Here is a 241,691-nt window from a genome sequence, read left to right as displayed (position 1 = left end):
GTTGTTCGCCTATAATGTGCAATTTTGTTTAAAGGTTTTATTAAAAATTCATTTTTCTTTATATAAACGTTAATTTATTATAGGATAATTACACTGTCGAACATAATTGAACAAAAAATTGTTAATTTTAATTGAAAACTTAATTTAATCATTTCTATCTGTTCGTTAAAACTATAATAACTTCCCGTCTATATTTTTGTATGACCTTGATTGATTAGTTCCTGCTGATGAAATATCTTCTTCTTGAGGTACCTATCCGTGACGAATAATGGTGATGATGAAATATTATTTTTGATATTTTTAATTTATTAGCAATACTGTTTTCGATATACACTTTAACCATTCCCTTATTCCACCAAGTTCAAGTGTTGAAATATTAGCTCTATTTTCTGCGGAAAAGATATCAGGCATCATCCTTAAGCAATGTCCAGTGCAACTGGATGCTTCTGGAAGTCTAAAGTACGTATTATACAATTTTGGAATTTATGTATGATACAATTACAATTTTCTCATTATTGATTTTTAAAATAATTTCATTTGTACATATTCTGCAATATTTATACTTGGTAGTGATTACTATTGCACGGGTTCTACCAACATTTAATTTGAATCTATTAGCAAGGGTAGACTTCAGTATTGTTACGAACATGCTTTCGGCATGGCCCATGTAATGGTTGCATCTCGAAAAGACATCGAGAACCTTCGCGATTTATCGTGCGAGAGAGAACAACCCGTCACGTAGGCGAATTAGAGGTGGGCTACTCAGAATCTTCGAAAACATAGTAACTTTGGTATATATATGTAACGATGTTATGAGAGAAGTTTAGTTGTTAATATATTACCGAACTGTAAACTTATAAATAAATATATTTATATAAATTAGAACCGCTCGTTTTATTTAAAAACGCTACAGTTGGTGTCACAGTGTGAGGACAATTAATTATTTATTTAAAAAATAATTTCAGCAGTGACTTTTAACAAAGACTTTTGGACTTTTGAAAAGTATTGTTCGTCGGGAACATCCGCGTAGTTCGGTAGTGATCTTTGTACGAAAGAACATTTAAAAAAGTACGTGTGTACCTGACCAAAGATGCTGCACAAGAATGGAGAAGATCCAGAGACATTCCAGTTCCAGTCAGCAGAAGAAGGAGTTTTAACAAAAATAAAAAATGTGTCGCAAATGATTGAAGAAACCTCTAACAAAATTGAAGAATCTTCTCGAAAGAATGATGAAAGATTCGATGAAACGTCTCAGATCATTAAAGAAATAGCTAGACAAAATGACGAGAAATTTGAAAATGTATCTAGAAGATTCGACGAGACTTCTCAAATAATTAAAGAAGTTTGTATTCAGAACAATGAGAAATTTGAAGAAGTCTCTAAAACATTCGATAAAGTAGAAGAGAAGATCAAACAGTTAGAGAGCATGATAACCAATACAAAAAGTGCTACTACCAGTTAATACAGTAGCCTTAGATCCGGTAGTGAAAGAAGAATCATCTAGAGACGAAACGACATATCATATGCGATTTAAGGCCCATTTGATGAAAAGTCTTCTTGTTCCATATACCTTAGACAATTTGAGGTTATTGCGACAGCCAATCATTGGACAGAACAAGAAAAAGCTGTTTCCTTAACTGCTGCTTTACGAGGTGATGCTGCGGATATCCTAAGATCGATTCCTAAGGGCCAAGAAAAATGTTACCAGACCTTCTTTACTCGACTAGATAAACGTTACGGAGATGCCCATCTACAACAAGTCTACAAAGTACAAATAAGAAGTAAAATTCAACGAGCAAGTGAAAGTTTGCAAGAATTTGAAGCAGATGTTGCTCGTATAGCGCTGTTAGCTTATCCAGAGGCACCAGACAACATATTGGAAGAAATTGCTGTAGATACCTTCGTCAATGAGTTGAGAAACAGTGAACTACAGAAAGCTTTACGACTAGCAAGACCGAAAGTTTTAGATGAAGCGCTCGCCTTTGCCTTGAGGCACGAAACATTTAGTCAAGCTTCACGGAGTACTCTAGTACGAACCTCTGAAGAGAACAACGAACGAAACGATAAACGTCTAGAGGAAATCGTATGGAAAGTTGTTCGTAGCAAGATGCCAAAGAGACGCGAAAATGGATGTTGGAATGGTGGCGACGTAGGTCACATTCGTCGTAAATTGCAAGAAAATAATACAACAGTTAGAAAGCTAGAACAGATCGAACACTGGGCTGGAAAAAGTCATTCAAATGAAGAGGCTCGGTCAAGACGGCGATGCAGTGCAAGTTGTAATCACTGTCTTAGATTAGAAGAACGACTTTGCCCCGTGAGACGAACCACCGTCATTAATGATCAATGGCAGCCTCAACAGCTACAAGACGCTCAAGCAGATGATCCATATATAAAAAGAGTATCGGATTGGGTGCGTCGAAATGAAAGGAAAGACCCTCTTGGCAAGACATTAGTGCATATAGTCCCGAAGTCAAGTGTTACTGGAGCCAATGGAATTGCCTAGTGCTGAAAGATGATCTTCTTTATAGAACCTTTGAGAACGATGATAATACAGAAACTAAGCTTCAGTTGATTGTACCTAAAAGTAAAGTGTCACAAGTATTGCGTCAGTTGCATGACGGTGCATCAGGTGGACACTTTGGTATTACGAAGACTCTGCAAAAGGTTCGAGAACGGTTCTATTGGGTGAACTGTAAAGCTGATGTAAGAAGATGGTGACGGAAATGTGAACTGTGAGCAACCAGTAATGGTCCAATTGGTAAAAAGAGGGCACCCATGAAACAGTACAATGTTGGTAGTCCTATGGAAAGAGTAGCAATCGACAGTGCAGGTCCACTTCCAAAGACAAATGATGGAAATAAATATATCCTGGTAGCCATGGATTATTTTACGAAATGAACTGAGGCCTATGCGATACCAAATCAAGAAGCTGCTACCGTTGTAGAGGTACTGGTTAAAGAATTCTTTAGCCGATTTGGTGTTCCCTTGGAGATCCACTCCGACCAAGGGCGAAACTTCGAGTCAAACCTTTTCCAAAACGTTTGTAAATTGATTGGTGTCAATAAGACCAGAACGACACCCCTGCATCCTCAATCAGATGGAATGGTCGAAAGGATGAACCGAACGATGGGTAAACACCTGTTCAAAGTTGTATCAAAACATCAAAGAGATTGGGACCAGCACATTCATTTATTCTTAATGGCATACCGCTCGGCCGTAAATGAAACTACAGGCCAGACTCCAACCTGCCTGATGTTAAGTCGTGAAGTTCGTTTGCCCTGCTACCTAGAGTTTGGCTGCACACCTTCCGAAGAACATGTTGCAAGCGAAGATTATGTCGACCGCCTGAAGTTAAGAATGAACAACATTCATGAACTTGCCCGACAACACATCCAGTTAGCTAGTGACCGAATGAAAGATCAATACGATTCTCGATGCAAGAATGAAAGCTATGAAGTAGGTGATCTTGTTTGGCTTTATAATCCACAACGTCGTCGTGGCTTGTCTCCTAAACTGCAAAGACAATGGGAGGGTCCGTATGAAATTAAAAAGAGAATAAATTACGTAATATACCGAATTAAGAAGTTGCCGAAAGGTAAACCAAAAGTAGTTCACATAAATCGTCTTGCACCTTATGCTGGCTCAAATGAAACAGAAGAAGCCCGAATCCTTCAACATGAGATTAAAGATGACCGGTCACCAAGCTTTAATGAGTTTATGTCAAATTACGCAGAGAGAAAGAGTGCTAGATTCGGCGTGACGACAGAAGTTCAGCAGGATCTGTTTAGTGTCCCGCATAACGTCTCTCTAGCCCACTGTTTTGCCCAAGATCTTGAGATGACTAAAGCAATCTCATCTGTATTTTATAAGAAGTTCGGTCGTTTAGACAAGTTAAAAAATCAGCAGCCTAAAGTTGGAAGAGTACTGAGATTAGAAGATGGCCCTCGACCTTTGCTGTATATGGTGACCAGGAAGTCGTATACAGACAGGGCAAGCTACGAGGATATATGGCGTGCTCTAACTAATTTGAAGAAAATCGTATGCAATTATGACATCAAGAATTTGGCCTTACCCAAGATAAGCCATGCACTAGATAATCTGGATTGGAAGATTGTCAGAAGCATGCTTGAAGTGATCTTCCGAGAAACCGGCGTAAGAATTACTGTGTGTTGCATTAATCCGAAGAGATCGTATCCTTCAAAGACAGTAGACTGTTATTTCTTTCTGAGGGGTTCATGCAGAGTTGGGGAGGCATGTAGATTCCGCCATCCTGGGCTTACATATAGAGTTGCTGACCGGGACGCTCAGATCTAAGAGGGGAGCAGTGTTACGAACATGTTTTCGGCATGGCCCATGTAACGGTTGCATCTCGAAAAGGCATAGAGAACCTTCGCGATGTATCGAGTGCGAGAGAGAACAACCCGTCACGTAGGCGAATTAGAGGTGGGCTACTCAGAATCTTCTAGAACATAGTAATTTTGGTATATATATATATATATATGTAACGATGTTATGAGAGGAGTTTAGTTGTTAAGATATTACCGAACTGTAAACTTATAAATAAATATATTTATATAAATTCGAACCGTTCGTTTTATTTAAAAACGCTACAGTATATTAACGGTAGTCAACAAATTATTTTCAAAACGTGTAGCCCAGTGTATTACGCTTTTTAACTCCAGATGCAACGAATTTCTTGAAAATTTTAACAGTAAGTAGGGAATAACTTAAAAAGCAAAATCTACCCTATGTCAAAGTATTCTTTTACTCTGGAGGTGGAACCTACCCGAAATGGAGGTGGCGAACCTTTATATAGAAAATTACCTCAAGAATGACATAGAGTTTTTTTTTCGAAGAATTAGTACTTTTAGACTGATTCGAGATTTAAATTTGAAAAAACTGAGAAAAGATAAAATGTAACTTTTTAAAAATTTAATTCGACAAGATAATAGGAAAACGGTCAATTTTACGAGACAATTTCACAATAGCATTTTTAAAGAATTGAAAAAAAAAGCAATAAAATGAGACTTTGTAGCCCTCTTTAGCATATGAACTAAGTTTTGATGAAAATAATGTCGCCTTGCATTTTTTTTGTAAAAAAAAACAAAATTACTAGCCTTGCTATTTCTATCCTAATTGCAATTAAACGTTATTTATTTATAATTCACTTTATCGTGGTATCTATAATGGGTTTAAAAATTGAACAATTTAAAATGAATCGTTTTAAAAAAAAAGAGCGTGGCACTTGGGGACTGCCCACCGAAGTGAATAATTTTTATAGCGCGTTAGTATTATATGCAGGTTAATGAAATTTTATGTCTGCTTATTACTGAATTGTTAAGATTTTTTATATTATAGCTACACATTTAAGTTCTGAAAAATTTACAAAATCTTAATTTTTTCTTTAAAAATTTTAGTAATTGTAATTCAAAATTTGTTAAATTTAATACCTATAGAATTTATTTATCCTATACATTTTCATTATTATCTTGTATTTATGCTTAATTATTTCATTTTCATTATCATTATATTCTAAAAAAATTATGAATAATGGGAGGGTATATTAATTAATTTTCATTAAAAAATTTCCGTTTGTAAATACTTATCTATAAACGACTATACAATCTCTAAAATAAACTTTTATTTTATTTATTTTTTTTTATAAATTTCTATAATTTTTTATATTTTTTTATAATTTTTTATAATTTTTTATAATTTTTTATAATTTTTTATAATTTTTTATAATTTTTTATAATTTTTTATAATTTTTTATAATTTTTTATAATTTTTTTATAATTTTTTATTATTTTTTATAATTTTTTATAATTTTTTATAATTTTTTATAATTTTTTATAATTTTTTATAATTTTTTATAATTTTTTATAATTTTTTATAATTTTTTATAATTTTTTATAATTTTTTATAATTTTTTATAATTTTTTATAATTTTTTATAATTTTTTATAATTTTTTATAATTATTTATAACTTTTTATAATAATATTATTTAATTAACATATGACACAGCTTCTTCTGGCCGAACTTTGCATTTCCTCTATAATAGTGATCTTCACAAGAATGCGGCATCTGTTGTTTTGAATTAGTTAGTCTAGAGAAATTTACAAGTTTACAAACCAGTTCTTCCTTGAAATATGTGATGAACACAAGGATCTACAGACCGAGCGTGTCTTATAAAATCCACGGCTTCGCGCAATCGTACTTGAGACACTGTGTCCGATGTTTGGTTGTTGATTCTGTTTGAATATTTGCGTATAACTAGTATTCTGTGGTGTGAATACTTTTAAGTGTGGTTTTTGACCGTTGTGAAATATTATAAATTTAGTTTTGAATTTATAATTTAAACTCTTGTGTTTTTTTTGAGTAAGTAGAAAATGAATCGTTGTACTAAGTGTAACATAAACTTTTCGAAATCTTCAAACTTAACGGCACATGTAAAAAGGAAACATCCAGGTAATATCTATATCATTTTATTCTCTAATTTATCCTCTAATTTAATGCATTATCCTTATAAAACAATTTTTTTTAGATATGCTACATATACTAGTGCCAAAGGACATTAAACAAAGTAAATCTACTGTGCCTTGCGTAGAATGTAATAAAAACTTTGCAAATCTGAGCAATCTTAGACTTCATGTGAAAAGGCAGCATTCAGGTAGGTATAACGTCTAACCAATAGCAATACACTAAGTCAATCATAGCCAAACATAATAATTATATACATGTTTTTTCTTTTTCAGATAAATTAGACGAAATAGCACCTGTTCATCCGGTTCTGAAATATCAGGTTCAGTTTTCAATGAAACAAAAATCTTTAAGAGAATTGTGACTATGTAAAATACCTGCCTAATATGTTAATTAGTAATAAGAAAGTCAAATCGACAAAACCAGCTTATTCAAATTATAGCTATAGCCTTTTGTTAAAGGATTTCAATTTATTATCCCTAACATTTGTGAAAGTTCCCAAGATATTTATATTTTCAGATTAGAAATTGTTAGTGGGGCATCAGGTAACAATTAAAAGGTCTTTAGAAAATAAAATTTTTATTTAAACTAATATACTGAATGCAATCTATCTGTTGGTTGAATGGTATTTGCGAAAAAAATATCCTATGCATAGTCCAGGTTTTTTTTGTCACAATCAGCACACTCGTAAATTGTGTTTTTTCTATTTTTATTGATAGAACATATTCTACATCGTTTCCTGTCACGTACTGGTTATATTTCAATATTGTTAATGGTCTGACAACATTCCATCCTCTCTTGGTTGTATGTTCAGTCAAAGAATTGGCAAATTCAGAAGATCCTTTTTACCTCCTCGTAGATTCGCCACTGACTACCCAACGCTTAGCTACTCATCATCATCATACAATTTGTATTATCTTATCAAAAAACCAAGCATTTGCAAGAAAATTGCACTTTCATATAAAAAAAACGAGTTATTTATCTCGTACTTTTTTTAAGCAAGGTGCAATATTTAATTACTTAATATTATTATTAATATAAAAAAACAATATTAAAAGCTTTAATAAAATTAGCAATATTAAAAAATTTAATATATTATACATTACTTATAATATTAATATGAATGAGTGGAAATGACTACATTTAAATTTGGCAAATTGTAACACCAGTCTACTATCACAGTTCACGAACTCACAAGTACGATTGCGCGAAGCCGTGGATTTTATAAGACACGCTCGGTCTGTAGATCCTTGTGTGATGAACATGATACTGTTGGTTACTTTTAGGTAAATTATGTAGACGTTGGCAATAGCTGACCGTAGAAGGAGCTCAATTGCTTTTACGATACCATTTCACTGATTTTTGTAATTCTGTAGAGTAAGACTTTATTTAGTTGGATATATCTATAAACCCTTTGCTCATATTGTAGTTCACAACACAAACTGGCTTTTCAACTATTCCTTTCCTTTGATGTACGTTTATCATTTTAGCAGTATGCTTTCTACTCAGCATAAACACTTCGCGTTTATCCTTCCACTTAGTAACTACTCAACCTGCGTTACTTTTCATTCCAATAATCTCCCCTTTCTTTAATTTTCCAACGGTTTACTTCTTTCGGTTATTCACCAGTATAATTATTATTTGATGCGGATACCTGGTCACTAAAGATAAAGATAATAAATCACATTGCAGAATTCGGGATATGAATCCGCTATATAGGTTACTAAAGAAGAGACTGTTGTTTAACTACAAAGCTCACACTTTAAGGTAAAGTGGATAAAGAGAGGGCCTGGTAAAAAAACAATATTCGTGGCTCCATAATATCCGAGAACTGATATGACTTACGACGTATTGTGGCTGGGAGAAAGAGCAAAGTTGGGAGGAAAAGATTGATGTACGAAATACTAATGTATTAAACCTACAAGGGAGTATAATAAGAATATGCCTATTGTATATCCTCAAGCCTCATTGTGGTTTCTGTGATTTTTGTTGCAATGTTATGGCATTTACGTTTTACGTCTTATGGTTTTTTTCTTGTAACCCTTTCTATAATTATTTTTTTTATTAATTAATACCTGTATAGTAAATTCTTACGATTTAAATTTTTATGGGTATGTAAACCGCAGATATTTGAAAATAAAAGTAAATAAAACAAGTAACTGCTTCAATTGCATCAAGTTTATTACACATTTACATAATTATTAATTTGCCCACATTTATTATACTATAAATTACATATATACGATAATAACTGGAATAACTTTCACCTTACAAATTTATTGAAATGTTTTCTTCATGCTGAAATCATTGCATTGGACTGACCTTAATAATATAGTATTTGATGGCTGTTAAATAATAGAAATATGAATTTACTATATATAAAAAAGAGAAGAACTTAATTAGGTACATCATATTAATTATAAAATATAATACAAGTATCACCACAGAAAAATATTACGTAAGATAAATACAGGGCGGCCTAACGAAAACGAAACAAAAAGGTTATCAGGAACTGCGTCAATATTTTAGAAAAGACGTCGATTTGGGTTTAGAAGAGACTCCGCCAATTTCATTCCCAAGCAAAGGTAAACATCCCAAAAATGTTTATACGTCATTGAGAATCGAGTAAGATTGCTTTTTTAAGGCCACGGCAACTTTATTTACAATTGTCTTTTCTTAATACTTTCTATAAAAATATATTTTAAAATATAAAATGAGTGGAGCTGCTTACTTATTACCTAGTTGAATAAATGTTGAAATCGATGAAAGAAATGTTTTGATTTCTTGGTTCACATAGTTTTTCTTATTATTTATCACACGTTAAAAAACACAAAAGAGTATAATACGAACAAACCAAGAACATGGACTTATTATTTATAGTAGATTCAATTTTAAAATCATTTCGAAGCATTCGTTGATAGTTTGTCCAATTATTGCGTTTTTTTGAAAATTAAATATCATGGATTATGCCATTGCTGAAATAGTAGAAATAATTCGCTTTACTTTTCCATTCATATTTAAGAATTTACAATATTTTATTAACGTTTAAATTTGTAATAGTCTAGACTTCTTAACTGTACGTGAAAACAGGGAGATTTGTTGGGTATTGAGAATATGTGAATCGCTAACTGCAGAAAGGCTTCATGTTCAATATGTACGAATTTTGTGTATTTTATTAAAATTGTTTCCAGTAGCAAAACGCAACGTTTACTACAAAAAGGAAACACGTCCGCATATATTAGTATTGGCATGGCAACGCTTTCAATATTCTATTTACTACAGAAAGGAAACTAGTCCAGGACAAGTTCTCTTTCTGCGGTAAACAGTTGCGGCGCTAGAACTGCGTGGCAAATATTTGAACTATCCTCACAGCTGAGTTTAGTCAGATAATATTGTGCTTTGTTTATTGATGATTTTTGTCGTCTTTACTGTGGTTAATAATTAGATTAGAATGAGTGGTTCGGATGAGGAATGGCGTGTAAACAAGAAAAGAAAAGGTTTTACGAATGATGACAAATATAAAAGGAACATAATAAAGAAGTCTAAAGTGGCTGGACAAGAACACGTTAACTGGGTTGGCAAAACTGTACCTGCTAAAAAACCAGGCTCAAATTTTTGCAGGTAAATATTGTTTTATTCATTGTTGTTAATTTTTACATTTTGGTTTAAATACCATTTTACTGATAATTTAATCTTGTATATTTTTAAAAGTAATATTAGGCTACTAAAACCTAACCTCAAAGTCATTTACTTATCTCCAATATCTTCTTCACTGAATTACTCTTACAATAAAGTATTTTGTTGTTTCAGTTGCAAATCCAATTGCTTTGGAGTTTTCACTGAAAAAGATATGATTGAAATATCCGCCAAACTACATAACATGACAACCAAAACGGAACAGGACATTTACATCCAATCTGTTATGGAAATTAGTCAGATTGCAAGGGAAAGACCCAGGTCTAGTTCGTCGACCGTGAAACCCAAGGCTTTCAGTGTGATTTATTATGTAGTACACAATGGAAAACGTACAAAAGTATGTAAAAATGGATTTATGAAAACCTATGGATACACTACAAAGCAGTGTTACCGTTTGTCCTATCTATTGCAACTAAATGAAACACCAACTGACAACAGAGGAAAAAACGTTTCAGGAAATGCAATACCTGGGTCCGTACTGTCTAAATTAAGGGTCCATGTAGAATCATTCTCCACCAAAGTACATCACTATACAGGAAAAGAAAGAAAGTATTTTTCAGCTAATATGAATTTAAAAATCATGTACGACATTTTCATTAAAAAAGAACCTTTTAGAACCTCTAAGAAAAGTTCCTTATTTCAACATTAGGAACTGAGAAAAGGCTCTCCTACAAGTTTTTTTGGACATATTTCAAGGAAAACTACCCTTCTATTGGCTTTGCCTAACCAGTTTAAGACACATGTTTTGCATGTGAGGAACTAAATTTAAAAATAAAAGTCCTGTTTTGAATGAGAATGCAAAGCGAACAGCTGTCCCTGAGCTAACAGTACACAAGCGTAAATCTAAAAGGTTTTATGCATCACTGAAAGAAGTGACCACGCAGTGTGTCAGTAAGCCTGAAGAAAATGTTGACATCTGCATAGATTTTATGGCCAACATATTTCTACCTTGTATTCCTGTCCAAGATACCTATTACCTTAGACAGCTCACTGTAAACGTCTTTGGTGTGCATAATCTCACGACACGGGAATGTACAATTTTTATCTATCATAAAGGTGAAGGGAGTAAAGGCCTAAACGAAGTTTGTACTATGTTAGATTGGTACATAAAAAACGAAATTGGCAGTGGTGTAAAAACCCTTTATCTGTTTGGGGACAACTGCGCAGGGCAAAATAAAAATAATACTGTGATTGGCATGATAATGTACTTGTGTGAGATAAAAAAGTTTAATGAAGTCAAACAAACCTTTCCTGTTAGGGGCCACTCTTTTATGCCAAATGACAGAAATTTTGGCATCATCAGAAGAAAATTAAAGCAAGAAGAACGATATTATACTATTAATGAGGTTGAAGAGTTTATAATGAAATCATCAAAAATTGACGGCAAATTTTCTGTTATTAAAATGACTGCTGATGATTTCATTGACTTCAGTTCATGGTGGCCCCAGTTTTATAAAAAAAACCTGCCTAAGTGATGATTCTTATAGCAAAAATGTCCCAAGAAACCAAAAAAGGGCTTTTGCCATATCACAATACAGAGAAATGACTTTTTCATCAAAGAATCCTAACACGGTTTAATGTAAGATGAACATCGGCGGCTTCACAATGGATGAAATCAAACTACGGAATGCAGTACAGCCAATTCAGGCTCCTTATAGAAGAGCATATTCACCTGTACTTCCAATTAACAACAAGAAAATGGAAGACATAAAGAAAACATTATTATACATCCCGGAAGAAAAAATTAAATGAATTTTTGGAATCCGATTTTGTCATGGCCAATTACACCGGCATTTACAGAAGAAAATTAAAAACTTGAACTGAAATTTTGAACAGTTTTAATTTATGATTTAATTGCTTTATTTCATGTATAGGACATTGTTTTATTTCATTAAAATTAATTCTAATAAAATATTCTGTTTGTATATTGATTGTTTTCCCAAGAACTTCTTAAAGTTTCTTGTTTACGGCAGAAAGGGAACATGTCCTTAACACAAAAAAATTCTCTACCCTCTCCTCTTAAAATATTTAAATATTTTATAAGTATGCAGTAGTCCAGAATGCTCAATCACATACCTTAAATGCAAAAAAATTAATACCAGTAGTGTCTTTGAGTTCACCAAGTTTTTTGTCTCTCCTGAAAAATTGGCAAAACTGGACTTGTTGCTTTTCTGCAGTTAGCGATTCATGTAATGTTTTTCAATATAATGCTTAATTTACAGATCTATATGTAACACTCATTCTAAATGAGATTCAACCTTAGATTATTTTTAAATATGTTTTTCCATCAGCTACGATAATTTTGCTTATTCAGCATATCACATTTATGTAAAGCATATACAAACTGCGATATTTACATATTGTCTAATTTCTGTATTTCGAATTTTTGTTTTCATCAGACACAACTTGCAGAGACGAGATAAGAAATTTTTCAGTTTCTGTAGTTTCCTTGTAATATAGTTTTTTTTAAACATTCTCCGACAATTGATTGAGCAGTTTAATATGTTTTATTATGCAATCGCATTAGGCTATTTTGATGCAAATATATATTGATCACTATGATCACAGTGATCAATACAATTAAGTATTTTCTCGAAGTCAACTTGTGGTTGAGATCACAGCGTATGATAGTCATTACCTTTTTATTAATACATTTATTATTAATATTTGATCAGCAGCGCTAAATTCTATTCTGAACCCAGTTTTTTTTTTTAATTATTAGATACTCACCATGTTTTGCCACTGATTTTGACTCAAATTCACTAAAATATATATAAGGAAAAATTCAATAGAAGAAGAATAATAGATCTGTCTATATTTCGTATTTTTAAGTGTACCCGCTCTTCCGGTAGGGATCTATGGAAGAGTAACACCGAGTCGCAAGCCCTCATCTCTTGCCGTACTGTCCATCTATAGGTGGATTCGATACACCAGCGTATTACAGTCTAAGTAGCAGATTTGTTTAGAATTTTAAACCACTACGTTAGCCTTTTCGTTTTCTGGCCAGGGTTCGTTTTTTGTTTCTCGTTAATGCGATTTGGCCGCCTGTCCCGCTTGGCTATCTGGCCGACAGAATAATACATCAAAAAAATATATTGAAATACCACAAAAATGTACACGCCTCTGCAGGTGAGACAAGAAAATTCAAATATTATCAAAAATAAAAAAGATGGAGGATATCAGTAACTTAAGTTTTTAAGCTAGTAATACTAAGTGGTCTGATGAATAACGTCCTTCGCCGATTAGGGCGGTGCGATAAAAAAACATTAGTTCTAGAAAGTATAACTTTTTTTAGGAATGCATGTCAAATTTAAGCGCTATACAGCAGTGTTTTGAAAAAATACGTATATGAAGAAAACCGATTTTCGATTTGTTATTAAATATTATTATTTGAGAGATAAAATGGTGATGAAAACAAAAGAAAACCTGGATAAATACTATGGGACTAATGATCCTTTAGACTAGACTGCCCAATTTTGGTTTTGTGAATTTCGTAGCAGTTTTATGTTTAGGGGCGTTCGCTCCTATCCAGACGACAATACCTGTAAAAAAGTTTATGGAAATAAAGAAACACTTATCGTTTCAAGATGAAAGGCAGCGCATTCGAAAAGGTTAGCACAGATGATCCACTGTTTCGCATCCGGAAATTGGCTGATAAGGTCAACAATCGTTTCGATTCGATTCCAAAGACGGCTAGATTGTGTGTTAATGAGCAGATGTATTCGACCAAACCCGAGCATCGTCTTCGTCAATTCAGGCCAAATAAGCCGCACAAATAGGACATCAAACTGTTTGTGCTTTGTGATTCTTAAGGTTACACATATCGTTTTGAAATTTACAATGGTGCAGGCGACAATATAATTCTTCCTGGCGCACCCGATCTTGGAAGCACATCAAATGTGTCCCTCTTCTTTAAGTGTTCCCTCATTATGTGTCCCAGATATCTTATTTTTATTGCGTTTATTATTTCGCATTCTTTGCCCATTTCTCGCAATACTTCCGTGTTAATTTTCTTCTGTGTCCATGCTATTCTAAGCATCCTCCTGTAATACCACATTTCAAAGGACTGTAACTTATTTATGTGTTCTTGCTTTAGTGTGCAGCTTTCAAGTCCATATTGCAGTATCGAAAACACGTAGCATTTCAGTGCTTTTACTCTTAGTTCTAATCTAAGGTCTTTGTTGCAGAGAATTGTTTTCATTTCTTATCGACTTACGTTGGCATTAAGCCGTTTTTGAGAGCAAACCCAAATCAACATATTGCAAAAGTACCACGATATAATCAGAAGAAAAAGAAATCAATATCGAAGTTAACTGTTCGCAGATCCTTCGCGAACACAACAGACATATGGGAGGAGTTAATCTGATGGATTGATGGATCGCTACCATATTAGAGCGAAGACACGTAGTGCAATGGTTCGAATTTTCTACCACTTGATCGATATGGCTGCAACAAAAGCTTATATTTTGTACCGTCGCATGCATGCTGAAAAATGTAATGATTCGGTGAAAAACGTATACTTGGCCTACTTTCAACATCAAAATCATAATCGAGCTCACCGCAACCAACTATGATGACATTCGCTTCGACGGTATTGATCACTTTCCACTTTGGCTCAACAAAGAGAGTGGTAAAAAAATTAAAATTTTGCAAAGTGTCAAAAACTCAATGTGTGTGTAGCAAATGTAATCTTCATTTATGTTATTCTAATGCCAGAAATTGTTTTTATAATTATCATCATAAAAAATAGTATACACACATTCTTTTCCGTTTGTATTTAAGTTTATTTTAATAAAATCCATTCAAATGAATAAAACGCTATTTTTAACTTAAACCGGGAAGGGTCCTCTGAGGACCCCTTTACCTGTTTTTACCTGGAAGCCAAACAGCTTCTAGGTTTCTTTTTCTAGCTAGGTTTCTAGCTAGCCCTAGCTTTTCTAGGTTTCTTAATATATTATTAAACTTGAAAAAAAATCCCAACTAAATAGAATAATTTTTAGAATCTTTCCAGTTAGAGGGTTAAGACAGCTTTTTTGATGGACAAAATACTAAACTTGATGAACAAAAGAAGAGTATATAAGGACAAAAATAAATCATTATACCAACAAATACAAAACGACATACGGCGACAAACTCGAATAGCAAAAGAAAATTGGTTAAAAGAAAAATGTGATGAAATAGAAATGCTACAAAATAAACATGATAGCTTTAATTTACACAGGAAAATAAAAGAATTAATTAGAAGACCAGAATACAAAACAAAATATACTAGTTGATGAAAAGGGAGACACAGTAATAGATACACAAAACAAATTGATGGTATGATCAAACTATATAGAACAGCTGTTTAACGATAAACGAGACAAAATAGATAACGAATATTTCGTTGAAGAGACTGGACCAGAAATAACAGAAAGTAAAGTTAAACACACAATTAAAGAAATGAAAACTGGGAAAGCAGTAGGACCAGACGAAATACCGACAGAAATATTGCAACTTTCGCACGACTGCAATATGCATGTTAATGTAGAATTATTTAATATAATATACAGAACAGGTATATTACCTAAAGAATGGCTTCTATCAACATTCGTGACTATACCGAAAAAGAAAAACGGCAGACAATGTTGCGATCACCGTACCATCAGTCTAATGTGCCATATAGTAAAAGTATTCCTAAAGATTATTTATCGTAGAATATATAAAAAGTTAGAACAAGATATTGGACAAACTCAGTTCGGATTTGTCTGCTTTAAATAGAGAATAGCAGGGAGATACTGGATTCTATTAAAATAAGAAAACTACAATATCTGGGTCATATAACACGTGGTGACAGATATGAATTCCTAAAACTAATAATGCAGGGAGAGATTCAAGAATTCAGATGAGATGCAAGATTCATTCTGAGAAACCTCAGAGAATGGTTTGGATGCAGCTCTACTGAACTCTTTCGGGCTGTAGTGTCAAAAGTTAGAATAGCAGTGATGATTGCCAACCTCAGTCGCGGAGATGGCACGTAAAGAACGAACAGCTTTTTTGTTCACCAATTTGTTTGTTTTTTACTACCACAGTCTGTTGTGTGTCATCATCATCATCTTTGGCTCGACAATCCTCTGTGGATCTTGGCCTGCTCTAAGATTCGTCGCCATTCTGTTCGGTTTCTGGCAACATGTTGCCATCTTCTGATTTTTAATATCCGTAAGTCGGTTTCAACTCCATCTAACCACCTAATTCGCGGTCGGCCTTTGCTTCTTTTTCCTACAGGTGTTCCTGTGGTTAGCTTTTTAGCAATCGTATTTTCTGGCATTCGTATTATGTGTCCAGCCCATCTAAGTCGCTGTGTTTTAATGAACGTTATGACATCTGGCTCATCAAAGAGCTGATACAATTCAAAATTATATCTTCTGCGCCACTGCCCTTGGTCGTTTATAGCTCCGAATATTTTGCGGAGTATTTTACGCTCAAATATTCCCAAAAGTCTTTCATCTTTCTGCGTTAGAGTCCATGTTTCTGCTCCATATGTGAAAACCGGCCTCAGCGATGTTTTGTATATAATAATTTTAGTTCTTCTTTGAATGTTTCTTGAGTGGAAATGCTTTTGGAGTCCATAGTATGCCCTATTTGTAAGATTTATTCGTCTTTTGATTTTTTCGCTTGTTTTATTGGTAGCAGTCAATAGCGACCCAAGGTATGTGAAGTTGTCAACACGTCCAAAGGTATAACTTCCAAAGACTGTTTCTCCTTTCTCATTTGCTATCGGATCCTTTGTAACCAACATGTACTTGGTTTTGTCTTCGTTGATGACTAGACCGACCTGTTTCGCAGCTGTTTCCAATTCTAGGAGATATTGCTCAACATCTCGCTTGCTACGCCCTATTATGTCAATGTCATCAGCATATGCTAAGACTTGTATAGATCTATTGTAAATAGTACCGCCGTCCCTAATTCGTGTATCTCGGACTGCCTTTTCTAAGGCAATATTAAATAGCCAGAGCATCCCCTTGTCTATCCTTTATCTCAAAGGATCTAGAATTCTCTCCCTGTATTCTAACAGTGGCTTCTAAGTTAGACAATGTCATTCTCGTTAGTCGGATAAGTTTCTCTGGTATACCAAACTTATGCATTGATTGGTATAGCACTGTTCTCTTGACACTGTCGTATGCGGCCTTAAAGTCGACGAATAGGTGATGAGTTTCAATATTGAATTCTAATGTTTTCTCGAGAATCTGTCTTATTGAGTGAATCTGGTCAATTGTTGATTTTTCTGGAGTAAATCCAGCTTGATATTTACCAACTATGCCCACTGTGTAAACTTGCAGCCTTTCGTAGAGAATATTTGCTAGTATTTTGTAAGCAGTTGATAACAGGGTTATACCTCTATAATAGTTGTCACACTGGAGCTGGTCACCTTTTTTATGTAACGGGCATATCACGCTTAAGGCCATTCACAAGGCATGGTCTCATTATGCCAAACAACAATTCTTGTAGAGCTCACTGCAAATTTGATCAATTTCTGGTGATTTATTATTTTTAAGCTTTTTAATGGCTTGGGTAACGTTTTCGATGGTAGGTGGTCTTTCGTTTGGGTTGAAAGGATTCCAATAATTTCGATTTGCAAGGGTGTTATCTGCTTCTTCGATATGATGGCCATTAAATTTTGCATCGAAAAATTCAACCCATCTGTTTAGGATTGAGGTCGTATCATTTAGGATGTTTCCTTCTACATCCTTACAGCTCCATATTCTTGGCTTAAACTCTTTGCGCATTTTGTTTAGATTTCTGTAGAACTTTCGAGTTTCATTTTGATTTCTTAGCCATTCTGTGCTTTCCAACTGCTTTTGCTAAAATTGTCTTTTTTTTTCTTCTATGTAATCGTATGTTGTGTGTCACTCTTTTATTATATTGTCTATTAAATTAAATACCAATGGATATTGGAAATCTCAATTTCCGATACTTCTTTGCAAAGGATAGGTATGATTAGTTTATTCTTAATGCGGACCTGTACTTAAATCTAAATATATATATTTTCGATTATATGAATCGTGTTTATGGGTTTATTTCTGCTGTATCGCAGATATAACATATTTTCAATTTTAATTCGTAACAAATGCTTTTGTTAAATCTATGGAATGTATTATATCTATTGTCTATGTCTATCATATTCCATTGTTTTAAAATAACTTCATATTTTTATTAACATGATTTTTTAGTTCTGATAATAGTGTTAAGTATACTTTTAAACAATCTGCCCCATCTTATAAGAGATTTCCGCCGTAATCAAAAGTATAGAATGAAATACTTGTTCACTGAAATGTTTCTAAATTTTAATATTAAATTTTTTTAAGCTATATCATCTATCTCTAGCACATTAAATTTTATGTAACTACCTTACTCATTTTCCCCAAATGTCGAGATAATATTTAATACACGCGCAATTACCAAAGGCGCAAATTACGCACTTTTCTGTGGTGATTTTTGTAGTAATTTCAGTTCTTTATCTGGCAAATTGATGCCTCTATGTTTCCATAAAAAATGGTCTTATTTATTATGACGTACTTAATAAATTTCACCAGCATTTCACTATAAAATTATAAACAGTCATTTAATATTTAATGCCAATTTTATTTATACTTCCACTTTAAGTATTCATAAAATCTAAATAGTTACATGCCAATATCTGTAAATGGTTTGTGCACAATTATCTACTGTTTATTTATTAATATTTCACTTTATGTTACAATAAAAATATTCTCACAGTTAACTTTCATACTTATAATTACACTTAACACCTTTCATTTTGACTAGACGTTAACACTAAAATATACAAGTCAAATCAATATTTCTTATTTAAACGGAAATAAAAATAGGAAAAAGACAATTTTGAAATAATGAAAGTTTATTTTGCGTTGAATGTATAATTTAATACTATGAATTTTACATTTATGGAAATAATATCACGCAAATAAGGAAAATAAATATTTTTACATTTTAAAATAGTTTTTTTTACAAATACTGACAGAATCAAAGACTAAAGTTCATCTTTAAGTACTAGGTGAAAACAATGTCGAAACTAAAAATATTCTAATCAACCGCGGGCTGTTCAAACGAGACTTATTGGCTCCACTGTGGTTCTGTCCCTATACCACCTACTCAACTATACTGATACCGATTTCAGCAAATACCGATACTGTAGTGGCGAAACCTAATCATTTGTTGTATATGGATACCTAGATCAAATCCTAAAAACTGTAGAAACCTTATAGAAGAACTTAATTTAGCCGGGGAGGTAAAATATGCAAAATGGCCAAAATATCGAGGTCATGGACGAAAAATATATAAATGTCTTAGAGTAAACAAGCGCTAAAAATTGAGCACAACCAAATAATAGTCACATTAACTTCTGAGTTCATACGATTTTTATATAAAACAGTTCATTCATATACCCGTACAGTAAAAATTTGTTTACGGCATCATGGAAAAAATCATGTCCAGGTTGAGAGAATTGAGCGTTAGTGAGTACCTGGTCAACGTAATTGACAGATACTTTACTGACAGGTCCATAACAGAAAAAGATACCAGCATCAGTTTGTCACAGGGTGTTCCGCAGGATTCAGTACTAGGTCCCATCCTGTGGAATGTCCTGTACGACGGGGAGTTGAGACTACAGATGCCAAGGGGATGCACTCTTGTAGCTTATGCTGATGATCTCGCACTGGTTGCAAAGGCGAGTCAGAAAAAGGACATGGCTAATCCAGATAACACAGCCCTGCGTCGTATTAGTAGGTGGATCAGAGGGAACGATCTACAGCTAGCGCTTTAGAAAACTGAGGTGTTAGTTCTCACAGGGACCCGGTAAAAATCCTCTCTTCGCTTTATAGTGGAAGGTGTGGAGATTGCACCGGTAAAATCAATTAAGTATCTGGGAGTCTAGTTGTCGGAAGGTCTAAAGTTCGGAGTACACATCCAAAAGACAGTAGAGAAGGCGAAACGAAATCTGGAGGCGTTGATACGATTGATGCCAAACATTGGAGGTCCAGGAAACACCAAAAGAAAGGTACTAAATGGAGTTTTCCAGTCGGTGGTAACCTACGCTGCCCCTGTATGGTGCAGTGTACTAAACACTGCGAAATACGCTAAGCTGATGGAGAGTTCGCAAAGGCGAATGCTCGTCAGGGTATCTAGCGCATATAGGACAGTTTCAAATGAGGACAGTCTATATGTCATTGGAGCGGTGATACCGATCGTTTTGTTGCGTAAAGAGCGAGAGAGGATGTATGAGAGGAGGATGGATGTAAATATAGATGAGAATGAGAGAGAAAGAACGATAGTAGAGTGGCAGAGAGAATGGGCGAATGATAGTGGAAAGGCAAGGTGGACGAAGGAGCTTATTCCCGATCTGAGACCGTGGTGGGAATGTAAGTTCAGGAATCTAGACTACTTCCTGACGCAGTTTCTGACCGGACATGGTAGTTTTGGCACCTTCACAAATAGAATAGGCAAATCTACCTCGGCAGACTGTACTGTTTGTGGGGTACCGGACGCTCCATATTTTTAACTGCCTGAGATGGGCAAATGAGATGGAAGATTTCGAGAGACGAATGGGTTTAGGGCTGGATGAAAGACAAATTGTAAACATAATGTTGACAGGAACGAAAGAATGGAGAGAAGTACACTGTCTGATTTCTGTGGTGATGAAAAAAAAATGAGCAGGAGGACAGAGGAGGAAATTGAGCCACGGATCTGAAATTTATAGTTAATATTATTTATTAGTTTATGCCCTAACGTCTAAACATTTTCTGATTTACGGCAATGGGTATGGTTATTTATAAATTTTAAGTTTCTTTATTTTAGTTTTTTATTAAGTGGCAAGACCACCTCTCTGGAACGGTGGTTATATAAAGACTAGGAGAGCCAGCACCGATTCTTGCAGAAGGCTATTGTCCAGTTTTATTTGGGTACTAGTCTTATGTCCCATGATGTCTTGAAAACATCGGTTACATAGCATAGCATTGATGACATTAGTGATCTTTTTACGTGCAATCCCTCGCATTAATTTATATATTACTCCTTGTCTTCACAAGGTATTGTACGCGGTGGAGAAGTAAAGTATAAACATGGAAAATAGTCAGCTAAAAGTAAAAGCACTTTTAGCAAAGACACAGGGATATTCTCATATTACAATGAAAAAAACAAAGTTGATGCTGCATCTAAGAGGAAGAGGACTTATGGATATAGTTGAACACCTCCTTTTCAAAAGCTCGTTAAGATATCTTTTGTCTATCGCAGAAATATGGAGATCTCTACAAATAAGTAGAAAATAGAGAATAGTAGGCCTCTAAACGATAACTATAATTCTGACAACTACTGGTGCCATTCGAAAAAATCTCCTAGAGAATATTATATAGCATGCTTTTTATGAATACAAAAAACGGTACGGTCCGTGACGTCCAAATGTTTGTCGTCTTGTGACTTTTGACCCTCTTAAATACCCTTCAAGAAACTTACTCACAAGCTTCATGACCTCTCCTGCTTGAAATCGTATTAAAAAAACTTGAGGTAAGGAAATTTTGTGTGCATTTCCCAAACGCTTAAAAACTTAGTGAAAAAGAATTATGATGGTTAATAAGTGTTGTGTTCTTATTTTCCAGACGTTCTTCGGATACTAATATCTAACACTCTGTCATACCCAAACATGCAAGATCAAGATGACGTAAAACTTCCTTAACTCAACTGTAGAACGAAACATAGGAACAAAAACCCTAGAAGCCGATGACACTATCTCGAAAGATTGATTCTGAAAGGTAAGCATGACCAAGTGGAAGCAAAGAACAGCTCAACTTCGGGTATCAGGTGACAGTCAGGTTCCATCAGAGTTCTTCTGGTATGCAGGTGTTTGTCGGAAGCAATGATTCCGTAGCTTCTCATTAGACAAGAATGAACAAGGAACAAACTAGGCAGCTTCAGTCATCCGGAAATTATGAAATTGAATCCGGTTGCAGAACATATTTTCAAAGATGAAGAAGTACTACTGAAAAAGGCCCAGCGAGAACATGAGTGATGCGGCAAGAAAAATATTTAAGCACCTCGTGAAGTTAAACAAGGTTTTGACCCAAAACGGACTCAATATCAGGCGCTAATAAAAAATAAAAAATCCACAAACAAAGATATGTGGAAAGGTCTTTATCTACAATGTAAATTCATCATCCTCAATTTTCCCAACACGTAGGAAGCTGTCCCTTTTCTGTTTGCATTATTGGTTCTTGCTCAATTTTCTCTGTCCAATTATATATATATATATATATATATATATATATATATATAAATATATATATATATATATATATATATATATATATATATATATATATATATTGATTTATAGTATCAGCAATCGGTCAGGAAATAAAACTCTATTTGTTCAGTCTCAATATTTCGTCACGATTTTGTGACTTCTTCAGGAGAAAACTGTAAATTTATTAGAATAATTAATGATTATATGTAAACAAAATGAATATTTTAATACTTACAACTATAAGAATGAAAATTTAAATTTTTTTGGCATATCTAAATAAATGACATATTTGTTTGATTTTATTTAGGAGTTGTTCTGAAGCTATTTTCTTGTGGCATTTTAAATTAATTTATATTTAAATGGGAATAAGCCACAATTAAAGGTTAAAATACGTTTATTGACGTTTCAATTTCCACTTCGGAAATCGTTCTCAAAATACAAACATTAGTGTTTGTATTTTGAGAAATATATATTTGGAAATTGAAACGTCAATAAACGTATTTTAACCTTTAATTGTGGCTTATTCCCATTTAAATATAAATTTATTTAGGAGTTATGGTAACCGCAATATTTTATAGAGTGAATTCCCGTTGTACAATTTTCAGCGAGTAGGTTAAAATAAACAATTACTATGACAGTATTATTCATTTTATAAAGTGGAAAGATGGAATTAATAGAATTGAGAAAGAATCAGGAACACGATAAATTGATCTATAAAATGTAATTGATGGTATGTAGTCAGTTACTGCAATACTGATATTTAGGAATGTATCGTTTGTACTGTCTGAATATGGTTAAATGGTACACTGCATATTATATCATCAACAAATTTATAAATAAATGCTAGTGAAAACGGCAATTTTGAGATTCCAAGGTCTAATAAATGGTCTAGGATAATTGTTGCTAAAATAGGACTAATAGGACTGCCCATTGGTGTTCCAAATATTTGTTTATAGAATTTATCACAAAAACAAAAATATGTGCTGTCAAATAAAATAAATTATAACTATTATAACGGTTACCATAACTCCTAAATAAAATCAAACAAATATGTCATTTATTTAGATATGCCAAAAAAAATTTAAATTTTCATTCTTATAGTTGTAAGTATTAAAATATTCATTTTGTTTACATATAATCATTAATTATTCTAATAAATTTACAGTTTTCTCCTGAAGAAGTCACAAAATCGTGACGAAATATTGAGACTGAACAAATAGAGTTTTATTTCCTGAACGATTGCTGATACTATAAATCAATATTTAAAACAGTACGGTCGAAAAAATAATTTGAAATATATATATATATATATATATATATATATATATATATATATATATATATATATATATATATATATATATATATACATATACATTATATACTACTACATTTTGGCGCATTTATTTTGAGATCGTCTTAGTTCATACGTTACTATGAATATTTTTTATTTTTAATGTATAATAAAAGGATATAACGATCTTTTCCAAAGATCTTAGCAAGAAATATTTACATTTAAAGAAAACTTGATTTGACTTGTATTAGGTAACCATTTTCTCAACTGGTTTACTTTTTATCACATGTATTGTTGTCACCTTGTTTTTGGAAGATTTTTTATGTACTGCAATGCTTTTGCTTTAAGATGTTCTGGAGGTCCTATAGAATATGGTGGTTTCGGGTTTGTTTTGACGTAGTAGCTTCCTCTTGCGCTGAAATAAATAGAATAATTTTATTATGTTAAGTTTACATTTTGTAGAGAACAATCGAGAAAATCCATGATAAATATATAAGATCGTGAAAATTACATTTTTTCGGTTGGAACGTATACAGATTACTGTTGAATTAATTTCCATAGAATAACATTTTATTAAAGGGGAACAAATTTAAAACAAAAGTTATACAAATTAACCTTTAATTAAAAATGAACTTTTGTGTTGGTTTTAATAATAAAATTAGATTAACGCCCGAGTACTCGCATAGAGATGTATCAGAAGCATTATCAAACTGCGCTTACGTTGCTTCTGCGCATGGCTACATGTTAATACTTCAATTATTCCTCTAGCAGTTCGATATAAATAGTGAAAAAGGTTATTTTTTCTGGAGAACTAAATATCTTTTACAACGTTTTACAACATGTAAACTCAAATTCATTAACATATATAACAAGGATATTAACTAACAGCGGTTTTATGTAATTGTTATATATCAATATTATTTAGTATTACTTTAAACAAACTCGTCCTTATTTTGAAAACTCAATCTCTATGAATCATAGAAATTTTGTAAAAAGAATTGTTTAAATTAATAAATAAACTTTGTAAATCGTTGATTGTAAACAAAAATCGTAAAATGAAAAAAAAAAAAATAAATATTAAAATTACTTTATTTAATTTTAAAAATATTGTTTAAAATTTAAAACTAAAGTTTTACTGTAGTTGGACGTACAGTACCGCCTACTGTACCACTTTTTGTGAATTCTAGTAGAATACTTGCATTCACTGGTGACCATAGAACTGCGCGACGGCGGCGTTAAAATTCACGTAAAGATACTAGAAGTGGAATTATACTAACCAAACCACAGATTAACAGAACACATTTGTTAATCTGGTCTGTTAATCTAGGACCAAACTAGAACGTATAGACGAGGAAATTACGATCGTCGAAATGTGATGGACTGAGACCCATGTGATAAATAATAAATTGCATCGATGGAAATAACTTAAAAAGTAAATATTTTATTGAAAAAATATTAAAAAATTTTTGTAAGTGTTTACAAAAAGCTTTATTTTTGTTTGTGTAAAAAAGCTTCTAGTGTCAAAACAAAGCGAGTTACGCTCAAAATGAAGTTGGTCGCTTTTTTTTGGTAAAAACATCGTGAAAATCGCCCCCTAATTAGCACCCCAAATAAATTAATCGTTACCGCTTTAAAAGTTACTTTATTTATATATTGTTTATATGATCAGTAAGGTTGACCAGTTCAAAGTGCTTATTTTTGAAGAATATTGGTTTTAAAGTAAAAAAATCTTTTAAATTATAAAAAAAATGATTTTTTTCAAAATACTAACTTAAAAAGGATTAGTGACGAAAAATTTGGAAGAGTAAAAAAAATATAGGTTTTGCTATTCTGAACATTTTGTTTTTTTTTTCTTTCTGTAAGACAAAAATTGGTTAAGATATTATGACTGTTCAATGTGTGCCTACACTTATAATTAGTGACTCATTCAAACCCTTTCAACTACAACCCTTTTGAAAATAAGGGTTGAAAAAAATTAATTTAAATGATCTTACTGCTCTTTAAAAAACCTACAAACTGGTTTCTTAAGTACTTTATAGCTTAAGAACTAACCGAGTTATGAGTAAAAAACCAATCACATATTTTAGAAGATATCAGAACGCGTATACTGGAGCATTGTAAGATACATATAATATGCTATTAAGGTACAGGCATACTTCCCTCACTTCATTAAAATACAGCGACTTAGATGGGCCGGACCATCGAGCAAAAAGACAAAAGAGGGAATGTAAAGGTAGTGGGGGCAAAAATATTGTTAGACAGGAAATGCCATCTTGAGAGGCCACATTAAACAAGGAAAGAGATACTCTTTCCTTGTTTAAGAAATCAAATTTAGTTGGGTTATGTATGTTATTGCTGATGTTATTGTTTGTCCCAACTGTCACATGAAAGATTATTTGTATTTTCTATTGAAGTTTTTTAACAATAATTGTTTTTTAAAAATTAATTAAAACTTTATTATGTTCTAGAGTTAAAAAAAGTGTATTATGTATTAATATTATGTAATATTAATATTATGTAATATAACAAATAAATAGATAAATTAGAACCCCTACACCACTGTATGATTATTGTAAAGTGTCATGAAATTTAAATTTGGCGCATTCGCATTTCCGGATATGTCCGCCATCAGAGGCCACTTTTTTGGTCTCCTTTTCATAACGATTAGATTCCCTCTTTTGTCTTTTTGCTCGATGGGCTGGACACATAATACGAATGCCAGAAAATACGATTGCTAAAAAGCTAACCACAGGAACACCTGTAGGAAGAAGGAGCAAAGGCCGACCGCGAATTAGGTGGTTAGATGAAGTTGAAACCGACTTACGGATATTAAAAATCAGAAGATGGCACCAGAAACCAAACAGAATGGCGACGAATCTTAGAGCAGGCCAAGATCCACAGAGGATTGTCGAGCCAAAGATGATGATACTTCCCTCATCCTTACAAACTAATAAGTTATTTTTTAAATTGAAATAAAATAAATTCGTATTATTTTGATTAAGAAATTGTTGTATTTATAGTCACAATGAAAAAAAAAATACTACATTCATTCGAATTTCTTTGCAAGCAGTGGTTTTTATAAGGGTAGAAATTATGTGGTAAAAATTAATAAAGAAATATAAATTTAATCTCACTGTATGATTCAATAATTCTAAATTTCTTGAATTTGCAAATATACTGATTTTTTCTACTAACTGCATCAACTGCACAAGTCCAAAAGTAAAGTGGAGGGTAAGTAGAAACTAAATCCAAATTTTCATGTAACTCGGTGGTAACGCGGAGAATTACACGGTATCGCCGTGTTTCATGTTCATTTACTAACCTATATATGGGATTCTTAGAGGTGCACACCAAAAAGAGTTTATGTGTGCTTTCGGTTTTATTGAAAGGTAAAAATATTAAGGATAAGTTTTATTACATCATCACATCACCAATGGTCACATGTATTGAACAAAAACTCATAAGGCCACAATTGTGCGCATAGTAGATAAAATGTAAAAATATGTGTTATAAAATTACTCTGATGTAATACGCCGTTGTAACTTAATATAGGTCATGTTTATTAGCGCATTTATCGCATTAGCAATTTTTAGATCGTTTTTCAAACAAACATTATAATAATAGTGCTAGTTTATTATATGCGAAGATAACCGCACAATATTGTGATTTGTTACACTAATATGGCAGCATGTGTTTATACACTTTTTGTTTATTCTCCTATTAATATCTGTTTAATATACATCTTTTAACTAATAGTACTCGCTGCTAGTAAATTGTAAGCTAAATATACTATTTGCTTCTTCATTTTATCTGTTATTTATTTTGAGTGACCATTTTTATTAAGTAATAAATAATAGACTCCAATGTCTTGCCTCAATCTATTTACTCTTAGACTTTAATTAAAATTAATGTCATACCAGTTTAATTACCTGCGCTTTCACTGTTCTTTTTAACTTCGTTTATATAGAGACAGACAATATATAACAAGGAAGTTACTAGAGGAATACCAAAAGAAAGTACTAACAATAAATATGAATAATACAAAACATCTCAGTATAAGGGAAGACACAAAAGACCTAATTTTAGGCAAAAAAAACCAAAACGACAGAATAAGGGGATAAAAAAACTATCTTGGAGCAAAAATTAGTAAAGAAAGAATCGATAAGTAGGAAACTTAAGAAATAATAACTCAAGGAAGAAGAGTTCTAAGCAAATTAAATAATACAAGGTGGCACAAGGATATCAGCAAAAGAAGGAAAGTAAATATCTACAATACGATCGTCAAAAGTATCGCACTCTATAATGCAGAAACATGAAGATTGACAGAATATGACAACAACTATAGAAATTGATGTATGACCAAGATCATGTAAAATATCACGACGAGACACAGTTCATTTCATTTCTTTTCCGATATTTTTATTTCCCCGTATTGTTTCATTCAGTGGCATTCATTTAACAATGATATTTGACGTGGAAATTTAAAGGTTAATGATAGAGAAAAACTAAACCCTTTTTGTCTTCTTTCTTCTCATTTACTCTTTAGCTAGCTACAAAGTAATAAGGACAATTAAAATAATTTTGACAAATACTTTTTTAAACTTTAAGGATATATTCAACTCTGTGTCTTCTATTTCATAGTGCTTTGTGTTACATATCCCAGATATTTAAGATGTTTGGTAAATAAGTAACATATGATTACCATATTTTAAAACTTACTTGTGAGAAATATGCTCTCCCATTAATACATACTCCGAATCTTGTGGACTGCACCATCCGATCATGAAACTAATAAGAGAAGGACAAGGATATGCCCAAAAACCCTTCTTGGTGACGATAGATTCTATAAAATATGGCGTTACTTTCGTGTGATCACACGCTAGTGTATCTAAAAAAGATTAAAAATGTTTTAAGTCATGAAATTAAGCATTATTAAATATACAAATTTATTATTCCTTAAATTTGATAAGAATCAATCATTTGAAATAATTTTGTAAATAAACATTACCCCTCTATTGCATAACGTTGCTTTCAGGAAACACCAAAATTAAATTCAGTTAGAAAACTAATATTTTGACTTTTAGTGATTTTAAAGTGATGTGTAGTCAAAAACAAATTCTATCAAAGTGATAGCGCAACTCCCCATGTCAGTACATCAAACCAAGTTTTCCCGACAAAAGTTTTCAGATGTCGTCAGTCATTTGTTACGCGTGTGCGGTACAAGTCCTTGTAAGTTTAAGTCATTTTATACTATTTCTAAATACAAAGTACTCTTAATTTTTTTAATTTTAATACGTGAGCTAATTAATTCATATACAATTGGTAAGTATAAAATTAAAATTAGAATAACAAAGCAAGTTTTACACGGACGTTGCTTTAAGGCAACTTTATACCAATAAACCATGGCACTACCTCGAGTTAGTGTAAGTAGATTTTACTTAAATGGGAGTAGTAGAAGTGAAAACATTATTATAAGATTAGCGCCAGATTATTCTGACGACAGTGAGTTAGATGAAGATGACGCTATTGATGATCCTTCTTATATATAGTCTGATAATAAAGATGGTAGCGGTAGCACTCCTCTTCAATACCGGTAGAGGACAGGCTGCTACAGGGAGTGGCGTCCCTGCCGTACCTGCCGTACGTTAGCTACTGACTTTCTCCTATGTCCAAGCCTTTAGGAGAGGCAGGTCCCCAACCTATCTTCCTACCCATTTTCCAATCCTTACCACATCCCGATATATCCCGCTACCAACACGCACTGGCCAGCGTGGTAGTGAAATGGCTAATTTTCCCCGTAAATGACATGACACAAACTAGAAAAAGGCCCTTATCCCCGGCGGCCCAACGGTCCCTGGTGACGGTAGCCACCAGATTGGACCAAGCGCAGAAGGTGCAAAGAATCACCGGGATAGAGACGGCTACCATGGACAACGAACATTGCATATTGTCACTTATAACGTAAGAACGCTTACGTTATAAGAACGAATTACAGGAAGAACTTAACTGCATAAAATGGGATGTATTGGGACTTTTCGAAATACGAAGAAAAGGAGAAAACCAATTAGTTTTAAGAGAGTGTAAGCTCAAGAGTTGTGTGCCTCATATTAAAACTGAACGAGAGACGCTCTATTAAAATTATCCAAGTATATGCACCCATGACGAGCCATAGCGATGAAGAAATCGAAAACTTTTATAAAGATATAAATAGAGCTATAGAAAAAGATAAAACCTACCACCTAATCTTAATGGGCGATTTTAACGCTAAACTTGGATTTAAAGAAGATAACGCTATATATAAGAAGATATATATATATATATATATATATATATATATATATATATATATATATACATGTATATATATATACATGTATATATATATATGTGCATTTGTATCCTTTTTGCCTCCGTATATACAACAGACGTCCCTCGCTCCACCAAAACTAGATGTAGTGTGTGCACATATAATGCATCATTAACCTTATTTTGATGTATATTATAAAGGCAAAGAAAGAGGGGTAATTATTTATTAACCTAATTTTATACAATTATTTTATTTGTGTAGTTCTTGTTTGCCTCCATACAGTGAACGTACTCTATGGACTCATTTGCATATTTTATATGATGTTGCAAGTGCGGGTCCACCTCCGTAGATGTTGCCAAATTGATCGTGTTATTATAGTGATCGCGAAATATGATTCATACTTCTTATACTTAACTCTTTCGTATTTCTAGATTGAAATTTATTTGCCCTTTTTCATTTAGTCTTTTTATTATGTACTGTACAGTTATTAGGTTTCTGTTCTGTTTTTGTTGTATTTTACCTTCTCTGATATTTTTTAATAGTATTGGTATTGATAAAGATTATTAATGCGTAATCGCTTTCCTCCGGTGGTTTCCCGAGTTCTATGACTTTTTTTCGGCGATTAACAAGCTGGTCGAACTCTGTCTCATTTCTCAGTATAGTACGATTATACACATTATACAGTTTACCTATTTTAGAAATTCGTTTTGCTTTGTGTATAAATACATGTGGTTGTGGTATACATGATCTATTCTGACTTTTATAAATATGTCAGAACTGCCAGGATTCAAAAGGTAAGTTTAAATTATCTAATTTTAATTTAGACTATAATTTCAATTATTATTACATTATTGTCTTCAGTAAATCAAACAATGATGTTATGGCCAAGGTACCTCGAACAAGAGGGAGGATTTTATTGGAACTTGCTAACGAGTTACAGGAAAATAAAGAAGGTGAGTTATTTTTTTCCAAAAAATTAATAAACGCGGCCAATAATCCCAATCATTTTAACATTAACAGTGTAAACATTTTTCCAAAAATATAATTAGTTTTCTACTTCTTTTATGTTTAGTTAATTAGTATGCCTTTGTAGTACAATAGTATTTTAATCAACGGTACAATTTATATAGTGGCTCACAGTAAATATGATCATTCGTTTAAAATATGTTTATTGCGAAAAATATCTACATTTAAAATTAATAAATTCAATGTTGCAACACAACTTTTAACATAAATAATATGAAAATAAATTAAACAAAAGTCTTCCAACTAAAGAAATTTTAAAAAATTAGTGTGGGTATTTGTTAATTCTAACGCTCACAATAAAAATCGCCAATCTCCACTTCATTACCATAATTTAACAGTAGGTAAAATTTTTATAAACGTCTTGTTAGTACTTGGGAGATAATACCTCCTTTGAGCTCGGTTGGAATTGATTTCACTAATTTTTTACAATAATTAGGACTAATTTTACTCCATTTTTCTAGAAGAGAAGTTTTAAGATCTTCTTTATTGTGAATATCATGTTTACGGATCTGAACTCAATAAGGAAAACTAAATTACAGAAACAAATTACTAATTGCATTTAAGTCAGCTGATTATTTCGGTGTTTGAATTACCTTCTGTCAATTACATAATAGCCATTATTTAACAATTTGTGCGGAAGCTTTGAATCGTTATCATTGTAGAAGACAAAAGTATCTACAATACCTAACTTCTCAACGCTTTTATTTAAATTTGTTTTCAATCTAGTATGATAAAATTTGCTTTCGTCAAGAAAGAGCACATGTTTGAAGAAGGAAAATCTTTTGCAAGATGGTTCTTGGTAAATTCTGTTAATTTTTGCGTTATTTTGACTGTCGTAAGATTAGGTACTTACTAGCTATTCTATTATGAAAGTTATTCTTTCGTAATATCCGTTGTATGTTTTATCTTGTTACAGCACTTTTGTACTTCAATAGTACGCAGTTCTTGAACCATTTTTTATTTTTATAAAAATACATCGTTCTTCTCTTATACTTAACGTTTTCGTATTTCTAGCTTACAATTTATTTGCGGCGCTGGTTTCTTGTTTCCATTTTTTTATTATGTTGCACAGTTGTTCGGCTTCTATCCTCTTCTAAACATTCATATTTAATGATGACGTCTACACTATTTGCAGTTATAAAACGTTATATATATGACGATGTTTGTTAGTATGTATTAGAATTAACAAATATTTTATTTTTTAAATTTAGTGTAGTCGAGATGACTTTTTGTTCCTTTTCATATTATTTACGTTAAAAGCTGTGTTCCAACATCGAGTTTATTAATTTTTTAATGTTCTTATTGTACGTACTATATTTTTTACAATAAATATATACTGAACGAATGACGACATTTATTTATCTTAACGATATCTATATTATTGACGAAGTTACCCTCGCAAACACAATAATAATTATTAGTTTTGAATATTTCAAGACTGTAGTAAATGACTGAGTTAAAATACGTTAATATTTTTGGATGTAGATACGAATACCATTATTATAAGTCAACATCAAGAGCCCGAGCCGGAATATTCTGCTGATAGAAAAAATAATGTGCTGGTAAGATTGTTAAAATTCCTTATTTTGCAATAATGTTATACAGTATTGTACAAATATAAGGAATAAATTCGTTATTTCTTAAGCCGGCGAATTATGATAGTAGGAGTCGTATAATAGCTCATTTGCAAGGTAATTAAGTTCTCTATTCTGTGATATAAACATCAACATAATGATTTATACAGGATGTCCAATTTTTTTTTAATTAAATTAATTTGGACACCCTGTACAAATAATTATGATAATGTTTATACTACTCGATAAAGAATTGAATAACCATTGCAACTGAGTTAGCACATGACCCCTATTTTCATTTAAAAAATCATCGATTACGTCATCACGCCCAGGTGGGTGACGTCATTAGTATGGTATGTATATGTCAAAAAATCATAATTTAAAAAAAAACATCGACCTGTTTCAGGATTTTTCGTTACAGTCGCCGGCTTACGAAATAACGAATTTATTCCTTTCATTTGCACCATACTGTATAATCAAAAACAGTCTTGTTACACTTATTGTTGACGAGATAATTACGCTTAATTTGTAGGAGTGGGTGAAGTCAAATAAATTTAACGTCTACGAAAATTATGATCCCCAAAACAGTTATTCTGATTCCGATAACAGCACTGACGAATATAATCAATCTCACATATCCAGGTCTTATGTTTCCGATTCCGTTGATTTAGATTCTGATGTTAGCTCAAATATTTTGATAATTCAGGAACCAATAGTCGTTAATAGGAGAAATACTGCTGCACTAGATGAATATGTAAGTGAGCATTAAAAAAATAGTAAACATTTTATTCAAGTTGCGTTTAAGAAAGTTATCTGGGATTTACCTATCGTCCCTTTAATTTTAGATAGAAAAAATTTCGAATAAAAGGAACAAGAAAAGGACTGTTTGCAAATTTTGTAAGAATAATGTAACTAATTTTGAACGACATCTAGTTAGACATCATTCTGACAAAAAAGAGGTGAAAGATCTCTCAAATTATTCAACAAGGTCGAAGGAAGACAAAAATATACGAAGAAAAATTTTATCTCTATTGCGATATGAAACTCAATTTGAGGCATTTATACAGAGTGACAAAATAGATTCTAATCGATTACCCTGCGTTTATTGTAAACGTATAGTTGCTGTAAATTACCTACGTCGCCATTACAAAACGTGTGCTACCAAACCCATAAATGAAACTGGCCATAAAATTCAGCATCGTGCTCAATCTCAAACTCTAGTTGCTTGTGCTGATCTTTCTATAAATACAGCAGCTACTTTAAGGCTTAAAAATGAAGTATTTGCAAAAATGAAAGCAGACCAAATATCATTAGTTGCAAAAAGAGACCCATTAATTCGACATTTTGGGGAAAACTACTTAAAAAAACATAAGCGCGCTCAAATTTCGGTCGCTTGCTCTAATAAAATGAGGGAATGCTCTAGATTACTAATTGAAATGCGCCGACATACCGAGAAGAAAAATTTACCTTTTTTTGACATATTAAACCCTATGCTCTTTGATACCGTTGTAGCAAGTGCAAGACTAATCAGCGGTTACAACGAGGAAACTAAAATCTATAAAGCTCCAAGTTTGGCCATGCATTTGGGAACTACACTAAAGCAAATATGTGATTTGTGTAGTCATTTGTTAATGAAAGATCACCCCGATATTTTGTGTAACGATAAAGACGCAAAACTAAAAGAATTGAAGAGATTTAAGTTGTTAGTGAATAGTCAGTGGAGTTTTGAAATATCGTCATTAGCTGTGAAAGATCTTGCGGAAAAAAAGTGGAATAAACCAGTTTTATTACCTCTGACAAAAGATATAATAAAATTTAGAAATCACGTTGTAAACTGCGCAGAAACTAATTTTGAACTCTTACAGCAAGATTGGACAAATCAACAAGCTTTTAAGAAAGTAGTTGATTCTGCATTATCACTAACTATTCTGTTTAATAGAAGGAGGATAGGAGATGTTCAGTATGTAACTATAGATTCATATTTAAAAAATTTCGCATGTGTTGACCAAACAGAGTACTTAGAGCAACTAACTGAATCTGAGAAGCTTTTATCAAATACATACAAGAGAGTTGTAGCTGGCGGAAAAGGTAGTAGACCCATTATTATACTCTTTCCAAAAAATGTACAAGCATATATCGACTTAACACTGCAAATTAGAAACGAAACCAACATGCTATCTAAGGAAAATCAGTATCTGTTTTCTTATCCTAGCTCTAAATCTCAGTGGGTTAGAGCAGATGTCGTCATAAAAAAATTTGCGAATGCAAGTGGCGCAGAAAATCCTGTAGCACTGACGTCTAATCGCTTACGTAAACAAATAGCAACAGTAATACAACTAATTAATTTATCGAAAGAAGAATACGCTCATTTTGCACAATTTATGGGACACACCGAAAAGACGCACAGGGAATATTACGAGTAAGTTATCTTATTGATATATATCATTGAAAATGCTCAACAACTAATTAAAAAAAAAATTAATTTGTTAAATTTTTTGCTACTACTAATTAATACTTAAAAATTTTTTTATTTAAATAAATCATTTGTAAATAATAGCGGATTTTCAATAGAATTTTCATTCAAAGTAAGACATGAAGCAAAATACCGAGGTGCAAAAAAGTTAACAGCAGAATTTTACAATAGTGACAACGACAATAATTTGAGTGACAGTTCGTGTCGTATGTGTTTTGTCAGATAACATAGAAATAGCAGTAATAAAAGTAGTTTTAGACTACGTAGTACTCTGAATAGAGATTCTAACATCCGATATAAGGTAAACATTATTTTTAATAATTTTTTCCTCTAGTCTAAATTACGCCATTGAAAAACTTGTAATGATTTTTTTTCTTGTTACTTGCTTGCAGAATACCGCAGGACGCTTACCAAATGGCAAAGATGTCAAAAATACTTGTGTTATTTGATAAGGGTCAGGGCCTTCAATATAAGGGAAAGTCTTTAGAAGATATTGATATTGATCCTACCAAGGATTTGGTCGAACCATGTGATAATTTCGATGATGACAGTCTATCTGAGCCACCAAACGATCGACCAGATAATTATGTTTGTGAAGACAGTGAAGTATTGGACAGGGACAATAGCGATAACGAGACAACAACTAAGCAGAAAAAGCATAAGAAGAAAGATTGCAGTACTTCAGGTATGATTAAAAAGAAGGCGAAGAATAACAAAATACGTTGGACAGAAGAACAGAAAAAATGTGTTAAGTCATATTTTAAAGGTCATATTCAAAATAAAATTGCACCAAAAAAAGAGGAATGTCAAACATTAATTGATGAACAACCCATCCTATTAAAAAATTTAGATTGGGTTAAAGTAAAAACTTTTGTTTATAATAGCTATAGAAATACAGTGTTTTAGGCGTTTGCGGTAGCTTAGGTACTTATTCTACATTACTGAATGTTCTATTTTTTTACTTCTATAGTAGTTTTTATATTAGGCACTAGATTACTTTTTATATGTTATAGTTTTATATTTTGTAAGCTCTATTACAATTAATTTCATTAATGTTTAAATAAAGTTGTTAAATTTACATTATGGTTTTTAATCTTAGCACCGATAGAAAATAGACCATATATGTCAACCTAGCAAGGAATCTTCGAAGTAGTAAATAGTTTCATATGGCTGGGGTCTCTAATAACAAACGATAAGGATGTAACAAAGAGATACGTAGAAGGTTGACTATTGCAATGCAAGAACAGCTATGATGAAACTGGTAACAATTTGGAAAAATTCAACCATAAAAATACACAAAAAACTACGGCTGATAAGGGCACTCATTTTTCACATAGCTACATATACATCTGAAACGTGGACCTTGAACTAAGCGGATAAAAAAATAGATGCTTATGAAATGTGGGATACCGCGGTATGTTAAGAATATCTTGGGATGATCATCGAACTAATCTATCGATGCTAAAATAACTCAAACAGTAAGAGATATATTGCTTAAACAAATACAACAGAGATATTTGCAGTATTTTGGACAATTTGCTAGAAGAACAGGCACGATGGAAAAACTTATAATCGGGGGCAGAGTTAAAGGGAAAAAATCTGGGAGAAGATCTCCAAACCGTTGGGTGGATCAAACAGAAACACTGATTAACCAAGGATTACATGACGCCGAAGAACTAGCCCAGGACCGGAAAGGATGGAAAGAAATCGTAAAAAAACTATAAAATCCTGATGATGTCACCAAATCCCAAAAGGGATTGGGAAGGATGAGCAAGGGAGCTCGCATATTTATTCACAACGTAAAATTTTGTCAGGTCAGAGAGGTACATGTAGCAAACACTTTTGCTACAAGTTGTGCGTGCCGATGCTTTTAGATAAACCCAAAAACGTACCGAAGTTTAAAAAAACTGTACGCATAATATGAGCAACATTAACATCAAAATAAAGAAATAAGAACAAGAACAATGTTAATAAAACATAACATTGTAAGGTACGTTTATTACAATAAAAGTATGCTTCAAAATAATGTAGGTGCTATTACTATTGAAAGCAATGTACGCGGAAAAAAAGTTAAATCTTGTCCTTTTAGACTTTCTAATTTAAATCACGGGCATGAAAACTTACACGATTTTATAAATAGATAAAATAGATACCTACTTAGGATCTGATAAATTTAAGATTACCCCGTAACAATACCTATTTAGTCAAATGCATACTTGCATGACATTTTCTATCGCGGTTCTCAAAAGTGAAACAATAAATATTAGCATTTCAGTTTCTTATGACTATTCATAATAATTATTGTATATCAGGTCCCGACTACATTATGCGATTAAATTATTGCGATGTTGCCACCGCTAAGAGGCGAAGTGAACCGCTGAACATAGCGTGTATATCGGAGGCGCCGTCTACCTTTGGCTAACGACAGAGTATACACGTGTAACAAGCTGCGCCTCTGACGCCAGATACGGTGAACTAAAATGTATATCGAGAGATGATTTTGACTCGATTTTGCCTCTAGTTAAAAAATTGTCAAACGCCTTATACAGACGAGTTAGCAACTAAATGCACAAGAAACATGACTGTACGTGTTCGCCTCCAATTTCGGAGGCGAACCCGTAAAATCGGAGGCAAACTCGAACGAAGGATGTAGCAATCGGAGGTATATGGGTAGCAAATGCATATATATATATATATATATATATATACATGTATATATATATATATATATATATATATATATATATATATACATGTTCGGATAAGTTTCCGCGGTCAGATAAATGAAAATTACTGAGTTCTCGGGAAGAAACGCGTTGAGAATTTAAAACTCGACGTTTCGGTACCCATTTTGGAGCCATTATCAAGAGGGATACGGTTCGGTTCGAGTTCGGGGTCTCAATCTGCCTACTCCCCTCACTCGAGACGTACCAGTATCGTGTTCTATATTGCAAGAACTGTCTCTCGGCACTGAGGTCTCAATCTGCCTACTCCCCAGTGTCGAGTGACAACCGGTCTTACTCTGTGTGGCTGCTTTTATACTCGCTGTATGCGCGGGAACGGTATGCGCTGACGTGGTCTGAACTGACGTGGCCTGAGCGGTGTGGGCGGGAGGTCGCTGAAGGAGGGGTCGCCATGTTGCCGGCAATCGTTTCGCGTCATCGCGCGTGTTCAAGCTGTGAGGCCGTTTTTCGATTTCGATAGCTTCAAGAATGATTCTCGCTTTTAATGAGCGGGTGGGAGCGATGGTTTTTGCTTTTTCGAAATCTATTTTGTGGCCTGTCTGAATATGATGTTGGGCTAGGGCTGAAGTGGTATCGGAATGTTTGACTGATAGAGAATGTTTGTATATACGGTTATGGATTCGTCGGTTTGTCTGTCCTACGTATGTACGTAGGCAACTGGAACAAGGTATCTCGTAGACACCATAGTCTTCATTGGGGATTTGGTCTTTTACGGATCTAACGAGATTGGACAATTTGGAGTGAGTGGTGAAGATGGTTTTGATATTAAGAGGGATAAGAGTTCTACTGATCTTGTCAGTGACACCTTTAATAAAAGGTAGAAAGATTTTGGGTTGATCCGGCGGCAAGGTTTCTTTTTTGGATGGAATGGGGTTTAGAAGTTTTTGAATGCTTCTATTGATTTGGGTTTTGTGGTAGCCGTTTTGTAGGAGTGTTTGTCTTATTGAATTGATTTCGGATGACCTGTGATTGTTGTCGCTAAGTCTTATGGAACGGGAAATAAGAGTGTTGATGACTGAATTAAGTTGGGCGGGGTGATGATGTGACTGGGCATTGAGATAGCGGTTTGTATGAGTGGGTTTCCGGTACACGGAATAGGAAAAACTGTGAGGTGGATTTTTCTGAATAAGAACATCAAGGAATGGCAAAGACGCTTCAGACTCAACTTCCATCGTGAATTGAATGCTAGGATGTATTCCATTCAGGTGGGAGAGGAAGAGATCTAATGTGTCTTTACCATGGGGCCAAATGACAAAGGTGTCATCAACGTACCGTAACCAGCAGGTGGGTTTGAGATTTGACGAGGACAAGGCTACTGTTTCGAAATGTTCCATGTATATATCTGCTATTACGGGAGAGAGGGGCGATCCCATTGGGGCACCTTTGATTTGACGATAGAAACGATTTTGGAACGTGAAATATGTATTAGACATGCAGTGTTTTATAAGAGATAATGTGTCTTGGGGAATTTGATGTTTAGAGTCCAAGATGGAAATGGTTTCATCGATGGGAATGTTGGTGAATAAAGAAACAATGTCAAAACTGACTAGTATGTCTGAGGGCGAAATAGAAAAGGTTTTCAGAAGATCAATGAAATGAAAAGAGTTTTTGACAAAGGACGAGGCGTTTTCGGCTAATGGTTGTAAGGATGAAGCGAGATGTTTTGCCAATTTCTGAGTGGGACAGTTGTATGCACTGACGCTGGGTCTTAGGGGAACATTGGGCTTATGGATTTTTGGAAGGCCGTATATCTTTGGAATTCGGGATGATTTTTCTCTGGGTATAAGAGATTTTTTGAGGTCTGGAGATAGAGTAGACTTATTTATAATGGATTTGGTCGTTTTTTCTAGATATGTGGTTGGATCATTTGGGACATGTTTGTATTCTGTGGAAATCAGAAGTTCGGACATTTTGTCGAAATAGTTAGAAGAGTTGAGAATGACGGTGGCATTACCTTTGTCGGCCGGAAGGATGACGATGTCAGGGTTGTTGTAAAGTTCTTTGAGGGCACGTCTTTCTGAAAGACTGATATTTGAAGGTGGGGGTTTGGAAGTACGGAGAATTCTGGCGACATCTTGTCTGGCAACTTCGGCTTGGTCGGAAGGAAGATGGGAAATAGCTTCTTCAGTTTGACAAATAATTTTTTCAGTTGGAATGGAAAGAGGAGTGACAGAGAAATTGAAGCCTTTTGACAGAGCTTTGGTAGCTGAATCGGATATGTGAATATCTGAGAAATTATGGACAACAGTAGAAGGCTGTTGATTTGAAACGGGCGGTGGATTTTGCTGAGAGATAAGTTGGTCCAGTTTGCGTTTCTGGGTTTGGGTTTTGTTGTCAGAAATGTGTTGGGCTTTTTGGTGAAAAAGACGATCGAAAGTGTCCCATAATAATGGATGGATATTGAAAGAGTGGATGTCATTGTAGGTTTTAAGAAGTTGGGAATTTGTTGTATCTAAGTTGCGTCGGGTGGAATGAATTGAATTTCTAAGGAGCGAAAAACCAGTGGCTCTAAGAATTTTGGAAATTGATGAAGATTTGGTGTGATGTTTAACTTGTAAAGATTTTGGAATGACTTGATGGTCACGACATGATTTAAGAAAAGCAAGATCACAGAGAAGACGGTATTTGCGGGTTAGAAGATTAGAAAAAGATTTGGTAAGAATGAAAAATTCCTCCCCGTAGAGGCGAATAAAATGTTCGGATAAGTTTCCGCGTATGTATATATATATACATGTATATATATATATATATGTATATATATATATATATGTATATATATGTATATATATATATATATATATATATATATATATATATATATATATATATATATATATTATATACATTGTGGCGCACCGAAAACGAAACAGATGCATTTACTGGCAGATGATTCCTTTTAAAAAAAAACGCTTGCACCCGTCGATTTTGTTATCGAGGGGTAAACGAAATTGGCATAAAATCACATTAAAATTTGCAGCCCCCTAAGCGGGAGTGGCACCATCCCTAAAATCTTAAATGGAAAGGGGGGTCGAATGATCCATCATTTAAAAGGTCTTTCAACTCCCTTTACAATGATGTAAAATTCATGTACTTCAATTCAGTAGTTTTGGAGATTTATTGATTTAAAGTTTAAATACATCATCGTAAGAGGAGATCAATACATAGCAGCAAAGTTGTTAAAAAATAAAGAATGAACTGACCTGTCAGCCGAGTAAATGTTGAAAATGACCACCATTACTTTCCATGCAATAATAAAGATTGTGCTGAAAACGTTACCGGACATTTTGCAATATTTGAGGAGTAGTTTTGATGGCACTCATTCACAATTCTTTGTCGTAAATCTTCTAAGGATGTTGGCTGAGTAGCATAGATTTTGCTTTTTAAGTAACCCCACAAAAAGAAATCCAAAGGTGATAAATCTGGCGATCTTGGGGGCCATTCAACGGCACCTCTTCTACCAATCCATTGACCTGGAAAGGTCTGATCTAAATAATGCCGAACTCTTAATGCGTAATGTGGTGGGGCACCATCCTGTTGGAACATCAACATATTCTCAACGTGTCGACCATCATTCTGATTTTCAATTATATCTGTTAGCGCAGGATCTATGGCATTTTGCAGTAATTCCAAATACATTTCACCAGTCAAATTTCCAGGTAAGAAAAAAGGACCAACCAAATGATCGCCAAAAATGCCAGCCCAAACATTTAATTTTTGTGGCTGCTGTGTGTGTACCTCATGGTAAATTCTGGGATTAGAGTCCGACTAATATCGACAATTATGACGATTTACTTCGCCATTTAAAAAAAAGGAACATTCGTCGGAAAAACAAATGTTAAATAAAAATTGTTCATCGTTTGTAATTCGTTCACTCATAACTTCACAAAATTCTAATCGCTTATCAAAATCGTCTTCATTAAGTTCTTGTACAAGGTGAATTTTATACGGATGAAAATTATGGGCCTTTAGAATCCGTTGGATAGTACGTCGACTAACACCACACTAAGTTTGCAATTTGCGGGTACTTAATGTAGAATCTACAATAACTTGCCCTAAAACCCCCACTTCTGTTGCTTCGTTCCTTATAGGATTTTCAATATTACGTTTTTTATTGGCGACTGATCCAGTTTCCCGAAATTTAGCTACAAGTTCTAGAACATATTTTCGATGCACATTATTGTTCTCATGTCGCTCATTAAAAATTTGTGCTGTTCTATTAGCGCACTGATTATTTCCGAAAAAAATTTCAATAATTTCAACCCTTTCTGCCGTGGAATATACCATGGTTAATTTATGTATAAAGCAATAAATGATATTTTAACAACAAAGATTGGTCAAATCAATCGCAAACTAATGTACTATTTCCTATTTAAAATAAGTACGTGGCATTCTCTACTTATCTTTCTTCAAGAAACAACTTTTTTTGTCACAAAGGACACTTCAATTGCTATTTTTATTATTAATAAACCATGGGCGTAGTAAATAAAAGCATTTACTTATCAAGAAAATGCTTTTACTCAAATTTCTTCTGAAAGAAGTACAAACTAATTTGATGTACCTATTAAAGTCTACTTTAAACTTTAAATCAATAAATCTTCAAAACTGCTGAATTGAATACATGAATTTTACATCATTATAAAGGGAGTTGAAAGACCTTTCAAATAATGGATCATTCGACCCCCCTTTTCATTTAAGATTTTAGGGATGATGCCACCCCCGCTTAAGGGGCTGCAAATGTTAAAGTGATTTTATGCCAATTTTGTGTCCCTCTCGAAAACAAAATCGACGGGTCCGAGCGTTTTTTCAAAAAAGGAATTATCTGCCAGTAAATGCCTCTGTTTCGTTTTCGGTGCGCCACACTGTATATATATATATATTAGAAAGACAATAAATGTTCTGGAATACAAACACGAGGATAACCCAAGTAGCTTATGTAATGAGTCTACACGGATTTGAGAGTATACAAAAATTTACATATGAACGACATCTCAAACAACCATCTAAGGAGTCTCCGGATTATCATAAATTATACAAGGTAATACCATTGATAACTAAAGTGAATAAAGTATGTTCTACAATTTCTATTGAAGAGTTTTTATTAATCTATAATCAAATTGTTTTTTTAAAAGGACGAAGCAGTCTTTTACTGCTAACTTTTTCTTTTGGGACAATACCTTTTTGTCTCCGATACCTTTTCGTCTTTAATGTTATAGTCTTCAAACCATTTTTAAGTTGTTTAGTTATATGGCATGCAGCACCGTCCTGCTGGAATATAAAATTCAAGTTCGGGTAAAGATCGTCAGCACTTCATACAAGACTATTTTTCAAAATTGTTTGATACTTTAAATGCAGCCTTAATTCTGCCTTCCACCATCTCATATCTTCCTAGACCAGCTGACGACTAGCACCCCCAAATCATGATTCTTTTAGGGAACTTCACAGTTCTTTTGTGTTAATCTTTATGGAAAGCTTAATTTTACTTCTAATAACCCGTTTTCCAAAGTCTCCCACGAAAACATCAAATTTTGATTCGTATCTGAATATGATTCTGGAACAGTCATCAACGGACCATGAAATCTTCGACCTTGCCCAATTGAAGCGGTTGTTAAGGTTTTCCTGGACCGTTAATGACTGGTTCAGAGTGACATTCAGTGACGAATGGAAAATAACAGACGTGTAGTCCCAGATTTAGTGTATTGTTATAACTTTTTCTACAAAGAATTTAGAAAAGAGTATAACAAAGTTATAGAAGGATGTGAGCATGACGAACCTGTGAATGAGAAAAGCACTAGTGATAAAATATTTAAAAGTGAAGACATGTCTAACTTCATGGCACCTGTACATTGCAAAAATAGTTACAACATTGAAGTTGCAGTAGATGACTCTGAGAATGAAGAAGTTTTAGAAATAACTATTTCTCAAGACAATTCTTCTGATGGTTCTACAAAGAATTTAGAAAAGAGTATAACAAAGTTATAGAAGGATGTGAGCATGACGAACCTGTGAATGAGAAAAGCACTAGTGATAAAATATTTAAAAGTGAAGACATGTCTAACTTCATGGCACCTGTACATTGCAAAAATAGTTACAACATTGAAGTTGCAGTAGATGACTCTGAGAATGAAGAAGTTTTAGAAATAACTATTTCTCAAGACAATTCTTCTGATGGTTCCGAGAAAGTTGACGTTTAAAAGAAATGTATCTTTTTAGCCTCTCTCACATTTGTTCTAACATATCTTTATCATGTATCTCTCATAATATTCATATAGTCTTAGAGAAACATGTTCTTGTTCAGTGCCTAACAGAAATTGTTAAGCCAATCATACCGTATCAGAAAAGAAACCAATGAAAAAATATTATTTGTAATAATAAGTTATTATATACTTTATTTTTTTATTATATACATTAGACTTACTAAAAATAGTATCGCTTCGGCAGCCAGGTTGACTAGATCCTCCGTTGATATAAAAATCTGCATGCCCTGTAGGTCCCCATTGGCCTAGAACTCCAGCTCCCGTATGAAGAACGTCTACAAAGTGTGCATCAGATGGATCCAGATCCCTCGATGAGTTAGTTCCCATGTAGAAAAATATTGTGGGATCCAAACCTATAAGAGCAATACGATGAAGTTTAAACAATTAGTGGCATAACAAGAGTATACAGGGTGCTATAAACAAAGATTGTTTATTTCTTATTATCACTTGTGTTCAGATTAATTAAGACAATAGTGGACTTATTGGATTCAGGTTGGAAGCCTAGACCGTTTGATATTTATCAAAAATACTTTCTTTGCCGATGATTGAACTTAAACCTTCCAATAAATGACCAAACTGTCTTTCTCTCCCCCCCTCTCTCACTATGTATATATATATATATATATATATATATATTATATATATATTACTATTAATGACTGCAACCCCAAAATAAAACTTTATTTTACATAACGTGTCAGTCAATAATACCTAACTACTTTATATATATATATATGTATATATATATATATATATATATATATATATATATATATATATATATATATATATATATATATATATACGTTCGGAAAAATTTCCGCGGTCAGATGAATGAAAATTACTTAGTTCTCTACTTAAATTTATTACTCGACGTTTCGGCACCCATTTTGGAGCCATTATCAAGAGTGATACGGTTCGGTTCGAGTTCGGGGTCTCAATCTGCCTACTCCCCTCATTCGAGACGTACCAGTATCGTGTTCTATATTGCAAGAACTGTCTCTCGGCACTGAGGTCTCAATCTGCCTACTCCTCAGTGTCGAGTGTCTCAACGCGGTTCTTCCCGAGAACTAAGTAATTTTCATATATATATATATATATATATATATATATATATATATATATATATATATATATATATAGTTGTGGTAATCTGAAAACTACATATAACACGCATAATTAGTGTGAAAAGAACAGTATGAGGTTGTTCTGCTAACAGAAAGAGACCGAATATAGTATGAAATTAGTACCCATATACGAGAGCTCACCCATTAGATAACACCCATTAGATTGAATTCTAGTTTTCTCAAATTGACATTCAGTTTTGATGACGGAAGCGTAAAATATACTTTTATTTTTTCATTAGTACTAACTCTGGTTTTATTCGCAAAAAAACAGAATAAAAAAATTGATATTTCAAGTTTGGAAAATGGTAACCTTCAAAAGTAAACATATTATATCGTCGGAAGTAGTTCCGACGATATAATCTGTAGCTTTTCGTTTTCATTCGAAGGCCCAGTACCAACAAAATCTACAATTCATAACATTATTTTTATATTTGAAAAAACTGGTAGTGTCAAAAACTGTAAAAAATGCACGGATAGTGATGAAGATGAAAATCAGCCTGTACGTGCAATTAATGAAGAACGGGAACAGCGTGAAACTGCCGTATGTAGTCTAGCTGAATTCAATTTTTCTTGTAACAGCACCTTAAGTTCAAGAGAAATTAGTATTAGTGCTAGAACTATAGAAATATTTAAAAAAAACAAGTATCATTGCTACAAATTCGAAAAAACTCCAACAGCAGGGAAATTTTTCCTGCTGAATATGAACGACGAATGGTGTTTCGTGAGGACATGATGGAACGCACTAATCGTGAAGATCTCGAAAAAAATCTTGTTTACAGATGAGTCTTTTTTTCTTTAACTGGCCATCACAATTCATCTATTACCGTAGGGTACTCTACAGAAAATAGGCACATCAAAAATAAGTGTTCCTTACGAAAGATAATACCATCAAAAAGTCAACGTGTAGACTGGTATTTTAGGTGACAACATAATTGGCCCTTTTTTCATTGGGCCCTTTGTGTCGTCGTAAATACCTAGATCTCCTGAGAAATCGCATAATTCCAGCATTTAAAGCATTATTAATATGGATAAAATTTGGTTGCAGCCAGACAGCTGTCCAGCTCACAATGCACGAGAGGTGTTAGATTTTTTAAACATTACGTTTCCAGATAGAGTTATTAGTACAAAAGGTACCATAAAAATTCCACCTCGCAACGTGCACGAAATTTAGAGGAATTACGTTAAAAAATCATTCAGACCTTTCAAAGCATCTTTTTCTAATGTTCAAAAATGTGTTTTTGAAAAATTGCTCTTCTGATTTACGAAGGTCATTTATTGCACATTTCACCCGAAGTAATTGCGTTGGCTATGGCAAAATATGTGACTATTCTTAAATTACCGTCACATACTTCTGCAATATTGCAGCCTTAGGGTATGTCGGTCTTTAAGGGACTCAAGTCTTCATAGGATGCTTTGTTAACAGATTGGCAGCGCAAAAATTTAAGAAAACAACTAACAAAATGCGAATTTTCCAACAATTTGTGAAAAACTTGACGCAGTATTCGAGAACTTGTTGTGGTGAATGGCTTTAGTGAAATAGATATTTTCCTCTAAATCTAGATTCCATTTGCAAAGAAAAGTGTTATTCCGAAAAGTTAAAATGATATTATGAATAGAACAACATTGCTGACACTATCACTGACTAAGAAAGTTCTACGGGTAAATAGACTCCGATCCCATTTACAACCTCTTGCAGCTCTACTACAGAAAGCCAGAATTGAATTGCATTAACTTCTGTTGCATCCTGGGAGAATATTCTACTAGCAACAGTGCAACCTTCTCCGAGGCTAAAACAAATGAAGGGCAAAGAATAGATGTTGCTGAGGTAATCACAACTAAAACCATTTATAATACCTATAGTTATCAAAAACTAAGACAAAACCGTCGAAGAATACATTCAAGAAACAATCAAAGTTAAGTAGTGGCGATTAAAATTCCGAAGAAAGTGAAGATGCATGGGAAATACCTTCAAATTTCGTGAGAAAAGCGATCATTTTTTGTTCGCTTATGATAAGATAATAGGAATAATGGAAGACTCAAAATCATGAGATGAAAACATCGATATGTTTTGTGAGGATTTAAGGAGATTAAAAAAATTTGCCTAGGTGTTTGCCGTTTCATGATTTTTAATAAAAATTTTCGTTTATTTATATTATAATTCATAATATTTAAAAAAATTTTTATTTTAAACCACAGTTACACCTTTCATTTTAATAACTACAAAGTAAAGTTTACCAAGCAGATCACAGTCAGAGTCCACATTTACCCTAAATTAACGGGTAACTGTGGACCGTTGCATGAGAAAAAAGAATATTAATAATCTTCTCTCTCTCAATTCATTCTTCAATTTTGAATAAAGAGAACATATTAACAGATTACTATCTGTTAGTAATAGATATTATATTCTACATAATATCTACAAACAAAAACAAAAGTGGTTTGAAACCCAACTAACTTCATAAGTAACTGCAAAATAAAACTTTTTATATTCCATTCACAAATACCCAACTTCATCCTATATATATATATATATATATATATATATATATATATATATATATATATATATATATACATATATATAATTACTAATTTTTTTTCTACCCAAAGTGAATGAACGTTTTAACAACATTTTTTGTCAACACAATTTACGATATCGTTAAATTATACAGTCATAACTTTTATGCAACTCTATCTACTACTAATTCTAATGCATACTTAACAAATTAGTTTTACATGTTCTAACTTTCACCTATTTACTCTACTAATGATCGAACCAACGATAACTGTTCATCTAGGTTGCAGTAACAATATAAAATTAACAAGATAATACCAAGTGACGCGATACCCAAAGAAAATCAGTGAAAATAGATTTGTCTAATTACTAGATTCACTTCCGAAAATATATACCCCACTATAGATATACAGAGTGTTGATATATTTGACCAATCACGCTTTACCTAAGAGAGCTCCAGTTAATTGTTGAATTTAAATGTAGGAACATGAACACTTGAAAATTGATTTAGTTAATTAGATAAAGGGGGTTAAAATTTTTAAATCAGAACTAAAAATTGAACATAGATGATAATGTTTTTAAATGGTCATTCCAAATTTTGATTAGCAATATGTTCTTTAAGAAATTAATATTTTAAATTTTGAAATTTTTAAATTTAAATTTAAAAATTAACCAGTGATGTATTTTCAGAGTAACTTTGCACTATAGCAAATATTTTATTTAATGTAATTTACTATTTTTATTGGGAATAAGCCAGAATTATTCTTTAAAATAAGTTTGTTTGATATTTTGATTTTCACTTCGGAAATCGACTAAAGTGAGTTAGGACTAAAGATTAAAAATTTTGTTTTGTTTGAGTTTATTTTAATGCCTATTTCCCTCCATCTCATTTAGGAGGTTTAATTTTATAAAAGCCAGATATAAAGTGAAAACAATCTACGCAACCCTGGAGAATTACTGAAAATTCATAAAAGCAGTTAAGAATATATCCAGTAAACTATCTAGGGACTATCGAATTCGACACAACAATGCTTCAGGTACTGTAGGAAAGTGAAACAGGAAAGAAATATAAGAAGATATATTACAGAGGATAGCCATAATATAGCAGAAAAATAGCGTAAAATATAATGAAGAATATAAGCGGAGATAGTACAAAACGAAAGAGTATAAGTTTTGTAAGCAACATCAATAAATTAAACAAAAATGTACAATGCACGAAAAACAGAAAGTCTAACTTACAGAGCAAATTAAACATTTTGGCCCTAAAACTGAAGAGTGCTACTAAGGCAATTTAATGACTGTGCTTCCTCATATAATATTAAGAAACTAAGCCGTAAAAATAATTATATATATTTATTTATATATATATATATATATATATATATATATATATATATATATATATATATATATATATATATTGACTTGACCTTGGCCTTGACTTTTATTTTCTTCGTTAATTTTTTTCACTTCTTCCGGTTATTGGCTCTCTCTCTCCAATTCTGCACTCCTATACCATTTAAATCACCTTTAACTGCTTCTAACCACTTTTTCCGTGGTCTTCCTCTTTTCATTTTACCCCCGTCTCCTCCAAAAAGCACCTTTTTTACATAAGTTTTTCTGTCATTCGAGTGATGTGACCTAACCACCTGACTCTCTGTACTTTGACTTTTTATACAATTAGGGGTTTTCCATACATCTCCATTACCTCTTTATTTGTTCTTCTTCGCCAGTTTCCCTCCGCCGTCCTAATACCACCAAAAATCTTCCGCAACACCTTCCTTTTCCAGATCTCGATTTTCATTTCATCTTTCTTATTGTCTCCATGTCTCACAGGCATTCACTGCCACTGGCAGAATGACTGTTTCATATATTCGAATTTTTGCTCCCCTACTAGAATATTGTTTAATGAGCCCATTGCTCTACTTCCTTTTAATAGTCTTTTTTCTATTTCTTTTTCTTCTTCCCCTTTATTCGTTATTGTTACGTTATCTCACCACGCATTTCCATGTACTTTGTTTTCGCTTCATTTATATACAACCCAAATTTTCTTGCTTCATCTTCAAAGTTCTTAAACATGTGTTCCAGTTCTTTTTTTGTTGTTGTTAAGAGGACTACATCATCTGCGTACGCTATACATTGCTGTTTATAGTGGAAAATGTTACCCGTAGTTTGGATCTTACTTTCTCTCATTATTGCCTACAAGACAAAGTTAAACAGATTAGTAGAAAGTGGATCCCCTTGTCTTAATCCTCTTGTAATAGAAAACAGATTTGACATAGTTCCTTCTATGACCACTCTATTGTTTGTACTTGTTAGCGACATTTTGAATACTTTTATCAACTTTTTGATATTCCTAAATTTTAATGAGCTTCATACAACATCTCCCGATCGATAGAGTCATATGCCTGTTTAAAATCAATGAAGAACATGTGGAGTCCTAGGTTTTGTTCGTAACTGTTATTTTGTATTTTTTAAGGTAAATACTTGATCCACTGTGGATCTTCCAGCTCCTCCTTGGTATTCACCTACCGTGCCATTCTCGTATTTTTTCAATCTATGATCTTTGCTAATATTAAAGGGTAAAAATAATAGCTCTACTTAAACCAGAAGTAGATCCCGGGATTTAAAAAAACCGACAAATCTGCCTACCGAAAGAAGTCAGTTAATTCTTAGAAACTTTAACTCATTGCTTTTCTAACTCATTGCCAAACAGTCGGAATTTAGGCCTAGGAGACCATGCACCGGACAAGTATTAAACCTCACAGTTTATAAAGAAGGACTTCGAAAACAAGCAGATAACCTTAGTCCCACTAGTAAATCTAACAGCTGCCTACGATACCGTAAATCCCAAAAAATTGCTATGTAAAACATTTAACATTCTAAATATAGTCTCTGCTACAGAACAGGAGATTTTATATTGTACCACAAGGGAAGAAAAACAGATGAAGAAATCAAGTATAAGCCAATAACAAAGGCTTAATAATATAATCAAAGGACTTTCATAAGATCGAAAAATAGTTTGAAGCTGCCCTAGAAAATATGTCAACATATTGCAAGGAAAACTACCAAGTAATTTCATTAAAATACAGATGATGCTAGAAGAAATTGCCAAGTCACATGGTACATAGAAAAATCTAAATTCGTCGGAGTAACTTTGGACAGGTCTTTAACATATAAGCACCATTACTATCAATTGTCATTCTCATAAACTAGAAGGAACTGGTACGCATGCCATGACTCTTTAAGAATAACTGCACAGCCAATATGTTTTTTAACAGAATATTGAGTTTACACAAAAACAAGTTAACATTGCCTTAAATGAAACATGCAGTTTTATGCATAAAACCTAGTTCATTCATAACGAAATTAGAAAGCTGCTTAAGACATAGAAACGTTTACGCAAACCTCTAAAGAACTCCATATGTGAGATTAAAACTACTCTCCATCCCAAGAGGAGAGTCCTTAAGGTAGTAGCTAAACTGGAAGACCTAGAGGCCTTTAAAACGTATATGAACCGGAGTAACCTTATACACACGAATACAATGGAGAATTGAAACCCACAAAGGACTAATGGTGACCTGTGCGTGGAAAATAACAAAATGTGGAACACTGTCTGTCATCCTCCAGGTGCTCCTAACGATCAGCAAGGCTGCAATAAACGTTGCTCGTTACTGGGCCAAGAACCTCAATTAAAATTAGTCTTCAAGTTTCCAGACTCGAAAAAGTAAATTCTGAATTACTGCCGTTGTTGGTACACCTGATCTTAGATCTTAGTCCGTTTACGTTGCAATTATCCATACCAACGAGAAATTTATAACTGATTCTTTATTACCAAAAACAGAAACCAACTCGGTAGAGCATTCTTGTTAAGATAAATAATTGTCTTCTAAATTTATGAGAAAATATTTGGCGAGAATGTTTATGATTTAACTCCCTTTTTTCATTGACTTTTCAACTTCAATAGTTCAATGTTATAGATATAGCAGACATTTACTGCTATATCTATAACATTGAACTATTGAAGTTGAATACATCTTCATCATCATTTCGGCTTTACAACCATATGTGGTTGTAAAGCCGGAATGAAGCGTAGCCGAACATGTATTCCCATATTTCTCTTGTCTTCGTCGACTTTATCAAGTAACCTTTTTCTGGGTCTTCCTTTTCTTCTTTGACCAACAGGTATATCAAGGAGCGGTTTTATAGCTGAGCCAAGGAGAATTTTACTGTCATCGTTGCATGTGATTTGTCTTTAAAAATACACACACATTGACAATAACACATTGCATGTGTTTGTATTTTTAAAAACAAATCACATGCTATTATTTTTCTGACGGGTATTCTTAAGTTAAAGTTGATATCATGCAATCGAATAAACTATCTTACAAGTAAAGTCGTCCCACTAACGCAACTTAAAAGTACTGACAATATCATTTTAAAGTCATCTGCCTTAAAATATATAATATGTGTCTGAATTGTTTATAAGAACGAATCAGATAAAATTAAATCATTAGAAGATTTTTTTAACAAGTAACAAAATCATTTTTTTTTTAATTTATTAATGTTTTGTATTGTGAGAACGATTTCCGAAATGGAAATCGAAACGTCAAAAACTACTTATTTTAAAGTTAACTTGATTTGGGGCTTATTCCCAGTAAATATAAAGGAAACAGTTAACTTAGAGGTATTAAGAGTAATAAAAAGAGTCTTAAGAAGCGCAATGTGCCAGGTGGATAACATATACTGGAAAATACAGAAAATTAAAAAAAAATATATTATAAGAAATTTCTAATTTTTGTTAACACATAGTAGCTTAATAATTTCTTTGTTCTTCGCAGAACCGTAACACTACTATTTTTGTGCAATACCCGTGTCATGTTGTGATGAATAATATATAGATGTTATTACAGTTCCTTGTTTCTTAACGGAGATATTATCAATAGATTATATGAATCACATTCTGGAAATACCAAGTAAAAGTAAGAAGAATTATATCATACCTGCTTCCTATTCAAGGCGGATTTTATTATCACGCCGACACACTTTTTATGAAACGACACAAAAGGTAAGACATTGAAAATGTTTTTAGTGACTACAGCATAAAAATAATTATTATTAGACTCCGAGTCCAATCGATATAATGTAAATAACAATATCCACATAAATATCTGTGTGTTTATACAAATATAAACATATCAACATAGATTGAAAAGTTTTGCAACTCGTTCTAATTTTTTTTACTGAGAGTTTTTTTCCGAAACATGATAGACGAGAAAAATTTGAAAATAAAAAGCATTTTTCGTGACACTCTTTGATACAGGTATCTAACAACAGCTTTTAATAAATTTGGTAATAGCAATGTAATAAACAAAATATGCAAAAGATTAAAAGTTATTTTTTACTGATAAAACAATATATAAACAATGTAAAATCGCTATTTGATTTTAAACACTAAAGGTGTAGACTAGTAAAGTAAATTATATGAAAAAGTGACACAATTATACTGAAAAAGCATAGCCAATCTTTTAAAATTAGGGTTTGTAAATATACACTGTGTCCGTAAGGTATGGAACAAATTCTTTTTTAGCTAAACAGACCATTTTAAGAAGTAATCCTGACTAACGTCGATTTTTGATTTTAATTTACCGTATTTTAAAATAATATTCTAATATACAGGGTGAAATACTTTCGAGTAATAACGGCACCGTCATTTTTTTTTAATGGAACGCCCCCCTTTTGTCTCAATTTTCGGATTACTCTAGCTGAGCTGATTCCAAAAATGTATCACATGTTGATTAAAATTGGTACAGGGTGGACAAAAATACAATAGTTTTATGTGTGTTCATAAAGTAACGCGTTAGTTAAATTAACAATATTATCAAAAATACTTATTGTCTAGCAGACAGAATTTGATGAAATACATGACTTTATAAATGTTTGAACTGCAGCCCTTGCTGTATTTGACAGTAACCCAAACGTTGTACAAATTCTTGTTGAACCTTGTTTATTGTGTCTTGAGAAATATTGTTTATTGCTGTCCGAGTTCTCTGTTGTAATTCTTGAATATTTGCTGGTTTCGTTTGATACACAACATTCTTCAGATGGATCCACATAAAATAATCCAAAGGATTGAAATCTGGTGACCTCGCTGGCCATTCAATAGGTCCACGTCTACCAATCCACCTGTTTGGAAAAATTTCATCTAGGAACCTTCTAACATCTACAGCATAATGTGGAGGTGCACCATCCTGTTGAAACCATAAACTTTCATCAAAACCTCCAGGATTACGTCTGCTGGGAAACAAATTACGTAAAGTAGGTACGAGATACCCCTTAAAAACTCAAGGTACGTTACCCAGTTTAAATTACCTTCGATAAAGTAAGGTCCGATGATTCGATTTCTTACAATTGCAGCCCATACATTTACCTTTTGCGAGTATTGTGTATGATGCTCACGCATCCAGTGGGGGTTTACTTTTGCCCAGTATCTACAACTCTGACGGTTAACCTCGCCATTTAACGTGAAAGTGGCCGCATCAGAAAAAATAATGTTTGTACCAAGAGAGGATCTCGGTGGCAGTTGTCCATCATTGCTTCGCAAAATTGCATTCTTCTATCGGGATCATCTTCGTTTAATTTTTGCACAAGTTTGATTTTATAAGGATGCCATTTTTCAAGCTTTAATAGTTTGTGTAGCGTTGTTTTGCTAACACCGATATTGCGACTATCTTTACGCACACAAGCCTGCGCATCTTCTTCAAAGCTAAGTAAAACATCTAATGCTGTATCAGCATTTGCAGAGGGACGACCTGATTTCCGTGCATTTTCAACTGTACCAGTTTCTCGAAATTTCTTTTCAATCTTACTGACTGTTGAACGCGTTATATGTCTTTCTGGATATTTATCATTAAACAAATTGCACACTTCCATCTGAGTTCGCGATCTGTCTCCATACCCACTCATCATAAGTATTTCAATTCTTTGCTTTACACTTAACTCCATTTCTACTTCAAAGTAAATCTAAGCAATAATTAAAACATTCACAAATACCAAAAATATTGTAGTACTAAACTGTCACTGAATATCAATAAATTACTAAACAAATAATGACATTTAACAAAAACATAGCCTACTATGTTTCTTTTAAATTGATAAGAAATAATTTCTTTCATATTCTGTCCGCTCGACAATAAGTATTTTTGATATTGTTAATTTAACTAACGCGCTACTTTATGAGCACACACAAAACTATTGTATTTTTGTCCACCCTGTACCAATTTGAATCAACATGTGATACATTTTTGGAATCAGCTCAGCTAGAGTAATTCGAAAATCCATTAAAAAAAAATGACGGTGACGTCATTACTCGAAAGTAATTCACCCTGCATATTAGAATATTATTTTAAAATACGGTAAATTAAAATAAAAAATCGACGTGTTTTAGGATTATTTCTTAAAATGGTCTGTTTAGCTAAAAAAGAATTTGTGCCATACTTTACGGACACAGTGTATATTTGTTAATTTGTTGCTCAATTATTGCAAAAATAGCTTCATAAGCCATCATTTTTTTTTTTAATTATGAATAACTTTTTTCAGACAATGTAACAATTATTCAGGTGTAATAGTTTTAAGAAGTTTCATCTAATAGTTATTGCAAAATTGGAATTGTTTATCCCAGAAAGCTTTTATCTACAACGTTATTATGCGTAAACTAGTAGGCCAACATAAATTCTGAAAGCATTAAATTGAAGAGAAAGACTTATTTTATCAAATTAAATCATTCAACGATTAAAAAGTTTAAGTCAAATATTGTAAAATTGGTTTGCAAATGTAATGTGATTTTAAGCTTATAAACATTTAAAATAACTCAGACGCATCAAGATGTAGGAATAAAATGTTGTCATTTTTACACGAATTTAAAAAATACGAAGTTATAACTTTAAGGTCCAAGGATTAAAGGTCCAACGAAGTTATAACTTTAAATTTATAAAAGTCGCAATATCACCAGTAAGCAAGCAAGCAATTTAAGTAAACCCAGCCTGTGATACATGTTCACTCCTAAGAATTACGTTTGGGTGTAACAATTCATTGAAACGAGGTGTATTAACTCGAGTTAAAAACAGGAGTCACTCCACCTCACTGCAATGCTCCAGGCCATCCTTTTCTCCCTATAGCACTCTGATGTGTGATAGGGGCACATCAGCAATATCAGCCAAATGCGTTTCGTGTGGAACTCCTGGGTACAAGAACTTCAACACGATATCCTAACCCGATCAATGCAAGCTAGCGTGACGCGACCTTTTCCTGCTTTCTCTAGTGACGTATCATCGAACTAAAATTGCTTGCTCGGGCCTCGAATCTCCGCTTATGTGCCCCCATGCGAGAGATGCATATGTGATTATTGGAAGTATGATGCAGTTTATCAGTCTCATTTTCGTCTTTATGAGCAGTTTGCCTTTTCTACCTATGAGTCCTCTTATTGCTGCTCTGGCTGTTGCTGGTTTTTGGATGGTTTTGTCCACGTGTTTCGTGAAGTTAAGCCTTGGTCCATAGTGACTCCTAGGTATTTCGTTTCTCTTTTCCATTCGATGGGATTATCTTGCACTAACAGCTGTTCCTCTGAGATTTCTCTTTTCTTTTTAAATATGATTGCTTGTGTCTTTTCTGAATTGATTGCTATTTTTCATTGGATACACCATCCTTCAATGTTTTTCAATGCTGTCTATAGATTGTTGATTACTACTTCTATTACTACTACTACTATTACTTCTTCTTTCTGTGTTTGGCCGCAATCGCTGTGTGGTCTGCATAAAGACTGAGTAGTGTCCTGGTGTTCTTGGAACATCTGCGGTGTATATTGTGTACAGTAGGGGTGACAGGACTGCTCCCTGTGGCACTCCAGCCTCCGGAGCTCCATGCTCTGATAGTACTTGTCCTATTCGAACTCATTTTGTATATTAGGCCTTTATGACAGATTCTGTCGAAGGCTTTGCTTACATCCAGGAACGCTACTCCTGTCTATTGTTTTTCATTAAATCCAGCTATTATGTATTCTGTCAGTCTAAGTACTTGTAATTTGCTGGAGTGTTCTGCTCTAAATCCGAACTGAGCTTTTGGGATTACTCCTATTTCGTATGTTTCAGCTTGTAGTCTTCTTAGTATTGATCTTTCTACGATCATGCTGACTGCTGGCAGTAAGCTTTTCGGCCTCTAGTTTTGCGGAAACATGGTATTCTTTCCTGGCTTCGGAATCATGATCACGTGGGCTTCCTTTCATCAATTTGGGAAGAGCCTATATCTAAGGATCCCGTTCGTTATGTTGGTTAAAAGTACTATTGCTTTTGCTGGTAGATACTTCAGAGCTCTATTTGAAATTTCGTGTAGACCAGGTGCTTTTCTCGGTGAGCTATTTTTAATTAGTTCGTTTATTTCTTGAGGAGATATGGGTGTGATTATCTCCTCTGGTTTTTCGGGCATTTCTTGTTGTTCCTCGACTTCTTCGATGAAGTCTACATCTTTGTCTTGGTGATAATTTAATGTACACTCTCTCTCGAGAGTCCTCCTCATCACCTCGGCTTTTTCATCTATGGTGTAGACAATTCCATTTTCACCGTGTAGTGGAGGTATGGGTTTTCTATCATTTCTTAGTATTTTTTGTACTTTCCATATGTTTTGCATGTTTGGACCTTTTTCCTCCATTTCTTGAATGTGGTTATCCCATTGTCGGCTTCTCTGTTCTGCTAGTGCTGTTTTCACTTCTCTGTATTGCCGATTTGCCCTGTTTTTGTTCTCTTGGTTTCTTTTCTTTCTAGCTCTCTTTTTGGCTCTGTTCTTTTCCCTTATCATGTCTTTTATTTCCTGGTTTATATCTCTATATCTATTTTTTCTTCAGTAGTGCTATTTCTGAGTGCTTCTTGTAAGGTGTTTTCGAACTCTAGGACTCTTTCTTCTATTTCTTGTTGATTGTTTATCACTGGGACGTTGTTGATTCCAATACTCACAAGTCTTTTGTTTTCTTTTTTTTTTTCTTGTTGTGTTGTTTTTTTTTGCCGTGTTCCTATTTCTAGTAGTATGGGGTTGAGGTCTTGTGATCCTTCGTTTAATGTTCTGATTTCGGTCTGTAGTCCTAGATTTTTAACTACTACTATGTCTAGATGGGTGGGTTGAGCATTTCCTGGGAAATGTGTCGGTTCGATGGGCCCTATTACCATTCCGTCTTCATTGTTTGCTAGATAGTTGTTCAGTAATCTTTCGTTTCTATTCGTAGTTCTATCGTTCCAGTTTGAAGATCTCGCATTTATGTCTCCTATTATTATGGAAGGCTCTTTTATATTCAGGAACGCGTTCAGGTCGTCCTGTGTTATAGGATCTCCTGGCCTTACATATGCAGAGGTGATTCTGATATCTTCTTGCCTCATTTGTACTTTAATTGAAGGTGCTTCCATAGTGTTAATTTGTGGTGTTAGTAGTGCCTTTTGAATTTGCTCTATGATCGTTCCTGTAGATGTCGTAGCCAGTGTTCGTCAATTTGGATTCCTGTATTACTACGACGTCCATTTAGTGTCTGTTGATTCATTCGTTTAAAACATTTACATTTGTTCTTATATCGCCTGGATTCCAGGAGCTTATCTTCAAGTAACCCCTTTTTTCGTGCCTTAGTTCAGTGCTATCTTTATCCCCCATATCTTTGACAAATAGGAGGGTATTTTCTGATTCTGGTGTTTTCGTTGCTTGAGCATATGACTTCCATTGGTTCTTGTTGAATATTGCACCCTGTTGTTGGTTGGTGCTTCTTGTATTCTGGGTCTACCTCAGGTATTCTTGGGCATCCTCTAAAACTAGCTGGATGTTAGCCAAGGCTGGCCTAGATATTAACCTCGCGAAAACAGAGTACCTATCTACAAGTGAAGAAGACATAGAAGATCTACAGATTGATGACAACGTAACAATCAAAGGAAAGGATAAATTCAAATACCTGGGGTTTATAATCACGAAAAAGGCAACAACAGAGGAAGAAATTACACAAAGAATAGGACAAACAAGAACAGCAATCCGACAACTTAACTCAGTATGGTGGGATAGACACCTAAATATGAAGACAAAAACGCAGATTTATAAAACATTAGTGCGAAGTATTATGACATATGGGCTGAAAATTGGATCATAAACAAGAAAAACAGCAGTAAGATAGTAGCAACAGAGATAGAATGCCTGCGAAGATGCTGCAGAGTAACAAGAATGGATAGGAGAAGTAATGACGAAATAAAGCAAAGAACATCAATAGAAACAGACATACTAACATATATAGAACAAAAAAGATTAAAGTGGTATGGACATGTAAGAAGAACTAGCGACAGCAGATGGATAAAGAGAATAACCGAATGGAGTCCCATAGAAAGGAGGAAAAGAGGACGACCCCGAAAATCCTGGAGGAACGAAGTAGACGACGCCATGAGTAAGAGAGGCCTAAACGATGGAGAATGGAACAACAGAGAGAGATGGAAACGGTTGAGCGAGGGAAGGCAGTGAATACTGTAGAATCCCTAAATATATATATGTTGCCCTTGACAGTTGGCAAATTTTGCTTTTTGTTCTTGTGGGATTGTGCACTTTGTATTCTTATGTACATGAGGTTCGTTATTTTTTTGGCTTTTGGTTTTGGTACGTCTTCTTTTTCTACCGTTAGCACAAACATAGCCAAAGATTTTTATCCGCTTTCCTGGATCTCATGTTGAAAATATTTAGTGTTTTAATGTCATATTCTCTTTTTAAGTTTTCTTTAATGTCTTTGGCCACTGTATTTGAGCGGAGTCCTATTAGAACCAGTTTTGGTTTGATTTCTACCTCTAACGGGAATGCAATCTGGAGATTTTATATACTGTATACTTTATATATGTTTTTGTTGGTTTTCTGTATACTTTATACAGAAAACCAATTAGCCTCTCGAAATCTCCCCTCTCATTTTCCAATCTCTGGCAGTTAAAAATGTGAGCGGGAGAATCGGGTACCCCACAAACAGTAAAGTCTTCCGAGGCAGATTCTCCTATTCTATTTGTGAAAGTGCCAAAACTACCATGTCCGGTCAGAAACTGCGTCAGGAAGTAGTATAGTTTCCTGAATTTAGATTTCCAACAAAGCCTAAGATTGGGAATAAGCTTATTTGTCCACTTTGCCTTTCCGCTATCACTCGCCCATTCTCTCTGCCACTCTACTATCGTTCTTTCTCGCATATACCCTCGCTCGCTCTTTGCACAACAAAACGATCGGTATCACCGCTCCAATGACCTATAGATGCTCATTTGAAACCGCCCTATATGCGCTAGATACCCTGAGGAGCATTCGTCTTCTTGAAGGCGTTTCCTGTTACGTGCGATTATTTGTAATGTAAAAGTTTAAATTCAAGCGCCGTTTCTAAGAGAACGATTCATTCTAAATACAAAAGTGGTAATGAAAATATTTATTTAAAATTATCTCAGCTACATTTTTTATTTGAAACATTTTTTTCTATGGAGTATTTAATAATAATAACTAACCTGTAATCCTTCCGATTTTTCCATGCTTTGCAGGATCCAAATAATTGGCCACAAGTCCACCAATGTGTGCACCAACACTGTAACCAATCAGGTGAAGATCATCGGCTTTGACCCCTCTGGGATGTCGAGATAAATAATCTACGAGCTGGGCTATGCATTTTGCACAGAAGCGAGGAGCCCAAGCCATTTGCTAAAAGGAAATATTTCTTTGTTAATGAATTATATGTGAAATCTTCATCTATATATAATTTATATTTAATAGGTAGCATATTGGCTTATATTGATATAAAGGACTGTAGGTATCTTGCTATTATTACTTTTGCAAATTCCTTTAATCGGCAGTTCCATGTTCCTCCCGGTGAAAAGAAATTCGTCACATTTTATACCACGTTAAATGTAAATATTTTTGTATAAAATAGGTACTTGTGAACAGCACTTCTTAGGTGATAATTACTTAGATGTTTAGTTTTGTCTTTACTGTCATTGGTGCAACATAGTTGATGTGATTTTAGAGACAAAGCTAAACTTTGGTTAGTTTTCAACAATACAAAGTTTTCTAAAGTAAGGATTTAATAAATAATAAATTTATGCTTCCAGGCGATAATACATCAGTCAAGATACAACTTAAATATATACTAATCATATACTCTAAAGTACTGAACAAAGTAGTAACAAAATTTTTAACTGACTATACCTTATATACAGGTAACAATATATAATTGACTGCACGAATCCAAAATGCATAAATTGGGAAGGATATCGAACCGATTTGGAAGCAAGGATAGGAAATACAATTATGAATATAAAAAAATGTTTGGATATTGAAGAGGCAAATGATCGAATCAGGGAAGCAATTCTCATATCGTACCAGGGTAAGTTTTCAATCAAAACTAAGTCGAAAAACAGACAAACGCCTTGGTGGAGCAGAAAACTGGACAACAACTAAGAAAAGAAGTAAGGAGGCTATCGAATAAAGCGAAAAAATTGGGGAACTGGAAACTTACAGAAAAACTATTGCAGAATATAACACAGGAAATCTTGGAGGAGGTTCTGTCAAAGTATTTCAAATATACCTGCACTAGAATCTAGAAGATTCTTTTCAAAGATCCGGCACAGGAACCAGACTTATTTAAAAGACCTGATGACACCTTTGTGTTTATCTGTCCGGTTCCGAGGCAAAGTTGCAGTTTTCATAACTAGTTTTTTTTCCGAGGGTGGGTAGTTAACTCTCCTCTCAACCCTCCTCTTTTATCCGATCTTGGGACCGGCTGCAGTAGGGTGATTTCCGAGCTACTCAATCCACCCGTTCCTCACCCTACCCCAGAAACGTGGACCATGACCAAAGCAAACGAAGAAAAGCTCAGACGCTTTGAATGAAAAATACTTAGAAAATTTTTCGGACCTCACCATGATATCACCACAAACCAGTATAAGATCAGAACCAATATCGAATTAAAAGCACTCTACAATGACGCCGATATTGTCCAAGAAATTAAATCACAGCGACTAAGATGGGCAAGCCACGTGCACGGACTGCATAACGAGAGACTTTCGAAAACTGGTATGGGCGGAGATTCCCACAGGCAAAAGACCACTCGGATGTCCCAAAATTCAAAGATAACATCCAAGCAGATCTCCGGAAAATGAACATTCCATTTGACCCTAGGTTGATGGAAGACCGAACAAATTGGCAAAAAGTTGTACAGTCAGCCAAGACCCACCCAGGGTTGTAGCGCTACATGATGATGATGATGGTGACACCTTTGCCGAATTAAAAAGGAAACGTTAGAGCTGTTATTATAGAACATCCCAAGATCAACAATTACTGATAAGCAGAATCAGGCTGGAAACTTATGATAACCTAGAAACATCCTAAAAAAGTAGAGTAGGAATTATCTGTAAAAATATTAAACTCGAGAGTGGGCCATAAACCACTTTGCTCCATTTAAATCTCCAGAAGGAAGTAAAATATTTTCTTTTTTACTACAAAAAGGATTGGACATTTTATTGCCCATCCTAATAAAGATTTTTGGAGCTAGCATAGCATTAAATTATATATCGAAGACATGAACAACTATAAGGGTGATGTACATATAAAAATAGGATGACAACACAACGTCCTATCTAAAACCTACATGCCGATCAGTCTTACATTATTTCTGTTGAATGCAAGGTTAAAAATTCTTGGTAGACATATTAGGAGGAGCAATCAAGAAATCATCTTCTCAATGTGAACCAGCATATCTTTCAAGAAGGAAAATCAACAGACACAACACTGGACGAAGTAGTTAAGAAAATCAGTCACTCCATTCATAATGGAGAGATTGGATTAACCGTCTTTTTAGATGTAGAAGGAATATTTAATAATGCACTACCAAATTCCTTTTATGATACAATAGCATTAAAAGAGATATCCGATACCGTATGCAACTGGATCAAAACAATGCTGGAAAATAGGCTGATTCTAACAGACCTGTAAGGAGAGAAGGTTCTTCTCTATCTCTATCCTCTGATGTTATTTTTTGTACCTTATTTTACGTAGAAGAAGCTTGGATGCTTTTTGAAGCTTCTTGAAAAAAGCTTAAAGTGTTCGAGATATGATGTTAAACATGCATCTTAAGGATTTTATGGGTGGTCTGGTTGACTAATATTTAAAATATAGGGAAGGAATGCGAGATCATGCATATAATCAAAGAGCACAATCTATAATATCTGGGCCATGTTATGAAAAATGAGCAGATATGTGACTTTTGCTACTCCTTCTTTAAGGTAACACATATAAAAAAAGTGAAATAGGTAAAAAATAATTTCCTGGATCTAATACCTGAGCAAATAGTTCAACTCGTCTACAACCTGACTGTTTTAAATAGCTACCAGCAAAGCAAATATACCTATGTTGATCGCCAACATGTATACGTATCATATATATTAATGACCACTATCCTTCTCTTGAGATTGTAACGAAAAAAAAATTAAATAATTATAAAAAATTAAAATATTTTCATATTTTTTATTCAACCAATAATAATTATTTTAACTGCTTTTCATTGTTAACCAATTACATTATAAAAAAAATGTGTCTTTGTTTTTTTTTCTCTTTGATGCATAAAATATCAGAGTAAAACTAGTAAAAGGAGCGTGAATACATGTTTTGGTTCCGTGCTTACAGTGAATGAAATAATTTAATCATTAAAAACTTTATTAAAGCTATTTATAATATCATATATTTATAGATGATATAAAAATTGTGCTTTATAGAACGTACACGAATCTAAAAAGTCTTATTAGACCATAAATATTTTAATTTTCAGTGTAAACAGTGAGCAATATCTTCATCAATGAATCCAAGTTCTCAAAAAATAATCATAACAATAAGACAGAAATCTTTGTAGTGGCTTTAAAGTGATGACGGAAAAATCAGTACTGAATGTTATTTCAGTAATGTTATTTTATGGTGATAAAGCATTTACAGCAGCAACTATAAAGAAGTTAGCGGCTCTAGAAATGTGGCTGTATCAACGCATACTGAGAATACCTTGGACAGACAGAATGACCAACACAGAGGTATTAAGACGAATCGGTAAAGAGGTGGAATTGTTAACAACTGTTAAAAGGAGGAAAGCGTCATACCTGGGCCATGTGTTCCGTAATGATAAGTACAGTCTGCTACAGCTTATCGTGGAAGACAAGATTGAAGGTAGAACAGGTTTGGGCAAAAAGAAGAAATCCTGGCTGAGAAACTTGAGAGAATGGTTTCAAATACCAGAAGCTGCAAACATAATACATGCGGCACAAAACAGAGAAACCTATCGTTCCTTCGGTAGAAGACGGCACATAAAGAAGAAAGCATTTAGATACAGAATACTTAATACATATATATATATATATATATATATATATATATATATATATATATATATATATATATATATATATATATATATATATATATATATATATTATATATATATATATATATAGTATATATATATATATATATATATATATATATATATATATATATATATATATATATATATAGTTTGGTATGTTTAGGAAACTACACCTGAGTGACGTGGAGATTATTAAACAAAAAATTTATAACATGTATGAAGAATGGTCCCCACATTAAAAACTATCATGCCAAAGTTGCAGAAAGATGACACAGGAATCAAGTGCTGCAGTGAGACAGGCAATGTCTTCTAAAAAAACGGCTTTAAAATAAAAACGATCGATAAACGCCAAGTGATTATGGAATCTGCTCGTCTACAAATATGGAGGTCGGAATTTTTAATTCAAATTCATAAATACAAAGAAAGTGGAAGAGGAATTGTTTATCTGGATGAAACGTGGTTTGACACCCATGACGTTCCATTGGGCAGGTTGGGCAGATTCTTCTGGCTCAACAACTCTGGTACAACAAAAGCTCCATCAAATGAAGGAAAACGTATTACAATAATCCATGCAGGAACAAAAAAATGGTTTTATACCTAATGCTTTAGCCTTTTCATGCAAAAAACATTAAGGACTCCCGTGTCGACTATCATAACGACACCACGTCAGAATTATTTGAGAACTGGTTTTTAACGAAGTTATTGCCAAATATAGCACCAAACAGTGTAATTGTGATGGACAATGCCAGCTACCACAGTCGTAGGCCGAATAAAGTTCAATATTCTAATGACACTAAACTTAGAATCTAGGAAATATATGCTGGAAAATCATATATATTTTGAAGATAATTATTCTGAAACACAATTACTTGAAACTTTAAAATTATTTTCCATCAGAAAACAATATTATTGCGACAGTTTGGAGAAAGAAATGGGTCATAAAGTATTAAGACTTCCTTCAAACTATTGCATGTTCAATCCTATTGAACACATATGGCATGAGCTAAAAGCTTCGGTAAGGAGAAGTAATGTTTCGCTTACCTAAATTCATCTGTGGTTCATTTAATTAAATTAGAAATGGAGAAAATAACCAATGACATCTAGAAAAATACAGGTTGCTCAAAGAAAAGATTATTATAGATCCAGATAACGACAGTGATAGTGAAACCGAGTTGTCTTTTTGAATTGTATTTATAAACGGTAAACTTTCTATGTATAAGTAATTTATGTAAATATTTTTAAATTCAGTTGATAAAGGTATAAAACCAGCTTAGACACACATCAATTTTGAAAATAATTTTCTAACATATTTTTGCCTCTGTTCTTTTTGTACTCTATTTAGAAATGATAAAGTTTTGTAAATATGTGAATGTAGTGTATGTAAATATTTTTGCAACTCTTATAACTTTACTAGACAATGATAAAGACCGGCTTTTAAACACACCTAACAATCGAATAAGTAATGCAAATCGAAAATAAAAGTACGATCCTGTTTAGAGGCGATCCCCCGCTGCCTTGCGGCAGACACTTATCGATAATACATATAATAAACGATAGTAAATATTAACAACTCTCCTCGATCTCTGGTAGGACTTTAAGATAAAGGATTTTGAGCGTATTTTTCCGTTATGCCAGACAACCAAATATTCTTACATAGTAGAAAATAACAGTGATATTCGAATAAATCCATTCGGACATGTAAAACTATTTATAAATATTTTTAATTTAGTATTTAACTCCACTTTTGACAAAAATGCACCCACTCTATAAATGTCATAAATGAAAAACGATTGTCAAACAATTTGTCAACAGTTTTTTAGTAATATAGTTTTCTTATGCACTTAAAACTCTTCAAAAAAAAAAGACTCCCCGAAAAATCAGGCACCCCGCCTACCCTCAGAGCGAATTTAGACGTGGACGAAGAAACATCTCTGTTTGGCAGAAGTCCTAAAAATCCGTCAAGGATTTAATCACCAAAAAGTATACAGTGCTCTCCAAATCTGTCAACGATTTGTCCCGCTGTTGGTATAACAGCAATCGATTATAATCACAGATATATACATATTAATTATAATACAGTAGTGCCCGTTTTTGTATACGCTAGAAGTGTTAGAAGTTTTTTCGCATGGTTCTCTGGGTGGCCTTTGACACATGGTTACCACATCTCCGCATCTTTTGATCCAGGATCTTCGTGATAACGACTTGGATAGACAATAGTGCACATACACTTTCGAAAGATTTATTAACTAGTAAGTAGATGAACGACGGGTAATAGCGAACAGCGGGTGATTGCGAACATCACAGTGTCATCGAATGCGATAGTCTGTGGACTAGTACGCATTTCGATGCGCATCGCCCCGCCTCGAATTTTCCCATTGGCTCTTGACCTGGAAATCCCTATTTATCGCTCGAACAGCGCATATAAATATTGGCGATTTTCAGGTCAGTCCCTCACGGGCTCTCCGAGAGCTTAGTGCTCTCGGGGCTCTGCTCCTGTTCTATTTTCCATACTCTGTGGCTGAGAGTTATTTTCAACTTTAACTTGGTGTTTTTATTTCGATAATCCTTTGTCATGTAAGAAAATATCTTGTCTTTCTCAAGACAAGCCATCGGAAGACCACAACCTAATGTACCATTTTCGACGAGGAATTTGTTGTGTAAGAAATATCTTGCCTTTTTCAAGGCAAGACACCGAAGATATAAATATTTTCCAAGTCCATAACCCGAAAATGGACTTAAGTAGAGGAGCTCTCGACAGTATATTCGAAGCCCTCTACAGAGCACCCGGAGACAACAGAAGGTGGTTAGACCCTTATTTGTTCCCCCGAGGTGACAACAGAATGCATGCGTACGTCATCTGTATCATTCCGTTGTAAACTTCATTTCGTGCTTCCTACTAGTCTGCACGTGGTGGCATAGATACACAGTTGCCCCGTATTTGTGGAATTTTTTACAGCGATTTATTTGTTTTTGGTGCTTGCACTACAATTTTAGCAATTCAGAAAATAAGGTATGTACCTAAACACTTGATGGTTTCATTTAAATTGTTAGAGTTAGTTAAATCACTATTATTTAACCTATAAAATTGTCCTATTACGGAGAAGTTAAATGCATCTATATTATGATTGTTTCGTTTCTTCATATTCATTTCCAAATCGGGTAATCACGAACAGATGTTCGCGATTACCCGTCAAGTGTTCGCGTTTACTCTTTTAATAATTTGGCTTAGATTCTTTACATTTTTGCTTTTCTTTTGCTTATTTAACAATTTGTATCTTTTTCAGATGCCTTTTAAACTGAAACGAAGTACCAACAAATTTTCATGGACTGATGATCAAATGAAAGCTGCTCTAAAGGCAATTGAAGAAAGACGTTATGGCCTAAGGGTAGCTGCACGCCAATTTAATATACCTGTTACAACATTACAAAACAGAGTCTCTAGAGGCTTTTACAAAGGCAGGCTGGGTGCAAACACTCTCTTTTCAAATGAACAGGAAGAAGAAATGAGTCGTCATTTACTAACTTTATCTAAAATATTTTATGGATTAACCCCAATTCAGTTGCGAAAAGAGGCCTTCGCCTATACAGAGAAACTAAACTTAAAACATAGTTTCAACAGAGAAAAACAAGAAGCAGGTAAAGACTGGTTATATGGATTCATGTCAAGGCATCCTGAGTTAAGTTTCCGTAAACCTGAAGCAACAAGTCTTAATAGCATTCAAGGTTTCAATAAGGATCAAGTCTCAAGGTTTTATGACAATTTGGGTAAGCTGTACGATAAATACAAGTAAATAGGCCTAATCGGATCATTGGACCTAGAGGCCAAAAACAAGTTGGAGCCGTTACAAGTGGAGAAAGAGGCAAGAACGTGACGGTATGCTGTTGTATAAGTACCAGCGGATCTTTTACACCTCCACTATTCATTTATCCAAGACTGAGAAGAAATCCTGCTTTAGAAAAGGATGGGCCTCCAGGTTCTTTGTACTCCTGTTCAAAAAGCGGTTGGATGAACGAAGAAGTGTTCCTGTTTTGGATTCAACATTTTGCGAAAACCAATAAACCTACAAGAGATGATCCCACTTTACTGGTGCTGGACGATCACTCCAGTCATTGCTCTATTGCAATTTATAATTTTTGCAAAGAAGATGGTATCATTATGCTGTCAATACCTCCACATACCTCGCATCGTCTGCAACCACTAGACGTTAGCTTTTTCTCATCATTGAAGCGAGCATATGACGTTGAATGTGATTCGTTTTTAAAATCTCAACCCTATGAGAAAATTGAAATGTGCCATATAAGCACTTTATTCTCAAAGGCGAATACTAGAGTTGCAAGCATAGACAAAGCTGCAAACGGTTTTGAGAAGACCGGAATTTTTCCATTCAACCGAAATACATTTAATGAAGAAGTCTTTTACAGTTCAAACGATAATCAAACTCAACAAAATAATAGCCAAGAAGGTCTTTCATAAACTATTCAAGAAGATTTACTGGAGCCCCAACCAGGCCCTTCCAAAGAAAACCAGATATGTGAAAATACCGAAAATGTTTCATTCAGCGATATCTTGCCTTTACCGAAAGAAAAACAAAAGATATCTGTTCCGAAGAAGGGTGGAAGAAAAAATTAAAGATCCGAAATATTAACCTAAACGCCTTTGAAATTAAAACTCAAACAAAAGGAGCTTAGAAGGAAACAAAAAATGGAAAAAGAAATTGAAGAACAAAAATTTTTAAAAAAGAAAAATAAAACTGCAAAGAGAAAAGTACTACAATCTTCAAGCGAAGAGGAAGATTCGACATCATATAAAGATGATGACAATGACGATATTAATACCGACGATTGTAATGAAGGAGAATCTTGTTTAATTTGTGGTGAGTTCGGGAAAAGCGAACTTTGGTTCCGTTGCATTATATGTGGTGGATGGGTGCATAAATTATGCAGCGGCTCGGACACACCGGACAACTATAAATGTGATTTTTGTTAATAGGTAATACTGTTCGCCATTACCCTTCTCATGTTTATTATTACCCGACATTTCGGGTAACAGCGAACATTTCGTGAAAATTTTTAATTGAGTTTTTTATTATTAAAATTTTTATTTTTGATTATCCAATAACAAAAATTAATAGCTGTATTACTGTTAGCCACTCTGTAGTGGTTTCCGAGTTTTCAACATTTTTATATTTCAAATAAACAATTATTTTCCTTAAGTGTTCGTAATTACCCGTCGTTCCCCTAGTATTTAGTAGTAGGAATTTTGTTTAGTTCTTTATGTATTTGTACTGATTTTATTTATGCTATTTGTTTTTCTCTCGTTTTCTCTTTAATAAATCGTTTTGTACCTTTAGATAGCTTTTTGAACCGTTAGTGTTTAAGACATTCTTATATTACAGGTAAGAGCTCTCATATTGTCTAACCAGCAATCTATGTTATACTCTCTATCTCATTTTAGGACATTCTTCATGTTTGTCCTATTGTGTAGATACTAATTTTATCTACAAGGCATATGTATTTTTTGCTTAATTATAAACCATCGTTAAAAAAAGTTAAATTTTACCAGAAGCCTCTTGTAATGTGACAACTTAGTGCACTTATATAATATAAAATTACTTTAATTGTAATAAATTACCGTTCTATTTTTACATACAAATATTTAACTAATAATGAAACAACGTTAAACATTATAGAGACCTTATTAACAAGAGTAAGACAATGTTGCAAGAAATAAACAGCAATCTAGCTTATAATTCCTAGGAATCATGAAACATTAGCAATTTACTATTGCAAATCATTTCTTCAGTATAAATTATAAGTAGCAAGTCAATTTAATTATCATACAAAAAAAAATAATTGCTAACATAATGCTTAAAGCAAACTTTATATTAGAAACAACTCAACAAGTGAATAAGTCTGACATATAATGAGAAATTAATGTATACACCGGATGTTTCATTTTATACTAATAAGTTATGAATAGAATTACATTTTTCTTAATTAGGATAAATAAAAGGATATAAAAAATGAGGTACAAAAATTAATCTCGCATAAATGGGGCGACTGTTTTGAAAATCCGTTGCATACAAAATTAATATTATTATTTAACTATTCATATATACCATTTTTCACAGTAAAACGTTGTACGTCACGATTTATACAAATTTATACAAATTAAATACAAGTGACGTCAGTTGTTTTTAAAATTTCCATAACATCAACTTTACAGTTCAATTCTCCCTACCCTAAGCTAATAATACGACACCCATACGGAACTGCTCGATCTTTCATTGGCGTTAACATGGTATAATAATGAGAAAAATGCATCCGTGTTTATATTGAGAATTTTAGAACTATATTGATTAAATAACCAAAAACATTTTTTATTTTTAATAATATAAATTTTATGAAATAACTGTTTAAGTTTAATACTCCACAAAATAATAATTTTAATTAAATAGATTTTACAATCGTACACCACTGATACGGGAATACTTCAAATTTCAATGACAGTTTAGCATTTTAGCCTTCTTAGAGTAATAATTTTGTTTATGTTTTGATTTTTTACACAGTTTGATTCACAATATAAATTGTATTTATAAATACATGTTAAATTTAGCTTAATCACTTTAAAAACTAATTATTGTTGTGTATTGTGATTGTGCTATGTAAGAACAACTGATTAGTATGTAGAGAGCTGAACCTGTTAAACTGTACAAAATATATTCAAGAATAATTCAACAACAGTCTTTTCAACGATCTAAAAGCATTATTAGACGAAAACTGTAACATAAATAATTTCCTTAAAGAAACTCAACATTTTCATCTATTGTAAATTAATTAAGTAGGGTAGCAGCACCATTTTTGGCCACTTCACCGTTAGTGGCCACCTAAACCAATAATCTAATATAATAAGGTCCGAGTTTACCGCCTTTACGGAAATCGGAAGAATTTCGACTATATTCGTTCTAACACGATGGCTCTACAATTTGCGACTTATTCAGATTTACAGGTTAGTTTCTACTTATTCTTGAAGTAGGTGACACTGTGTATTATACCTTCTGTTAACGATATACGTAAGAAAACAGGTAAGTTTATTTAAGCTGTATTTAAGCCAAATATTAAAATTTTGTGATCAACGTATGATTTTAAGTTTTGGGTATGATTTCTTTACGATTTCATCTGTTTTTAAACTCCTTATTTTATCTCGATACATTATTAAATTGGGTGGCCACAAATGGAACACTTATTTTTGTATTCACACCATTAATGGCCATTTGCTGGCTACTATTAGAACACTTCTGACCTATTTGTGGCCACAGCAACTGTTTAATAGTGGCTACTAATGGAACAGTTAAATCCAATTTTGGTCATATGACATAATTTACTGACTACTTTAAAAACACGCGTGTTCCCATAGTAGCCAGTTATACTCTACAGGGTGTTTTACTCGCAACGGACCGTTCGTTAACAAAATGATTTAAGAATATTTTGTAATAATCAATGTATCCCAAAATGGGGTTGTAAAACAAAAATATAATTTTTTTATGGAGAACCCTGGAGTATGCATTTACTATACATTGACATTTATTTAAAACAAATAAGAAACCATACCGTTACCGGTAAAACATCATGTACATAAAAATATAACTATGATTTATTTATAAATGTTTGTTATTATTACAGATAATGGCACGGAGTAAAAAGAAAATTGAAATCAAGAAAAAAAATACTAATGTACGACAATGACCAAAACGAACATTTTTTCAATACGAACCTCAGCAAGTAAAGAATGCATTGGAAGCTATTCGAGGTGGAATAAAAGTAAGTACAGCATGTAATTTGTATGAAGTACCCCGTTCCACAATACGCAATAAGTTAAGTGGAAGAGCTCCAGAAACATCAGGCAAAGTCGGAAGAAGTCCAGTTTTAGGGAAGATCATAGAAGATCGGCTGGTACACTGGATCAAAACTACAGCTAAAATGGGTTTTCCTATTTGTCGAGAAGGCCTTAATTTTTCAATAAAAAAATTGGTAGAAGACAGTCAACTAAAAACCCCTTTTAAAGCAAATACTCCTGGGAGGAAGTGGTTTCATCTATTTATGCGTAGATTTCCAGAACTCTCATTAAAGCAGTCTGAATACATAAATAGAGCCAGATCATTAATTACTGAAGAAAAAATCCGAAACTGGTTCAAAGAAACTTTGGATTTACTTGGAGATGATAAGCATGTTTTGGATGATCCGGCAAGAATCTGGAATATGGATGAGACGTCTTTCTATTTATGTCCAAAAGGCGGTTTAATTTTAGCGGAGAAAGGTCTTCCAGTTTACAATACTTCATCCTCCTCGGACAAAGAAAATATAACCACTTTAATAACAGCAAATGCTTTAGGGAAAATGGCACCACCCCTTACACTTTTTAAATATGATCGGCTTCCTGAGAAGATCTGCAAAAATATTCCAAGAGACTGGGGAGTTGGAAAATCACCCAAAGGATCGATGACATCAAAGTGTTTTTACGAATACTTTTCAAATGTGTTTATTCCTTTTATTCACGAAAGTAATATTGCGTTGCCGATTATAGTTTTTTTGGACGGACATTCCTCGCATTTAAGTTTGCCTTTAAGTCGATTGTGCATGTTTACATCCAAATACGACACACATCCTTCAGCCGTTGGATGTCAGTTTCTTTTTTCCGTTAAAAAGTAAGTGGAAAACTGAAGTAAAAATGTACAGATTTCACAACGGCAGAGATGTCAAAAAAGATGACATTCCACAACTCCTTCAAAAAATTATGGATGAAATTGATTTTACTAAATCTCTACAAAATGGGTTTAAAACATGTGGACTTTTTCCGTTTTCTGCTAATAACGTAGATTATTGTAAAATCACATTAAAGAAAGAACCCATAGTAGTCTCTAGCAAAACGAAAACTTGTCTGACACATTTAAAATATTTGGAGTCTAAAATTCATCCCGACGTTTTAAAACAATTCAAACAGTCCAAATACGATGCTTTTGATGAATCATTGTACAATATATGGGTACAGTTTAAAAACGAAGAAGATTTATTACATGACCCTATTGAGAGTGTCAGCAAATTGTCGGCTGAGGAAATTCCTAACCATTATATGGTAGACAATTCCATTGTAATTGAAGTGGAAGATAATAATGTACTAACATCAACTCCAACAGTCTCTAATATTGTAGAATTTGACTTTCCAGAGTATAATAATCCTTCCTTTAAAGAAAGCAGTTTCATAGACAATGCTACAGAAATGTTAATAGATAAAGAGTTAGCAAAAAATTCTGATGTGGTTATGGACAATGAATCGACGGATCTATTGGAAAATAGCAGTGTTATTAATAAATTGACGGACTCGCCTATACCTTCAAATGTTGACTTAATGACTTCATCTGTTGGTACTACCATTGTCTATACTCCGAAAAGAAGGCCTGTAGACCTATTAAGTAACATTCTAATTTATCCCAGCGACGAAAACATTTCCAAGAAAACCAGAAAGCGTGAAATCTTACCTTCTGTGCTAACATGTAATACATGGTTGGAACTTGCGGTGGCTAAAGAAAAAGAAAAAGAACTTGAAATGGAAAAAAAAAAAAGAAAAAAAGAAGCAAGACAAAGAGGCGAAAAGAGCCTGTAAAGAAGAGAATCTAAAAAAAACTTCTAGGAAAAATGGAATTAAGATAAAATCTAAAGAGACTAAAAAAAACCGAACTAATAAACAAAACAGTTTCCGTGAGTAATGTAAAGGCCCCCGAAGATGTAAAACAAGTAATTGGAAACGGGTTAGAAAAGACCAATCTCACACAAGAATCAGGGGAGGAACCTGTCTGTGAGGAGGCCAAAAATATACAGAATGTAGTTGAAGAGAACCCTCTTGACATATGTACTGCGGACAAAGTATCTACATAAGTAATTGTACAGTACGAAAATAAGTTTTTCCCAGGAATAATTACTGACGAAAAAAATGGCAAGGTTTTAATCAGCACAATGGAAAACTATGGGAATGATTGGAAGTGGCCACAAAAAAAGGATGAAATTTGGTATGAAAAGGATGAGGTAATGGAAGAAATTCAACCACCTTTAAAAAAAAATTCATGGGGTTACTTTTTTGTTGAAGAGATCAATAAATATTATAAATTTTAGTAATTCGTGTTGATTAAAACTGTTGTAATAACAATTTTTTTTATTAAAACTACTATCCTTTTCATGTAATTTTATTAACATTTCTAGTAATTAAATATAATTTTTCTACCTTTAGTAAAAAAATGTGTTAGGTAAAATACTAGAAACTATCATCCTTATCTATGTAGAATTAAACAAATGGCCACAAATGGTTTCTGAATAAACCACATTAGGAGCAAAGTGGTCACAAATGGTACAAAGTTAGTTTTTATATGCTTTCTGAATTAAAAATACCTAACAAAATGTCCTTATAATTTAACTTCAAACGTAAGTGGCTATTAAATCAAACAAAGTTAACGTCATACGTTTGCTCAATTACAAGTCCGCAGCTCTAATTTTTGATTTTTAATGATTTATTAAGGCCAAGAAATTCCTTAAGATGGCCAAAAATGGTGCTGCTACCCTATTGTACCTTAATGTAACATGTCGCTAATAACCTTTCGTAGTCGATGCGACTGATATTAAATAAAAAAAATGTTCTGAATTGCATTTTTAGTTCTTAAAAATCTGTTTTTTTTTTGGTATAAATGAAGGATATACAAAAAAATAGTATGATCATTCTCACCCCGCAAGATCCAACTCACCTCTTTGTGAACATTTGAAAAACTGTTTGACTCAATTAGTCAGGCTTGAGATTGATTATAAGCGCTACCGTTGCATGCTATAAAATCATCAATGATCAATCTCACAACATTCATGGGTATCAGATTGATCACCCTTTTTTTTAAGATACGTGGATTTTCTTAACAATTATAACAAAACTGGTGTTAAAGCATTACTGTTAAGATATTAATATAATACGTGAAGTGTTTAAAGATAGAACAAATATAAAAATGTTTAAAAATATAAAAAAATAAAGTTAAAATTGAACAATTTAAATTAATTTGGTGCTCCAAAAACAAAAGATAAGGCAAAATCGTTAATTGTTTATAACTTTTATAGAAATCAACTTACACTGTTGTGATTGCTCTCAAAGAAAGTATTTACAGTGCTTAACAAATCCCCAAAATTTCAGCTCGATCCATCGATTAGTTTGAAAGTTATTTAGATTATTTTTCCCAGAGGTCATAAATTTATAATAATATATGACATCAAAGAATGAAGATATGATAATTCTACTCATACTGTATGAAACCTAAAGACTTTTACTTTCAATGTGCACCAAAAAAAAAGGTAAAAAAAATCATTTTTACAACCAAAAATTGTTTTGCAAAATTACTGTTATTTTTAACTCATAAACAATTAAAATAACTTTTAAACTGTTACCGGTGGACGAAATATATTTTCCTGAGGTAATATAACTACATATCATGTTTGAAGCAATTTTCTTTTATTTGTCTCACTACAAATATTTGGTCTCTAGTGGTCCCCTCTCCCTAAATCATCCTGGATATTCACCCTTCTTTACATTATGCTATTTATTCTTTCTTCTAATATCTTGATATTTTGTAACTTACACTTAAAAGCGATATATCTCTGCCACCTTCCATTTTTCTTGCATTACCTCTATATCCTAATATTTGTGTTACTTTTCTTTTCATAATTACTGTTTTAATGGGAATAAGGCACAATTAAAGCTTAAAATAAGTTTATTGACGTTTCAATTTCCACTTCGGAAATCATTCTCAAAATACATACAATAATAAATTAAACAAATTTTGTTTTTTGTTACTTGGTGAAAAATTCTTCTAATAATTTAATTTTATCTGACACATTTATATTGACAAATAAGACATATATTATACATTTTAAAGTAGACGACTTTAAAATGATATTGCCAATATTGCTGAGTTGCGTTCCTGGGACGACTTTATTGTAAGATAGTTCAGTCGATTACATGAAATCAACTTTTTATATATCATAGCCTATCTATATCCTTCAGAAAAAATCATAGCATGTGGTTCGTCTTTATAAAGACAACCACACTCCATGATGACAGTAAAATTCTCCTGTTAGTGATTCCATAGTAAATCATTCATTTCCTTATGCGTGTTTACATATTTGAGATCTATCAAATTCTCTATTTTTAATATAAGATTGATGTTCACTTATTCTAACTTAATGGCCTTAATGTTTCACCCAAATAAACCGATCGCATTCACAAGGTATTTTATAAATACAATTCTTTGTCCTTTCTTGTTCATTGTTAGGTTTAGTTTTAGATCAAATAGATCTCAATGTGTTTCTTGTTTTGAATGTTTTTGAAATGTTGAATTTATTTCCTATCTTTTTCAGTTTTTCTGATAATTCTTTTATGTATGGTATTCTCATTTTTCTTGCATTATTCCTTGTGTAGGCTGTAGCATCTCCTTCTAAGTTGTTCTGTTGTATTCGATCAATTGTTGAAAATTTCTTATTTATAAACGATAAAGGATAATCATTTTTTAATTAAACATATGTTAACAAAAGTTTTTCTTCTAAGAACGAATTTTCATTAGAACAAGTAATTTTGACTTCATAATTCCCTTTTTAATATTGTAATTTGATTTGTAATTTAGATATCTGTTGGTGTGTGTTGGCTTTCTATACACCTCAGTCTCATATCCAGTATCGTTCTTAGAGATTAAAACATCCAGGAAAGGTAGAGCGTTATTATAATCCTTTTTAGTGGTAAATGTTATTGTCTCTTCTTTATCACTTGTATCATTCAGGAGTGTGTCCAACAACTCTGATCTATGAGGCCATATTAAGAATACATCATCTACATATCTCCATAATACTGTGGGTTTTAAATTTTGTTTAGAAAGAATATTTGTTTCAAAATCTTCCATAAATATATCGGCTAATAATGGAGATAAACTAGAGCCCATTGCTTGATCAAAATTTTGGTTATAGAAGTCATTATTTAGATGAAAATAGGTATTATCAGTACATAATGTCAATAATTCCATTATAGCTGATATATTTAGTCTTGTTCTAGTTGCCAATATATCATGACTCTCTAATTTTGTCTTGATTATATTCAAAGTCTTATCTAATGATACATTTGTAAATAATATTTATGTTAAAACCTACTAAAATATTATTTGAATTAAATTGAATATTCGATAATTTATTTAAAAAATGTTAAGTATTTTTTATAAATGTGTCATATTTATTTGCAAATGGTTGTATAATATTTAATAAAAATTTTCTTTTCCCTTTTTTTTCCCTTGGTTTGAGTTCTTTACCGGTCTTGTCTATCGTATTAATTCAGTAGTTGATTAAAATGTTGTGTCCATAAGTTAAGCTCTGCTTTTTGGTCCCTTCTTAACTTCGTTATCTTTTTTAATTTCCTTACTTTCATTTCCTTTTACTCGCGATATATTCACGTGTTTCGTTGATTTTTTTCAGGTGCTTTATTCTTGGTTTGTCTTTTATTCCAATAATTTTTTCAGTATTTGTTATACTGTCCTTTTTTCCTGTTCTCTGCATTTTCGCCTAATACTTCTGCAGTTCGTATGATATACTTCTTTGTACCTTTCTCCAAAGAAAAAAAATAACTTGAACAATTTAAAACAAATCTGCTTTAAGTGTACCTATAAATATGAAGTCAACAATAAAATATCATTTTAGATGAGTTAACAATGTTTGGTGACTTTAATGTAATTTTTTATTAAAAAATGTTGTCAAAAGTTCGTGATTGTACATTTTTAATAATTATATATAGAATTTATTCGAATTACGTAAGAATAAGCGGTCATTTACCTTCTTATCAACAAACTGTATAATTTATAAACATTGAATCTCATAAAGAATTTCTGTGTTAAATGTTTAATTAAACATGATAATTTCTAGTGAATTAGAAACAAACTCATTAGTAATTATATAAATAACAGTTAAATGTACAATTCACATAGAAAATTCACAAACAAATTCTTAAATATACAATGAACGGCAAAAAAAGTGGGCACCCTATAAATTTTCGAAAAGAAAAATTCGTTGGAAGTTTTATCCACTGTTTCACATTGCGTCTTAATTTATGTAGCTTGTTTTTGACAGTTTTGACATTTATGTTGTTATTTTCTGTAGTCCTTGTTTATCTTCTAATTTAACAACATTTAAATTAACAGTAATTTTATCTTTTCAAACGTGGATTTCGACTAAGTGAATAAATAATATATGGTGTTATCTACGGTACATGTTGCTCGAATTATTGCATTGCTACAAGACGGAAGAAGTCAAGTTTATGTAAAGAAGAAGTTTATGTCCGCTCAGAACTATCGTAAATTCCAACATTTGTGCTTGACTTCTGGGTGGCACTTTCCCTCCGTGGACGTGGACTATAATTTTAGTGATTTTTTAGATAAGCTTGTCTTGATCTCAATAAGGCATTTCCTTTAATAACCATTAAGTCAAGTCAAAACATTACAAATCCTAGACTACCAAAGGTATCCGCATATCAGCCAAGAATATGCGTTTACTACTGTACATCAAAAAAGTTACTACCAACGTCTTTGTCACTGAATATATCTCCAAGTACAGAGGAACCTATCTAATACTTATCAAAACAGCTAAAAAAAATATACTATGAGAATCGTCTGGAAAGCTCTAAAAATGTTGCAAGGGAAACTTGGTCCATAATAAACGATCTTCGAAATAAAACTAACACAGCTCAAACATTTTCTCTTCTAAACCCTGAAAATCTAAATAAATACTTCGTTAATGTGAGTAAAAATATAACATCAGCTATTTTACCACAACAAGATCCTATTTCCTATCTCCCTAATTCAAGAAAGGTCTCGAATTCATTCTTTATAAGACCACTTGATAAATCTGAACTGAACCAAACAATCAGTAGTATTAAAAGCAAATCTTTCTGTAGTACTGATTGTCTATCCATAAAAATTTTCTTAAATCTCCCAAATAATATGTTGGAAGTCGTGGTCTCTCTAATTAACGATTCCTTTGAAAAAGGTATATTTCCAGAGTGCCTAAAGACAGCCATTATTATGCCTCTTCATATAGGTTGTTAAAAGTGTAATGTCTGCAACTATAAACCTATTGCCTTACTACCGGTCTTATCCAAAATTATTGAGAGACTTATAAAAGCCCGACTTATGTACTTTCTCGTTGAAAACAACACATAAAGTCAGTTCGGCTTTTTATCTAATAAATGTACCAGCGATGCTATGTTTTCTGTACCATATGAGGTCTATCAAGCACGAAACAATAATCTTTATACTGCCACTGTTTTTGTGACTATGCCAAAGCTTTTGATTGTGTAAATCACATTTTGATAAAAAGACTAGATTTCTACGGAATTCTAGGTATTTCTTTGAATTGGTTCCAATCTAATTGGGGAATAGGAAACAACTAGTTAGAGCAAATGATACTGACTCTAGTCACAAAAGCATTATATGTGGAGTACCACAAGGGTCAGTACTGGTTCCTCTACTTTTATTTATCTTTATAAATGACATCACTAACTTAAAAACTCTAATATTGCAACTCTTCATGCAATTATAGCTTCTGATCTACTTAAAATAAAAACCTGCTCCGACTCTAAGTTACTCTCTTTTAACGTGGATAAGACAGTAGCATTATCCCATAAAGGAGATCTTCAACCCTTGCTTCTTAATAACAGCCAGATCAGTATCGTTGATTCTCTAAAATTTTTTGGTATTTTTATAGACAGCAACCTTAAATGGTCCCTTCATATCGATTTGTTAAGTAAGAAACTAGCCTCAGCCTGCTATGCAATAAGATATGTTTCGAAGGAAATCAAGTTAGCATCTTCCAAAATAACATACTTCTCTTTGTTCGACTCTCATCTTCGATATGGCCTTCCTTTTTGGGATTCTAGTACAGCTGCCCAATCTGATGTTATTTTTAAATTACAAAAAAGAGCAGTACGGTATCTTTTTGGCCTCAGTAGAATAACACATTGCAGAAGCTTCTTCAAAAATCACGGGATTTTAACTCTTCCCTCTTTATATATGTTAGAAACTGTTTGCTTAATTCGTAAACACCTACATGCTTTTCCAACAAGACCTAATCCTGACTACTCCATCAGAAATTCAAGCTTTGATGTGTATTTGCCGATCCCGTCCACTGAGTTAGTAAAGAAATCTATATTATATTAGGCAAAAAAATTATACAATCATCTCCCTTTGCAACTTGAATCTACAACTTCTTTCCTTAAGTTCCGTAAATTGACAAAAGCTTATCTATCTGAAAGACCATATTATTCAGTGGCAGAGTTTCTTACAGTACGTTTAGGTACAAGCAACAAAGTATTTATATATATATATATATATATATATATATATATATATATATATATATATATATATATATATATTTATTTGGGTATCACATGCAGCAGCTCAAACTTATTCGTAAACTAGTTCGTAAGGTTTTAATATGCAATTTGCAATTTAGTGAAATTTTGCAATAGATTGCATATTTTATTGTTTTATTTTGTGATATTAACCATTTATGTAATTTTAGTAAATTTTAATTGTTATTGTTATTTTTTTGACTTTCTTTAAGATTTGTCCACAAAATTGTATAATTTTCAAGTACAATAAAGCATATTTCTATTCTATTCTATTCTATTCTATTCTATTCTATTCTATTTTATTCTATTCTATTCTATTCTATTCTATTCTATTCTATTCTATTCTATTCTATGTATATAAAACTTTAGGTATTTCGAGAACTATTATACGGAGAGCTTTCCTTCGCTTTATAGAGACTGGTACATACTCACGTTGACTTGGTTCCGGTCGTAGAAGAGTAACCTCGCAAAGTTTTATTGTGATGGAACTTTTGAAAAATCGCCATTCCACTGCAAACCGTGCAGGAGGTTCGAAATGTGAATCTAAGTGAGAGAACGGTTAGAAGACGCCTCAATAAAAGAGGATACATGGCATGAAGGCCGGGTATTGTTCTTGAATTACAACCCAGACACTGTAGGAATCGATTAATTTTTGCTCGACATCAACACTTGGATATACAGGATTGGAGCCGAATTCTTTTTACTGATGAATCGAGGTTCTGTTTGAAGTCTGGCGATGGCCGAGAGAGAGTTTGGAGATGGAGAAATGAAAGATATGCCCAAGGTTGTATGTCCCAGAGAAGAAAGTTTGGCGGTGGTCGTCTCATGGTTTAGGCTGGAATCTCATTTGAAGCTCGAACTGAACTTATTTTTATCAATGGCCCTCTGAATGCTCATCGATATATAGAGGATGTTTTGGCAGAAGCAGTAGTTCGATTTAGTCCCTTTGTTGGGGGCAATTTTATCTTTATGCATGATAATGCACGGTCGCATACTGCAAGAATCGTGATAAATTACTTGGGGGAAGTAAGAATTAATACTCTAGAATGGCCAGCCTACAGCCCTGATCTGAATACCATACAACATCTTTGGGATGAACTTCATAGTGGGTTATAATTCAACCAGGCCAGCCAGAAAGTCTTGCAGAACTTCAAAACATGCTTTATGAAAAATATGAACGTCTTCCTCAAGTTTTTATTCAAAATTTGCTCCTTTTCCTTCGAAATTATATGCAAATGGTTATTGATATTTTAAGACAGAATACCCGATATTAGACAATTTTGTTCAAGTTCACTCGTAAATTTTATTGTTTGTAATTCGTTTCGATATTACACTATTTTCTTTTATAGCCTTATAATTAAATAAATTATGTTAAGGAATTAAGCAGTAATGGCCATTTTTTGTTTTAACAATGAAATATGTTGAGTATACAATATGAAACAGCGCATAAAACTTCTAATGAATTTTCATACATTTATTTATTAATTACAATAAAAGCACGTGTCAATAAATCAAAGAGGTCATTTTTCAATTATGCTTTGTTTATCTAAATTGTAGATGATTCTTCCCAGTCAAATTGACATAAAAACAAGCCCGTTCTGAATACTTCATTAGGCAAAAGTAGTCGATTACCAAATGAGGTCAACAAAAGCTTTTATTGTGCTTCTAGTAATTAATACGATATAGTTGTGTTCCAGAAAAGAACACTCCGCTCAAAACTTCGAGCATACACTAACTAGAGCCAGCCATCATACATTGAGCGCGAAACGAGTATTGCAAGAGGGAGAACAAATACAACAACATGCTATCTCCCTCGCATGTTAAGAAGAAAATATGGTAATGTTCTATCCAGCACACTTCAAAGAACATTAAATATCTTTACTAGGTGGTTCGACAGAGAAAAACTCTGTCAATCCTAGTAAAATAGTAGTAATCTGTAGAAATATATAAATCAAACAGATATAGTTGCTATATATGACTGTAGTCAGACGTATGAGTACGTATGGCGCACTAATATGGTGGTCTAAATGCAATCAAAACACCACCAAAGAGAAACTAATTAAGCTCCAACGACAGACATGCTTAATCATAATAGGGGCGATGTCGACTACCCCCATGGAGGTTATGCTTGATCTTCATCCATAACATATATGGATGGAGAAGGAGATGAAAGTAGGAGCTTCCAGAAGGCGGATAAAAAGCAAAAGGATACGGCAATCAAATCTAGAGAGATAATTAAAAATTACTCTGAGTTGGAAATGGTGCCAGATGCAATGCAACCTAAATATAATTTCGAAAAGCCATTTCCCGCCCTTTTTTCAGAAAGTGACGAATAGGAGCCGAATAAAACGAATCCTATAATGGCAAGTCAATGCTGCTATACTGACGGCTGTAAAACTGATGAAGGAGTTGGAGCTGAAGTACACGGAGGGAAACCAAGACTAAACCTTAGTAAAAGCCTAGATAATCACACTACAGGAACAGACCTATAAAAAATTATATCTGATAGCCAGGCGGCATTAAAGGCACTGGAATTGAATCGGATTAACTTCAAGTTAGTTTGGAACTCTCTTCAGAATCTGATTCGGATCTGAAAAAGTAACAAAGTAAGTTTACTCTGGGTGTCGCCTGGACATGCTGGTATTAAAGGGAACGAAAAAGCGGACCTCCTTACCACGGGAGGGACAAAAGAAACATTCATAGGCTCAGAAGCTTCATTGGTATAGCAAGAAGCTTAGCCAAAAGACCAATATAGAACTGAGTGGAACGGATGAAACGTAACCACTGATACAAACAAGTTGGTCTCAAATATTCAAAGGTTTTTATATATGAACCTTCGAAGAAGAGTTCCACAGATCTATTAGACCTGAATAGGAATGATTTACGAATTATCGTAGGTCTCCTAACAGGACATTGTCGCCTCAATGGACACATGATCAATATCGTACTAGCATTATCAACTACAGCACCACGGGTTGTACATAACCTAACCTCTGAGTACAAGGTACGAGAGAGATGCAGTCCATGCAGTTTGATTCGCTCTCTCTGTCGGTAAACGTCTCGCGCTCAGCGCATTAAAAGGTTGCCTCTAGTTATGCTCGAAGGCTTAAAACCATATAATATCGTCTCCACAAACAACTTAAAGTGACTCGGCGCAGGTAGCATAACGTTATCTACTTTTGAATATATACAATTTTGGTAACCTTTTTCATAAATTAAAAATCTCTACTTATAAATAAACTCATAAATCAATTTCATATATAAGTAAATCAAAGTATTTCTTTAACTAATTCCAATGGTACATCTTACTGGTGACAAACGCAGAAAAGAAATTTATTGTACACACTCTCCAGTACAGATTTCCAGTCTCCATTTATCTCGGTCGTTCCAAAAGTTTTCTTCAACTTCCCTCTCCCTTAAGTCTTTATCGATTCCTTCTCTTCAACTTAATGTCGGTCTACCTTGCTTTCTTCTTCCATGCAGTGTCCAGTTCAATACTTTCTTTGGTATTCTGTGTTCATCAATTCTTTGGAAATGTCCATACCATCTTAGTTGATTTATTCTGATGTCCTCAGTTATATTGTGTTTAACAGTTTTCTTGATATTTACTTCTAGCCCCCATAGTTTGTATTCTTTGATAAGTCTACGGGTCATATATTCGAGGTGTTCGTTTACGGGTCATATATTCGAGGTGTTCATAGTCTTGTTCCATCACTATCTGGTCGTCTGCAAAACTCAATGTGTACAATATTGCGTCGTTTAGAGGAATTCCCATGTTTCTGCATTTCCTTTTTTCACGTCTTCATCGCTTGCTCCGAGTAGATCTTAAACAAAGTAGGAGACACGCAGCATCCTTGTTTGAGTCCTTTGCTGATAGTGAAACCCTTGGATACCTCCTGACATTTTTTTATTTTACTTGTTTTGTTCTTGTAGGGGTCTTGAACAGCCTTGATTAAGGTTACACTAATATTTGTTTTCTCGAGAGCTTTCCAGAGTTTTTGTTGTGGCACACTATCATAAGCTTTCTTAAGATCCACGTAGAGGAGATGTATTGGTTGATTTCGTGCTACTTTTTTTCGATTAGCTGGGTAACAGTAAACAGATGGTCAATAGTTGATCTACCTGCTCTAAAGCCGACCTTTTCTTCGGCCTCCATATCACAGAATTCATTTTTCATTCTCTTTTTGATGAGTTTCCCGTAAACTCTCTAGATGGTGCTAAGGACTGCGATTCCTTGATAATTGTCACATATTTACTTCCCTTCTTATGTATTGTTGTGATAAACGATGTCCTCCACTCCTCCGATATACTCTCTCCGTTAATACATTTTTGGTAAAGGAAAGAAGAATCCGATTTCTTTAAAACTGTAATGCAGTTTACTTAAGCTAAATTACGGATTTGAAGTTGCTAAAGCAACCACTCTTTATAATAGTATTTATTAATATAGAAAATGTTAAAGTAGTTTGTTTGTATCGTTACGCACATTTTGACTATATGTATTAGGTATACAAATGTAATTTTTATATTTCATTAATATAGCTAACACGGTATTCATTAAAAAACTGTTTATGACTAGAACCTTTAAAAACTTACACTTAAACAAGGTTCTTTAACCAGGGTATTATAGTCAACGATAATAACATTGTAGTTTCCCCTGTAGAAATAGGCGTCCCGCATATCTGTACTAGGTGCGTACATTCTACCTCCACCAAATCCATGAATGACGATTTTGGTAGGATACGCTCTGTTGAATTGGCTATTGAATAGTGATTCTTCTTTGGTTGTATCTAAAAGCTCTGGTTTCTTTTGAGTCCTCCTGAAAAAAAAAAAGAATTAATTAATATATATTGGTATCTTAATGGAACAATCATCCAAAAATACTTATGTCGAATGGTAAATGGTAAAGGAATGCTGAAAAATATAACAACATTCATTCAAAAAAATCTCTACAAGACTATGATAAATAAAAACATATGGGCTTTTTCTTATAACTTTTGAAGCGAAGCTTTTATACTGGCGTTATATTATACTTTTTTACCTCTGCAGTAAAATGATGAGGAGAACGTCACGGAAGTAGCGCCACAAGATGGCGTCGTCACGGGTACTGTCATAGAATAGCGCTTCTTGACATCGATTCACTACTCTCGATCAATTCGTTTCTAGTCATCATATATTTACTCTAAGCAGGTTTAAATTAAAAACTTCATGAAAAATAACTAACAAAATATAGATGTTAAATGAGAAGTAAAAAATTTAAAAATCCCTAAAAAGTTCGGTTCGTAGCGTTTGTCACAATTTAATAAAAGTCATAAATGTTATCCGATAATAACAACATTCAATCATATGTATAAATGTTTCTAAAAATCCCCTTTTAAAATAATTTCATATAAATACAATTATTATTTTTAAACATATTATTTAGTTTATATAATAATTAAATTTATTATTAATATTTAGTCTGAATTTAACAGGTTTGTCATAAGTAAACAACGTATGCTTTGTTAATACGTTAACAGGTGGCGTTAGGAGTAAACATAATAATTTATTGAATTTGTTTCAAATATAAAAATAAATAAACAATAAAATTACTTTATTTAATTTTAAATATATTACTTAAATTTTAAAAATCCAGAAAACAGTATGAAGCTCAGCTTTAGTCTACGGTACTACCTACTGTTCCACTTTTTTTTTTAAATAGGACGATTTTAGAACTTATTTATCTTGTACTGACGTATAGACATATTTCATTGATTCATATTACAGGAGATGGATCTTTGCTTATACCACTCTCGTCCATTATCTTTATGAATTTCGCCAAGCAATTGTGTAAAGTTCCATAATCTAGCAAATTCCTTCAATCTCTAGATTCTGTAGATGGACTAAGTTGACAAAGTCAAAGTGTAGGTATTTATAATGGATAGTGATTCTCAAATAGATTACTTTATGTCAAGAGAAATGTCTCTTTTAAAGAGAATAAGATATACATGAATGTAAAGGCTACACAGTAATAATTTGTAAAACCGTAAGGCAACTAAATAAACTCCAAACCAAAATAACTACGAGCACAAGAAATCAATGACGATAATTAAGGAATAGGAAAAATGTGTATTCAAGAAAGAAATAGAAGAAAAATCGGCTGACACATTAAAGGGAGTCATACTAGCCTTTGGGTAAATATTGTTAGTATTATTAGAGATATTGTAATTTAGATACTTAAGAAAACGCCAGGAAAAAAAGAGTAACGACTGATCTGATGGTAGTTTCGCGGAGTTCAAGAAAAAACAAGAGAGAAGAGAAAACTATATAAAAAATAGATTTCATACGGGAGTTCAAAATTATTGTCATTACTATTGGCTCCACCGCTTAGGTTGAGTCTTAGACTGTTCAATTAATCCAATCCATTCATTACTTTGTCTAACTCTATGTAGGAAGTGTGAACGAGAAGAAGAAACTCTAGAGCATGTCCTACGTGAATGCCCGGAGTTATCGTTAATACGAGAGTACGCGTTCGGCGAGTCCTGGTCCACACCTGCCCACATAAGAGAGATGTCTCCTGGTGACTTGTCCACCTTCCTAGAAATGGCAGGATGAACAATGAGCTAAGGGTGACACTTCCCTGGGAGGATGCACAATGGGTCAATTGTAGCCTAAGTGCTGTAAAACTAAACTCGCTCTCCCTACTCTACAGATACAGATACAGATACTTTGTCTAACTTTCGATTCTAGTTCTAGTTCTCTCAAATCCTACTGTACTTGGTCCATATATCGTATTTTTGACACCCTTGTCTCGCACCATGTATGATTAGGTTATAATTCTTACGGGTTCAAAAAGTTCCATGCTCTCAATATACCTTATCTATCTAAGAATTCCAATCTTAATCAGCTTCGAAATTATATCGTTGTCTTCAAATGTAATTTTTGTATACATCACTAAATATATATATATATATATATATATATATATATATATATATATATATATATATATATATATATATATATATATATATATCGAAGAACCTTTCAAATTTTCTTAGTTGCGATTCGTCGGATTTTGTCAGTACCCAAGTTTCTGAATCATAAGTCACTACGGTTTGATCAGGGTTTTACAGATCTAGCATTTCATTTTCCTGATAAATACGGTATTGCCCAAAATAAACAGTACTGAAACTGAAACATAGATGTCTCTTTGTGGGAGCTGTCATATTCAAATTAACTAGTATAGACCTATCAAGTAATCCTTAAACAATTAATTATTAAGGCCTAATTGTTAAAAATGGTGTTAAGTACAGAGGAGAAAGTGTTTCTTGTGGAGCATTATTTTCGCTCATACGGAATCGGCCGACTTAATAGTGCAAGTCTGCAATACGTGTATGATCAATTCACACAACGGTTTAATAAACGTTCTTCAAGTAATGCTGTAATTTTAGAGGTTGTTGAAAAGTTTAGAAATACGGGTAATGTACTGTGCCAACAAAAAGAAAACTCAGGGCGTCCCAGGACAGTTAAAAACAACGATAACCATGAACGTGTTTTTGAGCGGATCTTGGAAAATCCGAAAACTTCCTTGCAATGAATCCTGAAGGAGCTGGGTGCATTTTCGTATGTGATTCAGGTACATTAACAATTATATCCCAGGAAAGATCACATTAGAGTAGAATATTGTGCCAGAATTCTTGCATTACTGTATGAAAATCCTGAATTTTTAAAAAATGTATGGATTGCAGACGAAGCACATTTTTGTTTGGCAGGCCATATAAATCGTCACACAAATCGATTTCTGTGCTTTGTCAGATCAGATGAAGTTCAATAAGTTCCTTTACATAGCGCAAAAGTGAGTGTCTGGTGTGCAATTTCGGGACACGGAGTCCATTGGTCCATACTTTATCGAAGAAAATGATAGGCAAGTCACACTTAATTAACAGAGGTACATACAAATTTTAACATGCTTTATCCCTGATCTACGTCAATTTTGTCGTGCACGTAATTTGGCATTTAGAGACCAATTTTTCCAGCAGGATGGGGCAACTTGTCATACTGCTGTCGCAGTTTGTCAATTTCTTCAGTTACATTTTCCAAACAAATTCATTTCACGATTTACTGACTTCCCCTATCCTGCACATTCTCCAGACTTGACGTCTCCAGACGCATACATTTGGGGCATGGCTAAAACTGCTGTTTTTAAACGGGCACCACAAACCATTAATAAGTTAAAGGATGCCGTTAGAGCCTTCTTCGCTGACTTGAGACAAGATGTATTCCATAACATTACGATAAATCTGAATATCGGTATGAAGTCTGTCTTGAGAGAGGAGGAGCTCATTTAATACATGTTATATAGTGTCAATAATATATATATATATATATATATATATATATATATATATATATATATATTTTTTTTTAAAACAATAAAATAATTACAAGTTCAGTACTGTTTATGTTGGGCTATACTGTATATCTGATTTAAAATATCTCAAGAATACATTTTATGTCCAATTAGATAGATTCTGCGATTAATTTCTGTCTTTGTGTTGTCTCTATGTATTAGGTATCTCGCGTTTCATTCCCTTTGGTTATTATTGCTTTCTGCATAATGAGTTGTAATAATAGAGTATTTTTATTTTCCCATCAAATGTCCTGAGTACTTATGTTTTTGTCTTTTGCTAGTCAGGTACTTCCACGTTTGACACTATTTGAACCCATGATATGATTTTTTTGTAACACCAAAATTCAAAGGCGGCTAATGTACTGGATTTAATGTCCACGCATCCATGGAGTAAAGAAGAGTAGAGAACAGGTAACACCGAAGCATCCTTAGGTGTAGCTCTAATCTTATATTCCGATAAATAGAAAATTTTTAAGTTTAATGAATGATGTATATGCTATTTTAATACATGTTTGTATGCATGTAGTAATTTCTGAACCAATTCCATTATCTATTACAATTTGTGCTCATTGATTCCAGTAAAGGTTTGTTATTATTCTTAAGTCTATTTTGTCTATGCTATTTGAACTAATTTTTTGTCTTACTTTGTTAAATACATATTCAAAATCAACGTATCAATCATGCACATCCACATTAATATCCATACATCTTTTAGCTATTATATTAAAAGCAATTAACGCCTCTCTGGTTCCTATTCCGTTTCTGAACCCAAACTGACTATCATGTGTTTATGTTCCAGTTTTTTTATTTATACGACCATGTATTATTTTCAAGAATAATTTGAGAACATGACTTATTAATGATGTATGTTCTGTAAATGATCTATGTTCTGTGTAATGATGTATGTTCTGTAAATCTGTAATGATGAATGTTCTGTACTCACTGCAGACTTTATCGTTTGTATTTTTAGGGATAGCAAAAACGAGGAGAGTAACCATTGGTTCGGTATATGTCTTGTTTTGTATATTCTGTTAAACAAGTCTACGATAATGTCTAAGGTTTTATCATTTTATACATTTTAAGATTTCTACTGGGATTTGGTCTGTATCTTGAGAAATCTATAATAGAGTATTCTGGTATACCAACGTTACAGTATTCACATACTCAATAACCCGTGTTGTTGTCCCAAAGTGGCAAAGTGTTGTGTGCTATAAAGATTCCAATAAAACTGGAAGGTACATTTTGTAAAACTACTATAAGACGTTCTTCTCCGTTTTCTTACTGTTTAAAAGCAATTCTGTTTGTTTATAGATGGATTAATACTCCTATGGATGGTTTTCATTCCGTCTTGGATTGACAAATTGCCAGTCCATTTGCTTTTTGTACTTGATCTCTCACTCCTTTGTCCAGGTCTCCATAGCTGGATACTGTAATTCCAAGGTATTTTATTTTCATTACTTATTTAATACTGATTGGTTTTTTTTTTCAATTAAAATCCGTCAACTATATTTGACTTTTGAGAAGGCTCCTAAAGTTCAAAACTGAACAGATATATTTCTTTTATGTCGTAACTTATCTTCGTTATTTGATTATCATCTAAGCTATTATTTAAATGCATACATAATTGTTAATAAAAAAATTATCTGCCTTTTATTGCAACACATTATCCGGGGAAAGTAATAAATTTGAAATAAATGCTACCTTGACAGGTAGGTATGCAAGCGTTGCAAAAAAATTTATGCCTATATAAACGACAAATTACTATGGTTAATCGACTATTGTTATTCTACATGAAAGAACAAGTGTTTTCTATATTATTTGAATACAATTGAGGTCAATATAATAATGGAAGTTTTCAATTCAGACGAAACGCACTTTTCATTGATGGGTGTGATGAATATCGATTCATGTAGGGGCGATCAGGAATTATTAAAAAATTTCTTGAATTGCAGAAGTGAAAATGATGTGAGTTACAATCAAATGTAACGAGAGGAAGGTGAGGATCTTTCCATATCTCAAGACAATAATTCGTGTAGAAGAAATTGTTTTAAGTCTCTTACAGTTAATAATTTCATATTACACTGTATAGATAACAGGGTAGAAAGTAATAAACAAGTTATAAGACAAAGACAGAGAAGTGTATACCCTACAAGTCGGACTGAAATGATGGTGAAAATGTAAGAAAAGCTTTTTATGATAGGATAAAAACCTTTTTTTAATTAGCTTATGGTGGCTAAGTTAACTTATCACATAAAAAAGTAAACAAAATCGTTCTCAGATTATTTTATGACGAAAAGAATAATACGTGGATTTAAGGAATGCAAGGATAGTATGATTGTAAACCAACCACATAATTGCGTGTGCTGGACGCTGTGTGAATGTTAAAATTTGAGAAAGAAAATAAACAGCTTTATTTAAAAAAGAATTTCATCGCTTTACTTATTACACCTATTTCTCAAATCCTTGTTATTTTTTGTCTGCTCTTCCAACGCTATTTTATATACCTAACCTAACCTTAATCAGATCTGAAGAATTGGCAAATGGTAATAACTACCGAACCATTACACTAATTTTACACCCAAGTTAAATTGTGCGGTAGCTCATTCAAAAAGCTCAACAATTCAAAACTCCTATCATCTGTTTTCTGGATTACCAGAAGACATTTGACTATGTAAACAATAAAATTTGGTGCAAAATTCTACACGAAATTGCAGTTTCTGATCATTTATCAGCTCTGATGGAAAGCTAATGGCAGTATCTTTGTCGCAGCCAAAAAGATTTCAAACCTTAGATATGCAAACTCTAGTAAATTGCAGCCAAAGAAGAAATGTCAAGCCTGCTGTAGTTAGTGGAAATTGGGAGCAATAGATGTGGTATTAAGATCAATAGACAAAAAAAAAAGGTTAACAACCAGAGCCTTGAACCAGTTTGAAATGGTTAACTAATTCAATTATCTAGAATCCTACCTACATCAGAAATGCAGTAACTTATCTTGTAAAACCGAAATACGCAGTGGAATCTTCTTCTTATAGTGCCTATCAGTTTCGGATGTTGGCGACCATCATGTTGTGTTGAACCATGTACGTATATTCTTCGGGGCCAGAAAATCCTATGCCTTCCTGGACCTCGTTTTCCTTCTATTTTCCCTATAAAATCAGTTGTAACAATATTTCGCTGTTCCTTATTAGGTTACCGAGGTATTCGATTTAAGCTGATGTCCTGATTAGTAAAGTGGTCGGTATAAGATATCTTTAGAATTCGACCATAAAGCCACATTTCGAAAGCGTTAATTTTTTTGCACGTTCACGACTCAACTCCATACGACAGTATAGGAAAGATATAACATGATTTTTATGAGTATGGATAAATCATGACGTTTGAGTAGCTGAGTATTTTTTTAAATGCGGATCTTGCTTTCTCTACCCTCTATTCGATTTCTAGAAAATGGTCTCGATTTTCATTGACGTTCGTACCAAGGTAGGTGTATGTTTTAAATATTTCTATTTGTTAACCGTTTACACTGATTCGTCCAAATTGCTGATCCTTCTTAGATATCATCATACATTTTGTTTTTTTAATGTTAAGTCAAAGTCCATTCTTCTTCTTCAAGTGCCGTCTCCATCAATGGAGGTTAGCGGTTATGGTGGCAAACGTTTGTCCATATCTCTGACTTATTTCTGTGATCCTGGATGGCTTTATAACTGTCAGAGAATATCTGATGTTAATAATACATTCTCCGTTAATTCGAATTCCGGCTTCAACATCCTTTAATGCTTTTTGAAAGATTTTCTCAGAGTATATGTTGAACAGCACGGGTTATAGTATACATCTCTCTGTCAAAGCCCTCGTTTGATTTTTATATTATTGAATTCTCCTGCCTCTGTACGGATAGACGATGTTTGATTCTAGTAAAAATTGTTAATAATTGTTAGATCACATTTGTTTATTTCAATATTTGTTATTATCTCTATTAGCTTTTCGTGTTTTACTGTATCTAACGCCTTATGATAATAATTGAAGTATGCATAAACATCGCAATTCAAGTTTCTACATCTTTAAAAAAGCACTTGTATGCTAACGAGAGCCTCTCTCGCACCCATTGCATTCCGAGAACCAAATTATGTATGGCTGATTTTTTCTTCGCATAGTTTATAAATATATTCTTTGATGTATGATTATTAAAAATAATTTTAAAATATGGCTAAGCTGATGGTTAGGAAACGGAGAGGCGGACTAAATGGGGTTCTATCCCTATTCGATACGCAAATCGAATAGTTAAATCAAGCCAAATATTCGTTAAAAATTACACAAAAAGCTGACCTTCACAGAACACGTGAAACAAACGGCCAAAAAAGCTAAAATAATTAGAATTCAACTCGCATCGTTAATAGGTCGGTATAATAAACTGAGATTCAAAACAAAGATTAGGATGGTAAACTGTATAATTTTGCCAACACTAACATACATCTCGGCCGCATGGGGACATACTTGCAAATCCAACAGAAACAAAATACCAATAGTTCAGAACCATATGTTAAGAAAGGCTCTGAATATACCTAAGTACGTTCCATTAAGGTACGTATTTAGGGTCTCAGAACAAAATAGAATCCTGAGAACAGTGGATGAAAAAGCACACGTGATTTTCAACGGTATCAGGAACTCCCCAAGTAAACTATTAAGAGAGTTGTCAGACTATGACGAAAACCAGAGGACAGTACATAGGTGGCCCAGATAGCAGCTAGTTAAAAATAGAGAAGACTCTGAAGAACGGCGAAGAAATGATAGCTACGCAGTAATCAGTACGCAGTAACAGAAGACCCAAGAGATATTTGCATAAAAGATATTTTATTTAGTTCTTTTTACTTTTAGTAATTAGTTACACTATACATTAAAAAAAAAACAAAAAATGTATACACCGGCTGTGTGTGGCTATATATACCTGTAAATGCACACTCCAACTATTATTACTTCTATTATTACTTCTAACATTATTTTCTCTTGACCATGTACGAATAACCTTCTGTTACAGTAGTCATGCAGTGCCAAAACAATACAAAAAAGTAGTGTGAAGCAGTACAGGCCGAAAAGCCGTTAAGATAAAAGACCTTTCAGACATCAAATACCCAGGTCAAAAGAACCAAGCTTGCGGAACCTGAGCGTCGAGGTCACGTACCGACAAACGTGGACTCGATAGCCAGATCCTCGGGCACTCAGTCGACGAGTAGAACAAAAATTATTTTGTTCTCCTCGTTGTTGCTAACTCGCTGTTCAGAACACACATTTTGGGACTCACGTCAAAAGTAATGTAAAAATTAACTTCAGTTATTTATAGGGAGAAATACTCTTCTAGCTACCGCTCAAATCAGGTGGCTAACCACATAAAATAAAACAGAGGGTGTTCCATTACCCAGAGTGGTTGGTTATCGCTTGGGGGGTCATATAGGTACCATTCTATTACTGAGTGTGACCGGTTTGATCTTCAGCCTTGTGGATCTCACTGTTCTATTGGAACACACATTTCACTCGGAGCTAGGGTTCTACAAAAATTGTGTGTGTGTGTGTGTGTGTGTGTGTGTGTGTGTGTGTGTGTGTGTGTGTGTGTGTGTGTGTGTGTGTGTGTGTGTGTGTCCTGTTCCTATTGTTTCTGCGGAATAGAATATTATTACTGTTGTTTTTGTAGAATTATTTTCAAGCTCTTATCCTGAATAAAATAAGTTTTAGATAAGTCTAATATTAAACCATATTACAGTGAAACTTCTCCATAATGGACACGAACGGGGAAAATAATTGTCCGTTGTGTAGAGTTGTCCTTTGCATAGAGTAATCGCTCAATCAATTGAAATAAAAAAGAGATTCACCTAATAAAATACTTTTCAATTGTTTTGGTTTAAACGTCTCTCCATGCGGCCACAATCCAAATTAAGGCGTTAGCAATCTTTATGGACTTCTTCAGTTCAGCCGTTGATAAAAAACATTCTATAAAAGATAACATTCTTCTCACCAAAAACTGTCTATACAGGGATTTAAAGTTTTTAATTATTCCTTGGTCTAACGTTTGACAATATGCTGTAGTATTAGGTGGCAAAAATATTATCGATATGTTAGATAACTTAATATCTGGGTGGAATGTTGCGTTGTCTAGGAATAAGAGAATTTTTCTTTTTTGACTCAGCAGACTCCAAGCCAAAACAGACAGGCTAGACCTAATACCAGAAGCACAATTCGGCTTCAGATCAGAGCACTCCAGCGAGCTACAAGTACTCAGATTAACAGAGTACATAGCAGCTGGAGTTAACGATATACAGGAGCTGCCTTCCTAGACGTAAGCAAAGCTATCGACAGAGTCTGGCGTAAATGACTAATTTATAAAATGAGAAGATACGGTTACAGCGGAGCAATGAAGAGACCAATCTCTTTGTATTTGAGCAATCGTAGTTTTAGAATTTGTATAGGACAAGTCCTGTCCGAACACGGGAACCCAGAGGCTGGAGTAGCACAGGGAGCCGTCCTGTCACCTCTGCTATACACAATATACACAGATGACGTACCTAGAATACCAGGAACTTGATCTATATGCCGATGACACAGCGATAGCGGCCAAACACAGAAACATAGACATTGCAGTAAACAACTTGCAAATAGCGCTAGACGATATCGAAGAGTGGAGTTTAAAATGAAAAATCACATTAAACTCCGAAAAAACGCAGGCAGTACTCTTCAAAAAGAGGCACCAACAGTCAGAGGAACAAGTGACAGTGCAAAGCAACCTCATCGAGTGAAAAAGCGAAGCAAAATATCTAGGAGTAACCATAGATAAAGGCTTAACATTTAACACAATACAAAAAGCCAATATGGCAAAAGCGTCAATAAGAGGACTAGCAGGAAAAAAAAACAGGCTGCGAATGAAAACAAAAATAAGACTAATTAATAGTATAATTCTTTCTATACTTACATATGCATATCTCGCATAAGAACACATATGTAATACAACAAAAAAGAAAATACAAGCGACACATAACACCAGCCTAAGAGAAGCAGCCAACGTACCGAGATACGTTGCAAAAATATTCCTTTTTAGAGAATTACAGCAAATTAGAGTGACTGAAATTATGAAAGAAAAAGCAAGAACAAAGTTCGCGGAACTAGAGAACCATCAAAGTCACATAATGTGAGAGACCATGAGGTACGACGCGCTTTTTACCGATGGAAGCACAAAAGACCTAAACAACAGATAGTGGAATAAAATCAAATAAAACCAGAGAGAAAACTAATAAAATACCAGAGAGAAAGTTAAAATCATCGGAGAGAAAGTGTAACAAAAAACAACAATAACAACACATAAAGCGGATAGTTCGTAGCTCTATAAAATCATGGACAAACGCAAGTATATACAGTGTAGGCCCAGGTAAATTGATAGTTATTAAATGTATACACTAATTATAATTTTATTTTTCAGGACATCCTACAAAAAAGAAACTACAAAAAACGGCTTCGGCAACCAAAAAAATATTAAAAAATTACTAACAAAAACCGGCGAAAGGCAAGTAGGGCCCAACCCCTTGAGCACCAAGTCTCCGAACTGTGCCTAGCCCAGAGCGGATAAGTCACATGAGGAAAACAGGAATAAAGCGACAAACGCTGTCCTGAATTTGATTCGGTTAGGAAACCATGTTGGAGTTCTATTTCCCAGAACTCCCTCATGAAGAGCATTTGGCTGATAGTTGTGCCTCTATCGCGCATCAGAGTGCTATAGAGGGGAAAGGGATGGTCTAGAGCATCGGAGCGTGGTGGAATGACTATTGTTTTTACTCGAGTTAATACACCTCGCTATAATGAAGTGCTACACCTGAACGTCATTCTTAGGGGTGGACATGTCTCACAGGCTGGGTTTAATTAAATTGCTTGCTTGCTCACTACTAGATTATAAATTAGCAATGTAAATATAAAAAATCTGAAATTAGTTCTTTGACAAAGTCCGATTAAGATTCGATAAACCTTATGCATTTATATATTATGTTTCCTTGTGATACAAGGAAACGTTATCGTGTAATATTTTTTTATAGTTATAAAAATATACTTTTGTATTGCTAGTCACTTATCTCTCTTGAAATTTATTTAATTATTTAAATATACTAATACAAACTTTCATCTTCTTCCTGTTATAATTCATTAAACGATATTCTAAAATATTTAAGTTTCTTTTTAAATGATAAGTGACACTTAACATTATACTGTCGCAGACGAATTTTTTATCAAAAAACACTTTCACTGATTAACGGTTTTTAATAAATTTATTTTATATTTGATAAATCAATTTAATTTACGCAATAATATAAACACGTAAATCAATGCATAAAAATGCAAAGAAAAAGTATATGCATACTTTCAGTTTCGTCACACGAATAGTAAATCTGACCAAAACATCTCAATGTCTTCATAACCTACTTCAAGTTTGTTGGATCTCGAAATGAAAATGTTAATGAAACGTTGGTTTTGTGTTTAGAATATAATTCTATTAGAAAAGTAATACAAGGTTGGAATTTAGGTGATTTAAAAATATTTTATTATTAAAAATGTTCCTTCTATAGTCCATTATATATATATATATATATATATATATATATATATATATATATATATATATATATACAAACTAAGGTACACTCGAAGAGTGGTGGGTTTATCGGTCAAAGTGGAGAAATAAAAGACAAAGACGATGGCTACTTCATCTATTTATTGAAGACGTTTCGCTTTCTGCTCAGAAAGCATCATCAGTTCATCTAAAAAGAACAATATGAAACCAAACATCCATAGAGAAGTTATAACCAAAGTGTGTTACCTTACAAAGACATGTAGCAGTCAGTGATGTAAAAAATATGAAAAAGCTTACAAAGCTGGACATTCAGAGTTAACGTTGTATATAACAATTAATTGAAACTAGGTAAAGTTTGCAATTTGACAAAATTAGCACAGCAAAAGAACATGTGGTAAAAATACATGTATATATAAAAAAAAAATTTTATAAAAACTTAGTAAAAAACATTAAGGTTTATTTTAAAGTGTAAAGAACTAGAAAGATCATTAGATTGCACTTCCAACAAATTTATTTAAAAATTATATTTTAATTTTAACTTTAGGTAACATTATAAGTTATTAAAGATTAATAGTAATAAAGAAAAAAAAAAATGAAGTTACCAGTCTTTAGCTTACTGAGGCTCGTTGGTAAATGAATTTAAAAGTTTTTGACACCCACGCACAACAACGTGAGTAGAAGTGGCCTTGAAGTCACAATGACATAAACAGCAAGGCAAGCTACCAACCTCTATGTATTAAGGCGGTATATTCAAAGAGTGTGATAAATTTGGTTGACAACTTGTCGTTAAAAAACCAAGCAGTGAAAGGAAAAGGTGGTTAAGATCACCATTTAACCCTACAGTGATTGATCTGTCAACAAAGAACAATGCAAAAGAAGTCAATCCAATATATCATATATTGTAATATTATGACGTCACTAGTTAGCCAGCTAACAGGTGAAGATTAATAAAAACTTCCACAGTCCAAAGGTTCAAATATTAAGGACCATAATGAAAAGGATTCTATGAATCAGATTCAATTTAAAGTTTTATCAAACAAGTTCATCAAAAAGAACAATTACTTAATTATGTAAAAGTGTTATTGACAAATATTAATAAAAAATGAGTTGATAAATCTTAATTAAAGAAGGAATAATTTATTTATATTTTATTTTTATTTTTATTTAAATTTATTATAAGAAAATGTGATAAAGAAAACCCCAAAATGGGACAAAATTTAAGTAAACAACATATCAAGCCTAATTCTGTAAAATTAATGCATGATAAATTTGGCTCAAATTACTAATGTCCGTTCTCTTATTAAGAGTATTAGGATGTTTTAATATTGCACACATTTCTAAAAACTGTCTTTTAACGAGATTGCGTTCAGTGCCAAGAATTTTAACTTCATTAAAGTTTACTTCATGCTTAGTGTTAATGGCATGTTGGGCAAGAGCACAAGTATGCTTAGATAAATTGATATCACTGCGGTGTGTCGTAAGACGCCCTCTCAGTGATCTCCCAGTCTGACCGATGTAACATGAGTCACACTCAGCACAAGGTATATGATATATTACATTCACTTGTTCCAGAAGGGACAGAGGTGTTTTAGTTTTAGAGAACAAATTCCTGACAGTCTTAGCATTCTTAATAGCAATTTTAACAGGTACGTTATTATGTTTGTACAGTTTAACGAGTTTCTCAGTAACTTGAGGAAAATAAGGTAAAGAGGAGTAATGGGTAGTTGGATAGAACTAAGAAGATCCCAAGATTTATCATAGACACCACTTCCAACATACTCACTTCAACATCAGGCTCCACCAATGACACCCTTTACCGCAGAAGCCAAGCGTTAAACAGACAGGTGAGGGCACGATTACTTAATTTCCATATTTCTAAGGTTCATACCGATATTAAATTTATTATTTCTCAAATCAATAATGTCACTTCTTTTCTGGATATTCACCTTCCTGACAATTTGTTGGACACTTTTGAGTCATCTTTACATAAGAAATTTAATTTTGTATATCATAAATCCATGGCACACCTTCGTAAGAAGCTTAATAACTTAGACACTCCCCAGTTTAAAAAAATTCCATTTAATCCTAAGTGGATTAAAAATCTATCTAGTACTGAGGTTCCTCAGGACATTCTTAAATTGTTATCCTTGGGCCCCAAATTTGGCTTACAGCCAACTTTCAGAGATTATTCTGTTAGTAGAATTTTAGCAGATGTGGAAAATATTTTGTCACATGCTGACAATTCTGACCTTTTATCTCTTAGGTCTTCTTCCAATAATATTCTGTTGAACTTTTCTAATCGCCCTAGACAACCCATATCGGAGTTAGATAAGATTTACAGGGAGACGGTATCGTTTTTAAAAACTCACCCTAATCTTCTCGTCCTTACTAGTGATAAAGGGAATGTTACTGTCCTCATGGATAGAGATCAATATCTTAATCTCAGCCAATCGTTGTTAGATGATGATAGATACTATCAACCTCTCTCTACCAACCCTTGCTCTAAATTTACAAATAAAATAAATAAATTCATTACACACTTAAAAAATATTAAGATCATAGATCAACCACTTGCAAAATTTTTACATAATTATGATGGATATGCTCCCAGATTTTATTGTCTACCTAAAATACATAAGCCCACATTGAGCATGAGGCCAATTGTTTCCTCCATTAATTCACCAAATACTAATATTGCAAAATTTTTAACTGACATCTTATCTAAATCTTATAATTATAATAACAACTTTAATATTGTTGATTCTTTTCACTTTAGTGAATTTATTAATAATTTTGAACTTCCACAAGGCTACATTTTAGTGAGTTTTGATGTGGTATCTCTTTTCACTAATTTACCTCTTTCGAGCGTTATTACCTCCCTAAGAAATCACTGGAACTCCATCCAACCAAACTGTCCTGTATCCTGGGATGTTTTTGCAGAACTTTTACAATTAACATTTGACACTAATTTTTTGGTCTTCAACGACAAATATTACCTTCAAATTTTTGGGACACCTATGGGTTCCTCAATCTCTCCCATCCTAGTTAATTATGTACTGGATGATTTAGTATCTGACCGTCTGGGTCTTTTAGATTTCCAAATCCCTTTTATTAAACGGTATGTTGATGACTTATTACTAGCCTTACCTCCAGACAAGATTCAGGCCACCTTGTCTTTATTCAATGAGTTTGATCCTCATTTACAGTTCACTGTTGAACTTGAGGACTCCAACACAAATAGTATTCCCTTCTTAGACATGCGTGTCATTAGAATGGGAGATAACACCCTTACTACAAGTTGGTACAGGAAACCAATGGCCTCTAATAGGTTTCTCAACTACCATTCTTGTCATCCCTTTAAATACAAATTAAACCTTATTAAAGCTTTAAGCTGCAGGCTAAATAGACTGATACATCCGATTAATCGAAGGGAATCCTTTCAATTACTTAAAAATATTCTGATTGAGAATTCCTATCCATCCTCCCTTATTAATAAATACCTTTTCGCTCAAAGCTATGGTTCTTCTTTAAATGATATACCCAATGGTGACCAACTTAGAATGATATCAAATAATTCAATTAATAACACTGTTCTGCCTAATACTGTACTTGGGAATCCAACTACCCATTACTCCTCTTTACCTTATTTTCCTCAAGTTACTGAGAAACTCGTTAAACTGTACAAACATAATAACGTACCTGTTAAAATTGCTATTAAGAATGCTAAGACTGTCAGGAATTTGTTCTCTAAAACTAAAACACCTCTGTCCCTTCTGGAACAAGTGAATGTAATATATCATATACCTTGTGCTGAGTGTGACTCATGTTACATCGGTCAGACTGGGAGATCACTGAGAGGGCGTCTTACGACACACCGCAGTGATATCAATTTATCTAAGCATACTTGTGCTCTTGCCCAACATGCCATTAACACTAAGCATGAAGTAAACTTTAATGAAGTTAAAATTCTTGGCACTGAACGCAATCTCGTTAAAAGACAGTTTTTAGAAATGTGTGCAATATTAAAACATCCTAATACTCTTAATAAGAGAACGGACATTAGTAATTTGAGCCAAATTTATCATGCATTAATTTTACAGAATTAGGCTTGATATGTTGTTTACTTAAATTTTGTCCCATTTTGGGGTTTTCTTTATCACATTTTCTTATAATAAATTTAAATAAAAATAAAAATAAAATATAAATAAATTATTCCTTCTTTAATTAAGATTTATCAACTCATTTTTTATTAATATTTGTCAATAACACTTTTACATAATTAAGTAATTGTTCTTTTTGATGAACTTGTTTGATAAAACTTTAAATTGAATCTGATTCATAGAATCCTTTTCATTATGGTCCTTAATATTTGAACCTTTGGACTGTGGAAGTTTTTATTAATCTTCACCTGTTAGCTGGCTAACTAGTGACGTCATAATATTACAATATATGATATATTGGATTGACTTCTTTTGCATTGTTCTTTGTTGACAGATCAATCACTGTAGGGTTAAATGGTGATCTTAACCACCTTTTCCTTTCACTGCTTGGTTTTTTAACGACAAGTTGTCAACCAAATTTATCACACTCTTTGAATATACCGCCTTAATACATAGAGGTTGGTAGCTTGCCTTGCTGTTTATGTCATTGTGACTTCAAGGCCACTTCTACTCACGTTGTTGTGCGTGGGTGTCAAAAACTTTTAAATTCATTTACCAACGAGCCTCAGTAAGCTAAAGACTGGTAACTTCATTTTTTTTTTCTTTATTACTATTAATCTTTAATAACTTATAATGTTACCTAAAGTTAAAATTAAAATATAATTTTTAAATAAATTTGTTGGAAGTGCAATCTAATGATCTTTCTAGTTCTTTACACTTTAAAATAAACCTTAATGTTTTTTACTAAGTTTTTATAAAATTTTTTTTTTATATATACATGTATTTTTACCACATGTTCTTTTGCTGTGCTAATTTTGTCAAATTGCAAACTTTACCTAGTTTCAATTAATTGTTATATACAACGTTAACTCTGAATGTCCAGCTTTGTAAGCTTTTTCATATTTTTTACATCACTGACTGCTACATGTCTTTGTAAGGTAACACACTTTGGTTATAACTTCTCTATGGATGTTTGGTTTCATATTGTTCTTTTTAGATGAACTGATGATGCTTTCTGAGCAGAAAGCGAAACGTCTTCAATAAATAGATGAAGTAGCCATCGTCTTTGTCTTTTATTTCTCCACTTTGACCGATAAACCCACCACTCTTCGAGTGTACCTTAGTTTGTATTGGATTGACGGTCGTACTCCTTTTCTCGATATATATATATATATATATATATATATATATATATATATAATATTTGAATATATTTGTACCAAGGTACAAATGGCAATTTACAAATTAGAAATACAGACGGAACTCATAGAAGCTACAAAAGCTCTGTATAAAGAAAATAAACTGTCCATTAAAATAGGAACAAGAATCATAGGAGACTACATGGAAAAGAAAATGCGAAGGCATGGGAGTATCGGTATGGAACGAATACCTATATACGTTAAGCTTTGCAGACGATCAAGTAGTGATTGCACAAGACCAAGACAACCTCAGCTACATGATGAAGAAACTACAAGAAGAATATACCAAGGCTGGCCTAGATATTAACCTAGCGAAAACAGAGTACCTATCTACAAGTGAAGAAGACATAGAAGATCTACAGATTGATGATAACGTAACAATCAAAGGAAAGGATAAATTCAAATACTTGGGGTTTATAATCACGAAAAAGGCAACAACAGAGGAAGAAATTACACAAAGATTAGGACAAATACGAACAGCAATCCGACAACTTAACTCAGTATGGTGGGACAGATACCTAAATATAAAGACAAAAACACAGATTTATAAAACATTAGTGCGAAGTATTATGACATATGGGGCTGAAAATTGGATCATAAACAAGAAAAACAGCAGTAAGATAGTAGCAATAGAGATGAAATGCCTGCGAAGATGCTGCAGAGTAACAAGAATGGATAGGAGAAGTAATGATGAAATAAAGCAAAAAAACATCAATAGAAACAGACGTACTAACATATATATATATATATATATATATATATATATATATATATATATATATAGAACAAAAAAGACTAAAGTGGTATGGATATTTAAGAAGAACTAGCGACTGCAGATGGATAAGGAGAATAACAGAATGGTGCCCCATATGAAGGAGGAAAAGAGGACGACCCCGAAAATCCTGGAGGAACGAAGTAGACGACGCCATGAGTAAGAGAGGCGTAAACGATAGAGAATGGGACAACAGAGAGAGATAGAAACGGTTGAACGAGGGAAGGCAGTGAATACTGTAGAATCCCTGAATATATATATATATATATATATATATATATATATATATATATATATATATATATATATATATATATAAATATATATATATATATTATATATATATATATATAGATAATATATATATATATATAGATAATATATATATATATATATATATATATATATATATATATATATATATATATAGATAATATATATATATATATATATATATATATATATATATACATACATAATTATCTATAAACAAGGAATAATTAAAAAAAATCAAACTCTATTCTATCAAAAGATTAGTAGGAAGACGCCAGAACTCGTGGCTGAAAGACCTGAGGAGATGGTTGGACCGCTCATCCGCAGAAATCTTTCGCGCAGCAGTTTCCAAAACTACACTTGCCATTTGGATCGCCAACCTTCGAAAGGAGACGGCGCCATGAGAAGAAGATATTTTCAGTTTTGTATTTCTGGATAAGTTCTCGTCCTTTATTACCCTATAATATCTCCAGTATATTCTGTTGCTGCTAGTATTCGCTCTGTTACTTCTTTACTTCTGTTATTTTTGCCATTTACAATTACTCCCAATTATTTAAATTGTTTAACTCTTTCCAAATTGTAGTTTTCAATCTTGATTTCTTTAGTCTTGTTATCTTCTCTCCTAGAATAGAGTAAATATTTTGTTTTTCCTTCGTTAATTTTTAGACCTCTTTTCTGTGCTTCATTTGGCATGATTATTACTGCTTCTTTTAATCTTTTCTTGTTTCTTCCCATAAGAACAATGTTATCTGCATATGCTACTATTTGTGTTGAGGTGTGGGCTATAGTTCCTTTAATTCCGCTGGCCTTGACCGTTCGTTCTACTGCCATGTAAAATATTGCGGCTGACAGGGAATCGCCTTGTCGTACTCCAGTTTCCAATTGCAATTGAGTTTGTGCTACCTTCTTCCGATGTTATTTTAGCTCGAGAACCATCCATAGTAATTTTTGTTAATCTGATTAGCTGTGCCGGTGTATCTTGATTTTTCATTTTATTAAATAGTTTATTTCTTCCAGTACAGTCAAAGGCTTGTCTAAACTCTACAGAGAGGGTGTGGAGTTCTATGTTGTGTTCGTGACATTTTTTGATTGTTTGTGTAATTATGTGGATCATATCTGTAGTGGATCAGCCTTCCCTGAATCCTTGCTGGTAGTCCCAAATTTTTCTCTCTGTGAATTGGGTGAGTTTTTGTCTGATGAGGACTGTTAGAATTTTCTATGTTGTACTCAGTAGAGATATTCCAGTGGGGTATCAAAGGAAGAACGAGCAAAAAGAAGTGTATCCATTTAAGTACAAGCAGCAATAAAGAATAAAAACTGCTTAATGAAATTGTTAATAAAATTGGAAGCTCTAGAGAAATTGTTTTGATGGATGACTTCAGTAGCGGAACAAGAAGATTACCTAACAAAAACATAATTAGTCCATTTGGAGAAGAACAAAGGAATGATGATAGCAACAGACTTACAGAATTTTGTGAAACCCAAAACGAATAACCAACGACTTCGCCAATCAAAATCCTACTGTCACGCCAAAAAAAAAAAAAAAAAACAGTGTAGTAGTGTCTGGGGAGACTGAGACCTAGGAAACCCTGGAGAAGACATCGAAGAGGATGTAGAAAGCTCGATGTAATGATAATCGACGCGGTTCAACCCGGAAGACTGTTGAGTTTAATATTAATTCTAATAGTATTATTCTTAGCTCTAATATTCTAATAACAAATATTTATTGGAACACCTTCACCAATAATTAATTTAAGGTTAAAGTACTAAATCAGCGTATTAAGCATTTATTTAATCTGTTGAATATCATTATTTTCAAAGTCAATTGTAACGTTAAGAATTTTACGCTAGAGCTACGTCAACCAACCATTACCACAAAAGAAGTAAGTCCAGAGCACACCCACATACCGTAAGTAAAATTCAAGAATGAAACTTGTGCAATTATCTTTTTATACTGTATCATTCAACTGTAATATTTTAAATTTACTAAATGATCTCTCATTACAGCTGTTTACAAGCTGTGTTTGTTCTTTCGTACTGCAAACACTAGACTTTTATTTCATTTTGTCTTAATTTAAATTGTATGCGCTATCCCGAATTTCATCCATTTTATTCGATATATTGTTTACCTCAAGGGACACCGAAAACCACTTGTATATAACTGATGTTTAAAAAGACTTCTATACTAAAAAATACACTTGTGCTCTCGAAACAGAATATTCCTTATTTGTGAAGCAACTACAGAAGCCCTGAAGGAAATAAAATCGGCCAAGGACCAACTTATGACGAATCTGCTTTGAAGACAGATTTCTCAGTTACAATATAAACAGACAAAAGACCTACGTGTCACCCTCGACAGAACTCTTAAAAACATCTTACTAAAACAACTATAAAACTCGGAATCCGCAATAACATTCTACAAAAGCTTTGATGTTCAACTTAGCCAAGCTATGCTAACTTTATCAGGTACAACAAAGGCCGCATCCTCTTATTGACTACCACTGCGCCACATAACGCCTTCATACAGCAGTCGAGAACATGCGCTGGTCGGTCAGTATAGAAAAATTAATGCCGATTATACGCTTCGTTTTTACGTTGGAATTGGTAATAAGTACGCTAAGATCAAAAAGCTTCCTTTCAAAAACGGTAGAAATACTAATTAAAAAGAACTTGTACATAATTGAGCACTGGGAGAGGACTGGGAGAAGAATAAGCATACGTTGTTTACTTACGACAAACCTGTCAAATTCAGACCAAAATATTTATAATAAAATATAAATAAATATCATTTGATAGTACATTTAATTATTATATGAACTAAATAATATGTATAAAAATAATCATTATTTTAGATGAAATTTTTTTAAAACAAGCATTATTATAAAAATTTAAACAGATGATTCAATGTTGTTATTAATCGGATGACATCTATAACTTTTATTAAATTTTGACAGATCTTTTAATTTTTTACTTCTCATTTTTTAATGTCTATATTTTGTTAGTTATTCTTCATGCAGTTTTTAATTTAAACCTGCTTAAAGTAAATATTATTATGACTAGAAACGAATTCATCGAGAGTAGTGAATCGATATCAAGAACCGCTATGCTATGACGCTACCTGTGACGAACGCCATCTTTTGGCGCTAGTTTCATAACGCTCGCCTCAGAATTTTAGTGTAGAGAAAAAAAAGTAATAAAATGCCAGTATACAATCTTCGCTTTAAAAATAAAAGATCGATAGCAGAATTCGATCTGTAACGATTCTCGAGAGGTCAAAATTTAAAATTCATCATAAATGTCATTCAATTAATAACACTGAATTATCTGTTTAAATTTTTATTCTATAGGTACTTTATTTGTATAATATTTCTATAATAATATCCTCTCCTGTAGAAATGTAGTTTTAGATATTATTTTTCAGAGTACACCCTGTTTACATAAAAATAACAGTAGAAACGCATGAATTATATACCTGACAGGTATGAAAATCGTGGGTCGGTGTTCAAGAATCTAAAAGGGTTAAATTTAAATAATAAATAATATTAAAAGGAAAGACAGTTAAGATTTGATTTCACGTATAGTGCGTCTGTGTATCCGCTTATACGTATTTCTCTGAACGTGAAAACAATATTTCCTGTCATAGTAGAAGCAACACTAAAATGGCTTCGATCTGGACGCAATAGCGACATCTGATAAATAAATCCGTTAACTAATTTTCGAAACCAAATTCAGATATCTGCTTTAATCTGTGCCTCCTCTGAAATCCAATCTTAACAGGAAATATTGTTTTCACGTTCAGAGCGTTTGTGAATAGCCACTCCGAAGATCCCTTTTAAGGTGAAATACGTACAAGCGGATACACAGACGTACTATACGTGAAATCAAATCTTAACTGTCTTTCCTTTTATTTCGATATACTCTTTATGAGTACGAGAAACCAATTCGCTAAGGATTTTTGCTTAGTTGAGGAGATATGTTGTGGAATGCAATTTTAGATTCCCCATGTCTCTAATTACATCTTTATCACCGTCTGTTTTGCCTTGTAATTCTTAATAAGAAGGCACAGATTAAAGCAGAAATCTGAATTTGGTTTCGAAAATTAGTTAACAGATTTATAAATAATATTAATGTGAAAGCGGATGCATCGTATTGATATCTTACATTTAAGTAATGTACATAAATTAAAAACTTACTGATTTACTTATATTAAATTATGGATTTCCATCTCTCTTTGTGTGTCAGATTTGTTATCCGGCCCAATTGGAATGATTATAGATTAGCGAAGGTTTTATCAACAGTTCCCAATCATTCTTCCTCCTTTTTTACGTGGTTTAAGGCATTGGTCCAGTTATCTTTCGTTGCGTTTTTTATGGAATTGAATAAAAGGTATTTGACATCCTTCAATTTAAAAGTTGTGTTTTGTCTGTCACTTCACCTTTTACTTGAGCCCATATTAACCCTATTGGATTTAGTTGACATTGATAAGGTGGCAAAAGTAATATCGATATTCCTTTTGTTTTCGCCATTTCGTCAGTGACATATTTATTATAGTACGATTTATGTTGCCTTGCAATTCGTAATAATTCCGATTTAAGCCTAGTCTGTTTATACTGTAATTTTTGCTTTAGACCCAGTCAATTATATCTACTTTTTTCCATGAGACCGTCGGTAACTTTTCTACTAATTTTTTATTTTTATTTCTCTATATTGTTGCATTCAGGCAACCTGCGGCTCGGTTTTCTCTATTCACTTGATCTTCCACTTCTGCTTCGAAGTTTCCGTAGCTATATAATGTGATGCCTAGGTATTTAAACTTCATCACTTGTTCTATTATCTGACCTTCCAGCTCCAATTAAAATCTTGGATTGTAATTGAGAGAGCAGTATTTGCGTCGTCTACTTATTTATGCCTATATTTATTAGAAAAATTCCTGGAGTAATTCAAAAACTGCCACCGATCTAGTGAAAGCTCGGTAATCTAAAATTCTGCCCGCTATGCCACCGAGGCAATATTTTTAGTTGATACTATTTGTACATTTATTTAATAGTTTATTTCCCAAATAGGCTTTTTAATTGCATTTATAAGCAGCCACTTTGGATTAAGTATTGATTGACTAATTCTATTCACTAACATTTTTACTGATAAGCAAGACTGACAGGTACATTTAGTTAAAGGTCCATAATTATAATACATAAATTACTAACCGTAAAAACTGTTTTAACAAACTCACCTTGTATACAGGAAAAATTGTATCTGCTTATGAGGACATCTATATGGTTTTGGAATACAAGAAGATGTGTTAAACAATTCTGCTATAGATTCTGGTTCTTTTTTCCGACTCTTTGATTGTTGAGCGTAGATTCCTGAAAAAGAACACAATTAAAAAATTAGTATTATAATGTTGCATGTAATATTGACGATATTTTTAAAATATTAGTAGATATTTCTCAATTAGTACGATTACTACTCGTTTACTATATTATTCTTGTATATTTTATTCTATAAGTCTAGAAAGCCAAAAAGTATATTTTGTCATCTCAAGTCTTGATGTTTTTATCCATTGTTGGTATTGTTGTAACAGGACAAATGGTTGGGTTTTAGTTTTAGAGATAGCAAAGATTGCCGATGTGTTTACTATGCTAAAACTGTGAGAAATATCCGCAGTACTTTTAACATAACGTCTCAACAAATCCTACTCCCAAGTTATCGTTCGCGACCAATGGGCAATGCATGACTAGCAATAGATGTATGCTACGTAGCTAACGGGAAGGGGTGAAGGCGAGTTTCAGGTCACACAAAACTGGAACAAATCAGTTAAGGTATGATGACCCTAACAGAAGAGTCCCTAATCCTCCAGGATGGGAGTAAAGCATATGGCTAACACGCTTATCCCGTAAAAAAATTATTATTACGAAATCTAAAGCTAGACAAACCGACGAAAACGACAAAAGCTACAAACTAAGGATAATGATGTAAAAATCTTTACCAGGAATGTAAGGCTGTGGTCTCCAATAAACGCCTTACACTGCGTACGCCATGGGTCTCGTCTATATGCTTAATACAATTAATAATGAATGCGGTCTATTATCGTAAGCGGAACGCAGCGTCCAACTTCTATTATGCGGCTTCATAGGCGGTTCCAATAAACGCCGCACGCCAACTACACCATACGCCGCCTCTGTATGCTTAATACAATAAATAATGGATGTTGTCTTTATTGTAAGTCTAATGCAGAGTCTAACTGCTGTACGTGACATATTATGTTTTTAACAACTAACTAAATAATAATAATTAATATATAAATGTATTGGGTTATATATGGGCATTTTGACATGGCAATCTTCCCTGTGGTAAACAAAGGTATTGTTTTAGTTTATTTAAGTTAACATATCAGACTCGACTAACGTAACGCTAACGCTAACGTAATACTGTACGCGGTGTTTATTAGAGACCACAACTTGACGCTGTACGCGACCTACGGCCTTTATTAATAATGACAGTTCTGTAGTGACTACGTAAAGTTGCCAGCGACCGACAAACGCTGTACTCGACCTATGGCGTGACGCTGTACGCGTTACAATGAAAAACTAAAGAATCTTTGTAACAAACTATCCATTTACGAGTTACTTATTACAGCCATATAATAAATGCGGTGGAATGGTCAATGGATATAAAACAGACGACACCAGGCTACCTAACAGACCGGAATTTGGAACCGCTTTTATAGTCCAAGGTAGAGCAAGGCAAATAGTCGTTGATTTTAAACCAATCAGCCACAGACTTAGTGTTTTAAGAATCAAGGACCAATCCTTCAATGGGAGTATAATCAATAAAGAACCAAAATATTAGTTTTATGAAGAATTGGATTCCGCTTATGACCCATGCCATCGAAGAAATATAAAAATTGTGATGGCGATCTAAATGCCGAAATTGGCAAAGAAGTCTGCTACCAAGTATATATTGGTAAATTAAGCTCTCAGAACACTACAAATGAAAACGGAAGCCAAAGGATCAATGAGCTAATAACTATCTTAGATACGGATATTTAACTCACAGTAAGTGAAAAATCGAATGTATGTAAAGAATTTTACTATTTTTTATTGTGGCCTATTCCAAATAAAAATGATAAATTGTATTAAGATGTTACAAGAAAATTTTTACTATTCATTATTATACTTTTTTGAAACCTTTTTAAATTTAAACCTAAATTTACCAACAACAGGAACATGATCTGACGATATGTTAGTCCGAGGGTTTTAGCTGATAGGCATCCATTACGGAATCTCTTATTAACCATTATGTAATCAATTTAATTCCTTATTATGTTTCCTGGTTGACCATGCTGTGAAATCCAAGTAATAGTGGTAGTTTTAAAAATATATTTAGTGTTGCAAATTCTTCTTCCTCTACAGTTTTAATCTTTCTCTCTTTTCATTTCTCTATCCTAGACCAAAATCACTAATTAATTCACCGCTTTTCCCTTTACCAATTTTCACATTCAAGTCGCCCATAATATTATTTATATCTTCTTTTTTAAGTCAATTAATTGAATTTATCAACAACTCATAAAATTACTCTACCTCTTTTTCTGATTTATCACTGGTGGGGGCATACATTTATAAAACATTTAATTTGACCGGAGTAGTATTCAGTTGAATTATTACTAATCTTTTAGAAACATGTATAACATTTGTAACATATTAATGTAATTGAGGAGACCTGCTTAGTCAAACCCCATACATATGTTGAAAGTCATAATTTCCCAAGTGATATAGCATATAGTTATTAACAATACAAGCACCACTATTTGGCCACCTCATTTCGCTTATACCCATTACACCTATTCTAAGTCTGGTTATTTCTTAAATGGTATTAGACTATAAGAAAAATCGTGTCGAATATAGTGGATTCAGACCTGGATAGTCGACAGTAGATCAGATTTTTGTATTAAGGCAGATCCTTGAAAAAACCATAGAATTTAATATCAAAACCTTTTACCTGTTTATCGATTTTAAAGCAGCATATGATAAAATTGGTAACCATGATAATGTTAATGTAAAGTAAAAATCCAAAATAGCTACTCTGAATAGTTCAGTATAAATAGATGACTGACATAGGGAGATTACTGGCACAGGACCGACAAACATGGAAGGCAATAATAAACGCCGCAAAGACTCACGAAGAGTTGTAGCGCCATTAATGATGATGATAGAAGATGTGCTGGCATGCCTTCTTTTTAATATTGCCCTTAAAAAGTTATAAGAGATGCAGAAGTAAATAATTGATGTACCATTTTTAGTGAATATACACTAATACCAGAATTTGCAGATGACATGGAATCATACGTACATAAATCCACAGAGCTAGAAACATTAGATACAACTTTAACGTAGGTGACTATAATTTTGAAGTTGTTCAATAAGTCTGTTATATGGAAAGCATTTTAAACATAATACCGGAGATAATAAGAGATAAGAGATAGAATAACGCTCTCAAATAAAAGTTACAACGAAATAATCAAACACTTTAGAAGCCACTGCCTAACAAGGAAGACAAATAGCATGATATATAGAAGCTTAGTACTTCCATTTTTAATGTACTATTCTGAGACATGGGTGCTTTCTAATACAGATGAAATCAGTCTATTAATATTCGTGAGGAAAGTCCTGAATGAAAATACTAGGTGACATAAATGAAAATGGAACCTGGTGTCGCGCGTCGTCAATATAAGCCAGATATATAGTCACTGCAATAAATTAGACGCCTGCGGAGGGCAGGATATCTAGCTAGGGCAAATGAAAGCTAATGAAATGAAATGAAATGAGCAAAGCCCGGGGGAACTAGACGAAGAGGTGGGACAGATTGAGATGAAGGGATAATGTAAATCAGAATGCCAAAAAATAGGTGTTTTTAACTGGCATCAAGGTGCATCGAATAGGACCAAATGTATTAACCAGCTTAGGAAAGTTGAGGTTCAACTCGGGCAGTAACACTAATGGGGATGATCATGGTATTATTATAAATCAATAACTTTGCAGTTGTCTGTCAAGCATACCATAACATTTAAAGTTTTTTATGAAGCATTTATGAGCAAACTTGACTGCTGTTAATAATTTAATTTATAGTCTGGAAATAAACATATTATTGGTGTCCGACCCGCACAGTTTTTGTAGATTATTTTCCTCTTCTTTTTTTACTTATTACATAATTTCCAAAGAGGTGTAGAAATATAATGTTGTTCATAACTGGAGCATTTTTGTTTCAGACGCTGGCTGTGAAAAGTGTCAATTTAGCAAAATTGTGAACAGCATTATGACTTGAGGAATCTAGGGGTCAGAAATTGGAAAGCCAGGGCGAAAGATAGGGGAGAATGGAGACTAATTCTTGAACAGGCCAAGACTCACACAGGGTTGTAGAGCCAAAGATGATGATGATGATGATGATGATGATGTAAACAGCATTATATTTTTATACCTGACTTGCAGATAATGTGGAAAATATGAGTATAATGTAGTTGGACAAAAATGCTGGAGAATGAACCCTTTAGGACATTCATAGTATTCAATTTCCAGATTAATAATTAACTTAGTATCAGTAATCTCATTTTATCTGAAATGTTTCATGAAAAGCATTGTTACCTATTCATTTACTATAATTTATTTTTTTTCCTCGAATGTTGCAGAAATATGGTGTGACTTCTGTTAAAGTGGTTGATTACAAAATCAACCATTTTCGCCTATTTCCTGTCCTGAAGATGGTTTTGAATGGAAAGAAATAAAAGAGGTAGCGTTCATAGACCCAACTACCACCTATGACATAGTTAACCATTAACGGCTGCTGGCAAAATTCTACGAAGCTACAAAAAATTTCCAAACGATTGGTGAAATGCCTTCTCCAGAACAGATGCTTCTACGTAACACTACAGCCCAAGAACAGTCGGTAAAGAGACAGAAAAATTATCTTCTTTAAAGTAGTGTCCACGCACCAATACTATATAACATATACACCAACCACCAACCCATAAACTAACAATCAAAACAATTTATTTACTCTGATGATACATTGGTAGCAGCTCAAAGAACTAGAAGTCAAAGAAAAACTCACAAATGTTCTAGAAGACTTAGCACATACTATTATGAGAAGAATCGTCTGAAACCTAATCCCACAGAAACACAGGTATATGCTTTCTACTTTAAAACATAGTCGAAGGACTTTATAAGTGTAATGGCGTGGCCAGATGCTAGAATACAACGAGACGTCAACATATCTTAGTATACATCTAGATAGAACTTAAACAATAAATAACATCATCCGTAAATTAACTAATATAAAATGGGGTGCACAACCACAGTCTCTACACCTGTGCCTTAGCATTATATTTTGCTGCCGTGGAATTTGGAGCACCACTGCAGACAAACTTTGCTCACGCTAAAAACATCGACGTAGTTCACAGTATCCATGTAATATCTAGCTGTCTAAAACACACATTCATTGAAGAGATCTATTCCATAGTTAAAATCGCTCCACCAATAATCAGAAGAGTTAGGTCACGTCAGAGATAAAACGAAAGAAGCAAGTGACGGATCAAAGACACCATGTATATGACCACCAAACTCAATCAAGCCGGCTAAGGTCTCGTAAAATCTTTCTGAAAACAACACAACACATTTTGCCTCTTCATAGGAAATGTTTGGTGAACACAAATTACTTTATCCGACATGAAGAGCGCTAAACAGATGAAGAACTGGCGTCTTACGTTGTGGTAGCAACCTGAAAAATCGATACCTGCGACTGTGGCGCGATTCAGAGTAGTCACCACTTACTGACATGCACAATCATGTTGAGAGACCTGCACACATGAAAACCTAATTTTAGCAAATGACAAGGCCATCTATGTGTCTAACCATTGAAAATATATGATTTAAACTGTTGGTGTTGCAGACACGAAAAGTAAGTACCTATTTTCTTAGTTTAACTTTCTGAAGACAGTGATTAATGAAAAGATCATTTAACAATTTAATTTCCTAAATTTCTTTCCTTCTAGAAGTTGTAGACAAATGCCAGTTCTATAAGCTAGCTTAAATTCAGTAGATGCAATGTCACATTTTGTCACCAAAAAATTGTGATATGTGATCACGTTTCTTCTTTTTCACAAATACAAAAAAAGATGATTTGGCCATATATTTTTAAGCGTTGATGTACTGCTTTAACATTTTTAAATATTGTTTTGAATATTTTTCGAAAAACTGTTACTATTTTTAATTCTAATTACCTTTTTCTGTTCTAATCAGTGGACGTTAATACATATATTGTCAATTAATTCATTCTATTGTTTAAGCTGAAATAGAAATTTATGTAAAGAATACAAAGGTTGTCATCAATTTAAATAATTAGTTAGATACTCACACCCATCTAGATGTTTCTCGTCAATTACGAGGTCTGTCAGGATATAACATGTTTATTTAACAATGTTTTATAATTTTTTCTCCTTTAACTCTCTTCCGCTTTTCTACAAAGCTCCATGCGAAACTTTCCTATAGCAAATTCTTTTCAAGCAGGATTCGATTTTTGGGAACATTTAGAAGTCGCAATGTGCTAAATATGGCAAATAGGACGGGTGAATTATGACTATGACCTGCTACCAGGCTGATGAAATGGAACGAGAGGGGGTATGCAATGCATTAGTTGACAGGGAAATCTTCGGAATTATGAACAGAAAGGAAAGAACAGCCATTGACCTTAAAGTGTTAAGAAATGCACAAAGTCAGAAGTAGAGAGGCACTAAAGAGTTTGTCAATGGATATGCAGCCCAATTTATAACAGACCTATCAAGTTACAGCTGGAAAGTGATTACAATAATAGTAAGACAGCTAACTGCTCACAAAAAACATTTTCGTCTTATGCGCTTGACAAAAACGACTCTATAGAGCACGAAAAGATGGCGTTGGACGTTTGATATAATTGTGAAGGTATTGCAAGACGGCACTACTTGGGACCGCCTTTCCTAATAAATTGTCTCCATAAGTTAGATCTTAGATTATATTAGTATCCCGTGCAGATATCCCTTTTTTAACCTACTATCCTACTGCTTTCTTTCGCCCTTTTCTCCTACTTCTTCCAGGAACTTTGTGGTTAATGATACTTCATAATAGTTGAAAATCGTTTCGGCGTTGAAATACCATAATCATAACTCTCTTATTTTGACATGACTTAATAATACACCTAGACTTCTCCTTATAAATGTATTTATTTTTCTATATATTATAACATTGTTCATATACCCATTATATAACAGACCCATACACAATATTTTCATAGATTTTCGACAGGCATATGATAGCGTAGAAAGAAGCCAAGTATGGAATGCCATGGCGGAGCTCTCAATGCCAAAGAAACTCATTCGGATGACCAAAGTCTATATGGAGGGTGGAATATCTAAAGTGCGTGTAAATAGTAAACTGTCTGGCAGCTTTGAAATCAACAGTGGACTCAAACAGGGTGATGCGTTATCTCCACTACTTTTTAACCTTGTATTAGAGAAAGCCATGAGGTCGGCCGAAATAAAAACAGAATTGCTATCGGTTCAAGGTCTGAAGCCATTACTCGCATATTCAGATGACATAGATCTCGTTGGAGACTCCATCCTATCCACGAAAGACATCTTCAACAAGGTGGAAGGAGCAACAAGTGAAGTAGAGCTGTAGATTAATGAAGAGAAGACGAAATATATGTGTATAAATAGAACGACACGAAGAGACAGAATAGGACAAAATGTGACGATCAACACCTTCAATTTTGAAAGAGTACAACGTTTTAAGTATCTGGGGGCCGTAATCACAGCTGACAACGATGTTACTGAAGAAATAAAAGACAAAATCCAATCTGCAAACCGCTGTCTATTCGCACTGGATAAGCTCATAAAATCAAAAAATCTTACAAGAAGTTCAAAGATCAAAATCTATAAATCCATCGTCAGACCTGTAATAACATACGGATGCGAAACGTGGACCATGACCAAACCAAACGAAGAAAAGCTCAGACGCTTTGAACGAAAAATACTTAAAAAAATTTTAGGACCTCGCCATGACATCACCACAAACCACTATAAGATCAGAACCAATATCGAATTAAAAGCACTCTACAATGACGCCGATATTGTCCAAGAAATTAAATCACAGCGACTAAGATGGGCAGGCCACGTGCACAGACTGCATAACGATAGACTTGTAAAACTGGTATGGGAAGAGATTCCCACAGGCAAAAGACCACTCGGTTTTACTCATCTTTTCTAACTGCTTTATATTTCACCAAAGTAGAAATGTAAAGACTTCTTGGTTGATGAAACCAAAATTTAGATTTTTGCTTTAATCTGTGCCTTCTATAAATTGCAAGTCAAAACAGACGATGAAAAAGGTGTAAAATATGGGGAATCTAAAAGTTGCATTCCACAACATATCTCCTCATCTAAGCAAAATTCCTTCGTGAACTGGTTCTTGTGCTCATAAAGAGTACCTAAACCGAAATAAAAGAAAAGGCAGTTAAGATTTGATTTCACGTATTGTGCCTCTGTATATTCGCTTATATATATTTCATTCTACCAAGATTCATCCGAGCGACTGGTACAGATGCTCTAAAAGTGAAATCAAATTTTTCATCGTTCAATTTCCAAGTGAATTCACTGTTCGAGTTTTAGTAAATTTAATAGATTTCTTACATTTGAAATATGTATGTCTTTCAGTCCAGCAGTTAGTTACTGAAAAAAGTGTTATGTTTTTGAATTTTGTATATAGTCTGCTATAATCAAATTGATCATGTCTTCATAGACAAAAGAGTCACAACAAGCACAAGATGTAAAGAGCCACAGAGGAGAAAGATAAAAGACCAAAAGGAAGGCCACGGGAAAGGTAAGAGGATGAACTTGCAGCAGACGCGCAAAATTTGGAGAAGACCAAGGCTCGATTTGGGCTGTAGCGCCATTTACTGTGAAAAATACGGACTAAAAATCAATATAAAAAAAAGAAAAAAAAAAAGAAAAAAAAAAGAATATAAGCTACAGTCATTTTAAATATGGTGTTACAGAAGAATGTTAAAACGGCATGAACACAGTTGGAGAAAACGAACACGGAAGTATTGCGAGAAATGAGCAAATAATACGAAATAATAAATACAATAAAAATAAGAAAATTCTAAATATCTGGGATACGTAATGAAGGGACAATGATATGAAATGCTAAGATTGATAATACAGCGAAATATAAGAGGAGAAATGTGTAATGACAGAACAATAGTGTCATGGTTGAAAAATTTAAGTGAGTGGTATAGATGCAGTTCAATAGAACTCTTCAAAGCAACGGTAGATCGAGTAAAGATAGTGATGACACATGATATTCAACCTCTGATTGGGAGACGACACTTAAAGAGGAAGAAACCACTGGAGAGGGAGATATCGTCTGCTATTTGACTGTGATACTCACGGCTCCTTGTTAAATTTTTTGAAGAAACAATGTTGTAGTAATATGTACTCGGAACAAAACAAAGGTCTGAAATAAGGACATACAACTACAAATTATAATAAATGAATAGTGCCTGGCCTTTATCGTCTATACTTCATAATATGTACATAAAATCATTCGCTTTTTTAAAATAAAAACCCTTTAATAAAAATTATTAATTAAAAAAATATCATATCGCCAAATATTCAGTTTTGTTCACGTTAATTTGCTTGGGCATACATCTAAAATTGCAATTATAACATATTATTTCATTCTCAATCGACCTGTTTCTATTTCTACAATTAAAATTACAAAAAATTTATATATTGCTTAATCCAACCTATCAAAGTAGCTTCTCTGACCTTACAGATTAATTTTTTGGGTCAAAACTGACTACTTTGCAAGTATTTCGACAAAACAGTCATTAATTAGAATCATAATTGAAGACTCTTCATGGTGACCTTCAAGAAAATAGCTAAATTATACGCGGTGATTATAAACCGTTTAAGGTAAAACTATAAATTTCATTAAATTTACCAAAATTGTAGATAATTAATTATAAAAGAGTTACAAGGATGATTAAAATAAGATTAAACTTTACACAATAAATTTTAAATCACTTCTTTTCTACAATCTACACTTTTATTATAGAAGGTCTAGGTGTCGAAGGTGACACCGAAAAATTAACGTCTATGAACAGTTATTTTATAAACTTTGACCGAAACAATCCGAAAAAGGCGTGTCCAAATATATAAAAAATTACTAGTAATAAAAAAATTATTACTGGTAAGCTTGATTTGATTCTGAAGAATAATTCTTGGTATCGAATCATTCGTTTTGTTTCAGAAGCAAGCAAGCTAGGTGCACTGTCAATTACAAAAGACACAATTATAATGGTAAGAGTACTGCACCGCTCCGTTTTTGTACATTATTCAAGCATTTGACAGGTGACGGTTGTAGCTCAGGGGCTATGCTACTGATTTACTAAGCTGTCCCATAATTTAACTCAGCCGCCACCACGCTTTATGGTAGGTACAGACACAACGAAAGCTTGTCCAGCATGCTTGTTCAATATTCTTGTACAAGTATGCACAATTTGCCTTTGGCACCACACGTACAAGTATGCTTGATAAAAACAGATGTCGAGCTCGGACGATGATACGCTCGCTTTGGACTTATACGAACTCATCACTTTATAGTCCCCCATAAAATTATTAGATCCTCTGAGATATAGTAAACTGATAACCGGCATCCTTTGGAGATAGGTAAACTCATCACCGCAGATAGGTAAACTCATCACCAGTATTTTTGCCCCAAGGCGCTGGTTTCTAATGCGGAAGATTGCCAGTTACCTGTTACACTTCTTGTTTATGTAGGAATTTATTAAATTCAGAAATTATTTTAAGCAAATTGCTTTAAAATAGATATTAATATCGATTTTTTTACGGTGTGGCTTATTCGACGTATTTGTAAATCCAAGCGGTTTGAGATCTGAAAATTCAGTTGCATAGGTTTTCGATAGTGACTTTATTATGAAAATATTTATAAGCATGTACTGTTTTCGTTTATATCGGAAATAGTCCTCAACTTATTAACTAATTAGAAATCTATTAATATGGCAGAATGAATCAAAATGCTTAAGTACAGTCTCCTGGCTTTTATAAACGGTTAAAGCCTACTTAAAGATACATTATGCTGTGAAAATAGGGCAGGTACATGTAAACTTTGCAGTTTTATGTACACCATTGTTTAGTACTGTAGAAGCGTAGATACAAACGTGAGGATATTGGGATAAGGTAAAAATGGTTGGAAGATGGGAATGAAAGAATGAAATGTAATATGGCTAGACTGGGATGCCCAAAACAGTTAGAGGGAAAAGAGACTCATTACTTACGTAGTTCTCTACCATATAATCGGCCATTTTCATAAATGAAGGCAGGTTAGGGATATCCGCATGAAATCGTTGACAAAATAATCGCCAACTCGTTCTGGGTCCAAAAATGGCCAACCAAATAAGTGGTGCAGGCACTTGCCGTTGGAATCTCCCCTCTTGTAAGTGATTACCAAACCAAGTTTTTGGTTTGGTAAGCTATGGATGGTAAATAATTGCAAGAAAAATTTTGGAGCGTATTGAAATGTACCATCCAAATAATATGCCTCTGCTTTCGCCAAATATCGTAAATTCTCAAGAATGCCAAAAATAATAATATTTTGTTGCGAATTGTTAACCAACACAAAACATTTATTGCGGTCCGTCTTTAGTTTCATCTGTTGGATTGCTTGATGCGCTTTCACATTGTCTTAGGTACAGGTGACATAAAAGGAAAACGATCGTTGCTCATATTCCTCCGAATACAAGAGATGTCCGTTGTTGTCATGTGTTCTTTGTAAGAAGAAGTTGCAATCTTTTGGTGAATGATTTTTGATGGCCCCTCTTGAGCTTTCATCTTGCAGGAGTTGCCGATGGCTTGACGGCTTAGTTTTTGAAGGTCGCTTACGTGATTGTGTTCCAAGACGCAGTGCAGAATATTTTCCGCAACTAAAATAATTATAGAAATATAAACAGTTACTGGTAATTTCCAGAAAACTGGACTTTATTACATAAAATAAAGTCTTCTTTAGTTTTAAAATTTTAATAAGTTCTTTGCATATTGTTACGATTCATCTGAAAAATTACTTAATTGAAATCAAAAAAATTATCCATTTATGGTTAAGTCAAAAAAATATTTGGATCTTCAGCTGGTATTGAAAAACTTATTATAAGAATACAATTGCAATAATTTTACACAGAAATTAGTTATTTATACTAAATGATTTTCCAATCCTGGCCCTTTGAATTTTTAATAAAAATATCTAGCAAGAGAAATGTAGAGTATTTCTTAAACTTTAAAGAACAATATTGACCATCATTTGTGTTTGGATTTAAACTTCTAAATATGCAGGGTGTTTTACTCTACCACCGTTCACGAAACATGGAAATTTTATCAAGTAAGAAAAATAGCGAAGTTCTCTAGAATTAACTGGTCGATCCCCAAAAATTATTTTCGGCTATACGAGATGTTGCGTGTGGCATGATTTAGGTAGTTTTTAATAGAACACTATCTTCAATATAACACCGACTCACACTTATTATTATTACCGTACTTTTCTGAAATGGATAATGCATAAGTAACATACATGTTTTATATACTCGTACATACTTTGGTTTGTATCTAACAGTTTTCAGAGTCTTTCGCAATTGAAATTTGAAATTATTGATATGAATAATTTTTAGTCCGCGTTGGCTCAAAACGTAATGAGCACCTCACTATCCATGTTAAAGGAACAAGGGAACAAGAGCAAATGAAGAGAAATTTTTCTAGGCGTATAGTTTTAGGTAGCTATCAATTATGCAGAATTCCCAAATAAAAACAAATAAATTACATTTGCATTTAATACATCTATTTTAGATTTATTCTGTCAAATTACCAAATCTTAGCGGTTTGCAAGGGGTTTATGGTCTATACCTGCCACGGGGTGCAGGTATGCCAGTGATGAGTTTACCAATCTCTCGGGGTCTATTTGAAAATCCTTACTTTTATGGCGGTGATGAGTTTGTACTATGTACGAGGGTATTTATGGTAATTGGTGATAAGTTTACGTGTACCCCTCGCTTTGGCCGCTTTTGTTCTTGTGAAAAAAAGAAAATCTTTAATAAAAAAACGTGCGGTATGGTGTAAACAATGGTTGATGAAAAGGAAAATCTATTCTCACATTAACTTACTAAGTGGATGGTAAATTATCTTAGAATGGATGAACAGATGTATTTAAACCTTTTATCTCTTGTATCACCTTTGATTCAAAAGTAAGATACGATCATGAGATAACACCACATGAAAGATTAACGGCACCATGGTGATTTTTTGTGATTGGAAGGAGTTATGAAGACCTGAAGTATTCAACTATTATTTTACCACAAGAATTAAGTTATATATTTCCTGAAACCTGCCATGTCATTTACAAGGTGCTAAGAAGCAGGTATTTGAAGGTGAGCAACAGGACTATTTTAACTCAGTTATTTATTAATTTTTTAACGAAGATACAAAAAGTAGGTACATATTGTGTATAATAAACTACATATTAGAAAATAACATTGGGCATCGCTAAAATTAGAAATATAGGTCGCGATATACTGATTGGAATTGTTATTACTGTCATTAGTTTGTTATTACTGGAGAAAGGGTTTCATAATGTACCGGAGATTTAGGAAAAGTTGACGGGAAATGGGAGTAATGAGAATTTAAATGTTGAGGTGAAGAATAATCTGTAGAATATCTATTGTTATTTTCACCACGAATACGATGGGATGGAGTCAACTGACCCATTTCATTCCAGAGGGATCCGCATCTTTTTTCTTTTCTGTTTTATAATTACTCCGCAAGGAGTTTATTTTTTTCGCAACTGCATCCTTGTCGGCACTAACATCAATTATTAACCTATATTTTTAAAATAATTATTTTTAAGCAACACAACGGACACCAACTTGCTCAAGCTTGAAAATCTTGGGTACGCACGTACCGTTTTGCTTGCACAAGCGCGCTTAATTCAAGCATGCATAATTAAGATCCTTTCAATCTTCAAGCCGCTTGTACAATCACAAAGCTTGCACCACATTTCCCTACAGACATTCAAGCGTACTTGTACAAAAAGATTGAACAAGCATGCTGGATAAGCTTGCATGTGTGTCTGTAGCCGCCTTAAGAGGGTACGTAAATCCGTCGGTATCAGCTACTTAAGTGGACATTAAGTCATGCTAGGGCCCTTGCGCGACTTTAAAATTCTAACACTAGGCCTTAACCAGAAAGTTACATAAATGGGAGATAATAGAAAAAATCGTTTGACAAAGTCTTGAATAATAATGTATATATATATATATATATATATATATATATATATATATATATATATATATATATATATATATATGTATCTCAGGGTGCCATTTTATAAAAAATAATAAATCAGCTTAGGTTATACTTATATTTTTTCGTGGCTTCAAGTATCTCTTAATTGTTACTTCTCGGGATAAAATAAGGAAAGGAAATAAATAGAAATAACATAAATATACAAATACAAATATCTTTTATTATCAAAAAAAATAATATGAAAATTTTTATATATTGCAATTTTTGTTCATATGTTTTGTACAAACTATTCTGAATATTATAAAAAGAAACCTTTTAAATTGATTACGCAATATTTATAATTATCTTTTGAAGTAAAAAAAAAACTTTTATAAACTTGATGGTATTTTCAATAGCGATAATTTTTGTTCTTCTGATAGTATAGAGTCTTTTATTTGAAACATACAAAAAAAAGTGTCATAAAAATTTTTTGAGTGACGTTTTAACTCTCACACGACGATGTCTTCTTTCGACCAGAACAGCTCCACCTTCTTGATTATGTTAGGCTACCAATTAAAGCCTTCTCCGTTCGAAGTGTCCACCTGTCAGCATACCAGCAAACTCTTTCTCCAAAAACACGAGCAGGCCTCTTTTACCAGTAAGTAATCGTTCAACAAACTCCAAAATTCTCTACTCTTTTTCATATACTAACAATCTTCACCACCCTTTCCACCCGTTCCACCCGTTCCACCTTTCAGCCAATCACTTCTAATTATTTAACTACTGGCACTTGCTTCTAAATTGGCTACACAAAACTTCCACTGCTTCTCTCCAATGACCATCACGTAATAATCTTTTTTACTCCAAACTGTCAAAACATTCACCCTCTTTTCCCTTTCCAAACTCGCTAACCAATCAGAAAATTTCTATATCCCGCCTCTTAATTGATATCAGAAAAACCTAAGCATCGCTTGTAAACAAAATTTCTTTAAAAATGCTAACGGTTTTTTGTGACTTACTTTTCTAAATATAATAACTAGGTATCTGTCGGCTTTTGGCCTTTCCAGCGAAATAAAAAACAAAGACTTTTAAAATATTATATCTACAAATACCGGAAAACAATTGTCTATTCACTTTAGTATTTACTAATGTTTTTCAGTCCTTCAGGGTAAAACTCATTATGGATAAACCCAGTGCTTAAAATTACTTGTAACAAATATTTACAAATCGATGTACAGGGCGTTGGAAATTTATGTGCCCGCGTTCTATAACAAAATCAAAATTTTATTCTATCTTTGATTGATAAAATGAATCATATATATATATATATATATATATATATATATATATATATATATATATACTATTCTTCTTGTAGTACCTATCCGTTTCGGATGTTGGCGACTATCATGGCAATCTGTATTTTGCAAACTGCTGCTCTGAAAAGATTTGTGATAGTTGTGTTGAACCATGTACGTAGATTTTTCAGCCAGCAAATTCTTTGCATTCCTGGTCCTCGTTTTCCTTCTACTTTTTTATTTTTTTAGAATTAATTGCAGCAACCCATATCTTTCGCTGTTCCTCATTATGTGACCAAGGTATTCGATTTTGGCTGCTTTTATTGTGGTTAATAACTCTTTTCCTTTTTGCATTTTTAAATAAACGTCCTGGTTAGTAACGTGGCCGGTATAGTATATCTTTAGAATTCGACGGTAAAGCCACATTTCAAAAGCGTCAATTTTCTCGGAGGTAGTGTCTGTAACAGTCCACGACTCAAATCCCTACAACAGTATAGGAAAGATATAACATCGTAGTAACCTGATTTTTATGGGTACTGATAAATCATGGCATTTGAATAGTTTAACCATTTTTTGAAATACAGATCTTGCTTTCTTTATCGTACGTAGGTGTATGTTTTTATGCTTTCTATTGGTTGACCATTCACACTGATTCTTTCAAATTCTTAGAGATCATCATACATTTTGTTTTCTTAATGTTCAGTGAAAGTCCACATCTTTGACACACTCCTCTGATTCTATTCATTAACTCCTGGAGGGCTTTATAACTGTCAGCGAATATCACCGTGTCATCCGCGTATCTGATGTTATTGATACATTTTCCGTTAATTCGAATTCCGGCTTCAACATCCTTTACTGCTTCTTGAAAGATTTCCTCAGAGTAGGTATATGTTAAACAGCAAGAGTGATAGTATAAATCCCTGTCGGACCCCACGTTTGATTTTGATATCATCGGATTCTCCTGTCTCTGTACGGATAGACAATGTTTGATTCCAGTAAAGATTACTAATAATTCTTAGATAACAGATGTATACGAGGATGATTGATATTAAACTAGCCTTTGATAGATGGCGCTATTTGATACCAAATTGGGTTCGGTGTGGACGTTTGCCATTTATGACATGACGTCTGTCAAAATTTTATGTTTTAAAAACAATTACTTTGGTTTTTACAGCCGTCAAAAGCAAGCAAATTTTGTGTTTTCGGAGAAATGGAAAAAGTCGAGTATCGTTCGGTGATTTACTTTCACTACATAAATTATAAATTTATAAGTAATAAATTCAAAAGGACTTTTTTGGAAATGGTTTGTATTAGCAAAAGTGATAATAGTTTAAACAAAAGATCAGAAATTCAAAATCTAAGCAAAATTTATAATTATATTATTTCTTTATAATTTATATAAAAAACTTGAAAAATATCACTTTTTATTTAATTTTCCATATATCTTTTACATTTTTTCAGACATCTATCAATGGTGAATAAATCTTCTTTTTTTTGTTACTAAACAAAAAAGAATTTTTAAACAAAATTTTATTTTTGACAATATAATTGTCAAAGGTAAACATTTTAAATTTGGCATTTATGACATTGAGGCTTATTTGTAATTGGTTGCCACTTTAAACTATTTATAAATTCAATTATTTTTTTTTGTTAAGAAAATGTTTTCAGAATTATTAAAATTTCAGGGAAGAATTTATTAGATAAGGGCATTTTAGTATTAATTCTTTTTGACATGTATTTGCAGCAATTTTTATTAACGAAACTAATTTTATTTGGTGTGTTAACAAAAAATGTTTTTCTTTATAGTTCAACTTTGTAAGATATTTTGTCTTTTTTAGCAGCTCTTGATAAGAATTGTAAACACAATTGAAAGCTCGAGATATTAAATAGTTAACCAATAGCCCCTTTTATTGACTCCAACCCATCAAAAACATTTATATATTTTTTCCAAACGAGTCACAAGTACTTCCTTTTTCTTACTCTTATATATATATATATATATATATATATATATATATATATATATATATATATATATATATATATATAATATATATAATATAATATATAATATATTACTTCCATTAATATAATAGCAAAAACTCCTAATTATTTTTTAATCACACTATTTTTGTTTTTTTTTTCTGTTCTCTATGGATCAGTCAAAACACACCATGAAAAGATGTCACTAACAAAATTTTAACTTTCCAACTAAATTTTAAAATGTATATTGTCCATTATTTTAAATGTTATATTTTATATGTGTGTTTTTAATGTTGAGTGTCGTAGCTTTACAAAAATAATCTCAACGACTAGTAAGTTGTAATGACAATTTGAGATATGTTGTAAATATTTACACTTTCTTCTAATTACAGTGTCTTGAAGAAGGAATAAAAGAATTCCGAAAGCTCGACCAAAAGTCAAAAGAGTGTTTCTATAACATCCCGGCCGAACCTACTGTCTGCAACCCTAATAAACTGTGTTGTTTGTTTATATCGACAGTCAATAATATCCAGTATTTCTTATATATATATATATATATATATATATATATATATATATATATATATATATATATATATATGTATATATACATAATAATGATACTAACATTAAAATAATAATTTCAGTTCGTCATTATGCGTTCATTTTTTATAGTTCAAGTAAAAGTGTAGTTTAATAATAATTCACTAAGATTGACAATAATACCATCAATTAAACTAGAATAGTTTTACTTATAAAGAAGGTACTTATTAGGAAAACCGTAAACACTGGGTGTGTACATTACTGGTATCGGTAACACAAACTAGATCACGCTTTATTGGTTTTAATACATTCTTCTCTCACGTTCATTCACTTCCTTAACCAGAATTGAAAATAGTTATTTAAAATTAGAACTACTTTGTGGTGATTTTATTGTTTTTCTGATTGTTGGAACAACGCAATCTATGAAAATATCAACAGACATTATGACTACTAAACAGGATTTTAAATTCTCACTAAATGTCAAAATAAACGATTGTAAGTTAATAGAAAATGAAATCACAAATAGTGTGATGGTTCAAAGATCTTTAAATTAGTAAGAATATGACTTAATAGTCTAGAATTTAGATCAATAGCCCACACAAATATTCCTATAATATTTCAGTCCAAATTTACTATCAATTGTGTGTAGAAATTTGTCAATTTAGCTAAAACATTAGACAGTAATGCTGCAATAAGGAGTGAAATGACTATATGTTGTGAGTCCGTTACTGTTTGGAACTGCAGACAATACCTTAAGTAACTGGTGAAACATAACGACTCGTATGGCTGGTAATGAGATTCTTATAGTATCGCAAAAAGGAGAATCTAGTACTCCTTTTATCGAACCAAAACAGTTCTACCCTATCCGAAAGGGGCACATCGTGAAAGATGCCCGAAAAAGAACTTGCCTACTATAAAAATATTCCAGGTCAAAGCCAAGCAAAAGGGTTATTATAACCTTTATCTCGTTACGCATAAATGCTCTTCCAAACACTGAACCTTAAACACATGAATACTGAATACATAAACTTATATTATCACATATCAATAATACCATTTAACCTTATTGATATTAAAAAAGAAATAATTGAAACATTTTGCACGGCGTTTATATTTCGTAACAGTTAATGATGATTAGTGAAGTTACAGAAAGATCTAGTATATAATTAATTGCTCACCAAATAGGTCTCACTAGAAAGTCAAAATTATTGACTTGCACTTCCTGCTATGCAAATGACATTAAAAATTGATATGTACATTCATTAAAAATGTAACAAAGCTTGGTAATTAATTGATTTCGCAATAATTTTCAAGGATTATGTTTTTGGTTGAAGGATTAGTATGCTTTAAGTTTAAGACAATAAATACCTTGAATAATGTAAGTCAAAATTTTATGATGGGATTTTTTTGTTTTAGAATGTGTGTCCACGGTTTGCGATAATTATTTTTATGTATTAGGTATATACGTACAGAATGTCTACCAATACACTTCACAAAGGCTAGGTGCAAATTCTGAAACACTAATTTCGATGTTGTTTTGACGCAGCCGGTGACGTATAGTAAAATATAGTATAGTATAGTAAAATGCTGAGGCGAGCGTCACGAAAGTAGCACTATGACACTGCATCACAGAAGTATCGCTACGAAATGGCGTATTTTGTAGCGCTATTTCTACGACAGAAGCACCTTGGTAAGGCGCTGTAAACAGTTGGGAGAGTCCGTATACGTGACGATAAAAGTCCGTTATATTTGTAAACTTTTTCAATTTTATTAAAATCTATAACAAGGATATTAACTGACAGCGGTTTTATGTAATTTTTAAATATTGTTTTTTTTTGTTTATTTAAATCATCTATAGATTCATCACGCGTTTATTGAAATTACACTTACTTGCAATTCTAATAATAAACAAATAATAAAATTACTTTATTCAATTTTAAAAATATTATTTAGAATTTAAAAATATAGAAGTGTTCAAATTCTGAATTCGATACTTTGGTCCAACAAAGCTACTATGAGAACTAAAATGACTATCTACAAAGTAATTGTAGAGCCCATTCTTACATATGGAGCAGAATGTTGGCAAATGACAGTAAAAGGAAAGAAAAAAGTTGACACGGTTGAAATGGACTACCTGAGAAGAGCTTGCCGTATATCAAGAGTAGAACGTATACCTAATTCTGAAATTAGAAGAAAAACAGATAGAGTACATACAACTTCTGAAAGAATAGTGTTGTGAATTTATTAAAAGGTTCAATATTTATAACACTTACGGATTTAATTTATTTCTTTATTTATATTAACTTATCTGACAATAATTTATTATATCCGTACGTAACAAATTCGCGAGCGCGGGTTCAGAATTAACTGGCCCTCCATATAAAAATGTTGTATTTATATACGAAATCCTGATATACTAGAACAGCATCGAAAGATCGCATTGTCTTGCATCGAAAAATCGAGAAGCATCTAGTTTTGGAGGATTCACCATAATTTGAACCTAGATCCTTCGCCAAATTTCTACAACAAAACAGAATTATTAGTCATCATATATTTAGGCCAGTATATATTTATCGTAACATTGCCCCCCTCTTAAAAGATGGTTCCTCCTGGAACCTTGTCGGGACTGGAACCGGAACTGTATGCTGGTATCGGCAACTGGACCCTCTTTTACAACTTCCAGTTGTATAAAAATGACAAGGGACGGTTTTCTCTCCGCACAAGGTACTTAGCGGATTGCAACAGACTAACACCTGGACTTCGGTGTCTTTGAAGATCTCCTCCACCATATTTCGGATAACCCTCCAATCTAATTGGCGGCACTCCAACTTTGGCATGGCTAACTTTTGCACGTCGGACTCTAGTACGTGCTCTCTCAATTGAAGTACGGCTTCCCATACATTTTGGTAGGTAGGTTGGTCACGGGCAGTGTCTTTTGTTACCAGGTAGAAAAGGTAACGTGATGCATCTTGGAGTTTTAAGGTTTTACCGGGAGCTGGCACCTGGCATTGCAGTTCTGCAACTCGACCAAACTTCCTTCGAAAGACGGATGCCAACCCTGGTGCGTCTTTGATACTGGCCGGGATGGTAAGGGCCAGCGAGTAGTCATCGGGGAGCGCGAGTAGATCTTGCTTTTCTTCAGTGGTAACACCATGTCTTGCTTTACCGGTACCTCCATAGGCACCCATGAATTCCTCAAACGTGAGGTCAGACACGTCTTGGACTTGGTTTACTTCCACTTCTTCATCTACGTCGTGGTCACCTTCGAAAGACGCCAGCCGGTTATGGTGTACTATCATCGGCTTTCCCTTCGGAATCTTGCTTATTCGGTAGATGACATCGTTGATCTTCTCCATAATGAGGTATTGACCTTCCCAAAACTGCTGCAATTTGGGAGAACAACCTTTTCGCTTCTTGGGATTATACAGCCATACTTTGTCGTTCTTCTTAAAGCAACCCTTTTCGGCTTGTGTATCGTACCGTTTCTTCATTCGGTCGCTAGCGATCTGAAGGTGGGAACGGACTAACTCATGTACATCGTCCATTCTTCTTCGTAATTCGATCACATAATCTTCACCTGCTACATCTTCTCCAGGTCGACATCCAAACTCGAGATCACAAGGTAGTCGCATTTCGCGTCCGAATAGGACTTTGGCTGGTGTCTGGCCTGTTGATTCGTTAACAGCAGATCTGTAGGCCATTGTGAAGAACGGAAGGTATTGGTCCCAGTCTCGCTGATGATCGGACACCATCTTCGTCAAATACTTGCCAACTGTCCTATTCATTCGTTCTACCATACCATCCGATTGCGGATGATACGCGGTAGTTCTTGTCTTCTTCATGCCTAGTCTATCACATATTCCTTGGAATAGATCACTTTCGAAGTTCCTGCCTTGGTCACTATGGATCTCCAAAGGCACTCCAAATCGGCTGATATATTCTTGGATCAACTTATCTGCAACGGTGGCGGCCTTCTGGTCTGGAAGTGCGTAAATCTCGACCCACTTAGTAAAGTAATCCATTACTACCAGCATGTACTTGCCTCCATTTTCGCTTTCTGGAAATGGCCCAGCGATGTCCAAAGCTATTCTTTCAAACGGGCTTCCAACATTATATTGTCTCATAGGAGCTCTCCTTTTTCGGTAAGGCCCGTTACTCGTGGCACAAATAGTACATTTCTTACACCAGTCTTTTACATCGTCGGAACTGTTCATCCAATAAAACCGTTCCCGAATTCGCTGAAGGGTTTTTCTTACACCAAAATGCCCTCCCGATGGACTGTCGTGTAACTGACGAAGTACTTCGGCTATTCTGCTCTTTGGGATCACCAACTGTCTTCTCTTCTCTGAACCGTCATCATTTTCCAGGACTCGTTTGAGCAAGCCATCTTCGATGATAAATGAGTCCCACTGGGCCCAATACGTCTTAACTACTGAGCATAGGTTTGATATTTCCTGCCAAGGTGGTCGACGGTTTTCCTCTTTCCATTTTCGGATTTTCTGTATAACTGGATCTCTCTCTTGTTCTTCCCTTATCTTAGTAGGCGTCCAGTCGTCGTTGACAATCGTCGTTCTTAGCACTGCTGCTTCCTTGGATTCCGTTTTGTTGCAGTGAGGACACTCTGCTGGGCATGGCCTTCTGGAAAGAGAATCAGCGTTTCTGTGGCTAACTCCGGCTCGGTGCTCAATCTTAAAATCGTATTCTTGGAGTCGTTCGATCCACCTGGCTATCTAACCCTCTGGATTCTTAAACTGCATCAACCACTTAAGGGCGGCATGGTCGGTTCGGATTAAAAACTTCCTTCCATAGAGGTATTGATAGAAGTGCTCTACTGATTTCACTACTGCCAGAAGTTCTCTTCTCGTGACGCAATAATTCCGCTCAGGTTTTGAAAGGACTTTACTAAAATATCCGAGGACTCGTTCCTGTCCTCCTTGAATCTGAGACAGCACTCCTCCAATTCCCACGTTACTTGCATCCGTATCTAAGATGAACTCTCCTTCTGGCAGTGGATACCCCAAAATTGGTGCTGTTATTAAATGCTTTTTCAACGTTTCAAAGGCATTTTGGCAGTCTATATCCCAGCGGTATTCTCTTGCTTCCTCTGTAAGTCGCGTTAATGGCTTAGCGATATCTGCAAACTTCTTAATAAACCTCCGGTAGTAAGTACATAGTCCAAGAAAACTTCTCACTTGATGTTTGTCAGTTGGTTTTGGCCATTCCTTAATGGAATCGATTTTTCCCTTATCCACGGCCACTCCTTCTTTACTGACTATATGACCCAGATAATTGACTTTACCTTGAAATAGCTGGCACTTCTTGGGGTTTAGCATCAATTGGGCAGCTTTAAGTCGATTAAAAACGTTTTCTAAATTCCTCAAATGATCTTCGAATGTCTCCCCCAAGACGATTATGTCATCTAAATAAACCAGGCATGTTTTCCAAGATAACCCTCTCAACACATTTTCCATAAGCCTCTCAAATGTCGCAGGAGCATTACAAAGTCCAAATGGCATAACGTTGAATTGCCACAATCCAGATCCTGTGGTGAAGGCTGTCTTTTCTTTATCGACTGGGTCCATTTCTACCTGCCAGTATCCAGACTTCAAATCTAAAGTAGAAAACAATTTACTTCCAGCCAATGTGTCCAATGTGTCATCGATCCGAGGCAGAGGATAACTATCTTTCTTGGTAACGTTGTTCAGCAAACGGTAATCCACACAGAACCTCGTCGTTCCGTCTTTCTTCTTAACCAGGACCACCGGAGAGACCCATGGGCTCGTAGAAGGTTCTATCACCCCGTCTTTCTTCATTTCCTGAACAATCGTTTCAGCTTCCTCTCTTTTCGCCTGTGGTAATCGTCGAGCTGTTTGACGAATTGGCTTAGCATTACCAGTATCAATTTTATGCTTAACAACCGTAGTTCTTCCCGTCTTTCCTCCTTTCGGTACGAAAATATCACGATACTGCCGAAGAAATTCCCTTAATTTCCTTTTCTCCATCTGATTTAGAGACTGTCCTGCAACTGCAACCATTTGGTCGAATTTATCGTTGGAATTATCAGATGTTGTCGCCTGACGGATTATGGATGTCACAGGTACACAAGTTCCTACTTTTGTCTCTTTCTTTATGGTCACTGGGTAGTCGTTGACATTGATAAGTCTCACAGGAATTTCCTTAGCCGAAGTCACCAATTCCTTTCCAATTATGATTCCACGGCCAACCTCATCGTCGTGGTTCCAAGGCTCCATCATAACAGGTCTCCCTTCGTCCACAAATCCCTGTAGCCGCGCTACTATGATCGTTTCGCTTCTCGCAGGCACGACTGTATCTTCTGTAATGGCTGCTTGCACAGTGTTATCATTATGTGGATGGAGAAATACCTCCTCGTTGCCAACTTTGATTACCTTATTCTTAAAATCCAATTGGAATCCATGCATATTCATTACGTCCATTCCTAATATAACATCCTCTTCGATGTCAGCAACTATAACAGTATGGACGAACTTTTCTGCTCCAATTCCCAATTGTACCTGGATTTCTCCATGAATGTTGGCATTTTCACCTGTAGCGGTCCGAAGTCGCAACCTCGTTGGTAACAGTTTCTTTCGGCTGTTTATAACTGTCGGGCGTATAATGGTTCTGGTCGCTCCGGTATCCACCAACAACGTATGCTTTTTACCATTTATGTCTCCATCTACATATACACTATCTTCACGACATTTCAAAGAAGCTATTAGTATGAGAGGGTCTTTGGAAGAGTTCCGGGTCGAAGCTGCCTCCCTAAGGTTGACTCGTTCTGGTTTTCCTGATGGTGAGTTTCTTGATTTTATGGTCTTCTTTTTCTTGCATGTCATGCTTTTCATCATGTTAACGAGCTGGTCAAGTTTATCTTCATCTCCTTCCTCTTCTACAGTCCTAACTTTACTGTACCCACCAGAGGCCTGCGTAGCTGACTCGTATTCGAGGGCGGCGGATAAGACATCAACCAGCGTCTTGTGACGAGCTAATCGTAGTGTTCTCTGCATTTCATGATCACGAAGACCATCAATAAACGTTTGAACGGCCAATTTTTCCATCATGTCTTCGGGAGCTGTTGGATAAGCATATCGTACTAGTCTGGCAATATCTACCTCATATTCTTGAAGAGCCTCATCTTTCTTCTGTCTACGATTTTTAAGCTGCGACTGATATACATGCTCCAAATGTTCGTGGCCATATCGCATATTTAACCTCTTCTTCAGTTGTTCGAAATCATCGGTCTCCTCTATTGCTATGGTCTGAAGCACATCTAAGGCATCTCCTCGAAGAGCGACAGTCAGGTTTACCGCCTTTTCTTTTTCAGACCATCCATTTGCTCTTGCGGCTGATTCGAACTGTTTCATGTAGTTGTTCCATGATGATTTTCCGTCGAAAGTTGGGACTTTAACATGAATAGAACCTCCACTTCCTTCAAATTTCGGCCGTGTCTCCAACTTACATTTCGTCTCGTCTTCTTTTATCTCCACTGTAATTGGATTGTTTCCTCTCTCTGCTGTCCCGGTTTCCTCCATCTTCTTTTCCATCTCTTTCCATATCTTTTCTTCGAAGGCCAACATATCGGCAGCAACTTGGTTTTTTAACGAAGATATTCTATCGTCCAGGGCAGACATCTCAGAAGTGACTTTAGAGATTTCCGAAGAGATGTTAGCAGAGACTTTGCTTTCCAGAGAAGAAATCTCGTTAGAAACTTTGCTTTCTAAAGAAGCGATGTCGCCGGATACTTTGTTCTCCAATGATGCGATGTCGCCGGCTACATCAGAAGAAACTTTCGAAATATCGTCAGAAACTTTGTTCTCCAATTTCGAAATCGACGAGATGACAGCATCATGTTTGTCTTCAAATATATAAGTCTCTGGATCTAGTCCTTCTTCTAGCAAAGCGTTCTTTAGTCGTTGGACTAACTCGGACTTTTTTCCGGTGGAAGATAATTCTCTGTCTTCAAGATGTCTTCTTAAATTAGTCACTGTCAGCTCATAAATCGTAGCCATTTTCACAATTTATTTTATATTCACTTGTATTATTATTATAAGTCTAATTTATGTTCGATCCCACTTCTGACACCATTTGTTGTGAATTTATTAAAAGGTTCAATATTTATAACACTTACGGATTTAATTTATTTCTTTATTTATATTAACTTATCTGACAATAATTTATTATATCCGTACGTAACAAATTCGCGAGCGCGGGTTCAGAATTAACTGGCCCTCCATATAAAAATGTTGTATTTATATACGAAATCCTGATATACTAGAACAGCATCGAAAGATCGCATTGTCTTGCATCGAAAAATCGAGAAGCATCTAGTTTTGGAGGATTCACCATAATTTGAACCTAGATCCTTCGCCAAATTTCTACAACAAAACAGAATTATTAGTCATCATATATTTAGGCCAGTATATATTTATCGTAACAATAGAAACTAGACAGTTAATATGGTATGGACACGTACAGAGGATGGACGACAACAGATGGCCAAAAAGAGCTATGGAATACAATCCAAGTAATAGAAGGAAACGAGGAAGACGAGCCAAGTCTTGGATACAAGGTGTTATGGAAACCATGAAAGACAGAGCCATTGATGAAGACACCTGGAGAGATAGAAAAAGATGGCGATCGAAATGCGGGAAGCTGCAGAAGCTGTAGGACCCCCGCTTATATATATATATATATATATATATATATATATATATATATATATATATATATATATATATATATATATATATATATATATATATATATATTTAAAAATACAGAAAACACAGTAAAAGCTTCGCGCTAGTCCACATCACGGACTACTGTACCACTTTTATTATTAATTATTTTTATAAATGTTTTATATAACAAGAATAATTACTCTTTTTAATATTTTTTTTATAGCTGAAAATGAGCATTCAACACTGGTCGAAGTGTATTTATGTTTGAAAAAAAATCTTATCACAAAACTCCAAATCCTCTTAAACTTCTGTATTAGTCGTCAAAGTGTTTATCTTTTTAGACCACATTAAGTCTTATGTTAGTTCTTCAAGAGAATGTCATTTCTTCCAGAGAACATTTATCTTCAAAACATGGAGTAAGGAGTTTTTGAAATACAGTAAAAATGTCTTCATTATTGATAAATCTTTCTTATAAACTAGACATTAGATTGTCTAAACATGGAATGAACGTGATACTCTGTAAATATTCTGTAACTGAAGTGGTTGGATGATTATCTTTATAAGTCTGCCACTTATTAATTCTTGGAATTTGAAGCCCAATACCAAAAATATATTTGTCCTCCCAGTCTCTTATCAAGGTAGATACCAAGAAACGGTGTCCCGGATTAGGGAGGATTAAGGCTTTGCGCCAGGAAGGGCATCCGGCAGTAAAAACTTTGCTAAAACCATGGAAGGAAGGAATATGGAAAACCATCTTGAAGATGGATGCAAGTTAATGTATAGTAGTGAGAACAGTCATGGCAGAAATGGAGGGGGTATTATATTAAACAGAGTGATAGGAACATCTTATAAGGGTAACCAGGAGAAATAATGGGGTGTGGAGAACAGGAAAATGGGATTTGTCTGTAATTAATACCTTCTTTATGAAGACTGAAGACCAGTATGTTACATACAGTATCGGGGAAGGGAAAATTAGATAGATTTTGTGCTGTGCAGAAAAAGCCAGCTAAAAAATGGTGAATATATAGCTAATCAACACCGTCCGGTGATAGTGGATATGGAGATAAAGGTGTGACGAAAAGGAAAGCAAGTAGGATACCAGAAAGTAAAGTGGTGGAATTTAAAGGATAAAAATTTGGCAAAGTCTTTAAGAATAAAGTGCTGGAAGAGTTGGATGAAAAAGATACGGTAAATGACTAGTGAGAAGCCAACAGCAAAGTTGTGGTACGAGCGGAGAGGATGTGCTAGGAAAATTATCTGGTTAAAGGCCTCCTAGAGACAAAAAAACTTGTGGTAGATGAAGCGCAACAGAAGGTTAGGGAGAAGAAAGAGACTAGAAAGAGGTATAACGTATAATATGAGAAAGGTAGGGCACCAATGGAATACCTGTGGAAGTTTGGGATGCAGGAACCTAAATAAGAATGGTAGGGCAGCAATGGTATACCTGTGGAGCTTTGGAAAACTTTAGGGGAGGAAGTTTTGTAGGAAATAGTGGGTACGATATATGAGGAAGAGTGGATGCCCAATGCTTGGAGAGAGAGTGTGATGGTATCATTGTATAAAAATAAAGAAGACATTCAGATATGTATGAACTATAAAGGGATACAGTTAATGTGGCACACAATGAAAGTTTGGGGGAGAAAACTGTAGAGTGAATCTTAAGGAGAGAGACATCGATAGGAGAAGATCAGTTTGGGTATAAGCCAGGAAGGAGGACAATAACGAATGCCTTGTTTGCTTTGAGACATTTGGTAGAGAAATACGGCAAGAAGAAGAGAGAGCTACATTTGGTATCTATAGATCTTGAGAAAGCATACGATAGGCAAGAGCTTTGGAGATGTATAACAGAGAAATGGTTGATGGAATGAGAGGTAGAGGAAAACAGAGTAGAAGATGGAAGTACTGTGTGGCAGAGGAGCAGAGAGAAAGGTTTAGGTGAAGAAGACACGGTGGAAAGAAATGAGTGGCGAAGAAAAGTAAGGAACAGTGACCCCTGACAAGGGAACAGCCAAAGAAAAAAATTAAGAAGAAAAAGCACTATATAAATACTTATAAGTGGGTATACGATAAAGGGGGTAAAATTAAAAATATCCATGAACTTGGATAAATGAAAATAGCGAACAAAGTAGAGAAATAAAAACGGGCTTTGAAATTCAGGCCACCAGAACCAGAGTGGCTCAAGTAATAGAAATCAAAACTAGAGATATGGGCCAAAATAGTTTAGTGAAATTTTCGAGTTAATGTAGAAAATTAAGTAAATATTAAACACATTGCTTAGTTCGCAGCATAATATTTTTTAATTTGTATAATTTGTAATTTTTTTAACAGGTTGGGCCACTTTGGCATTGGCTGTTTGAGACAATCATGTCAATAAAAGTAAAAATAATAGGGCATCGGGTATGAAAACAACCAATCCCATAAAAATAAATGTAATATACCAGAGATAATGACTTTTATTAAACTGAAAAATTACAAATTAAAACTTATTGCTAGTTTTTTTACTTAAGTTGTAATCAAACTTTCACTTTTATTGTTTTTAAATGTTTTCATTATACAAAAATCCGCTGAAAAATCGCTCATTGCTCCGTCTAATTCATTTCTTGCAGTGTTAGACTCTGCTAGTTGGTGGTAGAATTGATGATAGATGGGCGGAACATATTCTAGTAAACACAGAAGGTCTTTCTTTTTTTCAGGGTTGATTTTTCTTCCATCTGGATAGAGTGTTTCGAGCACTAGGTTAGCAGCATCTTAAGAATTCCTTAACTTTAGTAAAAAGGACTTCTGGATTACTCGAATATTTAAAATACATGGAGAATGGATGCATCCTACTATACAGCATCCACTGCATTTTTAGTCACTCTACTTTAGACCTATCAACGCTTATCTTTCTATTTGTAATATTACTTTCTAAGGCTTTCGTCGATATGAAATCGTCTCATTTCATCTATACTACCTTAAATGGATTCTTTTTTCTCGCTGCTGTTATCACGGTGTTCCAATGCTCTGGAATCTATAGGTATGTTTGAGAAATATCTCTTCTGTTTTTCTATCAAGCCTAAAGCTCGGTCACAAGATGAGTAGGAATGGCCGCTCACTGTAAATTTGTGATCAATCTGTTCCACACTATAAGCTGGATTTGATACATGTTTGTACATTATCTCTAATAAATTTTAATAAACATGAACCTATTTCCTGTGGCCCTCTGGATGCAGTCTATTCGTCCCAAACGTACATAAAAATGTCATCGATAGCAGCATTGTGAATCGCTAAACAGTAAGTCTATAACTGCCGTTTTTAATAGCATATTCATCAGATCAAAATAATTACTGTGGTATCGTTGTTTTCCGTTAAATACTGTATATAAATTTTCATATTATTCATGGCACTTTCCGCTTTTCTTAAATGAATCTCCTTGGCAGTGGTAAGTTCGGCCTTCTTGGAATGTTCACTATTTCCACAAGCCTCTATTTTTACTTTGAAATTATCGCATTTCTTACATGAATCTGTTATAGGAGCATGGGATGATAAGTTGAACTTCTCAGTGAATATTTTTTCAAAGATGTATTTAGAAACAGGTTCGCTGACTTCCTTTTTATATTCGGAATACATTATTGTCAAATTCAAATCAGGTGGCAAATACTGTCTTGTCTCACTTTTGTGTCTGGTGTAGTGTGAATCGTATTTTGGAAAAGTATTAATGAACTACTTTACTTCATTTTCTTTCAGCAAAGGGGTTTTGTTTTTTGGGACATGTTTACCTCGCTTGTCAATAGTGGGTGTAGCACCAACTGATTTATTTTTCAAAACCCTTGTGAGACGTCCGTCTGATACTTAAAGAACATGTTTGAAAAATGACTTGCAAACACGAATTTGTTTTTCGTTCATATCTGGTAAATGATACAGTTTGGAAAATTCTCTCGTCTTTGTTGTGCATCGTTTGCATTTTGTTTACATGATCTTGCTTTAATTATGACATTTACGAGTGAACACAGGTATAAGCTTTGCAAATTGAAATTTGATAATCCATAAAATTTGGAAAATAGTACTCTTTGCCTTACAAAGTCACTTGCTTATAGTTTAAAATCATTTTTGCAATCATTAACTTAAATATTGCAATATTTTAAAGAATAATGTAATTCTCCTGAACATCAACAAAATTCTCAAAAGCCTCATCAAGGGTAAACGTAAGGTACAACTCTCTCGACACAATAGGACAACTACGTAAAATAGATATTCTGAATAAGAAAAAAAGTAATGAAATAACTAGAAGATTTTTTGTAAAAAAATATTTCTCATAAAATTATTGCCAATATTAAGAAAAGACACAGTTTTAATACGTATTTGCAAGAAACGCACTCAAAATTATGAAGTGATTAAGGAGTTAAACCTTGATATATCATGGCAAACAAGCCGTACTAACCTTTATTAACGAAATATTGAAGATAATTTTGTACGTAAAGGTTTCCGATATAGGTACATATTAAAAAAATAAAGGTGAGACACATTATAAAAATTGAAGACCACAGGGAAAGAACTTGAAAGTCCAATTTTTGACATTTATCGTTATAGTTTGTAGCTTTAATTACGTAGTTTTTAAGAGTAACACAATACAGAGTATTAACTATATAAGTCAAAAGATATGTGTTTGAAAAAACCCTGTGCAGGGAAAGAACTTGATATATCCATTCCAAACAGGGGAAAACGTTGGTAAGTCCAGGTAATCCTAGTAGTTGGCAACAATGAAATGCTACATAAAAACTGGAATTATTTTGTGAAATGTTTTTTTATGAAAATGTTTCGTTTTATACTTTTTGCATTAAAAATATATTTGCTCTCTTTCTGTTTTATTTATTATTTTAAGTAGACATAGCCAATGATTTTATAGGGAAATAACGTAATAAGTCTTTCTTTACAAGGGAAAAACGTGTTAAGTCAAAGTAGATGAATAAAAAACAATGAATACCATTAACATGTGAAATAAATTTAAAAAAAAACTAAAACGTAAACCAAAAACCTATATAGCAAATGTTTATCTTTGTATTACTGATTAAATCACAGAGTTTTAAACTTTAAATATGTTCTGAACAAAATCAAAAATGTGACTTTTCCAGTTATTTTCCTGAGAACTTCAAATGAAAAACATGTAAGTAATAGTAATATAAAATACTAATAATATGTAATAAAATATCGCAAGTTTTCAATATATTATAGGCAACAAGATTTCTAATTCGAAACGTTAAAAGAGCTTTTATTTTTTTATATGTGGTGTTTTTCTCATAGAAAATAAAAAATATAATATATTAAATTAAGACAGACTTAAACATGAATTTAATCAAGAAATCTAATTTCACAGAATATATCGGTCAGGAAATGTAGAAACCTTGTTTCGACTATCGTTGTTTGTATATTGAAAATGGCTTTCGAACTGAAAGTAAATGCAATATAAGTTTTTATTCTCCCTAATGATGTGGTATCGTTGCCTTTAGATATTGTGAAGACAAAACATTTCTTTTAAATAAGATACAAAATTTTCACTCACCGGTAAGCATAATACACAGTAAATAAAAACACACCATCACCATACTGTCGCGTGTAAACCTAGTCCATAGCCCACGGCCCATTTTTCTTTATGGGAATCAACCCTTCGAACACGTTTGAATCGTCTACGAAATCGAAACGAATCGCGACGGAGAAAGTCATGTACCTATTCAGATCGTCCGATTAAGACTGCATCAACATTAACAGTCAAGCCATCACCGTCCAATATACCGCTCTTTAACTTTTTCTTCTGAGTATCACCTTCACCTTTTGGTATTCTTACTAAACCGCCATGTGTTTGACGGTATGCACACTCTCACTCTTAGCGGGACTGTTGACAATTTAGTATAAAAGTTTTTTTTAGAATTTGACATATATGTATGTATATATATTTCCTTAATTTTATTTGGATATTTTTTCTATACTAATACTGTTTTATTTAATTATCTATCACTTAATTCGTTAACTTGTTGCGTCAATATATGTGATATATTTACATTTAAATAATATATTAGTTTCGATGGATTATTTCTCATAATATAACCCAAATATTTTAACTTCCTGTTCTTTATGGTGTTAATAATTTTGAATAGTTTAACCGCTTCGTTTATTACATACCTACTCGTTTGAGTTTATGACAGTTAACGACATTTTTAACATTGTTCCTGTAGGATCTTATTTTTGCGAAGATACTATACATAACTTCAGCTAGCATCAATAGTGTATATAAAAATAGGGAAGTGTTCTCCTTCTTCTTCTTCTTCTTCTTAACCTTCTATCGTGCATTTTTGGACACAGGCCTCTCCCAACTCCTTTCATCAATCTCTATCCTAAATAACATACTTACAATTTGTTCCGGCTATTTTTTTGATGTCGTCTACCCATCTCATCTGCGGTCTTTCACTTGGTCGTCTATCTTTGTAAGATTTCCAATGTTGTATTGTAGCGTTCCAATGTTGGTCTTTTTGTCTATCAGTATAACCTGCGAAGCTCCATTTGAGTTTGCTCCTAAGTATATCTAACACCTAACATTGCTCTTTTTATTACATTTTCTCTTGTAGCTAGTTTATTCATATTTGCCTTGGTTGGGGTCCAAGTTTGACATCCTTATATCATGTTAGGAAGAATGTACTGGTTGAACACTTTGCTAATTGTGATTCGTGATTCATCAGATTCGTAATACATGACCATATTAGTTGAAGAAGCAGAAGATCTGCTGCTTTAACTACAACAAATGGTCGGATTCTGACACCTATACAAAATTTTGTAATGTTTTTTTTTTGTGGGGTCCAGTGTAAAGTTTTTTATGTGTTTTTTTTTTAAGAAATAGCTTAAAGAAAAATTGTAGATTTTTCTACCATATTAGATCTCTCCTAAGAAGTGGTATTTTTTAAAAACTTGGGCACAAGTAAAGGGTGAAATCGCAAGGAAAAGTACATTTAAATTTGTAACCTAACTTGTGGAAGTTAGTGCATCTTACAAACCGGCGTTCAGGTATTTTAAAGGACACAACGGTGAGCTTTGGGACGTGGGTCTATAGATTTGGGATGGGATTATATATTTAATAAATTTTGGGGAATTGAAGTGTACCTATGAAAATGACAGACTTTGGTACTAAACGAAATGGGAAAAATAAAGGGCGCCACCTAGTTCTTTGTCAAGAGACGAGGAAAACTCTACACTTGATGTATGAGACGATTGACTTTAGAAGAATAAAAAAATAGGCTAAACCTCTAAAAAACAATATACATATCTAGTCAAAAAAGTAGTCTTCTGCAGGTCATCATGCAGGGTAGAGTCGATGGAAAAAAGGGAATAGGTAGAAAGAGGAAGTTATACCTGCGAAATATTCGAGACTTTAGTAACATGACTGTAGACGAATTATTCCACGTTGCAAGGGACAGAGAAACTTTTAGAAATGTGGTCGCCAACCTCCGTTAATGGGGACGGCATAGGAAGAAGAAGAAGTCAAAAAAAAAACAAATACACTTAGTCCTTTGTCAAAAGACGAGGAAAACTCTACACTTGATGTATGAGACGATTGGCTTAAAAATAATAAAAAAAATAGGCTAAACTTAAAAAAAAAAACAATATGCATATTTAGTCAAAAAAAATACACTTACCTTCTACATTTCTATCAGATTTACCTTCTTACTAGTTACCAGAAGCAAGGAAGATTATAAGAGAGCACTAAACAAATAAAGGCTACAAATTAACAAATTGTTTTTCTCAAAAGTTCAGCTAGGTAAAAATTATTATAGAATGTCAACACATTAGTAAAGTAGACATAAATCAAACAAGGAAAATACCAAAAAAAAACAAAAATGTAAATTTAGACAAATTAGGTTTCCTAAAATTAGATGGAATACCTTTATAAATGGGTAAAGCTGAAAGGTGAATTTAATAGCAGAATTTAGCAAAAATACTTTGACTTTATCCCAGTTATAGCTTAATTATCATGATATTATCGGTATTATAACTGACTATCTAAAAAAATACCTACAAATTAGCTGAACAAAAAGGTATTACGGAATATACAAACTTTTAGGTTGTACAAAAAACATGGATTATTGCGGAATATCAAAAAAATTAAGTAGTTTACCCTAAACCTTGCACAGCACTGCGCTTAATGCATTATGTAATAAAAGTTATATGAAATCAGGTATCTTTCTTTGGTTCGCCAGGTAGAAAACATTCTGCTATTGTATAGTTTATTTCACAAAAAATGGTTGAGTGCTTAATGATTGCAATAAAACCCGACCGCAAGTACCCCAGCTTAGTCAACATTAGTTGAGCAGGTAAGTATTCTGGTAAAATTGAAGCTACTGTGGAGTGTCGTTATCTTGTTTGTATAATAAATTCCTGGTAATATAAAAACAATTAAAAAATCGTATAAAATTATAAAAAAAATTAGAATACATTTTATTTCATAAAGTTGTAAACATTTTAACAGTGAGTTTCACTATCAATGGTTGATCTTTTAATGACCACAATAAATTTGTTGATCGTTAAGTATTTCCTGGAATAATTATACAGGTTCCCTCTATTCTGTATAATTTGTAAAAGTATATAAAACCGATGAGAAATTTTTAAATATACATTTTGTTTCATTTAATTGAAAGTGTTACAAGTGTTACCAGTGCTATACCTATTTATACCTATAAAACAGCATTATGTGGCGTCCGTGGAAAAACATTGATGGTGCTTCTTCCAGTGTTCCAGCAAAGAAAAAGCATTTATCTGCTGACGCTAGAGAAATCGTAAAAACAATATATAGTTCTTTACTTACAAGAGGACTTACTGCTAATACTGCTGCCAGTGAAATATCTGATTTAACGAAAATACCTCTAACCACAGTGAAAAGAATTACATTAAATCCCATTAAGTCAAGAAGGAAGCGTAAGGATGCCGGTTCTACCAAATGTATTGACGAAAGTGATAAGGACTTAATAAGACGAAAAATTTACACAATGTACGAATAGCAACGGATACCTACATTAGATGCTTTAAAACAACGGCTTACTAATCATGATACACAAATAAACTGTAGCCGCATTAGTCTTTGGAGGATTTTGTCTAAAATGGGCTTCAGATATCGTACAATTGACAAAAGGCAAGTGCTTATGGAGTCCCATCGTTTACAAAAGTGGCGTACTGAATATATAACTTCCATAAGAAAGTACCGTACAGAAGATCGACCAATAATTTATCTGGACGAGACATGATTTGACACTCATGAAACACCATCCAAAGGATGGTCCGATTCTTCCAACAGGTGTCAAATAAAAGCTCCATTAAACAAAGGGAAAAGAATAACAATTTTACATGCAGGGTCAGAAAATGGTTGGGTCCCAAATGCCTTATGGCTTTCTGCAAAGAACATTAAAGACTCTTGCGTGGACTACCATGAGGATACAACGGGAGAGCTTTTTGAGCAATGGTTTAAGAATTGTCTTATACCTAACCTTCCTCAAAATAGTGTGATAGTAATGGACAATGCAAGTTACCACAGTTTTCAATTACATAAGTCTCTAAGTGCAAATAACACGAAAATTGAAATTCAAAACTACCTGTTAGAAAACGATATATATTTTGAAGAAAGTTATTTTAAAAATGAACTATTAGAAGTGTTAAAATCATTTTCTATTAAAAAAGTATATGTTTGTGACGCATTGGCCGAGGACATGGGACATACAGTGTTACGGCTTCCGCCCTACTATTGTTTATTTAATCCCATAGAGCAGTGGTCGCCAACCTGTCGATCGGGAGCTACCGGTAGCTCGCGGAGGCAATTCTGGTAGCTCTCACAACGATTTTAATTTAAAAAATACAAACTGCAAAAATCAGAGAAGCTTCCAAAATTCCACAAAAAAATCTAATTGTCATAATATTAAACATAAACAGCGGCACGTTGCGGTGAGCGATCTGCCCCTGACGCCGTCAAGCTAGAATCGGCTATTTATAGAACCGACCAGCCGGCCCAGCGCGTTAGTGTTCGAGAACGATCTGGATTGCTTTGAACGGGATAAATACGCACGGCGCGGCGACATTGCGCTTAGTTTAAAACTGAACGCGTAACAAACGTCCAGCGGTTGGGTTAGTAGAGAACAACAAAAATAATATTATGGCAAGCAGTTGTAAGAAGGTAAAGACATACCACTTTCATTCGGAATGCGAAGAAAAATCTTCAAACAAACTTTTTTACAGAAGTTAAAGATAAAAATGTGTGTTTGTTATGTAATACTTCGGTCTCCGTTGCTAAAAAAGGAAATATTGAGAGACATCATAAAACTGTACGTTCTAATTTTGAAAAATCATTCCCACTACATTATGCCGCCAGAAAGGAGAAACTGAAACAGTTAAAAAAACAGTTAATTGGACAACAATCAATATTTTTAAGAACAGTCGACAAAAATAAGGCTGCAACTGAAGCATCGTACCGTGTGTCCCAGATAGTTGCACAAAAAAAGAAACCTTATGAAGACGGGGAAATGATAAAATAGGCGTTTTTAGAAGCCGCTGATTCGTTATTTGCCAACTTAAGAAATAAAGACGAGAAAGTTTCAGCTATAAAATCTATGCAACTTTCTGCTAATACAGTGATGAGACGTGTAGAAATGATATTTTTTACAGTTAAGAACTGACTTAGATAACTGTGTTTATTTTTCACTTCAACTGGATGAATCAACAGATGTCGTTGACACTGCCCAGATGGCCGTGTTCGTCAGGATGGTTTTTAGTGATTTTACGATTAAAGAAGATCTTTTGAAGTTCATTCCACTGAAAGGACACACTACTGGACAGGAGTTGTTTTCTCATTTAACAAATATTATTTCTTCCGAGAAAATTCTAATATCGAAAATGGTAGGCTTGTCAACCGATGGCGCTCCAGCTATGGTGGGTTGTGATAAGGGTCTGGTGGCGTTATGTCGTAAAGATGAAACTTTTCCGCAATTTCTCTGTTACCACTGCATTTTCCATCAGCAAGCATTATGTGGAAATTTCCTGAAACTAAACAACGTTATGAAACTGGTGGTAAAAATTGTGAACAAGATTAGAGCTGAAGCGTTACAAAGAAGATTATTCAGAACCTTGGCCTATGAAGTTGACTGTCAATACGGGAACCTACTCCTTCACTCTGAAGTCCGATGGTTAAGTAGAGGACGAGTGCTGAAACGTTTTAATGATGTCCTATCTGGCATAGTTCAATTTTTCAAACAACGCGATGAACCGACTCCGGAACTAAAAAATTCAATCTGGCTTAGAGATTTTGTTTTTCTCGTGGACATTACAGAGCAATTAAACGAACTTAATTTGCAGCTTCAGGGGACAGTCAAAGAACTAGCGGAAATGATTTCTGATATAAAAGCATTTATCAAAAAGCTGGAGTTTTGGAAACAAAGCCTAATTAACAGCGATTCCATGCATTTTCCTATTCTTTCAGAAAAAATATCTCAAAATCCATTAGAACCCTATGACAACAAATCATGTAGAAATAATTTCTACCCTGAAGAGTAACTTCAAAAATCGTTTTAAGGATTTCAATGAAATGGCTTTAGTAGCGCAGTTTGCTGTTTCACCCTTTATGGAAATTGATATCCAGCAGTTTGCAGCTTGTGTTATGCAGAACTTTGGCGAAGACATCGCTGCAACAGAAATGGAAGTTATTGAGTTTCAAAATGATTTAGCCTTAAAATCGTTAGTCTCAAGTTCTGAATGTATCTGGCCTATTGTAAGTAAAGACAAATATTCAGTTCTATGCCGTGTTGCCTTGAAAGTGAAAGCATTATTCAATTCAACCTATTTGTGTGAATCTTCTTTTTTCAATATGAAGTTTATTAAGAACAAATGTCGCAATCGACTTACAGATGAACATTTGGAGAATTGTATTCGAATGGCTGCATCAAATTATACTGCAAACATTAAAACAACTATCGATGAGTCTGAGTGTCAGCCTTCTCATTGAACGTGCTTTTTTATTTTTCAATGTTTATGTTTATGATAGTGCGTTACTTTTTTGTTGTTATTATTAACTATTTTTAAATCATACGTGACATGCCGTTGTGGCTGGATAAAAGTTTGTGTTTATTTTTCAAATACCTTCGTTTGATAGGTAGGAATGTAGCTATGAACAAGTACGTACTAGTAATATTAGTTATTTTGTTACTAGTTTATTATTAGTACCTATGTATTATGTATTACCAGTTAAACAGTAAAATAAATACATATAATGATAGATTAACTGTGGATTATTTCATTTACGTTGCGTTACGTGGCTTCCGTGTGGGTAGCTCGCTGTTTATTCCAAAATTAACAAAGTAGCTCGTTGGCGACCACTGCCATAGAGCATATGTGGCACCAACTAAAGTCAAATGTTAGGTCACAAAATGTTTCTCCGACTTTAAGTGGTAGTGTAGTCGAATTAATAAGGAAATGTGTTGATGATATCTCCCCAGAAAGTTGGAAAAATTCAGTACGCCATGTAATGAACGTAGAAAATTAATTCATATGTTACTTTGAATCACATAATTAAACCAATTGTTATTAATCTTGAAGAGGATAGCGACAGCGAAACAGAATTAGGTATTTAGGAATTCATAAATATATTTTGGTTATTTTGGGTTTTTTTTTTGTAAATATTTTGTATATATTTTTCTATATTTTTTTTTCAATTTATCTATTTTTTGTACATTATGTATTCGTTTGTATGTACATACTGTAAATAGAACTATTATTACTGTACATTTTTAACGATATCCGATTAGGAAGAGCAAAAACTTTTAAACACGCCAGTTTTTTGCTGACAGTCTTAAGCCTGTAAAAAGTGTGAAGGAAAGTACCTTTCTGAATTTAAATCCATATACTACAATTATTCACTAGAACAAAAAACTACTTTCTTCATGTTAAAAATTGTTCAATTATCAAGTATATTCACTTAAACAACCTGGAAATACCATATGAAATAATTTAATAAATTTTTATAATCGTGTATTCTACAGCTACCAATGAAATATATTAAATAACAAACTTTCTGAAGTGCGACCCTGTGTACTTCGGTAGTTTAATGAGAGACTCTTGTATACATAATAGGATCAACTCAGGTAACCATTAAGCACTCAACCATTTTTCGTGAAACAAACTATACCTCCAAACATTTTGACAAGTTTTAAATTAAACTGAAAGAATTACGTAGGATTTGGCTTACTTATAAATACTATACTATGCTAGAAAACGAAGGAACAGACCTTTAATAAGTATATTTCCACATTTTTGTAAAGCTGTAGGCAGTATTTGCTTATTTTTTATTAATATTAAAATTTCATTTAATTTTTAAAATATAATAAATGTGACTAGTTAATATCAAGTTTTATTTGTCAAAGGCAAACTCATTTTTCAGATTTACAACTAAGAGAAAACGTCGTACACCTGAAAGACTAGAGCTAATTGAGCACAAAACAATTGGTTCTCAAAGAAAGTTAAAGTTTTATTGTTACACCTTGGTTCCCAACTTTCAGAGGGTAGTCATATCGTTACAACTTCTTCGCTAACATATAAAACTAGCCTTTCCGAACTCACAAAGTTGTATGTCTGACCAGACGACGGTATTTAAAGTTTAAAGTTGTAGTGAACTTCCATTTCAGGTACTTATGGTTATATAGTGAGAATGAAAGATGACAGACTAACAAGAAGAAGTCGAAAAGGTAAAATGCAAAAAAATTTACAGCAATTGTTAGAACAGCATTGAAATCAGTATATTACATATCACAGATGTAAATAACATAGACTCGTTGACTGATGAATTTGCATTACGTACTTATTTAGAAACAAATCAAAGAAGCTTGCAGTCTTTGATATACCAACAAATTCTCACATTGAATGTAGACAGAGAGCATACCATTCACATTCTTAGTCTCGCCCAACTTGGAAGTAACATAAAATTATGAATGTATCAAATTAAAAAAAATTAATTATGTATTATTTTTGCTATAAGTTGTCTTATTTCAGTAATTATTATGTCTGAAGTAAGTTTTACAATGTGGTTTATTGTATATTTCTTAACTGTTTCCTGCAGTTGTGCTTATTTCTGTCTTGCGTATTGTGAAAGGTTTAAATTGTATATAGTTAGAAGAACACTAGTATTATTTGCATTTTTATATATTTCAAATTATCTATGGGATTCGTTAATACTAATCTTTTTATTATTAAATTATTCAACGCGGATGTTTGGCTGAAATTTTGCAAATTTGTTATATAATATGGAGAGGTAGATACAACTTCGAAAAATAAGCATATAATAAGCAAATATAATAAAAGCATTAGATTATGTGCACTTGGACGTAATAAATCAATTAGCTACAAAATTGTCGAGTTGACTATATATTATATATTTATAAAAATATACACATAGAGAATATATACATATATATATATATATATATATATATATATATATATATATATATATATATATATATATATATATATATATACTATATATATATATATATATATATATATATATATATATATACTTATATATATATATATATATATACTCACCGGCATGAAAAACGGAGCACTTAAAATTTTAATTCTCTTAAACCTTTATTATTAAAATAACATAAACACAAACGAAACAAATTGTTTTAAGTAATTACTAATAAAAATTTAACTATTGAACAAAGAACTGTTTCAGTAGATAACAATTTAAAAATTTCCCTTACATATAAGACGACAGCAACTATCCTTAAACTATATTGCAAAGATATCATCCCAGAAACAGCATCCTGTATTCTTCCACATCTGCAACCCTGGTCTTCCTCCTAACAATAAGACTAAAAACTCTACACCCCTCATCGAAAGAATAAAGCTCAAAACTTTCGATAGGAATCAACTCAATGTATCGCTAAATATAAATGCAAACTATTCCCCATGGACAAGCCACACATTAACTATTGACTTAACACTTACAAGGTATTCCAAATCAACTACAAATTCCACAATAATTAAACATATATTCATGGAAATTCTAGACCACTATCCTAATTATTTGCAAATCTTTACTAAGTCTACTCTAAAACTCCTAATAGTCATGCTGCTGCCTACTACTGTAAAGAAAATCCTTATAGCATATGGATACTAACAAAAATAATCTTCTTCAAAAAGAGTAGAACGATGAAGTGCATTATCGTAACAAACTCATTAAATGCATTACTGGAATTGAAACAAATATATACGAACAACCCTATTATACAGACTATAAAACACGAACTAGATACATTTCGATCATTGGGAAAGGAAGCGGCTTTTATTTGGGTACCTTCACATATAGGTATTTACGAAAATCAGCAGGAAAAAGCAGATCAACTGGCAAACAAAAGTCGAATGGGCTTGAACCATACTGCAAAATTGAAAACATATCCGAAAACCGATCTAAAGAACCTGTTTAAAATTCACTGCACTAATAGATGGCAAAATAATTGGGAAAATTAGGTACAAAATTACCTATCTACACTACACTACTATACACAATTGTATACTATCTATCTGCTCTAGCTGCTCTAACCCACTGGCCGTCAAACATATCCTGCTTGATTTTCCTCAATTCATGGAAAAAAGAAGATCCCACGGATTCACAGATGATGATTTCAAAACAGTTCTCACCAAAAAAATTTCAACAGTGTTAACCTATTTAAAAGACATCAAGTATTCAATTGTATTTAATATAAAATTTCTATTTGCTATATCCACTAATAAACCGGCGCGGTTGATGTGGTTTTGTGTTTAAATAAAAAAAATTAAAATTAAGGAAAAAAACGTAAATAAATGTAAAAAAATGACGCTCAATTATTGAAAACTTAAATCAGGAATACGACTTCATATCCTTCGTCCAAGCATGTCCCAAACATGTTTGATTGGGATTGCGTCTGGACTCAATGCTGGCCAATCCATTTGAGGAATGTTAACTTCATTTAAAAACTGTTGAGTTATTCTCGCACTGTAAGGTTTGGCATTATCATACATCAGAACAAAGTCATTTCCAACAAAACCAGCATAAGGCACAACAAAATCTTGTAAAATTTCATCAATGTACCTGGCAGCTATTATGGAGCCTCTCGAAACTATGTACAATTTTGTACAGGCCTCTAGAGAAATTCTAGCCCACAGCATAATTGAGCTTCCTTGATAGCCTACCTTAGGACTGAAGGTACATTCTGCAAAACGCACATGTGGTCTTCGCCACATGTGGCTCTCACGGCCATCTGGAGACCGCAAGGTAAATCTGGACCCACGACGATCTCGTAGACTCTGTAAAAGCATGAAGCCTATCACGGACACTAGTTCTTCGTTGTGGACCGGTTACAGGTCGCCTAGTGTAAGCTCCGGTTGCCAAGAAACGTGTAAAAATACGGTGCACAGCATGATACTATAACTAACAAGATAAGTCAACGCGCATATTCTTGCATCTCTTTCTTGCATCTAAAGACAACTTTAATTATGCCAAGTTAAATGCTCTATCTGTTGCTATCCTGTGTGCTTCAAAACGTAGTGAATGATATTTTTATTTATTCATAGTAGTAAAGACTTTGTATATTATATTGTTATATAAATTTTGTGGTGAAAACATTCAGTTTACTGTGTTAATATCACCTAATTTATTTATCGTACGCAACTTCCTCTCGATTACCTGTAGCTACTTTATAAAGAAGACTAATTATTTGGTTGCCATAATGTATTGTGCAGTGGTGGGTTGTTTAAACAATTATAATAAAAAAAGTAAAACTTTTTCGAAGTGTCGTTTTTTTGTTTTTCCTAGAGACAAACAAATGCGTAAAGTATGGGCCTTCAAGTGTTTCAGCGAGACAAATTTAATGTAGAAACCGCGAGAATATGATCAAAACATTTTACAGAAGCTGACTATTGTTTAAAAGAAAAACTATTAAGATTGCCTGACAAACAATGGAATATTGCTACTTAATAGTATAATTAATTATGAAATTGTCACTGAAGAGTCATCAAGAGTCAAGAGTGAAATTGTCATCTTTTCCTCGCTAAACCTTCCTAATTAAGATTTTATTAATTCGAATATAAAAGACCTGGAATGGGATGGATTGGAAAATTTAGCCTTTAATATTGTTCTGAAGCTATTTTCTTGTGGCATTTTAAATTAATTTATATTTAAATGGGAATAAGCCACAATTAAAGTTTAAAATACGTTTATTGACGTTTCAATTTCCACTTCGGAAATCGTTCTCAAAATACAAACATTAAATTGAAACGGCAATAAACGTATTTTAAACTTTAATTGTGGCTTATTCCCATTTAAATATAAATTAATTTTAGCCTTTAAGTTAAAAAAAAAGAAATACTTGGATATATTCCGGACGCTAACGATAAATCGTTTACTTGGGTAAACCACGTTTCTGAGGGTGGTTTACTCAAACCAACACTGGAATTTGTAACTAAATGTAGTGAACTGGAACATATTTTTCGCAGTTATAATGGCGACACATTAAAAATAACAAAAAAATTATTTAAAAAATGTAAATGTTAGCGAAGATGTAAAACTACGTTTTTTAGTTTGTAAATGTATTTTAAAATACGAATTCTAAATAAAAATATTAAAGATAATTACAATATCCGCAAGAGAAAAATCACAAAGATTGTAAAATAAATGTCTAAATGATATTCATAAAGTCTCAAGTATGACCCGCTCTTCCTTTATGGTTCAAATTCTTTACATTTTACCGGCCTTTTATATTTAATTTATGTTTTGTAGCAATATTTATTTTATTTCTAATACACACAATTAAATCTTAGATTCATATATTTCTTTAATTAATTTTACAAATTACTTATTAATTTTCAAACCACGGTTTCACAGAAAGTAACTAGTTATGGCTTCTTAGTGCAAGATATGGCATCAATATATACTTACCGTTAACAGTTTAAGTTTCGAAGTTGTTCATTACAGTAATGGAACAACGTTGCCGTATGATGGATCGTTAAAATAAGATACACACAAGTCTCCTGGCTTTGCCTCGCTATGAAGTCATGCGCAAAGTCGATTAAAATTAGAACGGCAAGTGAGCATATCTTGTTTGTTATAGTATCATGGGTGCACAGTAGCTGTTGGCATTCTATTGTTATTCTTTTGTTCTTGTTGATGTGAGTAAACTGTCAAGTCTAATAAGTCTAATCAAGTGTCAAACACAATTTAAAGTTGAATTGCGTTGATTTAATCTTAAGAATTATAGTTGAAAATCCCAAAACATTGGCTGCTATTGTTGCGTTGATTCAAGACGGAAGAAGTGAGCGATATGTTGCTCAAAAGTATCAATTATCCGATAGTGCATCGTATTTTTACACGTTTCTTAGCAACCGGAGCTTACACTAGAAAACCTGGAATCAGTCCCTAACGAGGAACTAGTGCCCGTGATGATCGCTTCACCCTCTTACAAAGTCTACGAGATCATCATGCCATGGCTGTACAAATCCTAAATCAACTTCAGTAGGTACTAAATAATTGGAGGCACGTTTTATTTACCAATGAGTACAGGTTAACCTTGCGGTCTCCAGATGGCCATCAGAGAGTATGGCGAAGACCACATGAGAGTATGGCGAAGACCACATGCAAGACCAGTTTTGCAGAATGTACCTTCAGTCCTAAGATAGGCCATCATGGGGGCTCAATTATGATGTGGGCTAAAATTTTTCTGGAGGCACGTACAGAATTGTACATCGTTCCGAGAGGCTCCATAACAGCTGCCAGGTACAAAGCTTAGACTATTAATTAAAAAGCACATCTAACGAAGCACCCGAGTTTTATTTTGCGTCCTCAGGTTTTGAGGAAGAATCTGCTTTTCACATATATAAATATATAATTATATATATATAAATATATATATATATATATATATATATATGAAGTGAATGCTTAAACAAGCCATTCAGAGCGACGCTGGGAATATTTCGACGCTGGGAAGATCGAGTAAGTCTCTCACGGGTAGACCAAGAAACACGTGTAAGAGAATATATATATATATATATATATATATATATATATATATATATATATATATATGTATATATATATATATATATATATATATATAACAAATATATTATTACTAGCTTTCAAAGAGCTTACGATCGTTCCAGTCATCTGCTTGTGGACCCCTATCTTCCATTGCACCATTTACGTCTTGTTTCCACGATCTTCTTGGTCTTTCCTTTTTTCTGCGGTTAGTGGGGATCCATTGTAACATTTTCTTTGGCCATTCATCCTTTCGACATGGCCATACTATTTCAGCCTTTTGCATTCTATAGTTTCCAGCCCATACTCTCTGATTTCACTATTTCTTACTTTATCTCTTCTAGTGATAAGGCTACATCTACGCCAATAATTCATTTCCATTGCTTTTATTTTGGATGTGTCCTTTTTATTTATTACCCAAAGCTCTGAACCATATGTAGCAATAATTCTATGATACTTTTCTATATCCTAACTTTGTGTTTCAAGTTATTTGCTTATTCGAGAGTATAATACTATTCAGTTGACTAATGGCTATTTCTTTTTTATTTTCACCATCGTTTGTAATGCATACACCGAGATATTTATGGCTATCACTATTTTCGATTTGTGTGCTTCTTAGTTCTAAGTGCCTTCCTTCACCTCCTATTACTACTTGTTTTTGATGCATTTATTGACAAACCTCACTTAGTATATTCTTCATCTATTTTTCGCAGAATGTAGTGGATATTATCTTGATATTCTGCAAGTATTACTTGGTCATCTGCAAAATTCAAGGTGTACAGTTTATGAGCTCCAATTTTAATACCAATAGATTCACATTTTCTCTTTTCCAAATATCTAAAACCCCCTCCAAATAGATCTTAAAGAAAGTATGTGCAATGCAGCAGCCTGGGTGAAGTCCTTTGGTCACCTCTATCTTTTTTCTCACTTATTGTGCAATCCATACAAACGTTCCGCTCTTAAAACGTTCTACAGTAATCCCTCTTCAGGGGTTGCGTTCTAAAGAGAAAGGCGCAGTTGGTAAAACCGTGGTTGGCGAGGGATTCACGATACAAAGGAGAATATGAAATATCCTCCCAATTAGAATACGTATATTAGTACATATATGTAGATAAACGATGAAACAATAAAATAAGCAGTTAGATAGTCATATTTAATAAACGTCTAACTATGCGTACATATTACGAGTATAAAATGCTTTAAAAACTTTTTTTTTTAGTATATGACAGGATGGTTGGCTGCTTCATTTTCCTAATTTCCTTTTGCGCTTGTTTGTAAGGTGCCAATAAGCCTTTTAAGCCATCCTTGAATTTAAAACTTCCTTCCATAGAAGAATCCACGTCAAAAACTATATCCTGAAGTTTTTGAGAAGACGATAATATCGTATTTATGTTGCTTAAAGTGAGAGACGTGATACCGTTTCGACTATTATTTCTTAGGAGTTATCGTCTTCATTGCTTTCTTGATTATTTTTCAGTATTTCGAGGAGGTCCTGTTCTGTTTTATGGGGCACTGCTGAGGTTACCATAACAATTTCTTGCCATAGCTTTTTCCAACACGTGTTTATAGTTGCTGGGCGTATTTCATCAGCGGCTTCTTTAATAATAGTTACACAGTGAGAAATATTAAATTGTCTTCAACTATCTGTAACGGTTAATAAGAATCTAGTTCCATACAGTCAAAGATACGGCTAAATGTGCGTCTTATGTAATGCCTGTAAAAGCGAAGGGTTGTTGAGAGGTAGAAAGTTAATTGATTTTTAATGGATTAAGATTAGGGATCCTGGATGTCCAGAAGAATTTTTGACAAGAAGAAGTTCTTTAAACGGTACCGATTTTGATGTAACATATTGCTTAACGCTAGGTACAAAATAGTTAGTAAACCAATTCGAAAACAATGTTGCCGTAACCCACGCTTTTTGATTTGCCTCTAAAATACTGGTAGCTCGTTTTTATTTTTATGTTGAAGAGACCGTAAATTTAGAAACTTATAAATCAGCATTGTTTTTACGATATGATCTCCTGAAGCATTACAACAAAATAAAACGGTTAACCTGTCTTTTGCTGCTTTAGAGCCTCGTGCAGTTTTCTTATTTTCCGATATGAAGGTACAAGCAGACATTTTTTTCCAAAAAACGGCTGTTTAGTCGGCGTTAAAAACTTGTTCCGGCTGATTCTCCCACGATTTTGACGTTATGTAAAGAACCTCTTTTTTTTTTAATCTTTCAAACCATCTGTTACTTGTTTGGAAACTAGAAGATTCGTTATCAGTCTTTAGATTATCGTAAAGACGAAGAGCATTTTTTTTGTATCATTCGTGTGCTAATTGGCATCCTCTTTTTCATCGCGAAAAAGAAGTTTCTTTGTTGCTTGAACTAGTGCCATACAAAACACTAGAACGGTTTTCTCACTCTTTAATAGTCCTTGCAGTAGATTCATTCACTTTAAACTTCTTTGTGGTACTTCCACATGATTCTAATGCACCTAAACAATCTAACAACTGAATTTTTTGTTATCTAAACTCATTACACATCTTTTCTTTATAACAAAATCTTTATTATTCCTTTCAAACAAAGACATTTTTTAGTATAAAAACTAGAATTGTAAATTGCTGTTACCCTACGCGAAATGCGAATAAGTACATTAGGTAGGAATCACACTGATCGACCGACCACGACCAACCGTCCGACGGCGATCAACCAACTTTTGTATTTTTATTTTTAAACTCACATTACTCGTTCGTGTTCCATCGACCGACCGTCAAAACGTCAGGAGGTTGTAGCAACATAACCACATTTTTCTAATATTATTTTATCGGGCTTTTTGTAGACAATTGAATTATGAATAGAATTAGTAGCGATACTTCTACTGATAAATTGTTTATCACTTATTTATGTGAAGACGTCTTCGTAGGCATAGGACAGTTTCGGTGCGTGATATTCTTTTAAAAGACACCAACAAGAAGAATTATTTGTGTTATATCCCATTCTATTAAATTTCAAAATTATTATCGCAGAAGCAAGCCCAAATATTATAGGTTAATTACAAATTTTAAAATGTCAATGTCATTGCTTAGAGCAGTATAAATGAATGCAAAATGTTCCATATTCATCGGCCAACGATCAACAATTCCGAATTTCAAAACTGGACGATCGCGGTCGGTCGCTATAAGTGATGGACGGTTCACCAGTCTGACTCTGAGCATACATTTTTATAGACTCGTAATGTTGGTCGATCGTGGACGATCAGTCTGGTCGAGCAGTCTGATTCCTACCTAATATATGTACATATCTGTGAAATTCCTACTACTAAATGTGACGCAAAGGAGTTATTTCATCGGAAGCCAGTGAATTACCGTGAAGACAGTATAAAATGAAGTATTTGTCAAAAGTTGATTTGGCAGATATCGAAACCGCGGTTGATCGAGTCCGCGGATAACGAGAGATAACTGTACTATATTTCTTACTTACATTATACCAAATTTGCTCGGTAGCCAAGGAGTTAATGGTTATAGTCATCTTTTTTGGGGGTTCGCCGCTCGCCTAATATAAACCCCGTCATTATCTGTATATTTTCTGTAGTATTGTTCCGTATCTAATTAACGACTGTTGAAGTCGTGAACAATTTATTCTCCTCGTACAAGTATGTCAAGCCTAGGGACAACTTTGAAAATCCTACAATCGGCAAGCCCACTTCACGCGCAGCAAAATTACCGGAAATTATCTTAGTAAGAGAAGTACGCTCGAGCTATAAAGTACGTTTAAAAATCAGGTAGATGAGTCCGGAAGTTCATCCACTTCTTTCTGCCTGAATACTTTCTCTGTCTGCTCTCTGTGCAGATGGGTAAAATTTCGAAAGTTGTTCCTAGCCTTGACAAATAATATCTATTTTTATTTCGCCCATTCGTATGTTCATTTTATTTAGTATTTTTTATGTTTTAACACAAAGTTAGAGTAGAGGTAATGAGATTGTTCCTATTTACTTCTTATTGCAAAATTTTATGGTAATAACATTCTCTGGAGGTAAATCATGAGTTATGTACAAAAACAACCTAGGTTTATCAACATTTATTATGGAAAACCATACAAAACAAATGCACAGACAAAAAATATACAATAAAATTATACACAGCGATATAAATTCTATTTTTTTGGAACCTAAAAATTCCGACAAAGGGATAAAACTTTCATTAATATAAGATATTGCACAGGCAAATGTACAAAATGTATATATAAAAATCAGTAGGTCCTTAATACTTGCTACTATTATATTTATAATTCTCTCATTATACACGTGTTATTAATAAGAGATTACAGACTAGAGGCCCAACTACGATGATTTGGCAAATGTCACAAGGTAATATTTATCATAAACGCATATAGGTAACCTGTACATGCAAACCCCAAACATTTTTACAAGAAATTGCATTTTGTTCAAAAATTTTATAGGTTTCGTAAAGTCGGACAGGCGTAACAAACTCGTTTTAACCATTTTGAACTAATTAAAGAACAAAAATACATGTGTATAATTCCTTCAAACATAACTGTATAAGAACACCATGGAGCTATATACATAAACTTACAAACAAAAATAATTTCTGATTTTATTTTCGGTCCTTATTTTTTTTAATCTTGTGTGACGTTTTGCAAATTTTACAATTTATTACAGATAAAAGAATGTCTAGATACTGCCGTTTTAAGTGAATAAGCGATAATGATAAAAAAAGTAATAAACATAATATGCTTTGGCGAACAATGCAATGGATTATTTTTACTTGACGTTTTTATTTGACATGAGAATGACATTTTAACGTCTATTTCGCTCACGTGTGTGGTTCAGTTAGTGAGTAACTCATCTAATTTTCATATATTCTGTTAAAATTGTTTAACCAAGGGAAAAGATATTGCGCAAATATTAAATATTCATCAATCGACTTCTTGACCTCTACAACCTCGTCGTAAAAGATGACTATTTGAGACCTAAATCTCTACAAAATCTACAATCTTCAATCAAATCTACTCTACAATTGGTCAGTCAAAATAGTGATAAGACGACTTAAGGTCAGTTTAACTCGGAAATATCCTAGCACGTTGAGCATCTCACGTAACTGAAATTGCTTCTACGACGACGGCATTGGATAGATTCTGTAGCTGAAGTTGTGTAGTTTCGAACACCGTACTTGTGCATTCGAAGAAAGTCAGTTTTACACGTTTACGATCGTTTGTAAGGTGAAAATTTAAATTCAGCGTTTTTAGGCATATTTCAAATGCCTCTTAATTTCATGCTATAAGTTTTGAAGATTAGACATTAACAATGGAAACTCCACAGCGACTGGTCAATGGAAGTGATAAATTTTATTGCTCTCATGAAAATCATAAAAAATGCCAAAAATCGCTTAACATTTATTTAATTACCACCTTTACAACGACTGAGTTCATTTGCGGCAAAATACAAACATTGCAAACGAAAGCTGCACTCTTTACCTTTAAAACGCATTTTAATTTTTGTCGTCATTCGGCTTATATGATCGTTTCATTCTACTTGATGTTCTCCACCTTGCAGCTACGTCGTATATCTGTACTTCTGGCTCTGTCCCCAAGTGTTTTCATCTCTGCTGTTTCTAACATCCCTTTTGTCCTCTGTGTGTCAGGTCGTGTTTCTGCCGCGTATGTCATTATTGATCTGATGACTGTTTTGTAAATTCTGCCTTTCGTTTCTTTCCCGATATTTTTATTTTATTTCCATCACTTGTTCTATTATCTGACCTTCCAGCTCCAATTTACATCTTAGTAAATTTTGCTGTTACAACCACAAATTTTATTTAAAACATTCGCGCACGTAACTGTCATTCAAACTTGCCGGTCGCTTTAAGTGTTGTTTCTGAGAGAACATTAATTCTACAGAAAAAGTGCTAATAAACATTTTTCAAACACATTCAAAATTAACTCTTGTCCTTCTAGTTCCACGACCGTTATCGATCGTTGGATATCATGTTGGCTACAATATTCGCTATCGTGACTTTATTGACAGTAGCTCTAAATAATGATGTAGTCAATTTTCCGTAGCATTGTCTTACATTTTTCAGTCATGATATTCTTCTTCTACCAGGGTCACGTTTACCTTGGATCTTTCCCTGAATGATCAGATGTAAAATATTTTTGTCTCATAATATGACCGAAGTATTCCAACTTGCATCTTTTTATTATATTGACCAGTTGTGTTGTTTGGTTCAGGCGTCTAAGGACCTCCTCAATTTTAGCTCTGTCAACCCAGCTTATTCCATCTGACCCATAAAATGATCTCAGCTACACACTTTATTCTAAACACTTTTTTCTATGGCATACATATTGTTGGTAAATCGTTGTTCCCCCAGCCTTGTACTAGGGGTGTTTTAGAGGAAAGCCCGGGAGTAGGAGTATCAAACTTTTTTGCATTTTTTTTTTTGGTCCCAAAATTGACATTCTCAGTAAAATTCAGCTTGTTCTTATGATTTTTACAAGTTCAGTGGCATTTTTGTCTCTGGCGAATGGAGTATAGCGAAAAAATAATAATAGTGATTATAATAACTTCTGATAATTAGTTAGAACTGTTAAAATTGTAAAACATACAAAATACAACACGCAATATTTTTGTCTATGAGTATACAATATTTTTGTCAGCCTTGGCTGGGCGAATTACTGGCAAGTGCAGCAACAATGTTGCATTTTTTTTTGGCAATGTGTTAGGTTAGATGAGATTTGATTGCTATTATTTTGAGTGCTCGTTAAACTCTTGCTTTTTCAAAAAAGAATATCTGGGTCTGACTTTTCCCTTGAAGGATAGATATCATAAGCATTATTACATGTGTTTCAATATACGAAAAATTTATTCTGATAATTGCAAAAAAATTATATCAAAGTTAGGAACACGTGAAACCGATAGTTCTTTCGACAAGTGAGTCTAAAAATTGAACTCAGTTTTATATAATTCTTTATAGCACTCTTCTTTGTTGATATTTGCCAAAATTCGTATTCAAACTAATCAGTTGTAACTTCTCAACTCTGTAACATATTATTAACTAATTATACTATAATGATAAACAACAACTCAGCTTTTTTCTAAATTGTAAATTGTATAAAGAATGTTCGACTGTAAAATCAAATGCTGCGACAAAAACATATTCAAAGCCAAATCCTAGTTTACAAAACATTTACATATGCACGTTTAAATATTGATTTTTAACAGAAGACGAAAATTTAATGTCTACATATTAACGAATTAAGGGACAATTTTTTGTAATCAATATAAGCTTTAAATTCCAAAATGGTTAATAAAAAATTATCATTATTCTCATTACTTTATTTTTTTATTACATTCATATAGACAGATTCATCGAATCGAATAATCTTGATGATTTCTAGATGATCAAAACTTCTAAAACGAAGACGATCAAACTAAAATGGTATGAATTGTTAATGCTTTCTAGACGATCTGGAGCTTTCAAGCTAAGCTTTAGTTTTGAAAATAAAATAAAGAAAACTACAACCACAGCTATAATTAATTATCCACATGCAAAGGTCTTGATCAAAATGAAAAAAAAAAATAGAAACCCCCTAAACTATAGGTGTGATGAATACATTGAACTAGAATGCTCAACAAAAGTAGAGAAGAACAAAGTAGAATACATAAACTCGTAATGGCTGTATCAGAGGAATACTAATTTCTATTTGAGATATAATATACTGAAATATATTAGTCTATGATCACCAATTGATTCATTTGATAACTCTCTGAAAAATGTCCGGAAAATAAGAAGGAAATTGTGGACCAACTACATCAGACCAAAATCAACAGAGCTGTTGAGAGGATAGTTACAATAAGAAAAACAGAAAAATATCAAACGAAAAAAGGGAAAATAAAACATAGGCGTTTAATATATTAATATACATATATACATTCATTTATCTTTTATTTTTTAAAATTTACCCATCCCGTAACGCTCAACAAATAAAACGAAAAATTTCGAGTTTGGTGGCAGTTGTAGTGTTAAATAAATTCTGTAATTCGATTATAGAGGCTTAGGAAGTAATACTTTGCTATTTCTTACCCAAACTCTTGTGTTCCGGTCACTTAAGAACTCGTTTAGGGCTATTGGGGCTCATCAGCGTATGGTAAGAGCAATGGAAAATCAAAGGTTAGACATCTATACAGTTGAGTTCACGGTTCTTTACCCGTGCGTCATCATTTAAAACATACGAAATAAGTCTGAAATTTACTGACAGAAAGTGGCTACTGCTCTGATCATGGATTATATTAAAATTTGACGTTATCAAATAGATTGAATGTAAAATGTTAGTTTCACTTTAAACTTGTAGTGCAGAATTACAGCTACATTTGAAGTAGCTTAATAATTTTTTTTTAATATCATTAGTGGTTAATAAATAAATTATATAAAAAAATAAAACGAATTTATAAAAAAATATAATTAAATATACAATATTTACGATTTTTTTCTTTTACTTTTGCGGAAACTTAAACAAAACCATTCCTTAACTGTGCGAATCAGGTTAACTTTATATTAAACTCCAATATAAAATTAGTTGTAAACATAACTGTTTGTGTAATATAAATACCTAACTTTTAAATGCAAAAAACCCAAGAAACTGACAGCTACACGTAAACAAGCCAGAAACATTACAAATTGTACTTAAAAATCTGAAAACGTCTATCCAAAGCATCTTTTTTGTGCCTATCTCTTTTCGATGTATTGAGTCTAGAGCGTTCATAAATGATGCTAGATAAAAGTATGTGTTTTATTTCGCCCGGTATTAATGACGCACGGGTAAAGAACCATGGACTCAACTGTATATTTTTCAACTTACAGAGTCCACTAATACGTCTAATTTCTTTTTAGATTTCTATCCAATAACCGAATTTCAAATTCCGAAGCACAAGCCTTGTATAAAAAATGAAAAAGTTCGGAATACACTATCATATATAAATCTAAATGTACCTACCACTGTTTTGGAAGACCATTAAAACTATAAAAGGAGGTAGGAATATTTAAAGTTAACAATAAAGAACTACAAGAATCACAAGAGGACAAGACAAGAAGGACAAGAAAATAAAGGACATGTTCGGAATCAAACAATGAAGAAATAAAAACTTAACTTTGGTGTTTTCATACAACAAATCTGTACACTCTCTATTAAAGCATATAAATAAAATTAAATGATCTTAAATATTATTTTAACTAAAATTATACTAATAAATTGATAACGATTAAAAGAAATTAAATTTTCGCCATGTTTAACAATTTTAATCCTATATAACCACTACGTGGCATTTTAAAATGAGACCATTTTTTGTCAAAACGATAGTTGCGCACACTAAAATAATTAATCATCGTGAATTCATACAAAGTAAAAGCTGCAATGTTGCCGATATCACAGAAAGTCTTTAAATATAATAATTATTACAAAGTTTTTAAATTACAAAGATAAAAAGTATGCTAGACATAAGATGAAATAATAATTGTAGATCTCTAGAATGATATATAAAATTAGTTAATACATGCAACTACACGAAAAAACAAATTTTAGTTTGGGACCAAGATTTAGGTTAACTATTTTAATTGTTTGATTTCCCAATTTAACATATATTATCTAACATGTTTAACAATTTAGCTAATTAAAAAAGAAACTCAAAATTCAATGATCATTACAGAAAATGGAACAACCTTTAGAGAATGTTTCATTCCGAGGAATAACCTGAAGGATGAACAGTGATAGGTGTCTAGTAAGAATAGAAGCTCTAGATAAGCATAGAAGACAAGATCAGTGAAACAAAACTCCAGAGAACAGAGAAAAATTAACCCAAATGATAAATAATATGTTGTGTGACAAATGGTAATCATATTAGGAAAACCTACTAACCATACAGATGACGGAACATACGGTAGTGCATTATTACCTTCATACATACGATAGCAATATAGAATCGGTCACTATTAAAAAAGTTTACAAAGCCTTAAGAGTTATGAAAAATAAACGATCTCTTGGTCCTGGAGGTATTCCTGCTACCTGTTCAGAAAAAGTGCCGTCTCTATCGTCCTAAAGGAAATATAAATAGCTAATTTATTTATACAATGCCTTACTCAACATGAAGTATGATAATTACAACAGATAAGTATATCTGGACAATAGAGCGGTTTTAGGGAAGGTTGATCTTGTATAGACAATTGATTTCGTCTGAAGCAAATTTAAAAAAATATAACTTGCAAGAGGCAGGCACGTTCACGCCCTCTTTGTGAATCTTAAAAAGGCCCATACCAGTGATCAGTAAAAATTCTTTACAAAGGGTGTTTTAATCACATCAAATAAGATAGAATTTTGCAATGCTTTATGGTTACAAAAGGTTCGCCTTTTTGTTTTTCTATCCTGGGCCAGGGATCGAAGCATCACTAAGGCATTTCGGCAATGAAGCGAATACGTGTCGGACACCTGCCTCGCTGGGATATCTTACCAACCGAGAAGTAAGATACTTAGGCAAAAAGTAGAGGCAAATTTAACTCTTACACACAACATCGAGAAGATATTGAAATGGTATTGTCACATAACATGAATGCTGGACAATAAATTACCTAAATTACCAAGAAAAATTCCCGGTTGGATAACTTACGAAAGAAGAAAAAGAGGACGACTCCGGATTACACGGGGTGTAAACAGAAGATATTGAACATACAATAAACAAAAGAGATCTTGTAAGTCTCTTGAACAAGTCTCCCCGACGGGAAGTAGAACCTCGAAACACGTGTATGAGAATAGTGAAGTTCGAATTAAAAAGAAATGCAACTTTCTATTTTCATTTTAACGTCTTTTCTATACGTAAACAGTGCAAAATATGGTGTTTTGCAACATTCAACAGTAGATTTATTGTCTGAATAAAGGGCTATTCTTAAAATCGTCCAATAGCGTTCAGTAAGCTTGAATCTAATTTCCCAACGAATTTTTGTTGCTTCATGTAAATATATTATTCACAAAACCAACAGTAACCGGTATAAATATTAACAATCTAAAAGAAAACTCAGATCACTACCAAAGGACAATTAATGAAAGATTACATGATCAAAAAATCGACAACTCTCAATTAATGGAAATCACCCTTGATAGTACCAAAGAAATCGGAGGCTCGCAACAACAAAATGAAACTGTATGATACAACAAAAATAACGCTAAAACAAATAAGGGAAATAAAAGTAAGTAACAACATACAAATAATACAATACACAGAACTTTGTAAGGCAGTAAGGAAAAGTATTAAGGAAGACATAAGAAAACAAGAAAAGCATTAATCAATGGGAAGAAGCAAATCGTTGCTCTAACAAACGAAAAAACCAGATTTACAGGCATAAATGAAATAATACAACTCGTGGCTAAATTCTGCAGCGAACCATACAAAGCCTCTGAAATACTTGACGAACCAATCAGTAACCAAGAAGATGTACCAGAAGTCCTTCAGGAAGAAGTAAAATCGATAATTACAAAAATGAAAAGAAATTGGAAGAGATGGCAAAACAGTGGAACTGCTTAAATACTGTTTACGTAAAACACTCCAGAATTACCTACTACCAGAGACGTCCGAGAAGGAGACACAATATCACCAAAGCTCGTCACTGCAACTCTAGAAACTAAATTCAGCAAAATGAACTGGCAGAAGCAAGGCCTATTCATTGACGGAAAATACTTCAGCAATCTAAGATTTGCAGACGACATCGTTCTGATTACTAATAATCACTTACAACTTGACAAAAACAAAAACTATGTACAACGAGCTAGTGGATGTCCAAGATGTAATAAACAACACTGCACAAGACAGTAGACGAGTATGTACACCTGGGACAATTAATACATAAATCCGGCTCCTTACTCCCAGAAATCAACAGAAGAATCCAACTGGCTTGGGAATATTTTGGTAGAAATGCAGTTATATTCAAATCGAAAAGTATTCGATCAGTGAATACTGCCAATCATGACATACAGCTGCGAAACTTGGACAAAGAATGATATAATAGCGAAACTCAAAGGTCGATGGAGCCAGGCATGCTAGGTATAACAAATAAGAGATCGAAAAAGAATATAATGAATCAGACAGAAAACCAAGGTCACTGATGTAATCCACAGAATTAAATCTTTAAACTGGCAGTGGGCAGGACTGACAGCGAGAAGAACTGACAATAGATGGTCCACTAGAATTACACTGTGGTATCCAAGACGCATTAAGAGACCAAGAAGACATCCAAATTTAAGATGGAACTATGACATAAGGAAACAAGCTTGTACAACATGGCACAATGAAATGAAGAACGACTATGTAAGGGAGGCTAAAAGAAAAGGAAAAAAGGCTTAAACGGTGGCATGCAACCATATTTATATATGTATTTAAAAAACTAATAAATCGGCAACATCGTAGCAAGGCATCCAAAATCAGTGTTAATATAAATGTCTTCGACATTACTTGTGTAGAACACATCTGTGAAGTAGACAAACAAAATTGGTTGTATAGGCACAGGGTGTCCTTAATAAAACAAATAATATAAAATAAATGGTATACATATGTAAAGGTGAAATTTACCTAATGAAACACCCTACATTTTACTTAAATTTTTGTTAGGTATTTTTAAATATCTTCCTCTGGATTAATTACTATTTAACTGGGAATAAGCCACAATTAAAGGTTAAAATACGTTTATTATAAAAAGGGAATCATTAAATCCTTATACGATAGAGCCAAAATTACTTGTTCTAACGAAAATTCGTTCTTGGAGGAGAAACATTTGTTAACATCTGTTTTATTAAAAAATGATTATCCTTTATCGTTATAAATAAGGAATTTTCAACAATCGATCGAATAGAACAAAACAACTTAGAACGAGATCCTACAGCATATACAAGGGATAATACGAGGAAAATAACAATACCATATATAAAAGGATTATCGGAAAAGCTTAAAAGGATAGGAAATAAATTCAACATTTCAACAACATTCAAAACGACAAACACGTTGAGATCTATTTTGTCTAAAACCAAACCTAACAATGAACAAGAAAGGACAAAGAATTGCATTTATAAAATACCTTGTGAATGCGATCAGTTTTATTTAGGTGAAACATCAAGGCCATTAAATGTTAGAATAAGTGAACATCAATCCTATATTAAAAATAGAGAATTTGATAGATCTCAAATATGTAAACATGCTTGGGATAATGAACATAGGGTTCAATGGAATGATTCAAATATAGTCCTAAAAGAAACGGATGGTAAAAAGAGAAAAATCAAAGAAGCGGCTCTAATTATGCTAAATGAGACCAATTGTGTCGCGAATTCCTCGGCAGAATGTAGTAGGATCTGGTTACCCATATTGAAAGAGGAAGTTATTAAAAAGAAAATACCAGTATTGGTAAGTCAGTAACATATAGAGAATACATCATTTATATTTTTTAAATAACAAACATATAAAATCGGAATTTGGTATTTATTGAAGGTAAACTAAATGCAAGATCAAATACTTACCATGTCGGGATAGTATTATGAGGTTTTTTTCCTGGTTTTTCCCTCATAATTTACTATGGAATCACTAACAGGAGAATTTTACTGTCATCATGGCATGTATTTGTCTTTTTAAAGACGAATTACATGTTATGATCTTTTCTGACGGATATTCTCAAGTTAAAGTTGATTTCATGTAATCGAATGAACTATCTTATAAGTAAAGTCGTCCCAGGAACGCAACTCAACAATATTGGCAATATCATTTTAAAGTCGTCTACTTTAAAATGTATAATGTATGTCTGAATTGTCAATATAGATGAGTCAGATAAAATTAAATTATTAGAAGAATTTTTCACTAAGTAACAAAAACAAAATTTGTTTAATTTACTAATGTTTGTATTTTGAGAACGATTTCCGAAGTGAAAATTGAAACGTCAATAAACGTATTTTAACCTTTAATTGTGGCTTATTCCCAGTTAAATAGTAATTAATTTAAAATGCCACAAGAAAATAGCTTCAGAACAATATCTTCCTTTGGGAGTAGTAGCTTTAGTTGTAGTTTGTTGTTTACTGAGTTTTACCGTTCTTAGTAAGCTAACAGTTCCAGTGATACCCTTTCATAGGGGTAACGCTACAGACTTTCATAAACCAAATTTTTTGCTTACCCAGTCAACACTACCCCTATACTGATACATCTGTGTCAACTGATTATACACCAAAGATTTAAATAGCTATAATTGGATAATATTAGTACAGGATCATATCAGTGTCACAACCTAAAGGTTGTGAGTTCAAGCCCCTATTTAACTCCTATTTTTTTTATTTTTTTTTTGCCATAAAACAGTATGCAGTAATATTACCATATTTGAGCAATGTGTTAGTTACCACCCTTGTTATTTAATATTAAAGATTTATAAAATTAAATATAAAGTATCTAAAATATTTTGTGCCCACTGTGGAAATTTTTAACGTCATTAAATATTTACTTTTAAAGTCTTTATGTCGAACATTAGTGAGTATTAGTGCGCATAACTAAACGTTTGCTCAAATTTTTTATACAGTCTGAAATAAATAAATTTCTATACAATAAAATAAAATTAACTAGACTTATATCTTTGTACCCAAAAGTAATTTGTCAATATTAATTTGATTTAAACCTACTTCAATGTGTTTCATATGCACTTCTACGTTAGCCTGGAATACATGTTGATTAACAGGAGTAAGCTTCCTTTTAATTTGTTCCATCGTACCTTGCAACACTTGCAGCTCATAGGCATTGCTTTCGGCATCAGACATGTTTTTAACTTGAAGTAATAGTGATGTGAGATCTGTGATTAAATCCAATATTGAAGGATTCTGGCAAGGATCTTTATCCGAAGCTATAATACAGTTATGCTTATCTACAATATCTTTAGCTTCCTCGCGACATTTTTCTCTCAAATGCGAAGGAGTGAGCATAGCTGCCACGCTGGGTTCTGGTGCTATCTGTTTGCAGTAAATTTGCATTTCGTCAAGGTACTTTTGGAGATCAAAGTTTAATTTTTCAAGGTCGACGAGAACACTTGCATATGTCCTTTCAAAATCGTCAGGAATATCTTCATCAAACGAGAACAGTTTTTCAGCTTCAGAATTCAGCGATTTTAACATTTTTATTTTAAGTTTTTTAACATTCAGAATTTTAGTAACCAAAACCATCTTTTCTAGTAATTTTGCAGGGTAACCGCCTATTTTACCCTCATCTAAAGATGGTAAGAAGGGAGGAGTATTGAGCAATGAACCTGAAAGCAAAGGATCTTTCCTTAATTTCAGATTATTTGTTACAGGACTCTTTAATACAGGAGAAAAGGACACATTATTTCTAGGTCTGAATGTAGCTTGAAAACTCATTATTGATATCGTTTCTGGAGGTTCATTTGAAAGAACTTCATAATCAGGTACAGAATGAGTTCCTAAGCCTTGTCTCTCAAAAGTAATACGGTATGTATTGTTTGAGGTATCGACAGCATCAATACTGCCAGTAAATAGACCATCTTGTGGTTTTCTTAATCTTGCTGTTACCTTGGTTCCTATAACCAATTGCATAGGAACTTCTGGGGGCAGGTCTTTAAAACTAGTCATATCTGTTGCTTTTCTTTGTTGTAGAGCTCGTATTTTCTTTCTTTTCTTTTCCAATTCTAGTCTTTCTTCATTGAAGAATGCTTGAGAACATCTACGAGGTTTACCCATCATTCTTCTAATCTTCGTCCATTCGACTCGAGTTAATTCTTTCAATTTTAGATCAGGGAAGGATTCTTTCAAACATATGGTAAAATCATTGTCCCCATCAAAGAGACAACGATCAATATTACTATAAAACCATTCATAACATACCCATTTGTGAGCTTTTGGTAATTTCAGTAAATTTCTAAGCCTCAGTCCTATTTTTTGACCAATTTTTCTATCTGGAGAGTTTAAAACAGGTGGAGGGGAGTCTCTTTCATGCTTAACTTCCTTAGATGGAGTCTTTTTAGGAGTAGTTTTATAGTCATTCCTCTCTAATTTCACTTTGACGGGTGTTGGCTTTTTGGATGGTGTAGCTTTTTGTTTCTTAGCACTTGGAACTCTGTGGTGTGGAGTATTCACAATATCGTCATCAAAAAATAGTCTATTTTTCTTTCTTATCCTAGCTGGCATCCCTCGTGCATTTAAGACTTGTGGGGGTTGCGTAGGAGTGGGTTTTGGGGGAGGCACTGTGCCAACTCTTTGTAATCCTAAAGCAGCAGGGCCTAATGTGGGAAGATCCTCATCTATTTCCATATCATCATCCTCCATTACCTCTTGCTTTATGATCATGTTTTCGTTGGTCATCTTGTAACTTTTATTCACCTAAAACGTTATTACATATTAATACTAGTCTATATAAAATAAAGAAAATTATAACTAACAATGAGTGTTATAGGGTTTAAAGGCAGATGTTTTGTAAAAATACATTATTGTTGTGGTTGATAGGCTGTGGTATATAATTACTTCTTCCTGACGTTTCGTCTGTAACGGGTGGAAGACATGTCTTCCGCTTACTACTGGTGATTTTTGAATATCCGTCAGCTTCTGTGAGGGAACATGTATCTAAGAAAAATTATTCCAGACCACAGTCTATAAACCTCAAAAACAATCATTACAAAATTATAACTCCACCAAATTGAGTGCATTGTAAACGGCTTTCCAATTGTAGTATCTTAATATTTACAATTAACTCTAACAAAGACAATCGAATTACTAAAATTAGACTTTTCGTAAAGAAATAATAGATTTTGATATTGCTTATGATGTCAATTGGAACAAACAAATCTATGGGTTATGTTTAATTCAATGGAAGGCATTAAAATAACGAGAAAGAAACGCTTGAAATTATTTATTTCTCGCGATATAGTCCTTGTGGAATAGGGCATTGTTTATTAAAATCCAGAACATGTTATTGGGCATTACTGAAATATAACTGATCAAAATTTGTGTGGCTTTGTTTTGAAATCATATTAACTTACACTCGTATATACCTGTAATAAAGAGTGTACTGGCGATGGCGCAGTTTTGCATAATTTCAAACTTTTCTTTAATTTTTATTACATTCTGTATACTTTTCTTTAATAAATCAGTTGGTCTAGGAAGATAGTGAGAATAAGTTCTAGTCAAATATAGATATTGAGATATTTTTTACTTGTGAATTAATTAGATACCTAATAAAAATGACATTTTGGCAACCATTTGACTTTGATGTTTGAATTTTTATTAAAAAAAAATTAACAAATATTAAAGATAATATACATGAATGATCGCTTATAAACTTTACCCTATATTCGGTGGTATTTACGTAGATACGCTGTAATTTTTTTTAGCACATTTACCCTCTTTCAATACATAAATTACTGATTGATACTGAATTACTGATAAGGATGGCAAAAAGAAAATAATAAGAATGATATCATGACTTTTGTTTACAATAGTAGTAATTTTGCTTATTAAAATGGAGAATGGAAATGGAGAAAATAAAGAAACTGTAAATGTACAAAATGAACCATAAAACTAAAATAAGTTTGTAAAAGTACATTGACATGGGCAATTTTACTGGCACTAATGTTAATTCATGTTGGGTAAAGGCTATTTTGCAGTTGCCTGCAGGTAAATTTACTGACTTTTGGCAAAGTTATGGGGAAAATAGCAATGGATAAATACATAAAATTTCATTAGGTTAAATTTACTGATCTTAAGAGTAATATTACATTTGAGTGGTATATTTGCAGTTCTTCTTTAGTAATTTTACTTTATTAAATGGGGGTTACAATTTCTAACCATATTTAAATCGGCAGATTTGCTAAAAAATTTTATATTAGAAACGTATTAAGGAAGGCAGTGACACACAGACACCATCCTGATACTCAATTAGATCGTGCTCAAGCAGACCTGATCATCAACAAACTGGAACGAGCATTGGATGAGGTTCCTATCTGAAATCAGAATCAACTTCTGAAGTTCCATAAAACATTGTTTAGTGCAGGGATCTTGTGAGTAAACTGTTCTAATGAATAAACAAAAAATGGACTGTTTAGATGGTCAGCACTTATAGTAAATGTGGGAGGGAGCAGACTCATAAATAGTTGATCCTTAGATCCTAGAGCCTTAGATTTACGTATTTAAGCCGATATGTAGCCGACCTGTCGAAGTCCCGAGGACCTGTATAATAGACAAACGGCATACCAAAACAATACCGTTGATGAATCTTTATTCCAGGAATTTAACGACAATAAAGATAAAATCCATAGAAGGAGGAAGAATGAAGGGGATAATTCTCAGATACATACCTCCCATATGAAGATCACAAACAACTGGCACCAAGGGAATTGGAACTACAGAGATATTGCAGGAAAAACCAACTGCAATTGTGATCTGAATGTACACCATCTGACCTGGCTGCGGACAAACACCAAATAAAAGAGATAAGTCATTACTACAGTTTATTATTAAACATGCCTTAAACATGCTAAACATAGGAAACATAATATATCGAAAGAAGACAATTAACTTGGTTTGACCATGTTAAAAGAATGCCAGAGGACAAATGGACCCTAAAATATTGAAATGGATACCTGCAGAATGAACGAAAAGAGGTTGATCACACCGAGGTTGGGGAGATAAATTTTACGCTACATCCAGCAGGTATAGTGAAGTGACACAACTCAAAACCCAAAACACAAAAAAGTACATTATTCTTGAATGAGGTAAGTTAATTATTAATTATATGCATGTTAGAGGTCAAAAAGTCTCGCTATTCTTTTATAAATAAATAAATCGTTTTTCATTAATTAGGAGTTGTTACTTGTTAAACTGTTTGTTCGGGCTGTTAGGCCGTTGTCTTCTGAGATTAGCTCTCGACGTTTCGCCAACACTAGGGGTTAGCATCTTCTGGAGATGTTACTGCTTCGCCTGAAAGCTGAAACTGAGGCCGCGTTGTACTACGGAGGCCATATTTATATTTTCTACTCGCCACCCCTGCACTGGTTTCGGCGAGAAGGGACGTGTCGTCGTTCGAAGCTTTTCTTTTTTCGTGATTTGCGGGAAGGGTGTTTGTGGATTTTAATACTGGTTTCCATGTTTTATTAATTTTTAGTCCTTCTATCCGATTAAAATTATTTGGATACTTATATATTTCCACCGCTTCCCGATATAACCGTGGGTAGTACTGTGATGTTTCATCCAGCAGCTGCGTTTCTTCAAACAGTATCCGATGTTCTCCGCTTCCCAAAGCGTGTTCGGCAACGGCAGATTTGTCGGTATGCCCTAAACGACAATGGCTTTTATGTTCGTTTATCCTTGTGTTTGTGTGTCTTTTCGTGGTTTCCACATATACCATTCCACATGCATGGTATTCGGTATACAGGGCAAGAACGCTTTGCCTATACATGCTGTTTCTTCGTCCTTTCTTCTAGAAACGTTGTTGATCGCTTTATGTATTTCTTTTCTGGTATAACCATTAGAGGTGAGCGCTTTTTCTATATGAAGAAGTTCACTTTGCAGATGCTGTGGTTCACAAATTATCTTCGCTTGGCTTATAGATATATTAAAAATATATAAAGTCGATGATAACATAGTGACCTTTTTAAAACATAATGTCAGATTGGAAGACAAAAATTCACCTCCAAATACCTGGTGAAAACAATATCGAAACTGAAAATATTGCAATCAACCGGGACCTATTTCAAAGAGATTCGTTGAGCCCACTGTGGTTTTGTCTAGCGATAAACCCCTTATCACAGCTAATGAACTCAATTGACACAGGTTTTAGCATAAAAAATAACACTACTTTTGTGGCAAAGCTTAATCATCTATTGTATATGGATGATTTAAAACTATTGGCTTCCACTCGAAGCCACCGTTATTAGATGCTAAAAACAGTGGAAAATTTCTCTAACGATATTAGTATGCACTTCGGTCTTAATAAGTGCCGTGTCTTAAATAATATCAAACGAAAGGTTCAGCCCGGCGGATTCGATATGCAAAATGGCCAGAACATCGAGGCCATGGGTGAAACTGATATGTATAAATAACTTGGAATACAGCAAACGCGGAAGATTGACCATAAGCGAATGAAAACTGAGATAACTACTGAGTTTATACGAAGGGTAAACCAGCTGCTTCGTTCACACCTTAACAGTAAAAATTTGTTTAAGGCACTAAACACCTACGCATGTTCCGCGCTTAGCTACTCAATTGCTATTGTTAAGTGGACAAAAACGGATATAGAAAATCTTCAACGAAAAGTACGAACACACCTCACAAAGGCACAAAAACACCATCCTCGAAGTGCAGTAGAAAGAAAGATATTACCGCGGTATTTAGGAGGACGAGGACTCATGGCTATAAGTGAGCAACTAGAAAAACAGATTACTAATTTAAGAACTTATTTTCAGGTGCAGGCTGAGACATCTACTCTACATCGCGCAATTTGTGCAGTAGATGATACAACACCGATCAAACTGAAGGAACCAGAAATAAGCATAAACCATCTTACTAAGGACGAAAAAATGCGCACCTGGATGGGTAAACCTCTGCACGGGCGACATCCCAATGAGGTCAGTCCCATGTCGACAATATAGCGTCGAACTATTGGCTGACATCAAGAAAGATGTTCCCTGAAACAGAAGGTTTATTACTGGCCATTCAGGATCAGGCTACACCAACCAAAAATTACCTTTAATATATTGTCAAAGACCCTCAGGTTCAAAGTGACAAATGCAGATATGGATGTGAAGCTCAAGAAACCATCCAACATTTTACCGGGGACTGTCAGGTATTTTCAGCAACTGAATATAAGGAACGGCACGACTCAGTAGGAAAGATCCTTCATCAAGAGATAGCCGTCAAACTGGGACTTCTCCTAACAAACCATCTCCCATATTATCAATATGTTCCTGAGAGTATACTTGAGAATGACAACTACAAGCTATACTGGGACCGCACTGTGCTCACACACCGAACAGTGGCACATAATAGACCAGACCACATACTAGTTAATAAACTAAAGAGACAAACAACACTAATTGATGTGGCGATACCAAGAATAAATAATCTTCATGTTAAACAGAACGACAAGATCGCCAAGTACTACAGGGATCTGGCAATTCAAATACGAAGACGCTGGAGAATGGAAAGTATCCGGACAATACCTATTATTCTGTCTACTACTGGAGTCATTCCGAAGAACCTTTTAGAAAACATAAAAAAGCTAGGTCTGAATGAACATCTCTACAAGACTATGCAGAAAGCTGTACTACACTCAACATCCAGATGTGTACAAAAATTTTTGGGAGATACTCCACCACACCAAGTCACCTAGGGCTCGATAACACGGAAAGAGTCCCGCAAGAGCTCAATCCTTTTGATACCATAGGTATCTGGGATGAGTGAATTTTCTCCTTAGAGGGAGTGTGAGCCGTATGGCTAAATAATAATAGTTATTAAACTTACTAGGCAAACAACACTTGTGGCGATAGCCAACAACAATAATTTGCGTGTTAAATACAACTAAAAGATCGTCAATTCCAGAGATTTAGAAATACAAATTAGGAGACAGTGTAGAATGGAAAGTACTCAGACAGTACCTATTATTGTATCTACTACTGGTGTTATTCCCAAAAACCTCCTAGAGAACATAAAACAGCTGGAGCTAAATGAACATATCTATAAGGCCATGCAGAAGGCTATACTCCTAGCTGGGAGATACTCCAGCATACCAAGTCACCTAGTGCTCGATAATACAGAAAGAGCCACCAGAGCTTAATCCTTTTGATACCGTAGGGATGACTAAATGTTCCCTTCAGAGGGAGTGTTAGCCATATGACCAAATCTGGATAACAATAATGTTTATTTGGGAAGCTTACATAGATTACAAGAAACAAAAAGCATACTAAATACTAAATAAACATAAATAAACTCACTGAAATAGAGCTACTATAAAAGTAGCACCCCTTGCGTGTGAGACTTAAAAATATATATTCAAACAAAGAAATATTTAACAATTATTGTATAAATATAAATAGTAAGTTACATATGCGTACTTACAAAATACATTAATTTTAATATAGCATGTGACACAACTGTGAGTACACAAATGTAAGTACAAGATATTAACTGCAATAAATTCAAGAAATGTTGTAGTTGGTAATCAAAGTCTATTTAGATAAGTATTTATTATTTATTACTATTGTCCATTAATCACTTCTTCAGAGAATTGTGTTGTTTTGTTTTCAATCCATTGTTTAATTTTATATTTATATCTATGTTATTTATAATTTTTAATTTGTTTTAAATTCTCTGGTAGACAATTATTGTATAATTTGAGACCTATCTAATCAACATATCTCTGGAGTATGAATTTATTACATTTAGGTAAAATTGCATTATTCCTTGAATATCTAGTTTGATGGGCATGATTGTTAAAGTTTAATATTATCTTTTTTTCATATATATGTAATGACTTTGTAACAAAATAATTTATGTACAGTTAAAAATTGACTTTCAATAATAATTAGATATTAATTCAGAAAAATTCAGAAGTGACTAAAAATTCTAATTAACTACTTCTGAATAATATTATTCCGTATTCCACATCATCCTAAAAGGCCATAGGTAAGTTGAGATTGTATAAGTGCATAATAAAGAATTCGTAAATAAGTTATTATTAAAAATTTGAATCTGGATAGTAGCCCTCTTCATTTGACTACTGTATTAATGCTTGAGTATTCCATCGTAAATGTTTATCAATTATACCTAGATATTTAATCTCGTATGTATATGGAATTTCATTTTTTGCATCGACTTTATTGAGCAATACCTAATTTAGTCCTTTTTAGAGCAATTATGACTATGAGAGGAAAACAATTAGTGAATGCTGCCCTGCTGCCAATTGAATTAGATAATTGAAAAAGGGAAAATAAAGAAAACACCAAGAATAAAAATGATTATATACTGAACAGTACAATCGGTACAGAACCATGTACCGACAATATAACTGCAAGTTGTTAAAAAAACGAATGTAAAAAAATTGAAAACATAATTGGAGAATGTGAAACCTGTATAACTGAAACAAAAAACAGGAGAGTGATAAAATTGAAAAGGAAACTGAAAATCAGAACAAAACTGAAATAAATAAAAACTTCAAAAGAGAACTTCATGAGCACATAATAGAAAATACAGAAAGTGTAAACCTAATTAATAAAATTGGTACCCAAGAGACTACAAGAGCGAAGGATGACAGTATTAGAAAGAATAGTTCAAATGAAGAACAGTTGAACTGATACTCAAATCCCTTATTGTACATGGTGGGAGACAACATTCTTGTATTGGACAATTGAATGACAATGAAAGTAAGTTATGGAAGTTCACAAAAACTAGAAAACAGGTGGTATTTGATTCTGAGACACTTTCTAAACAGAGAATGTTGATGAATCAGGATCATGTAATAATAAATGGTCTCCACGTAATAATAAATGGTTTTCAGTTCTTAGGTAAATGAACTTACAATAAAATGCATTTAATTTCACTACATCCTATTGGTACTGATTCATACACAGAACATTTGACGAATTGTGCTCTTGCACTATATATATATATATATATATATATATATATATATATATATATATATATATATATATATATATATATCTACAATAAGTATCCTATATATGTATATATATATATATATATATATATATATATATATATATATATATATGGCTTTTTAATTCATAGCCATAGCAAAGCTTTTACTGAAATGGTAAACTTTTGCAAATTTCGAATAGCTCAAGAGACACAAAACGATTTTATTGTAGCTATCTGGAAATAAGCAAAGACACTCACTGGCCTTTCTGTGTTTGAATTTGTATCTACCCAAATTCCTTCCAACCCATGTTTGAATTGTAATGAAATTAGAAGTAAAGAAGTAATCTGAGTTGCTTAGGTTAAGCTTACAAGAAATTAAGAAGACTGTATTTTTCTACAATAAAGCCTTTTGTATGTTTCAACAACAGTTGTGCTGGTGTAGCACCAAGAATGCACGACAACAAAACAACTAAAAACAAATATTAGTAGTTTGGAACATGTATTTGTGCTGGTTTCCTTTAATAATGTTTCAGTGATATTTGGTGCAGTTTACATTGTACCTCTTTAGAGATTTGAATCTACCGCTGGCTACTTGAAAGCATACCAGCGAAAATAGCCTTAGTGTATCTTGTGCTTCTTCATATCCAGCAGTAACTATGGCTGAATACTTTACTGAAATTTTTGGACTTAATCTTTATAAATAGTGACTCTAATGTTAGAATCGATACTGCAATTTGATTTGCTACTTCCTAATAATATTCACCACACAGCCATATCTTTGGAGTTTATATTTGCTGATTTTTGTCCCTTAGCTTACAGTTGTTCTTATTATGATTTTAAAAATGCCCATTATTATGCTATCAACAACTTATGCACCAAACTCATGGCATGAAATTTTATGTAATCTTGATATAAACAGATTTTACATGTTATTCACATGTTTGTACCCATACAAAATTATAAGTATCCTAAATTCCCTCGATCATTTTCCCTAGATCTGAGAAAATTCTTTGTAGCTAAGAAAGTTGCTCATGCTAAATTTAAACATACATTGTGTGTTGATGATTATCTTGAATTTTCTGAACTATGATCTATATGTAAACATTTGTCAGATTGATTTTGCGATTATATTGAACCCACAGAGCTTTTGGAAACATTTTAATTCATTATGAAAATGTCATAGTATTCCCAATAAATTGTTTTTCAATGGTAATGTGGCAGAGAACAGTATTGATATTGCCAACTTATTTGTAAGGAACGTTTCTGTGAATTACAGTAATATAGATCTGAATATTGAAGAACATGCACATTAACAGGTTAATATTGTGGATATCCCTTCATTCAATTTTCTCTTTTGGAAATTTATGATGGAATTTTGTCACTAAAAGATAAAATTAAACTGTGGTCCGGATAATGTTCCCAGTTATTTTCTAAAAAGATGCTTTCTATTCACACTATTCAGATATTCACGCTATTTGTGTACCATTGGGTTTTTATTTAACCTTTCCTTAAAATTGCAAGTTTTTCCATCAATTTTAAAGGATAAGCTTTATTACTCCTATTTTTAAGAAAGGATGCAGAGAGGATGTGAAGAGTTACTGACTTATGGTTATGCTGTCTTCTATGCCTAAGTTGTTTGAGTTCTTTCTTGTCAAACCATTGACTTAGTATTGTAATTCTCTGTTGATTAGCCCACAACATGGAGTCAGGAGCAGAAAATCCACATGACAAATTGGATCATATACCAACAAGACATTATTTCATTTTAGCTTTTGAGAAGGTTCAGGTGGATGCCATATATTCTGACTTTTCAAAGGCCTTTGATAAGGTGAATCATAATCTTTTACTTCATAAACTTCAACTGTATAAACTTCCATCCTTCTTACTTAACGGGTTGCTAGTTATCTGAGTAAATGGGTTCAATATGTGAAAATAAAATCTTTTGTTTCATCTTCTATATCTGTTTCCTCTGGTGTACTTCAAGAGTATCATTTGGGACCTTTACTTTTTGACCTATTCGTTAATGATATAGCTTTAATAGTTAACCATGCCAACATTTTACTTTTTGCTGATGATCTTAAACTTTATATGGATGTAACCAGTCTAAATGATTGGTTTAAACTTCGGGAAGACTTAAACTCATTATACAGATGGTCTGCTTCTAATGCATTATTGTTGAATTTGAATAAATATTTCAATATAACTGTTTCTAAGTCTAGGTTATGCATTGAGTTTGATTATCAGATACATTCAAATATTGTAAGTAGAACGAGCAAAATTCAAGATTTGCACACATAAGAGATATTACAGGTCAGGCTCTGAGTAGCTTGAGATTTGTGACTGACAAAGACCTCAAGGGAATTTTCAGTAATAGCCTATAGGATTCTTTATTTGACTCTGGTACTTATTATCCTATGTTAGGCCTCAACTGTTTACATACCTTATTACCTGTGCCACATTGATTCTTTAGAAGCAGCGGAGAAAAGGTTTTTGTGAGTTTGTTCTTGGAAATTGAGATTGTGAGGTCAAGATTTCAACAACATCTTACAGCTTCATCCACTGTTTATTGCTATATAAGGTTTTGAATGGTCTTGGCGATTGTTCTGATATTCTGGAATTTCTTGGTCTGGGGGTGGGAAATTTACGCCCAAGAGACAGGTTGTTGTTTTATAAGGGATTTCATGCTACAAACTATGGGTACAATAGCCCTTGGCTAGACTTCACAGAAGTGGAAATAAATTTTGCATTTCACATTATTTATTGAGGTGTTCAGTTAAGGTACTTACGAGGCATTTAGACCTATTTCTTGGTTCTAAAAGTTGTAAGAATTTACAATAATTGAAGCAAAAAAACTGACACAACTAGAAAAGAAAATGTCACAAGGAAAAAACAAAATGTTATTAAGCAAGAAAAGTGGCACAACTGCCTACTTTTTCTGTACCTGAGGAACTTTTTACATTTTAATTTTTTGGTATTAGGTATATATTTTTATTTTACCTGAGAAACTTTTGGTTGTGAATATCATTTTTGCTGTCTATTATAATCACAATAAAGGTATAATTATAATTGGTTATAATGGAAATTTTCTTCCAAGAATCAACAGTTGCCTGATATATAGATTCAAACATTAAACATGTTTAAGTATCTATTAAAAGTGCATTTCAAGAAATTAAATATGCTAAAATGACACGATTGACAACGGGTGTCCAAAAAGTTAATGTAATCAAGACAAGGGGATAGAAGAGCTCTGGATAGACCCAGAAAGTACTTGTAAGGTGGAATGAAGCCTACTGGGCTTGAATGTAAGTGTATGGCTCTAGTTGGTGCTAGATACAGAAATTTGGCAGAAGATAGTTGTAGATGTCAGTTAAGTTCTTAAAGTTTGTAGCATTGTCTGAATTGGAATTTGGACACAAGTTAATCTGCACATTATTTAAATATATGAATATATTACATTCATATATATATTCTGCTTATAGCACTTCTGTTGTAACTTCTCTTTTTTATCAGCTCTCTTTTTTTCCAAGTCTCCTTCTTGGTTTCATCCTCAGAACACTGTTTTATTTTATTACTGCACATTAGTCATGTGCAGTATATTAGTTATTTATAGATTTCTACATTGGTTTACATTGGTCTACATTAGTCTGTATTTCAAAATATTCATATATATATTCTGCTTATAGCACTTCTGTTGTAACTTCTCTTTTTTATCAGCTCTCTTTTTTTCCAAGTCTCCTTCTTGGTTTCATCCTCAGAACACTGTTTTATTTTATTACTGCACATTAGTCATGTGCAGTATATTAGTTATTTATAGATTTCTACATTGGTTTACATTGGTCTACATTAGTCTGTATTTCAAAATATTGGTTCAAGTAAATATTTTAAATAGTTAATTAAATAATTTTAGGGTTATTAAGTTAAAATGTCTGTCTTATGAAAAATTGCTAAATATAAGAAGACTGAGTCTTTTTGCAAAAAAGTGTAACAAGCTTTGTTTCATCTACAAAATTATTCTCCAAATATTTTAATTCCAAAATAAAATTGGAATTATGGTACACCCAAAAGTCAAGGTACTTTTTAGCTGATGTTTTAAATAAGTAATCCAACGAGACACTAACTTGCAAATAAATGAATATCAACCATCCAAAATTACTCTATATAAATAACAGTAACTGTAAGATAGTAAAAGATATAGGTTATAATATATAGTGAACAAGCAAATTGCATATCAGTCTTAATTGTTCCATTTATTTTATTTAAAACTGGTCAAATATATGATTAACTAATTTATTTTTCATTATCATTACATAAAACATATTGTTCAAATCGGAATTACCCTTGAGAGGCAGTAGGCTGTGTCATCAATATATCATAGATTATTGGTACTTTATTTAAAACACAATTGAACCAGAGCAGATAAATACACATTTTAGTATCACATTAATTTTTCACATGCAAATACCAAGTTACTTGTCAGTCAATTTAAATTTAATGCTTAAACAAAAAAAATACGATTTAAAAAATTTTGAATTTTAACACCATTTTCAAATTCAAACCTAGACCAAAACAAAACAATTGAATTTGAATATATTAAAAACGGCTTACCTATTAACGATGGTCAGCAAATATTAACCAGTAAACAAAGATTCACGCAAATATACTAATTACCTAATAAATAATCATTTTATTACAAATAAATTATCTTGATTTTTGTAAATAACCACTTTCACATACAGCCGCCATATTGACGTTAAATGAATGCGCGATGCGCATAACCGAACTTGTTTTTTTATAAATTTTCAGTAATTTTTTTTAATAATAAAACGCTTTACCTATTATATTAGTTGAAAATTATTGTTAATCTTATTCCTATAACAAAATTATATTGTACGGGTAATATCATTTAACCATGATTCAAATTTAAAGTTTCAAGTTGACTTCTAGGCGTTTGCAAAGCTACCAACTTTGCACAACAAATTGATGAAATTTCCTAAACGGCATTCTATCAGCAGAATAATAATGAAAAATATATGGCATAGTCAAATACCAAAGAATTAACTATATTTATTAATTAATATGATACTATGTGAACATAAAAATTTTAAAAATCGGAGAAGTATAATATAATCGATAAACCTAGTTTAATGCTTATTCTTTTAGTTCTATACTAGGTATGAAGCTAAAATATTCGTATATTTATCTATTTATGATTTGTAACCAAATGTATTAGCCAAATATATTAGCTCTTATTATATTTATCTATTTATGATTTGTAACTAAAGCAGTTTTTAGCACATTAAGTATATTCGTAAGACGCAAAGTTAACATTTTTGACGTTATCTTGATCTTAATTCCAAATCACAGAACTGGAAAAACATCTTCAGAATAAGAACGCTATTTTCTTACATCAGTTCATTTAAAACTTTTTCGTAACATTGTGGAATAGTTATATGTGGAATTATAATCTCTCTAAATAAAAAGTAAATAAAAATTGGGTATTTTCCTTTCAAATTTAGTTCTTATTAATTCGGTGAAAATCTTTCGGTGAAATAATGCATTCTAAAGCACTTCCCAAAAAGTGTTTAGAATAACTCAATGCAAATATAAAGTACAATAATATTGCCATGAAAAATTAATGCAGTATGTCCTAAAGTAGTATGCAGTAACCTAAAGACCACAGAAAAAGAAACAATACTGTTTCTTATTATTTATTATTAACCAATTTGGTGTGTTTTTTTAACTACAAACTCCTATTATGATTTCTTAAATCTTTAATTTTTATTAGCTACTTAAACGTAAACTTAAAGGATAAAATGTTCATTGTACCATGATATAAAATATTTTTCTCAATGGGTTCTATGTTGTTCGGTGGTTCTATGATCTAAATTCACTTCACAGAACACATATTAAAGTTGTTTCATTAAAAAATTTGACATCTTTCATGAAACGTCTTTTTGACGTTTACAGTTTGACAACGAGTAACGTTTTTGGCGGATTTTATTAGTTTTACATATTTTATTAAAAAACAATTCTATTTAGACATAAATGTTTTAGGTAAATCTTATTTTGAGATATACAAAACTTCCATTAGTTACACTGATGGCTGGAAAACGTAGCGCCACAAGTGATTTAAATCACGAAAATTGGGACAAGGAAGAACCCCCTGAAGATGCTGGTACTTTTCAAAGAGCTTCAGAAGATTCTTTGAAAAGTAGAGTTATAAAAACGGCAAGAAGGAGGAATCCTATATCATCAGTTAGGGTAAGATATAACCTGTTGGATACATGTGAAAGGATCTTGCTTCTTAAAATATGTCCACATTTTAACAAAACTATTTCAGATTTAAGATAATATTTTCGGTTCTACAATGTTATGTAAGCAACGAGTGACGAAAGTTTAATTTGTGTTTTATGTACATCAGTACAAATTTCATAGTTGACATATATTTGATAAACAGCATTCCTACTACTTAAGAATGTTTGAACTAAGAATAATCAAAATATTTTGATATATGAGTGTAATTTATAGTCTATATATGAACCACATGGTTTATATAATTGTAAAATAGATGAATTTATATAATATTTTCAACCACTTTGTTCCTAGTTTTATAGATACATAAAAATTTCACTTCATTTCATTTTGCATTTTGACTGTATGCTTGATGTTCTAGATATATTTTTCTAAGAATTTTTTTTTAAAGGATTTGCATTTTTCTTTTATTCTTTCTTGTATTTTTTCAAAATTTTTATATTTCAATTTGAGACTGCTAAGTACCTACTTAATTCATTTTTTTTTTCAAATCAAAATATTTTCAAAAAGTCAAATATTTTTTGCATTATTAAATACATGGCTTCTTCCTATATTTACATTTATGATATAATATTTTCTCAGTTTTATTCCAGTTAATAATTAACTTCTGTAGCTATTTTTTATTAATATGACCATGAGGTACTTAATTTATTATTGTTGATACTAGTTTTTTATAATCCAAATGAATACCAATTATTTATTCATTAGTTTTGAGGGTGTCAACCATTAGCATTATAAACTGTGTATGAGTAATAGGTCATTGGAGAAAAAGTGGCAACAACAGAGCTGACAAACTTGCTAGACGAGGATCAGCACAGAATACTTTGGTCCAGCATTGGACCAAGGTATGTTCCATCCATTGGAAAAGTATACTAAAGTATACTTGGTCAAGCACATGGGGAAATCTATATTGAACAGACATGTGCTAATAGGGATGAAGTACTATGAAAAACAAGCATGAATCAGCTCATAATCATAACAGGCTTCCTTACTAATGTGCCAGTCGAAGAATATGTGCATACAATGAGGATATATCATTGAGACTTAAGCTGCCTACTCTGTGGCAGAGAACTTACAACAGTCAACCATATTTTGCCATTTTTGGGGACAAAAATAAAATAAAACATTTTAATGGAAATTATAAGTTAGAAATTATTTGGACATAACAATGTGGGCAACATTACTCATTTTTGAATGAAATTACATTAAAGTACATTAATCTTTTTCAGGATGGTGGTGATGGTGAAAAGAAAAGTGCCTTCACCAGTTTTACGGGTTTTGGAAAAGCAGCACCAACAACATCCACAGCTTTTTCTTTCCTCTCCAATCTGGCTAAACCTAATACCCCTCCAAAAGTAAATGGTACAGGTGGAAATTCAGAAAAACCTAAGAATGATGCTTCAACATTTAAGTATAGTAGTAGTCCTATAACAGGGAGTGGAAAATTAAATGAAAAAGTGACAACAAATGTTTTTGGTGCAAGCACAGCTAATAATAGTAATAAAGATAACAATCCTACTAACTCATCTCCTGAGAAATCAAATGAATATTACTCAAAGTTGAAAGGTCTAAATGAGAGTGTATCAAAATGGATAAAAAGTCATGTAGATGCAAATCCACTAATAAATTTACAGCCAATATTTCGAGATTATGAGAAATACTTCGCAGAATTAGAAAAGGAGAAAGACCTAAAACCCCCTGATACGAACAATAAAACTGACTCTTCTTCTATGAGCTCCTTTGCTTTTAAACCTACAACTAATGTTCCAGATAGTACCACTGAAAAATTCCAATCTATTTCCAAAAATGAATCCAGTAAGACTTCAGAAAAAAATATTCCAAAATTCACTTTTGGAACTTCTAGCACAAGTTCAGCTACACCCACTTTTAGTTTTGGAAACAAGGCCAGCGCAGATTCTGGGAATAAGTCATTTTCTTTTGGTAAGTGGTACAGTTATTTATTATATAATTTGTATTGTGAATCATTAAGCTTATGGCAACTACAATCTAGTTTCTTTGATTTGGAATACAAAGCTTAACACGATTAATTAATTATAATATATAATAATAGTCTCCCTTTATAGTGCTATTGGAGTTTGGGAGTATAGCAGTGTATTTTACTATTTCTTGAGCTTATGATATATGAGAAACATAACAATGGCAGTGCAGTAACTGGAAAAAGAAATCATTTTATATTGGTTAATAAGTAAACAAATAATTACTTCACCAAAATTTCAGAATTATACTAGATAAAGTAGCAAAAGAATGTGCAGTTACAGTGTTGTGATACCATCATCATTGGGAGCTTAACAACCATTGTACTTATCTGGACTCATATTCAGTTAATACTTTATTATTGGGGTTTTTATCTAGCCTGGTTTTTACATGAAAAAGGTTGAATCATTGTCAGCAGATAGCAAAAAACATTGGAGTATTAGGTATGCTAACTTGAAAATTGTACTTATGTAAAAAAACATATGTAAAGCTTACCACCAAATATGTTTTATGGTGATTAACACTGTTGAACACTGATCTTTTAAATTTGTTTGCTGACTATTTTCAAACAGTTTATTCTATCAAACAATGTAATACCCCTGCTGTGATTAATTTTAATAATATCTGTATTAGTGAGTTTTATATTTCAATATCCAGTATTTTTGGAGAAATTTGTGACCTAAACTGTTTTAAGGTAAGGTTCCTCCAAAACATTTTCAAAAAATCGAAATTTTGTTTTTTTTTATTGTCACTCGTATTTTTAAACTATTGCACTTATCAAGACGAACCAAACAGCATTTTACTCTTTAGATGTCTCTTTATGGTTTTTTGGGTTGAAAGGGTTGAAAAATTCAAAAGTCTGCCATTTTTTTTTTGTTTAAAAATGTTTCATTGTAGTACCGACCATAACCAATTCCATACAGAATATGAAACCATTTTGTTTTTGGCTGTCGTATAATTTGTTTCCAAGAAATGATGACACCCACCAACAAATTGGACTAGTTTGGCAGCCATTAAAAAAAAAGAAAGAAAAAATTTCAAGTAGTATAATGTATGTACTTTCATCTGTAAAAAGTTTGATTTTCAAATAGACACAATTTTGTTATTAGCAGACCAATACACAACATTTTTAACATTTATCTTAAATCAAGTGTTTTTCCTGACTTTTGGAAAATCATATGTAACCTTAGTTGCATTTCAAAGATTTTTGAAGGTATTATTACAAAATACACATGAGTTAATTATTTAAAGGAACCATAATTGGTGACCAATTTGCTTTTCAAAAGTGTACATCAACTGAGTTGAATCTTCTTACTTACGTGAATTTCTTGTCAGGTGTCTTGGATTAATCTAAGGATACACATGAAATTTATAGGGATTTTTGAGGCAATTAATAAAGTTAATTGTATTGCCCTGCTAAGGAGTTTTTAGGAATCACTGGTTCCTTTTTAAGCTTGTTTGCCCACTATTTTTCAAACATATCCTTGATTGTCAAGGAGAACCATTTTCAATCTCCTAAAATGAAAGTTATTTCAGTGTTCCTCGAGGCCCCACGTAGGACCTTTTCTATTTAGTACTTTTGTTAATGATATTCATGTTTTTTTTTTTTTTCAATATACTTAGTAAGTTTCTATGCTTTGGAGACAGTTTTTAATTTTACTTAAATGTTACTAATACTGATGATTGTTTATTGCTTTAGTCTGACTTGGTATGCTAAAAAGTATAACTGCATCTATTTCTCCGAAAGAGAACATATGAACTTCAATTATGAAATCAATAAATTTATTCTGTCAAGAATTAAGTACAGTAATTAATTGAGATTAATCGATTTGATCTGGAAATTGATATTGACTTATCTTTTGCATTCTATATTGATAATATGGCTTCCAGAGCTCTGCGATTGCTGTTTTATTAAGAGATTTACTAGAGATTTTTAACATTTATGCAGCTTGACTTCTATGTTGTTAGACCTATCTTAGAATGTGCCTCTTCAGTTTGGAATCCATGTTATATCCACAAAATCGAACAAGTACAATGCACTTTTTGAGGTATCTAACCTTTAAATTAAACATTCCTCATATTGATGAATATAATTATGACTTGCTCCAATGCTCCTCACTTAAAACCAGAAAAGTTTATGGTGATCTGAAAAATCTTTTTAAGATATTGCATTCAATTGTTGACTGTCATATCTCTTGAGTAGGATTAATATAATGACCCTGGTTAGAAATTCTAGAACAGTTAATGTGTTTTATCCATCTATCTCTCACACAAATGTAGATCATAATTCATATAAGTGACTAGTTTGGTGAATGGTTTACCAGAGTTAGTTTTATTTTATCATTTTACAAGAGCTTTAAAGGAGTGAATTATATTGTTAGGGTAATATCTATGATTTAGATTGTTCTATTATATTTTATTTTATTGTTCCCTTCATTTCAAGTGATTTTTTTTGTCTTTTATTTTAATTAGTTTTAGTAAAATATCATGATTTATGTGTTAGCGCTATAAGTATGTTTTTTTCTTATGTTCTTACCTTTCTATGACCTGCTATATATATTTTTTAGAAAAATGAGTAATTCCTTTATATGAATAAATAAATACACAGAATTAAAATTTTACTAATCTTCTCAATGTGATACAATTTTAATAAAATATAAATTAGTTGGAATTTTTCTTCTTCTCATATTCATTTGCCCTCTCAGGTATTGGAATTCATAAAACTTATTTTAATCAAAGCTGGTACAAAAAATTCCTTTTTTAATTTATGGATACCTACAATTTATATTTTTTACTTGTCAGAAGTATCAATCATCATAGAAAAACATGTTATTGAGGAATGTTGTTAAACAATCATACACTTAATGTGATTGTTATATAATACCTGCATGCATATGTGCATGTCTTGCTTTCATTCACTCATGTATAAAGGGTGTCCCATAATTAATTGGACATTAGCTAATGGCTGATAGCTGACATCAAAATAAAGCATTTGAGCTCAAATTGATTAGGCAAAATGTTGCTAGTTTTCGTTCTACAGGGTGATCCATGAATATGTTTTTATATTATTTTTAGGGATATATTGAAAATTATTGAAACGATTTACCTTTATAGGTAAATCTATCTATAAACGACGAAGAATACCTTTTTGTGTAGAATTGAATGTTATTTCATGTTTTTCTTCCTAGAATGTTTATGCATGGCGGACAAAGAAATTATGGCCACATTAATGAACCAATGTTATAGTAGATGGCACCACCTAGTGTCAATGATAAAACTAATATGATTTACATATTAAGCATACTAAATAATAGCAAGATACCATATTTCACTTAAATCGTTTCAACAGTTTTTAATATATCCCTAAAAATAATATAAAAACATATTCATGGATCACCCTGTAGAACGAAAACTAGCAACATTTTGCCTAAGCAATTTGAGCTAAAACGCTTTATTTTGATGTCAGCTATCACCCATTAGCTAATGTCCAATTAATTATAAGACACTCTGTATAGCACACCCCCTAAACAGCATTTTCTGTGCTAGTTGGTGCTAATTTCTACCCATTGTTCCTACAATGTTATCCAACGTCTGTATCTCGGCTTCAGCTAATGCGCTTGCTAACTTAAAATCCTTGTTTTGTTTCAAACTTTTTTTTATTCTTAAATTTTTTTCCCAAAACCAATAGCTGCAGAGAAAATAAAAATAAACATCATAATTTATAATTTTTTAAATAAAGAGTGGAAAAAGTAAAGATGTAAAATGTAATATGTAGCATACATGTTGTGGATTGCCGTACATGTTCAAAGGTTTGAGGTATTTCTTATGGTGCCACACACTATTCGAATACAAGTTTTAATCGTTGATAAACTACGGGCGTCGTGTAGACTATTCATTTAAATTTAGGGAGATCATTTTGTAGAAAACTGGTGTAAGCAATTCCATCTGAGGCAGAAAAAGTGGCACAATTAAGTTCCCCTACAATACCAATCAATACATTCACTGAGAAAACATTTTGAAAATGGTGCTCTATAAGCTCATGGGGATTCTCGTCAACCCATACGTGATTATTCTAAAAATTTATGATGGCTACTCTTGAAGAATGTGCCTCGTCTGTAAACAATATATTATTTAAATCAGGATTTTGTCGCATTTCGTGTGTTAACCATAACCATTCACAAAATCTAGCTCGTTGAGGAAAATCTCTAGGTAAAAGAGCTTGAACCCGTATATGGATATGGAAGAATATAACTGCTGCTCTTTTAAAACTCGCCAAATAGATGAATGGCTGATATTTCGGCAATTGACGGCAATTTTTCTAGTGCTTGTTTCCTGGTCTACATCAATTTCAACTAAAATTGCTTGTTCTTCAAGTAGATTTCTAACTTTCCGGAAACGACCAGTGTTGTTTGAATTTCTTTTTAACATTCCAGTTTCGGATAAGCGGTTGTGAAGATGTGCAAATTTGTGGATGTATTTCAGCATAAAGACGTCTAGCTTGTCTAGAATTACCATTTGCCATACTATACACAAAATCCATGTCGGCCACTTCAGCGTTTGTGTACATGTTACAAAATAAACAGTACACAGATAACGCAAAAATAACTAATAACCCATCTTAATTTCATACGAGCAATCACCTAAATTTTATCACATGAATTTAGAAACACCTTGTATATAGAAAAACATTTCTAAAAATTCTTTGTTCTCAGAAAGCTACTCAGATTCACTGTCATCACTAAAATCTTCATAAAGCGGTTCAAAAACAGTTTTCTTGTGGCATGTTTAAGATAAATAATACGTAGCTGGATGGACCTAGCTGGATGAAACCACAATTGATTGTAAGATGAATTACATTTTACATTTGTTTTGACATTTGGAAGTCTAAACATCAAAACAAATGTAAAATGTAACTCCCAATACAATCAATTGTGGTTTATTCCCTTATAAAATAATATTTAGAATCGAATATTAGTCTATTAGAATTTAATATTAGAATAGAAAGACACAAGAGGTATCTAGTACTCATAAAGATTATATCGAAATAAAGAAAGACAATTTGTCTTTCTTTTATTTCTTTTTATTTATTTGTTTCTAGTATTCTTTATGAGTATTAGAAACCAATTCGCCAAGAATTTTTGCTTAGATGAGGAGATATGTTGTGGAATGCTACTTTTAGATTCTCCTTATCTCTCTTTACATCTTTTATAGTTTATTTTTATGAACGAGAGAGTAATTAGCATAATTTTAACTGGTAGCTCCGACCACTCCATGGGCGTGCTCAAGATTAATTGAAAAATTACTTTGAATAATTGTAAAAAATAAATGAATTATTTCAGTGTTATAAAGTGTTATGTGTATGTAAACAAAAGTGACCTCTTTTATCACACACTATATTAGAACTGACTGGCCTACATTAAAAAGGGTTTTAAAAAATTCACATTTTTTTTAATTTTTAAAAATTACAAAAGAGAAAAAGAGTTTTTAAAACCGTCTAAGGTATGTTAAATAGATGAATAAAAATATTAATATAAAACTTACAGCTACTTGTTACAAATCCAAATCAGATTCAGAAGATGAACTTTCAGAACCAAGATTTATAATAACTGGCTCGATCATTTTATCAGTAATATTGTCCAGCTTCCACATTTTTTCCTCTTCTTTAATAGTGTGATTTACTGCCTTTTCCCAGTTTTCAGGTTTTACATTATTTACGGCCTCCAAAAACAACTGTTTAACATAATGAATTTTAAAAGTGGTATTTTTTCTTGAAACTTCACTCTTTATCTGTGCCCATACCAGTTCAATCGGGTTTAATTCACAATGATATGGTGGGGATCTAAGTACTGTCATTCCACGATTTTTGGCAATTTCATCAATTTCGTATTTTTTAAATTTTTCTTTATGAAGGGCACACAACGAATAAAGTTCCTTAGATCCGGGATGGTACGTAATATTTTTTGAACTCAGCCAATTCTGCAAGTCTTTTTTTAACCACTTGGTTGTGGGCAGTCCTTCTATAAGTCTGGAGTGATAACTTGCATTATCCATTACTATTACACAGTTCTTAGGAAGAAGATCTATCATTTGTTCGAACCATTCTTGAAAGACATCAGCGTTCATGTCTTCATGGTAGTCACCGGTACGAGTTGATTCAAAAGTTAATAAACCACCTTCAACAAAACCGTCTGAACTGCCAATGTGTACTATTATCAGCCTGCGTCCCTTTCCTGATGGTGGGTTTAAACCAGTAGATAAGTTATTTACAAAAGCGTGCCTTTGACTTGTAACAGTTTCATCCTGCCAAAATTTATTTGGTGTATGACCCTCGTTGATCCATGTTTCATCAAGATAAAATATTTTTCTTTTTTGGTTTCTCATTTCCTTTATGGTTCTTAGAAAATGTCTTCTCCATATGACAATATCGCTTCTTTCTAATAAAATAGACTTTCTGGGATTCTTTTTCCAGCGGAAGCCTATTTCTTTTAAAAGTTTCCATAACGTACTTCGACTCATTTCTGGGTAATCCTTATCATCTCGAACTGAGACAAGAACTTTATCCAATGTTGGAAATTCTTGTCTAAAGAAGAATTCATGCACTTTCCGTCGAAGTCCTTCTTTAAAATGATATTCTATTTGAAATTTTGGTTTCCCTGGAGCATTACGTGGCATTTGAAAACTACCACATTTCTCTTCTTTAATAACTCTGTAAATCGTAGATTTCCCAACACCAAGTGTACTGCTAACTAACTCAACGGTCTCATCAACACTTTCACATAAACGTTTGTCTGTAAATGATTTAAAACAATTAAATATTAATGTTTTTTCATTAACTGTTAGAGGACCAATTTTTCGGCGTTTACACGGCACTTCCAAATTTTCCATAACACTAGTATACACAATAAACTGCACCTTGCAACTAAAGTACCTACTTTTAGTGAACTGTTAAGAATTTTGAATACGCCACTTGGACCTTCCTACAAAATGGAAAAACCCACTATCACATTTTCTGTGGAATAAGTTTAGAAGGTAATTATCTAGTCAATTACTGTCGTAGATTCCTGGAATTAAAGAATTAAATGTTTGATTGTTGAAACCCTTACTTCGTGGAATGCACTCATTTCAGATAAAATAAAACGTTTTATTTTATCTAAAGAATTAAACTTTATTTTGCAAATAGGTAGGTACTTATTAAACTTTTATTGGTTATATATAACCAATAAAATAAACATCTTACATTTCTTGCAAATTCATTAGTACCTGTTAACCTCCATCACTCCGACACTGGCAACCTTATTTAGGGATTAGTAACCCTCACAACTATTGTATTCTATTCTGCTCCAACCTTTATACCTGGTGGTCATACTCAATTTAAAATTGTTTTCCTATATACTTCTGTAAACTTGTTGACAAATATCTGTTTTTCATTGAGTCACCCGTATCAACAGTTTAGGGATTTGCATACATAATTTATTGTTTTATTACTCTCTCATACATAAAAATACACTATAGCATCGTCTATTTTGCCTTGCAATTCTTAGAAGGCACAGATTAAAGCAAAAAATCTGAATTTTGGTTTCGTCAATAGAAATCTTCGGATTCCTACTTTCGCGATTTCTTATCAGATGTCGCTATAGAGTCCATACTGAAGCCATTTTATTGTTGCCTTTTTTCGACGGAAAATATTTGTTTTCTTATTCAGAGCTTCTGTAACAGTCTCTCTGATGAGTCCTGTTAGGATGAAATACGCGAATATAGAGAGGCGAGAGGCGAATATAAGCGAATATAGAGAGGCACTATTCGTGAAATCAAATCTTAACTGTCTTTCTTTTATTTCGATATACTCTTTATGAGTACTAGAAACCAATTCGCCATGGATTTTTGCTTAGATGAGAAGATATGTTGTGGAATGCAACTGTTAGATTCTCCGTATCTCTCTTTACATCTTTTAGCATCGTCTGTTTTGCCTTGTAATTCTTAGAAGGCACAGATTAAAGCAAAAATCTGAATTTTGGTTTCGTATTAGAGAATCTTAGAAATCTTAGGATTTCTACTTTCGCGATTTAAAATAAGATTAGTTCAAGAGTTGTCAGATGATGATTTCGATAGATGTAGATAGTTTGCATAAATAATAATGGATAAATAAAACACATCATTGTTTATAAAACAAAACCAGCCAATATTCAGGAGTTGAAAAATATGTACCCCAGAGATAAGAGGAATTGAGCAGTCAGAGATGTTGCAAAAATGTATTGCAAAGTTTTAAAAATCGTATGGCTTGTTGTATTCAGAATCTGCTAGAATCGCCTTTACTGGTTTTCTAAAATTCCTAATTTTTCTACTACTCAAATATTGACATACCTAACATTGATTTGTTTTCAGCTGCTGTAGGTTCTCTGCGCTATGATTCGAATAAATCTTTTACTGCACCAGTTTTGTTAAGCTTTTGAGGTAGACCTTGTTACGATATTATTAGAATACAAACTATTGAAAATTATTCAATATTTCGTTTAAACATTTAACTTCGGCAAAGCCGAATGAAAATGTAGCAATAAACCCGAAATTATGGATTTTGCGTATCGGTAACATTACACGAAAAATAATCAGTATTTCTTATGGACCTCAAAATGCAAAATATACAGGATGTTCTATTTGAAATAAGGAAGTTCATTAGATTTCCAGAAAAACGGAAGATCTGACAACAATGTAAATACCACCATAATCTCGGCCGCATCATAAGAGCCTTACATATCAAAATCTATAAAAATCGTACAAGCTGTTTCCGAGATAGTTGAAGCGTTCCATACATAAAACTCATTCTGTATTGTTTTGAAACCTGTCACTGAGTTTCGTAATAATACTCTAAAAATCAATCCCCCGCCAATAACCTCTAAATTGGCAACTTGGTACACATTCTTAGAATATGTCAGAGCTTTATCGCTACACAGCTTATCAGCCATTTATATCTTTTTTCGTTGTATTCATTTTGAAAACTCAGGTAATAAGGCTTGCTAAGAATTTACTATCACTAATAGCTTCTGATATAGCAAACTCTCTGTAATACTTCACAAACGTTAAAAGACCTTGAAGGTTCGTGTAGTCAAATCTACTGTCAAATCTTTTCTTCGCAAAAACTCATTGACATGACTGATCTTTTTCGACAAAAACACGTTAACTTGATGAATTCAAGTTTCCCAATATTTTTCTTAAGAGAGCTGGCCTCAACTTATAGTTTGAGATGTTGAGAGATCATGATTTCTAAAATCAGGTCTTTTTGAAGACCTAAATCATTGATCTAAGTCTTCAAAAAGATCCGTATTTCCCATGACTAACTTTTACCTGCAATTCTTCTTCTTCAAGTGCCATCTCCGCGGCGGAGGTCGGCAATCATCATAGCTATTCGAACTTTTGAGACGGCTGCTCTGAAAAGTTCATTTGATGTACATCCGTACCACTCTCTCAGGTTGCGCAGCCATGACAATGGCTGCCATTACCTGCAATGAGGAATATTAATTTTTAAGAATTATATTTGATTAAATTAGTGAAAAATTAATTTGCCTTCTGGATTTTTGTTAGGCCCTATGTACAGTATTACCAAATTTCCGGCTTGTAGATAAAGAAGATCATGACACAAAACATCAAACCAACATTGAAGAATGACATGCCATATACAGGACTGATGTAGGAGAAAGTGCCCCACTCTGAAAAGTTGTGAGATTAACAGCCTAAAATGCAAATTCTGGACGTAATTGAGTAGCACACTAGACCTAGTATTGACACAATTTGACTTTGACACCTGGACTATTTTATAGAACTAAAATATCTAGTTTGCCAAATTATAAAAAACTTAGTGATTAATTTTTATCATTAATAGATATTAAGCGACAACGATAACAGAACTGAAAAGATCTGAACACTGTGATGTTTAAATAAATACATTAATATTATTAAGTTTACCTCTACTAGTGTTTTGAATGTATAATAATGTGAATTGATACCGACATGGTTTGATATAGTTTGACATGGTTTCATAATATACATGGTTATTTAAAGAAAAACAGGTTTGTTCCGAAACTCAGACAGTGATTATTTTATTATTATAACTAAAGCGACATGTACATAATTTAATAATCTGTTTCATCCTTTTTGCAATGTCTCTGCATTATACCCTTTACCTCTGCCTTTTCATATCATGTGAATTGTTGTTTTTAATGTTTTGTTTTGTTTTCTAAAACAGCATTTTTTGTCAGTCTCATTCCATGCTCTGTATACAGCGTAGTTTCAAAATTGTAGGAAATAAAATCGTAGAAATGATGGTCAAGTTTTTTCTATACTCTGGATTTTACAATCCCGTACAAAAAAGTTTATGAGGTTGAGACCAAGCTACTTTTGTTGAAGAAATATCTACTTAATTATCTACAAAAATAATTCTTGATATTTACAGCAATGAAACAGAACCAGTTATAGGTAATTACTATTTAAATGGGAATAAGCCACAATTAAAGGTTAAAGTACGTTTATTGACGTTTCAATTGCCACTTCGGAAATCGTTCTCAATTTATATTTTTTATCATAGAATACTATTTTGAGAACGATTTCCGAAGTGGTATTTGAAACGTCAATAAACGTACTTTAACCTTTAATGTGGCTTATTCCCATTGAAATAGTAATTACTTTAAAATGCCACAAGAAAACAGCTTCAGAACAATATCAGTTATAGGTACTTACATGGAAACCATTGTTTAACGCCGTATCGCTTAACATTGGGATGTCTCTATCCCTCAAGAATAAAGAGAGTCTGACCATTTTAGTGTGATTGTGGCACTTTTTAACACGAGGGTTTTATTAACACCATTTTTCATAACACGAAGCATAATTTAAATTTACCGGACTGGTATCACTGATTCAATGCTGCTTTGTTATTTCAGTTTAACGCAGTATTTATTACGTACTGGTAAGACGGTAAATAGGTAAATAGTCATAATATACGGTTTTTCTTGCTCCAGTGTACTTTACCCCTTTTAAAAATAAAAAAAAATTAGTTTATTATACACTCATGGACAAAAATATCGAATATTTTGGAATTTTCAAATTTTTGTTTTTTCAAAATAAATTTTGGTCAAGCAAGTCGTTTATTGTAAAATAGATACATTTTAACAATGTTTAATGAACAATTTTAAGTTTTTATGTGGAGAAAATTGTGAAAAAAATAAATGTTTAATATTAGGTAAATAAGGTTATTTTACTTTAAACTTAAATGATAATTTAAATTGCTTAAAGAACTGGTTTAAACTGAAAGAAGTGCATGATCAGTAACGTGTATTCCCCCCTCTAGCTCTTATTACTGCTTGCATCTTTCTCAGCATGCTTGCAAGTAAATTTTGGACATATCCTTGGGAAATTGTATTCCATTCATCCTGTGCAGCAAGCCGAAGCTGCTCTATCGTATTTGGAACGGGATTTCTTTGTCGTATGCTGCGTTTTAGGCGATACCACATGTGCTGTATTGGATTTAAATCCGGGCTAGACGGTGGCCAATCCAATCTTCGAATTTGGACCTCATCAAGATAATTACTCACTATGGCAGCGGCATGTGATCAAGTATTATCGTGCATTAAAGTGAATCTTTCATATCCAATGTAACCAACATATGACAAAAATTACCAGTCATCTGTCCAATCACTTCCACAAGTAATACCTCCCAACTAATACCTTCCCAAAGAATTATGCCATCAACTTCAAAACTAACGGTCTGGGCGAGACTGCAGCTGGCGAATCGTTCTCCAACTCCTCTGTAGACGTAGTTTTGACTATCTGGCTTTCATAATAGGATTCTGGTCTCATCAGTGAAAAGAACGTTTTTCCAGTTGTCGATATTCCACTAAATATGTGTTCTTGCAAATTCCAAACGACGAGCTTTATGATTTTGGAGAAGACGTGGAACTTTGGCGGGGCGTCTGGGCTTTAAGTTTGCTTCTTTTGATCTTCGTGTAACTGTTTGTGAACTCACATTAACTTGTCTAACATTTAATAGCTCATTTCTGAGGTGCATCGATGTCAATAAACGATTTCGTGTAGAATTAAGAACCAAAAAACGGTCATTAATTGCGGTTGTGCACCTTGGACGTCCTTGACCAGGCCTTCTTACAAAATTTCCTGTTTCGCGGTACCTTTTTGTGCATATCCTTCTTTGTACAAAATTAAAATATGTGCTACTTGGACTTCATCGCAGTGCCGAATTGGTGGGATACTTGTTTTAAACTTAGTTAAATCAAAACAATATTTAATTAAACTTAATAAATTAAACTATAAATAACCGAATTAGTATGATTTTTCCTTTACGTGAAGAAGGATTTTTATGATAAAATGTACGAATGACACTAACCACTGAATAAACATCAAAATATTTCAAACCAGTTGAGTACATCAGCCTACTAGATGAGTATTATCAGTAATCTAAAATTATTTTGAAATAATAGTGACTACAAAAAAAATTGGAACATTCCAAAATATTCGATATTTTTGTCCATGAGTGTATATATCAAGAGTAATTTAGTACCCACAATTTTGAGCCGGCTTTGGTATAGTATTTTTTATTATTAGCAAATTTTTATGTACCAGCAACATTTTTTATTTTGATTTGCAGTCCAAATTTCCACTCCCTATGGTTATAGTTTTTCCTTATAGACACGTTACACATTCGCGAATTTGTTTATTGTATTGTTCTAAAGCTCTGCAAGTAGTTTTCAGATAAGCTCCTTTTCTTATTTATCTTATACTTATCTTGATAATCTTTCCATCAATTGTTGACTTATCGGTAATTATAATCGAATATTGTAAATGTTGTTTCTGAAAAGTGTGATTCGAAGAATAGGCAATCGTAGTAGCTCTCCGTGATGATGGTTGTAACTTAATTTATATCCGTCCACACTTTGTGAGTGTGGTACTGAATTATTTGAATGAGGTTGATATTTGATCGATGAATTGGTCAGTAAGTGGCTCGGACTTCAGTCCCATCGAACAAGTCTGAATCCATTGGGAAACTCATTAAGAGGCATGAAAATATATATTATAAAATACAATATGCTCTTGGTGAAAATGGAAATTATTTAAATACCTACTTAATACTCTTTAATTTTTTCTTTCAATTCCATTTTATTATATTTTAGTCAGTACAAATAAAGAAGCATCAAAAACAACACCGACTGTACCATCATTCTCATTTGGAGCAAAACCATCAATTTCTGCGGCAATGACAACCAGTGAAACAGCAAAAAGCATAAGTACAACCACACCGACCTTTTCATTTGGAGCTCAACAGGCTTCCAAAGAAATTCCATCCTTCAGTTTTGGTAGTAAATCTTCACCAGTTTCATCGCCTGTAGGAGCTGGCGCAAGCACAACTGTACCACCAGTTTCGTTAGGAACGGCGTCCAGCGCCAAAGAGGCTACAAAACCTATACCGTCATTTTCCTTCGGTACAAGCATGTCCAGTTCTACATCTGCAGGTATGCGAAATGTCTTGGACTTTAAAAGAAGTGTATTCATAAAGAAAATATATTTTATTAGGTACCACAGCAAATGATACTACGAAGACAACTACAACTATACCATCCTTTTCTTTTGGGAAAACTATTACTCCATTTTCTTCTGCCAGTCCTTTTACATTCGCAAATGCAGTAAAACCAGTTTCCACCGACAATAAGGAAAAAGATGCAGAGGAAGAGGAAGAACCGCCTACAAATGAATTTACACCGGTTGTAGAAAAGGATCATGTTTACACAACAAGGTATTGTACTAATTTATATTGAATATATTTTAAGTGACAGAAACGTAAGTATATTAGACTGGTACATTGGAAAAAAGAAAACAAATATTTATATTAAAATCACTATCCAGTTGCCCATTCTGTAGTGATTTTAGAAGTTTGTAAACCTTGACAGCTTGTAAAATAGTATTATAATATAGTGGCGTAAGTATAGAAACTGACAGATATGTATAGATATCTGTGACATTCCGTATGATATAGTAACAAGTTAGTACAGTTGGTAATGTATATTAGATGGACCAGCGATTTAAAATTTTTAATTTTCGACGTTGCCAAATGTAAAATTTCTGAGATATACGGATAATATGCGTATTTTTAAATGGGACCACTCGTACATTTTTACATTTTATCTCTTGTTGGCAGTTTTTTATTGCCGATGCAACATATAATCTGTTAATCTGATAATAGCAGGTATTGACCATTAATATGCAGAAGTTAGGAAAAACATTTTTATTTTGTAATTAATATTGCTGTATAAACAGAAAGCACCTAAAGAAAAAAATTGGTGGTTTTCAATATAACCACCTTGTCTTTGGAAACGGAAATCCATTCTGAATGAAAATTCATCTAAGAATTTTCTAATCGTTTCTAGAGAAATTAGTGCTCTTCTGTAATTCTATCTCTCAGTTCTTGGATAGTAACCAGAAAAATTAGTAGATATTAATAGTAAATTATATAAAAATAGTATTAGATAGAAAAACGCTATGGGACAGAGCTAGAAGTAGATATACGACATAGATGCAAGGTGGAGAACATCAAGGACTGGGTGAGAAATAGAGGAGTAGAGTGGAACGATCATATAAGTCGAATGACATCAAATAGGGTAGTAAAGACGGCAAGAGACGGTTCCCCAATATGAAGACGATCAGTAGGAAGACCACGTAAACGATGGAACAACAACTTACTGGAGGCACATTGATAAATAGACAGTAATGTCTACATAAAAAAGAAGAAGTTCTTGGATAGTCTATGGCCGATTTACATAACTTACATTACTTTGCTTTTTAAATAACCCCATAAAAAATAATCTAAGAGGTATAAAATCCGGGGATCTTGCTGGCTATTCGATAGCTCCTCTTCTTCCAATCCAATGAATTCGAAATGTAATGTGGAGGATACATAGATAATAAGAAGGTGCTGAAACCAAATTCATCTATTCACGAGATGAGGATTTATATCATCAGGAGAACGTCTGGCTAATTCTGGAATTAACTCCCAATTCTAAAAATACCCACTATTCTTCACCTGTTATGATTCTATCCCAATAATAAGGTCAAATAATGGTATTATTAATACATGTCCACACGTTGATCTTTTGTCGATACACTGCGTATGTGTTTCCACCATCCAATGCGGACTTTCGTCTGACCAGTACCTACAGTTTTGTTTATTGACCGTGCCATTTAAATGGAAAATAGCCTCATCAGAAAAAAAGAATTTGGTTAAAAAAATTAGGATTAGTGTTAAGTCTATTTAAAATTGTGTTACAGAAATCCATTCTGCGATCTGGATCGTCTTCATTCAGTTTCTCTGTTTTATAGGGTGCCATTTTTCTTTTTTTTTTTTTAATATTTACGAACTGTTGTTTGACTGATTATATTTTCGGTTCCAATTATTCTAGTTGCCTTATGAGGATCTTCAATCATCAATAAAAAAATGTCGGTTTTTGTTTCTTCTGAAATACCAGGAATACCATGTCCACTTTCCTCAAATTTATGAAAAATTGTTGATACAGTCCCACGTGCTATAGGCGTTCTGTCTTCATACTTATTAAATATTTCATATCTCTCTTAGTGTGTTCGGTCCTACCAATAATGTCACAAGTAAAACACACTCAAATTTTATAATTTTTGGTACTATTACCTGTCACCACATCCTTTTAGTATTAAAATTTTAATATTTTGACGCTCTGTTAAATGTAACATTGTATTTTATTCTGATATTTATCGCTGTTAAGCCTATTTTGAAAAACTATCACAACATATCTTCTGACAGTAAATCATAACGTACCTACTGACAATAAAACCTACTTGATTTAAGGAAATGCCTACTGAGAATAAAACCTTCTTATACTGATACTAATCATACAAATACAGAAAGGACTTTTTTAAAAACAACAAGAGAAATCATAAGATTTCCTACCTGGCGAAACTGAATTCAAATCTTTACCACTGTGCTTTCTACAACTTGCAAAGCAGACAGATTGATGAATTAGTCGGCAAGGGAATCTAAAATATGCATTCCACATGCCGTTTGTCATGGTCAAAATTCATAGTGAATTCATATTGTTCTGAAGCTATTTTCTTGTGGCATTTTAAAGTAATTACTATTTAAATGGGAATAAGCCACAATTAAAGGTTAAAGTACGTTTATTTATTTATCTTTTCTGACGGATATTCTCAAGTTAAAGTTGATTTCATGTAATTGAATGAACTATCTTATAAGTAAAGTCGTCCCAGGAACGCAACTCAACAATATTGGCAATATTATTTTAAAGTCATCTACTTTAAAATGTATAAATGTATAATGTATAATACCAAGCGGTCCATTTTATTTTCTTTTTATGTTAATATCAAGGTTGTAATAAAAATGTTTTTACTAATTGCACCGGCAATTAAAAAACTGTAACAGAAGATTGTATTATATAATATACCTACAGGTGGTCCTATTTAAAATACGCATATTATATTACCATTTTTGGCAACGTCGAAAATATAGAATTTTGAATCGCTGGTTCGTCTAATACACATAACCAACATTTTGTTACTATATCATACGGGATGTCACAAATATCTTTGTTTCCATACTTTTCGCGCGCACTATATATAGTGTATGTAAAATAGTATCCACATCTAACTTAGGGATCCTGCAAAACCTATTATCTCTAATAAAGTGCCGAAACTATTATCTTGTGGCATGTTTTACATTGAATATTGTATATTTTTTGGGAATCAATTATAATAATTATAATTAAAATTACATATTTTTGACCTTTGACCTTCAAACTACTTTTTAATTAAAACTCAGACTGTCTTGGAAATAACGTTTTATACTAACATGTAGATTTTTATTAGACCAAATATCGACTATTATGTCGACTAAATAATCCATTTTTCTGAACTTTGCTTCATCTTATAAAACAGAGAGAGTGGTTTGGCTGTACCACTAATGAACTCTTTAGGTCAGCTGTAAACAAGATCAGGATAGCCTTGATGATTTCCAATCTCCGATAGGAGTGGCACAAAAAGAAGAAGATAAAACAACTTTATATAGCTTTATAACTTTTTTGTGAAGTCTTCATTCTCTTAGGTCTTCATTAAAAATCATTCATAGAATAAATTGTACCCTTCGAGGAATATCATATATTTGTAAGTGTTGCATCAAATGATATGAAAATGGTTTCCAGTTGTGCTTTTTTTTAATGCGATTAATTGTTCTGGTCGACAAAGTAAGATCTCTCTCACAATTTCTAATGAGGTCGTTTGGAGAGACCGAGAAAATATGATACTAAACGAATTGGCTTAAAAAAATGCTTCAGAAAATGTAATAAAAAAAAACAGTGTTGTAAGCAACTTAAATGGTTTAAATTGTGCATGTTGGTGTCTATGCTTAAAACACCCTGTATGAAATATCAATGAGTTGGGACATATGGGCAAGCGCTTGTTGTTTATTGGTACAATTTAAAGTCACTAGCCTCGTTAGTAAATGATATATCGTTATTCAATGTAGACTAGGATTTTTTCAAAATTTTGAATAAAATCGAAATATCTAGAAAATACTTCGTTTTTTGTAGGACATTATGCACATGTTTATATAAAATTTCATGTAGAATTCGAAAATAAATAAAAAATATTAGTAAACCTACAACTTCGTATTTTCAGATTTTTAACATATCTGTATCCGCCATTACTTTTAACCAAACTTGTGGCGCCACACCTTTTTAAGGTGTCTCTCTGTATTCTGTCTTCTTCTGGTGTTTTTCTGTCTTTTAATTTCCTTAATGCTTCCCTGTCCTCTTCCTCTCAATATTTATTTCTTCTTTTGCCGTCACCTCTGATGTTGGTGGTTCATTATCGTCACCAGTCTGCCCATGTTTCCTTCTAAATGTGTGAAATGTGTTCCTCGTTTTTATTAGTTCGTTCATCTCTTTTCTTTGTCCTCTGATCAGTATCCATATTTCTTTCTGTGTTCCGTAGAAAGTTGTGTTTCGTCTGTTTTGAGAAGCTCTGCCAGTGTTTCCGTTTTATTTGTCTAAAGTATTCGTTTTACATATTTTTAATTCGTTTATAGTGGTTGTATGCCTGCTGTGTTGGTTGTGTTCTGTATTGTAAAAAGGCTTTCTTCTTTTCTTCCCCGTTCATTAAAGATAGTAAATAATAAATTTATAATAGAATAAGAACAATTTTTTTAAATTTTACATATTCAGTGATATTCATTATTAAAAGGTTTCAAAGAAATACTCTATAAATTTCAAAGTTAATCTTTATCAATTTTTGTCAATCGTCGTGTACTCATCAGATTGGGTACTTGTGCGACTTTTCTCATAGTGCTATATTTAAGAATTAACATTTTTTTTAGGTGCAAAGTATTCGTGAAAAAAGAAGACAAATTCGGCGATCGAGGTGTAGGTAACCTATATTTGAAACCCATACCAGACAGTGAAAAGGTTCAGATGATAGTTAGAGCCGACACCAACCTCGGAAACCTATTGCTGAATTGCATTTTGTCGGAAAGTATCCCTACCAAGAGACTAGGGACAAAAGACGTTATGTTGGTATGCGTTCCCACTCCGGAATCGGAGCCCCCGCCAGTTCCTGTTTTGTTAAGGGTAAAGTCTTCAGAAGAAGCTGATAAGTTGTTGGAGACATTGAATAAATACAAAAAATAGTTGTTGATTTTTATCTTTTTATTTCTCCTGTATTATGGTCAATATACAATATTGTTTTTTAATAATTTTTATTTTCTTTATATTCCCATTTGAAATTACTGATTAAAAAGAATGAAGTAGTTGATACAATATAAAAAGTAAGTATAGAATGGCAGACTCTTCAGTTTTATGGATATAGCCTGTATTCTGCATGTTATATTGAAAAAATCGTGAAATATTTAAATAGTACTTGTAATATGGTATGCAGGCGAAGAAAAACAGGGATATGGAGGAACAGCTTTTATGGTGATAGGGGAAATGAGTGAAAGAATATCATGCATAAGAGTAAACAGCAAACCGAACAAGTTGACCATAATAAATGTCTATGCACCCACAGAAAACAGTGATGACTTGACGAAACAACAGTTCTATGAAACACTAGAAGAAAATCCCGGGAGAATTAGATCGTGAAATATTTCAATAGTACTTGTAATATGGTATGCAGGTGAAGAAAAACAGGGATATGGAGGAACGGCTTTTATGGTGATAGGGGAAAAGTGAAAGAATATCATGCATAAGAGTAAACAGCAAACCGAACAAGTTGTCCATAATAAATGTCTATGCACCCACAGAAAACAGTGATAAGTTGACGAAACAAAAGTTCTATGAAACACTAGAAGAAAATCCCGGGAGAAGGTATACTAATCATTATAGAAGATTGCAACGCCCAAATAGGCAAAGAAAATTGCTTCAGATAGGTTGCAGATGAAAACTCAATACATGACATAACAAATAATACAGAGATACAGTTCAAAGAACAACAAATGGAGGAACAGTGGAAAAACAATCAAACAAGGAATAAACAATGCAGCAGAGAAAGTGGTTGGCAAAATGAAAGAAGAAATAAGAATAATAAACAAGATTGAAATGGTTAAGCACAAGCAAAGAAGAGGAACGAGAAAAATACAAATATCAAAGGCAAAGAAATGGTTTAAATCGAAGAAAAAAAAAATAAAAATGTAGAAGAAATTAGGAACGAGGTAGAAACAGAAAATAAAAGACATAACTCAAAACCATGTCATCATCATTGGTGCTACAGCCCTATAAAAGAACCTCGACCCTCCCAAAACCATTGTACCAATACTTAAAACTAGGTAACCGAAAACGGACAGCTAATATAGCTATAGAAGCAGAAAAATGGCAGAAGTATTTCGAAGAAATATATAAGAAACCATAATATGCTCTTATTTTGTCGTGGGTAACTTCGCTTTTTTTTAAGACTACATATATAGCACCCTTTATGCGATTTTACTATGTAGGCCTTAAGTATGTTATTATTTGTGTCGTGGTTTACATATGAACTATTAAGTCTCTGGTCTAGTCTGTTCTGATATAGTTTTTGTGTGCTGTCAGCGTAAAGGCTGTTTATATTGAACTTTGTTTCCCTCTCAGTTGTTTAGTAGTTTTTTATTTATATTTATATATAAAATTTGTATTGTATTTATATTTATATATTTATAATAAATTTGAGATCGAGATTTCAGTAATTAATGTTCTGATACACATGGTATACCCCTGTATGTCTTGTATATTCACTTCAGATGTCTACCTTACTATGCTTATACTTTTTGTGACGAAGAAAATAACAAACTCATCCCCTCCAAAACTACCCTGGTTAAAATTATTCTTTGTTTTTATCGTCATATCCTGGATGAGCACCTTCATCGTCTGTTATTTTGTTAACATTGATATTGATGTCATTATTTCCGTTACCTCAACTGGGTTTCTGTTAAATTCTTCCTTTAATAAACTATCAAAGTGCATTTTCTATGACTTTTTGACATTCTTTTTGTAAACTAGTAAGTATTGTATTATTTTCATCTCAGATACATCTAATATGATTAAAATCTTTTGCTTTCTTTGCTCTATGTTTGGCTATTTTATGTCTGCCTCTCAACTTCCCTAGTATCAAATTGATTGTATAGATTTGTATACGTTTCTGCTTTAGCTTTTGTTACTACTACTTTTGCTTGGTTTTTGACTACCTTATAGTTTTAAAACTCTATATCCGACCTATTTTCTTGAGATTGTGTATAGTTTTCTATTCTTCTTTATTTTTTGGTTGAACTTCGTTTGAATATCTTTTTGAAGCTATTTACAAGAAGATCGAAGCTACCGGTATACCCGGTCAAACACATGGCAGAATGTATATTGAACGTATATGTGGTATAGACCGGAACTATTGGGTAAACGTAATCAGCTCACAATCATAGCAGGCTTTCCTACTGGACAGACGCCAGTCAAGGGAACTCCTGCATACAATGGGACTGTTTCATGGAGACTTAAGCTACAGACTCTGTAACAGGGAACTGGAAAGAGTCAATCATATCTTGCATAACTTCAAGGCATTAGATCGCAGGCGGCAAATACTTTTTGGAGACACTCCAGTGATTCCAAAAATATGTGGTAGGTACCCATGAACTATTCATTCGTTTGGAGTGTACTCCAAATGAATGTATGGCGTGTACTCTCTGATAACCAACAATGGCGATTGTTCCTCAGAAATCAAGCGTAGACTAGCAATGGCCCGAACCGCAACAGCTAAACTGATTAAAATATGGAAAGACCAAACAATAACAAGGAATACTAAGCTCAGGTTGGTCAATGCCCTTATTTTTCCCAATGCTACATACGCAGCTAAAACATGGCCACTCCAAAAACCGATAGGAATAAGATCGAAGCCTTCGAAATGTGGGTCTATAGAAGAATTCTACTCGTGTCCTGGATAGAAAATAAAACCAACCTGTCAATTCTGGAAGATCTTTATATAAGGGACATGCTATTAACAAAGTAAAACGAGCATACCTAATTTACCTCGGCCACATAGCCAGAAGAACGGGGACTATGGAACTATTGGTAGTAGAAGGAAAGGGAGAAGATCAAGAGGAAGATCTCCAACACGATGGCCAGACCAAATGAAAACTCTGGTGGAAAAATCCTTACATCATGTCGTCCATATGGCACAGGATTGCAGCCAATGGAGGCAGCAAGCTTATAATATTTAGAGTGTCACCACGACCGAACAATGGTTCAAGGAATGAGGAGGACCCATCAACTAGACCTGTACAAGCTGGTACAGCGTTCCAGAATCCTAGAATGCGCATCATGAAGGAGTGAAAGATGTTTTTTTTAAAAGCCCTTCTCTCTATTCGGATTGCTGAATATACCTCTCCTAATTCTCGCCATTCATCTCTGTTGTTTGTAAGACGTTTCCACATTGGTCCTGCAGTTCTTTTAATATCGTCGCTCCAGCGCATTTGCCAATTTCCGATTTCTTTATTCCATCGACCATCCTTAAGACGTTCGTTATGTCTAGCCCATTTTCAGTTTAGCTGCCTGTTCAACAGCATCTTTTACTTTTGTTCTATTATAAATGTCTTCATTACTTTTATGGTCTTTGAGTGAGATATCCAGCATATTTCTTTCCATAGCTCTCTGAGTTTTTCTGATCTTCTCCATGTTTATTTTAGCGAATGTCCAGGTTTGAGCTCCATATGTCAGACCAGGTAGGATACAGGAATTAAACTTTGGTTCGCAGTCTTTGAGGTATATTTTTATTTTTAAGTACGTATGAGAATCTTCCGAAAACTGCCTATTCCATTTTTACACATCTGCTTATTTCGGTAGTCTGATTTTATTTGCTTACCTTGACATTTTGACCCAGATGTGTATATTCATCTACGTGTTCTATCTCTGTCCCTTGGATGTTTATCATAGGTTTGTCATCTTTGTTTGACATTAGTTTAGTTTTGCTGAAATTTATTTTTAGTCCTTTTTTAGGGATTCTGTGTGTAGCTCCTCAATCATCATATCCAGTGCATTCCACGTGTCAGCTATTAGTACTACATCATCTGCGTATCTAAGATGGTTCAAGTATCTTTCGTTAATAGGGATTCCCTTATTTTCCCAGTCTATTGACTTAAAGATCTCTTCTAGGGCAGCTGTAAATAATTTTGAATATTGTGTCTCCTTGTCTTACGCCTCGGTTGATTTTTACTGGCCGTGTTTCGATTCCATTACCCAACGTCACTACCATTTCAGCTTGTTAGGAAATATTATGTATTGATATTGTGTACTTGGAGTCGATCCGGTTGTTGACTAATGCTTATCCTATTACCCACAGTTCTAGGCTATCAGTAGGCTATAAGTATATAGACGGTCACAGGTGCTGTACCCTTTTCTAAATCCGGCTTGTTCTACTGGTTGATATCCGTCAAATTTAATTGTTAATCTGTTTGTAATAATTTTTGTAAAGTTGTGAAAGAAGTGAAAATATTCTCGAAGCTATTCACTTAGTTAATGGAAGATATTTTCAAAACTTCAACTCAAAACCAGCAAAATAGAATAATAAATATCAACGAACTGTTTATAATAAATTTGTGTCGACGATATAATCATCATTCAATCTTCGCTTATCCACTGCTGGACATAGATCTCCCTCATAATTTTCCATCTATTTCGACCTTGTGCCTCTTGCATCCAATTCCTATGGCAACGTTTTAGATCGCCAGTCCAACGTGTTGGTGGACGACCTCTGCTTCGGTAGGCATCATCTCTTGGTCTCCATTCCAGTATCCGCTTTGTCCATCTATTATCTGTCATTCGAGCCACGTGATCTGCCCAGTTCCATTTCAGTGTTGCTACTCTCTCTACTGCATCAGCCACTCCTGTTCTTTGTCGTAGCTGGCGATTTGGGATCTTGTCTCGTAGTGAAACGCCCAAAATAGCACGCTCCATCGCCCTTTGACACACACGGATCTTTTGAACTGTTCTCCTTATCATGGTCAACGTTTCCGCACCGTAAGTTAACACTGGCAAAACACACTGATTAAACGTTTTTCTTTTAAGGCATATTGGTATATCAGACGATTTAAAAATATGGTTCAGCTTGCCGAAGGCTGCCCAAGTCAGTCTTATACGACGGAGAAGCTCAACGGTTTGGTTATCTTTTCCTATGCGAATCTCATGACCTAGGTATTTATAGGCCATTACCTGGTCTATGGATCTTGTTTCTACGCATATATCTTCGCTGACTACAAGATTTGTCATCATCTGGGTTTTAAATATATTTATTTTCAATCCCCCTTCTAGCGAGAAAAGGTAGACTGATTTAAAAGTTCTTTGGCCTCATCTATCCTATCAGCTATTAGTACAATATCATCTGCAAACCTTAGATGGCTAAGCTTTTCTCCGTTTATGTTTATGCCCTTGTCGGTCAGTTTTGCCCTTTTACATATATATTCCAAAAGCGTAGTGAACAGTTTCGGCGATATGGTGTCCCCCTGGCGTACTCCACGTTGTATCGGGAATTTCTGGGTTTGACGATCACCCACTCTAACACTGGCTGTTACGTTTTGATATATGTGTTTAATTATATTTATATACCGATAGTCAATTCGGCATTCTGTCAAGGCTTCCAACAATTTTTGTCGATAGTGGTTTATTATATTCAGTGCATTTTTCTATAAGATTTTTTATTACCAGTAGGTGATCGTTTGTTCCATAGCCTTTTCTAAAACCCGCCTGTTCTATGGGCTGATAAAATTCCAATTTATTTTCTAGTCGTTTCGTAATTATTTTTGTAAATAATTTATAAATATGTGAAAGTATACTTATGGGCCTGTAATTCCTGAGGTCGGTAGCATCCCCTTTTTTATGAAGTATGATAATTTCTGCGTTATATAACTGGGTTGGTGTTATTGCTTCCTGCAAACATCTAGTGAATAGTTTGGCAAGGACCTGCCATAATCTTTTTCCAGCCACTTTCAAGGCATCTGCCACTATTTCATCGCCTCCGGGGGACTTATTGTTTTTCATTTCTTACACTGACCTTCGAACTTCATTGGGTGTTACGTCCGGTAAAATTTCAGATCCCTGATTGATTATCTTTGGTAATGATCCACTCCGGTTACATTGCTGTTCTTTGTATAGTTGTCTATAAAAACTCTCTATCGTGTTCATAATTTGGACTCTATCCTCAATGATTTGCCCCTGTTCATTTCTTAATTTGCGGACGTTTTTTCTTCCAATGGACATGCTCTGTCTGAGTACTTTCAAGCTTTTGTTTTCTTCTATTACTCTAGTTATTTCCATCGTATTGTATCGTCTTAGATCTTTTCTAACTTCCTTTTTAATTTTCTTATTCAAAATTCTTAGTTCATTTTGGTTGTGATCCTGATTTTCCCTAAGTTTTCTTCTTTCCTCTAGAAGATGTTTTGTGTTATGGCTTAATTTTTTGTTATTGTTTTCAGGACGAGGACAGTATTTCTTTTCAGCTTCTTTTAATATTTGAGTAATATTATTGTTCATTTCATTGATGCTGATATTCTCCAAGTCGTGTGTATCCAAACTAGTCTTAATATTTTCTTCGTAAAGTGTTATATCTCTGGGAACAGCCACCGTCCACTTTTCTTTTTGATGATCATTTTTGTTCTTTAAACTTCAGTGTTAAAAGTGGTTTTTGCTCTAATTAGTCTATGGTCGCTCCCCGTTGAAAACTTATTGAATACTGTTACATCCTGAACAATATCTTTCCGATTTGATATTACGAAATCAATCTCATTTTTTGTTCTTTGGTTCGGACTCTTCCATGTCCACTTACGTTGAGGTTTCTTTCCGAATAATCAGTTCATCACAAAGAGATTTTCCTGATGTAAGAAGTCAAGAAGCCTGTTACCTCTCTCATTTCTCTCACCAAATCCAAAGTTTCCCATAGCAGATTCTGCATCATCTTGTTTGAATCCCAATTTGGCGTTAAAATCTCCAATTATCAATGTGTAATGTGTTTTTGAAGTTTGTATAGCTGCTCTGATATCTTCATAAAATTGATCAACTTCCTCATCCGGGTGGCTCGTAGTTGGTGCATAAGCCTGTATAATTTTAAGTTTGTATCTTGGGTTTAATTTAAAAATAAGATAAATGACTCTGGTACATATACTTTATCGTACATACGACGATATAATATGGCTATAAAAAATATGAACAAACGGGAAAAAATGCTTACTGGCCAACGAAGAGCAATGCACAAAGTAGGACTAAAAATACAACAAGATAAATAAAAGTCAGGTAAGAAAATATAAAAATAAATACGAATTTGCACATTTTTTATTTATCATCATCATAAATTAAGTTCGCCTCTGTGTAAATCACTTTATTGCGGTCCTGTGGTTTTACAGCAAGAAGTCGCGTCAGTGACCACTCCACTAGCGATACAAGTGAAAGTATTATTAATTCCAGGCGTGATTCAGTATCGACGACCCAACAACTTAAACCAAAGAATGTCTCCTTGAATTTGAAGAACATGAAACCATATTTTACAGTTTTAAAATTGTTTTTTCTATTTAGTGCAATATTTATTATTAATGTCGAAGGTAAGTCTTTAAAATAATGTTTTCATTTTAATATTTAAGGTTTCTGTGGTGTGTGAGAGTTGAACTCTCTTTACGACCTTACTCCTCTATAAGATATTGAATGAATCGAAAGTTATTAAATATATGTTTTATATTTTACATCATTTGTTTTTCAAACAACACATTTTCTCGACAATAAGTAGTTTATTTTCTGTACTTTCAAATTGTTTGTTTTTACGTAAAATCAAACTGTATTTTTCTGACACTAGTGGCCTGGTTTGCTAATTGGTGATTATGTATCTAATAACTGAATCGAAGTAAAAGTGTAAATTGTTTTTAATTTACCATAATAGCTCTTTAACCCAATTAAACAACTATTAACGTGTTTTTAAAAACGATGAAAGTTATATCGATAAAAAATTAACATGATAATATGGAACTTTAGAAATTAGCTATTTTTTTAATTGATTAACAAATACCAAATAAATATAAACAACCTTCAAAGAAAATATCGCATATAAATCCATGATAGAGAGTGCAAAAACGAATAAAAGAATGACAAAGTGCAAATCCGTCGTTCTGGCTTTTGTTGACCTTAGATTACTTCCTTTTACTACAAACACTGACAGATTTTATATAAATAAAAGATATATATATATATATATATATATATATATATATATATATATATATATAATGCGACCACAAATTGGTCGCATTACTCCTGTAGTGATCCTGTCCCAAGTTAATATGCTTCTTTTCTAATTTAGCTGCACTGTACTGAACACGACCAATAGTAAGAAATACGTATATACGGTTGCCTTCCATCTTATAGACATATTTTATTAAATATATATTTTTTCCTTTGTTCTACCTTTATTTTACTATTAACTCGCATTTACCTTTTTCGGGAGGAGTAGTTACAAGTATAACAAAAAGATTAAAATTCAAAAAAGACATGAAAACAGGCACATGGAACGTGAAAACCATTGCACAGGAACGTAAAATCTATAATGCAATACATGAAATTGCACTAATGAAATTAAATATTCTGGGAATAAGCGAAATGCGTTGGCCAGGTTCAGGAACCGCAAATATCGGGACACACTGCGTTTACTATTCTGGAACATATAACGGCAAACATGAATTAGGTGTCGGCATTATATTGACAAAAGAAGTGGTAAAATCTGTTGACAACTTCATCCCAATCTCAGCAAGAGTGATGCTCATACCAATGAAAGCAAGCCCAATCGACATTTAAGTGTATGCACCTACAATAGAAGACACAGAAGAAGAGGTAGAATAACTATACCATAGCATTAATCAAGTCGTGAAAAGGTTGAAAAAGCAAGGCGTAACAATTGTCATGGGTGACTTCAACGCCAACGTTGGGACCAGTAAAACATCATCTGCAGTTGGACCATTTGGACTAGGAAACCGGAACGCAGGGGGAGATACATTAGAGATTTTTGCGGAAGCAAATCAATTCGTAATAATGAACACCTGGTTTAAGCTACACCCAAGGAAATTGTACACCTGGAAATCTTCACAGGATTCTTTGGAAAGGATTGTAAGAAGGCAAAATTCGGATCATATAGCACTTGCAAGTAATTTCAAAGACAAAATGAAGAAGGTTCCAAATAAGATGAAGAAGTATGATGTTAAAAAACTGAAAGATCCCAATGTTCGACTAAAGGTGAGTGAAAACCTCAATACAAAGATGCTAAAATGAATAAATGCAGGAACTATAAAGGAAAGTCTGACCATCACATAAGACAGTAAGAGAAATAAAAAAAAACAACACCTGAAGAAAGATACAGAGAATCGAAAGTCGTGGATGACCGATAAAATACTTGAACTTATGGATCAGAGGAAAAAAACAAAGAAAATCTCCAAGAATATAAGAGAATACATACCATCGTCAGAAGAAAAGTAAGAGAAGCCAAAAAGAAACAAAAAACAGAACAATGTCAAGAAATAGAGGAGTATCAGAGTCAATATGATAACTTCAATGTCCATCGAAAGGTGAGGGAAATAGCTGGAAAGTTCCGAAAACGCAACAGCGAAAAAATAACAGATGATGAAGGTAATCTTGATATTACCAAAGAAGATAAAAATAAAGTATGGAAAGAATACTTGGAGAAACTTTTCCAAAACCTTAGAACAATACAAGAACCCAACGTTGAAGAAAATTCAGTTCAGGAAGAAATCCTACCAGAAGAATTAACTGCAGCTGTCAGACAAATGAAGGATGGAAAGACACCGGGACTTGATGAAATTTCTGCAAAACTGCTGAAGCTGTTAGATTCAGAACAAATACAAATAACAACTGAAATATACAAGGCAGGAAAAATACCAGTAAAGTGGCTCAAATCGGAACCTTCAAACATGAAAATGTATATATTTTACAGAAACGTAGTTGTGCATCGCATTGATGTGACTGGATGTAAAATATTAAAAAAATAACGAATTTATTGATTTGCCTAAAAGGATACATTAAATTATTGTATGATAACTGTTTAACATTAACATATCGGTTATAACTATATTCACGTTAATCACATGTCAAATTCACGTCGGACATTGTAGCTAGTAATGTGACGTGAGTTCCGTCGTTTATCACCTACAAGTAAAAATATTAACTTGTTCCATCATTAGTATAATATATCGATGGTTTTATGTTTAGATTATCATGCAGTATTTTTTGTTCGTTCCTTAAATAATAAAAATAAACAGTTACAATTAGGAATCAGGCTCCTAGTATTGTCAAGCTTTTTTAAAATCCTATGAATTGTTGTATAATCTGAAATTGGTCTCCTAAACCTAGAATATCTTCACCTAAATAAAGATCGGGTAGTGTCCGCACTATTGCCTGAATGAAACATTATTACTGACATTTTCTCAACTGAGTACATTTGATTACCTTTATTGATTTTTAAATAATAAATCATAAAATACCAATATCTACAATTAAAATTATCTTCATTGTGTCCTGACGCAACCCGCTATACACATTCTGCACTACGTGTGGTCTAACTTTTACGACAATATCTACTTATAATTACGGCAAATGTATTATGTTTTTGCAAAATTTTGAAATTTGTTTAATTGGTAGAACAATTTTAACATTTGGTTTTAATACAGATTTCAGTCCTCTACAAATAGGATCTTATAATTAGGGAAGCAGGAATTCAACAGGTTAGAATTTTCCATTTCTATGGCCCGTTTGGGGATTCACCACCCGGTATATATATATATATATATATATATATATATATATATATATATATATATATACATATATATATATACATATATATATATATATATATATATATATATATATACATATATATATATATATAAATATATATATATATATATATATATATATATATATATATATATATATATATATATATATATATATATATATATATATATATATATATATATATATATATGTTCGGAAAGATTTCCGCGGTTAGCACAATTAAACTTAGAGCTTAAATAGATTAATACTATTATAAAAAATAATATTAAACTCACCAGTCTTCCGGGTTGAACCGCGTCGATATCCATTTTGCCGAGCTTTCGACATCCTCTCTGATGTCTTCTTCAGGGCTTCCGAGGTCTCAGTCTCCCGAGCCCCCAGACACTACTACAGTAGTGAACTAGTGAGTGAACTAGAAGTGACTAGTGAGTGTAGTAGTGTCTGGGGGCTCGGGAGACTGAAACCTGAGACTCAACTTCCATCGTGAATTGAATGCTGGGATGTATTCCATTCAGGTGGGAGAGGAAGAGATCTAATGTGTCTTTACCATGGAGCCAAATGACAAAGGTGTCATCAACGTACCGTAACCAGCAGGTGGGTTTGATATTTCGAAACAGTAGCTTTGTCCTCGTCAAATCTCAAACCCACCTGCTGGTTACGGTACGTTGATGACACCTTTGTCATTTGGCCCCATGGTAAAGACACATTAGATCTCTTCCTCTCCCACCTGAATGGAATACATCCCAGCATTCAATTCACGATGGAAGTTGAGTCTGAAGCGTCTTTGCCATTCCTTGATGTTCTTATTCAGAAAAATCCACCTCACAGTTTTTCCTATTCCGTGTACCGGAAACCCACTCATACAAACCGCTATCTCAATGCCCAGTCACATCATCACCCCGCCCAACTTAATTCAATCATCAACACTCTTATTTCCCGTTCCATAAGACTTAGCGACAACAATCACAGGTCATCCGAAATCAATTCAATAAGACAAACACTCCTACAAAACGGCTACCACAAAACCCAAATCAATAGAAGCATTCAAAAACTTCTAAACCCCATTCCATCCAAAAAAGAAACCTTGCCGCCGGATCAACCCAAAATCTTTCTACCTTTCATTAAAGGTGTCACTGACAAGATCAGTAGAACTCTTATCCCTCTTAATATCAAAACCATCTTCACCACTCACTCCAAATTGTCCAATCTCGTGAGATCCGTAAAAGACCAAATCCCCAATGAAGACCATGGTGTCAACGAGATATCTTGTTCCAGTTGCCCACGTACATACGTAGGACAGACAAACCGACGAATCCATAACCGTATTTACGAACATTCTCTATCAGTCAAACATGCCGATACCACTTCAGCCCTAGCCCAACATCATATTCAGACAGGCCACAAAATAGATTTCGAAAAAGCAAAAACCATCGCTCCCATCCGCTCATTAAAAGCGAGAATCATTCGTGAAGCTATCGAAATCGAAAAACGGCCTAACAGCTTGAACACGCGCGATGACGCGAAACGATTGCCGGCAACATGGCGACCCCTGCTTCAGCGACCTCCCGTCCACACCGCTCAGGCACGTCAGTTCAGACCACGTCAGCGCATACCGTTCCCGCGCATACAGCGAGTATAAAAGCAGCCACACAGGGTAAGACCGGTTGTCACTCGACACTGAGGAGTAGGCAGATTGAGCCCTCAGTGCCGAGAGACAGTTCTTGCAATATAGAACACGATACTGGTACGTCTCGAGTGAGGGAAGTAGGCAGATTGAGACCCCGAACTCAAACCGAACCGTATCACTCTTGATAATGGCTCCAAAATGGGTGCCGAAACGTCGAGTTTTAAATTCTCGACGCGGTTCTTCCCGAGAACTCAGTAATTTTCATTTATATATATATATATATATATATATATATATATATTTATATATATATATATATAAATATATATTTATATATATATATATATAAATATATATATATATATATATATATATATATATATATATATATTTATATATATATATATATAAATATATATATATACATATATATATATATATATATATATATATATATATATATATATATATATATATATATATATATATATATATATATATATATATATATAGTGTATAGTTCTTTATTTCTTGTACGCCATCTTTTAGAAGTCTAAATCCTAGGCGATATATGCTCTTCCATTTTTTATATCAAGCCTCCAAGCTTTATATTTGCTTCTCGTATATCTATATCATTTCATATATTCTTATATTTAGTATATCCTCAAAGATTTTTGCCTGTACTTGGAAGTATATGCAGACACTTCTTCATCAGTATTTGTTCACCTTAGGAAATATTTATGGACATATTGATTCGTGTCAAGTCCGCATAGGAGTTCCGGAATTTGTGTTTTCTTTTAGGAAGAGGATTTCTATACCTATTGTGTATTCATCCCCTTTTATTTTCATTATCTATAATTTTGTTATATCTATTATTTTCAAAACATTTAAAAATTAACATTTTTTATTATGTTGTAGGTCTTCAACGATGCTTTATGTGTAGGTCTAGAGGTGAACTGGGGAGCTGCAAAGACGACTTCAATGTTAATGTGACACTGGTAGAAAATAAACAAGAAATAGGAATAGAAACAGTTCCTTGTGCGTCGGGATGGTGTGGTAAAATTGTTGAAAGCGAAGATGCAGCTAAAGAGGGTACGTTTTGGATACTTTTGTTGTTGGATAAAATATTCTTTAACAGTTTTGTAAATTGGATTAGTGGAACCCAAAATTAAGCGTGTTCCTAGAATGAGAGCATTTTTATGTCAGATGGCAAACAAATATGATACCGAAATTTTAGTGGTTTAATTATCCTAATCGTGAACGTTTCAGATATCTTATTTTCTGTAACAATAAAACACTGAAAACTTTGTTTTCAAACTTCCACAAAATTTATTTTAAATTATTATCACTACAGCTGTTTCGGCTGATTGCCTTTCTCAAGTGATCTGTTTTTGGCATGGGTTTACACTTTATAGTCTCTAATGAAATAGGTCACTTGAGAAAGGCAATCAGCCGAAACAGCCGTAGTGATAATAATTTAAAATAAATTTTGTGGAAGTTTGAAAACAAAGTTTTCAGTGTTTTATTGTTACATAAAATGAATTTCCATCAAGTAACGGTCGAATCCATCAATTATCTTATTTTCTGTTTGCACTACCTCTGTCACTTTTGACACAGGCGTTCATTACCGATATTTTTGAAAAATCTTATTTTTATATTTTTTGTACATTAGTGTCGTGGTTTTCTATAACAAAACCATATCTTCCTTTTGATCTATTGGTCAACAATAGTTTATCTTAGCGAAAGTTTCTCATAATAGGATCGATATACCCACCTTTCAAACGATAGGTACGAACTTGTCAGTATAACTCCGAACTCCTTGCTTCCTTTTACTGCAGTGTTATATCAGATTGTTAATGACTTAATACAGATCAGGCTCCTTTCTAATTTATGTTTAGAAACGTCACTGTGCTTTATCAAAAGTGTTTACTCTGATGAAATTACTGGCCACTTACAGGATTGTTCAAGAACATTTCAAAATGAAGTAGGTTGGTTATCGTACATGGTTGTGGGGAGATATAGTTCATACAGAATGCCCTTTTGATTTTTAAGTTAGGAGCTAAGACAGGAGATTATCATGATGATATGAATTCAGAAAATTATGAAAAATGGATCAATGAACAGTTAATCCCCAATTTGCCTACTGGATCTGTTGATGTTAGTGATAATGCGTCATATCATAATGTACAAATTAATAAAGCATGCACCAGTAATTTTAAATAAAATGGATATGATATCTTGGTTGACAGAAAAAAATTTACTATTTGTATCGTCAATGTTAAAACCGTAATTGTATGAAATCATCAAACAATATCATATTGAATATAATTTTGACTAAGTGCTGCAAGAATGTGGACATGTTTCTTTAAAACTTCCGCCGTATCATCCAGACTTGAACCCTATAGAAATGGTTTGGGCGCAAATAAAAAATGAAGTTGCAAAACAAAACGTTTATTTTAAGTTAGAAGACGTAAAATTGTTGGTGGAACAGGAATTTGCTAGAGTAACTGTATATTGATTACGCAGGTTAATAATAATAACACTATTATTATATGTATTTAATTAGAAAAGCAGTGTGAATTTGTCTTTCAGTTCGAACAGACGATAAAATCACATTAAGCGGAGATAAGTTTTTGCGGTAATTAAAAATCGATATTTATATTTAAATTTAAAGTTTGTGTAAATATATCGGTTTAATACTTGGATTTTTAGTGTAAATAAGTGATTTACCTCCCCTAATGGGGGAGGAAAATAACAATAAGACGCAAATGTGCGAAGTAAGTGTTGCGACAAGTTCCCCAGATATGGATATGGATAAGGATATGGAAATTGGTGCTAATTCCGGCAAAACAAGGGAAGTTAAACTGTATAATATTTCCTCTAATAATTATGATTTTCATAGCTGTTGCGTTTATATAGAGAATTTGAATAATCAGAACATCTCTCGTTTGCATCCGATGGTGGTGGGGGAAATTTTGTATCAAAAACTTAAAATCAAAAACCTAAAGGAAATTAAATCTATAGGAAAAAATAGAGTTAAAGTCATTTTAAAATCTATTTTGGATGCAAATCATCTAGTAACACATAATAAGTTAAAAGATGAAAATTTAAAAGCCTATATCCCTAACCATCTCTTGGAAATCAAGGGAATAATTCACGATGTAGATACGAGGTATGATACTGATTATTTAAAAAAACATATAGACTCTTCCGTTAAAATTACCGAAATTAAAAGAATGCATAGAAAGGTAGACAAAGACGGTAAAACAGAATACGTTCCCAGACGAAATATTATAGTTACATTTGAATGAAATGTTTTGCCGACTCATGTCGTAGTTAATTTTGTGTATTTACCGGTAGAAAGATTTGTAGGCAGGGTAATACAGTGCTACAAGTGTTTGAAATTTGGTCATATTTCTAAGCAATGCAAGGGTACACAAGAATTTTGTATACGATGTGCAGAAATTAAAAATGATAGTCACATATGCGACACTAAAAAAACTTTTTGTATACATTGTAAAAGTAAAGATCATATTTCGATCTCTAAAAGTTGTCCCGTTTATGAGGAACAAAAAAAAATTAAAAACATTATGTTAGATCAAAAAATCTCCTCTTAGAAGCAAAAAGATTTAAAGAATCATCTTTTTCCGAATTTGTTAGTAACAACAAATTTTCGATATTGTCAAATCTTGAAGAAAATTTTCCAAAACTACCTAATGTATCTGATGACAATATGTCATCTCACCCTACCATTCCAAGATCGTATATGAAAAAATCAACAAACTTTACTCATCCTGGACCTAGTAGGAATAATACTGAACATAATGCACTTAAAAAAAGGAAAGTTTCTACTCCTGTTTCACAATCCCCTACAGATTCCTCCACCTTTCCTTTTAGATTTGGCCCGTTACAGCCTCTACCACCTAATCCCAATAAACCTAATAGTTCAATAGATGGTGAAAAAAATAAGATGGTTATTTCATTAGTCAAATTTTTTTCTGATTTTATAAAAAATGTAAAATCATTTGAGGATGCAGAAACACTGGATAATAATTTGTTAGCTAAGGGTTTGCATACTGTTCTCGAGGATATTTTTAAAGGTACTTAAATTTATGGCTTTAAACACTAAACTTAAAATTATGCAATGGAACGCTAGATCAGCTGTTGCAAATAAAAACAGCCTACTCAATTTCCTTATTAAAGAAGATGTTGATATTGCTCTTTTAAGTGAAACCTGGTTCAAAAATAATGTTGTATATAATTTTAAAGGTTATAATATTGTTCGTCAAGATCGTGCAGACGGTTTTGCTGGTGTCGCTGTTTTGGTAAAAACTGGTATCCGTTTTGAAATATTAAAATTAAATAAAAACTTCAATAAAGAGCTGCTTGCCTGTGGTATTAAAGTTAATTACGATAATACTCACTTGAGTTTTCTCTCTGTATATAGATGTCCAAAAACCAACACCAGAATAGAAGATTGGACAAACTTATTTTCACAAGTGAAGCACCCTTGCATTATTGGGGGTGATATGAATGCCCACAATGCGCTCTGGGGATCATCAAAAAATAATAATATTGGCGATCAAATTGTAGAGACCCTACAGGATCTTGATTTCATTGTAATGAATAACGGTCAACCTACTTGTCAAGGAAATCTAGGACATTCAGATTCTATGATTGATATTACGGTTTGTTCCCCTTCCATTTTTCCTAAGACATTTTGGACTGTAGATTCTGATACACTTGGATCAAATCACTATGTTGTAAAAATAGAATTCGAATACCCAAGAGCTGTTAATGAGACCATATATCCCAAAAGTAAATGGAATACTTCTTCTTCTTCTGGTTCCTATCCGTTTCGGATATTGGAAATCATATTGGCAATCATGACCTTGCTCGCTGCGGCTCGAAACAGCTCCGTTGAGGTTTTCTTAAACCATGTTCTTAAATTCCGCAGCCATGATATTCTCCTTCTACCGGGTCCTCGCTTACCTTTGACTTTACCTTGCAATATAGACTGCAGCAAGGAGTAACGGTAAATGGAATACTAAGAAAGCTAATTGGGATATGTACGCTGAAATAATCGAGAATACTCTAAATGAAAGTGGACCTATATCCCCAAATGCTGAAGAAAAATATAATCTTTTATTAGACTGTATCAATAAAGCTTCCATACAATCTATTAGCCAATATAAACCCTTTAAGTGTAAGAAACGGACTCCTTCACCATGGTGGGATGCAGAATGTGATCTAATTGTTGCAGAAAGAAAAAATGCATTAATAAAATACAAGCAAGATCCATCAGTTGAAAATTTTATTAAATGTAAACAAGCTAGTGCACACGCTAAGAAATTATTGAAATCGAAAGCCAAAGAAAGCTGGGTTGATTGGTGCTCAAAATTAAATAAACAAACGTCGCCTACTTCGATTTGGAATCAAGCGAAAAGGATGAACAGGAAAAGGGTCAATGCTCCATTACCACTAGAAGATTCGTGGATAGCAGAGTTCTTCGACAAAATTGCACCACCATATGTGAACAATCACGAAGATTTAATGTTATTTAATCCGAATCATAGCCATTTTCTCTTAAAACCGTTTACTATGCTAGAATTGGACTGTGCCCTTAGTGACCGTCCTAACACTTCTCCTGGTTATGATGAAATCAAATATATTATGCTATTTAATTTACCAAATAATGCAAAAGAGTTACTTCTAAATATTTTTAATCAGATAATTAGAGAAGGTTCTAACATTTCAGCCTTCAAACATATTATTGTCGTTCCTATTCCCAAACCTGGGAAAAATCTAAAATTAGTTGAAGCTTACAGACCCATATCTTTATTATCTTGTGTACAAAAAACTCTAGAGAGAATACTTAAGGCTAGGCTAGAATGGTGGTTACTAGAGCAGAACCTTCTACCCAAAGAACAATACGGATTCAGGAAAGGTTTTGGTACTTTGGATGCATTGGCTTCCCTAGTTGTAGACATTCAAAACAATTATTCCCGGAACAATTACTTACCGGTATTATTTCTTGATATAGAAGGAGCTTATGACTCTGTGTGTCTAACAGCACTCAAAGAAAAAATGACAAAAATATTTCAAATTCCAGCTCAATTTGCTGATAGTATTGTTAATCTTTATTCAAACAGATTAGTTTATTTAAGAAAAGAACAAATGCTCATAGGTCCCAGAATCGTAAACAAAGGATTACCTCAGGGTTCTGTATTGAGTCCTATCCTGTTTAATTTGTACGTAGCGGATTTGTACAATATTAAAATAAATAACATACCATTCAACCTCATACAATACGCAGATGATTTCTGCATTTACACAGAACACAAAGAATATAAAAAAAGCAATCAAAAACTTGGATAGTATCTATCAACTACTTCAAAAATGGCTTTATAAAAACAATTTTGAATTATCTTGTAATAAATCTCAGGTTTGCATTTTTACCAGACATTATAAAGCTAACGATCAAATAATTAAATTAGGAGAGCATCAATATCCACTAAAAAATAAGGTCAAATATTTAGGGATGACACTTGACAAACATTTGACTTGGAAGGATCACATTGAGGATATGTTAAACAAATGCAACAAGGGAATAAATTTCCTTAAATCAATTAATAAAACGTGGTGGGGTGCTGATGTAGACGTAAATTTATTATTCTACAGAGCGTATATTCGCTCCATTTTGGATTACGGAAGCATATTTTATGGATCAGCCAGTAATGTATTGCTAAATAAAATTAACGTAATACACAATTCAGCTCTACGTACGTGTTTAGGTGCTATGAAGTCCACACCAATTCAACCCTTGTATTTGGAAGCCTTGGAACCACCTTTAAATATCAGACGAAACTTCCTGACCGAAAAATTTCTGGTAAAGACATATATAAAAAATCAATCGTTATACACAAAGCTCATCACTCTGAATTGCTATGATTTGTCTACTAAATACTGGGAAAAAAGAAATCTCCTTTAGTCTGCGAAGCTTTGCAACATAATATGGAAGCATTAAAAGAGATAGATAAAGCTACGTATACACTTCAAAACGTCTCATATGCAACATATCATGGTTCAAATGCAGATATCATGGTACCAAAATATCGTGACAGTATACACATAAATAGAAAGATTATTCACTCAATATTATCAGAATTCGAAAACTCCGTCGTTATATATACCGATGCCTCCAAATCATCAAACGGCACTGGATGCGCTTTTTTTATTCCATTGGAACGAATAGAGCGCACATTTAAGTTGAACTCCCAGATCTCTATTTTTACAGCAGAAGCTCTTGCAATATATGAGGCCTTACTTTATGCAACAGAAAGTAACTCGGATCATATAGTGATATTATCAGATTCTTTATCAGTTTTGACCTCTATTGGGAAACCGGGATTGCCAAATACGTACAGTTGCCCTTATATTTACAAAATTAAGGATATCAAACAAAAGTTAGTAACAAGGGGCAAAAATGTACTTTTTGTTTGGATTAAAGCACATATAGGTTTGGAAAATAACGAACATGTAGACCAATTAGCGAGAGAAAGTATTATGTCTGGTAGAGAAACTTCGTATAAAATCACGGCTTGCGACTTTCTGGCTTCCTTAAAATTAAGATTATACCAAAGGTGGGATAATATATGGAAGGAATATTCCATTGTTAGCCCAAATAGATACACTTCTCTTCAAACAGATATTCCTAAAACTCCTTGGTATAAGTTTTTTAATGTACCTAGAAAATATGTTACCACGATCATAAGACTGAGATTTGGGCACGCTTGTTACCCCAAACATTTATTTAAACTTAAGGTTTTAGATAATGATCAATGTGAATTTTGTACAGAAGAAGGAAACCTAGATCATATATTTTTCAGTTGCCCCAGAAATATTATAACTTCATCCAGATTAATAAATAATTTACATAAACACAATATATTAGCCCCTTGGAACCTTCAGTACCTATTATCATTAGACTCGACAGCAGTGTATGATTTATTAGTTATGTTTTTAAAAGATAGTAAAATAACCATGTGAATAATTATACATTAGTTAATAACGTAACCTTTGTCTCTAACCCAATTGTTTAAATTCCTTTCTTACCGTGGCCTAGTGTTGTATGTAAAAAAAAATGCCTTCATGGGCCCCTAGGCGAGAAGAGAGTGACCCTGTTTACCTGTTTTGTATATTTATTTTAATTTTAATATAAACTCAGACAATCTTTTTTTTACCATGTTGAGTCTGGCTGAATGACTAAAAGTCTATGCCAAAAAAAAAAAAAATAATTAGAAAAGAAATAAGTTTTATTGTTTTTACAAGTACAAGTGTAATGTGTGTATAGATACCAGTGACAAGTGACAAGTAAGTCATCAGACATCAATAAAAATAAAATGTGTTGCCAACATACACATAATAATTATAGTACTGAATTGTACAGCAACACCCCCTCTCAATTCTACAAAAGTACACATGAATTAAGTACAAACTGTAAACAAAATTACAATAAACTAATAAACTGTCAAATTAAACATTAGTTTTAGAAACATTCAAACAATTTCTCAATAATTCAAATTGAGTAACAGGCAATGCCTTGGTCATAATATCAGCTAACTGTTTGTTTGTAGGAACATACTCAATAACAAAATTTCCTTTATTTACCATATTTTTTACGAAATGATGTTTTACATCAATATTGAGCGTTTGGTCTCATAAGTTTGAGCCATTTTTATACAACCTTGGTTGTCCTCAAAAATTTTAATAGGATATTCAAAATCAAACATTTCTTTTAAAAGTTGACCTAAAAACAAACACTCAGTCATACACGCAGACAGAGCCAAATATTCGGCTTCACTGCTACTAAGAGCAACTACAGATTGCTTTTTAGGATAAGAGTTTACAACTTTAATATTACAAAGAATAACATATCCAGAAACACTCTTTCTGCCATTAGCATCACTAGCAAAATCTGAGTCAGCATATGCATGAACAGAAACTTGATCATTTTTAGTAAATTTATTGTATATTAATCCTAACTCATTAGTATAGCTCAAATAACGAATTACATTTTTAAGATGTTTCCAATTAATAAAATTATTTTGAAATCTTCCAAAAAATAAAACTGTAAAACACAAATTTGACCTAGTGCCAAGCATCAAATACATTAAGTTACCAAGTACTTCCTTATAAGGGACTTTAAAATCAGTTTGAGCTTCTTTTTCTAAATTCAATTTAGGTTCCATTGGAATTTTATTAGTCTTGCAATTTACCATGTTAAAACGATTAACAATTTTTGTAACTAAATTTTTCTGACCAACAACTAAAGTCTTATCTTTCCTTCCAATCTCTAATCCTAAAAAGCCAATTTTTGTTTCATTTGATTATTCACTTAATTCTAAAATTTTCTCTAAATTTGATTTTAAAAATTTGTCATCATCTTCAGAAATTGAAATAACAAAAATATCATCTACCCATATCAAAACATAAGTTTTTCCATTAAAATACAAACAAGGATCAACCTTAGATCTTTGAAATCCTAAATTACATAAATGCTTATTATTGGTTGTATTCCAACATTTAGGGCTTTCTCGTACACCATATAAAGCTTTTATCAACTTACATACTACATCAGGTTTAACACTAAGACCATCCGGTGGCTTTAAAAACACATCACTAGACACTGAACTTTTCAAAAAAGCACTTTTCACATCAAGTTGATGAATATCCATATCACGATCGACAGCAATGGCTAACAGTACCCTCAGGGTGGTTAATCTAGCTACTGGTGCATACACATCTTCGTTGTCCAATGCTGGCTGCTGATAGCCTCTGGCTACTAATCGAGCTCTTTTCACCAACTGACCATCACCATTTTTCTCAACAAAAACCCATCGTGAATCAATGATTACATCATCAGCCTTAGGTTCTACCAAAGTCCAGGTATTGTTGCTTTCTAACGCCAAAAGTTCTTTATCTATGGCCTCCTTCCATCCATTCCCCATCGAAACAGCTTCAGTATAGTTTTTAGGTAATTCAGAAGGTAGATAGCCAGCAAATAAAGCCATCATCATACTCACTTCATAGTCATCAAGATAAGAAGGCATACGTCTATCTCTTGAACTTCTACGTATCTCGTGTTCTTGATTACTATTAGGTTGTATTACTTCAGGTTCAATTTTAACAGGTTAAGCTGCTCATCCACACCTCTATGTCTCATCACATGAACTGGAGATTCACTTTCACAAGTTTCATCAAATCTAACTGAACGAGATGTAAACACTGTTCGTTTTAGAGGGTCCCAGAGGCGGTATCCATTGTCGCAATAGCCAATAAAAATACATTTTTTGGATCTCTCAGAAAACTTCCCAGATCGATCTTCTTCAGGAATATGTGCATAAGCATTACATCCAAATAATTTAATTTTGCTCATAAGGGTTTGTAACCATACCAAACTTCAGCTGGTGTACAGTCATTAGGCAATGTACTTGTAGGAGTTCGATTTGTTAAGTATACATCAGCCAATACAGCTTCTCCCCAAAATGACTTGTCAAGACCACTATCCAAAATTAAACATCTAGATTTATCTAAAATGGTACGATTGTATTTTTCTGCTAATCCATTCTGCTCTGGATTCTTGGGTACAGAATATTGTATTCCTTTACTAGTACAAAAATCTTTAAAGCTTTAGAACTATTCTCCCCAGCATTATCACATCTCAAATACTCTATTTTCAGATTGAATTTTGATTCAGTTAAGGCTACAAAATTCCTAAAGCATGTTTTCACTTGATTCTTTTCTTTAATAAGGTATAACATTCCAAAATGACTGTAATGATCAATGAATGAAACATAATAATTTTTACCATCATGAGTAGCAGGACTAATTTTTCCACACACATCTATGGAAACATATTGAAGTAAACGTCGAGCTTTCCTATCACTTGGGATGCTCTTTTGGAATGGAATTTGAAGAATCTATTTTTAAGTTATTATCATAGTGTATGAGTGTATTCTACGCTTGTACGGGCCTCTATAATAAGAAAGATAAAGTCAAAAGAACTCTCATCGACGAAAATATAAGTTAACTGTTATCTGGGTAATTTATTAATTTATAAATAAATTAATAGATTACTCAGGTGAAACTCTAATTGAAAAGATATTTTACTGTGTATATCCTTAGATATTTATTTTCACGTTCTTTTTTGTTAGGATTACAAAAGGTAGACATTTGCATGGCTTAACTGCATGTATGAATATAATTATTCTACACATTGTAGCTTCATTAATCCCTGGATTTTGCAGTTTATATCTTGTCTTGAAATATATCGTCTTGGCTTTCCCGTCGTTAAAGGACTACTGGTATGATTGCAATGCAATTATTAATAGATAAACACGTTTTAAGTTTCTACCTGACCGCTAATATTGATGGAATTAAAATTAATAGGTAATATCAGTCATTAAGAATTTGTATTATACTTGCTACTGTGTGTATAGTATATTAGTAAAGTTTGTTAAAAGAAGTATTGTAAAGAAATAGTTAAAGATGTGTATGATAAATACGTAATTACGTAATAGATAGAGGCCTAATCAAACAAGATGCTGTGAATGAAACATGTTTACTTACAAAAACGTCGATAAATGATGTTGTAAGCAAAGAAAGATTGACAGGACGAAAAAACGTACCCTAGTGATTTTCAGTCTCATCATTTAGACAGTAGGTACTCAAAAAGATACTATAAGAAGAACAATATATTTCCTATATGAAAATCAAATAGTTCCTACATTAGACAAAGCAAAGGAAAAAGCATAACAATAATTCACGCCGGTTCGAAAGACGGGTGCGGTGGCGGACTAAGGCTAAAGCGGGGCCTAGGCAACATTGTTATTCTGGAACTATTTTTCAGTGATGAGATGGTACAGAGACACATACTTTGCGTTTGCTAGTTTGGTTTCAAAGCATATATCATATATATAGCTCTGTTTAATTATCGGATTCCAAAAAAAAGAAAAATAATAATATACATGTACAGAAATAAATAAACATAATTTATTAAAACAAACAATAATAATTAAAGAAATATATTCTCATTTATTAGTTATATTGCCTTTTTTCTCACTTTGCACTCTGCAAACTCGTTAATTAATTAATCATAATAATTATAGTTATTGACTCTTTTTCTGTATGAAGTAATAATAAACTATTTAATTTTTGTTGAATTAATGTGGATCTTGAATTTTTTTTTGTTCTGGCCATTACTAAGGTTTTCTTCCTTATATTAAAAGTGTCACTGACAAAATCGACAAAATTCTTAAATTAAGAGGCATAAAGGAAATCCCCCAACAAAAACTTTCATCTCTTGTCCGGTCAATCAAAGACAACATTATAAAATAAACAACACGGAGTTTATGAAATTCCTTTTGCAGACTGCCCCTGATCCTATATATGCCAAACAAATCGTAGTATTCAAAATAGGATTTATGAACATTCCAATGTTCGCAATTCCGATTCAATTTCAGCTTTAGGTCAACACCATTATCATATAAGTCACAAAATTGATTTGGAAACTCCATCGGCATCTATAAACCAAAAATTATCTGAGAAGCCATAGAAATTGAAAAAAGGCCAAGTCTCAATAAAAGGGATGGCGACATACAGTTACTTTTGATAACCTCTCATAAAGAAAATATCGTCCGCTCCACCCACCAATCAAAATCCTACTGTCAGAAATGCTCGCACCGTTGAGTGATTCTCTTTTCGACGTTCAACGTATCTTAACTATTTTAATAGATGCTTTCTCACGTTTTTATCGATAAGAGACATAGGTAGTCTTTTTCTAATACGAGTATATCCATAATTTTTTTTTGGTACTTGCATTTATCTATCTAAGTATTTTTAATTTGCAAGATGCATTCATTCATCGCTGTTCTTTATTTTAAACCGCCTAACAGTCAGTGCTGTACACCATAACACCAAAGCCGTCTTCTGGCGGTTTTATAGAATTTACGTATTTTTCTATCTACAATAGGTTTCATCTAGTCTACTCTGCCTTTATTGCATCCAAACTTACCGTTCCATTTGATTTAATAACTTCTATCTTACAAAATACTTGTAACTGTTAATATTTTCTTTAATGCGCTCGACGCAATTTTTTATTTTTTTTCATTGCATTTCCAGTGATCATACATCCAGTGTGTTGTAATTAATATTATTTCTTCACACATTATATGACTTCTCTTATTGCTGTTTTATATTTTGTTTAAGTACTTATTTACAAGCTATATCAAAATTTAATCATAGTCAATATCATTATATTATCGTTATAATTATTTGATATTATAGAAAACTTAGTGTACCTAGAGGAAGATAAATCATATATGTTGTGCTTAAAAGTGCCTAAAAACGCCGAAATTCCGCTAAAATAATATGTCGGTCAATAAGTCCCGAATCTAACCATGAGATGACGATTCTAATCACGGTCTGTGATTCTAATGGATTTTAAATTTGACATTTTGGTAGTTCTAACTTTCAAAAGCATACTGCCAAAATTTGATATCATTCGGATTATTATTTACGACGATGAACTGGCCAAATACCCAAGTAGGTGAAGGCCAATAAACTAAAGGAGAATAAGAAGAAGATTATTATTTACCGAATTAAAATGCTTGAAGTGACGCTACTTTTTTGATTTTTATTAACAATGAATTCAAAGTAATTTCTTATACTATTGGTTCTCTCCAGTTGTTCTCCATAAAGTGTTACCACTTCTGGTTGTATTGGCATTTTACTGTCAAACATCCTTTATCTTTGCGGTGTTTAACTTCAGTCCATATTCATCACACGCTGTGGAATCCTATTAATCAGATGTTGAAGTTATTAGTAATTATTTGCAATGAACACTGTGTCATACTATGATTAAGAAGATAAGACATTGCGCATAAGTCGTGACGTAATTGGAGAGTTGCACGTTCGTAATGTCAGTTTTTTGTATGTGTCAATAAATAATCTTTAATAAATAGTTTGGAGATATTCTTTTGTGTACGATTATTGTAATTATTAAACCTTTTAATATTATTATTTTGCTAATTAAATAATTTCATCACATAATGCATAAAAATCACATTTAACTTTAACAAGAATTCTAGTCTCCAATGACGGCATGCGCGAACACGACAGATTTTGTGCTACGGTAAGATACTAGCTTGTTAGTCCTAGTATCATGCACCGTGTCATCCGCATATCTCAAATTATCAATATTGACGCCATTAATTTTGATACCACTATACAATCTTAAAACAATTATCCCGGCCAAACCCGATGTTTGCACGCTGATGTCAGTATAGATTTTTAACGATGCGTAGGTATTTATCATCAATACCTACCTGCTGCAGAATGGCTATCATTTCAATATGTTTTACTCGATCAAAGGCCTTCTCAAAGTCAAATATAAACACATGTTCTAAAGCACATATAAACTGGATAGCCGACATTTCTGCATCTCTGTACCATAACCTGAATACTAAATAAATCTTAAATAAAAATCTTACACTATACTCAATATTGTTCTAGTTAGTTTCCTTTTGCATATATATACAATACATATTATATTGACAAAAGCACTTTTTTTCAGAATATGGGGTAGCGACCCAACGAATTTGTCTACAAAGAGGTCCATCAGATAGCGAAGACAGATGCGCCTATACCAAATGGAATTATAAGAGAGTGTTGATGTGTTTCTGCAGAGGGGATTTGTGCAATTCATCTACTAAATTAGGAATAAACTATATTTTACTGACTGTACCAGTGATTGTAGGTTTATTGAGACTGATGTGATAAATAAAAAGACGACAAATTATATTTCTGGTTAATGAATTATTTTTCCAATCGGATTTAGACTAGAAGCTTTACATATTTGAATGACTTAAAAGTTTTAAATGACCTATTTAATGTGTGCCGTCTGATAATAATGTGGGATTTTTTTTATGAAGTTCAGTTCTTTTTAATATCTCAATCAGTTTTTTCGCTTTTTCATAATCAATAAGCATAAAAAAGTTATGAGCAAAATTTTTATATAGAAAAGCTAGACTCTCGTGTGTCTGATTTGGTACAAAAACTATATTAGCATCGTATTCCTTAAAAATATTCTGTTATCATAGCCCAGTCGTCAGAGAGTTGACCCCTAAAAATCATACGAACAAGCTGAATTTTGCAGAGAATATTAATTTTGGGACTCAAAAAAAGATGCAAAAAAGTTTACCACTCTTACCCCCGGGCTTCACCCTAAAACCCCCCTCGCAGGGGGGTGAAAACGTAAAAAATCGATTTACCAAAAATCTGTACTCCGTAGAAAAAATGTTTCAAATAAAAAATGTAGCTGAAATAATTTTAAACAAAAATGTTTATAAGCATTTTTTGTGTAGAATGAACCGTTCTCTTAGAAACAACGCTTAAAGCGACCGTCGATTTTGTATGTCAGTTACACGCGCCAAATAAATGTTCAGTAAAATTTGTATCAGTTCGACGGTAAAAATTCGATATCTTTTTATCCAAATGTCCTATCGACAAAAATCAACATGCGTTTTAAAGGCAAAGAGTGCAGCTTTCGTATATAGTTTTTGTATTTTGCCTCAGTTTTTATAAAGATGTTAAATAAATTAACGTGGCCCGATTTTTGTCATTTTTTATGATTCTCGTGAGATCAATAAAATTGATCACTTTTATTGACAAGTTGTAGTAAACTTTTCATTTTTAAAGATCAGTTTTTAAAACCTATGACATAAAATTTCAATTTTTAGTTGTGGTAAGAAATATGAGGCATTTGAAATATGAATAAAAAACGCAGAATTTAATATTTTACATTACAAACGATTACACGTCACGGTAAATGCATTTAAGAAGACGGTTTTGAGAATAGTTTATTGCAGAAGTTTTGTTCTTTTGAAAAATGTACTAGTGTAATTGAAAAAAAAAAGTTTTAAATGTTTTATATCGTTTGTTGTGTGAAAATTGAAATTCAGCGTTTTTAAGCATATTTCAAATGCCTTACATTTTTTGCCAAAACTCTAAACTAAAATTTCATGCTATAGGTTTTAAAAGTTAGGCTCTAGTAATCGAAACTTCATAGTGGCCAGTCAATAAAAGGGATAGATTTTATTGATCTCGCGAGAATCACAAAAAATGACAAAAATCGCGCCACGTTTATTTATTACACCTGTATAAAATTTCAGTTTATTTGCGCCAAAATACAAAAACTGCATAAAAAAGCCAAACTCTACCTTTAAAAGGCATCTTGATTTTTGTCGCTAGGTCACTTGAATCAAAAGATATCGAATTTTTACCGTCTAGCTGATACAAATTTTATTGAATATTGATTTCGCGCGCGTAACTGACTAGCAAAATCGACGGTCGCTTCAAGCGTTGTTTCTAAGAGAACGGCTCATTCTACACAAAAAATGCTTATAAATATTTTTGTTTAAAATTATCTCAGCTACGTTTTTTATTTGAAACATTTTTTTCTACGGTGTACAGATTCTGTGTAAATCGATTTTTTGCGATTTTACCCCCTGCCATGGGGGTTTTAGGGGGAAGCCCGGTGGTAAAAGTGGTAAACTTTTTTGCAACTTTTTTGGGATCTAAAAATTAATATTTTCAGTAAAATTCAGCTTGTTCGTATAATTTTTAGAGGTTCAGTGGCATTTTCGTCTCTGACGACTGGAGTATCATTAGTTTTTAAATATATTGTCATTATGTGGCTTATTTAGTTTAATTATTAAATGAAAATTAGTGCATTTTTTATTCAAATTTAAAAAAGTGTTCTAACAAATTCTCCCACGGATATTTCGGATTTTATTTCAGACTAAGCGATAATAATATATTTCTAACCCGTGTTGCTTATTTTTGTTAATATATCCATTACTTTTTTATTTTTGAAGCAAAGCTTCTATACTGGTTTTGTATTACTTTTTCTCTATAGTAAAATACTGAGGCGAGCTTCACGGAAGTAGCGCCACGACACGGCGTCACGAAAGTAGCACCACGACACGGCGGCGTCACGGAGACGTTTATGCTCTGTACACATAGGCACCGTATAACGTTCAACGGATCCGTCATTACTGGATGTGATGTGAACAGAAAACTGTGTATACGCCGCTATTCTACAAGGATGGACGCTATCGTGTTGTATTGGTACTATCGTCGGAGAAGGAAGTAGCGCCTCTAAATATTGATTCGTGGTTCGCAGTCACAGTTAACAGTTGGAAGAGTCCATTTATGAAGGAGGAGAAGAGTCTGTTATATAACTTGTAAACTTCTTCAATTTTATTAAAATCTACAATACTAATCAATCTATAAAATAATAAATAAACAATAAAATTACTTTATTCAATTTTGGAAATAATATTTAAATTTTTACAGTACCGCCTACGGTACCACTTTTTTTTGTCTACACAGACATGTTATCTTTGTATAATTCTCGTTTGTTATATAGCCAAAACCATAAACGAAGACTGCTTTGAGATTATATATATATATATATATATATATATATATATATATATATATATATATATATATATATATATATATATAAGAGCGCTACAGGCCTTGTAAGTACCTGGCTTCTAAAAACTTGGTTATTTCCCTCCATTTCTTTCGGTCCCTTGCTTTCTCTCTCCAATTTCTCACTCCTATTTCTGACAAGTCTTGCTTTACTGCTTCCAACCACTTCTTCTTTGGACCTCCTCTTATTTTTTTCTCTATTTCTCCCTCTTTCAGTATTGTTTTAACATTTCGATTCTCTGGCATTCGTATAATGTGACCATCTATCTTTTTGGGCTCGTATTTCTGCCGTAATTGCTGGTTTTCCGTACATCTTCATTATTTCTTTATTCGTTCGTCTTCTTCAAATATTCTCTGTCGTCTTTATTCCTCCGAAGATTTTTCTGACAACCTTATCACTGTGGATCTGATTACTGTCTCGTAGACTCGCAGTTTAGCTGTCTTTGACACATTTTTTGCTTTTAGTAATGAATTTAGTGACCCTATCGCGTTGCTTCCCTTTATTAATTTTTTATCTATATCTTTTTTTTCTTTTCCCGTGTTCGTTATGGTTACTCCTAAGTATTCAAATTTTCACACTTTTTCAAAACTATAGACAGTCTCTGCTCCTTTCATTTTGATATATTTGTTATTATTTGTTATGTTTGTCTCCTCATTTCCATATATTGCGTTTTTGTTTGGTTTATTATTAATCCGTATCTTTTCGCTTCTTCAAATTTTTGGAAAACTTTTTCTAAATTTTTTTTTGTTCCCGCTAGTATCACCACATCATCCGCATACACTATGCACTGTTCCCTACTATTGACAATAGTCCTGTTTGTGCTTATATTTGATCTTCTTACGATTTGTTCTAATACTAGATTAAATAAATTCGTTGATAGCAGATCCTCTTGTTTTAAACCTCTATTCACTGTGAACTGTCTTGAAAAGCTTCCTTCCATTGTTACCCTATTTATCGTGTTCTTAAGCGTCATTCTCACTAGCCTTATAAGCTTTTCAGGTATTTCTAATGTTATTATGGCCTCATATAGCATCGTTCGATTTAGGGAGTCATATGCTTGTTTAAAATCGATAAATGGCATATGTAATCCTAAGTTTGCTTCGTAGCTATTATTTTGTATTCATTTTATCATACTTATTTGATCAGTAGTTGTTCTTCCTGATCTAAAACCTCCCTAGTATTCTCCAATCACTTTGTTGTCATATTTTATTAATCTTTTCCTTATAATTTTTGCAAGTATTTTGCTTTGAGATTAAATTCTCATAACTATTTCTGACTAGTGGACGAGTACAACATCTTTATGTAAAACATTTTACTGCTGTGTTGTGTCAATCAACGTTGCTTAAAAAGTTTTCGTTTTAATATTTTATTGCAATAGTACGGAATATTTCATATTTATACAGTGAATTTATTAACAAACGTATTTTAATGATTTTTGTTTAATTTATTGAGGCTTATAATGTATGTTTACCAAATAATCAAAGTTATTAGTCTAAGAGCCAGGAGGGGGTTGGGTATCCAGGGGACTTTTATGACCCCTAGATACTTTGACGTTTTTTATATTTTTTAATGCATAGATTCGATTTTTCGAAGGTATCAGGCTGAAAACCCGTCAGATAATGTGTTAAATAATTGTATCTCCCAAACTATTAGATATATTTAATTTAATAATTATCATTAGCCGTTTTGAGTCCAAAAGGCAGTTAAGACTTGATTGTGATAAGTGCCTCTAAAATTCACTTATACGTATTTCGTTCCTGCAGGACTCATCCGAGCGACTGAGTAGGAAGCTCTGAACGTGAAATCAAATCTTTTTCGTCAAAGAAAGTAATATTGAACTGTATTAGTGGCTTGGTCATAACTTCATTTATTAGTAATTTTAGTAATAGTTCAGTACGATTCAAGCAGTATTAAAAAATATTCTTTTTTTTTGTTTTTTTATTTTCTATTCTTTTCTGTTCTTTTTTGTTGTTGACAGATTGTTGTCTAAAAAACAATCTGTCTCCCAATAAGAATCAAAATAATAACATAACACAATAAATAATAAAAATAACCTTTTTTTAAGACAAATAGTAGAATTACTTTTCTTTGAACATTTGACATGAACGATATATTGTATTGACAAATTGAAAAAAAAATTTTAAATGAATCCAAAATTATTTCAACTTTAGAATGACTAAAACAAATAATTGTACTAGTTAACCACAGATAAATAACAATCAGAATGCTCACTCTCAGATGCCGCCTTTGAAGTGTTGAGCACGCGGTCGCCATATTTTAAATGGAAACACAGACTCGGATTGAGAAATTTGTGACAAGCTACGACAGAACCGTAATTTAAATTTTTAAAAATTCATAATTTAGTAAATTTAAGATAATTTAATAAAATATTGCATATTATGTCTATGGTTGTTGTAAATAAATTAAACCTGGTTAATTTTTCTATTTCTGGATTAAGATATTATATTTGGATTGTAGGTACTGAATTAAAATATAATATAAAAAAAGGACAATTCTGAAAGTTCTATACAATACTAGAAATAGATACATACATATGATGACTAAGGATTACTTCCGTAGTGAATGTAGTTAAAATATTTTTAATAATGTGAAGTGAACATCACCTAACATGCAAACTTGCGGTTACACGACATAGAACGATGCTCTTCTGTTAAATATATTTGCACTGACATGCTTTTAAATTGAAAATACAATTGGGAATTGGGAAATTACTAGAAAAAAAAACAAATGTCATTCATAAATCGTTTATTTTTAATTTTCACATAACTAATAAACAAATACAAAGAATAAGATACTCGTGAGTATTTGTATATTGCACTGTTTTTTTTTTGACTATTTTAGAAGTAAAATGAATACACATGAAAAAAAAGTTGTGGATACATGCCATGGATATGTGCCGTTAAAAATTGTAAAAATACATGTTTGAAATGAAAGTTTTTTTACTTCTCCGAAGTATCCAGGAAGATGAGAAAAAAACGGGTGTGAGAAGTTATACTTTTGTACACGCGTTCGTCGTTACAAATTTATATGGGAGTCAATCTGCACAATCATTACATATGTAATGCTATAGGTAAGAGAGAGCAGAAATAGAAAAAGAATTAGGTATACAGGTATATGGTGCATCGTTTGCTGTATATAAACATTTGACCTGTAATAGGAGTATAGTAAGTAAATGAAGGATTGAATCAATATTTTAATGAAAATATATATTTTTATTTTCATATATGTATAAAAGGAGTTGAATGCAAAAAAAATTTTTTACACATTCTCTGCAGTAAAATTCATTGTTAATTTTGTTATTAATATAAAAATACAATACAATAACAAATAAAATACAATACACTGCCACATAATTCAATATTATAATACAATACAAATTAAAATTCAATATTTATAAATATTTAAAAATGACAATACATATACATTTTATACAATCTTCAACACATAGTCAAAAATGCAATATTATTGATTTCAGTATTGCCACTACCTCTCAGTCAATTAAGTCAAACGTTTTTATTTCTACGTTGAACAAAATAAACATTATTGACAATTTTCAATTCAGCTCTGCCGATAGTTCAGTATTATCAGATGCACACTTCAACGATCAGACCCAATTTTTCGAAACCATGGACACTGTTTCCATAACATCAGACCTAGTTTTAAACGAACCTATAATGGAAATAGAAAATATTGATACTATTATCTTGAATGAGAATATTTTAGATAAAGCTACATCACTGGGAAATCCAGTGTTTGAAAGGAGAGAACTAGAATTTGATGGCCCAACTTTCACAAATATTGAGGATATAAATCAACATGTAAACGATTTATTGTTGCCTGCGGATAAGCAAAATATCGAAAATACCAATACTGACGACGTGAAAATCCAATACAAGAACAATATTTGAAAGATATTACTAATGAAATTGACGCTGATAATGGAAACTTGGAAACAGGGAGGAAGAAAAAAATAGTTGCAGACCCTAAAACATGGTTAAAAGTGGTCAACGAAAAGCTTAGAATGGAAGCCAAAGAATATTTGGGTTACACGAGAAGAAACAAAGTAGTGAAGCACAATATAATCAGGAAGGCTGGGCAAATTGGCTCGACTTGTAACTCAAAGCTTTGCAAACGATCGAAAGTTCGAATGTGCGCTAATTTTTCTGAAGAAACTCGAAAAAATTATTCCAATACTTTTGAAACCAGACGAGCTGGGATCAAAGGAAAGTTTTTGTTGCTTCTCATGTCAGCAGAATTCATGTGGAACGAAGGACTACAGAAGGCCAATCGGGACGTGACGGCACATTACAATATAGCTTACCTTTGAAAGGTGAAAAGGTACCGGTCTGCAGACAAATGTTTTTAAACACGTTAGCGTTGAGTTCATTTACTTTACAGTCTTGGGTACAAAAAAGTGAATACAGCATGCATTCTTATAAAGCCAACGAAAACTCAAAGACGCCAACACCTAGAAACAACAGTGCAGAAATGGTCTATTTAAATCAATTTTTCGATGACCTTCCCGAGTTCGTCACACTTTAATAGATCTAACACAACTAAACTATTCCTGAAGCCATTAATAAGAAACAAAAGTGAACTTTACGAAATATATACAAAAAAGTGCGTTGAAGAAAACAAAATTGCTATATCACGGCAAGTCCTGCACAAAATTCTCAAATAAAAAAACATTTCCATCCACAAAAACAAAAAAGACAAATGTGACACCTGTGTACAGTATGAAGTAGAAAATTTAGGGTATAATGAATGGATGCAACATGTTAAGAAGAAGGACCGTGCTCGAGAGGAGAAGTTTGTTGATAAAATTCACGCCAACGAAAACGCTTGCCTTACACTTACAATGGACTTACAGGCCGTCAAACTGTCTCTAAGTATTAACGCCAGCTCTACATTTTTTAAAACGAAATTATGTTGTTACAACTTCACTATGTATGATCTCAATAGTCATGAGGTTACATGCTATTGGTTCAATGAAAGTGAGTCAGATTTAAGTGCTTCAACTTTTACATCACTTGTTATAGACTACCTGTCAGACAATTGTATTGAAAAAAAATTGCCTATTGTACTGTTTTCGGACGGGTGTGTGTACCAAAACAGGAATGTTGTAATGGCAAACGCACTTTTAAAATTTGCAGTGGATAACAATTTGAAAATAATTCAGAAGTTTTTATAACTGGGTCACACACAGATGGAGTGTGACTCCATTCACAGTTTAATCGAGAGAAGGCTAAAAACAGAGACATATATTTGCCAAGTGATTATATGAAAATTACCAAAGAAGCTCGTCAGACACCATTTCCATATAAAGTGAAAGAAGTAGACCACACATTTTTTAAGAATTATGCAGATAACAGATTTTTGAGGTATACTTCAATTCGACCTGGTCGAAAAAGCAATGACCCCACTGTAACAGATTTAAGGGCTATAGCTTACAATTTCAAGAACTCCGGTAAGATTGAGTATAAGTTACATTTTGATGATGACTGGAAAGACTTGCCAATTAGACCAAAGAAAGTAAATTATGGCGATGGATACGAAAATTTACACATACGTAGGAGATCCATTAAATTGACAAAATGGAATCACTTACAAAGCTTAAAGACTGAATTGCCTAGAGACTGTCATTCACTTTACGACAACCTACCACAGGATACTACAAACTGATTCTCCTTTTGAGGCGCAAGCTTGTGATTAAGAAGTATTGTTATTATGTTAAGAAGTCTGTTTTAGTTTTTAACGAGTTTTGTTTTTTTGATTTCTTGTTTAAATTTTTTGTGTTTTTTATTAATAAGTAAGAGTAATAAAGATTTCTAGTTTCACTCCGAATTATTATATTTTACCTTAGTTATTTAGTAGTAAAAAAATGATTGATAATTAGGTATTAATACCTACTGTTGAACTCCTCCTAACTGTACTGTAGCTTCAAAATTTCCAAGAGAATATCGCCTATCTCACATTTAAAATTTATCATGCGCATTAATTGATAGCTCATATAGTAATATGATCTCTAATGGCTTATCAATACCTAATATCAAAATGTTAAACAATTTTTAGGTCTCAGCGCCTTTGT

The 241,691-nt window shown here is 33.1% G+C and overlaps 4 protein-coding genes across 5 annotated transcripts; 2 read left to right on the top strand and 2 right to left on the bottom strand.

Annotated features, from left to right (window-relative positions):
- Positions 1-18,904: 18,904 nt before the first annotated feature.
- LOC140432166 (pancreatic lipase-related protein 2-like) lies at positions 18,905-141,731 on the bottom strand. The gene is made up of 8 exons (XM_072519999.1): positions 141,510-141,731; positions 109,300-109,432; positions 85,277-85,499; positions 60,323-60,512; positions 44,306-44,497; positions 28,486-28,654; positions 24,068-24,181; positions 18,905-18,994 (listed from the first exon to the last, which is right to left on the bottom strand). Exons 1-8 carry the CDS (start codon positions 141,589-141,591, stop codon positions 18,982-18,984), a joined length of 1,116 nt encoding a protein of 371 aa, XP_072376100.1. The 5' UTR covers positions 141,592-141,731; the 3' UTR covers positions 18,905-18,981.
- Positions 141,732-168,763: 27,032 nt separating this feature from the next.
- LOC140432154 (protein lin-9 homolog) lies at positions 168,764-183,663 on the bottom strand. Of its 2 annotated transcripts, none has more exons than XM_072519994.1 (2): positions 183,540-183,663; positions 168,764-171,438 (listed from the first exon to the last, which is right to left on the bottom strand). In XM_072519994.1, exon 2 carries the CDS (start codon positions 171,418-171,420, stop codon positions 169,681-169,683), a length of 1,740 nt encoding a protein of 579 aa, XP_072376095.1. In that variant the 5' UTR covers positions 171,421-171,438; positions 183,540-183,663; the 3' UTR covers positions 168,764-169,680. The 2 variants fall into 2 exon arrangements, with proteins under 2 accessions (XP_072376095.1, XP_072376091.1); XM_072519990.1 differs by lacking the exon at positions 183,540-183,663 and adding an exon at positions 183,313-183,456 and having other exon boundaries at positions 168,765-171,438.
- Positions 183,664-184,655: 992 nt separating this feature from the next.
- On the top strand, positions 184,656-205,795 carry Nup50 (nuclear pore complex protein Nup50). Its single transcript, XM_072519982.1, has 5 exons — positions 184,656-184,968; positions 186,249-186,960; positions 200,184-200,522; positions 200,584-200,803; positions 205,421-205,795. Exons 1-5 carry the CDS (start codon positions 184,807-184,809, stop codon positions 205,728-205,730), a joined length of 1,743 nt encoding a protein of 580 aa, XP_072376083.1. The 5' UTR covers positions 184,656-184,806; the 3' UTR covers positions 205,731-205,795.
- A 7,142-nt stretch (positions 205,796-212,937) lies between these two features.
- Positions 212,938-232,881, top strand: LOC140440329 (UPAR/Ly6 domain-containing protein rtv-like). Its single transcript, XM_072530767.1, has 3 exons — positions 212,938-213,139; positions 218,938-219,111; positions 232,655-232,881. Exons 1-3 carry the CDS (start codon positions 213,070-213,072, stop codon positions 232,855-232,857), a joined length of 447 nt encoding a protein of 148 aa, XP_072386868.1. The 5' UTR covers positions 212,938-213,069; the 3' UTR covers positions 232,858-232,881.
- Positions 232,882-241,691: the final 8,810 nt, after the last annotated feature.

Source organism: Diabrotica undecimpunctata, chromosome 1 (genome assembly GCF_040954645.1).
Source record: "Diabrotica undecimpunctata isolate CICGRU chromosome 1, icDiaUnde3, whole genome shotgun sequence".
Classification (NCBI taxonomy): Eukaryota; Metazoa; Arthropoda; class Insecta; order Coleoptera; family Chrysomelidae; genus Diabrotica; species Diabrotica undecimpunctata.
This window is presented reverse-complemented; position numbering and strand designations above follow the sequence as displayed.

Excerpts from the sequence above, each read along its gene's own strand:
- LOC140440329 (XM_072530767.1), top strand. The coding sequence starts at position 213,070 with ATGAAACCATATTTTACAGTTTTAAAATTGTTTTTTCTATTTAGTGCA. Across the intron at positions 213,140-218,937 it reads ATTTATTATTAATGTCGAAG|GTCTTCAACGATGCTTTATG; the intron begins GTAAGTCTTTAA and ends ATTATGTTGTAG. Across the intron at positions 219,112-232,654 it reads CGAAGATGCAGCTAAAGAGG|AATATGGGGTAGCGACCCAA; the intron begins GTACGTTTTGGA and ends ACTTTTTTTCAG.
- LOC140432166 (XM_072519999.1), bottom strand. The coding sequence starts at position 141,591 with ATGGGCCGTGGGCTATGGACTAGGTTTACACGCGACAGTATGGTGATG. Across the intron at positions 85,500-109,299 it reads CAATTTTTCCTGTATACAAG|GAGGACTCAAAAGAAACCAG; the intron begins GTGAGTTTGTTA and ends TTTTTTTTTCAG. Across the intron at positions 60,513-85,276 it reads TTAAAGAACCTTGTTTAAGT|CAAATGGCTTGGGCTCCTCG; the intron begins GTAAGTTTTTAA and ends ATTTCCTTTTAG.
- LOC140432154 (XM_072519994.1), bottom strand. The coding sequence starts at position 171,420 with ATGACCAACGAAAACATGATCATAAAGCAAGAGGTAATGGAGGATGAT.
- Nup50 (XM_072519982.1), top strand. The coding sequence starts at position 184,807 with ATGGCTGGAAAACGTAGCGCCACAAGTGATTTAAATCACGAAAATTGG. Across the intron at positions 184,969-186,248 it reads ATCCTATATCATCAGTTAGG|GATGGTGGTGATGGTGAAAA; the intron begins GTAAGATATAAC and ends AATCTTTTTCAG. Across the intron at positions 200,804-205,420 it reads GATCATGTTTACACAACAAG|GTGCAAAGTATTCGTGAAAA; the intron begins GTATTGTACTAA and ends CATTTTTTTTAG.